The 288,358-nt window shown below is 42.4% G+C and overlaps 3 protein-coding genes across 8 annotated transcripts; 1 reads left to right on the top strand and 2 right to left on the bottom strand.

Moving 5' to 3' along the window:
* Positions 1 to 102,671: 102,671 nt before the first annotated feature.
* Positions 102,672 to 129,915, top strand: CHORDC1 (cysteine and histidine rich domain containing 1). Its single transcript, XM_073336861.2, is given in 12 exon segments — positions 102,672 to 102,785; positions 102,787 to 102,820; positions 109,611 to 109,660; positions 113,017 to 113,073; positions 114,403 to 114,563; positions 116,464 to 116,564; positions 117,885 to 117,943; positions 119,484 to 119,554; positions 120,844 to 120,949; positions 123,664 to 123,783; positions 124,483 to 124,545; positions 125,331 to 129,915. Coding segments are annotated over 12 exon segments (1,005 nt in total). The 5' UTR covers positions 102,672 to 102,755; the 3' UTR covers positions 125,484 to 129,915.
* Positions 129,916 to 135,500: 5,585 nt separating this feature from the next.
* Positions 135,501 to 190,864, bottom strand: LOC140908873 (N-acetylated-alpha-linked acidic dipeptidase 2). 3 transcript variants are annotated; one of them, XM_073336829.1, is made up of 20 exons: positions 190,572 to 190,864; positions 188,464 to 188,575; positions 184,853 to 185,039; positions 182,013 to 182,114; positions 180,997 to 181,122; positions 179,766 to 179,952; positions 179,005 to 179,098; positions 178,390 to 178,488; positions 172,354 to 172,439; positions 171,418 to 171,537; positions 170,845 to 170,927; positions 167,839 to 167,902; positions 164,889 to 164,956; positions 158,683 to 158,774; positions 156,194 to 156,284; positions 155,483 to 155,638; positions 153,520 to 153,784; positions 147,185 to 147,266; positions 145,896 to 145,988; positions 135,501 to 144,400 (listed from the first exon to the last, which is right to left on the bottom strand). In XM_073336829.1, the coding sequence occupies exons 1-20, from the start codon at positions 190,651 to 190,653 to the stop codon at positions 144,211 to 144,213; spliced, it is 2,379 nt and encodes a 792-aa protein (XP_073192930.1). In that variant the 5' UTR covers positions 190,654 to 190,864; the 3' UTR covers positions 135,501 to 144,210. The 3 variants fall into 3 exon arrangements, with proteins under 3 accessions (XP_073192930.1, XP_073192940.1, XP_073192949.1); XM_073336839.2 differs by lacking the exon at positions 155,483 to 155,638 and having other exon boundaries at positions 190,572 to 190,859; XM_073336848.1 differs by lacking the exons at positions 155,483 to 155,638; positions 178,390 to 178,488.
* Positions 190,865 to 193,630: 2,766 nt separating this feature from the next.
* On the bottom strand, positions 193,631 to 249,164 carry LOC140908865 (glutamate carboxypeptidase 2). 4 transcript variants are annotated; one of them, XM_073336805.2, is made up of 19 exons: positions 248,965 to 249,164; positions 245,922 to 246,030; positions 241,756 to 241,942; positions 240,111 to 240,212; positions 226,923 to 227,048; positions 224,685 to 224,871; positions 223,449 to 223,542; positions 220,230 to 220,328; positions 217,807 to 217,892; positions 216,315 to 216,434; positions 214,321 to 214,403; positions 211,979 to 212,042; positions 211,329 to 211,396; positions 205,142 to 205,233; positions 203,662 to 203,752; positions 202,823 to 203,087; positions 201,248 to 201,329; positions 199,370 to 199,462; positions 193,631 to 198,280 (listed from the first exon to the last, which is right to left on the bottom strand). In XM_073336805.2, exons 2-19 carry the CDS (start codon positions 245,960 to 245,962, stop codon positions 198,091 to 198,093), a joined length of 2,070 nt encoding a protein of 689 aa, XP_073192906.2. In that variant the 5' UTR covers positions 245,963 to 246,030; positions 248,965 to 249,164; the 3' UTR covers positions 193,631 to 198,090. The 4 variants fall into 4 exon arrangements, with proteins under 4 accessions (XP_073192906.2, XP_078708373.1, XP_073192889.2 ...); XM_078852247.1 differs by lacking the exon at positions 248,965 to 249,164 and adding an exon at positions 248,593 to 248,689; XM_073336788.2 differs by lacking the exon at positions 248,965 to 249,164 and adding an exon at positions 248,060 to 248,360.
* Between the last annotated feature and the right edge of the window lie 39,194 nt (positions 249,165 to 288,358).

Genomic DNA, 288,358 nt, shown 5'->3' with positions numbered 1-288,358 from the left:
AGCTTTCTCAAACCTTACCAGCTTGATGCCTTCTGAGGTTCGGTTTTCTGGTGGTTCTGAGAGGATGGCCTGAGCTTCATGGCTGATAGTTGTCTGAGAGAAGAGAGGGGGAAGAGCGAGCCCCAATCAATTAGTTAAAGGTACTGATCACCTGTGCAATCCATTGTGTTTGGGAGGCCAGTGAGGTACATAATTTAAGTTTACATATATGTGAGCGAGGTCAGAAATCAGCCCTCATGCTTTAAGGCATGAGCTGGTTGCTTCTTAGGGCTGAGAAGGGAATTTTCTTCTTATGATAAAGCATAGCACTGGTGGCCTGGTGCAGCATATTTCCACACCCCACCCTATTAACAGGTAATGTGCCTTCCTCAGAAGCATCAGGTATTGGTAACTAATCAAAGTTAGCTATCAGTCTAAGGCTGGGATTTTCAAAGATACCTACAGGAGTTAGGTGCTCTGTTCTTAATGGAATTTTGGTGCCTAACTCTCCAAGGTTCTTTGAAAAATCTCAACCTCAAAGGGTAGCAATTCTGCTGGGAAGAATGAATCCCATCCCAATGGCAGTTAATGGAACTACTCCATGTTTAAAGTTAAGCCATATGCTTACATGCTTTGCTGAATCAGGGCCTGCATGAATGGCCACTATCCACCCACTGAGAGTGGCTGGTAGCAACATTTGGTACATGTTAGTGAGGTCAGTGTAATGTACTACTTTTTTCTGCAGGTCACCTTTAATTTTCAGAGGCTTTACACTGAGCAGAATAGAGGGTTTTCAGAAGCAGAATTATCATCTAGTCAAGGTAGTTTGGAAGACTCATTCTACAAAAAGAACAGGAGGACTTGTGGCACCTTAGAGCCTAACCAATTTATTTGAGCATAAGCTTTCGTGAGCTACAGCTCACTTCATCGGATGCATGCAGTGGAAAATGCATGCATCCGATGAAGTGAGCTGTAGCTCACGAAAGCTTACGCTCAAATAAATTTGTTCGTCTCTAAGGTGCCACAAGTACTCCTGTTCTATTTGCAGATACAGACTAACACGGCTGCTACTCTGAAACCTCTCATTCTACAGTTATTCTTCAATCTCTAGGGTTTTGGGGGGTTATTTTCAGTAAGGAGCACAGACTCGACTAAATCTCACAAATTCGAAGAGTTTTCCCAAAGGCTCCCCAAGCCTTTGTCACGCCTGGAAATTATAATGCTCACAAAGCTGTGCTTCTAACACCATTGATTTTATGAGTGCGTCCCTTAAATGCATTGTTTTAAGACCTGTTCCTCTAGAGACCTCTGCATGTGAATCACTTGAGTAGTTCTACTGAACTGTCTGCATAGCAGGAACTGCTCACATCAGCAAAATGACTCACATGTGCAAGTCTTTGCAGGATCAGGCCTTTCAAATGCAAGCTCCAATTATCCACCCCTTATTTACACATGGGTTGCATACAGTACCTCTACTTTAGCTTTAAAATAAGAACAGTCAAAAAGGAGGTTTTCAGTCTCTGTCCTGGATCCAGTGAACTGTAGCTGGGGAAAGGATAACAGTTCAGCTCTAGATTCTGCATAGTCCCTGCAATTAAAACAACAGCAACATAAACACCCATACAAAATTATCTGCATGAAACATAAATGAACATTCTAGTAATCTCAAAACTTTGCTTTAAAGCTTATATTCAGCAATATCCAAAGAAAGGGGTAACCTTATTCACTGCACCCTCCTCATTACACAAATAATTGACATTTAGCATAGGATATAGCCCTTCCTTGTCAATTAATATTAGCTTTAATCTGTACAGACATGGCTGAGAAAATGCTAAATCCCAAAATAGAGACTTCCAGATTTACTGGAAGAAAAAAAGCAAGAAGGCAAGATTTAACTAAACAAACAGAAGGTTCTGAATGTGTCTGTGAATAGCATGAAGTTTTTAATATAGAACTGGTAGCGTTTGCCTGAAAACTACACTGTGATAGCATATGATGATTCTGCTGGGAAGAGTAATGTGAGTTTTGATCATGCAGGGGTGCAGCTGGCTTGACACCCCACTGGGGTAATGAGGGAGATGGAAGTAGCGTTGGGTAGAGAGAGCTAGGATTTGGGATAAGGGATCTGAGGAATGAAACTTGGGCCAAATTTTTGAAAATTGAGTGCCTAAAGTTAGGCCCCCAAGTCCATATTTAATCCGAAGGGTCTAAAATTTTCCACCAAAAGGTTTTTTCAGCTGGAAGTTTGGTTTTCAATTAAACAAACATCTTTGTGGAAAGTGTCTGCTTTCCTCAAAAAATCTCACACATTGTGCAGGTCTATATCTGTTCCTATTGTGTCTTTTGCTCCTTACACAACAAAAACAATGGGAACAGGACCAGCTCTAGGCACCAGCAAAGCAAGCACGTGCTTCGGGTGGCACAATTCCAGGGGCTGCATTCCAGCCATCCTTTCTTTTTTTTTTTCCCTTGGGCAGTTGGGGTGGCAAATTTTTTGCTTGGGGCGGCAAAAAATCTAGAAGCAGCCCTGAATGGGAAGAAACCACTTATTCATAGATTCATAGATATTTAGGTCAGAAGGGACCATTATGATCATCTAGTCTGACCTCCTGCACAATGCAGGCCACAGAATTTCACCCACCACTCCTAAAAAAGACCTCACACCTATATCTGTGCTATTGAAGTCCTCAAATTGTAGTTTGAAGACCTCAAGGAGCAGAGAATCCTCCAGCAAGTGACCCGTGCCCCATGCTACAGAGGAAGGCGAAAAACCTCCAGGGCCTTCCAATCTGCCCTGGAGGAAAATTCCTTCCCGACCCCAAATATGGCGATCAGCTAAACCCTGAGCATATGGGCAAGATTCATCAGCCAGATACTACAGAAAATTCTTTCCCGGGTAACTTGGATCTTACCCCATCTAAAAACCCATCACAGTCCATTGGGCCTATTTACCATGAATATTTAATTACCAAAACCATGTTATCCCATCATACCATCTCCTCCATAAACTTATCGAGTTTAATCTTAAAGCAAGATAGATCTTTTGCCCCCACTACTTCCCTCGGAAGGCTATTCCAAAACTTCACTCCTCTGATGGTTAGAAACCTTTGTCTAATTTCTAATCTAAATTTCCTAGTGGCCAGTTTATATCCATTTGTTCTTGTGTCCACATTGGTACTGAGTTTAAATAATTCCTCTCCCTCTCTGGTATTTATCCCTCTGATATATTTATAGAGAGTAATCATATCTCCCCTCAACCTTCTTTTAGTTAGGCTAAACAAGCCAAGCTCCCTGAGTCTCCTTTCATAAGACAAGTTTTCCATTCCTCGGATCATCCTAGTAGCCCTTCTCTGTACCTGTTCCAGTTTGAATTCATCCTTCTTAAACATGGGAGACCAGAACTGCACACAGTATTCCAGGTGAGGTCTCACCAGTGCCTTATATAACGGTACTAAAACCTCCTTATCCCTACTGGAAATACCTCTCCTGATGCATCCCAAGACGACATTAGCTTTTTTCACAGCCATATCACATTGGCAGCTCATAGTTATCCTATGATCAACCAATACTCCAAGGTCCTTTTCCTCCTCCGTTACGTCTAGTTGATGCGTCCCTAGCTTATAACTAAAATTCTTGTTATTAATCCCTAAATGCATGACCTTACACTTCTCACTATTAAATTTCATCCTATTCCTCCAGTTTACAAGGTCATCCAGATCCTCCTGTAGGGTATCCCTGTCCTTCTCTAAATTAGCAATACCTCCCAGCTTTGTATCATCTGCAAACTTTATTAGCACACTCCCACTTTTTGTGCCCAGGTCAGTAATAAAAAGATTAAATAAGATTGGTCCCAAAACTGATCCTTGAGGAACTCCACTGGTAACCTCCCTCCAACTTGACAGTTCACCTTTCAGTAGGACCCGTTGTAGTCTCCCCTTTAACCAATTCCCTATCCACCTTTCAATTTTCCTATTGATGCCCATCTTATCCAATTTAACTAATAATTCCCCATGTGGCACAGTATCAAACGCCTTACTAAAATCTAAGTAAATTAGATCCACTGCGTTTCCTTTATCTAAAAAATCTGTTACTCTCTCAAAGAAGGAGATCAGGTTGGTTTGGCACGATCTACCTTTTGTAAAACCATGTTGTATTTTGTCCCATTTACCATTGACTTCAATGTCCTTAACTACCTTCTCCTTCAAAATTTTTTCCAAGACCTTGCATACTACAGATGTCAAACTAACAGGCCTATAATTACTTGGATCACTTTTTTTCCCTTTCTTAAAAATAGGAACTATGTTAGCAATTCTCCAATCATACGGTACAACCCCTGAGTTTACAGATTCATTAAAAATTCTTGCTAATGGGCTTGCAATTTCTTGTGCCAATTCTTTTAATATTCTTGGATGAAGATTATCTGGGCCCCCCGATTTAGTCCCATTAAGCTGTTTGAGTTTCGCTTCTACCTCAGATATGGTGATGTCTACCTCCATATCCTCATTCCCATTTATCATGCTACCATTATCCCTAAGATCCTCTTTAGTCTTATTAAAGACTGAGGCAAAGTATTTGTTTAGATATTGGGCCATGCCTAGATTATCCTTGACCTCCACTCCATCCTCAGTTTTTAGCGGTCCCACTTCTTCTTTCTTTGTTTTCTTCCTATTTATATGACTATAGAACCTTTTACTATTGGTTTTAATTCCCTTTGCAAGGTCCAACTCTACTTGACTTTTAGCCTGTCTCACTTTATCCCTACATATTCTGACCTCAATAAGGTAGCTTTCCTTACTGATCCCTCCCTTCTTCCACTCCCTATATGCTTTCTGCTTTTTCTTAATTACCTCTCCAAGATGCTTGCTCATCCAGCTTGGTCTACAACTCCTGCCTATGAATTTTTTCCCCTTTCTTGGGATGCAGGCTTCCGATAGCTTCTGCAGCTTTAATTTAAAATAATCCCAGGCCTCCTCTACCTTTAAACCCATAAATTCTTCAGTCCAATCCACTTCCCTAACTAATTTCCTTAATTTTTGAAAGTCAGCCCTTTTGAAATCAAAAACCCTAGTTGCAGATTTATTTTTGTTAATCCTTCCATTCAATTTGAACTGAATTAGCTCATGATCACTTGAGCCAAGATTATCCCCTACAACCATTTCCTCTATGAGATCCTCATTACTCACCAAGGCCAAATCTAAAATGGCATCCCCTCTAGTCGGTTCAGCAACTACTTGTTGAAGGAATCCATCAGCTATCGCATCTAGGAAAATCTGAGCCCTATTATTATTACTAGCACTCGTCCTCCAGTCTATATCTGGGAAGTTAAAGTCTCCCATGATCACACAGTTTCCATTAGTATTTACTTCATTAAAAACATTAAAAAGGGCTCTATCCATATCCAAATTAGATCCCGGCGGTCTATAGCACACCCCAAGCACTATCCCAGGGGAGGCTCTAATAGTTTTCTTCCCCAATTTAATTATTGCCCAGACAGACTCAGTCATATCCATTTCATCGCTTCTTATTTCTTTACATTCTATCTCATCATTGATATACAGTGCTACTCCACCACCTTTACCTTTATTTCGGTCTTTCCTAAACAGCACATACCCTTCAATACCTGTAGCCCAGTCATGACTACTATTCCACCAGGTCTCTGTTATACCTATAATGTCTGGTTTCACTTCCTGCACCAGTAACTCTAGTTCCTCCATTTTGTTACCTAGGCTCCTTGCATTAGTGTACAAACATCTTAATTTTTGCTGTTTGGCCTCACTCACATTCTGTACCCTATTAGGCACGGTTATTTTACTACCAGTATAACCTATTAGACTTGTATCTACACTGCCCTTCCTCCTACCTACAGCTGTATCCACTCTTACTTCATTTTCTTTCCACTCTATGCTAAATTCTGGCGTGGAGATTGCCTGGACATCTCCCAACCATCTCCCCCAAATTCCTAGTTTAAAGCTCTCTTAATCAGTTGTGCCAGCCTCCATCCTAGAAGTCTATTTCCTTCCCTACTCAGATGAAGTCCATCCCGAGAGAACTGTCCTCTATCCATGAATGCCTCCCAATGGCCATACATCCCAAAGCCCTCCTTATAGCACCACTGCCTAAGCCATCTATTGATAGTCATAATCTTGTCACACCTTTGTTGCCCTTCTCTAGGAACAGGCAGAATCCCACTAAAGATCACCTGAGCCTCAATTTCCTTAAGCGTCCTCCCCAGCCTAGCATAGTCTCCCTTAATACTTTCCAGCGAGAATCTAGCCGTATCATTTGTTCCCACATGAAGGATAATTAGGGGATTCTTTCCCGCTCCCTTTAGAATCCTTTTTAACCTCAGGTCTACATCCCGTATCTTAGCACCTGGAAGACAGCACACCCTCCTATTTTCTGGATCAGCTCTGGTTACAGGCCTATCTATTCTTCTCAGTAAAGAGTCCCCAATCACATAGACCTGCCTTTTCCTAGTGACGGTGCTATTCTCCAGTCTATCCCCTGTTCCCTCTGGCTGCAAGTTTTTTCCATTCCCATTCTCCCTTGTAATCCTTTTTAACCCATCCTGTATCCTCCTGGGGCTCATATTTGGTGTAATCTCCATTAACTCTTCCCCTTTTCCTATAGGACTAACCGCTCTTCTCTTCTTCCTTGCCCTGTCACCTTCAGTGACTACCTGCTGAGCCCCTTCTTCATTTTCCAACTCTGCAAACCTATTCTGAAGCTCTATTTCTCCTTCACTAGCCTGTCTTTTCCTCTGCCTAGTTCTTTTAGTCACATGCTTCCACTGATCACTTTCCTCACCCAGTCTCCCCTCAGAATTCCCTAGTCCTGCTTCCATCTGCAAGTCTGAGCGTTTCCCTTCAGATACCTCATGCCTTTGCTCCATAATCTGCTCAAACCCCTTCCTAAACTCTACCAGACTTTCCACCTGCATCTCCAAACCTCTGATCTTTTCCTCCATCAGCTCTATCAGACGGCATTTCATGCAGACAAAACTCTTACCAGGTGCCCCCTCCAGGATCATGTACATACCACAGCTTCCACATCCAGTCATCTTCATTGTGTCATCTGCTACATGGGTCACTCCCACTGCCACCTCTGAATCTGTCATAGCCTTCCCACCTAAATCCTGTTAATCTGGGAAACACAAACCACACCAAAACACCACCACCCACAGCAAAACCAAACCCCACACAAGCACCACAAGACAAACTCCGCTTTCAAACTCCCACTCAAACTCCCCTGTTTACAGCTCTGTTTGCTAGCTCCTGTGCCGCTGTAGCTGTCTGTGCCCACTTGGGCACAACTGGGTCTCAGATAACTGTATTTACTAAGTATACCCAAATGTGCCAGGCCTAGCTATGTACAAACTGCTGCTCTGACTGATTTCTGGTGGCTTCTAAGATAAAAACATGATGAGCCCTACTACAGGGTTCGCAAACTATTTTAAGGTTTCAGAGTAGCAGCCGTGTTAGTCTGTATTCACAAAAAGAAAAGGAGGACTTGTGGCACCTTAGAGACTAATACATTTATTTGAGCATAAGCTTTCGTGAGCTACAGCTCACTTCATCGGATGCATTCAGTGGAAAATACAGTGGGGAGATTTATATACACAGAGAACATGAAACAATGGGTGTTACCATACACACTGTAACCAGAGTGATCACTTAAGGTGAGCTATTACCAGCAGAAGTGCGGGGGGGAGGGGAAAAAACCTTTTGTAATGATAATCAAGGTGGGCCATTTCCAGCAGTTGACAAGAACGTCTGAGGAACAGTTGTGGGGGGCGGGGGAATAAACATGGGGAAATAGTTTTACTTTGTGTAATGACCCATCCACTCCCAGTCTCTATTCAAGCCTAAGTTAATTGTATCCAGTTTGCAAATTCATTCCAATTCAGCAGTCTCTCGTTGGAGTTTGTTTTTGAAGGTTTTTTTGTTGAAGTATTGCCACTTTTAGGTCTGTAATCGAGTGACCAGAGAGATTGAAGTGTTCTCCAACTGGTTTTTGAATGTTATAATTCTTGATGTCTGATTTGTGTCCATTTATTCTTTTACGTAGAGACTGTCCAGTTTGACCAATGTACATGGCAGAGGGGCATTGCTGGCACATGATGGCATATATCACATTGGTAGATGTGCAGGTGACTGACCCTCTGATAGTGTGGCTGATGTGATTAGGCCCTATGATGGTGTCCCCTGAAAACAGACTCCAACAAGAGACTGCTGAATTGGAATTAATTTGCAAACTGGATACAATTAATTTAGGCTTGAATAGAGACTGGGAGTGGATGGATCATTACACAAAGTAAAATTATTTCCCCATGTTTATTCCCCCGCCCCCCACAACTGTTCCTCAGACGTTCTTGTCAACTGCTGGAAATGGCCCACCTTGCTTATCACTATAAAAGGTTTTTTCCTCCTCTGCCCGCCCCCCCTTCCCCCGCTCTCCTGCTGGTAATAGCTCACCTTAAGTGATCACTCTGGTTACAGTGTGTATGGTAACACCCATTGTTTCATGTTCTCTATACATATAAATCTCCCCACTGTATTTTCCACTGAATGCATCCAATGAAGTGAGCTGTAGCTCACGAAAGCTTATGCTCAAATAAATTTGTTAGTCTCTAAGCTGCCACAAGTACTCCTTTTCTTTTTGCGGATACAGACTAACACGGCTGCTACTCTGAAAACTGTCATTAGTGTGAACGAAGGTCTCTGTGGCTATTTAAAAAACTACTCTGAAACCTTAAAAACCTTTAAAAACTCTGTTGGTGATAGAATGGTACTTTAAAAGGTGATACCAGTAGAAAACTTTTTCCCCATCTGGTTAGATCCTTCTTCAGGAAAATTAGATTTTGAGTCCACTGATCCTGGACTCTCTCTAGGCTTTTGGCGCTTAGAGTCCTTGGAGAGCTTTCATATTTAGCTTTTCCAGTTAGCTTTTTCTTCGGATTAATACTGGCTCTGACTAGCACAAGATCTCAGTAGAGTTTAGCAAGTAATCTTTCAAGACTCAGTCAAAAAGAATTGAACAGGGTAATCCTAAAAAACTTTCTTCTGAACTTTTGTAGGTGATAAGGAGAGAGAGAGAGAAATAGTTCTATAAATGTGTATGTGTGGGTAGATACATGATAGTTAGAAAGAGAGAGCAAACATGATGATATTGTGTAAAATTTATTGTGTATAAACTTATGAATAGTATTATTATTTGTTTTGTCATAATACCTGGAAGTCCCAGTCAGGAACTGGTGCCTCCCCACACTTAATGAAAAGATGGCCACTGCCCAAAAGAGTAATACAGTGTGACAATTTGTGAGGTATGCAGTCATCCCAAACTCATGTCTATAAAACCTATATGTAATGATGTAATAAATACAATTAAAGCTATAGGCAGCTGGGTGAAAGAGTATAAACATGTTATTGTTAAAGCTGACTGAAATTTGGAATATCCATTCTGTGGGAAATTCCAACATTGCAACATTTGTTTTCATTACAAATTGGAATGAAAAACTGAAATTTCACATTTTTCGCAGAACAGAAATTCCAAAAAATTTCTATTCAGCAATGTTAAAATGTTTTATTTCAACATTTGTGATCGAAATGAAACATTTTCACATTCCTGAAATCAAAATGTTTCATTTTGGCTTATTGAGCTGAACTGATATGCTTTGTTCTGAGTCAGTTCAATATTAAACTACATTTTCCCATAACTGCCCACTGCTTTATGGGAGCTGTAGTTCAGGAACCTGATGCCCCCATTCTCTCCTAAGGGACTGGCTCCCTGGCTGGTCTACATCTCCCAAAAGGCAATGTGTTGATAGGGAAATGCAATTTAATGGTTTTTTAACCGATTCAAAACTAAACATTTCAGGTCAGTTCAACAAAATACCATATTCTGATTCAGGTCAAACTAGCCAGAAATGCAGTATTTCATGCTGATTTTTGTAAAGGAAAATCAAAATGTTTGGAACATTTCTTTTTTTGTGCAAACTCCGTTTTCCATCAGAAAATCATTCCAATGGAAAATTCCCAACCATCTCTAGTCATTGCAAATTCTGAACCACATATGAATGTAACCTTGTTTCACCTATTTTTATGCTCACTTTTCACAAGCATCCCTGAGAGCAATGATTAATTCATATTGTTGTGATGGACGGTGTTAATGGCTGCATCACAAACCTCATTAAAGCTGATCAGTATGCTAACCACCCTTTTTTCTGGCTAAATGGAAGGAGTAATTAAGTCCCTTTATGGAGTGAGGTAGCTAGAGACAACAGAAACTACTGTCCAAGCAACTGGCTGCATGGCAAGTCTCTGAACAAGTCTAAACTGTTTGGTCTGAGAGATTTCCCTGGGACTTAAGACAAACACACGAGCTAGAGGATTATTTGGCAAAGGGTGGGTGTGGGAGAGGGAAGGACGGAAAGGCTGAGAACTGGAAGAATAATACTCTTGCCATCCACAGGAGGGTTGACCTGAGAGGCAACAAAGAGACAGAACTCCTCGGACATATGACTCTCTGGAAAGGCAGGCTTGGAAATTATAAGCAAGGAAACTGCTGTTGTTTGTTCCCACTATTTCAGAAAAACAGGACTTTGCATCCTTTTTTTTTTTTTTTTTGTAAATAAACAGGATTGCACCAAAGAAATATCTGACTAATATAATCAATTTCTCCTCCTAACAAATACAACCCACAAGACCCCAGTTATTGGCTGGTCGCTTCTTGGGACAAAGGGGCAATAATACAAATGTTTTCAGAAAGGGAATTTTTGCCTCAGAACACATTTATTTAATCAAAAAGCTAAACCTGCTTCGTGACAAAACAAAAATTATTCTGGCAAAAGCTAAACTAGTTCCTTAAAATTACAGCAACTGATCCAGGCCCTTATTCAGCACATGCTTAAGTCCCGATGACTATTGTCTACAATGGGCCTTATGCACGTGTTTAAAGTTAAGTGCATACTTAAGTGCTTTGCTGAGAACCCACTTAAGAAAACTGAAACATTACCATGTGACTCAGATGACCAGTCGTGCTGCACAAATGGGGGATACTCACACAAATACTGTGAATAATTCACAAACAATGATAGTTTGATATTTGTTTACACAAACAATTTATGGAACAATTATAAATAATGGCTGCATTTGTAAAAAGCAAGGTAATACCCAAACACAAAAAGAAATCAAATTCTCTGCATAAATTTGTTTTTTGCAAATTGTCAGCCTGGCTCTAAATTATGGATAGAAATATGAAATATAAAATGTTCTCTGACAGATGTGAATAGGGAACTTTTTATTATGTAATGTTAATCACATTGTTATTTTGCTTTCCCTCTACTTACACTGCTTTCTGCTCATCTTTTCAGGAGTGACTAAGTGTAAATCAAATATTTAAAAAAACCTGTTCAGTTTGATCTCTGTTAATGTTAACTGCAGGGTTTCATTTCCATCTGCCACAGAGGAAGCCTTACCTGTACGTTTTAATGAGATTGCGAATGACCTGGATGACCAAAACTGCCCTGCGGAATTTACGGAGACACTATAACACAAAAGGAAACGTGTTTTTGTGAACAACTAATAAGCTCGGATGTTTGTTTCTGTGAACGTTCCAGGCAGCCTGTAAGTAATGGCTGCTATAACTCAGCAAGGTATGCAAGGTCATGTGATCAGACCACGTGTCTCCGGACTCCATCTTGGGATGTCAGTGGTTTTCTACAAACTAGTCTGGGAACCAAGTTCTGAAACAAAGGGTTCCCGCCATATGCTAAATCTATGTAAGGCAGGGAGTGACATCATTGGTGATGCTACACTCTACACACAAGAAGACTTCTGGAAACACCTGAGGAAAAAGACTGAACTGGGGGAACTAAAGGGATTTCTAGCCTGTGTATGAAGACCTGAGAAACCCAAGCTGTAAAACTAAGGCAGCTTGTGCCTTAAGGGTCTGCCTGTACCATCAGTTAGGGTGAGAATCTGCTATTCAAATTCCATCTTTCTAGTATCTTAGTTTGTGTTTTGTTAATTTGTTAGGTAATCTCCTTTGATCTGTTTGCTATCACTTATAATCACTTTAAATCTATCTTTTGTAGTTAATAAACTTGTTTTTGCTTTATCAAACCAGTGAGTTGGAGTGAAGCGTTTGGGAATCTTAGCTCAGAGGGGCTGTTGCATATTCCTCTCCACACTGAGGGGGAGGTGAACTGGATAATAAATTCATACTGTTTGGGGTTTCAACCAGGGCAGGCCAATACCGCTCTGGGGTCCTAGGCTGGGAAGCTGGGAGTTATTTTGGCTGTAGCCTCTCTATTGTTGGTTCACATGCAGTGGCTAGTGAGAGAGCCTGCATGTAACTGCAGCTGGATGTGTCCCTACCTGTGTGTACACTGGTGGAAGTGTAAGACCGGGAGCATGTGTTCAGCTTGTCACAGCAGCATAGTGTGAGAGGGAGCCCAGGCTGGTGGGTCAGAGGGCTCAATGGAACCCCAGTTCCAGGTGGCACCCCAAGGGAAAACAGTCACATCCGCACCCCCTTCTGCACTGCAACCCCGTGACCCAGCCCAGTGAAAGTGAGCGAGGGTGGGGGAGAGCAAGCAACTGAGGGAGGGGAGATGGAGTGAGCAGGGGCGGGGCCTCAGAGAAGTGGCAGGGCAGGGACTTGGCCTTGAGGCAGGGGCGGGGCAGGGGTGTTCAGTTTTCTGCAAATAGAAAGTTGGCAACCCTAACAAAGGTATGTAGAAGAAGTAGATTGCAGAATCAAGGCTTAAGTGTAAATGTGTGGTGCTATAAATTATTTTCTTATTAATAATAATGCTGATTAATGATAATTGATTATTATAGTCATTCCAGTGGGAGCTCTGCTAAGGTTGGAAGTCTCTATTACATAATTTTCCATCTGTTTTCCATTCCTTTGTAGAGGGATACTTGCCCTTGTCAGTAATTTTTTTGCCTGCCAAGTAGTGGCCTAACAGCCAGAGCTGAAATAACTAACAGTGGTGCCATGATGGATTCACAGCATACGCGTGATGCATAGGGCCGGTATAATAACGGACAAACACAATAAAATTCTATAGCAGGTGGTATTCAGTTTTTCTAATGTGATTGTATCTGCCTTTCAAAACCATGCCCTCTCTGAACTGAAATGGGACTTGGTGTGAATTCATAATTATTATGGTAACAAGACTAGGCTTATCCAAGGTGTCAAAGATAATCGTTGGGGTAATGAGATTTTATATGAGACATTTTTTACTGTTAAAAAACAAGCTGGTCTCAGCTATTGGAGGTGACCAAGAGAGACATTTGAAATGTGCACATCACAATGTGACCTGGTGACACGGAATGTGAGCTAATTGGGCTTTTTATGTAATGGAGACACAAACAGCTTAATCAATCTCTTAATTGTGGGAAAAAGTGATTGCATTTTTCTGGGGTGATTTAATACATTTCGTAACCTGTTGTAGGAGGGTTGTTTGTACAGACCAAAAAAAAAACATATTTAACTATAAATAAGGGGCTCTTCTGGCACAAATAAATATGTCTCTCACAGATAGTGGCAGGCCAGTCACATTCTTATAATAGTATAGAGACACAATCAGCTTTCATTACTCTACACCTGCTGCCTTAGAGGCAGTCCAAACATCGCTTTTGTAATATTTGTTTAGGCATATGTGAATTGATAGTCCTACCAATTTGTACGCTTGCTTTTTACCTATAATGAGACAACCTGTGCTGGACAAATAGGGAGAAAAAAAGATGTGTATGCTTTTTTTTAATTTTCGAATTCTGAACTGTCTTTTTGTCAGTCATGTTTTTGTACTTTTTTGTTTACTAGGATTTCTGGTCAGGAATTTTCTATCAAAATGATTTTTCACTTGAAAATGCAGTTTCCCCAGGAAAATTTCTATTGGCTGATTTTTTTTTTCTTACAGGAAGATTGAAACAATGTATTTTGTAGCAAGTCAGTTAGACCCAAACTGAACAAAAATATTTTGTTCTGAGTCAATTTGACATTAAACTACATTTGCCTAAAGTGCTGTGGATGGAGCCTTATGGGACTTGTAGTTTGAGTACATCACTCCCTTATTCTCTCTTCCAGTCTGAGCTCCTTGGCAAGACTGTATCTCCCATCATGCACTTCAGTCTCTCCTCTGACTGAGTCATGTGGTGCATCATAGGAGATGTACTTTAGCTAGAGAGCCCAGTCCACAGGGAAGAAGGGGGACAAGAGGCACCCAGACTACAACTCCGCTGAGGCACTATGAGGCGGAAGCAATTTAATGTCAAATTGACTCAAAACAAAACATTTCTGATTCAGTTCAACACACTGAAATGAAATGTTTTGATTTGGGACTATTGAGACATTTCATTTTGATTGAAAAACTGTCAGAATGAAATGTTTCGACATTTCTAAATCAAAATTTTTCTGAACTCTTCCTTCTGTGAAAAATTTTGATATTTTGACTTGTTGTGTGATTTGGTATGAAAACAAGTGTTGAAATACAGGAATTTCCTGTGAGATGGAAACTATGATTTTCCACTCAACTCTAATGGGGACATTTTATTCGTTATTCTCAAGCATATCTCCGAAATGTTTGTGAATTCCAAATGTTTCACAAATCATAGCACAAATGATTGTATATCTGAAAATTCAAACCACAGGTTTTTTCTTTCTTATTCTTTCCTTTTTAAAAAATTGTCACCCAATCATAGAGCGGAAATGATACCACATGACCAATCACACACCATGAATAATAACAAATTCTAAATAATCAAAGTGAACTATTTGCAAACAACATTTTATCTGAACATTATTCATCATAACTATTTGGTCAATACTTATATAAAATGAGTGCATCACAGAATTCAACATTAATTCACAAATGATTTGCTAACTAGATAAAGTTATTTTCATTATGAATATTATTCAGAGCAAGCAGTTTGACAATCTTTCCTCAGCAATGTTCCTTTAAATCTGATTCACACTTGATTTCATTTTATTTTTTATCATAGATGGTGTTTTCACCCAAATTCAACCCTAAATTACTGCTATGCAATCTCATGAGATTTTTAAAACCAATTATTTAAAAGCAAAATAAAATCCAGTCATAGAGAATTTAGTGAGACTAAGTAGTTTCACTTTCAGACTTTTTCATTCCCATGCATTCTCATTACTGTTTATTATTATTATTAACATTACAGTACTGCTTATAGGACCAAAAATGCGATTGGGGGAGCTATTGTATTAGATGCTGTACAAGCACTTGAAATACAGCCCCTCGCCTGAACAGTTTATAATCAAACAAACATGACAGACCAAGGTTGGGAGAGGTGAAGTGCTCAACCAAGGTGTGATGCAATGGGAATATTCTGTAATATTTATATGAATATTGTGTCTACCTCAGTTTCTCCTATATGCTGAAGGGATCTCACAGCACGAAGCAAGGTGCCGCAGGCTCCAAAATTTGGTCCAAGGAGGTGGTGAAGCCAAGTGGCTTACCTTTACAGTGTGACCCTAAGGGGTCTGGCACACTGAAGGGGTCCTCCCAGGAACCGTTCAAGATCACCGGACCTGTGGATCTGTGACACAAGGTCACAGAGAAGATCAGTGCCAAAACAAGCAACACAACTCAGGCTTCCTAAGTCCCTGTCCAGCACTGTCTTCATTAGACCATGCTTATCCTCTTGGACACAGCTTTTTCATGATAGCTTAAATAACTACTCCTCAAATCCCAGCCCTCCACATCCCCTCCCCAAAACCCCCAACCCCAAGCATAAATTACAGCAAAATAGCATAGCCTCTAATGCCTATAGTCAACTGCAATCTCTGTCTAGGCTTGTAGGATATGGTTTACCCAGCCACTTATTAAGGGATTCACATTCCCACATGCGGCTATTGACTTCTATGCAGTAAGAGAACTCTCCAAAGCAGAATGGCTTGTTACCTATACCAGCTAGATTGTAGGACTACCATATTTACAGGAATACCAGGGTCTCAAAAAATTCTGGTAAGGAAGCCTGACTGTCAGGATGAGCTGAGATCTCCATGAAGTCCACAAGGGATCTCACTGTTGTGACCTAATTAACCCAGATAGTGCTTACATACTCAAATCAAAGGCACTTAGAGAGGACCCATAGACTGTACACCAACCAGGTTTGCAACCAGCAGTTTTTCTCCATAAAGTGAAAAACAAGTCTCCCATTGGATAAGCCAGCAGAGCCCTGGTAAGTTCTTTTAATCTTCCCTAATAAATGTCACAAGTCATACATATGAATGTTTTTGAACAGTAACCTCAACCTGGGCCCAGTGAGATTATTACTCATAGCAAGAGTGGGTTGGCCCAGGTGTCCCAGAATGCTGTGAGCATCTTGCCTTGCCTGTATGTTTGTCTTTATAGCCAAACAATAGTACTGGCCACTTATCAGCTAGGCCTCTTCTGTGCCCTCCACTTGCGCCACTACCTTGTCCCGCCCTTGGTGACAGCTGTTCTGGTGCCATGAAGGGAGGGAGGAAGGAAGGAAGGAAACCATACCACAGAGAATCTAGGATGGACTTGGAAAGTAAGTTGTGGCAGAAAATGATAGCTCTATTGAGTAAGGGGAAGGATGGTCCAGTGATTAGAATATTAACCTGGAATTTAAGAATCCTGAGTTCACTCCCCGGTTCAGCCACAGACTTCCTGGCCAAATCACTTAGGCCAGGCTTCTCAATGGATATTGTGAGGCATCTAAATCCTTTTGAGGCTCTGTGCCTCATTTCCCCATTTGTTAAGTCAGGATAATAGCATTTCCCTACATCACAGGGGTGTTGTGAGGCTAAATATATTAAAGATTGTGAGATGCTCAGACACCATGGCGTTGGGTACCATATAAATACCTAAGATAGATAAGGTGGGAGATACAGTAGCATGCTTGAAGGCCAAGGGAACAGAGCTCTGAGAGAGGTTTTCACAAGGAGCTGATGCACTGCTGTGCCCAGTTCATTCCTTGATGCGCATCTGTCTTCGACTGTAACTGGGGGAGGGGACAGAAAGTGTGGGAAGAAATCGGAGGAGCTAATGAATAGGCAAATTTTCTTTTTTGCCTAGGTGCCAAGAAAGTAAAGTGAAAGGACATCAAAGAAACAAGTAAGGAGCTTGTCTGAGGGAAGAGAGAGTGTTTCAAGTGGTGAAAGCAATTTAGTTTGACATCCGCATTCTACATTTTATGGGGACTTACTGGAGAGAAATGCACAGAGCTTTTACTGGCTTTTATTTAAGTACGTACTGTGTAGGCAGTTTAGAATACATAGGCCAATTATGGGAGAACACTTGGTGTATATGTGAAGAACAATTTAGATTAAGACTAGCTGAGTATTGAGTTAGGAAATTGGATAAGGTGTTAATCTATTATTAGAAATGATGACTTCATACAGTCTGTTGCCATTTCAGCATATGGCTGGGAGGGGACTTTTCTAATCCTTTCCAATGCAGCTAGATTAAGGATGTTTGTATTGTCAATTTAACAAACACCAGGGTGGATGACATACAGACTCAGATGTGGCCATTCCTATGCCGTAGCAGTAAAACACACACCATTGGTTGATGTGAGAGGGCACGTTCCTGTCCCACCCCAGGGTCCTTCACAAACAGTTTTTGACACCTCTTGCTTATCAGTATCTCTGTGAGTCTTATTAATGTCACAATCCCCATGCAGTACTTCTAAATACATTGTCCTTCAACCCTCAGTCTTTTCTCCAAAAGAGAAAAGAAGCAATCTCACCAGTCAGAAACCTCCCTTCCTATAGACTCTACCAGCCCCTCCTCTTTCCTTTGCACTTCCTTCTTGTACTTTTAACTAGCCTCCCCAGCTGGTGGGATAATTAGCTCATTAGCTCATCACTGTCCCCGTCCCCCCCACCATCCCCATCTGCTTAGGCAATTAAGTACTTTCCTCCTCCATCAGGCCTTTTTTTCCTGGTGGAGCTAATTAATGTTTAAGTAATGAGTGTACTGGGTCAGCTACTGGCTCTCAGTATTTCTCTCACACTTGGTTCTTCAGATAGGTGGCAAACCTGAGAAAAGCCTGGCTATTGACTTGCAGCATGCACTCAACTGAAAGAGTTCCTGAGGTTCTTCCTCCCTTCTAGTAGGCTCTGCTGTCTCTCCAGTGGCAGCCTGCAGTTCTTTATCAAGGTCTGCTCCAGGCATTGTGGGACTTCTGCTGTATCCATGCAGACCCTATCAGGGCAGGGCAGGCCTGGTCCCTTGCACTAGCCCCACCCTGAGCAAGCTGTGTGGCACCCTTTTAAGCTCCATCTCCATTGCTAGCATGCCCAGCAGATGTGGCTGGGCAGAGCCTCTTGGGCTCAGAGCTGCTCCTTAACGCTCTGTTCCCTAGTGTGGGGTTTGTATACACCCTCACAGGGGGTTACAGCTGGATCTAAAACATAAACCTCTACTTGCTTGAACTAAAGGACCAGGTCTATTAGCTTGGAGGCACTAGCAGACTTATAAACCTCTCTGTGGTCCGGCCAGCTGTGTGGGTTATACACATTATGAGCTACCTAAGAATTCTGAATTCTCAGTGGCCAAAAACAACGGAAAACTCCTCCATTTTAAGTGCACATATGCTGGCCAGCTTGGAGACAGTGGAGCCCACTCCTGCCACTGGAAGGGGAGGTGGAGGGAAGTTCAAATCAGCGATAGGGTGGTGGTCCCCTGGGAAGCAGATGGGGAAGCTGCGGAGCCTATTGTAAATCATGAGAGGTGATTATCCAGATCAACTCACACTTTCCGTCCTCCTGGCTAGGTATAGGAACCCTGGTGCTGCTGAGGAGGGAAGATCTGATAAGGGCTGCTTAGGGATCTAACAGCTATCCCTGGGGTCAGCAGCAGGGACTGGGTGTGACGGGATCCCCAGAGTGCAACCTGAACTATGTGACCGTTGACCCCTCTGGCCTGGGCTCCCTCTCACACTGTGATGCCGTGACAAGCTGCAAACCTCTGGCAGGTACTGCATTTACACAGACATCCACTGGAAGGGACACACCCAACTGATCTCCCAGCCACTCATGAACTAACAATAGAGAGGCTCCAGCCAATTCCCCCCACCACCTCAGCCTTGCACTTCTGGACTATACCGTCTTGCTCTGTGGTAGCGGTAGGCATAAAAGGGATAGCTCTGGTCAGAAGTCTGATCAGTATAAGTTTATTACCCAGTCTGCTCCTCCCTCAATGTGGAGAGACATGCACCAGCCTTGTCAACTGAACTGAGGTTCCCAAGCACTTCACGGTTTTAAGTAAAGTATAAAACAGATTTATTAACTACAAACAGATGGATTTTAAGTGATGATAAGTGGTAGGCATAAAAGGGACAGTCCCCATTGTGAGGTGCTTGGGCACTGTTATTGAATTGTAAATCCCTAGATTACAACTCCCCTGCTGATTAAGGGTTACTGAACACCCTCTTGGGCAGGGATCCTTCGTATGTCACTAGCAAACGTACAGCATATTTCAGAGATAGTTACAAAGAAAATAAAAGATAAATGCACAATCTAAATCTTAAACCTTATTGCACTAGGCAGTATTTAGACCAGCAATTTTATCACCCCACTGGATGTTACAGTTCATAATACTCAGGTTTCCCTCTTAAACCTGGACCAGTCTTCTCAGATGAAGTTTTCATCTTCTCAGCATTCTCGTCGCTTCCAGCATAGGTGGGGGAGGAGAAAGGCAAAAACGTGATGCCACAGTCTCCTATTTTATATCTTCAAGTCCATGTGCCTAGAAGACACTTGCCCAAATACATCCGAGTGGGCTTTGCTGAGTTACTGAGCTGGGCAATCCCCTTGGTGTGGTCTTGTGCTACTGAGTCATGGAGTTGAGCAGTCCCCATTGTGAGGTGCTTGGGCACTGTTATTGAATTGTAAATCCCTAGATTACAACTCCCCTGCTGATTAAGGGTTACTGAACACCCTCTTGGGCAGGGATCCTTTGTATGTCACTAGCAAACGTACAGCATATTTCAGTAACAACTATACAGCAAAATCTCATCACTTCATATACACTAATGACATACATATTTGGACAGAACAATGAGTTTCATCAAATCATGACCTTTCATATGATATAGTACATGGCATGTATCATAAATATAAAGGGAAGGGTAAACACCTTTAAAATCCCTCCTGGCCAGAGGAAAAAACCCTTTCACATGTAAAGGGCTAAGAAGCTAGGATAATCTCACTGGCACCTGACCAAAATGACCAATGAAGAGACAAGATACTTTCAAAAGCTGGAGGGGGGAGAAACAAAGGCTCTCTCTGTCTGTGCGATGCTTTTGCCGGGACTAGGAAGGAATGGAGTCTTAGAACTTAGTAAGTAATCTAACTAGATTTGTGTTAGATTCTGTTTGTTTAAATGGCTGAGAAAATAAACTGTGCTGAATGGAATGGATATTCCTGCTTTTGTGTCTTTTTGTAACTTAAGGTTTTGCCTAGAGGGATTCTCTATGTTTTGAATCTGATTACCCTGTAAGGTATTTACCATCCTGATTTTACAGAGGTGATTCTTTTACTTTTTCTTCAATTAAAATTCTTCTTTTAAGAACCTGGTTGATTTTTCATTGTTCTTAAAATCCAAGGGTTTGGGTCTGTGTTCACCTATGCAAATTGGTGAGGATTTTTATCAAGCCTTCCCCAGGAAAGGGGGTGTAGGGTTTGGGGAGGATTTTGTGGGGAAAGACATTTCTAAGCAGGCTCTTTCCCGGTTATATATCTGTTAGATGTTTGGTGGTGGCAGCAATAAAGTCCAAGGGAAAAAGGAAAATAGTTTGTACCTTGGGGAAGTTTTAACCTAAACTGGTAAAAATAAGCTTAGGAGGTTTTCATACAGGTCCCCACATCTGTACCCTAGAGTTCAGAGTGGGGAAGGAACCTTGACAGCATGCTTTGTGTGAAATATCACAACCATGTATAAATGATGAATACGGGAGATCCAGAGTGCTGCTTTGAGGCACAGAGTGTCACACTGGGATTTATTTAGATTAGCTGAGAGTTCTGGCTGAGCCGTCCACTTTCTCCAGAGCTTTTGTCTCACTAGAATGCTGTCTCTCCTCAGCCTTCAACTCTACTTCCTTTCACTTTAGAAAAATGTCCCTGGCTTCTGATATGTTCAGAAGTTTTCTGGTGACCTTTCCCAGTCTCCACTGGATACTTTCCTTGAATAGGGTGGCTTTTGTTGCTATGACAATTGAAGCTAATTTCCAGAGTTCCAACTAGAAAACTTAAGGTGCAAGTTTGTGGCCTTGAATCACTATCACACATAGGACTGTAGGCACATGAGCCTCCCCAGCTTAGCAGGGATATATCAGCACAGCTCATAAGCAAACCTGAGCTGTAAGTTACATTTGTGTGCTCCAAAAGGAGGGAGAAAACATATCACTAATGGAGGACTGTAACTACACCAGTATCCTATCTGAACAGCCATCCATTGGCAAATGTACACAGAGTCATCACAAACTGAGAAATAAGAGGTACCATTTAAGGCATGTATTTTATTTTTATTAAGGTTACCTGATATTTCCCATTATAAGATGTTCTTTTCAGTTGTTTATAACTTTGCCCAACTTTAACCCTTTGAAATGAAATTTCCCATGCTGTGTGTTTGCCTTAGACTAAATTATTTTTGGAAAATTTCAGCCAAAATGGTTTAGTCATGTCCGAGAATGAGGCTAAGGAAAAATACATTATTTTTCCCATGTTAAAAAATGCTGGTGACCTTTTCTCTGGAATTCTTTAACACTCCACATCCCCTGGAGCAGAGACTAGAAATGTGGCAGGGAAGTGGCCCTTGTGTCAGGGATCTGACTTTTGCCATTCCAATATAAATCTAATCAAATTTGTTCAAGTTAGAAGCTTTTGAAAAATTGGTGTCTGTACATGTTTACAGACTTGCTAAAGCTTCTCAGCTACATTCCCCAAAGATTCCATCTGCACTGGGCATCTCTACTGGACTGAGCAGGACTTTCCCTGAAATTGCACCTTTGGGCTGCTGTGGGCTGGAGTGGGGTTAGGCACTGGAATTGAGAACAGGGAAGCTGTTGCTCTTGTTCTCACAATGACCCTCTTGCTGGGCCCAGATAGGGTGGAAGAAGAATCTGCCTGATTTGACTGCTAAGGGGACAAGAACTGGACTGGGAAGGGGAAGAGAATTGGATGGGGGAAAATAGATTGGAACAGAAGCCCGGGCGGAGGAGGTGAGGCTGGTGGGGAAGGACAGTGAGAGGGAAACTGGGACTTGGAGATGGGATGGTGGGGAGACTGGGAGCCAAGGAGCAGAAACCGGAACTTGGAGCCAGAGGGAGACTGGGACTCGTTGGACAAGGAGACTGGATCTGAGAATCAGGGGGGAAACTGAGTCCGGCTGGGCAAGCAGACTGGAACTGGGAGCCAAGGAGCAGAAACTGGCAATAGGAACTAGGGAGAAAAATGGGAGAGGGACTGGAAGCTAGTGGGGTGGGGAGACTGAGATAAGCTGAGGACCCAGGGAACCTGGGACTAGCTGTGCAAGGAGACTGAAACTAGGGAGGAAGGAGATGGGGGGAGAACGAGACAGATTTGATGAGGAACAGGGATGTGTAGGGAGCAGAACGGACTAGCAGGGAAAAAAGATCAGGGACAAGGGAGCTGGCAGGAGGGGAAGAGACACTGAGATTGGACAAGGAGCCCCAGGAGAAAAACTAGTACTGGCAGCAAGTGTGGATGGACAATGTGAGCCGGGGTGGGAGGGCATCACTGGAGGTCGTGGGAGGAAAGAGTCAGATCCAACAAGGAGGGGAGAACAGGGATTGGCTGGGCAAGGCGAATGGGGGCAAGGCGAATGGGGACAAGGAGCAGCAGGAGTGGAGGGGAACTGGAAATGATTGGGCAAGGTGACTGGGATGAGAAGCCTGAGGAGAGGAAAATGGGACTGGCTACATGAGGAGAATTATACTGGGACAAGAAGCTGGGTTGGGGAATACACAGGGACAGGTTGAAGTGGTTGGGGTAGAAGGGGTCCAAGCTGGAGGGAATGGGCAGAAGTGTCTGTGCCCACAATAAAATATAGCAATTAAAGATTGTATCATAATGATATACAGAAAGGGGCCAAATAAAGGTTGCTCAGGCAACCTTATGTGTATGTGCCTTACAATATAATGGATGGACCCTGTGGTTAAGATGCAGGCTCTGGGTTCTGCTCCCAGCTCTTCCACAGCCTTCCTGCATGACCCTGCGCCAGTCCTTTAGGGCCTGATTTTCAGAGGTGCTCTTCACCCCATAGCGCCCATGGACTTGAGCTGCAAGTCCTCAGCATTTTTGAAAAATCAGGCCCGAGATCTTTTTTTGTCTCCGCTCCCCATCTATAAAGTAGAGATACGACTACTTCTCTTCCTCCCAGGGGTGTTGTGGATATATCCTTTAACACAGGGAGGTGTTCAGAGACTATGGCCATGTGCATCCCAGAAAAGCCTAAAAATAGAGAGAATAAAAATTAACTTAAAACTTAGCAAAAAAGAAACCCAACCTTTTTATGGGCACTGGTAACAATAAAAACCAATCATGCCTGCATCCTCCATTAGAATATGCACCCATGACCTAGCAACCTTGATTGTTTGGCCCACAGAACCATAAGGCTCTGAGTAGAAGTGCAGATCAATGCAATCATTTCCTGACTTGTCTCTGGGTATGACAACTGACAAATCAGCTTAAACTCACAAGTGCTTATTTTGGAACAACACTCAACGGAGAAACCCTAATGCATTTTGCAATCCCCAATCATGTGGACTGGCCATTCTGCTCACCTGTATCTCCCTTTTTAGATTCTTGTTGACCACTTAATGGCTCAGCTCAGGGTCTGAGTAGCTGTTTGTATCCAGAGATCTGAAAAGGGATGGAAAATCCTGCAAATAAAACTTCTGGGATGGGTCAAGCTGGTGGAGTTTGCAGGTTCACAAAACCCTTGAGCTATTTTTTTAGGTTTGAAGAGTTTGCAAAAACTAGTTTTCATTTGTGAACCTCTCTCAACTTTTTCAAGGGTGATTCCTAAAAAAAGTATATTGTCCTAGCTGAAAGGAAGTCTCCGATACATGTGTTGCTTAAGGATGGAACTCCTTCACCTCTTGTCCTCCACCACCAAAATTAGACTGCCGCAAATGGATACCCTATATTTGGTGTCATTCGTTAAAACTGTTCTCTGCTCCCACTCTGTTCCTTTATTCACTTTCTCTCTAAGAGCAAGAACTCTACAACTTTCAACCTGAGCTTTCAGACTTATAATCTGAGTAAGTTTGATATTGATCCAAATGAGTTTTACTGATCCACAATAATAGAGATTTCTCAAGTCAATTATACCGGTAACAATGGTTCACTGGCATCAAACTCTTTTGTAGCACTGGGCTTCTGGAGAAGCAGAAGGTGCAGTAGGACGTAACCCAGGCAGCAGGGTTGGTGATACCCTCACCCATGCTGCACACCTGCCCTGCCAGCCCCAAGGCTCTGGGTTGGAACCTAATGGAGTGGGATGGCCTGGGTTCCCTCACCGCCAACCCACAGCGTTGAGTCACTAGGTGCTTCTGCCAATTGTGGACTTGCACCACTAGGTGCCACTGCCGACCCACAGACTCTGAGCCACTAGGCACTACTGCCAAACCACGGACATGAGCCACAAGGGGGTATAAGGATCAAGTGCTCCAGGGACTTGCATCACATCCCCACATAAAACCCTGCCAGAGGTATCCATTGCACATGTGTTTGTGTGTGCACACACAAATATATTAGATAGATAGATGACGTAATATAATTGCCAAGACAAAAAACTTACATTAAATGGAATTAAAATTGAGAGTACACATCAGTAGTTTATGGGTAAAATATTTTAAGAGGATGTTGTAATTATCCCCAAACTGAGTACTATCATAAACCCAGGAAATTCATAGTTAAAATTACAAATAAAAGAAATCAGAAGGATCTGTTAAGCTATGAAAACACCAAAACAATCCTGAATGCCCTACAGTAATGTAATAGAATAGCTATTGAGGCATTTTAGAGACTGTGGTCCCAGATTCAGTTTAGCAGGAAAACAATATGAATATGCTCCATTCCTGTCCTATTCCCACGCTGTTCACAGACACCAAAACCCAATCCCTATTGGGGATTAGTAGATTCTAAGCCCAGACGTCTGATCTCCTGCATAACACAGGCTGCAGAACTTCCCCAAATAATTCCTAGAGCTTGTTTTTTAGAAAAACATCCAATCTTGATTTGACAATTGTCAGTGATGGAGAATCCACTATGATCCTGGGTAAATTATTCCAGTGGTTAATTATCCTCACTTCAACATATGCACCTTATTTCCTTTCTGAATTTGTCTAATTTCAACTCCCAGCCATTGGATTGTGTTATACCTTTCTCTGCTAGATAGAAGAGCTCATTGTGATGCTGGCAGACCAGGTGCCAACTCATGCCAAGGCCCCTAGGCCTCACCAAACACTGATAAATGCATAGCTGGAAACCAGTCTGGCTCACCTGTGTGTTCGCATTGTTAAAACAGATGTTTAAGTTTATAAGAAGGTGTTTAGTGTTTGGACTTTATGAAGTACTTGAGAATTGCTGCATGCATTAATCTCACTTACACCATCTGTATCCCATGTTAAGTGTTTCCTTTGCAACTATAAAAGAGCAAATGGAACCCCCTCCCACCACCACCACCACCACCAGTCAGGAGAGAAGCAGTACCAAGTGTGAAATACTACTTTACTGCAAGAGGCGTCATCTGCTCAGCAAAAGAAGGCCTACAGACACTAGATGAAATATTGTGGAATGTCAGTGAACAAAAATCTTTGTTGATAGTTCCCCCAACACTTGCAAAGAGGGAATGTGCACAGACCCTCGTCCCATCACATTTTGAACTCTGGGTGAAGGAAATAAAAATCCCTGACCAGAAGGCACTGTAGGACTATGCTGCTTTGAATTTGGAGAGGGCAATATTTCTAATCTTAAGCAAGGGCTCCCCAAACTGCTTAACTTGGGTTAGCCATAAAAGGACATATAGAGCTTGCACACAGCAGTTCCTATTACCTTTTGAAACCTAAGACTGTAACTCATTTATGAGAGTATATTTACCTGCTTTAACCTTGTAAATAACTCTCTAATTTATTTTTCCTAGTTAATAAATCTTTAGTTATTTATTACAGAATTGGCTACAAGTGTTGTCTTTGGTGATAGATCTAAAGTACAATTGACCCGGGGAAAGTGACTGGTCTTTTAGGACTGGAAGTAATCTGAGTATTATTGTAATTTTTGGCGTAAGGGATCATCTATCACAAAGGCAGGCTTGGCTGGGTGGCAAGATAGACCGGAGTGCCTAAGGGGACTGTCAGTGACTCCTTGGCAAGGTCACTGTAGTGCTTGAGGAGTTCACTCTAGATACTTGGTTGGTGGAATCTAATTATAGAACACGCAACCAGTTTGGGGTTTGTGCTCTGGCTTGTACCAGTCTGCCCTGAGGTTGGACCCACATTCATGAGCCACTCTAGACAGCTTGACACCCATCACCAAATATTTTTTCGCCATGCAGGTACTTACAGATTGTAATCAAGTTACCACTTAACCTGAATGTAGGCCTCAATCCCCTTTTGGGACCTATCATGTTGTTGTCACCTGTCGGTGGCAGATGCAGTGTGCATTGGATAGTGGCTCGTTCAAATGCGATACTGGGGCAGTTCCATTCCTCCGTTAATAAAATGCTGGCGGAGGCAGGCCTCTCTTTTTGGAATATATAAGTTTAACTCCTGTGGGTTTCTTCTTGTGAGCCCTGCTGGGTTTTCCCTGCAAAGCTAGAGGAGGAGCATGCAAATGTCTCCTACCTTTCCAATAGTGATTCCAGGACATCTTAAGCATTTTATCTGGAACTGTGGGCTGTAGCTGCAATTGCCAGACCCTTGATATGGGTCAAGATTAGGATGTTTTTTATCAAACTCTCACAATGTGGGCAGTAAAAAAGTAACAGTGGAGTAGCATTACCTGGACTGCATGTCCTGAGTGCTAAATCTTCTGCTCCAGCTTTTTTTGTAAAGGGATAGCTCATACAGAAATGTTTATGTTGTTAAATGTTCCTAGGCACCCGTAAAGAAACAGGACAGGCAATGTGACTGAGTTTAGCATTGCACCAAGAACTTTAAGCCTTTCATATTGTAAACTTAATGTTGCATGAAAGGGCCTTTGCGTATGGTTTTTAAAACTCTTTCTGTGCAGTGCAATTAAGAGATAGTCATTTGCCCCAGTTTGACAGCCCTGCTCAGAAAGGGCCTGCGATTGAAATAGTAGGGATGTCAAAGGTCCACAGTAGGTCAGGGCAGAAGGAGGGATAGGAAGAGAAAGCTTGCATAGTGCTTTGCCTTACTATAGCTCTCTTCACCTTCTTTGCATGACAGTGTTGCATCTAGAGGCTCCAAGCAAGGTCAGGGCTCCATTATGCTAGGCACCATACAAACACATCATGAGAGACAGTCCCTGCCTTGAACAGTTGACAGTCTAACTCGGCAAGACAGAGATTGGGAAGGGAAACTGAGGCCAAGGCCACACAGCAGTTCAATAATAGAACCAGGTCTCCTAACTCCCAGTCCAGTGTCCTATCCACTAGCCCACCACAGTGCTTCTCTCTTTCATGCAATACTTACATTATTAGGGCTAGATCAAAAGCTCACTGAAGCTAATGAAAAGACTCCCACGGGATTCAGTGGTATTTGGATCTGGCCCGTTGTCCCTCTCCTCCCATGTCTGAGCACTGAATTCCTGCACCAATATTTATCAAAGAGAATGCAAAACACCCTATTAATTTTATGCCCATTAGTCTGATGTAAGATGCCTGATTAATTCTGGCATATTTGGATAATTCTATGCCATTAATAAAGCGGTAGCCTTTCCATTCTGAGCACAGTGCTACAGAATTACTGGGAAGCTGACTTGGGAAGGCACGGATGCAGTGCCAGTTTTAATATTTACATCCTTAACTGCATTGTGAACTACATCTTTAAAAGCAGGAACATGTTTTCACTCTGGTTTTTCATTTCCCACCAGTTTATTTCAAGAATAAATAAATAAAAATACAATGTTGATAGGCTGTGGTGCCATTAATTTCAGAGATGGCATAAATCCTCTGAGTCAGCAACTAAGGTGAAGCCATGAAAACAAGCTCAGTGATTTCTTCTCAGTTCTTTTAGGCAGGGAATAGTTCATGCCCACAGTTTAGCGGCAAAGAAGCTCAGCAAATTTATTAATGCGCCAGAAACTGGCAATCAATCCCTTCAGGTCAAAGATGAGAGGTACTGGCAGGCATCAGGGCTTAAACAGAAACCCTTCAGTAGGTCACTTGGTATTGGCTTTGGATTATAGGGATTCATCTCCTAAGCTAAAGGTTCTAGTTTCTCTCTCCTGCTCTTCCCAAGACCCAGACTGCCACTTCTTTTTAAAGGGAAAGGCTTTATAAAATGAGAACTGGATTCTCTCCCCCTCCCCGTCACCCTTGGATATAACTGACCTGTCTCATTGCAAAAGGAACAGTTAATCTATGACACAAAAAGAACCTAAAAAAGTATCTGTAGTGAAATAAAGTACCCTTAAAAGCTCACATCTTGGGAAGGTAAAGAACAACGCAAAGCACTTGACACTGTATCTGTACCTGGCAGCTGCCATTCATTTGATTCCCAGGCAGTCCAACGTGTTCACACTCAGAAGCCTGTAGAACAGGGAACTGCGGAAAAAATGTCTCTTGCTTTGTGCTTTCTGTTCTGCCAGAATTATTGCCATTGCATTCCTTGTCGGTATCAGCTCTGTCATCTCCAGATTCTGTTTTATTCATCAGACAACTAAGAGCAGCCCAAAGAAAAAAAAATAAAGCTGATTTCAACTTAAAACAGGTACCCGTGGCTTATATTTTATGTGCTATTTTAGTGTGTGGGGGGGGTGATCACGTAAGAAATCTTTGCTTTCATGCTGGGACCTTCTAGCAGATGCAATTTATTTTCTACACTACCTGCATTCTCTAGTTAACAATGGCTGTAGATTCAAGCCTATTTACAGGCTTGGTATATTTCATTTGCTGGTGAAAGGAAGGACAAAATAAATTACAGGATGCTAAGAATTCAGTGGAAACCAGTGTATTGTATTTAAGATCATGAATTCTTTCTGAACAGCCTGGGCAAGGTGGATGGCACAGGACTAAACAATAGACACCACCTTAATAGGCCTGGAAACATGAGGAAACACGGCACAAGGGTGCCAGGCCATACAGGGGGTTGCTGCAGACCACTGTGTGCTGTGCAGTTGAGTTCCGTGCTCCGAAGGTGCACTGAAGGGAAGGGGATTGTGGATGAACCAGGGAGTGACAGGTGTGTAGACAGTGGGTCTGCTAATAGCATGGATCCACTGAATGACAGACCTTCATATGGCAGTGTGCAGCAGGCCTTCACACGCCTATAGCCCAAGGCTGGTACTAAGAGCTTAGGACAGCATGAATAGGTTCTCCGTGATATGCTTTCTGATTGGCAGGGAGAGATTCTACCTCTATACCCAAACAGATCCCTCCACACACAGTGCTTTTACTCAAGCTTTGGGCTCCACTATGCAACTGTTACTCAAATGGGTCATCCTACTGGTGTCTCACGTAAGTGCTCCCCAACATGAGTAAAGGTTGCATAGCTCTTTTTGTTTGGAACCAATATTTGGCCCCATGTGAATTACACTTGGACCTGAGGATTTGGGGCTGAAATAAATATGCATTTCCAACTGAAATCCATTTGATGGTTTTGTCTCATTCCCCCAGCCAGAACAGCAGCTTCAATTTGAGTGTGTCATTGTGTTTTGTAATTTAGCAAATTCAGTGGAAATGTATGAAGTTCCTTTTGGGAACACAAGAACGGCCATACTAGGTCAGACCAATGGTCCATCTAGCCCAGTATCCTGTCTTCCGACAGTGGCCAATGCCAGGTGCTTCAGAGGGAATGAACAGAACAGGGAGATTTATTGAGTGATACGTCCTGTTGTTCAGTCTTAGCTTCTGGCAACCGGAGAATTAGGGCCACAATTTTGCATGGGGTTGCATTCCTGACCATCTTGCTTAATAGCCACTGATGGACTTATCCTCTATGAACGTATCTAATTCTTTTTTGATCCCAGTTATACTTCTGGCCTTCACAACATCCCCTGGCAACAAGTTTTGCAGGTTGACTCTGCACTGGGTGAAGAAGTACTTTCCTTTGTTTCAGAGTAGCAGCCGTGTTAGTCTGTATCCGCAAAAAGAAAAGGAGGACTTGTGGAACCTTAGAGACTAACAAATTTATCGTTAGTCTCTAAGGTGCCACAAGTCCTCCTTTTCTTTTGTTTGTTTATTATATTCATTGGGTGACCCCTAGTTGTGTGTTATGTGAAGGGGTAAAGAACACTTCCTTATTCAATTTCTCCACAACATTCATGATTCCATAGTCCTCTATCATATCCTCCCTTTCTCAGCTGTATAGTCCCAGTTTTTAAAATGTGTCCTCATATAGAAGCTGTTCCTTACCCCTAATCATTTTCATTACCCTTCTCTATACCTTTTCCATTCTAATATATGTTTTTAGAGATGGGGCAACCAGAACTGCATGTAGTATTCAAGGTATCAATGTACCATAGATTTATATAGTGGCATTTGATATTTTCTGTTTTATTATTTATCCCTTTCCTAATGGTTCCTAACATTCTTTTAGCTTTTTTGACTGCCCTGTACATCGAGCAGAGAGGGTTTTCAGAGAACCATCAACAATGACTTCAATATCTCTTTCCAGAGCTGTAACAGCTAATTTACACCCCATCATTTTGTATATACATTTGGGCTTATGATCTCTAATGTGCTTTACTTTGCATTTATCAACATTGAATTTCATCTGCCATTTTCTTGCTCAGTAACACAGTCTTGTGAGATCCCTTTGTAATTCTTCTCAGTCTGCTTTGGATTCAACTATTTTGAATAATTTAGTATCATCTGGAAACTTGGTCACTTCACTGTTTATCACTTTTTCCAGATTAATGAATATATTGAACAGCACAGGTCCCAGTACAGATCCTTGAGGGACCCAGCTATATTCCACTTTCCATTTATTCCTACCCTTTGCTTCCTATCTATAAACCAGTTACTGATCCATGAGAGGACCTTCCCTCTTATCCCATGATTGCTTGATTTGCTTAAGAGTCTTTGATGTGAGATCATAGGCTTTCTGAAAGTCCAAGTACACTATATCAGCTGGAACACCCTTGTCCACATGCTCGTTGACACCCTCGAAGAATTCTAATAGATTGGTGAACCATGACTACCCTTTACAAAAGCTGTGTTGACTCTTCCTTAACAAATCATGTTCATCTTCATCTTTGTGTCGGATAATTCTGTTCTTTACTATAGTTTCAACCAGTTTGCCTGGTACTGAAGTTAAGTTTACCGGCCTGTAATTGCCAGGATTGGCTCTGGAGCCTTTTTTTAAAATCGATGTTACGTTTACTATCCTCCAGTCATCTGATACAGAGACTGATTTAAATGATGGGTTACATATCACAGTTAGTAGTTCTGCAATTCCATATTTAAGTTCCTTCAGAACTCTTGTGTGAATACCATCTGGTCCTGGGGACTTATTATTACTATTTAATTAATCAATTTGTTCCAAAAACACCTCTACTTCCCCCTGAGTCTGGGACAGTTCCTTAGATTTATTATGTAAAAAGAATGTCTCAGTGTGGGAATCTCCCTCACATCCTCTGCAGTGAAGACCAATGCAAAGAATTCACTTAGCTTCTTTGTCGTGGCCTTGTCTTCCTTGAGTGCTGCTTTAGCACCTTGATTGTCCAGTGGGCCCACTGATTTTTTTGGCAGAATTCCTGCTTCTGATGTACTTTAAAAAATTGCTGTTAATTTTTGTGTCTTCTGCTAGTTGCTCTTCAAATTCTCTTTTGGCCTTCCTGATTCTACTTTTCACTTGACTTGCCAGAGCTAATGTTCCTTTCCACTAGGATTTGACTTCCAATTTTTAAAGGATGCCTCTTTGCTTCTAACCACCTTTTTTGCTTTGTCATTTAGTCCTGGTGGCATTTTATTGGTTCTCTTACTGGTTCTTTTACTGTACAGTTTTCTATGTCCATTGGCAACGTGTGTGGGTGTATGTAACATCCTGGTGTGGTAAAGAAAGTAAAACGATTTCAGCAACCTGAGATGTTGAGCAAAGCTTAAGCCATTCAATGAAAAAAACACTTTTAACTCCCTAAGCTGTCTTGCAGGGCCTGAACTGTAATCAAGCAGGACACAAACAATCTGATTCTGCTGTCTCCTGTACTAGAGTTACGCTGATGTGATTTCACTGGAGTTGTTCCTGTCTTACACTGGTGCACACTATAGCAGAAGCAGATCCCAAACCTTGCAAATCAGGACTGTTTTACATGAATCAAGTAATCTGCTAATGTGATGATTTTTATTTATTTATTTTTTTACCCTTCTGATACCTGCTCAGGATTCACAATGTACTAGTCAGTCAAGAAACTAATTCGCAGATTAAACAAACAGTATCACTGAGCACATTGCTAATCTCAGTTTACTAGCTAGCATGGTAACCAAATCCCCTATCATCCCTTACAAAAATGATTCAGGGAGATTAAATCTGACAGGACAGCATGGGGTAATTTGTGCTGTGGTTGCATGCACTAGACTAGTTTTTAGATAAATTCTTATTCCCAGGGCTTTTGAACACTTAGCTTTCAAACTTTGACACATAAAAGGAAAAAAATCATTTGAGAAAAAATGCTTTTTGCTTTTCTTCTTTCTCTCTTTTTTTTTTTTTTGGTTTTGTTTTGTTAATTCCCATCTGAAGCAGGAAAAGGAAATGTAGATGGACTGCCATCTATTGGCATGTACATAAAATTCTCCCTTATAAAAACACTGGGAATTTGTAGCTTATGACTAAACATTATTTATACAGATTCAAATGCAGTTAACCCAACATCTGGATTTGTCCTTATGCAGTATTATTATTTATATAACCCTGTCAGTTTATGTAAAGATGAAAAGGAATTCAGTGGCTGCGGACAGTGATCGCTTTGGAATCTAAGGGCCAGGGATTCCACTGGTTTCAATTGTCATAGCTCTATTGAAGTCAATGGAGCTTATGTAGTAGCATACAAGCTGAGGATCTGTCCCTTCCACAGAACAGATATATCACAGGCAGCAAACAGTGCAATCTTCCCTAAAAACCTACTTCTTTCTTCAACCTTTCCTCTAGTGAACACCTAACTGACTATGTCTCCAAGCCTTCCTGTAAAGGAACTGTTGACCTGCATTATCTCAAAGTATCCAAGTTGCCTGAGTTAGACTGTAAATTGTTTAGGGCATGGACCTTCCAAAAAATATTTTTAAAAGCTGGCCCTTAGATTCCAGAGCTCTCACTGCGCCCAGCCACTGAATTCCTTTTCATAACAAACCCAGAAGAAAATACAACATACCTGCTTTCAGGAGAGAAACCTTCCATGACTTACTTCTTCTGGCACTAAAATTGGCAGGTGTTACTACATAAGTAAAACAGAATAGCAGTGAGCAGCAATAAAGCAGCTCAAAGCTGTTTACCAAGTTGATAGCTTGATGTTAATACCTGTTAGATCAGCATGGTAACAACCTCTAGAGGGTGCGTAATCAACAATATTATCAGAGTTTGAGCGCAGGGAGTAACAGATTCCACTGCTGACTGACAAAGGGAGAGAATGGTTTATTTACTATTTATTTGTAGCGTTGTGGTGTTGCTATGTCTGTGTTTACTAGGAAATCATATATAGCTTTCATACTCACCTGCTGTGTTACACTTCTTTCTTTGTCAATTCCAAACAGACAGGCGGCAAAGCAAATATTGTATAGCATGGATGATTTTCAAATAGTTTTTAACCTCTTCATTACTGTGGAATAGAAACCTGACCCAATCCACATCACAGCTAACAACAATAATAATTACTAATAATACACTTAAAGCCAAATTTGAAAATCTGAAAATAATTCAATCATAGAAAGATATGCCTATTTTGTTCATCTTCAATTCCCCCCTGTCCAAAAACAAACATTACTAAAAGCAGAATTACCTGTGCATCCATCTTCTGGGTGGCCATGGCTCCATTCATTCTGCTTTGTGCATAGATTATCCCTGCAAGAAACAGGAAGAATCTATGTAGGGTGGGGTGAGGTGCTTTGGGGCATTTAGGAATTACCACCCGGGGATCAGACATGTGGCCCATCTGATCCAGTTTCCTGTGTCTGACCGTGGCTTCAAATGTATCAGTTTGCTTCAAAGGATGTGGAAAAAGCTAATGTACTCAATGCTTTAAAATAAAATGTGAGAGCTAATGTGTAACTGGCACCCTGAGGTCCACTGCCTTCACTTCCAGTCCTTGCAAACCCTCTTCCTCCAGGTGTGACATTAAGAACAGCCCAAGGGCAGAGAGCAAGAGGCACCCTGATATATAGCAGTGAGTTTAAGCTGGCCTGACCAACCCAGTGTGCCCCAACTCACTATATCATCTGTATCGAAAAGGTGTCACCCCTCTGCAGAGAGTCTGCACAGGGTTTATGCAGCACTTAGGTCCCACTGAAGGCCTATTTTGAGCTCTTAAATGGGACTTAAGTAATTCATAGGACTTACATTGCCCCTGCACAAGGGTAAATTTCACCCCCTGTGCATATTTCCTGCACTACTGACATGGAATATGCATTGCAACAGCATCTAGATAAGGATTTTCTTTGCACACTTTTAACCCTGAGCATGTAAAAATGTGATCAAGACACAGATGCAAAGGCTCATTGTTGATTGCACAGAATCTTATTATATACTGTCTGAATATTCAGAGGCAGCTAATTAAGGGAGTGGGGTGAAGCATAGCCCCTTTGGAAGATGTCTCAAAAAGAGATACCCCTGCCCTTAGAAACAGTTATGCGATGCTGCTAGGAATACTGAAATAAATTAGAGCTCCCAATGCACTAATCCATGCTGGAGTAGTATTTCAATACATGTCAAATATGGATTTATTTAAACATTATGCTATTCAAAATGTGCATCATTTCCCCTTAATGCTACAAGGTGCTCTTCAGAGAGGTTATCATTTTGGATAGAATTAATAACACTGGTTTCATTAAAAACAACGAGGAGTCTTTGTGGCACCTTAGAGACTAACAAATTTATTTGGGCTTAAGCTTTTATGGGCTAGAACTCACTTCATCAGATGCATGGAGTGGAAAATACAGGAGAAGGTATAAATATATGAAGAGATGGGAGTTGCCTTACCAAGTGTGAGGTCAGTCTAACGAGACAATTCAATTGACAGCAGGATACCAAGGGAGGAAAAATAACTTTTGAAGTGGTAATGAGAGAGGCCCATTTCAGACAGTTGACAAGAAGGTGTGAGTAACAGTAGGGGGAAATTAGCATGGGGGAAATTAGGTTTAGGTTTTGTAATGACCCAACCACTCCCAGCCTTTATTCAGGCCTAATCTGATGGTGTGCAGTTTGCAAATTAATTCCAGTTCTGCAGTTTCACAAGAGGTCCACTTCCTAGACACTACAGTGCTAATAAGCAATGGTCACATAAACACCATCCTATACCGGAAACCTACTGACCGCTATACTTACCTACATGCCTTCAGCTTTCATCCAGACCACATCACACGATCCATTGTCTACAGCCAAGCTCTAAGATAGAACCGCATTGTCTCCGATCCCTCAGACAGAGACAAACAACTACAGGATCTCTATCAAGCATTCTTAAAACTACAATACCCACCTGGTGAAGTGAAGAAACAGACTGATAGAGCCAGAAGGGTAACCCAGAAGTCACCTATTACAAGACAGGCCCAACAAAGAAAGTAACAGAATGCCACTAGCCATCACCTACAACCCCCAACTAAAACCTCTCCAGCACATCATCAAGGATATACAACCTATCCTGAAGGACGATCTCTCACTCTTACAGACCTTGGGGGACAGGCCAGTCCTCGCTTACAGACAGCTCCCCAACCTGAAGCAAATACTCACCAGTAACTACACACCACACAACAAAAACACCAACCCAGGAACCAAACCCTGCAACAAACCCCGGTGCCAACTCTGTCCACATATCTATTCAAGGGACACCATCATAGGACCTAACCACATCAGCCACACCATCAGGGGCTCGTTCACCTGCACATCTACCAATGTGATATATTCCATCATGTGCCAGCAATGCCTCTCTGCCATGTTCATTGGCCAAACCGGACAGTCTCTACGCAAAAGAATAAATGGACACAAATCTGACATCAGGAATCACAACATTCAAAAACCAGTAGGAGAACACTTCAATCTCCCTGGTCACTCAATAACAGACCTAAAAGTGGCAATTCTTCAACAAAAAACCTTCAAAAACAGACTCCAATGTGAAACTGCAGAACTGGAATTAATTTGCAAACTGGACACCATCAGATTAGGCCTGAATAAAGACTGGGAGTGGTTGGGTCATTACAAAACCTAAACCTAATTTCCCCAATACTAATTTCCCCCCACTGTTACTCACACCTTCTTGTCAGCTGTCTGAAATGGGCCACTCTCATTACCACTTCAAAAGTTATTTTTCCTTCCTTGGTATCCTGCTGTCAATTGAATTGTCTCGTTAAACTGACCTCACACTTGGTAAGGCAACTCCCATCTTTTCATGTATTTATACCTTCTCCTGTATTTTCCACTCCATGCATCTGATGAAGTGGGTTCTAGCCCATGAAAGCTTATGCCGAAATAAATTTGTTAGTCTCTAAGGTGCCACAAAGACTCCTCGTTGTTTTTGCTGGTACAGACTAACATGGCTACCACTCTGAAACTGGTTTCATTGTCCATCTATTTTTCAAAAGTTGTTTCACCCCTAAAGGCCTGATCTTGCAACCAGTATTTCAATGAGCAATACCACTGGCTCCACTGGGGCTGCTTTGTGAGTAAGGGAGGCAGGAACTGGCCCTAAATCTGCATTGTCATTGCCTCCACTGAGTGCAATGAGAGGGAACTGTTGTACATCCATGACTGGTCTAGCTAGCGTAGGAGAAGTGAAGATATACCATCACTGAAGAGAAGGTTAGAAACAGTAGCATTCTCCCAATATGGTGCAATCACTCTTTGTTTTAATTGAAACCGGGGTATTAAGACATTGTCTATTACTGACTGCAGACTGATTTGTCTTGACAAAGGTGATGAGTAAGGGCTGAGGTTAGCACACAAGTAGGATATGCTCAGGTCAACATTAACTGCAACCCATTGCAGGGTAGCCTACATGATGGGAGACAAAAATAACCATTTTGATTCAAAACTAGCCCCCTGCCCTACAGGTGCAATGGTCCCCACCAGAAGAACAAAGGCCCAAATCCTCAGTAGTATTTAGGCACTTAACTCTCATTGATTTGAATTAGAATTAGGCAACAAAATATCTTTGGGGGTTTGGGTCCAAGTTCCTGTGAGCAGGTAGGCAAGAATCCAGGAGGGCTGCTCCGAGCGGGTACATCCAGGGCCTGGCGTGGACATCATGTGCACAGGCACGCCCTGTATGGCAGCATACTGTGAGCATATGGGATGGGACATGAGAGGGGTGGAGCCACCAAGTGATAAGCTGCTGTGCTGATCTTTATCCTTCCCTACAGGAAGAGCCACGTAAATGCCTATGGAAGCTACTTCAGCCTTGAGGTTTCAGCAGCTTCTGCCAAATGGCTCCACAGTTCGGTGGCATGCACATCTGTCTGGCAGCCAGCGTGGTGACCCAAACTTTGCCCTGAACTGCCTGCAGTTCATTCACAGACAAAGCTCCTGCTTACCTCAATGGGAATTTTGTCTACTGAGGGACTGCAGGGCTGAGACCTAATTCAGTGGGTTTACCCTACCAGGGGTTTTAACTTTTCTTATGTATTTCTTTCCATTTTTAAATTACCCCAATACACCTACTTCTTACATTGTCTGCTTCCAGATCTCACACCTGCTCCACGTGCTGTGGCAGGAGATGAGTGGGTGTGTCTGGCAGGGAGATGTGGAGAACAGAGTAAAGTCTCAAGGACTAACTGTAAATGTGTGAAGAACTCTGACTTCCACATTGCTGTATGACTGATTATTATTTAGCATCTGCTATTGTAAGCCAGTAAATATTAACCAGTCTTACTGATCATCTGTATTTTTCAAAAGAACGCTGACTTTCCTGTAGGCAAGTTCTTTGAACATCACAAATGGATGACTTTCTATGGTCTTTTGTAGCGGACAATTAACTTTTTTTTTTAAAGAAAGAACGAAAGAATCAGACTTGCTTTGTAATTCATGCACTGTGATTTTATTTAAAAAATTGCATAGTCCTCTAGGTCATGTAGTGTAGAACTGAACAAAACAGAAGTGTGACAATGTTCATTTAGTTTTGTAATTTTATTTGTACCAGTTTGTTATTTTTACACAGCCTGCTCCAGTGTAAATAATGTTGAACAAGAACTACAATTATTTTGTGTTTTTTCAAGACGGAAGCTCATTTACTCATAAATGACTAGTTAATTTCTCATTTATTTTACTGCCATGTTTGAGTGTTCAATCTGAGATGCCTGAGATACTGACTTCCTTTGTAAAGCACTTTGAGATCTGCTGCTGAAAAGCAGTACATAATAGCTAGGTATTACTTATTTTTATTAAATGGGCTTGATTTTCAGAAAGTGTGGAGCATCCATGTTCTGAAAATCAAGCCCATTTAAGGCAACTCAGCTTGAGTATCCAAAATCACTAGATGTGTTTGCAATTCTTGATCCTAACACTTGGACAACAGTTCCATAGTTCTTGCAACTTATTGTCACATATGATGCATCAGCATGACAGGCACAAGTAGATGGGCAGATACAAGGCAAAAGCCAACTTTTTAAACCAGTGCCAGAAGTATTAGTTCATAATTACAGTGGACATCATTGAAAAGTGAAACTTTGCCAACAAATACTACATAGTTACCACATTCTAAATATAACTGTGGAATCTTAGATAACTAGCAATTTCTGGTGAATGCTGATCACCACATGCTCCGCCAGCTAAAAGGGTCATTGCCCAGAAGAGGTAGGACCACTATTGAAAATGTTCTCACATGGTGGAGAGATCTGATCAGCTTTTAGCAGAAGCTCCAGAATTTCATTGCCGGAATCAACTGAAAGATTGAGCTTCAGATTCAAAGTATCCGCAGGTCTAAATGTTTGCAGCTCCATTAAAGTCATGGAGATGCACCAGATTATCCAAAAAGGGAATTTGGCTCTCAGTTCCTACAGCTATGGATGAGACACCTTAGTTAAAAATCGCTTACATTCCAGACACATCTCTGGCATTGATGTCAGTAGGTGATGCTGCTATGATGTATGTTTTGCATACACCAGGCCATGATGAAATTTCCAGTAATAATACCCCACAAATTGGACATCAGAATAAACTCTGGGCTACATCAGAACCTCTGATCTCTGGAGCTGAACGATTCGCTGATCAGCAGCACTGCCCCAAGAAGTTCCATCGGTGTGTGGAAGAGGCTGTCTTGTTTCAAGAGAGTGCTTTTCAGAAACCATGGAAACACTGAGAGGAAACGGCCTGTGAAGAAAGCACTAAATCAGCAAAAATTCGGAGGAGGAGAAGGGAGTTACCCAGGGAAACCTTTTGGCCCAGCTGTTGATGGACACACTGTAACCTTATCCCAAGACTGAAGAACTTGTGAGGCAGTCTGACAAGCACGATGGCCAGCCATTGTCCTCTCCTATGAGGAAAAGTGACCTCGGCTCATTGGAGTCACCATCAGAAAAGATGAAAGGAGAAGACGTTGCTCAGTTAAATAAACTATAGAAAATGGCAGTCAAGAATGGGGCGTAATGAGGTAGGAACTTCCCTGGAATTGAGTAAATCTAAAAACAGGGGACTTATAGCTCATTTCTTTTCTGAAAATTTCTCAACAACTTGACAAAGCTTTTCTAGAGGCCTTTGAGAACCTAAACATTTGTAGCCCTGTGGCATAGAACTAACTGAGCCAGTGTCACATTATGAGTATAAAAAAGTTGTGTTTCTGTTTATGTTGTCCTTAATCACTCTTAGGGAGAAGTTTTTGCAGATCTGTGATGGCTGTGTTATAGATACATCAGGCCGGTGACATCTTGACTGGGTGAAATGGACTTCAGAGGGCAGAAATTGCAAGCCCTGTATGATGACCTGTATTTGGAAAGCTTATTAAACATGGATATTTCCATAGGTTATGCAATGCAATGTCTGTGCTTAAGCCATGAAAATTTAGCAATAGAGGTGGTGAACTTGGTAATGCTGTGTAAAGCACTCGAGGCCCCAACAGTGTTTTAAACAAAATTACTAAACTGAAGGATACTCACTTAGTGCATTATATTGACTGACTGATCCGCATAAAAAGTTACAGAACTCTTAAGGGAAAAGACTAGTTGTAAGAAATCTAAAAGGATTAAGTGAATGGTGAAGGAACAAATGTGACATAAAATACAATAAAACTTGGTACCTTTCAATAAAAATATCTATTTAAAAGGTCTTTGTGACTATCTGTGTTTCTGTTACAAGGTCTGTGTGGTCCTTAAATAAGATGGAAGTTTTGATGGAGCATTTTGCTTTGTTTTCAAGGACTATATGTCTTTTAAATAAAAATAATTTGTGAGATCTCAGCTATTGTGTATGTAAGAAAAGAGACCTATTTGCAGCAAAAAGCTGAAATGCATATAGTAGATTCCAGGGGAAAATAAAATCCCCATGTGTTAAAAATAAAGCAAAAAGCTCCTATAGTTTGTATAAAACATGAATGTGTGAGCCGTGCTTGAGAACAATAGTGCTATCTCAACCCCTTTGAACTATATTGGTTTAACCACAACCTATTGAAAAAGTGGGGTTGTGTGGAACTATTGCCTTCAGAAATAATCAAACGCCCAGGTTTCCTTAATAGGGTTAAAGATATTATGCCCTGTTGGGAATTGGAAAAATTATCAGTCATTAGGTTTGCTGGGCATTCACACACAGAAGTGGGGTAGGCAAGCCCTGATGAATATTAAATTAAATTAAACCTTAGGCGTTGTAGAACGCTGTTGATCAGTTTAAGTAAAACCTCAGGAGTCTGTAGATGCTGTGGGTTAGTCTTTATATCATATTCTTATTTTATAACTATGATGAAGGTTTGTGAACCCTTGCACCATTTCAGTTTTGGGTTAGACCAATGTTTATTTTTGAAAAGATGTTATTTTAAAACTTTTAATGACTTTGAGTTGCGATAAGGCATAATCAAATATTTAAAAGCTGGGGGTATTTGTGGGGTGTTTATTATGGTTGTGCAACATCCATTTTTATTTAAAAACAAACTAGAACTTTAAGCACAAAAGAAACATTATTAAAATGAAAAAAATTAAGACATATATTTGACGTCTGCAAGGTCCTCAGTCAGGAGAGGTTACAGCAACATTAAGGATAGTTTCTTAGGGTGATTTACTGTATAGTATTGTAAGAAGGCTCTGTAGTGCTCTATTTTTAATTGAAGCGGAAAAAATGTATTTTAACTAAAAATTAGCCAAAAGCAGCCCTGTTGTGTAGACAATTTAATTCTCACCCACAGATCACAAAAGAGAATGTTTGGGGCGGGGTTCATATTTCCATACATGTCTATAAAGAACTGTTGTGATCAAATCAATGTGCTAACTACAGACATCAAAGTTTGTTTTGTTTTGTTTTTTTGAAAAAAAGAGGTAGTTTGGTATCAAAAACCTGAGCATTTTTGGAGACTGTCTTTTTAGAACAGAAACCATCTTGAACAGAATGGCTGCTACTGGACTCCAAGCCAAGACATGTTGCTTGTTTTATAACTCTAAAAATATATATTATATATTCTTACTCTTTGTACACGTTGTCCTTCCTAATAATTATACATGTGTTTATTGCAGTGTGATCTGTTTAGTATGGAAACAGCAACTTCAAGCTGTATTTCACCAGGACAGGTAAAACCCCATTTTAACTATAGTTGTGTTTAACACTGGGTTGGTTTTTTTTTCAAAACCTCCTATTAAACAGGTTGTATGGGGGTTTTGTGCATTTGTGGACTAATACTAACTAAAATGTTGCTTGTTCTTTAGGCAAAAGGCCCAAATACATGTAAGGGGAAACAGAATAACCATGTGCCTTCCTGTTACGGAAGGAAAATTTTGGAAACTTGTTTTTAAATGTGTTTTTTAAATGGAGTGGGTTCAGTTTTTTTAAAGTTAGTTTTGATACTTAAATTGTTGTTTGTGATTTAGGGGCATATGCCATGTCTATTTTTTTTCTATGGGAAAATGTATGTGAATTTAGGAAAGGAGGGTACAATGTAAGGCTTTCAAAAGTATTTTGTTGCAAACTGTTTGGTTTTAGTGCTTAAAATTCTGGGGTTTTTACTCTGTGCAAAATGTGCTCTGTGTGTGTGTGTTTAAATGGTTTTTTAAAATTGGTTTTAAAGTTTAAATTGGTTGTGATTTAGAGGCACATGCAGGAGCTGAGTGTGTGTGGGGGGGTTAAAGTATTTTGTTTTGGGGTGCATGGGGGAAATGTGGTTGTATTAAAAATGCATGTCTATATTTTGGAGAAACACTAAAGGCAGAAAAAAAAAAAAAACCTATGGGAGTAGTGTTGTGTGAGGGTGTTTGTTTTACAACCTGAAATGGCTTTTATAAGGCAATGACTTTTATATGACTTTTAAATAGAAGAAAAACACCTTAATTAGTATTTTATTTTTAAATTTTACAAGACTGCTTCATGTGTGTTGTAATAAGTCCTCCCCCACTCCGCTACCCCCTACAAAACAGTCAGAACAAGAGAGACCTTTCAAACGTGGTGTAAACAAGCTCAAAAGAAAAAGAAAGACAGCTGAAAAGGAAAAATCTCGAGTGTCAACAAATGACAGACGGTTGAACTGTAGTAAATATATTTTGCCCATTTGATTGTTTAAATGGTTTTTAAGCAAGTACATACATATGAATGGGTTTTGGTGAGAAAAAGAGATTATAGAGTTAAGGTTTTGTGTGTGTGTGTGTGTGAATTTGGTAAAATGTTTATTTGATGCTGAATTGGAACATCTCTGTTTTCCTAATCAGGCCTGTGCAACTCTCCTGATGATGCCATAGTCAGAGCTACAGAGACACTGCCAACAGAACCAACAAAGAATCTGCTCTGAAACCTTTGACAACAATCCTAACATAAAATAGCAGAAGAGCACAGACAAAGCATCAGGAAAGTCCAACGCTCAGATACGTCAAGGCAAAAGACAAAAGAAAAGACTCTGGTGAAAAGCAACAATGCAAATGCACCTCCAGTTCCTCAGAGGTCGACATTACACCAAGCCCTGAGAAATCTGCCAGTGAAAACACAAAGATTTACAAACCTGAAGCATGTGCTTTAGAGGTTGTGAATAAAAAACCCAGGACTGAAAGCTCATGCGATCCAGGGGTATCTCTTGTGAAGTATCTGAAAATTGTTATGAACTATTCTCTTACCTCAGGAAGCTAAGCACAGTGCTTCAGTATTCTAAAATGAATTGGGAAACACGTGACACTTTGTTCAGAAAACTAATGGCCAGTGTATCCTCAGGGGTTCTAAAAGAAAAGATGACTACAAACTACATCAAAAAATGCAAAAGCTCTTGTGCATGACTTTGAAAGATACTTCAGTTTTCCAGAGTGTGGTTCTGGTTTTCAGCAGGCATGACTAGAGGTGGAAAGGGGCCTGGGTAAAAGAACCATTCTTAAAGGTACACATCAGCTGAGGGGTAAACAAACTGGGGGTCAGTGTTTGTATCTACAGGGTTTGGGGAACAACCAGACAGTTGCCAAAAAGTTAAGGGCCAGGGTCATTGTAAAATATTTTTAAAAATCTAAAGAGGTGATAAAGAGGAAAAACAAAAACAAAGAGATGCCCCCTAGTGGAGGCTCTCAAATTGTCATGTCTGAGAATGAGGGGGATGCATAGAATCATAGAATCATAGAATATCAGGGTTGGAAGGGACCCCAGAAGGTCATCTAGTCCAACCCCCTGCTCAAAGCAGGACCAATTCCCAGTTAAATCTGGCCGTGGGCTGCGAGGGGGCAGTGGTAACTCTCACAGAGTCTGATTTAGAAGATTCCCCAGAAGGCTCTGTGTAGAAGTTCCCATCTACTCCTGATGATCCTTACAGTGGCCCCTTGGAGGCTGACTCTCAGATAGTGTCTGATATAGGGCTGTCAAGCGATGAAAAAAAAAATTAATTGAGATTAATCGCACTGTTAAACAATAGTAGAATACAATTTATTTAAATATTTTGAATGTTTTCTATATTTTGAAATATATTGATTTCAATTACAAGACAGAATACAAAATGTACAGTGCTCACTTTGTATTTATTTTTATTACAAATATGTGTACTGTAAAAAACTAAAGAAATCGTATTTTTCAATTCATCTAATACAAGTACTGTAGTGCAATCTCTTTATCATGAAAGTTGAACTTACAAATGGACAATTATATTTAAAAAAAAACCTGCATTCAAGAATAAAACAATGTAAAACTTTAGAGCCTACAAGTCCACTCAGTCCTACTTCTGCTTCAGCCAATCGCTTAGACAAACAAGTTTGTTTACATTTGCAGGAGATAATGCTGCCTGCTTCTTGTTCACAATGTCACCTGAAAGTGAGAACAGGCATTCACATGGCACTGTTGACCCAGTGTCACAAGATATTTACATGCCAGATGCGATAAAGATTCATATGTCCCTTCATGCTTCATCCACCATTCCAGAGGACATGTGTCCATGCTGATGACTGGTTCTGCTCAATAACAATCCAAAGCAGTGTGGACTGATGCATGTTCATTTCCATAATCTGAGTCAGATGCCACCAGCAGCAGGTTGTTTTTCTTTTTTGGTGGTTCGGCTTCTGTAGTTTCTGCATCAGAGTGTTGCTCTTTTAAGACTTTTAAAGCATGCTCCACACCTCGTCCCTCTCAGATTTTGGAAAGCACTTCAGATTCTTAAGCCTTGGGTCGAGTGCTATAGCTAGCTTTAGAAATCTCACATTGGTACCTTCTTTGCGTTTTGTCAAATCTGCAGTGAAAGTATTCTTAAAATGAACGTGTGCATCATCTGAGACTGCTATAACATGAAATATATGGCAGAATGCGGGTAAAACAGAGCTGGAGACATACAGTTCTCCCCCAAGGAGTTCAGTCACAAATTTAATTAACACATTTTTTTAACAAGCGTCATCAGCATGGAAGCATGTCCTCTGGAATGGTGGCTGAAGCATGAAGGGGCATACAAATGCTTAGCTATCTGGCACATAAATACCTTGCAATGCCAGCTACAAAAATCCCATGTGAACGCCTGTTCTCACTTTCTGGTGACATTGTAAATAAGAAGTGGGCAGCATTACCTCTCGTAAATGTAAACAAACTTTTTTGTCTGAGCAATTGGCTGAATAAGAAGTAGAACTGAGTGGACTGGTAGGCTCTAAAGTTTTACATTGTTTTGTCTTTGAGTGCAGTTATGTAACAAAAATCTATATTTGTAAGTTACAATTGGCAACGGGCTTTGTTGCAAGGATAAGTTCCTGGGTTAGTGGTCACTAGCCATCACCTTCAGCCCCCAACTAAAACCCCTCCAACGCATTATTAAGGATCTACAACCTATCCTAAAGGATGACCCAACACTCTCACAAATCTTGGGAGACAGGCCAGTCCTTGCCTACAGACAGCCCCGCAATCTGAAGCAAATACTCACCAACAACCACATACCACACAACAGAACCACTAACCCAGGAACTTATCCTTGCAACAAAGCCCGTTGCCAATTGTGCCCACATATCTATTCAGGGGACACCATCACAGGGCCTAATAACATCAGCCACACTATCAGAGGCTCGTATACCTGCACATCCACCAATGTGATATATGCCATCATGTGCCAGCAATGCCCCTCTGCCATGTACATTGGTCAAACTGGACAGTCTCTACGTAAAAGAATAAATGGACACAAATCAGATGTCAAGAATTATAACATTCATAAACCAGTCGGAGAACACTTCAATCTCTCTGGTCACGCAATCACAGACATGAAGGTCGCTATCTTAAAACAAAAAAACTTCAAATCCAGACTCCAGCGAGAAACTGCTGAATTGGAATTCATTTGCAAATTGGATACTATTAATTTAGGCTTAAATAGAGACTGGGAGTGGCTAAGTCATTATGCAAGGTAGCCTATTTCCTCTCGTTTTTTCCTACCCCCCCCCCCCCAGATGTTCTGGTTTAACTTGGATTTAAACTTGGAGAGTGGTCAGTTTTGAAGGGGTTTTACCAGCAGGAGAGTGAGTTTGTGTGTGTATGGGGGTGGGGGGGGATGTGAGAAAACCTGGATTTGTGCTGGAAATGGCCCACCTTAATTATGCACATTGTAGGGAGAATGGTCACTTTGGATGAGCTATTACCAGCAGGATAGTGAGTTTGTGTGTGTGGTTTTTGGGAGGGGGATGAGGGGGTGAGAGAACCTGGATTTGTGCAGGAAATGGCCCAACTTTATTATCATGCACATTGTGTAAAGAGTTGTCACTTTGGATGGGCTATCACCAGCAGGAGAGTGAATCTGTGTGGGGGGGGTGGAGGGTGAGAAAACCTGGATTTGTGCTGGAAATGGCCCACCTGGTGATCACATTAGATAAGCTATTACCAGCTGGACAGTGGGGTGGGAGGAGGTATTTTTTCATATTCTCTGTGTATATATAAAGTCTGCTACAGTTTCCACGGCATGCATCCGATGAAGTGAGCTGTAGCTCACGAAAGCTCATGCTCAAATAAATTGGTTAGTCTCTAAGGTGCCACAAGTATTCCTTTTCTTTTTGCGAATACAGACTAACACGGCTGTTACTCTGAAACCTTTCTACCTTTGTAAAGACCTTTACTGGCAAAAAGTTCCAGGACTACACATTCATAATGCACAATTCCAAAGGTTATGAGGTATATTTCATTGTTAGACAATTAGAGAAGGAAAAGACATGGATAAAACTGGTAATTCAGGGTAGTAAACTAATGTATGTGAAAGTTAAGGCCTTGGACATTCGTTTTGCATAGTCTTTAAACTTCTTGCCTATGAAGCTTAGCAAGCTCCCACAGGCAATGGGGTTTGAAGGTTGTAAAGGGTATTTCCAACTTTTTTTTAACACTTTAAAAAGCCAAATTATGTGGGGCCTATGCATGGGTAGAGCATTATGGCATTGACAGCCTGAAGCCTGGGAAAAAAGCAGAATGTTGAGACTGGTATTGGGGCAACCAATATAAGCCATTTGAATTGCAGAAAAAGCTTGCCTACTGTTGTCAGCAGGATGTCAAAATTCAAGAAGGCCTGTATTCTGTAAAGAGAAAAAATCATAGAATCATAGAATATTAGGGTTGGAAGAGACCTCAGGAGGTCATCTAGTCCAACCCCCTGCTCAAAGCAGGACCAACACCAACCAAATTATCCCAGACAAGGCTTTGTCAAGCCGGGCCATAAAAACCTCTAAGGATGGAGATTCCATCATGTTTAAAAGCCCCCAGGATAAATTACAAATTGCTATGCTTGCTTGGCAAATGTATTCCAGAAAGGCACAATTCTTTCCAGAGGCTTTTGAGGACATTACCAAAAGAACTTATGGGTACCTGGTGGTGGGTTTAAATGCTTCCACACCAGAGGTATATAGAATAAGAACCAGGCCTTTCCCTCCAGACTGGCCAGTGGTTTTTTCTTTGAAAAGAACAACAGCTGGGTATAAAAAGAGATGAATTATCAGCAGACCCTTTTTTAAAGTGGAAGCGACTGACCAAAACAATCTCCAGCTGTGTGAAAAGAAACCTGGCCCTTTCAGAATTACATAGCAAATCACCCCAGCAGCAAAGAAAAACTATACTGTGTTCAGTGTCTGATGATTTAGTAGTGGCCATCTCAGAAATAGCACTCAGTACCTTAAAATGAAATGTATCTTTGACACAGAATCAAGTGCGTGTGCTGAAAAAGAGATGCAAATGTATAAAAACTCTGTGTAATGAAAGGGTCTCAGTTAAAAGAAAGAAGCAGCTGGTAAAACAGTCCAGGGGGTTTATCAGGTCTCTGTTAAGTTTTGCTATCCCTCTGATAAAGGGGCTTTACTCTATACCACTGTGCTTCAAAGATACCTGATGTACATGAGGCACAGCAATGCAGATAAAGGGAAAATAAGTCTGTTTCTACCAGAACAGGAATGAAGTGTGACTGCCAAACTCCCAGGAACACCAAAGAATTCTGATTTTGTTGCTCAGGAGGTTTTGGATAACGTGAATAGCCATTATAAGAAAAATGCAGTGGTATTGCTAAATAAGTTGGTCCAGAATAAAAACTTTTCTTCATGGAAGAACGAAGTGGCTTTATGTACAAAGGCTCGGTTGTCAGTGATTCTAGGGCTGTCACCCACACACATTCCATTCTTGACAGATGCACACCTAAAGGTTGGGACGTGTTAATGAATGCCATGGCAGAGCTGAATGTACCATCTTCTGTCATGGGCAACACAGCCAACAGAGATCTTTTGGGATGCCTGAAGGCCTCAACCACAGACACCAGGGCTGATCAGGAAACATCAGTACTACGCCCTTTTTTTTTTTTTGACTCCTGAAAAGTGTGTTGTCCAGGAGCGTCTTTGTAAAACAGGCTGATGAAAAACTGTGTGGCAAGGGTTTGTTGCTGTAATTGAGCACCATCTCTATAAAGGCCCTGTAAGGATAACAGTTGTTGCTTTGGCCAATGTAACAGCCAACTGACTGAAAATAGAGACCATGGGGTAATTCATCAGGCTCACCTTGGCTCCCCTTGAGTGCGGGTCTGTCTTCTTTTAAAATTTTGCAACAAAGTAACATATTGTTTAAATCATAGAATCATAGAATCAAAGAATATCAGGGTTGGAAGGGACCTCAGGAGGTCATCTAGTCCAACCCCCTGCTCAAAAGCAGGACCAAACCCCAATTAAATCATCCCAGCCAGGGTTTTGTCAAGCCTGACCTTAAAAACTTCTAAGGAAGGAGATTCCACCACCTCCCTAGGCAACGCATTCCAGTGTTTCACCACCCTCCTAGTCAAAAAGTTTTTCCTAATATCCAACCTAAACCTCCCCCACTGCAACTTGAGACCATTACTCCTTGTCCTGTCATCTTCCACCACTGAGAATAGTCTAGAACCATCCTCTCTGGAACCACCTCTCAGGTAGTTGAAAGCAGCTATCAAATCCCCCCTCATTCTTCTCTTCTGCAGACTAAACAATCCCAGTTCCCTCAGCCTCTCCTCATAAGTCATGTGTTCCAGACCCCTAATCATTTTTGTTGCCCTTCGCTGGACTCTTTCCAATTTATCCACATCCTTCTTGTAGTGTGGGGCCCAAAACTGGACACAGTACTCCAGATGAGGGCTCACCAATGTTGAATAGAGGGGGACGATCACGTCCCTCGATCTGCTCGCTATGCCCCTACTTATACATCCCAAAATGCCATTGGCCTTCTTGGCAACAAGGGCACACTGCTGAGTCATATCCAGCTCCTCGTCCACTGTCACCCCTAGGTCCTTTTCCGCAGAACTGCTGCCTAGCCATTCGGTCCCTAGTCTGTAGCTGTGCATTGGGTTCTTCCGTCCTAACTGCAGGACCCTGCACTTATCCTTATTGAACCTCATCAGATTTCTTTTGGACCAATCCTCCAATTTGTCTAGGTCCCTCTGTATCCTATCCCTGTCCTCCAGCGTATCTACCACTCCTCCCAGTTTAGTATCATCCGCAAATTTGCTGAGAGTGCAATCCACACCATCCTCCAGATCATCTATGAAGATATTGAACAAAACCGGCCCCAGGACCGACCCCTGGGGCACTCCACTTGACACCGGCTGCCAACTAGACATGGAGCCATTGATCACTACCCGTTGAGCCCGACAATCTAGCCAACTTTCTACCCACCTTATAGTGCATTCATCCAGCCCATACTTCTTTAACTTGCTGACAAGAATACTGTGGGAGACCGTGTCAAAAGCTTTGCTAAAGTCAAGAAACAATACATCCACTGCTTTCCCTTCATCCACAGAACCAGTAATCTCATCATAGAAGGCGATTAGATTAGTCAGGCATGACCTTCCCTTGGTGAATCCATGCTGACTGTTCCTGATCACTTTCCTCTCATGTAAGTGCTTCAGGATTGATTCTTTGAGGACCTGCTCCATGATTTTTCCTGTGGTTAGGTGTATTGTAAAATTCGAGCTAGTGTTTTGGGGGAAAACCCCAGAGTTGGCATTGCTGGGCAAAGTGACATAAAAGCCGCCGACATTCATTTTTTCTCTCTTTGCAGGAGTAATTGTTTTCTTTCACGTCCTAAGTGGAGTACTTTGGTCCTTACTGAATTACATCTTATTTACTTCAGACCATTTCTCCAGTTTGTCCAGATCATTTTGATTTTTAATCCTATCTTCCAAAGCACATGCAATCCCTTCCAGCTTGGTATCATCTGCAGACTTTATCCGTGTACTCTCTATGCCAACTGTTTTAGGTCTATTGATTTCAATCGAGAACTGTTTTTTCATCAGCTAACGATCTAGCCCGTCTTTTACAGCATATCTAATTTTGGTTATTATGATAGTCCCCATTAGGATTTTTGACTGTCCAATTACTTTTATCACTGCCCATGAAAAAAAACCTGCTAACTATATCAAATTAATTATCCAGAGGACAAATAATAAGTCCATTGATACCCTGAAAAATATTAGATTTGAGAAATACTCTTAGTCTTCAGCTATGACATGTGAGCAACTGCATGTCTCAGGCTATCTAACAACTCTGGCCCTCTTTGATTTTTCTAAGGTCTTATCACCAACATATTTAATTGCCAGACTCACTGCCTGAACAGAGGAACTCAGATGGATGCTTTAGAAAGAGCTCGAGATAACTGGGTGGGACTTCCCATGTTAAAGTAAAATATAACTAAAGAGATGGCAATACAGATAGTTTAAAAATTCTTCAGAGCTCTTGGCAAGCTAAAAAAAAATCTCTTTCATCTACATTAAAATACCCTGTGAAAAGAGACTGACAGGAGGTCATGCTTGTAACATAATCTACAGTCTGTCTAAAGCTCTCTGGAAAAAAATATTTTAAAGATAGTTTGATTGGATATTTCAAGAAATGTCAGCAAGTTAATCTAAGCAAATGGTCTTGTATTCTCTGTTCAGAACTATGGAATTGTTATTCATGCAACATTATGTGACTCCATTCTTCTTTTGCTCCTGCTTTTGTTTACATATCATTATAATTCCTCCTTAGAAACTGAAAAAGCTTATTCCAACTGTGAAGGCTGTGCTCCATTGGGATACATGTTAGTTTTTCTTGATCTGTCAGTGAGTTTATGGTTCAGTCCCTCTTCTTATGCATTCGCCTCACTTCAACATATTGAATGTTTGTGAAAACACATTGTACATATTTTTACATGTATGGGAAGCCTTCAACTCCCCATTCTTTGTGTTTGTTAGACATTCTGAAAACTGTCTCTGCCACATAAAAATAAATAAATAAAGAGATCAACAGCTACCCTGTGGCTCCCTGTGTACTTAAGATACCTGACTGGAATTTAACCACATCTGGTTGGATTGAGAAATTAACCAGAGTCAGGGCCGGCCTACAACATTTTGGTACCTGAGGCGGGGAGCTCAAATGATGCCCCCATGTCTCCTCGCTTGGGCCAAAACTTTGAAAGGTCTCAATTCTGCCTTCTTCCTGTTCTACTCATTTCATGGTACTGCTCTGCTACCTACCCCAATAAAAGAGAACTAACAACTTAAAATGTCTTGTTCAAAAATTTTAAGAGTAACACTTAACTTTAAAACTCCTGAACAGCAAATGTAACTTTTGTTGTCTGCATAGTAAACACTGGCATTTTTATCTGTTTGAATAATCAAAGTGGTGCTTTCCGTGTCTTCTTGGTTGCAAAGATTTGAACTGCTTCCTGCTGAAGGTCCACAGTCTGAGCCAGCTCATGCTTTATTGAGGTGGTTGCAAGGCCGACCAGCCTCTCCTGTGTCATTGTGGAGCGTAGATGTGTTTTTATTAACTTCAGCTTGGAGAAGCTGCGTTCTCCACTGGCAAATGTTACAGGAAGTGTTAGAAGTATACGCAGAGCAACAAAAGCATTTGGAAAGAGGGTGGTCATCTTATTAGTGCACATATATTCCAGAACAGCTGTTGGAGTTGATCCTGCTGAAATGTATCTTGAAAGGGCTTTCAGTTAATCACCTAAATATTGCGCATGTCATCATGTGTCAACACTGTCTCTAGTGCCCTGCATTGCTGGTACAGGTCTTCTTCAGGTATAGTGAGAAGTTTTGGAACATCATACAACATCCCAAATATACTCCTGTGTTCCTTGAGCTGCATGAAACATTCTTCAACTGACTCTATTGCACAATCTGGTTAAAGAATTCAACTTTGAATTGTTGTTTGGGGTCTCTTATGGGATTATCCCATGCCTCGTAATCAAAAAGTCTTCTTCTTTGGTGACTCTTGTATTCTTGAATGGGTGGGAAAATAGCTTCAGTGTGAAGTTCCTCTGCCAACTTCTGTGCACTCTTCAGAACGTTTTGAAATCCCTCATCTGATCGGTAAGACTGTAGGTATGACTTTGCTTTGTCCAGTTGTTCCATTGCTCCAGATATATCAAGGTTAACACCTTGGAGTCTCTTGCTTACAACATTTATTTCAAACAGTATGTCATGCCACAATACTAAGCCACACAGAAATTTGAAGTTATGTATGTTTCTGGTGATTCCATTTCCCTCTGCCACTGTTCTCCCATGAACAGTTCCTGTCATAGCATTATCCTCCATAATGGCAACTATGGCATCATCTATCTTCCCAATTTGGTGTTTGATAGGCTTTATCGCCTCCACTCGACTTTCCCATCATGTGGCACTCAGTGGTTTCAGTGTCAGAGAGGATGCTCCCAGATGTTGTTTCAAAATTTGCCATTGATGAGTTGATGCAGAGAAAAATACATAGATGCTTTGAATTACATTAAAAAATTCAGCATCCTCACTAGAAGCTGATGCTGAATCACTGACCACCAAGTTCAATGAATGAGAACTGCATGGGACAAAAATAGCTCAAGGGTTTAACTCTCAGATCTGTGACTGTACTCCTCTGTTCTTTCCTCTCATGTTGGCTACCATTATCGTAGCCCTGACCTCTCATGTCAGCTATCGCAATTCCCGTATCTTCCAGCTTTTTAAGAAGCACATTTGTCATACCAGCTCCTGTAGTATCATCAATGTCAATCAATTCTAGAAAATGCTCTTTGACAGTCACCATTGCAGGGACATTTTCACTAGGGTTCTGTTGTTATTACAAAACGCACTGTTAAAGTCATTTGTTCCGTATGGCTGATGTCAGGTGTGCAGTCCAGAATAACAGAGTAATATGTTGCTGACTTCAGATCTGCCGCAATCTTCTCTTTGACTTTTGTTGCCAGTAACTGCATGATCTCATTTTGAATTGTTTTTCCAAGGTAGGGGTGTGTGTACATTTTTTGGCTGGTGACTCTTCTTAGATGCTCCTGGAGTACAGCATCAAACTCAGCTACCAGCTCCACAATTTTAAGGAAGTTTCCGTTGTTGGCACATACAGCTGATCTGAAGTGCCATGCAGTGATAGGTTTCGGATAGCAAGCATTTTCACTATGGCAATGAGCCTTTTCAGAGCATTTTGCGAGTAAAGAGACTCTGATGCAATCTTCTCTTGATGCTGATCATCTATGGTGGCCTTTAACCTGAGTCTCATCTCAAGCTCTTTCCACCTATGGAATGCTCTCTGGTGATTTGCTGCCTTCTCATGGCATGCCAGATTTCTAGCCAGATTTTTCCAGTCCTTTGTTCCTGTAGAACCCAATGTGGCTGGAACATTAGACTGGAAGAGTTTGCAACAAAAACAGTATGCAGCATTCTGGGTTTTTGAGTACATAAGCCATGGCCTCTCCACTTTGTCATCATTGGGGATTTCATGCTAGTAATGTGTCGGATGGACACTTCTATTTTCATTGTTTTGGGGAACATGATGTTTTTCACTTGCTGTGGCCCATGCAGTACAAGGAAGTCCCTCAGGCTACTGCTCAAGTGGGTCCACAGTCCTGGATCATCCAGACTTAAGGAACTAAACTCAGCAGCAGCTGTTTCTTGCGCCTCCACCACACTCTTCTCTGATCTACACTTTTCTTCAGGAATGTGCCTGGTTACATCCATTTGAGATGGAGATATGGATGCTGCAGTAGCTGCCAGGTCACCTGCACTCTGACTAACTGGAAGATCAGGCATCTCCTCACCACTCACATGCTCACTGGGGCCGGACGGCTAACCATGAACATTTGTGTCTACGTATCTCAGGAGAGCTCCTTCCTGCTTAGATAGAAAAGCTTCCTTTGCTTGCTTTCTTTTTCTGAATGCTGCCCCAGAGGGGCATTTTCTTCTTTCACTCATGACTGCTGTTCTGTGCCAGCTATAATGGCTCTCAACACTCAATTGAAGGGGACAAATAAGCAAGCTGGTAGCAGGGCCTGAGTGAGGGAAGATATCAGCGTCTTAAGGGCCTAACTGGCTCCTACTACTTCAGTTGACTGCCTGTTCTCCTCATTTGGGTTCAGGGAAGCAGCAGGAAACAGGAAACTCCCTGAGAAGCTGGTGTTAATCAGTCCAGGCTCCTGGGGGTGCTAGAGAGGTACCTAAGGGGCTCCTCCTCCTCTCTCTCCCTGCAGCTCCTGCTGCTTTCTGTTATTCCCTCTCACCTTTTCTCCTGCCTGCCTGTTATGTCTCTTGTGCCCTCCTTCCTCCAGCACAGCAGTCCGCCATCTCTATGCATCTAGAGCAGAGAAAATACATATGCATCAGCAGCAGACACAATTTTCTACACTCTAGGTCCTAGTGGCAGTCCTCCCCCCCACCCCCACCCCAAAAACCCCCAGTCTGGCACCTGAGGCAACCGCCTCAGTTCACCTCATGATAAGGCCAACCCTGACCAGAGTGCATTGAAGATCGATGTGCAACTCAAAATATAGCTCCTCCACTCAGCTTCCTACTGAGAATGGAAAAATAGTGTGGACACCCTTGCCCTGTGAAGCTAACATGCTGCATAGGACTGCTAACATTCTGCTCTTTGAGATCTGGAAGTACTCTGTCTACTAACTGAACAGAACATTGTTTACTTAATATAATTTCAAGCTTACCCTGGATATATCAACATCCTTTTTTTGTTTCACTTCATAATGGAGTAAAGTTAAATTAAACTTCCCTAGTATAGCAACATTTTGAATTACCTCACATGGGTCTGTTCCTGTAATATCCAGTGCTATGATGGTCTCAGATTTCACATGCCATATAGTCCTGCTAAAGAGTATCTGCATCAGTAAGTGCCTTGTGACACAAGTAACTGTCCCAAATTCAAGCCCTATAGATTTTAAGATTGCCATAGAACCCTATAAATTCTAAGTTTAAATGTTATAGAACCCTATCTGTGTCATCTGTATTAAGTTCTAAAGGACTTTTCCATAAGGGACACCATACTGCTATCCTTCGGATGAGCCAAAACACTGACTCCAATTGACTTTCAATGAGATTAGGCACCTAACCTGCTTAAGCAAATCTGTAAATCCCACTATATGCCTATATGCATGTTTAGGCACCTAAATCCCTTTGTAAATCTGGCCCTTAGGCCCTGAACTTGTGATCAGTGATCATAATACTTTTCATAACAGTAATGTTATTGCATTACACTTCTGTAGGGAAAAACTCATGTATTATTGTTTTTTGTTCTAAAAGGATCTACACATTTAAGAATGTGATAGAGACTATGGAGAAGATCCTCAGCTGGTGTAGACTGGCATAGCTCCACTAAAGTCAATAGAGTTTTGTCCCTTTGCACTAGCTGAGGATCTCCCTCACACACATGATCATGGCTCCATAGTTAAAGTTGTGACAGGCAGGGGCAGATTAGGGCTTTGTGGGGCCTTCCACTTGCAGTCCCCAACCCCTTCCACTTGCAGTCTCCTGCTCCCCCTGCGCTCCAGCCAGGAAGCGGGGCCATGATGCGGGGGCTTGTCCCGCTCCACCCCCCGGTGCTCCTGCCGGGGGCGCTCTAACCCCGCTCTAACCCCGCTCGCTGGCTGGAGCACTAAGCGGGCGGAGCAGGGCAAGCCCCCGTGCACTGACCCCTCTCCCTGGCAGGAGCACCAGGGAGAGGCAGAGTGGGGCATGGGAGTGCCCATTTTTTCAGGGGCCCCCAATTAGCCGGAGCTCCTGGGCATGGGTCCCATTGGCCCAGTAGCTAATCTGCCACTGGCAACAGTAGTATGTTATAAGGCTTACCTGTAGCCTCCCTATGCCATTGGCTTGGTCTGTGAATTGCCCGACTGGCTTATTTGAATTATGCCTCTTTATTCCATGCAGAACATAGGGTCTTCACTACTGCCTTCCATCTCTGGTGATCTCTTGCTGTAATATTAGCTTCTTCCCATATCATTTTGATGACTTTCCGGTCTGCTTCCATTGTACATTTCCAGGTTGTCCCTGGTCCACCTACTCCCCTCTTGCCCTGAATATTCCAGTCCAGTGCATTTTATGTTGCTTGGTTCTTTCCTCCATATGGGTCCTAGACATCTCCATTTTTGTTCCATAATATCCTGTCCTATCAGTTTCTGTGTCATCTACCTCCAGAGCTCTTCATGTGTGATTTTTTTTCTAGCCACCTGATATTAAAGATTTGTCTAAAGCAGCTATTTATAAAAATGTGGAGTTTAGATAGTAGGGTCTTTAGAAGTCTCAGAGATTAGATTGCCAAAGCTAGTCCTCAGTCCTGCAATAAGATCTGCATAGGCAGCCCTTGATGCCTGGGGAGAGTCCTGTTGACATGAGTGGGCCCCAAATATAAGGGTGGACCTGTGCAGATCCTGTTGCAGGACTGTGGCCTTTCTCTGTAGGCAAAGGAGAGCAAATCTGCACCATCTGAAGAAAATTGGTCAAACCAATTTCAGATACAAGTCATTTTAAAAACCCACCAAACTATTTTGATTTGAAGCATAGGCAGCTGTATAACATTTCTGTAGTTCTTGCCTGCTTAAAAATGACTTCACTATAATTTTAGATATAAAATATCATCGGGGTTGGTGGTGGAGACATCTACAACACCACATTTTGTCTAATGTAGTCAAACAGCCCAATATGACCCTAGCAGGGCTAAATACAGTGGCATTCTGATGGTCTCTTGAGTGTCATAGGTGACTTTATATTGCCCTACTAAAAATATAGTTGGAATTGGTATGTAGCATTGGTCCCCACAGTCACAGAAAGATATAGGCAACTAAAATGAAAGGATTAATACGAATAGAGAAGCTAGGAGCTTAATGTATACAGTCAGAAAAAATGAGCTTGAGGCAAGATGATAAAACAGTTTAAATAACTTGGAGGAAATAATACCATGGAAGGAAGGAAATTATCCACATTATGTAACAGTGCTAAAGTAGGAAGTATTTATTATGGCTTAAAGATAAAAGCATGCAAACCATTCAGTCAAGGCATTATGAATATTCTTATGAGAACAACTGGACATTGGACTCGCCTCGGGTATAGCTGGGGTTCCATCAGTGGTGACATTCAGGACTAGATCAATCATTAAGAGGAAAAGAAATGCCCTGTACAAAAATACCCACAGATGATCCAAGAGGTCTTTTTTGACCTCAACATCTATGATGAGTAGCCATCTCTGAATACAGACACTTCATTAGTGATAATGACTCTTTATAAGCTACAACCCATCATGATAATATCGAAGCTGCTATTGTGACTAAAAGTCATTCTAAGCATTGTCTTTGCTGTGCCCTTCTATATGCCTGCTGCAAGAGGATGCAACCGTGTTGTATCAGCTGTGTTACAGCAAAGCTTCCTTTTCTGTAGATTTATAAACAATTTTCTGCATTACATAAACAATATAGCCACATAAAGGATAAACTCTGCTTCCTCAGTCAAGCCTCCCCTACAGCAGTGTTCTGTGAATCACAGTCTGTCGATTGGTGGGCTAACACAAATAGGCACAATTCCTGGCACAAATGACAAAAGGCATAACAAAATACCTAACAAAAGATGCTATGGGAGTCCTTTTTTTAGTATAAGCAACTCTTTCCAAAAGCTCAGTTCCATGATTCTTTGTTTCTAATGTCAATAATTTTCAACAAAAAAGATAAGGGGTTGCCAAGTTTCTGTGGTATATAGGTAAGATTGGGACTAAAATGGGTGATGTCCCTTAAACTGAAGTACACATGAAAGGTATGTTCTTGGAAGAGGCAATGACATTATAAGTGGTAGGCAGTCATTTTCTCAAGCTCTTATAGTCAATAGTTGTATGTAGTGTTGTTGTAGCTGTGTTGGTCCCAGGATATTAGACAGACAAGGTGGCTGAGGTAATATCTTTTATTGGACCAGCTTCTGTTGCTGAAAGAGACAAGCTTTTGAGCTTCCACAGAGCTCTTCTTCAGGCCTGGGAAATGTACACAGAGTGTCATAGCTGAATATAAGGTAAAACAGAGTGTTTAGCATAAGCAGTTCACTTGGAATCGTCCCTTGAAATATGAGTTAAGTAGCCAGTTAACACCCCTCCAGGCATAGGGAGGAAAGGAAGGGGGAACGCAGCTGAGGAGTGGTGTGTTGTTAGTGGGTTTATAGACTATTGTAATAAGCCATAAATTCAGTGTGTCTATTCAGACTATGATTTTTAGTGTCTAGCAAAGTTATGAATTTAAGCTCCAGGCTCATCCTTTGAAAGTGTTGTGCAAGTATTCTTTGAGGATGAGGACCGAAAGGTCAGATATAAAGTTATCGCTTTGTGAAAAGTGTTCACCCATGAGTCATATGGTGTTTTTGTCTTTTATCATTTTCCTGTGTGAGTTCATTTGAGAGCACAGTGATTTTCTAGTTTCACCCACAATAGTTGCTACTGGGCATTTAGTGCACTGGATGAGGTACACCACGTGCTGTGACTGGCATGGATACCGAAAGGTGTGTTGTGGGGGCTGTTGATCATTGTAGCAGTGGAGAGATGTCTGCAGGTTTAGCATCTGTTGTTTCTTGCAGTTGTCTGATGCCGCTTTGAGTTGGTGGGTCCTGGTCTGTGGGAAGCTTGCTTCTGATGATGAGCTTGGAGAGGCTGGGGGTTGTTTGAAGGCCAGAAGTAGGGGTTTAGAAAAGATTTATTTCAGGATAGGGTCCCCATGGAGTATGGGTTGGAGTTGTTTGATAATATTTCCAGTGTGGGGCAGCAGGTGATAAGTAGGGGTGAAACAGGTTCTCTCAGGGTATTTGGGTAGCCCAATCCATTATATGATCTACTTCTCTAGTGGAATGTCCTTGTTTGTGAAGGTGATTTTGAGTGCGTTAACATGTATATCCCAGACTTTCTCCACGGAGCACATTCTGTGGTATTTGAGTGCCTGGCTGTCTATAACAGATTTCTTGCTGTGTTTGGGGTGGTTACTGGATCTATGAAGGGAGATGTGGTGATCCATTGGCAGGTTCTTGCATATAGTTGTCTGTAGGGTTCCATTATGCCCTCAATATGCTAACCCCTTCATGGTCCACCTAAGAAGAATTTCTGGACAATCCACTATGAAACCAATGATGTACCAATGGTATTTTCATCTGCTGGACAGATGACTTAAACTCCCTCATAGATTTCCACCACAACTTCAACAACCACCACCTGTCCATTACACTCTCTCTGGAACACACCCACACCAGCATCAACTTCCTGGGCACCACGACCAGCTTCAATAATGTGATTACTCTTTATCTGACCTATCATCCTCATCCTCACAGGAAACCTGCACAACGCTTTCAAAAGATGAGCTTGGGAGCTTAAATTCATAACTTCTCTAGACACTAAAAATCATGGACTGAAGAGAGACACTGGATTTATGACTTATTACAACAAGCTATAAACTACCAACAACTCCCCCCCTCAGGTGCTTTTCTCCACCCACCTTCCTTTCCTCTCTTAGGGCTTGTCTACACTTTTGGCTAAATCGGCACTGCTGCAATTGATGCAGAGGTGTTGATTTAGCACGTCTGTTGAAGACAAGCTAAGTCGATGGCAGAGTGCTCTCCTGTCGACGTCTGTACTCCGCCTCCCTGAGAGGCAGAAGGTAAGTCAGCAGGAGAGTATCTCCAGTTGACATAGCACACTGTAGACACCGCTGTAAGTCAACCTAAGTTATGTCGACGTCGGTTATGTAACTGAACTAGTGTAACATAGGTCAACTTAGAGTGTTAGCGTAGACCAGCCCTAAAACTGGAGGGTGTTAACTGGCCTCGTCACCTTGAATGGTCCCTTGAATAACTACTTACACTAAGCAATCTGCTCCACCTTGTATTTTGCTGTGACACTCTAGCTTGGTCTACACTACAAACTTATGTCAGATAACTATGTTGCTCAGGGGTGTGAAAATCCAAACCCCTGAGCAACACAGTTATACCAATCTAACCCCGAAAGTGCTATGTTGATGGGAGGGCTTCTCCCTTCAACACAGCTACCGCCCTTCAGGGAGGTGGAGTACCTATGCCAACTGGAGACGCTCTCCCTTCAGCGTACATAACGGCTTCGATAAGTGCTACACTGGCACAGTCTCTGCAGTGTTTTAAGTATAGACAAGCCCTCTGTGTTTCTTGTCTCTTTCACCAACAGAAGTTGGTCCAATAAAAGATGTTACCTTACCCGCCTTGTCTCTCGAATAGTCAATAGTGTCAGGGGAGGTCTACACTTAAAATGCTGCTTCTGCGCAGCTGCAACCGTGCAGATGCACTGCTGTAGTGCTTAAGTGAAGGCACTCCTGCGCCGACTAGATTGCTTTTCCTGTTGGTGTAGTTAAGCCACCTCCACGAGCGGGAGAAACTCTCCTGCCAACATAGCACTGTCTACACCATGGGTAAGGTTGGTACAACTTCACTGCTCAGGGGTGTGGACTTTTCACGCCCCCTGAGAGACACAGTTATACCGATATAAGTCTGTTGTGTAGACAAGGCATCCGTGTTGGTTGTGGGGTCTTAAAGGGCAGTAAAAGTGAGGTTAACGAGCAATCCTCACTTCCAAGGAGGGTGTCATTAACATAACCACGAGAACAGGAAAGTCTCTCTGCTCTTACTGATCAGAATGTTTTTCAAATGCAGAATTATAAACTCAAATTATGAGACTGTTGTAAGGAAGCTACCCACCGCATCACCAGAAAATAGCCTGAAGTGGCTAGATAAGCATTTTAATCAATGCCACAATTTTACATTTGAATGCTGCAGAACTGACAGTTACATACAGGATCAAACAGCAGCTCCCAGAAAAGACAATAGCAGAAATCTGCCATCGGGTGTGGAGACTAGCACTGGGGCACTGTCCCACACAGAAAAATTTTAAAAATATAAAATTAAGCTACATTTCTCCCAATCCTATGTGCTAATCTCATTTTTTAATCTAATGTATCAGCTTTCCTAGATAAAAGATCTGTTCCAGGGCAGCTGCTCTTCTATGCATGTCGCTTCAGAGATCTTCAAAGCAGCGGGACCTCACTGAACGGTCTATCAGCCACCAGAGCCACTGTTCCAAATTAGCACCTGATCCTATGAGGTGCTGAGCTACTCCTGAAGGGTACTGGGCACCCTGACTGCAGTGGTAGAAGGCCATTATTCAGGACTAGACGCTTACTGAACACATATAGAATTAGGGTAAATTATAGTGTCACACTTCAAAATTAACATGGAGTTGCCAGGGGCCATCTTATCACTTTTCCTCCAGCTGGTAGACTGGGAGAGTTGGCCATCTTCCAGGCTGCTCTCAGTGCTTTTCTGCAGATCAATAAACAAGACACAGGCGAATAGTGCAAAACATTAAGGCAATATTCCAGTTCAAGCAACTACAAACCTTAACCTTTTCAGTGCACCCAGTTTCCCCAAGACTGCTGGTTAAACCAACAGACTACCTCCTCCTTGTTGTGGATGAAGATCAAACCTCAATGCTAATTATTGCTAGCTGTCTGGCTTTTTCGCACCATGAATCGTGAAGTTTTGCTGTTTCACCTGCAGGACCTGGCAGAAGTCAATGGACTCTCCTTGAGATGTTTGTGAGTTTTCCTTTTCAGGAGACCCTAGAGAATGATGATGAGCAGCTATTCTTCTTACCTGAGGACCTTTACCTGTGAAATCCTACAGGGCTAAATCCTGTCACTCCTCTTGTTCAACAGCTATATGAGGTTTCTACGGTAGATAGGATGCTATGAGTTACAATATGCAACAGATATCCTCACTTATCATAGATAGTGCAGGTTCACCCTCAACTAAAGTCCTCTCTCTCCACTTCTGAAGAGGTGCACAGCATTGCTCTCTGTTCCTGGCCTCCCAGATAGCAGTGGTATCAAAAAGGGGTTCTTTGGGGGGTTTTCCAGGTGCCCTAGAGACACTTATATGAGGACCCAGCCACACTGATCCAAGCTTTTTTCACCATCAGTCTGAAAATATTACTTGCAAAGTTTCCATGGCTGCCATTGATTGGTTCCCCACTCACCACGGGTACTCCTCTGTGGCACGTGAAGGCTGTGGAGATGAAAAACTGCCATCTTACAGTGGAAGATGCCACACAATAGAGCTATTGCCCGTCCCCTATTCTCCTCCTTAGCTGACACAAGTATAGCTTGCATATTTAGTCATAAAAAGCTGAGGGATACTACTACATAACTTCTTTCCCCCTCTGCCTCCTCCTCCATCCACCTTTCCCTCTGTGTCATGCATTGAAGGGGAACATGTATCCTATGTAAAATATAGATTAAAAAATAGCTGTTGGGTCATCTAGTTCATCCCTTGGGCATTGTATGATTGTGTCCTATGGCATATTTGCTAGTGCTGTATCCCTTCCAGCTTTGACTGTGATGGGGCTTCCCTTACTTTCCTCATAAGATATAGCTTCTTGTACCTTCAACAATAATTTACTCATCAGTACTCCCATAACGTAAGCATTAGCCTCCCAAGTGCTTATTCTTACTCTCCTGTTGGTCTTGCCTTAACCAAGGTTATAAGCTGCTTGCAGCAAGAGATTTAGGCCAAGATTCTCAAAAGTTACTAGGCTCATTTCAGATATCCCAATTTTTTGGGTGCCCAATTTGAGACGTCTTAAAGGGGCCTGGCTCATTTTTTTAAGAGAATGGGCAGCCAGCACTTCCTGAAAACCAGACCCCTTTTAAGGCATCTCAAGGTGGGGGCCATGGAGCTAATTCAACAAATCACTTAAGCATGCGCTCAGCTTTAAGCATCTGAATAGTTCCACTTAGGTTAATGGAACTATACTTAAAGTTAAGCATGTGCTTAAGGGATTTGCTGAATCAAGACCCAAAATCACAGGGCATTTTTTTGAAAACTTGGCCTCTATCTGTGCAGTAAAGAACCATAAACATGGTTCTGCATTTGTTATAAGTAATAACAATTCAATCTAATGGTTTTCACTGTTAGCCATTTCCCCCCAATAGTCAACCTTGATTAAATCTGTACATCTCATTATTTTGTTTTACCAGATTAAGCAAACCCTCTCCCTTTTTGGAGTTTACACCTTTCAAATATTGCTAGACAGCACATAGGAAATCTATTATTATTATTATTTTACTGTATACAATTTGTTTCATTAGCATCCAATTGAGTTTGGGACCTCAGTGGGCTGGATGCTCTACAAACACAGAATGAAACAGTCCAGACAGATAGATAGGTTCTACCTTTTGTTGTCTTTTAACCAATCTATAGGTATTTAATTCTTTACTTTAACTGAATCACTTCTTGGGCTTTAAATCAACTGCTCCAATCCCTTCATTATTTTTTCCCTCTTCTCTCCATACTGCCATAAAGCATGTGATACTTGCTCTGTGGAGAAGGGGGGAAAAAACCCACAACAAAATAATACTCCGTTGCTGTAACCTTGGGTGAATGTCAGAACATCAGCAGGAGGAAAATATGAAAGCAGCAGACATTGAGCTGTAAAAAGCTGTCAGTTTCAAAATTATAACACAGTTTCAAAATTATAACACTTTCTTTTAGGCTGTTCCTTTCTGTTTTGCCTCCCTCTGCAGCTCTGGCAGCCTTGGTCTGCTTGCCTTATGAGTTGGATAGAGAGACTGGCCCCCTGGTATTGCCATTTCAATTTAGGGAGAAATAGACAATATGGAGCAATATTTTTCCTTTCTCTGCTCATTTTATCATTTTGCTCCTTCCTCATGACACATTAAAACTCTTCTCCCATCCCAAAACTATCCACTAAATAAAGAAACATTACATAGTTACCATAGAAACTACTATCACTGAGATACAGAACAATTTCTTGAAGAAGACACAGTAGTACAGGGCACCATCAGAAGTTTGATGCAATGCTTTCAGGAGGAAATGAGGGCCAGCTGTGCTCAGGAGTCTGAATCTCCCACAATTTTCATTCTGCACCATGGAATCTTACTGCTGACAGAAGAACAGATCTTTGCAGTCACTTATTGTGTCTCTCACCATTATCAGGAGGTGCAGTACATAATAATAAATTAGAATAATTAATACTTAGCCCTTGACATCTTCAGAGTATTGTACAAACATTTGTTAATCACGATAGCTTTGTGCAGCTGGGCTTTGCAACAGCCCAAATCCACACAAGTTTCTGGCTATATGTGTTTACTGTGTGCACACACACATGGATGCATGTGAAAAAGAGCTCCAGAAAACGAAATAATGCAATATCTGATCTCGTGGCATCTCCATTCTCCAAAGGCTGATATGCCATGAGCAAAACAAATCTTTTATTACTTCAGTCCCATCAATGACTCCCCTTTGGCATTAAAAAAAAAAAAGTGAAAAAAATAATCACAGACACAAGCAAATAACAGAACCCACACACATTCCCAGTACGCACCTTAGGGGCAATTGCAGGCACTTTGCTACTAAATGAGGCTGCCAAAGGGGGGAGAAAAAAAATCAATGGTCTTTGTCCTGGCTAGTATGAAGTGCTGTTCTCTAAAGAAGTAATTCCATCACACTTAATATGTCTGCTACGACTGCTGTTTAACGAGAACTCTGCTGCCACCTTCTGGTTGACAGAGGCATTTATAATTTATTTCAGTGGTTCTCAACCTTTCGAGATAACTGTATCCCTTTCAGGAGTCTGATTTGTCTTGTATACTCCAAGTTTCACCTCACTTAAAAACTACTTGCTTACAAAATCAGACATGAAAATACAGAAGTTTCATAGCACACTGTTACTGGAAAATTGCTTACTTTCTCATTTTGTCTGTGTGAAATTTTAGTTTCTACTGACTTTGCTAGTGCTTTTTATGTTGCCTGTTGTAAAAATAGGCAAATATCAAGATGAGTTAATGTACCCCCTGGAAGACATCTGTGTACCCCAGGGGAACATGTACCCCTGGTTGAGAACCACTGATTTATTTTACCCACTGTCCTCATTAATCTTGTATCCTATGCTTTAAAGTTTATTTGCTTCTATTTTTTTTTAAAATGTGCACTATCTATATAGTTCATTTTTCAATAAATTATGCAATACTCACTTTCCTGGGTGTAGATGTAATTTTTTCCTGCATTGCACACAGGAGTTCTAGATCTTCCTATCATTAGTCATGAGAATAATCCCACTGAAGGTAATTACCCACTTAAGCCCCAATTCTACAAAGACTGTACATGTTTAACTTTCCACTGTGTGTATTATTCCCACTGACTTCATGGTAGCAAGAACAAACATGATAGTTGTTGGGGTGTTGTGGGGGGGGGAGGGAGTGTTGGGACTGCTCACAGTGCATAAAGTTAAACAAGTCCACTGCTGACTCAGGGACTAGACAGTGTTGCAAACTCTCTTGTTTATATGGAATATTTAGGAGGTTTCTTAAAGCCCCAGTTCCTGGAGTCATGCGATTACATGAAAGTCTCAGATTTGTTTTGTTTTTTGTAATAAATTTCTAGCCTTAATGGTTGAGGAGAAAAGCCTGAAGATCTGAGGGTTCCTAAAAGGCTCGGAAATCAGAAAGCAAAACAGAAGTTAACCCCATATTTATTATTTTTTAAAACACATGATTTGAAAGTCAATCTTATGATTTTGGGGGGCCTGACTCATGATTTTTAAATACTTGGTGATGAGGAATATTCACGTGACTGAAGGGTTGCAGAATTAGGCCCCGGAGAGGTATTTTCCATTTCCAATGTCTATGATCTGATCCTGATTTCTATTACCGCATGGATTCCTACCACTCAGTGGCTTCATCTGAAAATGGCTTTGGGTCACAATGTGGATATTTTGTGTCTGTTTAAATATTTTTTAGTCATGTGTTATTTTCTCTTGTGTAGGGGGGGTTATACTTCTTTAAATTCCATCTTGGCGTACATGTCTGTATTTATTCCCAGATACCATTACACTTCACCAGTGTTTTGGCTGGGGAACAGACAGAAGAGACTGTTATAGCTTATGCATGTCTGCAAGTATATTACAAGGTATTCGTTTGCATATTTTTTTTAATTACAGTTACAGCTTTGCAGCTAAAGGTTTCAGTCTCTTGTTCCGTTTCTGTCCAGTTCTGTGAAAGCAAGAGAGACTTATAAAGGGTTTGCATGGCAGCACCTTCTTAGCTTCCTTCTTACTAAACAAGAAGTTCAACTATTTGTACTTCTTAATGAAAAGTGTCAGATCCTATGGTCAAAAACTATAGTCATCTGATCTTAGGGGGCAGATCCCCAGCCAGTGTAAAGTGTCAATGGAGATATGATGATTTACACCAAATGGGGATCTGCCCATAGGCAACTAATCTGGACATCTAGCCCTGCCCATCCTTGTAGTATGTTGTATGCCTATTACAGAGTATGTCTATACTGCAATCATGGGATGAGAGTTCAGCTCATGTAGACAGACTCGAGTTAGCTATAATCTAGTGCAAACATCAGTACTCAGGTCCTGGTAGCAGTGAAGCTGTGGCAGCATGCACTTCAGCACAGGTTTTACAAGCCTGCCTGGAATCCTGGATAATATTTGCATGACTAGGTGACAGTGATGTCACAGTTTCACTTTCTGGGACCCAGACTAGCTACGTTAAAGCTAGTTTGGGTATGTCTACACAAGCTGCAGTCACAGCCAATGACTGAAGTGTAGACCACACTAAAGATTTTATCCTCAAAATACCCCTATGAAGTAAGGAAGTATTATTATACTTCACGGTGGTGCACAAAGGTGGATTAGCCATGGGGCCAACGGGGCCCGTGCCGAGGGGCCCCGGCCAATTGGGGGGGCCCTGGAAAAATGGGTGCCCATGTGCCCCGACCCACTCCATCTGCCCGGCGCTTCTGCCGGGGAGTGGGGTCAGGAGCATGGGGGCTTGCCCCACTCTGACAGCCTGTCAATGCTGCCGGGGAGTGGGGCAAGCCCCTGTGTCCTGACCCTGCTCCATGGCAGGAGCGTGGGAGGGTGAGGGGGACTATAGGTGGAAGGGGTGTGAAGGGGCCCCCATTTGCTCTGGCCCAGGGCCCCACAAACTCCTAATCCACCTCTGCACAGATGCACAAAGAGATTAGGGGTGACTTTTTCAAAAGTGCCTAAGTGACCTAGGAGGTTAAATCCCATTTTCAAAAGTGATTTAGGGACATGGGTCTTCATTTTTAAAGGTATCGAGGTGACTAACTCTCATTGACATGCCTAAGCCACTGTTGAAAATAGGACATAAGCTCCTAGGCTGTTTTGAAAGTTTTACTCTAAGTGACTTTCTGAAGATCACACAAGACTCGTGGGGCAACACCAAAAACTAACCCACCACTTTCCTGAGTCACAGAGCAGTTCCTTAACCCCAGCCGCAACCTTCCTGCTCAAAACTAACCTTTGTTTTAGCATCAGACATTCAGATGGGTCATCTGAAGCAAGGGCTCTTTACCCTCCCCCTCAGAAAAGTTGGCATTTTAGAAAATGGCAACAAATCAATAACAAAAAGCCCATGGTCTCTTGAAATGCCAGTTGTTCTGCAAAGATCTGCTTCTCCCTGAGCTGTGACAGCTTCAAACGTTCTGCCTGTCAAGTCTGAGCACATTCAGTTGAGCTGGACAATTTCTCACAATCTCTACAGGCTTTAGACTCTCTTATCTTTTCAAGAATTTGTATTTACATTTAAAACCTCTGGTAAATATAAGCTGACACATATGCAGAAGGAGAGACTGTTTTCTTAACATTGTAGAAAATGCTAAATAAAATATTTATCGAGCTTAGGTACTTATATGGCCCCCAATTACCTTATTATCTGAGCAGCTCCTCTCAATCTTTAGTGTGTTTATCCTCACAACATGCCAGTGATGAAGAAAACACTCTTATTCCCAGATGGGGAACTAAAGCACAGAGAGACAAAGGCCCAGATCCACAAAAGGACTTAGGCACCCAAGTTCACCAATTAGGTGCCACTGAGATCCTGCTCAGTTGTCAGTGCTGCCAATTCCTAGGTGTCTAAGTTTACACCATTAAAGTCCCTGGGCACCTATGTTTTCTGCCTGTGACACGTGCACAGCCAGCCAAAGTGTGAGCTTGCTTAGCAGCTCTGCACCTATCTCATGCACATGGCAGAAACCACAAGGCCTGGGATTGGTAGCAGAAGCCCGTGTGCCAGGCCACAATGCACTCAGATTTGCTCTGGCCATCCCTTCATCATGCCAGCAGGGGGGGCTCTGCCTTTACACCACCCAGCTGTAGTGTCTGACTTTCCACTGGTGGAGGTGTGCCCTGCACTTGCCCACTGCTGGGTGGAGGGCCTGGCCAGAACCTGACAGAACCTCAGCTCCCAAACGATCAGCCAGTTGGGAGGCAGTAATTGGAGCTGGGTGGTATGGAGCAGAGTCGAAGCTTGCGTTGCCGGGGCAGTGGAGCCAGGGGAACAATGTGAGATGGTGGCAGCTTTGCTAAAAGACTGTGCCCCTCAATGACCCAGCTCGGTTACCCGCATTTTGGTGACATTGTATTAGTATTCAAAAAACCTCACATTACAGCTTTGCCAGGTTGAGATCTCTGGTCTTGGCATGATCCTCAAACTAGGCATTTCCCAGTCTATTTGGCACGTGGGGCTCGATCCAGTAGATATTCTCAGACCATACCTAACACCTACTACCTGCCAGCCCCCACAGCAGCGGGGCCAGATGCTGGACACAAATAGGTGCAGGGGCTGCACAACCCATGCATAAAAGACACATAGGGGCCACAGGCATAGGACAAGCATGAGAGAGGTATTGCGTGTGAGCAAGAGACAGAGAAAGCAGGTAGAGCTAGACATAGGTCAGGGATGGAGAACCAATTAGAGGAGCAGGGGGTTAGTTAGTGTGGCACTTAGAGGGGCAGAGAGTGGAGGTCAGGGACAGCTGGGGTAGTCAGATAGGGTAGGGAAGGAGGGCCTGGAGAGGTCTAAGGCAGTGGTCTACATAGTGGGGTGAGCACACCCCAGGGGGTGTGCCAGAGGATCCCAGTGGGTGCGCGGCAGGAGGAGCGCTGCCAGACGGCACTCCACCGTTTTTTTTCTTCGGCGGCAGCTCTGCCCGCCTGTGGCAGGTCTTCCCGTCTTCTTTCTTCGGCAGCAAGCCTGCGGCAGGTCTTCCCATCTTCTTTCTTTGGCGGCACTGTGGGGGTGCGCGATCCAAAAACTTTGGAGACCACTGGTCTAAGGAGCAAAGAGGGACACCTGGGGTGGGGGAAGGGAAGGGAGAGACTTGAAAGTAGCAGGAAACACTAACCATGATCAACAACAGTATCTTCATGCTCCAGCACCGATAGCAGGAGGAGGACCACAGAAACTATGGCAAATTTATGGACTTTATTAATGGCATCCCTCAGGACAAGAGACAACAGTTTAAATCTCCGATCTCCGAAGGACAGATGATCACACATACGTCTCTACAGGCCTCCCTGGACGCAGCTGACACTGCAGCCAGATCCACTGCTACAGCCATTGTCATGCGATGAGCCTTGTAGTTTAACTCCTCAACATTTCCACGGGAGATACAGAATACAGTTGAAGATCTTTCCCTTTTGACGGAGAAAAATTGTTCGCAGCCAAAACCAATGAGGTGCTGCAAACAGTGAAAGATTTGTGGGCCACGAATCCCTTGGCATCCATACACACCTGCCACAAGGAGACAATACAGGTATCAACCATTTCAGCGGCCTAGATACCTGACATACACACAACACCACCAGAGGCCTTACGAACAACAGCAACAACAGAGACCACAATGATGACGCCCTCCATCATCAGCAGTGTCTCAACCTACTTCCTCTAGTAAGCAAATCTGAAGGCTTGGTTAACGGTCTGGAAGACCTCTCCCATGTACAATGCATACACCATCCACCCAGCTATCTGGAGATCATTTGCTTCTACTCTACCTGACCTGGGTGACTATCACCACAGCCAAATGGGCCCTGGAAGTCATCCGATTGGGCTATACCTTTCCTTTCCTCTCTATACCCCACACCTACTACCCCTCCCCGTCTCTCTTCAGGGACCCCTCTCACGAACACTTGTTATGCCAAGAGGTAGATCATCTCCTCCAACTGGGGGCAGTGGAGGCTGTTCATGTACAAGACAGGGGGAAGGGGTTTTATTCCCACTATTTTTTAACACAAAAGAAAAATGGAGGGTGACAACCCATCCTCTATCTCAGGCGACTGAACAAGTTCACGAAAAAACAAAGGTTCAAGATGGTCACCTTACCAACAATAGTGCCAGTGTTGGAGCAGGGGGACTGGTTTTCAGCCCTTGACCTGCAGGATGCTTATTTTTGTGTCATGGTACATCTTGCACATAGGCGTTTCCTCAGATTTACTTTGGATACAGACCACTGTCAGTACAAAGCACTACCTTTTTGCCTGTCAACAGCACCTCATGTTTTCTCCAAGATCCTCACCATGGTAACGGTGTACCTGAGAAAACTGGGAGTAATAATATTTCCTGACTTGGATGACTGTCTCTGGAAGTCACACACCCATCCAGATGCCATCTGGTCTACCCAGACTATGATGGATTGTTTCCAGAGTCTTGGTCTACAATTAAACATTTAAAAAAATCAACAATACAACCAATTCAACAGATAGAATTCATCGGCGCTTACCTCGATTCCATTGCAGTAAAGGTGTCACTTCTGCGAGACAGGTTTGACACCATGAATGTATTTATATACACACTATACAACAGTCCACAAGCCACAGCCCACAAATGCCTACAACTATTAGGCCACATAGCAGCATGCACATTTGTGGTCAAACACACACGCTTACACTGCATTGCCTGCAAGGATGGCTAGTAACTGTATACAGTAACTGTATACAGACCAAACAAACTCAGAATAAACATAAGATTAACAATGCCCCCCAAGGTCAAGGACTTACTAACCTGATGGATTCACCTACACAACTTGTGCTCCGGGATCCCGTTCACACAAGACCCTCCATCACAGGTGATCACAACAGATGCCTCCCTCAATGGATGGGGAGCACACATGCAACATCGCATAATTCAGGGACTATGGTCCACAACCGAGACAAGCCTATATATAAACCTGCTGGAACTTCGTACCATCCGCAATGCCTGCCGTTCATAAGAAACCAGAACATAAGAATAATGATTGACAACTTCACTTGCATGTTCTACATAAACAGGCAAGGGGAGCCCGATCACGCTCGCTATGCGCCAAGGCTATCAGACTCTGGAATTGGTCTATCCAACACAATATCCATATCTCAGCTTCATACATACTTGGATGCCAGAACACCACAACAGACAAACTCAGCAGATATTTTCCCCACAACCACGAATGGGAATTGAACGATGTGATACTGCAAGGCATAGTCCGAAAGTGGGGTCAACCACGGATAGATCTATTCACGACTGCCCACAACACCAACTGTCCAAAATTCTGCTCCAGAGCAGGTCTGGGAAAGCAATCCGTGGGAGATGCATTCCTGATCAGTTAGAACACAGACCTTTTCTATGTGTTCCCACCAATACCACTGCTATCCAGAGTGTTACAGAAAATAAGGACTGACAAAGCCAGAGTCATCCTAACAGCCCCAACATGGCCAAGACAACCACGGTATCTGTACATAACATGGATGTTGGCATGTGCATCAATCACACTCCCTCTCCAGAAAGACCTACTGACACAACGGGATGGTCAAATGCAACATTTGAACATAAAGATGCTACATCTCAAGGCATGGCTTCTCTATGGCTCTCTAATGATGAACTAACTTGTTCTGACTAGGTCCAGAGGGTGCTACTCCACAGTAGAAAATATTCTACAGGTAGCACTTACTTATATAAGTGGAAGAGATTTACAGCAGGGTGCACTGCCAGACAAACTAATGCAACATGCTAAACTTTTCGACAAATTGATTAATCTCCTAAAGTCTGTTTGTGGAAGAGTTCTGACCCCTACAGCACTAACTGATGTTCTGACTATTCTCATTCTGACTACTCTCACTTAGATCTATCACCTTACTTGGGCTTCAGTTTTGAAAACTCAGTCAATGAGTCCAGGCTGTCACCAGAAGACATAGATGTGCTCAGGAAAAAAAGCATTGCCTTTATTGTCCAGCTCAGCAAAGAACTTCAGCACCAGCTTCCACTGAACATGAAAACACTGCAAATGACGTCAATAGTGAGCTCTGAAGAAGCACTTAAGACAAATAAAGGCATGCAGAAAATGAGCTAGCCCAGCTCTTTGGATTCAATTTTGAGACCATTGACAGAATTGTGACCCAGTGGAGAAATATACACTTTACCGGGTGGGAAAACACATCTCAGACCATTGCTTTCTGGGCCAAAGTCAATACATTTTGTGATGCAGGAAACATAAATCCCTTTGCTGACCTTGCTCACTGGCAAGAGCAGTACTTTCACTGCCTCCGTCTAACGCTGAAGCTGAATGTCTGTTTAGTCGCATGAACATTGTCATGTGCAAACTGCGTAACCATCTGGGCATAAACACAGTGAACGCTGTCCTAAACGTAAGAACTGGACTGAAACTGTTCGGAGAATCATGCTGCACTTACAACCTTCCTGACTCTGTTACAAGACTAATAGGAACAACTGCAGCCTACTCTTTTAAAGCAAAACAGCCATCTAGCCGCAGTCAGGAACCTGAGCCATGTCCCAGTAATCAAGAGCCATCTACATCCAAAGAAGGGGAATGGGACTGGGATGAGGATACTTTGGAGATTTAGGTATGCCCAGTGCTTAATTTGCGATGAAAGAGGTGCCGGGGGCGGGGGGGTTCAGTCTGGCAAGCCCACACACAAATTAAGCACTACCCAGAGGTGCCAGGGCTATGACCTGTCATATGTGTCTGATTGGTATGAAGGACCCTCTGCTTTGAGGCTAGTGAATATTCCCCCTTTAATTTGAGTTTCGTTTATAAGTGACGCTACGTTATTGCAACTGTGGGGTTATTTTGTTTTGCTTTGCTTTTAATTACAATGATTTGATCCAGAGGGGAGGTGGAGGAGGATTTACAAACGTCAGCTGTAGGAACTTTGCTGTTTGCCTCATTGAGAGTCCAATTATCACCTGTTTAAGGGGGCCTGGCTGTGATGGCAGAACGTCTCCTGGCCCTGATTAAATGCTCTTCCGCTCTCTGAGGCTGTTCAGCAGAACCAATTCTCCTCCAATGATTCAGAAAGCTCAGTTCTCTTTCACTTGCAGCCATTACAGCATGGTGTGGAACTTGGTTTTGTAGATTTCTAAACTAAAGAGAAGAATTATCAAGGGGAGCTTGGAAAAGGGGGAGAGAGACTTAGGTCTGGTCTACACTACACAGTTTTGTCAACAAAAGTCAGGTTTTGTCAACAAGGACGAAAAGGAAAAGGAGCAGATTTTGGGTCATTTTTTTGGCAATTTCTTTGAAGACAATGCCTGCTGTAAATGGCAATTTGGCTTTTGCTAAACTGTAGGCAAGGCAAAGATCATTCTGTGTATCTTTTACATCCCAGTTAGGAAAGTCGGTCATTGACTTTACCTGGCTTCCTCTTTTTGCTTTGGCCTCCTCGGTGAGTTTGTCCTTCTCTACACTCGACATGTTTGAAGTCTTGGACATTTTTTTGCACCACTTCTCCGCACGGTTGCGAGCTATATTTGACTTGAGCTGTATCATTTGTGACAGGGTTGGGCCAGATGGCTACAGGAGAGTAACAGAAGCAGATATATTAGCCCCAGGCTAAGTAGGTCCCTTTTCCCTGGGTAAGGTAACAGGGAAGGTTCCAGAGCAATCAGGAACCTTCTGGAGGCAATTAAGACAGGCTGATTAGAACACCTGAAGCCAATCAAGAAGCTGCTCGAATCAATTAAGGCAGGCTAATCAGGGCACCTGGGTTTTAAAAAGAAGCTCACTTCAGTTTGTGGTGTGCGTGTGAGGAGCTGGGAGCAAGAGGCACTAGAAGCTGAGAGTGAGAACGCAGACTGTTGGAGGACTGAGGTGTACAAGCATTATCAGACACCAGGAGGAAGGTCCTATGGTGAGGATAAAGAAGGTGTTGGGAGGAGGCCATGGGGAAGTAGCCCAGGGAGTTGTAGCTGTCGCACAGCTGTTCCAGGAGGCACTCTAGACAGCTGCATTCCACAGGGCCCTGGGCTGGAACCCGGGGTAGAGGGCGGGCCCGGGTTCCCCCCAAATCCTCCCAGCTCCTGGTCAGACACAGAAGGAGTCGACCTGGACTGTGGGTTCAGAAAAACGGCCAAGTTGAGGGCTACCATGAAGCTCCAAGGCGAGCAAATCCGCCAATAAGTGCAAGTCCCACCAAGGTAGAGCAGGAACTTTGTCACACATTATTTGACCACATCTTGTGCACGCCATAAAATAATTTGTGGGTCTTTTGAACATAAAATATTCTCTCTCAAGGTGGAGTGAATGATCTTTTCTTCGAATTCACCACCATGTTGTGCACATTTTTCCCCCCACTGGAATGAGGGGGGAAATGCACACAACATTGAACGTAGCTAATGCTTTATCTGACTGGATAACAAAGCCTCTTAAGTGTCATCAAGATTCTACAGTAACCATAGTGACTGTAGAATCTTGGCTTCACTGTCACTTTATCGAGAGCAGTAGATGCCAGATCTGGTCCATTTACATTGTAATTGTAAGATGTACATAGATAAATCATGTACTTTTTTTCAACAGAGCTTGTAATATGAATGTTTCTTAAAAAATTATCATGGACCTCATAATTTTTACCACAGACACATTACCAACCCATGCTCCTTATTCCTCCTTGTTCACCTCCTTATCTGATGGAGGCGCTCAACCGGTGTGTAGGAGATGGCCCTCAATGGCACATCTGCAGAAGCAAAAGAAACAATACACAGAATCAGTATTGTGTGTGCACTCACAGTCTTGAATCATAAAAGTCACACACCTCTTTCTCACTTTCCCTTGGCAAGCACACATCATGGTGAGAGCAGTAAACACGGTGAATTTGACCCGGGGTGGGAAGGTGCAAGATGGGACAAAGGGTTTGTGTGGTTTCAGAAGGGGATCACTACATGTGCCTAGGGACACTATTATGAATATTGGCACTGTTTTCCACAGGAGATGATCGAAGCTGAAATCACACTACCAAGGGAAACCAAAGAGGCAAGGGTGCATTTTCTGAACACCCAGATAAATGGATCCTGACTCACCATCGGGTGTAATTTGTTTGAATCTTGGGAGTGGTGAGCATAATAGATTTGCTTGGCATATGTATTCTCTGTGTGTTACTAATAAATAGATGTTCAGAGCACAGCTGTGTAAGGCTCTTTCACTGGGAAAAGGTCCCGCAGATCCATAGAGCTCTGAGCCCTGTGGGTAAGGACGGGTAATTAAATTGACCAGGTTTCTCCCTGAGCCCCATGGGTAAGGCTAGGTGCGTTATGCCTTGAGCCCTCAGAAGGGAAAGGATGGGGGTGCCTAAATTAACCAGGTCACGCCTTGAGCCCTTGGTAGGGTATAGGCAGAGTGCCCCAGATTGTGCAGGCAACAAAACCAGTGACAATCAGTTGAACCATTAGGACACATACACAGCTCCAGATAAAACTAAAATAGAAAATCCTGCCCCACAATATGTTACTAGTGATGAGACAACCTCAAAAGCTTTGGTTGTTTAAGCAGCCAAACAGATGATTATCTAAACCTTATCCATCCTTCTTAAATTTTCAAAACAGGGGTGAAAATCTCATAATAGGCTTTTGGCTTCCTATCAGGCTTGGAAATGGCATATTTGATTCTATAAAGTTTTAAATGAGATAATTATCGGCTACCTACTGGTTTGCAGCATGTCTTACTAGTTCTTTATGTGTGCAGAATACATGTAGTTTCAAAAAGCCATAAATAATAACTCATTTTTTGGTTTGCTTGTACTGTGTTCCAAAAAAATCCCAAAACCCCACCTCCACTCCACTGGAAGAAAGGCATAGCTCTGAAAAGTAACCTTCAGAGAAGGGATTAGCTGTGGGATAAGATTCATGACTAACAGAGCTTTTAAATTGCTTTTTCATTTACTTTAATGTGATATCCTATAGTAGATTCAGCTATGAAACAAAGACATATTTGACAGATCTGTGTCTGGGGGATCTAAGGGCACATTTGCATGTCAGGCATTGAAAAATAAGGTATGGAATGGTGTTTTAGAAAATTCCAAAGGTTCTGAGGATTCACCCTCAGCTGCAAGCTCTGTTTGCAACTGGTTAAATCAAATATAGTCACTAAGTTTAGAGACATGCTATTAGATTACTAATCAAATAAATATCATGCTGGCTAAATAAAGCAAAGCATTTTCAATGGGGTTGTCAATTAATCACAGTTAACTCACATAATTAACTCAACAAAATTAATTGTGATTAAAAAATTAATTGTGATTAATCAGTTTTAATTGCACTGTTAAATAATAGAATACCAATTGAAATTTAGTAAATATTTTTGGATGTTTTTCTACATCCAATGTTTACAGAACGGCGGTAGTGTCAGGACCCTTTTGGATGCTTAGATTAGTAATTAGTCTGAAGAATAAAGCTTTAATTAAACAGAAATTAATAGTAATTTAAAGGTAGAAAATCCAGTAATGGCGGCTATAGGCTATGTAGTGAAAGACTTCATAGGAATACATGGAAGCCTGTAAGAATGTATCAGGATGATGCAATCAGGAGACGATATTGCATCATTTCCTGTGGGGACTGACTCAGCAAAATCCCATAGAAATACACTGTAGCCCGTAGAAATATATGGGATCTTTAAATAGGACGTAGCTAGGGGTCATCTACAGGTCACCTGAAATAGCTAGGGTTCATCCAAAGATCAGCTGAAAAACTCCATAGGGATCTATTGAGCCCATAGAAGTCTATGGGAGGAGGAGCTCTTGGTACATGTGACTAATTAGTATATAATTAACACATGCTAATCTCTGGAAGCTGATTGGCTGAATTTGAGTGTCACATGTCGGTAAACATGACAAATTAGCCTATGCTAATCCCTGAAAGCTGATTGGCCGAATTACAACAATAAATTATAGCTAATGAGCTGCAAATTGTATACAAAGGCAACAGCCAGCGGGCTAAAACTCTGTAGTGGATCAGGGACCATGAAGAGAGAAGACACTGCAGGACCCAGGGAAGAGAAGAAAACGCCTACGGAACAATGGCAACAGCATCAACGGAAACCTGCTGGGTAAGAAAGCTCACCAAAAGCAGCTATTACCGTCCAGCAACAGAACAGCTAGGTAGCCCACAAGTGCAAGCATCAGATAGCACTCGCTACCATCAGACAGCGCTCACAAACCCCTGAGAAGAAGCCATCTAAGCAGCAGCAGCTATGGTCACCACTGCTATGCTCTTGTGAGTAGCCCAGCTGGCAGAACTTTTACCCCAGCAGCTACAAGCAGTAGCTATCGTAGCAGCAGTCCACCCAGGGTTCCAAGGTTGCCTTGAAAACGGCCGCTCCAGCTACCTAGCCAGCAGGAGGCAACCGCAGCAGCAGCTACCCCAGCAGTCAAGCAGGCTTCCGTATCTCTCACCAGAGGGCAGCGTTCGCTTCCAGCTTTTATCTCAGCAGCAGCCATTGACAGCAGACAGGATTTGACAGCGGACGGCACTCGCTAAGCCTTCAGTTGTGACAAATAAGAAGGATCTTTTTGAGACGACTCAGAGGGAATTTTCAAGGAGCTGCATAAGTCCAATCTTCTTCTAGTTTAACAACCCAGAGCATGTGGGTTTCAATTGTAAATAAAGCTGAGTACCTGAGGTTTGAGTGAGATCTTTCCTATACCCATCTAGTAGCTGCCTGGCCAGTGCTTACTGGATGTTTAGTGTTACAGATTTGGTATTTAATGTTTAATTGATAAACATTGTTATATGCTTTTGTGTCATATTGTTATCTGTCAAATTTGCAGTGAAAATGTTCTTTAAATGAACAACATGTGCTGGGTCGTCATCCGAGACTGCTATAACATGAAATACATGGCAGAATGTGGATAAAATAGAGGAGGAGACATACTATTCTCCCCGAAGGAGTTCAGTCAAAATTTAATTAACACATTATTTTTTTAACTAGCGTCATCAGAATGGAAGCATCTCCTCTGGAATGGTGGCCAAAGCATGAAGGGGCATATGAATGTTTAGCATATGTGGAATGTAAATACCTTGCAATGCTGGCTACAAAAGTGCCATGCGAATGTCTGTTCTCACTTTCAGGTGACATTGTAAATAAGAAACCAGCAGCATTATCTCCCGTAAATGTAAACAAAAGTGTTTCTCTCAGTGATTGGCTGAATAAGAAGTAGGACTGAATGGCTTTGTAGGCTCTAAAGTTTTACATTGTTTTGTTTTTGAGTGCAGTTATATAACAAAAAAATCTACTTTTGCAAGTTGTACTTTCATGGTAAAGAGACTGCACTACAGTACTTGTATGAGTGAATTGAAAAATACTAAAGGAGTACTTGTGGCACCTTAGAGACTAAAAAATTTATCTGAGCAGAAGCTTTCGTGAGCTACAGCTCACTCCATCTATTTCTTTTGTTTAGCATTTTTACAGTGCAAATATTTGTAATAAAAATAATAATATAAAGTGAGCACTGTACTCTTGGTATTTTGTGTTGTAATTGAAATCAACATATTTGAAAATGTAGAAAAACATCCAAAAATATTTAATAAATTTCAATTGGGATTCCATTGTTTAACAGTGTGATTAAAACTGCAATTACTCATGATTAATTTTTTTGAGTTAATCGCATGAGTTAACTGTGATTGACAGCCCTAGTTTCGATACTTTTAGCTTTCACCCAAGAACTGCGCTACTAAAAGGGATTCGTGTTTAGGTACTTGCGTGAGGGAGGATTATTTACGCTAAATAAAAGATACTTTGTTTTGGAAAAAATACTGCCTGTGCATCAACCAATTTTATTGGAAGGCTGTATCCATGTCCTCCCAGGGGTACCTGATCTAAACTATTCTGTGAACTTTCTAGAAGGGAAGCCCTAGCAAACCCAAGTAGTACCTCTAAGACAGTCCCCCTTTTACCTTGCACGAACAGATTAATAAATCAATAGGCTTAAAGGAAATCTCTGGGAAAACCCAGAAGGAGGCAACAGACAAGCTATGCTGGAGGTACCCTAAATCTGTTCTTGGGGTGACAACCCAGCCAGGTGTTAAAAGACTATCACTTGCTTAAGTGGCCATTTTCTAGCAGGGGGAAGGTGTGAATAAGAAATTTACATTTCATCACAGGGATGGTTCAAACCTCATGATCACAAAAGACTGCTTGTTGCCCACACCCCAGGTGGTGGTAATTCTCAAAGAGGGGAGAGGAGTAAGAATGAGAGACATTGGCCTCCAAATCACCTCTCTCTCCCTCCATCTCTACTCATGGCAGCTACAATGCTTGAAACACAAAGGAAACACCATTGAACTTGGTCCTGGCCTGGAAGCTATCCAGCCAGACTGCTGTAAGCTATGGTGAGACAAACCTTTTTGCTTTTAAATTCACTTAGCTTGTTAATTAGGTATTAGCTTGTGTTATTATCTTTTTATTTTCTTCTTAACCAATTTTCACTTTTATGCCTCATTACCTGCAATCACTTAACATCTATCTTTCTGTAGTTAATAAATGTATTTATTGTTTTATCTTAACCAGTGTATTTGGATTAAAGGGTGTGGGGAAATTCCATTTGGGATAACAAGGCTGGTGCATTATCATTTTCCTTTGATGAAATGACGGACATTCTATGAGCTCATATTGTAGGGTACTGAGCAGTTCAAGATGCACATTTCTGGGGAACAAGCCTGGGACTAGGCATTTGCAGGTGTTACCCTGCATGTAATTCCTGAGTGACTGGTCAGAGCATTCATGTAATATAGCTGGGAGTGATTTTGCATGCTGAAGGCTGTGTGAACGGGCCTGGAATGGATGTTCTGACAGCAAAGCAATGTAAAAGGCACTTCTGGCTAGAGAATAAAGGGAACACAGCTGTTCATTGGTCCAGATTGTACAGTGGGTAATATCACAGCATTCCAGGATCACATTAGCTCTTTTGGTGACAGCATCACACTGGGACCTCATGTTCAGCTGATTACGCACCATGACCCCCAAATCTTTTTTTCACTGCTTCCCAAGAAAGCGTCCCCCATCCTATAAGTATGGGCTACATTATTTGTTCCCAGATGTATGCATTTACAGTTTGTTACACTAAACCACATATTTTTGCTTACATCCAGTTTATCAAATGATCTAGATTGCTCTGAATCAGTGACCTGTCCTTTTCATTATTTACCACTCTCCCAAATTTTGTGTCATCTGCAAACTTTATCAGTACCAATTTTAAGTTTTCTTCGAAACCATTAATAAAAATGTTAACTAGCATAGGACGAAGAACTGATCCCAGCATATCCCCTCTGGAAACAGATCTGCTTGAAGACAACTCCCCCACTTACAGTTACATTTTAAGATCTATCAGTTAGCCAGTTGTTAATCTATTTAATGTGTTCCATATTAATTTTATATCATTAATCAAAATGTTCTGCGGCACCAAGTCAAAGGCCTTACAGCAGTCTAAGGATATTATGTTAACATTCATAACTTTATCAACCAAACTAGAAATCTCATTAAAAAAAAAGATATCAAATTAGATTGACAGGATCTGTTTTCCATAAACCCATGTTGATTTGCATTAATTACATTACCTCCTTTAGAACATTATTAATCAAATTCCATATCAGCAGTTCTGTTACAAGAGATTTTTACTTGCTTTGATCCTGTATAAAGATTGCAGCACCCAGGACAGAGAGGCATATAGAGACACTGACAGTCAGAAGCGGGAGTGAGAAACATCATGAACAATTCACCTTTCCCAATTAGTATAACAAAGGTAGTGACAGCATCAGAATGTTTTAGTTTGAAGAGAACAGTAATTAGCTTTAGATTCGATACTTTAGATCAGTGTTTCCCAAAGTGTGGTATGTGTACCCCTGGTGGTACGTGAAAGGGTTTCAAGGGGTACGTGGCAGATTTTTTTATTTTACTTTATCATCTTTTCTTTTCAGCAGAAAACAATTCACTAAAATTTAATATATAAGAATGGTGTACACTTGTACAGTAGAAATGCACACAGGTTTACATTGTAACTAATATGATAATGTGTTCAGTAACATCTAATAGCACAGCAGAACTGACGCAAACCACTCATGCACGTTACTGCGACTTGGGCAATACACTTGTCTTTGTGGCAAGCGCAGAAGTCATACTGACAGATAAAAGATAAAAGTGAATAACTACTCATAGTAATCTAAAGATCGTAGCAAGTACATACTTCGTGTATATTAATATACAAAATTTCTCTTTTTGTTTTTGTTAAACCCATTTACAATGGATCGCTGGCTAAAAATGGGAAGTTTGAAACGTATAAAAGAAAATTATGAAGGAAATACGAATGTTAGTGATAATTATGCCGAAAAATGCAGTGATATGGCTACATCAGACAATTGTTATGACAAAATTAGTGAACTGTGTGAACCATCTGTAAGTTTATTGAACGTATCAGCTGCAAAGAAAATGAAGAAAGCCTGCACATATGTTGAAGAATATCTTAAACTGGGATTTTCGTGGACTGGTGATGAGGTGGAGCCTGTTCCACTATGTGTGATTTGTTATGAGACTCTCATAAATTAAAGTATGAAACCATCCAACCTAAAATGCCATTTCAATACCAAACATAAAGAATAAAAGGGAAAACCTGTAGAATTCTTTGACAGTAGGCGCAAAGATCTCCAAAAGTCCCAGAAAACAATTCGTAACGTGATGAAAATATGAAAGCTTTGGAAGCTTCATATAGTGTGGTGTACTTAATTGCAAAGTCCGGAGCTGCTGAAGTGATTGGCGAGACATTAGTAAAACCTGCAGCCAAAGTAAGAGTGCAAGTGATGACTGGAGACAAGTTTAGCAAAGCTATAGATTGTGTCCCCCTCTCAAATAACACTGTTCATCACAGAATCACAGATATGGCCGAAAATGTAAAGCAGGAATTATTGTCAAGAGTACAAAGAGTCGCTACTATGCACTGCAAGCGGATGAATCCACTGACATTGTGAATTTTGTTGTTTATCAGATATGAGCTGAATCTTTTGTTGTTTGTCAGATACAAGCTGAATAATGAAGCCCACGATGATATTTTGTTCTGCCAACCTATGCCAACACATACAACTGGAGAAGCTATTTTTAAAGTTATTGATGACTTTATCAAAAACAATTACTTGGACTGGAGTCGTTGTGTTGGAATAAGCACAGATGGTGCCAGAGCCATGACTGGTTTGAAGAAAGGAATTGTTGCACGTATTCAAGCTGTTGCGCCAGAAGTAAAATCGACACATTGTTCCATTCACAGGGAAGCACTCACCACCCAGAATCATAGAATCATAGAATCATAGAATATCAGGGTTGGAAGGGACCCCAGAAGGTCATCTAGTCCAACCCCCTGTTCAAAGCAGCACCAATTCCCAGTTAAATCATCCCAGCCAGGGCTTTGTCAAGCCTGACCTTAAAAACCTCTAAGGAAGGAGATTCTACCACCTCCCTAGGTAACGCATTCCAGTGTTTCACCACCCTCTTAGTGAAAAAGTTTTTCCTAATATCCAATCTAAACCTCCCCCACTGCAACTTGAGACCATTACTCCTCGTTCTGTCATCTGCTACCATTGAGAACAGTCTAGAGCCATCCTCTTTGGAACCCCCTTTCAGGTAGTTGAAAGCAGCTATCAAATCCCCCCTCATTCTTCTCTTCTGCAGGCTAAACAATCCCAGCTCCCTCAGCCTCTCCTCATAACTCATGTGTTCCAGTCCCCTAATCATTTTTGTTGCCCTTCGCTGGACTCTCTCCAATTTATCCACATCCTTCTTGAAGTGTGGGGCCCAAAACTGGACACAGTACTCCAGATGAGGCCTCACCAATGTCGAATAGAGGGGAACGATCACGTCCCTCGATCTGCTCGCTATGCCCCTACTTATACATCCCAAAATGCCATTGGCCTTCTTGGCAACAAGGGCACACTGCTGACTCATATCCAGCTTCTCGTCCACTGTCACCCCTAGGTCCTTTTCTGCAGAACTGCTGCCTAGCCATTCGGTCCCTAGTCTGTAGCTGTGCATTGGGTTCTTCCGTCCTAAGTGCAGGACCCTGCACTTATCCTTATTGAACCTCATCAGATTCCTTTTGGCCCAATCTTCCAATTGGTCTAGGTCCTTCTGTATCCTATCCCTCCCCTCCAGCGTATCTACCACTCCTCCCAGTTTAGAATCATCCGCAAATTTGCTGAGAGTGCAATCCACACCATCCTCCAGATCATTTATGAAGATATTGAATAAAACCGGCCCGAGGACCGACCCTTGGGGCACTCCACTTGATACCGGCTGCCAACTAGACATGGAGCCATTGATCACTACCCGTTGAGCCCGACAATTTAGCCAGCTTTCTACCCACCTTATAGTGCATTCATCCAGCCCATACTTCCTTAACTTGCTGACAAGAATACTATGGGAGACCGTGTCAAAAGCTTTGCTAAAGTCAAGAAACAATACATCCACTGCTTTCCCTTCATCCACAGAACCAGTAATCTCATCATAAAAGGCGATTAGATTAGTCAGAACATGCAGGCAGATCTAATGCAAGTACTGGATGAAGCTGTGAAAATAATCAATTTTGTGAAATGCCGCCCTCTGAACACCCAGCTGTTTTCTCAGCTTTGTGATGAGATGGGCAGTGACTACATACAACTCCCATTTCACACTGAAGTGCGTTGGCTTTCTGGTGGAAAAGTTCTGAATTGCCTGTTTGAGCTGCGAGAAGAACTGTAACGTTTTTTAGATGAAACCTTTAACCTGCGAGACCGTATACATGACTGGAAATGGCTATGCAAACTAGCATATATTGCAGATATCTTTGCTCATTTAAACAACCTTAATCTATCCTTGCAAGTGAAACTCATATCCATATTCCATGTTCAAGACAAAGTGAGCACCATGGTCGCAAAATTGAAACTGTGGCATAAATGTCTTAGTCGTCATGAACTGGATTCCTTTCCATCTCTTCATGACTTAGTAATAAACTCGACTAATGAACTTGATAGTGATGTGTTGCAAACCATGAAGCAGCATTTGAAAACCTTGCAGAAAGATCTTCGTAAGTATTTTCCTGAACCGGACAGCACCTTTGAATGGATAAGGAACCCTCTTATCATCAATGTTCAAACATTGCCAAATAACCTCTGTGCTTCAGAAGAAGAAGAGCTCTTGGAGCTGGCTTCAGATAGCTTCCTGAAAACAAAATTTGAGCAAAATACACTGACGTCATTTTGGTTGGGGGTTACCTCTGAATATCTAGCTCTATTGGACAAAGCTGTCAAGTATCTTCTGCCTTTTCCCACCTCGTATTTGTGCGAGATCGGATTCTCTGCACTGGTTGGCATCAAAACAAAAAAAACAAAATTGTCTTATTGATGTGGAGCCCCATCTTCGTCTTAAGATCACAAACATCGAGCCAGATATCCCCGCGATAGTGTCTGGTCAAAAGCAATTCCATCCCACGCACTGAATAGTTTGGTTTGTACTGAAAATTTTCCAATACGGAAATAGTTAGTATTAAAACTAGTGCTTTCTTCACTAACCTAACCAAACCAGCGTATTTTAATTTCAGAATCATACGAATTCAACATATATTTACTTACTTACTATTTCTGTATTGGAAAATTTTCAGTACAACTGCTCAGCAAGCTCCCACAGGCAATGGGGTTTGAAGGTTGTAAAGGGTATCTCCAACTTTTTTTAACACTTTAAAAAGCCAAATTATGTGACAGATAAAGGGCTTGAAGCTGATTGGTGGGTTTGTGGTGAGAGATTTTTGCCTCAGTTGCCTGAAATGCCTTGTAATACTTTAAATTGAAGGTTTGCAGAAAAACCTCAGGAAGGGGTTTAAATCTGTGGAAATAATAACTTGCTTAATTGTACATAAAGAGAGTGGTGATTGGTTTAGAACCCCTTGGGATGCTTAAAGCAGTGATTAATTTTAAAAATAAAGCCTTAATTAAAGAGAAATTAATAGTTTAAATGAGAAAATTCAGTAATGGTGGCCATAGGGTGATGTAATTCCACTTCCTCTGGAAAATGACTTAGCAAAATGTCACAGGAATACATTATAGCTCATAGGAATACATGGGGATCTCAGACAGAAAGTAGCTGGGGTCATCTACAGTTCAGCTACGAAAAACCCCATAGGAATACATAAGAGCCCATAGGCATGTACAGAGATGATGCAATCAGGAGGTAGGATTGCACCACTTCTAGGTGATGCAATGAAGGCATGGTGTTGCATCATTTCCAGTGGGGAATGACTCAGTAAAGTCCCAAAGAGATACACTGTAGCCCCACAGAAGTCTATGAAGGGGGAGGAGCTACCTGTCAGGGGTGGAGCCAGCTGAAAGCTGACTGGCTGAGCTTGGGAGAGCAAATCATATATAAAGGCAACCACTAGCAGGATAAACCCTGTAGTGAGACTGGGGACCTGGAAGAGAGAAGATATAAGGCACCTGCAAGGAAGAAGATGCTTGCGTGGAAGAAGCCACCTGAGAAGCATCAGCAGAACCCTACAAAGCAGAAAGCTGCTTGAAAAGCAGCCATTACAGCAGCAGCAGCAGCCCACCCAGAGTTCCAATGTTGCCCTGGGCAATGGCCATTTCTGCTGTTCAGCCAGCAGGAGGTCACCACAGCAGCTACCCAGCAGGCTTCTGTCTCTCCCACCTGAGGAGCTGCTTTTACCTCAGGAGCAGGCAGCCGCACCACACCGCAGCCAGCAGCAGCCACGATCATTGAGGACAATGCTTCCAACCATATTTGACAAAGCAGAAGGACCTTTAGACGGTCTCAGAGGGAATTAAAAGGAAGCTTTTTGTAAGTTTAGTCTTCCTTTTTCCCTTTTATTTCTAGAATATATGGGTTTTGTCTGTAAATAAAGATGGATGGCTGTGGCGTGAGTGAGGTCTTCCCAGTAACTGCCCAGCCAGCGCTTATTGGATGTTTAGCTTTAAGTATTTTGTATTTTCCTGATATATTGTTATATGTTATGTTATAGAATATTAAGTGAATAATTATACTGTTATATCCTAATAGGGTTAACTAAAATTGTTATTTTATTGATGTATCTTTCATTTGTTGTGTGACTTCATTTTCTTTTTACTGTAACCCTTATTATTTCTATCAGAGAAGCAATTAAGGGCTGTTTGTAGATCCTCCTTTGAGTGTGCAACTACAGCACAATCATCTGCGTACTGGAGTTGGGTTATTGTTGTCGATATTACTTTAGTTCTAGCACAGAGATGAGGAAGGTTGAATGGGTGGCTGTCAATCCGATATTGGATGCCAATGCCCTGTGGTAGACGGTCTTGGCTTAGTGTTTTCACAGCTGCTAAGAAAATGGAGAAAAGGGTGGGTGCCAGTACACACCTTTGTTTTATGCCTGTTCAGATGACAAAGGGCTCAGAGGTAGAGCCATTGCACAGGATGGAGGCAATCATCTGGTCATGGAGGAGTCTTACAACCCAACAAGGAAGACCTACATTGACAAAGAAGAACTGGAAAATGTAGAACACTTTGCCTATCTTGGCAGCCATCTTTCATAGAGAGCAGACATAGACAGTGAGATTCAGCACAGAATTTGCTGTGCCAGCCTTGCCTTTGGCAGCCTGTCTCGCTGGGTATTCAACAATCACAACACTAGAACACATACTAGACAAGAGGTGGGCAAACTGCAGCCCACCGGATGTTTTTATCCAGACCTCAAGCTCCGGCTGTGGAAGCGGGGCCAAGGGCTTGCTGCGCTCCGCCCGGCGCTCTGGCCTGGGGAGCGGGGCCAGGGGCTTCCCGCGCTCCAGCCAGGGGAGCGGGACCGGGGGCTTGCTGTGCTCCACCCGGTGCTCTGGCTGGGGTAGTGGGACTGGGGGCTTGCTGTGCTTCAGCCGGGGAAGTGGGGCCAGTGGCTTCCCGCGCTCCGCCCAGCACTCTGGCCTGGGGAGCGGGGCCGGGGACTTGCCGCACTCCAGCCGGGGGACCGGGACTGGGGGCTTGCCGCGCTCTGCCCAGCACTCTGGCCGGGGGAGTGGGGCCGGATGCTTGCCGCGCTCCAGCCAGGGGAGCAGGGCCAGGGGTTTGCTGCGCTCTGCCCAGCGCTCCCAGTCCCCGCCTCAGTGATGAGCAGTTCATTTTGAGCACCATCTTCCAGGAAGATTCTTCTGGCACGCAAAACGCTACATTGCACAGGTATGACTTCACCACCCCTATGCAGCAGTGTGCCAAATCCCCTCCCGGTTTCCTATGGCCCCACCGTAGAGAGTTTTGCATGGGGGGAAACCACCCAGGGGTCGCAGCTGCTCCCATCCTAGGTGCCTCTGCACGTGGCTCAGCTGGCTTGGTGTCACACTGCCAGCAGGGCCCCTAGGAGTCCCTGGTACCTCCCTGTGGAGCCCCTCCCACCATGCACCACACCTCATGAGTCCTCTTGCCACTTGCAGTAACATCCCTTACTATATACAAACTTTTAATGAACACAAAAGTGCAAACAGAACTCAAAGTACAACAGTAAGAACATTTTTGTGGGGAGGCATAAAGTTACAGGTGAGTTTACATCTGCCTCTTCTTCTCCACATGAGTCCTGGGATAGAGTGCCATTGCTCAAAATTGTCAGGAGCACTGATGCCCAACAAATCCAGGCTAGAGCGAGGGCCCAGTTTTTTCACAGTGCATGCCATCTTGTAAACAGCAGTTTGAAATAAGGGCAACAGTTAGGATTTTCTTTTCCCTTCCAAAAATGAGTGCTGCAAAAAAAAAAAAAAAGTGGACAGAGAGTGATGGGTTTTCAACAAAGAATGGAATGCAAAATATTTTTTCACAAACATGAACTCGAAGGCTCTATGTCTGATTTGTCAGGAGAGCATTGCGGTGTTCAAGGAGTACAATTTGAATAGCCATTTTTCAACGAAACACCCTAATTATGGCAGCAATTTAACAACTGAGGAAAGGGCAAGAAAAGCTGAGAAAATCACCATGAACTTAAAAACTCAGCAAAATATTTATGTGCAACAAGCTGCAGTTCAGGCAGCCACTATAAAGGCAAGTTACGTTCTGGTGTTTAAAATCGCTAAACAAAATAAGCCTTTTGCTGAAGGGGAGTTTTTGAAAGAATGCATGGTTGATGTTTCTGGCATGCTGTGCCTGGAATACCAAAACAAATTTGAGAACATATAGTTTGCCATGAAGAACTGTTACTCGCTGTGTAGAAGTGATTGATGAACATTTGGCTTCTAAGTTGAACAAGAAAGTGTAGAAGTGAAGGCTTTATATTGTTTTCATTAGCTCTCGATGACAGCACTAACATTAAGGACACAGCACAGTCACTGTTCCCTCTAAGCTGTGAGCATGTGCGCGCACACACAGATCCTAAACCCCACGCACACGGCAAAACACCGCGTGCAAAAAAAATGAAATACTACATCGGAGCCAGGCCGAAATATCATTTACGGGCGACTTTTGACATTGTTCGCCCGCCATCTATCAACACAGCCAGATTCTACTAGCTGGCAAGTGGGGGAAAGAGAAAGGAGGGCAATGAATTGTACCCCTCCTCGCCAGCATTTCAAACGTGGAACGTTGATCACATCGGGATGGTCCAGACCCACACGTCTCTATTTTCCCGTGTTTTTTTGCAGCAGATGCATGGACGTGATCGGAGCTATGCACAAACTTCCAGTATCCTGATCTGAATGATCTCCCATTTGCCCTTTTGTCGAGTCATGCTGTTAAGCGCATTGAAATAATAGCCATATAATAAAAGTATTAATTTTAAATAAACCAATCTGGTAAAAAATCAATCCCAAAAAGTCACTGTCTAGAGGTTTAACGCGTAAAAGAACAGCAACTTCATTTAAATCTGGATGGCTGGATGAGACTATAGAGACGGTTACACCAAAGTCACATAGTGTAATACTTGTTAAACTTTGTGAAATATTCACATATGATGAGGACAACGGAGTAGTTTGTGTATATTGTCAAGATGCCAGACCTTCGGGAGAATTTTCAAAGGAAGAATGTGGAACAATGTATGGAAATTGGATTTCTTAAAGCGTCATCTGTCAAATCCCTATGTTCAAAATACAAAGATTTTCTTGCTGAAGAGATTGTTATAGTCAGTACAATGACTTCAAGTTTGCAGTAGCCGAAAGAATCAAAAGCCAATTGGTTTTAAGTTTCCCGGATATGGTGACATTTTCTCACCAGAACGAACAGTTTCAGGATCTTGCAAAGTTGATGGATATCGGAGGAACATTCCTAGCATCAAGTGCAGACTGTGAGCATGGCTTTAGCTTAATGAACACTCTAAAAAAAACTACGGAATCGTTTACAAGTAGATCATTTGGACATGCTGATATGTATTAAGAGTTACCAGCCGGATGGAGGACTGATAGATCTGGACAGAGTTTATATTGAATGGGCAAATGAAAAAGATCGCGGGGAAAAACATTAAGGTTAGTTTAGCAGCCTTTGACATTTCGACCAATAAGGAAATTAAAATGCATTTGTAATTACATATCTTATTCTTGGCTGATAATCATTTATTGATTTTTTTAGGAAAATTTTAAATTTAAAACACAAACTCTTGTTTTTCTTTTTTTACTTATGATGTCTCTGTCTGAAAACCCATATAAATTGACATAATGGCATACTTATTAAATTGTCTTTATTATATGTTTATCCAAATCTTTTCGGACATGTGTATAGAATGAAAGGTGAAAGTGGACACCAAAGGGCAGAAACCTATGGACTGATAATGATCATGATTAATATGTGCTTGATATATGCTCGTGATTGTCTATAAAAAAATCATAAAGCATAATACTTAAAACTAACTTCTGCTTCATGAAGAAAGAAAAAGGAAATTTAACCTAAGTATTTAAAAATGATATTTAAAAATTATTATTCTCACAAATTGCAAATTAAAACTTTTTAAATGTATAAGCATTTTACTCGCTTGGGCGCATTTGCCTCATGGCGCACAAATTTGAACTGCTTCAAAAATTTACACAAAAGAAATTTTTTTTACACACACGGCCTGTCAAAAATTAGAGGGAACATTGCTTATGATATTCAAATGTGGGCCCCTCCTGATACGAGAGATTTTTCTGCTACTCTATTCTGTGTCAGGAATACAGAATTAAGAATATTAAGATCATAACACAATAATTAGGGGTCACCAAATGAAATTAATAGGCAGCAGGTTTAAAACGAACAAAAGGAAGTATTTCTTCACACAATGCACAGTCAACTTGTGGAACTGCTTGCCAGAGGATGTTGTGAAGTCCAAGACACTAACAGAGTTCAAAAAAGAACTAGGTAAGTTCATGGAGGATAGGTCCATCAATGGCTATTAGCCAGGATGGGCAGGGATGGGGTCCCTAGCCTTTGTTTGCCAAAAGCTGGGAATGGGTGACTGGGGATGAATCACTTAATGATTACCTGTTGTATTAATTCCCTCTGAAGCACCTGGCATTGGTCACTGTCAGAAGATAGCATACTGGGCTAGATGGACCACTGGTCTGACCCAGTATGGCTGTTCTTATGTTTTTATATGCTGCCACCACTAGCTGAAGCAAGGGAAAGATCAAAGTTAAACTTATTCAAATTAGTAAAAATGGAGTGGTGACAGTGAATCATAATGTTAAGATGCATATAAGCGTGTAATTGTTTATAGTTTATAGTTATAAAGTTTAATAATTAATAAAGATAGTTTTGAGCAGTTACAGCCAGGAATAACAAGGTGGCAATCACAGGCAATCACAGCCAAAGAAACTAAAATGATGGTTTTGGAGTAATTCAGCCAATAGCAAATAGGCAGGCTGAGGTTAGGTAAAGGTCACTCCAAAATCTGAAGGGTGAGGTCAGTCACGCATAGCAGTTTTTCAGTCAGGTCCAGCTTCGATTGACAGAGAAGTTCAGCAGTTGTGATTGGGTCTGTTCTTATGAACCAATCAGGGAAGGGAGCAGAAAGTTATACATCCAGGAAGAAGTTGGCACTTGAGACTAGCAAATGTCATTAACCCAGATTTTTAAGCCCTTCCATTTAGACAGTCCTTGATCCCATGATTCATGTGGCCCTGGTGAAATATTGATAGGGCATTGCAGGCCTCTGACGTCCAAAAAGATATTCACCCTCTTAAGAGGAAACCTGACAAGGTGGCCATAATAGCCCCTCCGAGTAACACTCTCAGGGAAGGCCACAGAGGAAGAGAAAGAGGAGACAGACCTTATAAGGGTCAGGGCAGGATCCTTGACCCACAATGTGGGGAGATTTGGAAATGGTTCTTAAAATATGAGTCAAAGGAAAAGCTAGACAAACTGCCTACCCCGAACTCCTAGGGAAGGTGGCAGAACATGAACTGGCCAAGCATAAAGGAAAAATAATGTGCCACTGGTTGTCATCCTGTAGGGAGGCTGGATGCCCCGAGTCTCCCCAATTGTGGCATGATTGAACTCCGATGGGTGGAGGACAGTTTATGTGGAGTTTGCAGGAGGGGCACTCGAACAACAGTTATCGGTAGATTCAGGTGCCGCCTAATTCCTTAATCAGTACCCAAAACTAGAACCTGTTTGGACCTCTGGCTGGAATTAAAACCTTATAGCGGTTTAATGAGGCAGAAAGCATTGTTCTCTTCTGAAGGAAAATCCCATATAGTGTGGGGACAAAGAAAACTAATGGACAATTTGCTTGATGGATTTGGGGTGGGGGGAGGAATCCTAGGAACAGATGTTTTGAGGAAATTGAGAGTATTAGTTGATTTTGCTAAGAGTATTCTGTGGGAAATGCCTCCTGACACACCCTGGGAGCCTATGGAAATTTCAGCAAACTATTGAATAGCAGCCCTTAAGGCAGTGGTGGGCAACCTGTAGCCTGTGGGCCGCATGTGGCCCATCAGGGTTCTATGTGTGACCCGCGAGACAAGTGACATCCAATCAATGTGCTGCTATGGTTCAATCGGCACACCCCGCAAATTCTAGGCATGCAAGTGCAATTTGCAAAACTACCCTATCCTGAGAGACCGTATTGGTTACAACACCGGTGTGAGATTGCACTTTAATATGTTACTTTTCCCGGTAATTTAATTTGTCCCTAATTATATAATGGATCATTTTGTGTTGAAAAGGCATGATAAAAAAGGAGAATTAAGTGCAAAATCAAAAAGTACAGAGGAAGAAGTAGCAGCCAAAAAGAAGAAAATTGGTGACGAGGGCAGAATGGTAAAAGAGAATTGGGAGCTGGATTATTTTGTTATTGAACAGAAAGAGAGGCCATTTTACTTAATTTGCAACAAAGTGATATCAGTTCTAAAAAAATACTATGTTAGGAGACATTATGAAACATGCCATTCCTCTCACATAGCAAAATTTCTGGTAGGTTCTGCCCGACATGCTCGACAGCTTTCAAATCTGAAGGAAGCCAGGGAAATGCAAAAGCAGGTACTTAGACGAGCATTAAATGAGAGTGATGCAGTGACCTTGGCTAGCTTTCGTATTGCTTGGTTATTTGAAAAAAATGGAAAGCCATTCTCAGATGGCGAATTAGTGAAACAATGCATCATCGAATCCTCAGATGTTTTATTTGATGGGTTTAAAAACCAAGCAGAAATTATTAAACATGTTAAATGTCTGCAACTCAGCAGGTGCTGTGAGTCGCAAAGTGCAAGATATAGCTGCCGTTCTGTCAGGGCAGCTTTTCAGAACTGTACGTTCAAATATGGCTATCAGTGTAGCGCTGGATGAACGCAAAGATTTTAACGACATTGCTCAGCTCTACATATGTGTTTGTTGTGTTTACAGTGATTTGAACGTGACAGAAGAATTTTTAGATCTCTTGGGAATACACGGCCAAGCACAGGGCTCAGTATTTTTTGAGGCATTTACTGATTTTTTCAAAGAGCACAAGTTACCTTTGGAAAAAATTGTATCAGTTACAACAGGTGGGTGCCCCTCTATGAATCACAGAATCATAGACTTTAAGGTCAGAAGGGACTATTATGATCATCTAGTCTGACCTCCTGCACAACGCAGGCCACAGAATCTCACCCACCCACTCCTGTAACAAACCTCTAACCTATGTCTGAGCTATTGAAGACCTCAAATTGTGGTTTAAAGACTTCGAGGTGCAGAGAATCCTCCAGCAAGTGACCCGTGTCCCACGCTGCAGAGGAAGGTGAAAAACCCCCAGGGCCTCTGCCAATCTGCCTTGGAGGAAAATTCCTTCCCAAACCCAAATATGGAGATCAGCTAAACCCTGAGAATGTGGGCAAGACTCACCAGCCAGACACCCAGGAAAGAATTCTCTGTAGTAACTCAGATCCCACCCCATCTAACATCCCATCACAGGCCATTGGGTATATCTACCGCTAATAGTTGAAGATCAATTGATTGCCAAAATTAGGCTACCCCATTAGGGATGACAGGAACACACCATGGATTTGTGGCTTTGTTTAAAGCTTGTGTACCTGACGTATTTGGTGTGCATTGCATAATAAACCAAGAAGTGCTCTGTGCTAAACTTGACAAGGGAGACAGACTGAAAGCTGTAATGGACAAAGTGGTACAGATTGTTAACTTCATACGTTCTTGCCCCCTGCATCATTGTCAGTTTGTGGAACTTGTGGACCAAATTGAAACAGAATATGGAAACCTCAACATGCACATTGAAGTACGCTGGTTAAGACGGGGTAAATTACTGGACCACTTTCTGGCACTTCTACCAGAAATCAAGCAGTTTCTTATTCAGGAATCTCAAGTGTACCCAGAGTTAGATGAAAACTGGATTTTGGATGTGGCATTTCTTGTTGACATCACTGATCACCTGAACATGTTGAACGAGTCGTTGCAGGGGAAAAATCACCTCTTGCCCACACTAATTGCTAATGTCAGAAAATTCATGCTACACATGCTGTTAATGTCAACTCAGGTTTCAGAGTAACAGCCGTGTTAGTCTGTATTCGCAAAAAGAAAAGGAGTACTTGTGGCACCTTAGAGACTAACCAATTTATTTGAGCATGAGCTTTCGTGAGCCACAGCTCACTTCATCAGATGCATGCCATGGAAACTGCAGCAGACTTTATATATACACAGAGAATATGAAAAAATACCTCCTCCCACCCCATTGTCCAGCTGGTAATAGCTTATCTAAAGTGATCATCAGGTGGGCCATTTCCAGCACAAATCCAGCCTCATGTGACTACACTCACTTCCCACATTTAAAAAAAAAACGCTAGACAAACACTCTGATCAAGGAAATGAATATGATCCATCAGTTCACCTAAAAGCGCTGTCTACGCTGGCAGAGCATTTCGAGAACGGCTTTTCTTCTCTGAGAGATCTGAAGCCCTTCCTCTTGTTGCTCTCAGATCCATTTGAATTTGATCTGAGCAAATGTGGAGTAGTATGTCAAAGGCTAGGGGTTAATAAAAGGAAGTTTGAGCAGGAATTAATTCATGTTCATGTCCTGGATGAAGACGAAATTAACCAGCTAAAGAGGAAAGGTATATGAGAACTTTGGTTGAATACCCCTGGTTTAGTTCTCCGGCATTGCATTGCAAAGCTGATGTGAATCTTTGGATCAACACACAAGCAAGCAGACTTTTTCTGCTATAGGACACATCAAATGCAAGAAGCACAGCAGACTAATGGATGGAAACCTCAGTGCTGAATTCCGAAGCATCTGCGCATCCCTTACTCCTAATCTAAGAAAGCTTGTGGAGGACTGATCCAACCAGAAGTCGCACTGAGTATGATGTAGGCAAGTGTAAATATTTCCTTTTTTTTTTTTTTTTTTTACTATTTGAAGTTGGTGACAGTTCTATTAATAAATGAATAACTAAGCATTTCTATAACTTGTTATGAAATATTCGGCATGTATTAAATGTATTTAATCTTATTCATGGGGTCATGGTTAGTGCACATGCCCGATTTTAATCTTGCAGCCCACTGAGATGAAGGAGGCCATTCATGCGGCCCTTCAGTAGCCTAGGTTGCCCATCACTGCCTTAAAGCATCTGAAGAACTGGAATGTCCCACTTGGACCCCAGAAGTTTTAGCAATTGCAGAAATACACCGGGAGGTGTGGGCCAAAAATTAAATAGAATGTCCTAAAATTGATGCAGCAACCCTAGTCACAGGCCCTGATCCCCCCCATCAGAAACAGTACAGGTATCCCAAGGAAGCAGAAACTAGTCTAAAAGAAACAATTGACAGATTTTTAAGTCAAGGAGTTTTAGTGACACAGACAAGCCCCAATAACACTGCTCTATGGCTGGTCCTTAAGCGTGACAACAAGACCTGGAGACTCGTGGTAGATTTTCAACCCCTTAACTTGGTTACCCTGCCAACAGCCCCTCTGGTGCTGGAGTATCAGGTGGTGATGGCTTCCACTGTAGGAATGGCCCAGTGTTTTTGGTATTAGATTTGACCAACACTTTCTCTGCTACCCCTTTACACCGGGACAGCAACTATAAATTTGTTTTCACCTTTCAGGATAAAGGTAAGTAGTAATGGCCCACAGTAATGCCCCAATTATTTGCCATGCTCATATAATCAAGATGTGGGAGGGGATGCCTGTGATTTCTTATGTGGATGATATCCTGGTCTGCACTCAGACCAGAATAAGAGAATTTGGAGGTACTGGACAAAGCGTTGCAAAAGGTTTAGGATCTGGGTTTAAGGTAAGCCCAAAGAAGGTCCAGTTGTGCTCCCAGCAGGTAAATTTCCTCGGCGTAACTCTAGGACAAGAAGGGCACTCCCCCGACCAACAGAGGGTTGAGACGATACTTAAACTCCCAGCCCACACAGACATAGCTGCTGTTATATGCTTGCTTTATAACCCGTCTCTCCAGGAGGAAGTGGGGGAAAACAGTTTATGTCTGTTTTGTGGCTTGATAACCCTGTTGGCAATGTGGTCCTGTGAGTGGTCCTACTCATGTCTGCTGCTGTCTGGGGTCTTGCAAGTCTATTCTTCTGGCATAGGTGTGCCAGAGGCTGTTGTAATCAAGACCTGGGAGAAATGCATGGAAGACTGTAAAGTGAACGATATCCTCGACATTGCTCCATATGCCAGCTTTATTTTTGGAGAAAGGCTCACTCTTTTAGGCCTGTTGCCGGCACCCGGTGCCAGAGGCGAACAACAGCAGGGGGTTCATTACCCGGTGTGCGTCATTCAATAATCACAACGGGGTGGAGAAGCAGAAAAGTTTATTTGCAGCTGCAAACAAGGTACAGGGAGAATAGAATCTCAAAGCCTGCACACCAGAGCAGGTCATTACACACACTTTTATATTCCTTAATGCTACTGCACTACACATTAGCCAATCCAAACTTTACACAAATACTCTGCCTTCCTTATTTGGGTTACAACAATATTTATTTCCTGCAACCTCTAACAAGCATTCCTAGCAACTTAAACAACCAGCACATTCTGTCTGGCCTTGTAGCTGTCTCTCCTGTTATCTTTAACTTGGCGTCAGCAAACCTTACACTATAAGGCATTAACTGCGGCTGCAACATTGTTTTAACAGCAAAAGAGCTTACTCAAACCAGCCAGGCCTGAATTCTATTAAGGGGGGTTGAGAAGAAGCCCTTAGGCCTTCAGCAGGGAGACCTTCTCGACCCTTATGGCCTTCCATCCCCTCAACTTAACTAGTGGCCATGCCCTGGGGTCTCCAACAGGCCCTTTGAATGGATATTACCCCACTTGAGTTTAAAAGACCTGGATAGAATAAACATCAAAGTGGGACCTCAAAGTCCATAGAATTTGGACTGTGAATGATAATGTACTGTGGCGGCTACAGAATCCTAGAATGATGGGCAGAAACATCACCATCCTCATGCATTCACGGATACCCCCTAGACTTGGGAGAGATTTGGTGGTGGGGTAATTGAGGTTTATCCATGAAGCCCAAATAGGAGATTAGGTTGTCGCTGGGTGGGAACAGACTGGCTGTTATACAATTGCAGCCAGACAAAGCCAAAATGTGCTCAGTTGTGGACTGACCTGCCTGAGAAAGCAGCCCCTGGAAACAAAACAGTCCAATTTAAATTAGAATATGCCACCACCGTAATTGACAAGCAGACAAATTTGGAAAAGATAGAACTGCAAATAGTCACACCAGGAGCGGAATGGCAGATCCTCTTGCCCTGTTCCATCAAGACCTAGTGGCCTCCTTCAGAGGACTTTCCACAGTGCAGGGAGTGGCCTGGTGTGCTCATAAGGATGTTACTAACATGCAGCCTAACTTGATGGGGAAATGGCTTCTACAGGGGCCCCATAGGGTAAAAAGTTGCAACTTTTGGGTCATGGAGTCCCCAGTCACCAACTTAATTGGGATCTATGTTGTCCGAACCAACATCAAAAAACAATTGGTAATCAACCCCACCCACTCCCTCAAAAAAGGTCAATCTAGACCTGAGCTTAACAAATATCTCAGTAAGAAAAACACTGGTTTGAGCAATTTGTCCCACCCTAATTTTAAGGTTGGAAAAACTGAGTGGAATTTACATTATATCCCAAAACTGAAAATCTCGGGTGGGGGATGTAGGAAGGTAAAGGGGAACCAATGAGAAGCACTTGGAATGGGAGGAGCAGTCCTTAACAGTATTGATGAGGAAGTGCTGGCAAATATAATGAATGCATTGGGAACTCATATAAAAGATTTAGCTACTATACCTACCAAGGTATCACTCGACCAATTAAGCTCTCTGTGCTACCAGGTGGCACGTATTCTAGAAGAGTGGGAGCAATCCCAAGAAAAAGATCACTGTCACCCTTTAAATTAATGTTTCTTTGGCATGTATGCAAATGCACGTGTGGATAATTGATGTGGCAAAATATATGATCCATGATGGGACGAGTGGGGTATTATTATTATTATAAGCATTATTTGGTAAAATTCTACCCAAACTGAAAGGGAGTTACAGTCCTGATGGAAAAAAGGTAAATTTCACTGATAGCAAGGAGTCAGAAGAAATCACAGTCTTTGTTATGCTCATGTCGGGGGAGAAATAACATGGTTTCCCCCATTACAGCTTTTGGCCTCAATATTAATCAGACTGTGATGGAGCCCATAAATCATAGAGTGTGGGTAGCAAAAGATAATCAAAAATGGAAAACAGTGGAATTAGAATTGTTTAGAGGGAACTGGATATGAATGTAACTGAAATTCCCTCCAGCCATAGGATGTGTGTTTTTTTGAAACAATGAAAGGGAAATGCCATGATCTATTAACCCATTTGCAAATAATGACTCTATGCTTGTGTATATAGTCGATCACTGCATGTGTCTTAAAAGCTGGTGTCCTACGCTTCTTGTGAACTACATGAAAAAGTAGCCAGTGATCCTCTTGAGAATGTTTTTGTTCTGTTGTAGCAATTCAAAGATGTGACTTTGAATTTCAAATGCATGAACTTAAACATAACCAGTTAAGAACTCAAACTAAATGGATTAGATATAATGAAAGATACCATGAGGCCAAATTTTGCCCAAAATTTAAACATTGTTCCAATCGTTTTAAAAAAAATAGTATAAAGATTCCTCGCATTATTTTCAACCCAAACATTGCAGCTTCATACTAGTGCTTGCCAGCCTGAAAGTGAAAAAGGGTAATCAGTTTCTAGACAATTTGTAGCCAATCTTCCACTGGCTGACTCCAAGCTGAGTGAAAAGCAAAATTTAAACAAACTGTAAATGGTGAAAGAAGAATTCAATTTTTTTCTAAATTCCTTCAGTTTTAATATGCTACAGTATTATTAAGAACACAGGAAAGAAATTATTTTTAAAAATAAGCTATTATTTTTAATCTGCCAATGTTCCTTTAAGAATAATTTGTAGTGCTTGTCCATATGGGTGTGGTTTTAAAAGGCTGCTTCCTGAGCTTTGAATTGTCTCCAGTCTTGAGCAGGACAGGATATAACATATTATTAGCAGGATGCACCAGACCTCAATGAAGTGACACTCTGTTGCCAAGTCTCTGGGGCAGCTCACACACAGAACAAAATTACTTTCCAAAACAGCTTGAAGCTAACTCAGAGCTCCCACTCCCAAATGCCAAGCAGTTTTCAGTCTTCTCAGTTTCATATATAGAGATCCCATCAATGAACAGAGCACTCCTTCTCTATTAGCAGCTGTTGAGATCACCCTATTCCAGCAGTCTAGAGGGTAAGGCAGACTAGATCCTTAAAAAGCATATTGTTTGCATGAGGACTTAGGGTATGTCTACACTACGAAATTAGATCGATTTTATAGAAGTCTGTTTTTAGAAACTGATTTTATACAGTCGATTGCATATGTCCACACTAAGCACGTTAAGTTGGCGGAGTGCATCCTCACTACCATGGCTAGCATCGAGTTACAGAGCAGTGCACTGTGGGTAGCAATCCCACAGTTCCCACAGTCTCCGCTGCCCATTGGAATTCTGGGTTAAGCTCCCAATGTCTGAGGGGCAAAAACATTGTCGCGGGTGGTTTTGAGTACATGTCATCAGGCCCCCTTCCCTCCCTCCATGAAAGCAATGGCAGACAATCATTTTGTGCCTTTTGTCCTGGGTTACCTGTGCAGTCACCATACAACAGCAAGCATGGAGCCCGCTCAGCTCACCGTCTTCTCACCATACGTCTTCTGGATGCTGCTGGCAGACACGGTACTACATTGCTACACAGCAGCAGCTCCTTGCCTTCGCAGCAGATGGTGCAGTAGGACTGATAACCACTATACGTCTCCTGGGTGCTCCTGGCAGACCTTGGTGAGGTCGATCGGGGCACCTGGACATATTTGTCTATTCTCCTCTTAGAGCAAAGAATGGGAGCCAGAGACTCCCGGTCATTCTCGTCTTTAGGTTTTGTCTCATGAGATTCAGTCCTGCCTGGAATATCATGTGAGCTGGAGGCTTCTCCCTCAGGCTGCTTTCCCAGCCAGCAGCACCGCGCAGTCGCACCTACCCCAGCCTACCCCCTTGCTCCCATGGCTCATGAAGTCTGTACAGTAGTAAGGAGCAGTTCAACTATAGGCTGAGCAAGTGCAGAATGGTGGTAGAATGTGCCTTTGGATGTTTAAAAGCTCACTGGCACTGTTTGCTGACTAGGTCAGATCTCAGCGCAATGTAAAAGAATAAATGGACACAAATCAGATGTCAAGAATTATAACATTCAAAACCAGTCGGAGAACACTTCAATCTCTCTGGTCACGCGATTACAGACATGAAAGTTGCAATATTACAAACAGAAAAACTTTCAAATCCAGACTCCAGCGAGAGACTGCTGAATTGGAATTCATTTGCAAATTGGATACAATTAACTTAGGCTTGAATAGAGACTCGGAGTGGCTAAGTCTGGCTTTAAGATTAAACTCGATAAGTTTATGGAGGAGATGATATGATGGGATAATATGGTTTTGATAATTAAATATTCATGGTAAATAGCCCAATGGCCTGTGATGGGTTATTAGATGGGATAAGATCTGAGTTACCCAGGAAAAAATTTTTCTGTAGTATCTGGCTGATGAATCTTGCCCATATGCTCAGGGTTTTAGCTGATTGCCATATTTGGGGTTGGGAAGGAATTTTCCTCCAGGGCAGATTGGAAGAGGCCCTGGAGGTTTTTCGCCTTCCTCTGTAGCATGGGGCACGGGTCACTTGCTGGAGGATTCTCTGCTCCTTGAAGTCTTTAAACTACGATTTGAGGACCTTCAATAGCACAGATATAGGTGTGAGGTTTCTTTTTGTAGGAGTGGGTGGGTGAAATTTTGTGGCCTGCGTTGTGCAGGAGGTCAGACTAGATGATCATAATGGTCCCTTCTGACCTAAATATCTATGAATCTATGAATCTAAGTGACACAGACTTTGTACTCTGCTTTAAAACCTGTACCCCTTGGAATGGATTTAACTGTTCTACAAATGCTGCTTTGTAGATTTGCAGAATTTTTTAAATTTTGGCAGGCAGCAACTGGTTGCAACAGGGCACGGATCTTTAAAAGCCTAGAGGAAAAGCCTAATGGTCAGGCTCTACTTTATTACAGAATCTGCCCTCTGTGGTACAGCCATCTATGAGTTAGGTCTGTCTCTATTATGAGCTGGCTCCTCCTACAGTACTTAAGCCTTGTTTTGAGCTGATGGGACATTTGAAATCTTTCATAGGCTCTGCCCTCAGCTTTCCTTCTCCCCCTCTGCTACTCCCCTCCCCTTGACTTCTTCCGCTGCCTGTCCCGCCAGCCGGGTGAGCCGGCCAGGGAGTGGGGGGGCAAGGCTACTTTCCCAAGCCAGGGAGAGGCAGCTGCCCGGGGCTGTTAGCAGGACAGGGGGCTGTATTCAGCGCCCCCTCAATGTCTTAATTACCCCCCTCCCCTCCTGCCCGCCCCCGACACCGCGTGTTGCAGTCTCCTAGAAATCTTCCTTCCGACCCCCTTCGAAGCGCTCCTCCCCGCCCTTGCCAGTGTTCTCATTGCGCATGCGCTCTTTGTCCCGTTCTGTCTAGCTCGTTCTCCTCCTTTCTCTTCCAAGTTCTAGCCCCTCCCTTTAGAATGCCCCGTCGAAGCCTTTCGAAGCTCCGCCTCCTTCCTTCGGGAAACCGTACCCACATCCATTCCCTCCGCTGCTACACGTCGCGCCTGCGCACTTGTCCTCGCCGGAAACTCCTCCCCTCTTCCTAGCCCCTCCCTCTGGCCACTCTTCTCTGCCCCACCCCTTAACTTCTATATACTTCACCTGCTGCGCCTGCGCTCCCCCTCCCGGAGCCCGCCCTTCGCCCCGTCCCCGAGCTACTACGCGTGCGCGAAACCCCAGGGGCTTCTCGTTTTGTCCCGAAATTTCGCGAAGGTTTCCGAAGGTTCCGCTCGGCTCTTTCCGAGAGACTCGAGAGCGAGGCGGAGGCTTCGTCTGCTGCGCTGCCGCTTCCTGTCTCCCGGCTCGTTGCTGTTGCCGGCTCCGGTGCTGCGGGTACCGGCTCTGCAGCTCCCCCGCGCCATGTCCCAGCTCTGCTACAACCGGGGCTGCGGGCCAGCGCTTCGACCCCAGCACCAACGCGGAGGGTACGAGCCGGGGCCGGGGGCGGCTGCGCACCTGGGGGGCGCCTGGCTTGAGGTCTTCAAGGGGGGTGGCCGGGTCCTGCTGGGTTCCGGGAGGCGGGCTGCGCTGAAGGGGGAGGCTGGCTGGGGGAAGGGGCTGCGCTGTTTGGGGGGGGAACCGGCGGGGGGGGGAGGGAAGCGGGGGCTGCGCTGTTTGGGGGGGGGAACCGGCGGGGGGGGAGGGAAGCGGGGGCTGCGCTGTTTGGGGGGGAACCGGCGGGGGGGGGAGGGAAGCGGGGGCTGCGCTGTTTGGGGGGGGAACCGGCGGGGGGGGGAGGGAAGCGGGGGCTGCGCTGTTTGGGGGGGGAACCGGCGGGGGGGGGAGGGAAGCGGGGGCTGCGCTGTTTGGGGGGGGGAACCGGCGGGGGGGAGGGGAAGCGGGGGGCTGCGCTGTTTGGGGGGGGGAACCGGCGGGGGGGGGAGGGAAGCGGGGGCTGCGCTGTTTGGGGGGGGAACCGGGCGGGGGGGGGAGGGAAGCGGGGGCTGCGCTGTTTGGGGGGGGGAACCGGCGGGGGGGGGGAGGGAAGCGGGGTCTGCGCTGTTTGGGGGGGGAACCGGCGGGGGGGGGAGGGAAGCGGGGGGCTGCGCTGTTTGGGGGGGGGAACCGGCGGGGGGGGGAGGGAAGCGGGGGCTGCGCCTGTTTGGGGGGGGGGAACCGGCGGGGGGGGGGAGGGAAGCGGGGGGCTGCGCTGTTTGGGGGGGGGGAACCTGCGGGGGGGGAGGGAAGCGGGGGCTGCGCTGTTTCGGGGGGGAACCTGCGGGGAGGGAGGAAGCGGGGGCTGCGCTGTTTTGGGGGGGGAACCGGCGGGGGGGGGGAGGGGAAGCGGGGGCTGCGCTGTTTGGGGGGGGGAACCGCGCGGGGGGGGGGGAGGGAAGCGGGGGCTGCGCTGTTTGGGGGGGGAACCGGCGGGGGGGGGGGGGAGGGAAGCGGGGGCTGCGCTGTTTGGGGGGGGAACCGGCGGGGGGGGGGAGGGAAGCGGGGGCTGCGCTGTTTGGGGGGGGGGACCGGCGGGGGGGGGGGAGGGAAGCGGGGGCTGCGCTGTTTGGGGGGGGGACCGGCGGGGGGGGAGGGAAGCGGGGGCTTGCGCTGTTTGGGGGGGGGGAACCGGCCGGGGGGGGGAGGAAGCGGGGGCTGCGCTGTTTGGGGGGCGGGGAACTGCGGGGGGGGAGGGAAGCGGGGGCTGCTGCGTGGTGTTGGGGGGGGGGACCTGCGGGGGGGGAGGGAAGCGGGGGTTGCGCTGTTGGGGGGGGGGGGGGGGGGGGCGGGGGGGCCGGGGGGGGGGACCTGCGGGGGGGGGAGGGAAGCGGGGGGCTGCGCTGTTTGGGGGGGGGGACCTGCGGGGGGGAAGGGAAGCGGGGGGCTGCGCTGTTTGGGGGGGGAACCTGCGGGGGGGGGAGGGAAGCGGGGGGCTGCGCTGTTTGGGGGGGGGGAGGGAAGCGGGGGCTGCGCTGTTTGGGGGGGGAACCTGCGGGGGGGGGAGGGTAGCGGGGGGCTGCGCTGTTTGGGGGGGGGAGGGTAGCAGGGGCTGCGCTGTTTGGGGGGGGGAACCTGGGGGGGAGGGGGAAAGTGGGGGCTGTGCTGGTTTGGGGGGGGAGGGTGGTCAGGGAGAGCCTGTTAAGGGGGGTGCTGTTTATTAGGGGAGCCTGGTAAGCAGGGGGACCTGCATTGATTGTGGGGAGCCTGGTAAGCAAGGGGGAGGGATGTGCTGATATTGGGAAGGGGGAGCTGGGGCGGGGGAGGGAAGACCAATAACACAAGTCTGTAGGGACAAAGTTAAAAAGGCCAAGGCACAGAACAAGGTTAAACTAGTTAGTGACATAAAGGATAACAAGAAAACATTTGACAGATACATTAGGAGGAAGACCAAAGACAGGGTAGGTCCATTACTTGATAACCAGGGGGGAAAGCAATAACAGAACATGTGGAAATGACAGAAGTTCTAAATGATCTCTTTGTTTCAGTTTCACCAAAAGGGTCTAATAGCGATTGGACGTCTAACATAGTGAATTCCAGTGGAAATGAGGTAGAATCAGAGGCTAAAATAGGGAAAGAACAAGTTAAAAATTACTTAGGGCTTGTCTACACTTACATTTTATAGTGCTCTAACTTGCTGTCTCGGGGTGGGGGGTGGGCTTACTCTGAGATAGCGCGTTACACTTATAAAGTTTGTGGATGATACCAAGCGGGAGGGTACTTTGGAGGATAGGATTATAATTCAAAATGATGGACAAACTGGCGAAATGGTCTGAAGAAAATAGGACGAAATTCAGTGAGGACAAATGCAAAGTACTCCACTTAGGAAGGAACAGGCAGTTACACATGTACAAAATGGGAAATGACTACCTAGGAAAGAGTACTGTGGAAAGGGATCTGGGGGTCATAGTGGATCACAAGCTAAGTATCAGTGAAGAGCTTAACACTTGGGGTTATGTTTTTGTTTTTTGCAACAAATGCCATTCTAGGATGTATTAGCAGGAGTGGTGTAAGCAAGACACAAGAAGTAATTCTTTCGCTCTACTCCGTGCTGATTCGGCCTCAACTGGAGTATTGTCCAGTTCTGGGCTATACATTTCAGGAACAATGTGGACGAATTGGAGAAAGTCCAGGGGAGAGCAGCAAAAATGATTAAAGGTCTAGAAAAGATTGAAAAATGAGGAAAGATTGAAAAAATTTGGTTTGTTTAGTCTGGAGAAGAGAAGACTGTGAAGGCAGAGAAGGCAGGTTTAGGTTGGACATTAGGAACAACTTCTTAGCTGTCAGGGTGGTTAAGCATTGGAATAAATTGCCCAGGGAGGTTGTATAATCTCTGTCATGGGAGATTTTTAAGAGCAGGTTAGACAAGCACCTGTCAGAGATGGTAGATAATACTTAGTCCTGTCATGAGTGCAGGGGACTGGACGAGATGACTTCTCAAGGTCCCTTCCAGTCCTATAATTCTAAGGCAGGGGCTCACCCACCTTGTTTCTCTAATATAACTAGGACCAACTGGGCTACAACAACAGTGTATAATTGCAGTGTAGACATACCCAGCAGTTGACCGCTCTGGGGGCCCTGGGCACCCAGCTGAAGAAGTCACTGAGGTCTCTTGAAGTCACAGAATCCATGACAAAATCATATCCTTAGTTATGAATTAAGGGGCTGCCAGCAGTACTGGAGGTCTGATACTGATACTTGCGGATGATACTAAACTGGGAGGAGTTGTAGATATGCTGGAGGGGAGGGATAGGATACAGAAGGACCTAGACAAATTGGAGGATTGGGCCAAAAGAAATCTGATGAGGTTCAATAAGGATAAGTGCAGGGTCCTGCACTTAGGACGGAAGAACCCAATGCACAGCTACAGACTAGGGACCGAATGGCTAGGCAGCAGTTCTGCGGAAAAGGACCTACGGGTGACAGTGGACGAGAAGCTGGATATGAGTCAGCAGCGTGCCCTTGTTGCCAAGAAGGCCAATGGCATTTTGGGCTGTATAAGTAGGGGCATAGCAAGCAGATCGAGGGACATGATCGTTCCCCTCTATTCGACATTGGTGAGGCCTCATCTGGAGTACTGTGTCCAGTTTTGGGCCCCACACTTCAAGAAGGATGTGGATAAATTGGAGGGAGTCCAGTGAAGGGCAACAAAAATGATTAGGGGTCTGAAACACATGAGTTATGAGGAGAGGCTGAGGGAGCTGGGATTGTTTAGCCTGCAGAAGAGAAGAATGAGGGGGGATTTGATAGCTGCTTTCAACTACCTGAAAGGGGGTTCCAAAGAGGATGGCTCTAGACTGTTCTCAATGGTAGCAGATGACAGAACGAGGAGTAATGGTCTCAAGTTGCAGTGGGGGAGGTTTAGATTGGATATTAGGAAAAACTTTTTCACTAAGAGGGTGGTGAAACACTGGAATGCGTTACCTAGGGAGGTGGTAGAATCTCCTTCCTTAGAGGTTTTTAAGGTCAGGCTTGACAAAGCCCTGGCTGGGATGATTTAACTGGGAATTGGTCCTGCTTCGAGCAGGGGGTTGGACTAGATGACCTTCTGGGGTCCCTTCCAACCCTGATATTCTATGATTCTATGATAGGTCAGTGGTGCTCAACCTTTCCAGACTACTGTAGCCCTTTTAGGAGTCTGATTTGTCTTGCATATCCCAAGTGTCACCTCACTTAAATACTTGCTTACAAAATCGGATATGAAAATACAAAAGTGTCACAGCACACTATTAGTGAAAAATTACTTACTTTCTCATTTTTACCGTATAATTATAAAATAAATCAATTGGAATATAAATATTGTACTTACATTTCAATGTGATACTTGAGCCTGTTTTTCACTTGTGAACTTTGTCTGAAGCCTGAGGCCCAGGTCACGTGGCGGAAGCATGTAAGTTAGCTTCATGGGGTCCCCTGTGGTGTGGCACCCTGGGCAGATGCCCTACTTGCCATCCCCCCAATGCCAGCCCTGCACTTGCAATCCCCCATAACCCATCCCGTGACTCCCTCTGGGGGCTGCAAATCCCAGGTTCAGAAATGCTGATCTAGATGAGTTGAGTACCCCCAGAAGATCTCTGCGTACGTATACCCCGGTTGAAAACCACTGCTGGAGGAGATGGGTGTGCCCCACCAAATGGAGAAAGCCTGGAAAATCCATGGCAGCTGACAAGCCACTATCCATTTGATGGCTGTGATGATTTAACTGAAACAAGTTGGTGGCTGTTGGTATGGATACTGAACCACCCAGTGAACACTAACATGGTCAAAGCACTATAGTAGAGCAGTGTAAGGTTAGAGTGGTCTGCTACTGCCTAATAAACTGTGATCCAAACTATTGAGCGTTTACCTTTACAGGTGTAAGTCTGAGGGCTTGAACCTGCAGTAAATTATTTCCCTTTTTTTGTAAGGGTACATGAGTATATTACAGATTCTTAAAAATATTGCCAGATATTGTATCGTGTGTGTGTACATGAAACAAGTAATTGAATCTGTTGCATTAGGCATGCAGCAGAATGCTTTGCAAATTGGAGCTCTTGGATTGCATTTTTTCCTTATCTTAGGAATACAATATTGGGTGAAATATACTTGATGTAAATTGAGCACACTATCATTTCAGTTTCAGTAGCTTCCCAATGATTCTGCCAGCTTAAAGAGCCTTCTATTATCAAATATCTCTTCCCTACCTGAGTACTTACAGATTGTGATCATGCCACCTCTTAACTTTCTCTTTGTTAAGCTAAACAGATGGAGTTCATTGAGTCTTTGGCTATATGGCATGCTTTGCAATCTTCTTTAATCAAGTTTGTGAACACCAGATAATTAAGGCAGTGTAGAACCTTAGGTGCCTTTGGCTTAGGAGGCTTGAATCCATCTCTCAAACAACTGTAAATAGTTGTGTTGGGTGTTACTCAACTCCATTTTGTATCAGTGCCCTTCAAATGGACCAGGCTGACATTTGTCTGTGTTTCTACTGGGATACCAGTTAAGGTTAGCTCTATATGATGCTGATCATGGTCCCCAAAAGATCCCATGGTAAATGTAGTAAGGGTAATTTTATTTGTGTGCTTCTGTTGTACACTGTGGTGTATATGGCCAAAAAAAAAAAGTTTCTACCTTAAAAAACTTAGTTTAATAAATAGGCTGTATGTGGCTCCATATATACTCTGAGTGCTTGTTCTTCAAAGAGTGATGGGAAAAGGGTGGAAGGTTGAGCTCATGTGCAATGTGAGATTCAAATGTGTGGAGCTCTGGCTGTAATTCTGTTTAGATTAATAGTTGCAGGGGTTTGGGGTTCATTTAATTACATTTTCATTTAGTACTGCTGTCAAGGTTCCTCCCCCACTCTGAACTCTAGGGTACAGATGTGGGGACCTGCATGAAAAACCTCCTAAGCTTATCTTTACCAGCTTAGGTCAAAACTTCCCCAAGGTACAAAATATTCCACCCGTTGTCCTTGGATTGGCTGCTACCACCACCAAACTAATACTGGTTACTGGGGAAGAGCTGTTTGGACGCGTCCTTCCCCCCAAAATACTTCCCAAAACCTTGCACCCCACTTCCTGGACAAGGTTTGGTAAAAAGCCTCACCAATTTGCCTAGGTGACTACAGACCCAGACCCTTGGATCTTAAGAACAATGAACAATCCTCCCAACACTTGCACCCTCCCCCCCCTTTCCTGGGAAATGTTGGATAAAAAAGCCTCACCAATTTGCATAGGTGACCACAGACCCAAACCCTTGGATCTGAGAACAATGAAAAAGCATTCAGTTTTTTACAAGAAGACTTTTAATAAAAATAGAAGTAAATAGAAATAAAGAAATCCCCCCTGTAAAATCAGGATGGTAGATATCTTACAGGGTAATTTAGATTCAAAAACATAGAGAACCCCTCTAGGCAAAACCTTAAGTTACAAAAAAGATACACAGACAGAAATAGTTATTCTATTCAGCACAATTCTTTTCTCAGCCATTTAAAGAAATCATAATCTAACACATGCCTAGCTAGATTACTTACTAAAAGTTCTAAGTCTCCATTCCTGGTCTTTCCCCAGCAGAAAACCAGCATATAGACAGACAGAGACCCTTTGTTTCTCTCCCTCCTCCCAGCTTTTGAAAGTATCTTGTCTCCTCATTGGTCATTTTGGTCAGGTGCCAGCGAGGTTACCTTTAGCTTCTTAACCCTTTACAGGTGAGAGGAGCTTTCCCCTGGCCAGGAGGGATTTCAAAGGGGTTTACCCTTCCCTTTATATTTATGACAACTGCATTTTTCTTTTCTTTCAGATTCATGCACATATCATCCAGGTGTACCAGTCTTTCATGATGCTCTAAAGGTGGGTATGCCAGGATATAGATAGTGAAAGATTCTTTAAATCCTTAGGTAGTGTCTCTTTGTATCAGTAATGCTGTACGCCAACTCAGTCAATGATGTAGCAAATGTATAGCAATGTATGTAGCAAATGTATAGCAAAAGCAATAAATAAAAGCTTTTATAGCAAAATTGTAAAAAATATTTATAAATTATATTATAATATAATAATAATACATTATAATAATAATTATAATAATATAATAATAATTATATTATATTTATAAATTATTAAAAATTATAGCAAAATAAAAGCTTTTATAGCAAAAGCAATAAATAACAGGTACATTGTTTGGCCACTCACTGCAGCAGGTGATTATTATTTTTCTATTTTTCTTCTCAAACTGAGCATGTTGTTTAAGCATTACATATCCTATATCGTTTTGTGAAAAATGTATTGCCTTACCACAGCCAGGTAAAAAGCACGGCATGTAGAACTGTTTTCGATTATAGACATTTTAGAATTTCAGTACACATAATTTAAAGTTTGTTATTCTTTGTATTCTTTTTGCATTTTTAAAGAAAGTTATGTTGCTCAAAAACTGACTAATAGGCTTTGGAAAGGTTAGACCTTTTTCTCAGTAGTCTCTTGTTTATACCAGCAGTTCTTAACTGTGATCTGTGGATCATTGGTGGTCCAGCAAGCATTTGTTGATGGCCTGCAAGAACCAGGCTGGTCACATGGTGTTGATTCTCCTCAATTTTGGAAGTTAAATTTCATTAAGACAGCCAAAATATATTAAATATTTTTATTTGCCCAGGTAAGCAATTAGTGTTGTTGCCATTGAGATACTATGTGGAAAAATCTGAGAATTCTTGGCTTATATAAAGGACAAGGTCTTCATTAAGGAATTCTGCCTGTCTGACTCTAAACGAAGTTAATGTGAAGTTTGAAAGTGGCAAAATGATAGTTAAAATATTGACAGCTTTCAGAGTAGCAGCCGTGTTAGTCTGTATTCGCAAAAAGAAAAGGAGTACTTGTGGCACCTTAGAGACTAACCAATTTATTTAAGCATAAGCTTTCGTGAGCTACAGCTCACTTCACTTCAAGGAATGCCCCTCTGCCATGTACATTGGTCAAACTGGACAGTCTCTACGTAAAAGAATAAATGGACACAAATCAGATGTCAAGAATTATAACAAACCAGTCGGAGAACATTTCAGTCTCTCTGGTCACGTGATTACAGACATGAAAGTTGCGATATTACAACAGAAAAACTTCAAAACCAGACTCCAGGGAGAGACTGCTGAATTGGAATTCATTTGCAAATTGGATACAATTAACTTAGGCTTGAATAGAGACTGGGAGTGGCTAAGTCATTATGCACGGTAACCTATTTCCCCTTGTTTTTTCCAAACCCCCCCCCCCCCAGTTCCTCAGACGTTCTTGTTAAACCCTGGATTTGTGCTGGAAGTGGCCCACCTTTATTATCATACACACTGTAAGGAGAGTGATCACTTTAGATAAGCTAATACCAGCAGGAGAGTGGGGTGGGGGGAGAGAAAACCTTTTGAAGTGATAAACACCCATTTTTTCATGATCTGTGTGTATAAAAACATCCTCACTGCATTTTCCACTTTTATGCATCCGATGAAGTGAGCTGTAGTTCATGAAAGGTTATGCTCAAATAAATTGGTTAGTCTCTAAGGTGCCACAAGTACTCCTTTTAGTTAAAATATTGATTGCAAGAAATAAGGAATGGAAAAAAATCATAATAAGAACATCTCAAACCTGTAAGGTTCATGAATTTGTGAATGATTATACAGTGTGAGAGAGGATTTGAAAAGAGACTGTCTGGCATCAGCTTGCTATAAGGAAGAGGTGAGAAGCAGTAGTTCTCCAGTGAGGAGAAGCCAGAAGGTGGAGGAGTGGAATTTCCTCAAAACCTTCCTCTTTTCCAATTTTGTGCTGAGGCATCATAAGAAATGGCTGTGATTGAGAGGATAGACATGCCCAAGATAACACTTCCTTGGTAATGATAGGAGTGAGCAGCACAGCTTACTAGCTGGCTGTGAATAGCTGTTGAAAAATAGATTGGCAGAAGCTGAATACCAGAATTTTAGACAGAAATAATATCCAGAGTATTTACTAAGAGACAACCTATCCTAAATTCTCAATTAGTGAGGGTCAACCTACACTCATTGATATATTTGCTTTCCACAAGCTACTCTTAATAAACTTTTTACGAGTGATGTACCCGAATGTTTGGATGCTAATATTTTAACTGTATTGTTAAATTTATTAACCTCAATTTGGGATATTGCAGATTATGTACTATATGTATTTTATTATTTTTAAACCAAACTTTATACTTTTGTATAATTTAAGCATTATAGATGTATAGACAATTTTTTTATTAAAGCTAATGTTAAAATTATTTAATACACCGGTTAAAGAAAAAAGTAAGTCAGCACTTGTTACAAAAAAACATATTCTACCTCCCTTTTTTCTCCTCCCTTCATTTATAGTGAGTCCCATTAGGTATAACTTTCCTTCTAATATGTGTCCCAAATAAGCTAACCAATAAATACTGTCTTACTGTTCACAATATATTGGCTGTGTAAGGGATGAATGTTTAGAGGAAACACTGCAAAATAATGCTCCCTATTTCAAAGAAAGAAAGCGTTTCCCATCATCATCTTTTAATCTGCTGCAGAAATACATTGTTAGTCAAAATATCTTTTTTAATACCAAATTAAAGGTTCTTTGAGTTTCCAGATAAGTTGTTTTGTGTGGTGCAGTAAGATCTGTTTCTCTAGCATCAGGACTGTTTCATTTGATATAATAAATGTTGGTTTTGAGTTGACCTAATTTGAGCCGATGACTGCCTAAGGCAAAGATGACACTGGACAATGGGGAATGAATGAGACTAACATAAAATAGATTTATGACTCTCCAAAGATAAGGAAGAAATTTCTGACCATGCTATATTGCTCTTGAAAATAGAGACTGTGTCCATAACATTAGCAGGTGAACTCAACCTCAGAGAGATTTATTTTAGTTAAATTATTTTATCAACTGTGTGTGTTTGCCTGTTTTTTCATATTGAATCAGAACCTTGCACAGAATAGGAGTATTGTTTCAGTAAGTTTTGATGGTGCTTTATGATGACATCAGCAAATGTTGACTAGTAATAGCAGCTGTAGAAGTCTTTACATTTTCAAAAATACAGAGATGATCAGTAGCCTCCAAGGGAGAGGAGAGTGTTAAGACTATAAAGTAGCATGTGCTGGAAAGAATTATCACTAACCTTTTGCTTCTAATAAGATTACTGAGTGGGGTGTTTGCATCTGTCTCATTATTTTATTCCAAATTTATAGGGCTGGTCATGTTGTAAGAGAAGAACAACAGACTTCTCTGACTTCTTAAGCATTGCGGTATGTATTGGTGATTTTTTTAAAAAATTGATTATTGCAGTTTATATAGCTTATCTGTTACAGTATCAAAAAATCATAGAATTAGATGTTACATTAAGCAAATTTTAAATGGATACATCTTGTTAAACCAAAATCATTTTGAATCAGAGTGCCTTGCGTCACTATTTCTCCTTGTAGACTACTTAGATGTTAAGTTTCAATTTCTAAACTTCAGCAATTTGTTAATTGGTTCTGTCAAAATGTGCTTATAATATTGTAAAACTATGAGGCCACGAAAAGAAAGGAGGGTGTTTTTACACTCATTTGTCTAAATCAGAGGTTTTTAAACTGTGGTCCACAGACCACCAGTGGTCCGCGAGCTCCATTCAGGTGGTCCATGGATAGTTCCCTCCAAGGTGTGCACCTGGGTGGCTACACACAAGAGAATGAAGGGCCACCCACCTGAATTAGTGGAGCTGCGCAAGCGTGGCTCCACTGATTAGGTGCCTGGACCCTGGAGAAGGCGCACAGGTGCAGTGGTGGCCATAGGGCGCAGGTTGGAGGGGGCAGTGGGATGAGAAGATGGGGTGGGGTGAATATGGGACATGCAGGGCTGCGGCGGCCAGAGAAAGAGGTTACTTTCCCCAGCTCCAGGGCTGTGGCGGCCAGGGAGAGACAGCCCTCCTTCCCAGCCCTAGCTCAAGGGGCTGCCGCAGCAGGGGAGAGAGGGAGAAACCCCTCTCCTTCCCAGCCCTAGCTCCAGGGCTGCTATGACCGGGGAGAGAGGGCACATCCATCACATTAGAAAGGTAAGACTACTGATATTAAAATATGAGTTGTGTGCTTTTATTTGTAGAACAAAAAAAAGTTAAGTTTGTTTTTTTACTATAGCGCTTTTATCCAAAACGCTTTACAATAGTTAGCTAATGGTACAAACAACATTTGGAAAGATCATTAAGCGGTTCGCCTAGACCCTCAGCAATTTTCAAGTGGTCTGTGGGGAAAAAAAAAAGTTTGAGAACCACTGGTCTAAATCATAAACAACTAAAGAGATTTTGCTCAAACTTTAAAAAAAAAAAAAAAAAAAAGCCTCTTAACAAGCATAGAACACTTCATTTAAGTGTTCCAGAAAGTTTGTTTGTCTATATATCTGAAAACCAAGAGACACGGATGTCATTTTTCAACTTCAGTTATAGCATTTGTTGCAAATCAGTCACTAGAACTGAGCAAAGGATGCGGGTGAAGAATCAAAATGCATTAATTCATTAAACTTGGATAATAGTTTGGTTTTGGATTTTGCACATGAAGTGTTTTGTTTTTCCACATATGTTTCTATGTCATCTACAACAGGGCTGTACAAAGGGTCTCCATAATAGTGAGAAACCCCCTGAGCCTGTGAAACCTGAAATCAAAACTACCTCTGAGCGAAAGGAGCTAGCTGAACTGAAACCTAAATTTCAGGAGCATATAATTCGGGCACCAAAGCCAGTGGAAACCATTAATAGGCCAAGGTACGGTATATTATTGAACTGGCATTTGTGCCAAATTTGTTTTCAGTGGTTAACTTAGAACTTGTTTTGGTTATTGCTATTGATTTTATTTGGAAGGTACTATGATGATGAGAAGTAGCATTAGATCTTAAAATAGATATTCTGACCCTTCATTATATATTACATAATTTTCAAGTGGACATTAATTTATTAAGTCAGACATTTTTTTCAAACCTAGCAATGACCATATTTAAATTACAGCTTTTGTTTTTATATGGCATCTCTTATGTGAATTAATTCAAAGTATTTAGTTACATGCTGTGGAAGCATAGGCAAATCGAATGACCATTGTGTACTTGAGAATAGCTTGTACGCTGTTTTAGATGTCTTGATAGGATAATTGGCAACAATATTGAAGTTATTTCTAATTTTGATCTGGACGTGCCTGAAATGTGGACATAAAGGGACCTTGGGTAGCATCTCCTCTGAAGAACAGAAACATAGTACAGAACCCCTCAGTGTTGTCATTGTATAGGAATCAAAGTTCTAGTGTGGAACTTTGTGGTCAAGAGTACTGATAACAGAGCTATATTGATGTATTGTGGTATTCTTACTGGAATATACAATTTTTATTTATTTCTTAACTTTAATCAGCCCTGAAAACACACAATGATAAATTAAACACATACGTTATTAAAATTTGTCAATTTAGCATTGTGCCACAAGAGGTAAAGCCACTCTGCCAAATCAGATAATGTGACTTTTATTTAAATCACTCTTAACTTTCACCACAGGTTCCTTAATGCCTGTGATTAAAATATGGGCTGTGTCTACTCTTGGGTTTCAACTGTTCTGTTTTAAGATGCTTCCTTGTAGATAAGGTGACAGATAATACAAATAATAATAAATGTTATCATAGTGCCTAGGAGCCATAGAGAAGGAACAAAACCCCATTGTGCTAGGCACTGTACAACACAGAACAAAAAGACAGACCGTGCGCCAAAGATCTTATAATCTAAGTGTAAGACAAGACAATATAGGAATACAGCCAGATAGGGAAGTACAAGGAAACCGTGAGCTAATGTGTTAGCATAAGCAGTGGTCTCAGCACACTAGTGGTTTAACTGTTACGTTTTTGTAGGCATTATGGCAAAGGAGAGTTTTAAGGAGTCTAATGAAGTAGCCCTGCAGATGTTTACAGGGAATTGCTCAAGCATGAGGGACAGCATGGGAGAAAGCATGAAGGTTTTGTCTGAAAATTTTCAGTCTGCTAATGGAGGATGGCCTCATGCACCTATTGGAGGGAGGAGTCAGCATCTCATTATTGAATGAGAGAGTGGGCAGAGGTCATGCAGGGCCTTGAAAATGAAGACATGCAGCTTTTGTTAGATGCGATAGAGAAGGGGGAGCCAGTGGAGAGATTCAAAGAGGGAGTGACATGGCCAAAGCGATGGCCTGGGTAAATTATCTTTGTAGCAGTGTTCTGAAAACGTCTTTTAGGGTACAGCTGCTGTGTGATCTTCTGAGTGTAGCCCTGGCTCTTAAAAAACGGCAAGATCGGGAATCTGAGTCACATGTAGCAGATGAAGTCCCTCAACCTAGAGTACAGATATTGCCTTGCCAACTCTTCTACTTGATTTTCCCAACCCACTAACATCTTGACTGAATTAAGACTCAGCCAGGTTGCCATCATCAATTGTACAATTTCATAATAAGACTTCATTCTCTTCCCTGGAATTATTTTGTGGGAAAGGTATTTTGTAGTGGCTGAATGAGGTGGCTTTTTTTTTTCCCCCTGTTATGTCAGAATGATGGTGACGCGTATTCTAATCTTGTCACAGCAGAGGTTTGAAAGGTATCTTTTGTCTTATTACATAATTTATTTTGACCAAGATAACGTGAATGCATTTAAATATTTTAGCCCAGATGAGCCAATGACAAGCTTACAGCTGAAAGTATCCGCTTCCCTGAAACAAGCACTAGATAAACTGAAACTATCAGAGAATGAAGAAGAAAAAAAAGGTAGGAATCTGTAACAAAACAGAACGAGATGCCAAAGATGCAGTTGTTGCGATATCCTTAGATAAATGGTAGAATGTCTCACACGCCAGTGTTTCAGAATTAATGACTTTACAAATGTATTCAAGAACCACATATTCCAGCAAATTAGTTCCACAGAAGGCAGCAATTAAATTGAAACTGACACCAGGAGAGAAACATGTTTCTTTAAGCAGTTTATTCAAACAGTCAATGGTGTGTATTGTATACTACTTACTTCAGGAAGTTAGGTATGTTGTCCCTGGCTTATTTTTCCAAACCGTTTCAATGGAAAAACTGTTTTCACTTGGAACAATAGACATTCCAAGTAATTGAAAATAGATAGACCCAGATAATCAAGATTGGATTTCTTTTTAAATGATAGTTTCTAGGAGTTGTTTTGGGGCAGTTCTATGGCCTGTTATACAGGAGTTCAGATTAGATGGTCACAATGCTCCCTTCTGGCCTTAGAATCTAGGAATTAAAATTGTATGGTCTCTTTGTGGATGTTCCCATATTGTTTACTCCAGAACTAAAGCCCTCTTTCCAAGGGGAATGGCCCTGCCCTTCTAAAAAAAAAATATTCATAGACGTTCTAGTTGTCGAGATAATGTCTCCTAGAACTGCTGTCTCGGCTGTTTTAAAAATCTATTGTGATTAAATCATTGCCTAATGACTCCAAAATGGATGTATGTGATATATAATGTAAAGAAGAAAGTCCTTTAATTTATCAACAGAAACTATTAATTTAAATACTGGAGAGTTTTAAACTCTGGGATAGCCGTATCAAGTAATTATTTCTAATATGGTAGCACACTAGACAACATAGTCACAGTTTTCAGAAAGAGGAGTTCATATTAAGGCACCTGTGTGTGTGTTTTTCCTAAAGTGCTGAGCAGTCATCAACTCCCAATAACCTCCAGAACTGCTTGTGTTCTTCCTCCCTGAACATTCCAGCATGCAAGGCAAGTGCACCCTCTGCTGTGCTCCCTTATGTGGTGCTCAATGCTTCCCTCAGCACACCAGCTCAGTGTGCAGATACAAAAGTGTATTGGGGTCATGGTCCTATCTGATCTCTGCTCACATTAGGGAATATATAGGAAGTAATTTCTGTATGCATTTCTGACAGGCCTTTGTGTAGGGTGCAGAAAATGAGGGATGCTCCTTGTACTCTTTCACCTCCCACCTATGGACATATGGAAGGGTCTGTCAGAATCTAGACTTTATCTTTAAGTAAACTAAATATTTGATATTTATAAAGTGGCATTTTTATATTAAAGATATCTATATACCTTCATTTTACAGAAGAGGACAGTGATGAGATCAAAATTGGGACGTCGTGTAAAAATGGAGGCTGTTTGAAGGTAAATAGCTGTTTTATTACTTCTGTTTACAGTGTAACTATAGAATCCTAAGAACATGAACAAGTCAATATTTTAAAACACATTATAAAGTAATTCAAAGTCCACACAGGGTCCACAAGTCTGAATAAATAGATATACTTTTCAATTTATTCAAAAGGTCAAAATGTAGATTCTTTTGGACCAGTGAGTTAGTAATCTCAAGAGTTGAGGCCCATCACTAAGGTTTCTGGGCCCCAAATTAAAAAAAGTAGGGGTTTGTCAGTGTCAGCATCTCTGATACTTTACTCCAGCAGTTAAAAATTAGGCAGAGTGAGGTGGTACCAAACTGAGGGGCTTTATTGATAAATACTTGGAATTGCTCCTGGCAACTAGTGAAGTTCTGCTGCAGTCTATGCCGTACCTACTAGTCTGTTAGACTTTAAGGTGCCACTGGACTCGTTGTTTCTACTAATCAAACACTCTTTGAAGAACGCTGAGTAAGGAAGCAACCACAGTTTACATTTTCAACCATGAAACCATTCTTCCAGTCCTACCCAAATTGTCTCAGGACACATCTACACTGCAATTAAAAACCTGCGGCTGGCCTATACCAACTGACTTGGGTTCGGGCTTAGGGGCTGTTTAATTGCAGTGTAGACATTTGGGCTGGAATCCGGCCTCTAGGACTCCGTGAGGTGGGAGGGTCCCACACTTTAGGGTGCAGTCTGAGAAAATGTCTACACCGCAATTAAACAGCCCCTTAGCCTGAACCCTGTGAGCCCAATTTAGCTGGTGTGGGCCAAACACAGGTGTCTTTAATTGCAGGGTAGACATACCTCACTTTTTCCCCTGACAACCTTCCACTGAACAGGAGGGATGCAAACTAAACATTTGTAGCAACCACAAGGTCTGAAGGATCCTTTGCTCTTTATCATTGAGAGTCACCTGGTGAGGGTGGTGGTTGCACAAGAGTTTGTGATCCTCTCCACTGGATTGCAGTAGTCCTGTCAATTGGATTACGAGGGACTGGTATTTCAGTTAATAGATCCTTGTGTTGCTAAGCACCTCGTAGTACATTGGGCTGCTTCCTTTTATGGTGCTTCGTTTTGGTGACTTTTTCATTGGTGAATCACCTCATTTTAAGCTTACAGTTTTTTAATAATGCGCCAAATATATCACTTCATTACCTGTGTGTGTACACGAGCACACTTGGTTCATTTGTGAAAACAGAGTTGAATAGTTCTGGATTTCTCTGTAAGAAGAGGTTAAACTAGCCTTTGAGTACTAATAGCGATAGTATCCTGATATCCCACAGAGTCAATATAAAGGATACTTTTAAGGTGGATGTGGGGAGGCACTTTTGATGAAGATGGAATGAATGTGTCTGAGTTTATTTTGCAGCACAGAGGAAGAAAGAGCATATTTTTGGTTTGTTTAAAATGCATTAATACATATTGGTCAGTGTTCGCAAACTGTTTTGCTAATTGTTTTGTTTTAATAGTTTATTTTTTACTTCCTAAGAAGAGAGATCATTTTTTAAAAAAGTTTTGTATTTCACCAGACATTTGAAGGACCACAGAGCACAGAAGAAATATGTATATACCATTCTGGAGTACCTATATTCCACGAAGGGTTAGTATTATGTAATTAATAGGATTTCCTTCCATAAATTCTCTATAATCATTTTTTATAAATACTTATGCAGTTGGTTATTTTACAGAAAGACCTAGACAAATTGGAGGATTGGGCCACAAGAAATCTGATGAGGTTCAATAAGGATAAGTGCAGGGTCCTGCACTTAGGACGGAAGAACCGAATGCATAACTACAGACTAGGGACCGAATGGCTAGGCAGCAGTTCTGTGGAAAAGGACCTAGGGGTGACAGTGGACGAGAAGCTGGATATGAGTCAGCAGTGTGCCCTTGTTGCCAAGAAGGCCAATGGCATTTTAGGATGTATAAGTAGGGGCATAGCGAGCAGATCGAGGGACGTGATCGTTCCCCTCTATTCGACATTGGTGAGGCCTCATCTGGAGTACTGTGTCCAGTTTTGGGCCCCACACTACAAGAAGGATGTGGATAAATTGGAGAGAGTCCAGCGAAGGGCAACAAAAATGATTAGGGGACTGGAACACATGAGTTATGAGGAGAGGCTGAGGGAGCTGGGATTGTTTAGTCTGCAGAAGAGAAGAATGAGGGGGGATTTGATAGCTGCTTTCAACTACCTGAGAGGTGGTTCCAGAGAGGATGGTTCTAGACTATTCTCAGTGGTGGAAGAGGACAGGACAAGGAGTAATGGTCTCAAGTTGCAGTGGGGAAGGTTTAGATTGGATATTAGGAAAAACTTTTTCACTAAGAGGGTGATGAAACACTGGAATGCGTTACCTAGGGAGGTGGTAGAATCTCCTTCCTTAGAGGTTTTTAAGGTCAGGCTTGACAAAGCCCTGGCTGGGATGATTTAACTGGGAATTGGTCCTGCTTTGAGCAGGGGGTTGGACTAGATGACCTTCTGGGGTCCCTTCCAACCCTGATATTCTATGATTCTATGAAAAGGTAAGACGTTTACACTGTTAAAACTGTGGATTGTGATAAATGTTTCTAAATATTTGACTTGTGTATGTATTATGGCTAAGGTTATTTTAGTGAAAGTCATGGACACGTCACAGGCAATAAACAAAAATTCATGGAATCCCGTGACCTGTCCCTGACTTTTTTACTTAAAAAAAATGACAAAATGGGGAGCTCTGAGGTCCACCTGCTGTCTGCAAGCTCCAGGGATCTCCCGTGGTGACTGGGAGCTGAAGGAGAAAATGTCCGAGGTCTCTGGAAATCATATATTCTGTAACTTCCATGACCTCTCTGACACAATTTTCGCCTCAATTATGGCTTGTTAAATTATTTTCTTTTGAAATTCCTTCAAAGGATGAAGTATTGGAGCTGTTGTAAGAGAAAAACTTCTGATTTTAATACATTTTTGTCTCAAGAAGGCTGTACAACGGGAACACATGTGTGGACTAAAAAGGATGCTGTAAGTAGTACTAACTTTGCCATTGGTAGTTGGTTACTTAAACTTCCCAGTCATTAAGAAAGTATAGTGGTGGACTGAATTGCAGCTTTATTTAAACAAAGAATAATAATCCCCCTACCTCCACCATTATACAATTTCTCTAATATGTGTTGATGAGTGTTGGGAGCAGTTTGAGATTAATAATGGATCTTAAAACTAATCTGAGTGAAACACTGTACTTGTCTGTATACAACCACACCTTTTATTGAACCATAAATTGTGAAATAAAATAAAATAAACCCACTGTTTGTACACATTTCTAAACAATTCTGTAAGGCTTTTTTAGGTGATAGACTTTCCAACCCAGCACTTATAAATGTTATGCATACGCTAACGAAGAGCCCCAAAAAAATTTTAGAGAAACATCTTCCTAAAACTAGGAACAGAGTACATTTAAATAGACTAAAATAATCTTGCTTTCCAAAATCTCATTCACACAGAAATAGTGAGTGTTCTAGGGCTGGGACTGGTGGGAATATTACTTTTCTATCTTTTCCAAACGCCATTCTTACAGTGGGTTTTTCTTTGCTCTAAAGCATAGTGCATTGCTTGGTTTGATTATTTTTATGTTAGGACACAGAATGTGCTTTTTGCTTATAGCTGTTCCGTAGCAGAGCTCCGAATAAACCAGACAGGTTAGTTTGGACTTGTAAAACAAAGGAAAATACTTATGATAATAGTTAAAGAGGTTGTGTGAGGATGTTGCAAGACTAGAGTGTTACATTGAAACAATGTAGCTGAGCACTTCCAAATCTAGAAATAATACTATCCAGTCATGTTCTGCTCTTAGATGTGTATATACAACTCCATTGTCAATATAGTCTCCGCTTCTGACCTACAAAATAAGATCAATACAGCAAATGTAGCATTGTTAAAAGGAAGAAAAGAGGTATAGCTAGGTGCTCTCTCTTCCCTTAGTCATTTCCCTCCCACCCCCCCAAGCCCATTTAATCTCTTGGGAACACAGAATCTTTGTCAGTTCTGTCACTTCCTGATAGTAACTGTATTGCTCAGTTTTTCTAGAAAAATGAGGGTAGAAGGACTTGAGTGTGTATGCAGGGGGTGGAAAAGGAAAAAGTTTTAAAACCTCAATTTTAGTTGTAGCAACTTACTAAAATAGCTGGCTCGTAGCCCAGTGGGGCTAGTAGCAAAATCATGTGTTGCAGGGCAGTCTGTATTCCCAGCCGGCTGGTCTCTGCTGTGGGGAGGTGGCTGAAATGCCGTCCCTAATGCTTTCATACAGCCTAGCAACTGCCTCACTGGGCCAACCACAGTATATTAGCTGTACTAGATGCTCTAGTTCAAGGTAGCCATGTTGCAGTCCACTGGTCTGCAGTGCTGTGCTCAAACTTCTTTCCTCTTTCTTCCAGCAAAGTGTAAGTCTAGCATCCTCTTTCTCTTCTTTAACTTCACCCTCCCACAAAACAGGAAAGATGGGCCCCTGGGAAAACCTTGGTTTGTTTCCCACCTGCTACCTCTTTCCACATTCCATCTCTCCCTGGGTAACTGGTTTTTTTCTTTAGCAAAGGAGTTGGGAGTCTGGTTTCCTTTCCTTCTGTCTAGAACTGAAAGTACCAGGTTCAGGGAGCCAAGAGATTTTTTGTTTTTGTTCTGCGATGCCATTGAATGGATTTAATCTTTCCTCCTTCCTGGACACTCCTTTTTTTTAATGTGTGGCTTTCCTCCTTCCTTCCCTTGTCCCGTTCTCTGTACTGTTCCCACCAGAGGCCACTGCGGAGTGTTCTGTGACCTGTTTGTTGCAGCAGTAATATGAAGCCCTCTCTCCAGTGCCCTTTTACTACCTGTTTCAAGTTTAGACAACAAGCTGTCCAGTCAATTACTGTGAGATTTTTCTCATTTCCACTAATACTTCCTTCAAGCATTAGAAAGGGTATGAATCTGAGCATCTCATCTTGCACGATGGGTACTTCGTAGATAGTATAAAAAATTCCTCTTCAGCTAGCCGCTGTACATTCCCGATCTAGGAGATATGCCAATAGTGTAGCTTGAACTGGTGGAGCGTTCTAGTAGTCGTCTCCATTGGAGTGCTCTTGCACCTCTTTCCCCTGACTGTGTGACTCTGAACTTCTAGAGAGCGGGGCTATAAAAGGGATGGGGGTCATACTCTATTAGACAAGTTTTAGTTCATGTCACTTCTGTTTTGCTGGATGGGATGCCTCCCTAATGCTATAGGATGGAGATATTTGACAATGCAAAACTATATACTAGATAGTTTTTTCTTCACCTGTCATACTTTCCTCCCCTGTTTCTATAATCCTTGCTTTTTTTATATACATCTTATCTCTAATATTAAAGTTTCGAGTCTGCTTGTCAAATGACAGAGTTAAGAAGTGGCTCCTTGCTAAAGAAAGATTTCTCCACTGAAATTTTTTTACTTTTGCCTAGAAGGTAGAGCTATAATCCTTTCTGAATGGAATCTTGATTTGTAGGATGGGAGAGGGCCCTCAAACACTTACCGTTATGTAGTTTTTCCTTAACATTAGTAGGGTTCCTGCGCACACATCTAAATGCAGAATTTAGTCCTGTTCTAGTTATATTTATTCTCGTTAAAATGTTGTCCTATATGACAATTTTCAGAGCAGTTTTTTTTAAAATCTATCCTGAATGTAGAGTTCCAATACTGTAGTTTTCCAAAATACACCTTTGTTTTGTAGGGGAAAAAAGTAGTTCCATGTAGGCATGATTGGCATCAAACTGGAGGTGAAGTGACTATTTCAATATATGCGAAAAATTCACTTCCTGAACTTAGCCATGTAGAAGCAAATAGCACAATGGTGAGTATCTGTTTTATTTTAAATAGTTTTTTTTTTTTTAAAACTTGATGTTTAAGTATAGCATAATATAAGTTGCTTGGATGTACTCTTGTGCATAAATATTAAAACACAATCTCTTTGCTCTTTTAAGAAAACAAAAGTAAAATGCTGTAACAATCTTCTCCTGTGAGACATAAATCTTCTTGACCTTTTCAGTCTTAGTAGACTTGCAGGTTCCTAAGCTTAGTAGACTTGCAGGTTCCTAAGTATTTTGTGCCTTTTTGTTCCTTTAGTCAAACTTCTTAAATTTAAATCTTTACAAAACTTAAAGTTATGTAAACTTCTTTTAACTACCAAAATATTTTCTACATTTTTATTCTATCTTTTTAAAAGCAAGCAGACTCTTTTAGGATGTGTAGCTTCACAGAAACTGCGCTATTGCACAGATTTTACAATTGAAATATTCTAATTTGTGATTCCGTAAACACACTTTGGAAAATTGTATTGCCCAATACCGGCATTTTCATTGATACCTTCTTCTACAGGTACAACATGTTGCCACACTTGGCCCTGATCCTGCATCAGGATCCATTTGCACAGGCCTCTGTGTAGAGTCCTAGTGACTTCAGTGATGTAGAATTAGGGTGTTAATGTCATACTTTTATTTTAAACTTAATCAATTGACATTAATAAATCTCTTCTGTATTTTTTCTCATTTAGCTAAATATCCATATTATATTTGAAGGAGATAAAGAATTTGATCGCAATGTGATATTGTGGGGAGTAAGTATAATAAATTCGAATGTTTTGTTAAGCCTTACTCAGTTTCACCCTCAGCCATAGCTTTTTCAGAATAGAATATTCTTCCCCCCCCACCCCCCTTAAAACCACCACACTTCTGTAGGTCTGGATTATCAAGAGAAGTTCATTTTATGCAGGATTTACCAGTCTAAGCATAATTACGATATGAGTATTGCCAAAAATTTCTAGGGCCGGACCTTTCCAATTATAGCTGTATGTAATTTCATATGCCAAACTTGTGCATGCATACAGTTGTATTCTCCATACATATGCATGCCAATTTCTCTCTTCATAGATTAGAGGAAGGATACTTAATAGGTGGGCCACAAGTCAAATCTGGACTTCCAGATGCTTTTGAATGGCTTAATTACAAAAATAATAACAATAATTATTATATTTTTCTCTGGAGTTTGGACCTTGGCTATAGCTTGATCAAGAAATTTGGACCTAGACAAAAAATAATTGATTAGAGTGTAGGAAAGGGCTGAGGCTGCACAACTTTCCCCAGAACCCAGAGGAAACTGCACTTTAAAAGCTGATCTCTCCCTCTGGGGCAGCTATGTTTTACAGATTTACTCCTTTTTTTAATTTTGCAGATACTTGGGGATGGAACTGTCCTAGGTAAATTCCATTCTATACTGTTGCCAGACCCAAACATTTGGAGATTGCAAAATTCCCATAATGCGTGCTGAGCATATAGTAATTGTTTACATATTTCCAACAATCTTATTCCTAAATTTAAGTGAAACATACTTGTTCTGTTCCAGGTAATTGATGTGAAGAGGAGTTATGTAAACATGACAGCTACGAAGATTGAGCTCACTATGAGGAAAGCAGAGCCCATGTTATGGGCAAACCTTGAACTACCAATACCTAAAACACAGCTAAAACAAAATGAAGATATTACAGATCAAGAATGAAATCCTAAAGATATGCAGACTGTTTTCTATCGTGAAAGTGGTGACTTGCTATTGTAATGCATTTCCTTTTAAGATGTTATTTTATATAAGATCACTTTTTTACAATACATCTTGCATTGCAGATGGGGATAAGCACTCCATTATGTAAAAACCTGATGCTTGCCCTGATCTGGAATGCAAGATTTATTGTAAATTTATTGAAGCTCAGACCACACGGTGCATTAACGTTTCAAGCATCCTATTCAGACTGGAGCTACCAGAGTAATTGATGTGAGACTACATACGGTTTGCTATATATCTTATTGTAAAAAGGACACAAGATATAAGTCTGTGGAATGGTCAACATGATTCCAGTGGTCTAGAATAAATAAATTTGGTCTTCGACATCAGTAATAAATCCAGAAAGAATGTAGGTGCTACTCAGATTCTTTCCTTTTCCCATGTGAAAGTGTCAGGAATGGCTGCATATTCCACTTGTGCACTGATGAGGTCATTAGTTTTTGAAGGGCTCAGGTAGTTACTAGCTTTTTCAGCATCTTGTTTGGATCTGCTCTGAGCAGTTTTAGATTACACTTGGTAAAAGCACAGGTGCACTAGCACCATTACCAGTAAAAATGCAACAGCAGAAGACTTGCCAAAAAATTCTATTGTAACTGGAGCCAAGGAGTGGAGGAGTTTGTGAAAATTTCCCCCCACTATCCCCTCCGTTTTGATTTCTGAATTTTAAATAATCCTAGAACAAAAGGAAATGGAGCAAGGTAGTGGTTTGATAGCTTAGCCTTCCAGCTCTGGAAACCTACACATTAAAGACCATCTCAAAACCACTAAGCCAGTTAATGTAAGGGATTTTGCAAGGTCTCTAATATTTGTTAGCTACCACCCCAAAATGCTCAGAGTTGTTAGTCTGTCTCTAAGACTGTAAATATTGAAGCAGGAGATGCTAGTGTATTTGATATGTTGGCTAAGCTATGTGGGGAAGATTAATGTTTGCATGCAGTATGCTTAAGTCTAGCTGTTGAGGGCTAGTTGTCTTTCTCTGAGTATTAAATTCACTAAAGGAAAAGTTTAAAAAAAAAACAAACCACAACTGGATTATCCTTTTTAAAAAAAAACCACCCTTTTTAAAGATGCTTATTTAAATGTTTTTATTTTTAATTCTTTTGGTTAGTACTTCCAGAAGAAAACTTCACTGCATATTTTTGTTTTCAGTTCAAGGGTAGAGGCTTTGCTGCCAAAAACCTGGGATATTGTGAAAATATGTGACTGAGCTCTAGGCCATAGCTGATGTAGTAATGCTTCTCTCCCTGCCTGAAATTGCATCTATAAAAGTAAGTTTGGGGCTGCAATTAAAAAAAACAAAAAACAACTCTATACAATGCAGATCACTATTCATATCACAGTATGTGTAGGTCAATTTCTATCTAATTAAAACTTATCATAGAAAACTTTAAAGCCCCAATCCACTTTAGACTCAGGCTGTACACTGGAGTTGGAAGGTGTAATGTGCTAAGGGTCTCAGACAGGATCATACTTGGTGTGGCTAGCCTCTCCTGCTGCCACAGCTACACTTCACGTGGGTATGTCCACTCAAGCTAGAAACTACACCTTCCAGCACCAGGATAGACATACCCTCTCTCATGCAGGGACGTAAGCAATTCATTGGTTCAATGAATTCAATACCACAAATTCTTATGATACCTTGATGCATAGTCATTTTTTCCATCCTGACAGAGCTAGAAGGGGGGCTGAAATAATTTTTACAGTTGGCAAGATGGGAGTGTGTAGTGGTTTTATGTATATAATAATGAAAACCTCTTCAAAAGCTTAAAAATAAAGATAGTTTAACTAATCTTTAAGGTTTTTTCAGCTGGGCTTAATTTTTTTACCTGTGTAGACTTGAGTTCAGGGTTCCATCTACAGCAATACTTAAAGACATAATTAATGTTGAAAAACGGGTAGGAAATATAGAATAATGCATATATATTTACAGAGAAACTGCCTTCGTGTTTGAGGCTGGGACTTTTAAAGGGGCTGAAAAAGTGAGTTGCTCAACTCTCATTGACTTAATGGGAATGTGATGACTGAATCCTTAGGCCCCTTTGAAAACCCCAGCTCTAGGTGCTGCACACAACTGTACAGTTAACTTCTTTTATCTATGCCTTGTTTTAACGTAATACCATGTAAAATGCCTTAAAGTAGTAGTGTCCAGGCTTTCAAAAGTATATACATGAAAATAAATCTGTACTCTTTGCATGTGGAAACTTGTAGGAGCTCATCAGGCATTGTGTGTACACACAAGTGCATGCTTTTCTAAGTCAATATATTGTGGCATTACTTACTTCACTGGGGGGAGTATTCCAGAAACCTCAAGAGTAGAGGCAAATATACAAGCTATGCTAGCCATTCATCTGCAACTCTACCGTCTTCATTGCTTTATGTGTTAGGAATAGCAGTTGTTGCAAGACCTAAGCGGAACTCTGAACTTGGATACAACAGGGACAAGCACTGTATAACTACCGAAATATAATTCTGGTTTTGGGGGGCAAGTCAATGTGCATATATCTGTAATAGTCTTACACACATTCTTTTAAATTTCTATATCTTTAACTGAATACCTGGGATTTTTTTTAAATCTTTGCAGTTCACTGCATTATTAGTTGAAGCATCATGTAAAATTCATTTTAGGGAGTTTGTGTTAGCGAATATAAGACAGAACTGAGCCAAATTCCCACTGATTGGAGTGCAGAATTTGGGTCTAAACAATTATCCTCTTCACCCCAACCATGTTTATACTATGTTCTGGTAATACGCGGAATAAGTTGATGATAGCATTTTCCTCAAGCCGTTAGCTAGTAAATATTCCACCTCTGCTTCCCTTTTGCACTCAGCTGGATAATTAGACTCTGAAACACAACTAAGAGGAAAGTCAGGAGTTATTTCTTGTGTTCCATGTCTTTATCGAGCTCTAAAGTATCTACAATTTTCTATTAATGACAAAAATCAAAACTTGCCCATCAATATAATAGAAATTAGGGTTTTTTTAAATATTTCTGTTTAAGGAAGTTCAAACATAGTTTCTTTTCTTAAAATTATCTGAAGCTATAGCTTTTTTTCTACTCTTCTGCATGTTCACCCAGCAGCATACTATTGAGCTATATCCTCTTTGATTGAGAATTAGAAGGTTTTGAACAAACCTTGCCAGTGCCCAGAAACTATAACACTGCAGGTAGGTTGTGTCTTAGAAAAATAAAAAGATTTTGATCTGGTGGTTGCCTTTTTTTAGTGGAACTCTTAGTATGACTCTGAACTCTGTCAGCAAATAGGAGGAAGGGAAGATGAATTGAGATTATAATTACTACACTAAACGATTAGCTAACACTTCAGAAAGCTGTATTTAGAGGGGGGAAAAAAACCACAAAGTTTGTAAGAGAGGTTGAAGAGGATTTATTTTCTAACAAATAGATTTTTTTAATTATTAAATTATAATTGTAAATATCTGCCTAATGTAAACCAAAATCAGCTTGGTCTGAATGATTCCTGGCAGTCAAGATTGCCATATCTCATAGCTTCATTGTGCTACCTTTAACAGGTTGGTTTGCCTGCTGCAATCTGGAAATTAGTTTTATATTTTTATAATACACAGAACTCTTACAAAACTATACCGTATTTATTGTATATTTATGTCATAGACTTGGCTATACGGTTGCTTGTAAAGCTGTTCACCTCAAAATTCTTAAAGTATGAAAATACCACTATAGTATAGACTTACCGTTTCTCAAGTGAGATTTACATTTTTCCCTACTTTTTTGCCTGCCTAATGTTACATATGATTTCTGTAGTCTGTCAGATTTCAGAACTATTCTTTTCAAGATCTGATTACTGTTTTGAGCACCGGACCATTCAGTTACCATAACTTTTTGATTCTACAGAATATTAGTGTAATTTTATAAAAAGTACCCATCCATGGATGAGGGGGGTTTTGGTTTTTTTTAACATTTATATTATCAAATCATTATTTCAGCAGTTTAGTAGTTTTTACTAGAAACTTTTTGCCTTGAAAAGACATTCACTTATTTTGTGTAATGATGTAATTCTTTGCTTGTATTCTTAAACATGGCATGAGGATTGATAAATACTGTAGCTGTTAAATTCATTGTTTATTTTCCATATTCCTACCACAAATTGCACTTATCCACATTCAGAAAAATGACCTTGTACATTAATGAAGTATTCTAGGTGTCTGGAACACTGTTTTAGGATGTTAAATATTTTGGAATTACGAAAAACATGTGCATTACTGTTTTGTCCATGTTTTCTTCTGCATGGGTGTCTGATTTGTCCTATTCATGTAACTTGGTTATGTGAACTTTTTCTTAGTATGCTCATGTCTTCATGCTCTAGTTTTGAATAAATTCTTACTACATGCCGGTTATACTTGTCTGTTTCTGGTTACTTCTGTATTGAGGGAGAACTTTCTTTGGCTCTGCTGTTCAGTGACAATACAGCATTTCTTAGGTACTCAAGTTCTGTTTCTACAGTGTATTTCAGTATGAAGACTAGAACTCCTGTGTTGGAGTTTTTTTCTCCCTGATTTTTTTTTAAAAACCACCAAAAGTAAACAGTATTTTTCAAATTAAGACTGCTGCTACCAGCTTTTCAGTATGGGGAGTTTAGACGGGACTTGAGGCAGGTGGTGTCTCAAGGAATTTCAGCTCAGCACCAACTTTTTGGAGTTGCAAACAATGAGGAATCAATATATGGGCTCTTCCCGAGGATACTGGAAGTACCCTTGCTATGATGCCGGGTCTGACTGGAACACTATCAATACAAGGTTCTGCCATTTGGCTATTTGACAGCATCACAGGTGCTTTTCCAAAATGCTCACTGTAGTGGCAGCACATCTCTGCAAACGGAATCACAATTTTTCCCTATGTGGACGGTTGCCTGTTAAAAACACCCAGCCAGGCAGATGTCATGGATACTACACACAATCACCCTCTTCTCACGATTGCAACTACAGCTCAAAGTACAAAAATCAACACTGACATCCATGCAGAAACTGGACTTCATCAGAGTGCATCTCGATGTTCTAGAGGCCAAAGCATCACTACCACCAACCAGATTCCTCACCATAGTCAGTCTGACCTCCACTGTACTGAACAGCCCACAGATTTCGGCACGGACCTGCCTTCAACTATTAGGCCACTAGGCAGCAACCACATTTGTGGTGCAACACGTGCATCTTCACATGCGCGGCCTTCAGGGCTGGGTTAAGAACAGTCTACATACCACACAAACACAGCCTAAACAGACACCTTGTAATGCTGCTTAAAGTTCAAAGACTTGCTGTGCTGGTTGACGCAACCCAACAATGTGTTCGTGGGAGTCCCTTTCACACTGACTCCACTTTCAATGATTTGCACAACCGATGCCGCCTCGATAGGCTGGAGGGCTATTATCACACAATTCAGGGCCGGAGGTCTCCCACCGACATGGTTACACACATCTCCTGGAACTGCATGCAGTTAACAACGCGTGCTTGCACTTTCTGCCATTGATCAGGAACAAGACTATACTGGTAATGACAGACAACATTGCCTGCATGCTTTATATAAACCGACAGGGAGGGACAAGGTCGCACTTCCTATGCACCGAAGCCATGAAACTATGGAACTGGTGTATCCGGCACAATGTCAGCATCTCAGCTTTGTACCTTCCAGGATGTCAAAATACCACAGGTGAGCAGGGAATTCTTCCAGGACCACAAGTGGGAGCTAAACAACACAGTCCTACACAACATATTCGAGCACTGGGGTCACCCATGCATAGACTTCTTCACAACCTCCCAGAACTGCAAATGCCCGTAGTTCTGCTCAAGACCAGAATTGGGTTCCCATTCCTTGGGTGATGCCTTTCTCCTCAAATGGGATGTGCCTCTGCTATACGCATTCCCACCTATCCCCCTGTTAGTAAGGGTGATACATAAAATAAGAGCCAACAAGGCCAAAGTCATCCTGACAGCCCCACATGGCTCAGACAGACTTGGTGCTCGTACCTGTTGAGGATGGTGGTAGGTGCAGAGTGTACTTTTCCACTCTTGCCGAATCTTCTCTCACAAGATGCCAGAGAGGTTTACTATCCAAACCTAGAGAGACTTCACCTGAGAGCATGGTTTCTAAATGCCTCCAGCAGGACAAACTGAGCTTCTTTGAACAGATGAAAAGACATATTAGTAAACAGTAGGAGGACAAGCACATGAAATACTTACCTGCATAAATGGAAGAAATTCACAGTCTGGTGCCGAAACAAACGAGCCTGACCTGTTGTTGCCCCCTTATCAATAGAATACATGCTGGAACTAAAGAACTCCAGCCAATCCCTTAGCTCACTTAGAGTACACCTCACTACTGTTACTGCTTTTCACCACAAGGTGGATGGTGTATTGATATTTGCCCATCCTGCCACCAAACGCTTTCTTAGGAGCATCAGAAATGTCTACCCTGAAATATGAGTACCTACCCCACCTTGGGACTTAACTTGGCACTACGCTGCCTTACCAGGGCCACATTTGAACCATTAGCAATATGCTCTCTAACACATCTGTCAATGAAGGTGGCATTCTTAGTCACTATCATGTCCACCTGACGAGTGGGAGAGTTAGGAGCCCTCATGGTGCATCCACCTAAAACATCTTTTGCAAAGATAAGGTTACCCTAAGACCTCACCCTAAATTTTTACCTAAAGTATCCTCCTCTTTGCACCTGAACCAACCACTCCATCTTCCCTTTTTCTTCCACAAACCTCATGGGAGCAAACATGATGGAACTATCAGCAGTTTATTCATTGGATTGTTCTCTCTCTCTTAGCATTTCAGTAGTTTAGTTAATCCATTTTCTCTTAGTTGTAGAGCTTTATTTTCTCTCCCCTGCCACCTTAAAAAACCCTTTTTATTTTTGCCTTGTCCGTTTTTTTCCCAGAGACATGCCTCTTGTGAAAGGAGGTCATCTCTGTAGTGGATAAGCATTCTCACTGTATCTGCTCCCTCAGGGAAAACCACATTCCTGAAAAGATGGTTTCTGCCAAAAACTCAAGCCCAGATAGCAGAAGGACAGAGAACTGAGACAAAAACTCATGCTTATGGAGACAGCTCTTCAGCCTTGCCTGTAGCCACACCAGGAGTCACCCAGATGGCACGAATCTTCCCCACAGCCCTCAACATCTAGGGACCATGGACTGAAGAAAATAGCTGCAGACCCCTCACATAAGGCTTCAAAAAGAGAGCAGTTAGTCCCCAGGTTGAGCCCAGAGCTAGTCAAAAAAGATCACTGGCACATTAAGTATCGTCAATACTGAAACAGTCCAAACATGGTACCCATAGCTTACAAGGGTCTGGAGCGGCAGGTACTAAAGACCTGTTGGGCATAAGCACCAAAACAATGGGACAGGCTGATAAAGAGAAGGACAAAGGTCAAACCACTGATAAGATGCTGCCGGTACAAGCAGTACCATAGGCACTCAACAGTGAGCACCCAACCTTGGAGTCCTTGGTATGGCCAAGATCCCCGATCCCCTCTGTGTCAACCCACCGACCATCACCATCATGGCACCGGTTCAGTTGGTACTGCAGGAATTCAAACATTCAAGAGAACTTATGGTATGTGTCATACCAGTCTCCCTTGGTCTCCCCTTACCAAGTCTCCTTCAGAAACAGGAATCTTTACAGGCACTGTGCCACACACCTCCATTCTCCAGTGGTGAATCAGAAAGTGAGCTGGAGCAGGTCACCTCTCACCACTTTTTCCACGCTCCTTATGGTGGCCACTGTCAACTTGGGACCCTTCAGTCATACCCTCCGTCTGTTCCTCAACTACCATGGTATGCCCAACCATGGGCGCTGCCATTGGCACCTATCCCACCACCTTGTATGCCATCCTTGGATGGCATACAGATTTCCCGCTTCCCGAGCATCCAGCAAGACCCACCATGAGCCCTTGAGGCATTCTCCCTCAGCCATAGCATCTACAGCCTCCAAACCCCAGAGGAGATCATGAAGGAATAGAAGGGCAGATTTGAAGAGGAAGTCATAACAAAGACCATCTTTTCCTCCTGTCCAGACGAGGCAGTGTGATCCCTTCCCACCATAAGCTCTTGGACACCTTGCCTTCCTCTTCCTGCAGAATAGCCCTCCCCATCAAGGAGGTTCTTCTGGACCCAGCCAAGCTTATGTGGCAAACCTTGGCATCAGTCATGCCTACCTGCAAATGGGCTGATGAAAAATATTACATCCCAGACAGGGATATGGGATTTTTTCCCCATCCCCCCTCCTAATTCTATTGTTGTGGATGCCATAAACTCCCATGCCAATACCAAATGAGATCCATTCCCTATGAGAGGTATTGGAAAATCTTCGACCTACTCAGGAGAAAGGCCTCTTCCTCTGCCACACTGCAATTCAGAATTGCAAACTATAATGCTCTAACAGCAAAGTATAACTACATCAAGTACCCCAAGCTTAACACTTTTATTGATCAGCTCCCAAGAGTCCTGTGAACGGTTTCAGGCCATTGTTAATGAGGGACAACTATTGGCCAAGACAGTACTCCAATCAGCACTTGATGTAGCCAACATAGCAGCCCAGTTCATCTCCACAGTGGTGGTTGTGCGGTGAGCATCCTGGTTGCACCTACCTGGTTTCCATAAGGAAGTGCAGACGACTGTAGAAGACCTTCCCTTCAGAGGCACCAAATTGTTTGCCAGGAAGACTGAGGCATCCCTCCATATGCTTAAACGCTCCAGGGCTGCTCTCCACTCATTAGGGATTTATACTCCTGGACAAAAAAGAAAATTTAGTCCACAACCTCAGCATAAATCCCACACTCTGCATTTTCCAACTCAACACTACTCTGAGCCTCAGAGGAAAAAATCTAGATTACCTAAACATTAAACAATGAGGCCTCCAGTCTTTGCTGTCACAACCATCCACCTCAAAACATCAGTTTTTCCATATTGGTTGAAGCACTGACAGACCACTCCCCTCAATACCAACTGCAGCTGACGAACCCATCACACCTATTTAGGTACCCCCTTGCTTCGTTCCTCAAAAACTAGGAACAAATAATATCCAACCAATGGGTCCAGGAAATCGTCCGCAATGGATACTGTGATGGGTTCAGTCACAGAGACCCCCCCTTGGGACTGTCGCCTGATGTGCTGAAATTACCTCTGAGCCTTGCTAGCTTGGGACTTCCAGAACCCTGTCTTGTTGAGCCAGACATGCTAGCCTGCAGCAACACAGACCCAGGGTCTGGTCCACGTCCCCAAGCTGCAGACTTAAATTGCTGAGCTGTTTTCAGTTACCTGTTTCCACAACCCAGACACCCAGTTCCCAATGGGATCCAAACCCCAAATTAATCCATTTTACTCTGTATAAAGCTTATACAGGGTAAACGCATAAATTTATCCACCCTCTATAACACTGATAGAGAGATATGCACAGCTGTTTGCTCCCCACGTATTAATCACTTACTCTGGGTTTATTAAACAAAAGTGATTTTATTAAGTATAAAAAGTAGGATTTAAGTGGTTTCAAGAAATAACAGAACAAAGTAAGTCACAAAGCAAAATAAAACAAAACACGCAAGTCTAAGTCTAATAAATTAAGAAACTGATTACAGGTAATATATCACCCTTAGAGATGTTCCAGTACACTTCTTTCACAGACTAGATTCCCTCCTAGTCTAGGCCCAATCCTTTCCCCTGGTACAGCCTTTGTTAGAGCCAGCAGACATCTCAGGTGGTAAGTAGGGGTTTTCTCATGATTGGCAGCCTCTTTTGTCCTGCTCTCCCCACCCCCTTTTATAGCTGTGGCACAAGGAGGGAATCTTTTGTCTGTGCTTGTCCCCACCCCCCGCCTCATCAATGGAAAAGTACAAGGATTAAGATGGATTCCAGTATCATGTAACATGGTCATGTCACCTTAAGACCCCTAGTCTCCATTCTTTCTGGGTTGGCCCACACGTACACAGGAAGGCGTGCAGGTAAATAAACCATTTACAACCAATTGTCCTAGTCAATGGGAGCCATCAAGATTCCAAACCACCATGAATGGTCCAGACTTTGCATAATTACAAAAGGACTTCAGAGTTATACTTCATATTTCTAGTTTCAGATAAAAGAATGATACAGGCATACAAATAAGAGGAATATATTCAGTAGGTTATAACCTTTGTTTTGATACCTTACAAGAGACCTTTTGCATAAAGCATATTCCAGTTACATCATATTCACACTCAAGCATATTTCCATAAAACATATGGAGTGCAACATCACACCTCCCTCTTATGAAGGGGAAAAGACCTGTTTACTCTCACAGACAACACAGCGGCAATGTTCTATCTCAGCAAACAAGGTGGCACCTGCTCATTTCTGCTCTGCCAAGAATCAGTTCACCTAGGGGATTTTTGCATTGCCAACTCTATCGCTCTCAAAGCTTCTTACCCTCCTGGAGTGCAGAACAAGCTGGCAGATCACCTAAGAAAGTTATTTACGAGTCAACCATGAGGGGTCCCTTCATCTGAATGTAGCCAGTCCATTTTCTAGTCCTGGGGACTCCCCAGGTAGCTCTGTTTGCAGTGAGATAGGGAACAAAACTGCTGGCATTTTGTGTTGTATGTGGTTCCAGTCTGTTCCCTAATGGATGCTTTCCTGATACAGGAAGTTGCTCTCCCAGGGTACGCTTCCCCAATTTGACTCCTTCACTACTAAAAATCAGACTGGATCACGCCTGTGTCATTCTAACTGTCCTAGTATGGCTGAGACAGCACTGTCCCTTTTGGTGAAAGAGCTGATAACTGCTTCCATTGGACGGACATCTAATTTCTCAAGACCATGGTTGCCTGCTCTGTATAAACCTGCAAGCAATCCATCTAATGACATGGATGCTCCATAGTTAGATCCTGTGGAGGAATCGTGTTCAAAAGAGGTTCAAGATCTGCTGCTGAATAGTAGAAAGCTATCTACTAGATCTTCTTACCTTTCTAAGTGGAAGTGTTTCTCTATTTGATCTGTCTGGAGTTTGAAAAATGCAATGGCAAATCTAGCATATTTTGGACTATCTTTTGTACCTAAAACAGCAAGATTTGGCAGTTAGTTCCATCAAGGTCACCTAGCAGTTATCTTGGCCTTCCACCCTCAGGTGGATAACTGCTCTGTCTTTTCTAATAGAATGTCAATAAGATTTTTGAAAGGTTTGGAAAAATTGTATCCTTAGGTATAAGATCCTAAATTTGGTATTGTCAAAGCATACGAGTCCTGCTTTTGAGACTTTTGCTCTTTACTGTACATTTCAATGAAGGTAGCATTTTTGATGGTCATCACTTGTGCTAGTAGGTTAGATGAGCTGCAGGCCATGATGTCTGGCCCTTTTAATGCTGCTTTCTTTAAAGACAAAGTTTACCTGCATTCTCACCTGAAATTTTGTCTCAAAAGTGGTGGTTAGATTCAATATCAACCAAGCAGTTTACCTACCTTCATTCTTTCCCAAACCACGCTTGAATAAAAATGAGGAAAGGCTACACTCTGGATGTCAAGAGAATGTTGGCGTTCTACCACAACAGGTCCAACCAGTTCCTTCCTAGCTCTTTGTAGCAATCACAGAAAGGATGAAGGGGCTCCCAGTTTCTGCTCAGTGGATATCATCTTGGATAGCCTCATGTATTCACCTGTGCTACAATTTGGCTAATGTTATCCTGCCACGCAGAGAGACCGCATATCAGCAAGATTGCAAGTGGCTTCTTCAGCCTTCCTGGCTAAGGCTCCTATCCTAGACACTTGTAAGGTGGCAGCTTGGTCTTCGGTGCACCCGTGCTTCCATTATGCCATCACTTGGCAAGCTAGAGATTATGCCAGATTTGGGCAAGTTGTCCATCAGTTTTTGTTTAGATAGGCTCTGATCCCACCACCTGTTTGCATGGTTTGTGAGTCACCAAGAGTGGAATGCACGTGTGTAATCACTCAAAAGAACAACAGTTGTTAACCTGTTCAGTAACTGTTGTTTGAGATGTTGCACATGTCCATTCCACGACCTGGCCTATCCCCTCTGCATCAGAGTTTTTCCAGCAAGAAGGAATTGGGGGGGGGAGATCAGGTGGGCTCCACCCTTCATGTCTGCACACAGTGGCACTTGGCAGCAGAGGATGCTTGATCTTCATCGACAGGTATCCTGAGGGAAAAATTTCCAACAGCTGTGTTTAGGGCATGCACATACCCAGAGGAGAAAGGGACATGTGCAACACATCTCAAAGAACAACAGTTACTGAACAGGTTAGTAACGGTTTTTGACTGGAAAAGTAAAGACATCCCATTAACTTATGGGTATATGAAACATTTTAAAATTAACATTTTCTACTTGGCTCCTCAGTATGTGTGACCATTCTGCATGATGATTCCCTCCACTGCATGAATGCAGAGACACCAGTGGAACCAGGAAGATGGCAGGAGACATACTTCCAGTTTGCTGGGGGGGTGTCGGGAGCTGGCCAGAAAGAGGAAGATTGCTAAATAGCCGTATGTTGCAGGTAGAAGAAGGTACCATGTCCTCCTCACAAACTACTTAACATTTATATTTGAAAAATTATTCCATGGTTAAATATCAAAATTACAGCCATTGTTGTTCAAAGCTGAATCTCAGCATAGCCGTACCTTTTACTTAATTAAAATATTTTTAGCCTAAAGTTATGTATTTTAGGACAGCTTTGGCTTTGATAAACACATTATAAATCATCAAATCTATGGTGACTTTACTGCAAATATCATTTTGGTATAAAATGTTCCATAACCTAACAGCCAAAAATATGATCTATATGGTTTTTTTCTAGAGAAACTGTAGTCATGTATTTGTTCAGAAACAAAATAAGCCTTTCTGCTTTCAAGAGTTTCCTGTGTAGAGACTTTTTTATAGCATCTAATGCTTTTTAAATAAATGGAATTGTTTTTAATCAAATGATATTGTGCTTAATGGAGAAAACATTTTAACCAAAACTCTACATGTCCTTCATTAAATTTCCTTTATGCCCACTTTTGTGACAGTAATTAACATTAAGGGCACCCACTAATGAAAACTACCTATAGTAAAAGCATTGGTTCAGAATTATTCTTTAATGATGATGGCACAAATTAAGAGGATGTCAGCACTTCCATGATGAGCTGCTGGCTTCAAAGGGTTTATAAATTGCAAAGAAACACTCATTCCAGCGTGATATCTGCAGTATTAACCATTTAGGGAGGAGTGATATTAAAATGCTGCGCAAATAAAATAGCTATAACCATTGGCATAATTTACCCAGAGTTGTGGTGGATTCTGCGTCACTGACCATTTTAAAATCAAGATTGAATGGCTTTCTAACAGCTATGCTGTAGGAATTATTTTGGGGAAGTTCTGTGGCCTGTGTTAAGAGGTTGGACTAGATGATCACAAGGGTCCCTTCTGGCCTTGGAATCTATGGATCTATTTCCAAACTTTAAGTGGCAAGAATTTTCAAACATAATTACAGAAAGATACAATGGAGTCTGAGATAATGTGCCAATGTTCAAGGTTAATACAGTAGAATGTAACTGCTCCAGAAGGGAATAGTCTTAAGTTAAAAACAAAAAGAAACAAAAAAAACCCCTTCAATTGTGTATTGTCATGTTTATAAAACTAAAACTCTTCCCTATCTTGCTTTGTGTATCTGTATAGCACTGCTACACTTAGATGCATTGCACATGCATCTTTTAATGTATGACATAGGAGCACTGAAGTGGGGATGGAAAGGAGTCTGACATCCCACTCAAAGCAAGGAAATCCTGTCCAAACGTAAGCCTGCTCCATTGTGCTTAGGTATAAGGTATTACAAATATCTCCAGACAGTGTAAAAAAAAAACGAAACAAACAAAAACAAAACAAAACCGGCCTACCTTAAATTTAGACACCGTGAATGAGTGACCACATAATTGATGTCCTTTCCTTTGTTATCATTTCCTCCTCTTTTAGTCTTGTTATATTTTAGATTGTCTTTTTTTATAATATTAAGACTCACTCTCTTCCTCTCCTCACAGTGAAAAGCATAGTAGTAAACCAAGTTAATTAGAGTGGGTTTTAATATCAAGAATGAATGGGACAAATTCATAAGTGTTGTAATCCACTGAAGTCAATGGAATTACACCAGAATCAATTTGCTCTATTATTGTTTCTCCCAAAGCCACTCAAAATCATTGACTGACGTCCATACATCACTGCATTAAAAATATGCCAGTTTTGACTGTCTCCAGCTCTCAGATGACACATAGGCTTCAACGTCAGACTTTTTTCTTTGGGGCACTAGTAGATGGTAGCAATTCTTTCCTACCCTGACAATCTGCTGCCTACGGATTAAGGAAAGGGGAGTACTATCAGTATCCACAGTTCAAGGGCTGTGGCTCAGGTTTCACTCTAAAAATATGGCCTAGTTTAGAAATGATGAAAATGGTTGCATAAATAACACAGCAGTATGCCACTGTAACTGGGTGTGACTTTACATGCCTATAGGGCAGAAAGAGCCGGTGCAAGCAAGAAAAGCATTTCTCAGTAGGATATCAGATAAAAAAAAAAAAAAAAAGGGAGCTGACAGCCTCCTGTGAGCTGCTTTTCCAACTACTCTCTCTCTTTCTGAGTTGTGTTTATTTAGAAGTATATAACTCCTCTCTGAAACACCTCACAATAGATTTAGAAATAATCAGCCAAACCTTGCAAGAGAAATAATGGACTATCTAATAATGAATTAGCTTCCTTCATTAAAGTGTCCAGAAAACCTATAGTTTTCAACCCTCACCAAGGAAATAGATGAGCCTTAGAGCGTGGCCTGATGGTCAATGAATTCAGTCTCTCACCGCTCACAGGAAACATTTTAATGTAGAGAATACATCCTGGGAAAAATCCCCTGCCAACAACCCCCCCCTTTTTTTTAAACCAGAGGATTAATAGGTCAGCAACCTACCTACGTGGATCAGCCCTGGCAGTAGCATGTACAGACACAGGCTGTGTGGTACGTAGGTACAGAACCATTTAGGGCATGTAAGTTTCGCCTGCTTAAAGGGACTTACTGATGTAACTCACATTGCCTTGTACCTGGCTTCGAGCCTGATCTCTTACTAGATTTACTGCTGTGTTGTTCCTTTACTTTGATGGAGCTACTTTTTATTCTCACCTGTGAGAGCTGGGAATGGTTTCAGGGCTAAGATGCAGCGGACTAAATTAATCACTGGTGAAATTCCTCGAGGCTTCTGTGAAGTTGATCCAAGAATAAATTATTGCCCAATGGCTGTATGTCTTACTACTTACTAGCTGTTGCTCTGTGGGAGACAGAAGTCACTTTGATAAGGCTGAAAAGATGCAAAAGTACCAGCGCCAAAGAGTTCAATAATGAAATGCTCCTACAAAAGCATCTCACAAAACTGGGTGACTGGGCAACAAAATGGCAGATTAAATTCAATGTTGATAAATGAAAAGTAATGCACATTGGAAAACAATCCCAACTATACCTATAAAATGATGGAGTCTAAATTACCACTCAAGAAAGAGATCTTGGAGTTTTTGTGGACAGTTCTCTGAAAACATCCATTCAGTGTGCAATGGCAGTCAAAAAAGTGAACAGAATCTTGGGAATCATTAAGAAAGGGTTAGATAAGAGAAAATATCATATTGCCTCTATATAAATCCATGGTACACCCACAGCTTGAATACTGTGTGCAGATGTGGTCGCCCCATCTCAAACAAGATATATTGGAATTGGAAAAGGTTCAGAAAAGGTTAACAAAAATGATTAGTGGTATGGAACGGCTGCTATATGAGGAGAGATTAATAAGACTGGGACTTTTCAGGTTGGAAAAGAGATGACTGAGGAGGGATATGATTGAGGTCTATAAAATCATGACTGGTGTGGAGAAGTAAATAAGGAAGTGTTATTTACTCCTCCTCATAACACAAGAACTAGGGGTCACCAAATGAAATTAATAAGCAGCAGGTTTAAAACAAACAAAAGGAAGTGTTTTTTCACACAATGCACAGTCAACCTGTGGAACTCCTTGACAGAGGATGTTGTGAAGGCCAAGACTATAACAAGGTTAAAAAAAAAACTAAAGTTCATGGATAGGTCCATCAATGGCTATTAGCCAGGATGGGCAGGGATGGTGTTCCTACCCTCTGTTTGCCAGCAGCTGGGAATGGGCAATAGGAGATGGATCACTTGATGATTACCTGTTCTGTTTATTCCCTCTGGGGCACCTGGCATTGGCCACTGTTGGAAGACAAGATACTGGGCTAGATGGACCTTAGATCTGACCCAGTATGGCTGTTCTTATGTTCGTAACTGCATTAAACCCTTGTTTGAACACATTCATTCAAGATAGCTCAGTCTCTAACGTGCTTCAAGCTATGGTCTCTCTTGTAAGGCTGAGAATACAGATGGTAATTAAAAGTTAGTTTTGATAGAATTTTTTCTTATGTTGACACCTGTCCTCTAGGATCTGGACAAAAGCCACTAAAATAGCCACTCAATGGTTGATCGCTGTCAACCTGGGTTGGATTTGAACCTGCCTTTTAGCATCTCCACCCACCCCGTTCATAGTAAGGCTTTTTTCCTCCTGGTTTCCAGTGAAAATGAATTAAAACCTGACTGGCCATTTTAAATGACAGAGCTAAACTATTTGGCAGTGTTTCCCTGAAGTTATTTTTCTGAGTTACATCTAGCAAACCAAACATCAAGTTTCATCCAAATTTAATTTTGTCAAACTGCTTTATTGTCCCATGCTAGGCTTTAAATGCTGAGGACTGGATGCTGTTCAGCTACATGACCCACAGATTGCTTCAGACAGGTTGAATAAATGAATCAAAACATGGGCACTGTGTAAATGGAGTTGTGGAGGGCAGTGTAAGTGATATTTAATATTATCCATTTATATGGACAGCCTGAAAGACCTCATAACCCTTATATGCAGCCAGAGCCACAGAAATGCAGCCACTTCTGGAACTGAAGGTAGCAGTAAGCTGCCGTATTGCACACCCAGGGGAAGAGAGGGAATGTTGGCCAAGCCACTGAGGAAAATCCCCACTCTTACAACATTTTCTTCTTTTTATATCTGGCGTATGGTTTCTGAAAAGCGTTTCAGTTTCCTTTTTGTGTGGTCATTTTACTTTCTTCCTTCATCCCTGTAATTTAAAATAACTGTAAGTTTCACATTAAAATTTTTACTGGTAACATTAGAAGACAAAAATTGTGTGTCACTTAGTCCTGTAGAAGTTGAAGGAGAAATGCTGAGCATTCCATCCCTTCTGCTCAGAACAGTAATTAATAGCATTCTGGGAAAACATTTTCCATCTCTGTCATCAGACATCAGGTAGTGGGTGAGAGCATGGTATAAAATAGCTTTCCCAATTAAAGAGGGCATGAAGAATAACAGCTGATGAGAGGAAAGTGATAGCTTGTTACACAGGGAGCAGATAGCTCATCACAGGAGGGATGGTGATTCTCTACTGGCCCTTTTTCCTCTTAAAAATACCTGGGTAGTGATATTGCGTAAGTCTGGGATTTTCAAAAGGAAAATTTCAAAAAGGGATTTGGATGCCTAACTCCCCCCATCCCCTTTGTAAATCTCAGCCTGAGGGTTTTCAAAACTTCTGCATAGAAATAGATTATTTTTAGTACTTCATTTGATTAATAAAAATGGCATAAAAAGCATCTGGACCTACATTGTCAACTGTTCACTGATTATAGGTGTGCAGCATGGGACACCTAGAGCTGGAGTTTTCAGAGGAGGAGGAGAACACCTAATAACATTGAAGTAAGTTGGGATTGTGGGTGCTCACCATCTTTTATAATCACACCCACAATCAAAGACTATGGGTAGGGAGATAAAGCCTGATAATTCAGGGTATAAATCAATCTCTATGAGGGGATGACTGTGAGTTTCTTGTACCTTTCTCAGAAGCATGTGGTGCTGACCACTGTCAGAGACATGATACTGGACTAGATGAACCATGGGTCTGATCCAGTACTGCAATTCCTATGCCCTAAATCATTGTCCACACTGGGGAAAATTAGGTCATAGGCATGGCCATAGTGGATCAGACCCAATGCACAAGCTGCCTCAGTGATGGAAGCTCTCGTGTGGACAGAGTTCAGGCATTCTTACCATGTTGTTTAATCCTGCTCAGAACACCATTAAGACATGGTGTTAAACCCCTGAGTCCTATCTGCATTATGGCTTCCACGTGTTACCACTAACAAAGCTGCACCAGTAGCAGGGTCTAGTTTCTCTAGTGCAGATGTAGCTTAGGAGATTGATTTTCAGAAGTGCCAGGAACCCAAAAACTGAGGTCCCCAAAATTAGTGGATCCTTTGGAAAATGTAAGCGTTCTAACTGACATTTTTGAAAAAAAAAAGGCCAAGTAATTTTTTTTTTACTAGAGTTTTGTTTTGTTTTTTTTAAACACAGCAGTTATGCCAGTCTCAGAGAACTAACACTGGTTCCTTAACCATCAGTCCCATAATGCCAACAGCTCTCACTGACTCCCATGGGACTTCTGTATGGAAAACGCTGGTTATATTGCAACCCTAGTAAATACTATGCACAAAGTGGAAATGGCATCACTCGAGTACATTCACTGCCGTTTTTAAGAGTTAGCCATGTGTTCAAGCCTGCTGGTGCCTTGTTCCTATGCTACATCCTTCAGCGTCCCTGCTGCAGCCTGCACAGTGAAGGCTGCAATGGAGATCTGCCTCTTTACTTCTTCCCAGGCTTTGCGCTGATCTGCTTTGTTTTCAATATCAAACATGGCATCGTAGATCCCTGGGAATGACTCTCCAGCGTACTTGTTGTGGCTGCTCGGAGCAAAAATAATGTGTCTGTGGGGAAAGAGAAAAAAGCCTTAGACAGGAGGGAGGGATACAAGGGAGAAAAGGGGAGCTACTGAGACACAGCTGGGGGGGAATCCCTGAGAGAAAGAGCAAAAATTGTGCTGGAACTAGAGCTGTTTAAAAAAAAAGTTAATTTTCAGTAAATTTAATATCATTTGAAGTTTCAGTGAATTTTTATTTCATTTTTTGGCCAAAATGAAAAACTTTTGGCTCCTCCCTTTCATGGGAAAATGAAAAATGTTTGCCCAAAGTTGAATTTTTCTGCATAGATGAAAGAGCAGTACACTTTGAATGATGCAAAAACCTGAGCTGTCCAAAAACTGTCACTATGTGGAAAAAAAAATTTGAGCAGCTCGAGCTGAAACCCTTGCAAGCACGGGAAAGGATTTAGTAGTGGGAGGGTGAACAGTTGCTTCCTGGAAGGCTGTTGCATCTGAGGAGGCCTGAACACTATTTAGCTTATAAAGAGCTAAAGATTGTCTTTGGATTTCTGTGTGCCCTGGGATTGGAGGACTTTTGACTTGGCCAGAGGGCCACATCACTGGCACCCCTTCTCTCAGATAACTGGGCACTTCAATGAAACGGAGGCATTGGGGCAAAATGAGGTAGAGCCATATGCTTGACACCAAAGAGGGAAACTGCTCTATCACCAAAGCCTTATAACTATAAATCTTACAACATACTCTCCTTGTAAGACAGAATAGCATTACTACGCTCAAGTGAAAATCCTCCTCGGAGATAAGCAAACCTTACTAGCTGACAAGAAGGATGGTCCAGTGGTTAGTACAGGAGTTGGGAAGACCTAGGTTCAATCCCTGCTTCACCATGAGTCCTGTGTGACCTTGGACAAGTCACTTAGTCTCTTTGTGTCTCAGTTTCCCAGCTGTAAAAACTGGGCAATAACTGCCCTTCCCTACTTCACAGGATAAATGTGTTAAATGTGAGGATAAATGTGTTAAAGATTGTGAAATGCTTTGAAATCTAAGAGCAAAATTCAGAGACATTTAATACTACTAAAAATACAGTCCTATGCCCAACAGGAGAAGCTCAATAAAGGATGTAGATCACAACCTCGGCGTCTTTCCTTCTCCCAAATCTGCTCCACCATCAGGAGGGATGGAATCAGCAGGGGGAAGTCCTCACACTGCTGTAACCAGCACAGTTATTTTCATCTTATCTTTTTAGCACTGTCCTAGTTACTGTTCCGTGTAACCAAGCACTCTCACTGCCACAGCGAAGGTGCAGGAGGTGTTCACAAGAGGATCTCTGTTTTAGGAAGCTGTTCACAATATGAAAAAGTTCAAGAGCCATTAGGGTGAGCAGATGTCCCAATTTTATAGGGACAGTCACGATATTTGGTGCTTTTGCTTATATAGACATCCTGTCCCAATTTTTCACATTTGCTGTCTGGTCACCCTAAGAGCCATAGGGCTATGCCTTGCAATCAGTGCTTTTTAGTAGTCTGCATAACCTGTTGCCTTACCTGTAAAATTTCCTGCCTGGTAAACCAAGAGGATCGATAAAAGCTCTTTCCACAAACATCAGCTGATCATTCATGATTCGCACAGCAATTGGACTGTGGGGGACGAAGATAGAAGCATTTCACACAACAACAATGCATGAAAATGTATGAACTACATGGTTTTCTAATAGAGCTGGTTGGGAATTTTTCAACATTGTCTTTTAGTCAGAAAAGCTGATTAGGTGAAACCAAAACTGCTCCTGGGAACATACTGGCTTTGATGAAACTTTCACGAAGAATGGTTTCTCAGGAGAAGTTTTGGTCAAAACCAGAGCGATACCTCCAAACCCCAGAATAGGCAACAGCCTTGTGGTTAGGGCATTCGCCTGGGATGTAGGAGACCTGGAGTCAAGTTCCTGCTCCAAATTAGGCAGAGCAGTGACTTGAACCCAGTTCTTCCACAGCCCAGGTGAATGCCCTAACTACCACGCTATTGCCTTTTCACTGAAAAACTTCAGAAGTCTCCGTTTCATTCTGATACACAACAATAAAAATTTCCAAACTCTCAAAAATATTTCTGGGATAGGAAAGCCATTGCCAGCCCCGTTCTAGTTTACAAAGCATTAAACAAATATTAGCTAGTTACTCCTTCCTGTGCACCTGATTAGGCTGACAAGTATCATGACATAAATGGGGAAAGTGACACACAGGCGTTACATGTGTTGCCCAGCGCTACAGAAGACGATGGACTCTAAACTGTGATTAGAATTCAAGAGTTCCTGCTCGTCATCATGTGCTCCATTAGATCACATCGTCTTTCAAATTAGGACTGCTGATTCCAGAAGATGCTGCTTCAGACCGATTATCCTTCACACAAACTTGAAGGATAAAATCTGCATGTTAGACTGGGGGAACTTCTCATTATATAAACAACAAAAGGGGAGGCATCCTTTTCAGAACAACGGAAACCTGTGTTTTATTAAACAGTACTAGAAAGAGCCCACCAAAGAAAGAAGACACTAGCTTTTCATTGATAGCTGCTGCTTTACATGAAAAATATGTTCATTACATTATATAAGATATTCACTAAAATTATCACTAAGCTCATACAGTTCACTAGTGAGTGCGCCCAAGAAACAGAATGTGTTGAGGTTCAAATTCTGTAGTCCTCACTCAGGCAAAAGTCCTATTGATTTCAAAGTGAGTTTTCGCTGACCAAGGCCTGATTCAGGATTGCAAGACTTGGCCCACAGCAAACAAAGTTGAGGAGCCTGGAGGTGAAATTGTCAAGACTGGGCTTTTTAACTTACTTATTCACATCCACCTCTTTAAGTCTTCTGTGAAAATCGGCAGCAGCTTCAGTGAAATTCGTCACAGCAGAAAAAAGGGGACCTAGAAATAGAAAGTCCTTGTTTACTTCAGCATCACACATAGAGTCTTGAACAATAAACAGTTCACTTATTGAGGAAAACCACGTATTTATTTTATTTAGTGACTTGACAAGGAATCCTTGGCTTCCCCATTTCTTCTGGGTCTGACTTTTAAAGGGCTGCAGTGCCCCCTCGTAATATGCAAAACCTATTTTAACCATGGCCGCAGTGCAGAGGAAGAATGTCTAATAAAACTTCTACAAAGCGGCATTAAAATAATATTTCATTGAAATAGGCTGAGAATGATTCTTGGGGAACCTCTGGCAAAGAGAAAGTTCTGAGATTGGGGTGGATGGGGAGGAGGAAAACCCTGGATCTGCAATTTTAAGTTTACTGTAGACTTTACATGAAGAAGCTTGAGATGTAGCAACATTTCCAGCACTTCTGCCTGCCTGTGCAAGGACTGCACCGTTTTCACCTGAGGAGATTTCCACCCCGCCCTCTGCTTGTTTTATGTGAGCTCTTTCCCCAGCCATACCAAGACAGACTTGGAGTAGCAAGATCCCATCGGGGAGGAATCCTCCTGGCCAAGGCAAGGATGATGGTAGAGCCATTCTACCGCTGCTACTCAATACCTGGATTGTCTCCCATTATGTGGGAGCGCAGGCCCAGTGGATCATTGAAGTTGCAGAACACAGACACCCCCAAGCTCGTCCCCACTCTTTCCCTGGCAACACACTCAAGCCTTCTTAGCAGCTACTGGCAAAAGTCCCCATGGAACTGAGCTCTGTGGCATACAGGGCAGCCACGGCCCTGGGGGCAGGCCCTCCCTACACAGCCGCAGACCTGTACTGGTTTCATTGCAGCCAGGGTGGACAGGACTTCCATAATGGTGTCTATTTCATTCCTACAGCTAATTTTCCTACCTCCCTTTCCGCTGCCAAAAAAAAAAAAGAAAATTGGTTCCGGTTCATTGAGCAACAGGGGCTAACTTGCAAAAAAAGGGAAACTTTAGAACCTTGCCAAAAATACAAGTTTTATAGGCAAAAGGGAAGCTTCAGAGTATTTCAAATTTAACCATGAGTTTCAGAAAATCCTGGCTAATCTAAAGTAGCTCCCTCCCTATAAAGCCATCGCCCCTCTGATTGTTTATATCAAGAGAGTTGAATTACCCCCCCAAGGTCAAGTTTCTGTGTTTGGCTGCCTCTGTTTACTGAATCGGAGTTATGTGCAGTGGTTAGCTGGAGCCGGTTGTTAAATTTAGAAGCCCTTTTAGAACCCGTTGTTCCATGAGGGACAACCAGTTCTAAAAGGGCTTCTAAATTTAACCGGCCAAAAGTGGCGCCTTAGGCGCTGACTCCATGGGTGCTCCAGCCCTGGAGCACCCAAGAGGAAAATTTGGTGGGTGCAGAGCACCCACTGGCAGCTCCCCGCCCCACCCCCGGCCCCAGCTCACCTCTGTTCCGCCTCCACCTCCTCCCCTGAACGCGCCGCCCCGCTCTGCTTCTCCGCCCCCCCTCCCCCCAGGCTTCCCGCGAATCAGCTGTTCGCGCAGGAAGCCGGGGCAGGCTGAGAAGCAAGCGGCGGCTTCCCGCTCAGGCCCAGAGAGCGGAGGTGAGCTGGGTCGGGGGGGAGGGAGGGCGCGAGGAGGGCCGCCCACACCGCAGCAGGTAACCCTGGTGGGGGGAGGTGCGCAGGGGAACTGCTCCCCGCCCCAGCTCACCTCCGTCACCCTCGGCCTGAGCGGGAAGCCACCGCCTGCTTCTCAGCCCTCCCCGGCTTCCTGCTGAACAGCTGATTCGCGGGAAGCCAGGGGAGGGGGCAGAGAAGCAGAGCGGGGCAGCATGTTCAGGGGCGGAGGGGGAGCGGAGGTGAGGTGAGCTGGGGCCGGGCGCAGGGCGGGGAGCTCTGCTCCAGCCCCGGAGCACCCAGGGAGTCGGCACCTAAGGCACCACTTTTGATGTGATGAGTGGGGGAGCGGCTGCTCCCCCTGCTCCCCCCCAGCTACACTCCCCCGCCCCTAGGAGCCAGAGGGACCTGCCAGATGCTTCCTGGGAGCTGCCCCAGGTAAGTGCCTCCGGGACTCCCCACCTCGCCCCCTGGCAGGTGCCCCTGGCTCTTAGGGTGGTGTGGGCACCCACTACGGTGGCCCACGAGACCCTCCTGCCCAGTTCTGGGGGCAGTCAGGGGACAGAGGTGGATGGGGCAGGGGTCCTGGGGGGGGCGTCAAGGAATGCGGGGGGGTTGGATGAGGCAGGAGTTGTGGGGGGTAGGGGTGGGTAACGACCCCCTCGTGGGGTGAGGAGGGAACCCGTTGTTAAGATTTTGGCAGCTCATCACTGGTTGTGTGTATGTGCAAGGACAGTGTTTAGCCATTGTTGATATTATAGCCACAGTTTAGCAACAGCTCATGTTTCACAAGCAGAAGGAGAGGGCTGACCAGGGAAAAGGTCTCCTGAAAACATACATGTGTACTTATCACAAACAATACCAGTGTTGTTCACTCTACTTCTTTTTTTAAAATCACAATATTTACAATATTTCTGTTTCTTTAAGCTCCACTTTCTGGAATTATGTGATTATGAGAGAAATTTGTATTAAAAAACAAAAAGTTTCTAGCCCTCATTGTTGCAGAGGAAAACTTGAAAACCTGAACCCAAAAGGCAAATAAGCTCAATTTATTTATTTATTTTCAATAATGATTTTAAGCCAATCCCATGAGTTCACTGGGCCTGAGTTATGATCTTTGAATGTTTGGCATTGGCAACATCACAATGCTATGACAAAGGCTAGCAAAGTCATGTAAATGCATCATCCCAGAATACTATTGTGAGGCTGAGCCAATGCGGGTTAAGCAACACAGCATCCGATGAAGTGAGCTGTAGCTCACGAAAGCTCATGCTCAAATAAATTGGTTAGTCTCTAAGGTGCCACAAGTACTCCTTTTCTTTTTACAGTAGGCTGAGTGACTTAAAAGCAACCCTTAAGGACATATTAGAAGAGTACTGAAATGGTAAACAGGGTCATTCCTTGTAGATAGACCCTTGATGTGTAGGCTTGTACTGTTAGAGAATCAAGAATAGATACTACAGTAGAACCTCAGAGTTACCTCAAGAATGGAGGTTGTCTGTAACTCTGAACAAAATTTTATGGTTGCTCTTTCAAAAGTTTACAGCTTTGACTTAATACACCTTGAAACTTTACTATGCAGAAGAAAAATTCTGCTTTTAACAATCTTAATTTAAATTAAACAAACACCGAAGCAGTTTCTTTACCTTGTAAATCTTTTTTAAAATTTTCCCTTTATTTTTAGTAGTTTACATTTAATGCAGTACTGTACTGTATTTACTTTTTTTTTTTTTTTTGGTCTCTGCTGATGCCTGATTGCATACTTCTGGTTCCAAATGAGGTGTGTGGTTGATCAGTCAGTTCATAACTCTGGTGTTCGTTACTCTGGTGTTCATAACTTTTGCGGTTTTACTGTCATATTTGTCTGTGTTTATCTATACCTTGTTAGAAGTTTAACAACGTGATCTAATTAGCTTGTAGATGCTAAAATTTTGTTCCTGTCTCTAATGATTTCATTAATGTAGTCTATTGATTCAGAGATCAAAAGGGAATATTATCAGTTAGATGGAATTTGTAGTGTAATAATATTATTGTCCTCATTTCTCTTTGAAACTTGTAAATTCCACATAGTAAACTTCCTGTGAACTCTTTGAATGGTTAATTGACTCATGCTAATGAATGTAACTAGTTATGGGTATATGCCTAGGAAACAGAGATTAGCTTCAAAGTAACAGTATGCACTACTTATTGTTCAGCCAAGGAAGGCATGTTGTGACCACAACTGGTTTCAAGCTATAAAGCAGGGATCCGCAACCTTTGGCACCCAGCCCGTCAGGAAATCTGCTGGCGGGCCGGGACGGTTTGTTTACCTGCAACGTCTGCAGGTTTGGCCGATCACAGCTCCCACTGGCTGCAGTTTGCCGTTCCAGGCCACTGGGGATTGCGGGAAGCGGCGTGGGCCGACGAATGTGCTGGCTGCCACTTCCCGCATCCCCCATTCGCCTGGAATGTCGAACTGTGGCCAGTGGGAGCTGTGATCAGCTGACCTGTGAAGGCTGCAGGTAAACAAACCATCCCAGCCCGCCAGCGGATTTTCCTTATGGGCTTCATGCCAAAGGTTACCGATCCCTACTATAAAGAAAGTGTGGGGCCTGATCCTTGCTATCTCAGATCTGCTTAAACTTTGACAGGGAAAGTCTAAGCCTGCAAGACTGAGGTCTCCAGGTCTATGCTGAATTAACTCTGCAAATTCTCGTGGAAGAATTTGAATAAACACTGCACATGGACTGCCTTTTAAATTGACTCCAGAAGGATTTTTACAAATCAGGAGCCTCACCATCTCTGCCATGAAACTGACTTGAGAACTTTATTCATATCTGTATGTATAATGATCTTTAACTGTAGCAACTCTCTTTCTTTTCTTTTTATTAATAAATCTTAGATGTATAGTTAATAAGAACTGGCTGTAAGCATGTATTTAGGTAAGATCTGAAATATTCATTGACCTGCTGGGCAATGTGTCCAGTCTTTTGGGATTGGTAGAACTTTATATATGGTGAATAAGGTCTTAGTAACCCTTGCTATATTAGACTTAGCTGTCTGGATGGGAGCCAAAGGCTGGATTGCTTAAAGGGAACTGTATTTTGGCTTCTTGATAATGAGTAAGATATTACAGAAGCTGTTTGGTTACTGGTTTGGTGAAAATAAACCACCAGCTTTGGGGATCATCTCCCCTGTTCTTTGCAGTTTGCTCTGATTGAGCAATCTCAGCATGGCCCCTTCAGCAACCACGGTCAAAATTGTGGATGAATTTTATTGCATAATATTGTGAAAACTATCTATAAATTAGGACTGTTGGATACTTTATTATGATAGAGTAAAACAAAAGGAACAATAAATAACCTTCAGTAGATTGCTAAAGCTGATCACAAAAATTTTTTGCTGCAGGTTCATAGAAGAATCAAAGAATCACAAGAATGATTAAAGGACTGGAAAACCTGTCTCACAGTAACAGATTCAAAGAACTCCATCTGTTTAGCTTATCAAAAAGAAGGGTATGGGATGACTTGATCTATAAGCGTCAACACTGGGAACAGAAATTTGGTAGTAGAAGGCTCTTCAGTCTAGCAAACAAAAATAAAAAAGATGCAATGACTCGAAGCTAAAGCTGGACAGGTTTACACTCTAAAGAAGGCACACATTTTAAACAATGAGAGTAATTAACCACTGGAACAGGGCTGTGGTGGATTTTCCATCACTGGAAACTTGTAAATTGAGACTGGATGTTTTTCTAATAGATATGCTCCAGTTCAAACAGGAATTCATTGAGGAAAGTGCCTTTTACAACATATTTTAGAAACTTTATTTTTTATAATAAATGTTTTAGAGTAACTTTTGAAATAAAAATTTAAATAAGCAAACTGGCTCCATTTTTTATTTTTCAGCTACCTGAAGATATTTGCATATGCACTCATTCACTAGCTAAGACCCAGTTCCTGCCCCTCATCTTTGGACACCTAGGGTCTCAAAGGCATAAGACCAGTAGTGACAGACTACAAGGCCACTGGTGCTTTGTGGCCTGTGAGGAGGATTCCTTCTTCTGTAATCCTCCAGAGAACTCCTGCCCAAGCTTGTGCTTTAATATTTTTATCTAAGGTATTACCAGAGTAGCTGAGCATCATGTATTTATCCTCATGAGGTAGGAAGTACTATTTCCCCATTTTACTGATGGACAGAGAGGCCAATGCCCAGATTTTTAAAGGTATTTAGGCACCTTAGCACAGATCCTCAGAGGTATTTAGATGTCTAAATTCCATTGATTTCAGCAGAAGTTACGCACCAAAATACCTTTAAAAAATCTGACCCTAAGTGACTTGTCCAAGGTCAAACACAGCAGAGTAGGGATTTGAACCCATGTTTCAAGCTCTAGGCTAGCATCCCAACCTTTAGAGAGTCTGCCCTAAGTAAAGAATGAGGCAATATACAGTGTTATAAGAGACATTTTGACAGTAATTTTTTAAACCTTTATTATATTGAGAAACTTCTTAGGGAGATCTTAAAATCAGTTGTTTTATTCCGCTACAAGGCACACTGAAACTCAAAGTCCAGTTTCATAGATATAACAACCATATTTCTTCCCTTTGTGTACTTCTAATTGATGCACTCAGGACAAATAAACATTTAATGTCTGCATGGTCATTACTCACCAAATGATACTCCATAAGTCTCTACCTGTTCTTCATGTTTCTTGGCCAAATTATAGATTCTATTTGTGTATTTTCTTAAGTCTTCTCCATAATCTTGGCAGTTGAAAGGAATGACCTGGGAGTCTGCCAGTTCATACACCAGTCCTCCTCGTAACTGGGCAATGGTAAGCTGTTTTGTGAATGTGGGGTCATAAAATTGTTCTACTAACTCAAAGGTCTCGTAGACGGTGTGGTAAACTGGGTAATTGCTGAACTTGTCTGCTCTCTGAAAGAGAATAAACAACATCTCAGATGTTCTAACTAAGCCAGTTTGAGGGATGAAATTGGTCAGAAATGGCCAACAATAGATCACTACAACTTCCGTATCATGATAGCTCTTTTCCAGACACAGATGAATTACAGTCCTTACTGCTGTTTGTGTGAGGCTCCTATGAGGCAAAAAGCAATCCAAATTCGTGGGGTACTATGGCAGAACAAAAGTGTGTAGCAATCCTTACTTTCTGTCTATGGTAGCCTCTTTCTGGCCCCATCCTGAGCTCTAATACCCACTGACTCACTGCAATAAAAAAACAAAAACAATCTGGTAGAGTAGCACAAGTGCAAAACTGTAGTCCCATTGGATCTTGTGCAATTCAGTCACCACCTACATCTCTTCTCTCATTTCCTCCTCCTCATCTTGCACCAGACTATAATCTTTCCATTCTCTATTCTTGTCTTCTGTCCTTGTACACTCCTCTGTGTGCTTTCTTTCATCCAGCCTTCTACCGTTAGAATTACCTTCCATTTCTCATGGGCCAAGTTGCCTTCCTCCTTGAAATGCATGCTTCCTCCCCCAAAAAAACAGCCTCCAGTGTTGACCTCTTTCTAACTTTGATCTCTTTATGGACAGTGTCTCTTCCCAACTGCTCTTGAACTAACAGAATATTTCAAAACCATAGATTAGCTCCTCAGGGCAGAGAGCTAAGGCCTGATTGTCCACTCCATCCTGTGTAACCACTTACACTTGTGCTAAGTGGGTATTAAAAAAAACCCTACAGCTCTGATTTGGAAGTACTTCATGCCCATCTTACACATTTTAAAATGGCTATGGATACTGACTGGTAAAGAATCAGGCCCCGAGTCTTCTGTGTTCTGTAAAGCATCATGCAATCACATGGAGCCTGACAAATAATGATCCTAGAATCTTTAAAAGACCTTAATTAGGATTTTTAGATATATATCTTCTGCATCTCAGCTTGATTTTTCTCCTCCAAAAAGGTCCAGTTTTACTAAATGTCTTCAGCCTGGCCTATACTTAAATATTTTTACTGACTTAACTATGTCCATAAGGAGTGTGATATTTTGCTGACATAGTTATGCTACTACATACCAGTATCTGTTTGGATCATTTTGCTTTATTGAATCAGGATAAGCTATACAGATATAAACCCTTTTATGTCAGTGTAATTGTGCTTATACCTGGAGGGGAGAGCAAGAGAGAGTTGCAGCTTTCAGTATGCCCGTATGGGTAAAATGACAAAACTTTTAGACATAGCCTCAGTCTTAAGTTCCAGTTGTCCCTGACTTTGGAGGGGAGGGATAGCTCAGTGGTTTGGGCATTGGCCTGCTAAACCTAGGATTGTGAGTTCAATCCTTGAGGGGGCCATTTAGGGATCGGGGCAAATATTCGGGATTGGTCCTGCTTTGAGCAGGGGGTTAAACTAGATGACCTCCTGAGGTCCCTTCCCAACCCTGATATTCTATGATTGTAGGACCTTGACCGTTAGTGCTAATGAAACACTTGTAAACTGGTTTAAACATAAAACTGTAGTCTAAAAGAAAAATTGAACAATCCTTTACTGCAGTGGGTTACAAGTGTGGTTTTTCACTTATGAGATGATGTGTCAATAGAACGAAAGAAAATACTACATGTAAGGGGACAATGTGATATGACAGCTGCGACCAGTAGCTGACTTGATCTAACCTTCTTTATCGAGGGCCCTCTTTGTGTAAATAGAGGGCTTAGAATGTACACATCACCATCATGGGTGAATTGTCCTTCCAGAGTCTGTTTCTTCACAAATTCAAAAATTGCCTTTCTGTGCACACAGGACCTACACCAGGGGTGGCCAGCCTGAGCCTGAGAAGGAGCCAGAATTTACCAATGTACTTTGCCAAAGAGCCACAGTAATACGTCAGCAGCCCCCCCCCATCAGCTCCCGCCCCTCCCCCCTGCTCCCAGTGCCTGCCGCCCACCGACAGCCCCACCGATCAGCACCTCCCCCTCCCTCCCCACACCTCCTGATCAGCTGTTTTGTGGCATGCAGGAGGCTCTGGGGGAGACTGCAGAGGAGCGAGGGCATGGCACACTCAGGGGAGGGGGCGGGAAGGGGTGGAGTCGGGGCAGGGCCTGTGGCAAAGCCAGGGGTTGAGTAGTGAGCACCCCCTGGCACAGTGGAAAGTTGGCGCCTGCAGCTCCAGCCCCGGAGCCGGTGCCTATACAAGGAGCCGCATATTAACTTCTGAAGAGCCGCATGTGGCTCCGGAGCCACAGGTTGGCCACCCTGGACCTACACTATGAAACAGGGTTTTTTAAACAAAAAATATTGTTGAATATCCCAATTGTACAGTAACTGTTCTCAAAATAAAGCCAAACCTTGGTATCAGTTGTTTTCAGGAAATCTGGATGCCTTACCCTGTTCTTTGTATAACGGGCTCTGCCTGATGTGATTCCCAGCCGCTGAAAATAAGCTTCAAAATCACTGCCTGATCCCAGTTTGTTTATTCTACATGCAGGAAAGAAAAGGTATCAAAATGAGGCTACCGTTAGACCTAGTATGAATGATTATGCAAGGTGTTGCTAGCAGAGTTTCCAAAGCATTGTGGACAAGGCTTCTGACAAGCAAGGTCATAACGGTGTGTGTAAGGAGCCTGATGTGAGAGTGCTGTAGAATGGCACCTGGGGCATCTTGGTGATCTCAAACATTAATAATCTAGTGTTGACTGAAATCAATTGGGAGACTATATAAAGATGTGTTTATAGGTGGCAGATGACTGTATAATCAAAACCTTGCAAATAGTTTCCATTGCAGAAGAGGCTGTTGCTGGCATTAATTTCAAGTGGATAATGCCATCTGCTGGGCAGATGCGGCAACACAGAGGAAAGGAAAATGAGAACAACACACACAAGTATAAAGAAAAGGAGTACTTGTGGCACCTTAGAGACTAACCAATTTATTTGAGCATAAGCTTTCGTGAGCTACAGCTCACTTCCATTCCCAGTCTCTATTCAAGCCTAAGTTAATTGTATCCAATTTGCAAATTAATTCCAATTCAGCAGTCTCTCATTGGAGTCTGTTTTTGAAGTTTTTTTGTTGAAGGATAGTCACTTTGAGATCAGAAATCGAGTGACCAGAGAGATTGAAGTGTTCTCCGACTGGTTTTTGAATGTTATAATTCTTGACATCTGATTTGTGTCCATTTATTCTTTTACGTAGAGACTGTCCAGTTTGACCAATGTACATTGCAGAGGGGCATTGCTGGCACATGATGGGCTACATCGCATTGGTGGATGTGCAGGTGAATGAGCCTTTGATAGTGTGGCTGATGTTATTAGGCCCTGTGATGGTGTCCCCTGAGTAGATATGTGGGCACAGTTGGCAACGGGCTTTGTTGCAAGGATAGGTTCCTGAATTAGTGGTTCTGTTGTGTGGTATGTGGTTGCTGGCGAGTATTCGCCTCAGGTTGGGGGGCTGTCTGTAGGCAAGGACTGGCCTGTCTCCCAAGATCTGTGAAAGTGATGGGTCATCCTTCAGGATAGGTTGTAGATCCTTGATAATGCGTTGGAGGGGTTTTAGTTGGGGGCTGAAGGTGATGGCTAGTGGCGTTCTGTTTTTTTCTTTGTTAGGCCTGTCCTGTAATGGCCCACCTTGATTATCATACACATTGTAAGCAGAGGTTTCAGAGTAACAGCCATGTTAGTCTGTATTCGCAGAAAGAAAAGGAGTACTTGTGGCACCTTAGAGACTAACCAATTTATTTGAGCATAAGCTTTCATGAGCTATAGCTCACTTCATTGGATGTAAGGAGAGTGATCACTTTAGATAAGCTATTATCAGCAGGAGAGTGGGGTTGGGGGAGAGAAAACCTTTTGTAGTGATAAACACCCATTTTTTCATGGTTTGTGTGTATAAAAACATCTTCTGTATTTTCCACAGTATCCATCCGATGAAGTGAGCTGTAGCTCACGAAAGCTTATGCTCAAATAAATTGGTTAGTCTCTAAGGTGCCACAAGTCCTCCTTTTCTTTTTTTAAATTTCAGACTAACACGGCTGTTACTCTGAAACACACAAGTATATGGAGGAGGGGAGAAGCATGGCATTCTGGATTGGATTTGTTTATTTGTACATGTACATGCTTTTAGGAAATTAAATCTAATAAAGGCCAGCTCCTCAAATGGTTGTAGCTCCATTGAAGCCAATAAAACCATATGTATCAGCCGAGGATCTGCTCAGGAAGTCTGATCCTAGTGCTTACTTAGGTGAGAAACCTCACTGAATTCATGTGAGCAGGGGCTACAGAATTGGGGCAACAGACTTGGGAAACTTGAATCAAGTAACATTAGGGGCTAAATTCCATTTACCTTACTGACATAATTAGTCCCATCTTGTGAGTAAGGATTTAGCCTTGGCAGGCAGGAGCATGTAAACAACTGTATAGTTTCCACGGGGATGTTTTAATTTAGATAGCAACATTTACTGTAGATCACCTTGCATATTTAAAGGCATTTAAGTACACATTTGTATATATATAGTAGGTCATGGCCTTTTATAGTCAACTGCATCAAAAAAGAAAGAACAACCCTCCTTCTTAACTACTGTGGTAGTTTCTTTTAACAAAACATTTGTTTATCCTAACAAGAATACAGCACTAGATTGTTTTCCGAAGTGTTATTAACAGGACATTTAAACTTTTGTTTACCAATTGGCATAGGTACCGCCAATGTGGGTTTGTAAAAACATTTCCTAAAGTCATCGATACTGCTAGCTACTCACCTGCTACTAGGCACTTTTGTATGATCACTATCAATGGCAACGATGCTTTTAAAAACAACACAGAGTGATGCATTTGAAACACTGACTTGAGGGAAGGGGAAAAAAACACACACAGTTTCATAAACTTGCCTGGGATGACTTTTACTTTCTGTTGAGGGGTCCTTTTCAAGCCAACTCTCATAGAGAGACTTGCCTTCGTAACCCTCATCAGGGCTTGCAATCTGGGGAGGCAAAGCACATGCTCGTAATGGAAGTGTTTCCGCTTCCAGTTGAACTTTATCAGAAGAAGATGCATACTGTTAATCTGCATTATTCTTGATCTCAAATGTTAACAAATATGTGGCTTTACGCATGTCATTTACAATCTATGGGTCCCGATCCTGAGCTGCGTACATCCCGCACTTGGAACAACTTGAAGGAGCAGGGCTTCCTGGCACCAGCCATATGCTGGGGCTGGCCAGAGCACAGTCTAGTCACTGGTGTAAATTAGAGCAGTGCTGAGGGTTGCTCTGACTTATGCCCATTGGACTATGGCCTTTAGGGATGCTCTGAGTGGCAGCCTGGGATGCCCCAACCACACTCCTTTCCCCTTGGGAATGCCCTCTCTGCTAGGAGCGGGGAGACAACAGCCCTAGCCCACTCAAGGTTCTCCCTAGCCAGGGACGATATTCTCCCCACACAGGTTGAGCCTGCATTACAGGTGCTTTGTGGTACTGGAGGAGTGAAAAGCAGATGCACTGGAAGGCAGGATCTGGACCATAATAATAATAATTTATATAAGGGAAGTGCCTTGAAGTCTTGACTGAGATCAGGGCTCCATTGTGCATAGTAAGAGATAGTCCCTACCTCAGAGTATCTGGAATCTAAATAGACAAGACTGGCAAAGTCTGCGTTATTATCCCCATTATACAGAGGGGGAACTGAGAGATTTTATTCAATGACTTGCCCAAGGTCAAACAGGGTATGCATGGCAGAGCTGCGACTTGAACCCAGGTCCCCAACCATCAGACTGTCCTTCAAGAGGGAGGACTGAAGATAATCTTGTCCATTTCAATACCTTTCCAAAACCAAAGAGATTTGACAAGCAAAGCTTGCAAAAGCAGCCTGAACTCATTTCCCTGGAAAGCTGGAGATTTCACAAACACAAGAACTACAAAGCTGGGAGTGAACTGTTTCAGAATATTGGAGGGGGTCACTTTCTGCACTGAATAGCTATAGCTATAAAGATATACACTCCAAACTGAAAATCTTTAGGGTTCTGACCTCTGAGATTATGTCTGAAGCTAGCAGAAAAACAAGCTTGTGAAATAACTGCCTGGCTGCTATCACTACCCAAGCACTTTGGTCAGGTTTGGGGGCTAAACTCAAAATGAGAACTCAGCAGGAGCAAGCTGAACTCTACAGTGAAGTGCTCCGTGCTCCAGTACAGACTTTATCCTGACATTATCGGCCAAACCATTACCAGGTAACGTAAAAACCATTTTTTCGTCTTTTCCATAGCACAGGAATAGCTTAATATAACCTAATGTTTGCAGTGGCTTAAATCCAATCCTAGGCACTCTCATACCTTCAGGGTTGATCTTACATAGTGCAGATGCCGAGTTTGGCAGATATAAACACAGGATAAAAAGTGACGAACAGGACAAGGGAACCCAATCCTGTATTAATGCAAGTGTTGCCAGTGGCTATTAAATTATTCCTGCCTTGCAGTAGGGCCAAAGAGAGAGGAGTAGCTAAGGATCTCAGTTCCATGCTGAGGATCATGCTTAAGCCCATCCCTCCTCAGAAATCTCTACCTCATGCACCACACTCCTCCTTATAACTTGCTCTCTTGGGTGTAAGGGAGATGGGATAAAGGGGCCTTAAGACTGATTTCAGCCCAGCGTAAAGGATTATGCCGAGTGCATCACCTTGCTTTTACCCATAGCCTCCACTCACAGCTGCACTAAAGTGCAACAACCTACCATACCCTGCTGTGCTTGGGGCTGGGGGGGAAGGATGGAGGGAAATTCAACCCTACACAGAGGGCCAGCACCAGACATAGGTTCCACTTCAACCCTTGTTTTGAAGGATTAGTGGAGACTGCAGAGGTGCAAAGGTTTTGTGCTGTCCCCCTGCATAGGATAGTATTTCAATCCAGGCAAGGACTTGTTGAATCAGGGCCTTGTGGTACATTTTCTTGCTTCGCAATTATTTCCTCAAAGCAATGACATTTTAATTAGCATTTCAACACTAATGAACCTAGTCCTATGCATCCCAATGGTCTATACTTTTGTGGAAAGCTTTCATTGAGTCAATTTTCCAATCACTACTGAAGTTGCTCCTTTATAGCTCAAAGGGAGCTACATGCACTATTATCGAAAGGACAGAAGATCTCTTAGTCTCTCATTGAAATAAATGAGGTCACTATTTGAGATAAATTAAGATAACAAAAATAAAAGATTGGTATTTAAAAAAGGTATAAATTGAGCAGCTTTTTGCAATCTTTAATTTCTAAGGATAACTAGGAGGTAGGTTGTCTGTGCTTGTTCTCTGAATTTCATAGAATCATAAAAATGTAGGGCTGGAAGGGACCTCAAGAAATCAGCAAATCCAGCCCCCTGAGCTGATGCAGGGCCAAGTAAACCTAGCCCATCCCCAACGGGTCTTTGTCCAACCTGTTCATAAAAACCTCCAATGAACAGCATTCCATATTCTCCCTTGGAAGCCTATTCCAAAGTTTAATTAACCTGATAGATCGAAAGTCATTCCTACTATGTAACCTAAATCTCCCTTGCTGAAGATTAAGCCCATTACTTCTTGTCCTACTTTCACTGGACATGGAGGACAACTGAAGAACATATCTCAAGACTGTTATCAGATCTCCCCACTCATTCTTCTTTTCTCAAGACTAGGCATACTCAGTATTTTTAATCTTTTCTGACAGGTCAGCCTTTCTAAATCTCATCACTTTTGTGCTCTCCTCTGGACTGTCTCCAATTTGTCCACATCTTCCCTAAAGTGTGACACAAGGACTGCAGAGCCTGCCCAAAAGTGGGCCCCTCCCTGCTCCTCCTCTTCCTCCCAAGCCCCACCCTCAACCAAGCCAGAAGCTAGAGCAGGCTGGGAGCTGTGGACCCAGGGCAGGAGGGTCTGTGGATCCCCACAACTGCCTGCGCGCCATGCACGACTGTTACCTGGACCCGGCTCTGTCTGGGGGACCACAGCCTGGCCATGGTAAGAGCCACAATGGCAGCTGTGGGAAGCCACGCCATGGATCCTCCACTTGCCCGGGGTGAGGAGGTCAAGAGCAGCCCCCGGCCCCTGTCCATATTCATCCCCCTCCCCCTGCCCAGGGCAGAAAGGTCTACGGCGCAGCTCCCCACCTCTACCCATGAGGCTCTTACCATGTCCAGGCTGCTGTGGGGATCCATGGATCCTCCTGCCCTGGGGTTGGAGGGTGAAAGGGAGGGCAGGGACATGGGCTGGTGGCTGCTCTCAACCCTCCCACCCCAGTCTGGTGGAGGGTCCATGGCGTAGCGCCCCACCACTGTCCGGGCTCCATGGCTGGGCTCCAGCTGCCGGCCTGACTGGGAGGGGCAAGGCACATGCTGAAAAGTGGGAAGGCCGTGGCCCCTGGTCGCCCCTATTCCATTGCCCTGGGTGTGACGCCTGGAATTGGACACAGTACTCCATCTGAGGCCTCACCGGTGCTGAGCAGAGTGGGACAATTACATCCTGTGTCGTACATATGTCATGCCTGTTAAAACTCCCCAGAGTAATATTAACCTTTTTCACAACTGCATCACACTGTTGGCTTATATTCAATTTGTGATTCATTATAACCCCCCCAGATATTTTTCAGCAGTACTACTGCCTAGCCAGTTATTCCACCCCATTCTTGCTGCCTCCATGCCCTACTGCCTTAAGAGCTCTTCAGGACGGAGATGCTGAGCCCTTAACTGTGACCGTAATGCTAGCAAAGGAATGCAGAGCTCAAAATTGCCAGTGAACTGAAAAATCCATTATTCACACAGCTTTACTCGTGGCCACTGGTGGACATTAATGAGCCTCCACCACTTTAAATGAAGATCTTAAAATACATCTGGAAGAAGAGGAGAAGTCCTAAATGAGCATGTAGGCGAAGTGCCTCTGTGCATCTGGTTATAGGACTGTCTATGGCTCTTTGACCTTTGTAAAGATGTAATGGGCTCAAGCCTCGTCGTTTGTTGATTTTCACCAGTCCTGCAGTTAGAAGAATGAAGAAGTGAAAATGTGGCTCTCCACAAGCTACACAAGTTTTTGGCCAGTCCCTCCCTAAGGAATTTAGGAAGGTGAATAACTGCATTAGAAAAAAAAACAGTCACTTCCAGGACATAAAAAGACAACTGCTTTCCTTAGGGTCCGATGAACAGCTTTATTTGCACTGGAGGAATAAATACATCAAGCATCATAATCTTCCGTATCCTCGAGAAGGGTGAGGACATTCTCCAGTTTACTTCGACAAAGCAATCAGAAACAGAGAGAAATAGGAGATGAGCCATTAGATTACCTCGGGGATGGAGACAGCAGAACAGAACAAAAACTGGGGAAACTGCTCTTTGAATGAAGACAAAAAGCAGAGAGAGGAAAAGAATCAGAATAAAGTTGTGTCTTTTATCTACAAACTAATACAAAAAAGAAACCCAGATCATTCCAAGACTGACTTCAAACATGTCAGAGAATAGACAGGGCTTTTCAATGACAATAAATGCATCCCCATGATAAATGAAGTAGTGGAAAACATGAATGAATATAACATAGTACTGGGAATTCCTTGATACCGAGAGAGCATTCAATTACTGAGTGCTCCTGAGGCCCTTCCTTGTTCTATGCTACACTTATGTATTATTCAAACTCTTAACAGAGGGGCTTTTTCCAAAAAAGGCATGCTCAGGCCTCTCAACCATCTGATGGTATTTAGTTGGAAGTTACCTGGCTAAACACAGATGCCTAACTTAAGGTGTGACGTAAAATGGTGGAGGCATCACTAACAATGTTTTTCACTCAAAGCATTTTTGGTCTGTTTCTCTTCACAGATGGCTCCCTGGGTGAATGAGGAAAGGGAGGAATCCTAATCTGTTTCTTTCAGCAGTAGGAGTGTTTGCAAGTGAAACAGCCTTTCCTTCATTGTGTGAAGTGTTACTGCTGTGCTGATAATCTCACAAACATTTCCCTTTCCTCCTCAAAAGAGAGAGAGGAAAAAAAACCAGGAAGAGGTGAAAAGGGAGGGGAACGCACAAGTAGGAAACACAAAGTTGAAACAGTTGAAGATGAAGAAGCACATAGTCTAGAAACCTTGTGCACTATTTTGTGCATAAAGGAGTATGATTTACGCTTGAGAACAACCCAGACTAGGAAGAGTCTTTCATAGCAGGGGACACTAGAAATCTCAGTGGGGGTCAACTTTTTGTGTCTGTGCCAATAGATGACATCCACTGCAGGGACCAATGAGTGGGTGATCTCAGTCCAGTTCCCAGTGAACAGATGTCGAGCAGAAATGTCAACGACTGGAGATGGAAAGTGAATTAACCTATCTGTCTCTGGAGGTGGTTCAAGATGAGGCACTTTGGTGATAAACTCCACTATTCACAAGCCCAGAATTCATACAAAAGACACTTGTATGGCAAGATGAAGCTTGCTCTATATATTTGAAAACTGTCAGTTCTCATTCTTAAATGAGTAGAATGAATTCTCCTGAAGAGCCACATTTTATATGCATTCAAGGAGAAGCAGCATCCTTTAATGTGCCTGCCATCTACAGTAACAGAAGATCTAATGAGCATTACTAAGAAAGAAAGAGAAAACGATAGCGATCTGGGACATCATTTGTACAAATTGGGTATATCTGACCCATTGGAAGAACAATTTAATCCTTTGATAAATACTGAGGTATTTTGGAGGGGGAATGAGAAGAGATTTAGGGGGATAAGATGAAGAGTAAGGAGGGCACCAAGCCAATTTCTTTTAAATCTTTTCCATTTTCAGGATTTCTTTTTAAATACCATTTTTAATTCCTTCCAGCTTCCTGTCCACTTGTCCAATAACTTAGCTTTTAGTGGGTTGACTATCTTATTCTTGGTGTTTTAAAAATATACACTGTAATATAGTTTTGTTTGCTTCAGTAATACTCTTGATCCTTCATAGACCACTGAAGAGCAACTGTGGGCCTGGATCATCTCCTAATGAATGGAAGATTTGCCATTGACGTCAAGGGGAGTAGGATCAGTGCCTCTGCAGGCTACAAACTAATCTGCAGTAAGTTTGTGACTTCAGTTATCAGAAAGTCATATGTAGCAAACACTTCGCTTTTGTACCTCTTCTGTCAGATTATACACCAATTTGTAGAGAAGGGGGCTGCAGTCAACTCTTAAAGTGTAGTTGCCTGAAAACCAAACACAGACAGGGAAATCTTTTTATACATGGCTTTGACTCCCTGCTAATGGACCAAACCCTGCTGTTCTCACCTGGGCAAAGCTCTCATTGACTCCAAGAGGAGTTTTAGCTAAGTAAGGACTGCAGGTCTTGGCGCAAAGCAATTACAAATACAGATTGTTTAGTTAGATTTACAATACATAAAGCACTTCTCCTAAACGCATCTTTGTCACAGATTCCAAATACAATCATAAAAATTAGACCTGGCATTGAGCCTCAAGCTCAACCCACCTCCCCCCAAAAAAAATTACGCCCTCACCACATATACCAACCCCATTCGGTTCTTTCCCTAAAGCCTATGTAAACAGATGCACCCTGCAATGTGCCCTGAAAATCAGCAGATCTGTGCTATTTTGGATTGGGAGGAGGGAAAGCAAGTTCCAGTGTGGAAGTCCCCTCACAGAAGAAATCCTGCCAGCAGCTGCTTTTCTCCTATAATGAGGGATTTAGCTTCTGTCTTATAATGAATGCCTTTGCTGACCGCAACTATAGCAGTGAGATATTAGGAGAGAGACCAGCTCTCAAGTAAGCGATCCCCAGACCTTTTAGAGCTTTATATGTAAAAATTAAGACCCTAAACTTCATCCAGAAAACAGCAGTGCTCTGCAATCTGCATTGGCTGCTTGTCGTGTGCTTGCCACAAAATGCACTGCCTAACAAGCAGGTGTCTGCTCCCATATTCTGCACCACTGTTAGTTTGCAAGTTGATTTAAGTGAAGATAGAACATACTACAGCAAGCCAGTATTCAGGTGACAAAGGCATAGATTATGGCAGCAAGGTCCACAGCCAAAAGAAACTGTCACTATCTTCTAACCAGACAAAAGCGCAAAACGGCCTTCCTAGAAAATGTTAGATGATCATCTAACATCAGCTGAGAGAATCCAATCATACCCACAGACAGTAAACTCTAGCAACAAATGGTGGGTACATAGGGATATATAACAACTCTGCTGTATCTGATAGTTTATGTTTTGTTAGAACTGTTAGCAGATTTTGGTAATATTTTAGAGCAGTTTATTGTTTCTGGCTGAACAGACAAATGAGATTCACATTAAAACTAGTCAGACAACTACAATAATGTAATAATGGAAAAGAACCCGGGGTTACATTAGCTAGCATAGCCAAGGAGTTTGTGTATCTAGCCATTGGAAATTAGATGCAAGGCAACATTCGCAAAGGACACCAACCATTTTCTGTGTGAAAGGACAATGAATAAGATAAATGTGCTGTACTGAACTTGGCATAGTGCAGAACGTACCGTGATGTACTAACTGATTCCTCCGAGGAATATAGATGCTATCATACCATGGGGGATTCAAATGCCTGGTGTCAGGGGAAAGAGGGCTAATGCACTTAAAACAGTGCACTGAAGCGTGGCACCAGTTTTGTTTATTATAGGTTTCACAATGCTTTACTTTCATATTTCGCTTAGATATGTAAACAAAGGCACCACTGCATAATCAAGATTTGGAAGCAAATTGGCACTGCAACAGCATGCTGGCTCCAAATCATCTCCAATAGATGTGTTACAATACACACTGTGAATATGAAGTAGCTGATAAAGCTATTATTTCAGCAGCAAGATCTTCTGTAGGCGTGAAATATAGGCTAAAAGTCTGCTCTACTTTTACACAGCATGTAGGCTGTGTAATTGAAGGAACAGCTCTGATTTCCGCCCCCATCCCCGATTCTTACTGAGCATTTAGAAAGCAGATTTTGTTTTTGTTTCCAGTCATTGTGTGATGAAAAGAATTCTCTGCTGACCCAAACAAAACTGAGCTATTAAACATTCATGGTGAAACCTACTTCACTCATGCAAAGAAACCAGAGTAACTGGGGTTTACATGGACAAAGTTTAGATAGAATGTGGCACCCTCTAACAAAATGAGGCCACGGTGCAGCACAGCACCCACTCTCCCCTGGCTGCTACCCCGGGGATGGAATGGTCGCTGCATCCCCAACAATAATCACTGGTGTCACTGAACACTGGGATGTGATGGGGGTACTGACGTCATCACCTTGACTTAGATCACGTGGCGGGAAATAAAGTCCAGTTTCTTACCAGCATTCCTGTGCCAGAATCTTAATACGTCATCTGCAGCACTTGAGTGGTGAGGTAGGGCCAGCTGAACCATGCAGCTGTGGATCACTCCCCCTCTGGGCCACTCTCAACCTCCTCTTGTTGCTGGCATGGAGAGCCCACCCCAGTGCACACAGCCTATGCAAGGGCTCTCCTGGCTCATCTCTGCACAGACAGAACACGTGGCATAGCTCATGGCAGGGGTCTGTGGCCACAGGGTGAACTCCATCCCCAGTGAACTCAAAGCTTAAAGCGATAACATGAGTTGTCTTGTGATACTACAGTACTGTACCATGAGACATTATACCATAACTCCATTGAGTAAAAGGAGTCAGTCTGGTACAGTGAACATTGTCTTCCATAAACTACATAGCAAACTGGATATCAAACCAAACGTAGTGATGAAATAGATTAAAACCAAGTTAAACTGCTGAACTCATTAAAATATCAATATTAAGCCCTGACCTTTTCAGGAGACATATTTAAGGTATATTTCTATAATCACCTGCCTTTGGCGTAAAGATCTCTCCCCGAGTACATAGCTCATGATGGTGCTATTTGCTGTGGGAAAATAGTATGAGAACCGAGTTGGATTCTCTCTCCACTCTCCTCTAAACTTGCCTCTGCCCTGTGCATTCTCAATATCCTGTTATGTACCTTGCATCACAAATCCTTGATGCAGTAATAAATATGCAGCAAAATGTTAACCTACATCTAGGAAGCCAATAGACAAAAAAATTATTAGACACACCTTCTATAGAAGAATCTGTGTTGATGTAAGCAACGGCTCGTTCCTGAAGAACTTTAGCATTCTCCTGTAGTTGTGAAAAGGGAAACATGTTTACTTTACTGATAATATGTGATCATGCAACATTAATACTATAAAAAACAAAGGGGTTCTGGATCAGTCCAGGTGAGAGGTACTATATAAATGCCTAACTATAGTAATGAATAAGATTGGCCAGTGGTCAGGGAGCGTGAAATTCAGCTGTGCTAGCTGTGGTGTTTTTAAAGTTGATCTTCAAACCATTCATGAAATATTAGAGGTGCCAGCTGCACCTCCATCAGAAAGAAGATGCGGGGCTGAGGCTATTGGTGGTATTACTATAATTGCATGGTGTCACCACAGGACAGAATTAAGCCGGTATGGGTGCCTTAATTGTGCATTTCCATCGCTTGACTTGTCCGGATTTCTTTCAAGATTAAGATTAATTCTGAATTTTGTGGGTTTGCAACACTTGGTTTCGGGATAATTACAATATCCCTCTCCTGTGTCTTACCCTGAATTACTGATATGGGCTCTCAGCCTTAACTCCATTTTAACTAGAGCTGCTGAAATTTTGAATTTCCGTTCCACAGGAAACTCTTACATTAAAAAAAAAAAAAAACACACACACACACACACAATCTGAATTGGAATGAAAAGACAAAAGGTTGAAGTTTCACAAAAAAAAATTTGTTTCAAGTAAATCAAAATGTTTCATTCTCATTTTGACTATTTAAATGTCGCTATTTTTATTTTACAAATTGGTAATTGGTTTTGAAATTGGTATTCTGATTGTAAGTGGTGATTTGGTACTCAGTATTCTACTTGGTTTTATAATTGGTACTTGGCTTTGTCAATTGATATTCTATCTTTTTTTCTTTTGGTAATCATTCTATTTGGTAATTTTCTACTGTAAAGTAGTATAGTATACAAATGATATAAGAATCAAATGTAAAAATAAATATATTATAAAATAAATGATCTGATGGAGGATTTCCCCAATGGTGTGTGTGTGTGTGTGTCTGAGAGAGAGACAAAGTGTCTGTATAAAAAGAGAAAGAAAGGGAAGGCCTGAGCATGTATATATATTCACTAGCCACTTGATTTGAATGAATCACTTCATTTATGAACAGATGTTTCCATAACTAGGGGGTACTGATACATTTTTGGATATTGTGTTCACAACCCTCACCTAATGAGCAAAGGGTTAGTTTTCCTCAAGACTCAGTGGATGAAAGATTGTCCAGGTAAATGACTGCAGAGGATCTTTAATGTGAGCATTGACTAGCATATCTAGAGTCAGAGTCTAATCCAGGATTCAGAGGGAGAGAATGGATGGCACCAAAATGAAGCTAAAAGGCAATGAACTAGAGACACTGGGGCTAAAGTCTGAGAGGTTGTTAGGGTCCAGAGATTCAGTATAACTCTGCCATTGGGTGAACAATGGATAACTGGGTATTAAATTATCAAACCCAAAGTACCTTAGCACAATGATTCACAAAAAGAAATTCTATTATATGCCTGCAGAAACAGACGTGCTTGATGAGAATTGGTGTTTTTTAAATGTTTTACATTCACTGGAGCTCAGTCCTGTTAGCTATGAGTTTTTATGCTTCTTACTGCTGGAGTTTAGTTGGGATGAATATTTACTCCCCAGAGTTTAGTTTTCCTCGAGTCAATTGGTGTTACACTTAAATTTTGGTTTTCTTGTTAGTGACAAAACTTCCTCTGCATTAAGCAGAGTGGGCAGGTGAGTCTATTTCAGTTGAATATTGGAAAATGTACTTGTGAAAGAAGTTCAAGGGCAGTGGGAGCCTCAAATTTGCCATCAAACAGGGAAACAGGATTCCTTTGGACATTAGGAATAAACATTGTCCATTGTCATTTGTCACAGTATTCTATGGTTTTTGGTTTTGTTCCAATGGCAGCGCAGGGGGATGGGCTAGATAACCTCTGGAGGTCCCTGCTAGCTGTACATTTCTATGATTCTATGAATGTAGGCACATGAATTTAAATGTTATACAGCAGCATAAAATAGAATATAGTTTTTTAAATGAAAAGTTATTTTGAAACAAAAAAAATATCAAAATGTCTCTAAATAAATTGTTTCAAAATGAAATTTCATCAAAATCAAAATTTTCCCTGCCCACCATTTTTGATTTCAACAAACCAACATTTTCCAATGGAGAAAATTTTCCACTCTAATTTTAACCTCGGGTTTGTCAGTGAGTTAAGATAAATTTTGATTAAGTCCTATATTTCTTAGTAGGACTGACCAATCCACTTGCAGCATAAGAACTGAGGGCCAGATTGCCTCGCTCATGGTGAACCCCTATGAAGAGTGAAGTGGGAGGAAAACTCCATAGATTCCCCTCTCTCTGCTGGAGAGATGTGGGGAAACTCAGAGTCAGGCAGTCTGGGCTCCCACAACTGAATTAGCTCTGGGACTAGCACCCAAATCTCTGGGACCCACAGGAGGCAAAAGCCATCCACAAAAAGATATCTGGCCCCTTTCCTTTGCAAAGGAGAGTTGAATTCTACAGGCAGAGGGCTCTGTGGATGTCTGTGGATCACCAGGGCATGATCTAACTTTCAATTTGTAGAGGCCATTTGGTTTGCTGAAGAAACAGATTTTCAAGCAGGACAGCAATTTACCATACTCTTCCTTGGTGTATTTGATTCAAAGCCGACAGTCCTGTGGTTTTTAAATCTTAAGAGGAGCTAGTGCACGCAGACCATTGTTATTAGTTAGTTAGCATTTATATTAGGGTAGTGTCCAGGAGCCCCAGTTAGGACCCTGCTGTGCTACAAACAACTGCGCCCTGATCCTACAATGGGCTCTGTATAGACAGACCCCCCTGAATCTGCATGGAGCTCCATTAATTTAAATGGGGTCTGTCCACATAGACTCCATTGCAGGATTAGGCCATATAGGCAGACATAGGCCTGGACATGTTCATCCGTCATGCTTTTGTACTATTCTTTATTTACCTCAGCCCACTCTGTGGAACCTAATAGTCCAAATTCTTCTGCATCCCAGCTAGCAAAAATAATAGTTCTTTTAGGTCTCCAACCTGTAATACATAGTAGAATTTGACTTAAAAGAGAAAAATTGTAATAGAGACTGCCACAGTTGACTGAGTCACTTAAATAAAAATTAGTACATCATGGAAAATGATGTATAATATGTACCAGTGAAATTTTTTCACCCCAAATTCCGCAGATTAGCACATCCACTGCAATATTTTTATTGTAAAGAAAAAACTCTCAGAGCACATAACATTACACAGGCAAGGACAGCAGAAATTCAAGCAACTCACATCATATGTGATGTTAAGCTCATTGCAGATATATATGTTTAGGAGCTCCCCCAGTTCCTCACTCACATGCACGTGCACACACATATAAGAAGTTGCAATGCCTATTATGTGAAATTCAACCCTATGCATAGGGCAAAAATAAAGTCTATGCATCTGCTTACTGGTAAATTCCACGCAATTTATCAAAATAGTGTTTTTCATAGCACTTGTGTTTCGTCTTCTCCATTTATAATGAATAAGTTACCTTCCATTGCCATTTTGCCGAAACTCCGAGCAACTTCTTGAAGAACAGCTGTGCCAGTGGTTGGATCAATCCCACCAAATACCCAGGAGTCTCTATGTCCTCCCAGAATAATATATCTGTCTGGAAACAAAGATACAGAATCAGTCTTTAATTCGGAATACACTTGGGGTACCTATAATTCAGTCTTTCCCTTTAACCTCATTTCCCACCTTCCGAAACCACAATGAAAACTAATTTCAGTGTTTTAAAAAGCCCAGCCTATTAGCCCTGCTGACCTTGTTGCAGTTTACAATCTGACACAAAAATGCTTTTTTATTTTTTTTTTCCGGTTTACAACCTTTGTACCTACATAGACTTGTTTTAAGAATCTTTTCATCCCTTATCTTGGAACCACTGTTAGAATAAAATTACCCGGATCTGTTTGCTCAATGACGATTTGAGCAATTTTAGACTCTGTGCTTTTGAGATGGAACCCAGATGTAGAATTCAAATCAGAACACAGAATTAAATACCAACTACCCCAAAGTTTGTATCCAGGGTTTCAATTTAGGCCACTATAAAGACACAAGCAGCTGAGAAATGTGGATCTAGACCTTGGTTCATATCCTGAATCTCCAAAGTTCAGGATGTTGTGGGATCCAGCACTTTGTTCAGCTCATCACTTTGTGTTGCACTAGAATATGCTGGTGTAAGACTGTATGAATGATGTGCTAGAGACCCTATAGAAAATGAGATATCTTGTGCAAGGCTGTCCCAGTGAGCTGTTTATTGTAGCATTCTTATGTACCACTTATAGATTTCTTTGCAGGAACACTGTGAAGGGAGGGACAAGATGACCTAGTAAGTCTTTTCCAGTTTCAAATTCTATCTGATTATCTCTGAAAAGCTAAACCTCATGCCACCTAAGAACATCTTCACCAAATGCAAAAAGCTCACCTGGTTCCTCTGCTCCACTGATAGTGCCGATAACATTGTAAATTCGTGTTACTTTGTTGTGAGTGTGGACATGCATTCTGACCTTTCTGAAACAAAAGCAAAATGAAGTCGTGATCCATGACTTGAGGAGGCATTTGCTAGGGTTGGAACTGTGATAGATGAACCAATTTTAAACATGTTTTACAAACACAGTTAGAACAAGCTCTTGTACATTTACAATAGCCATTTAAACACCATAGTGGAATGAGGCTGGATTAGCATCCACAAAAGGGTTGGGTTGTAGCCTATCTCCATGTAGAGGGGATGAATTGTATTTCAATCACCCATTTAGTTCCCCAAAATAAATGGAGTTTTTGCAGCGAGGAATGAATTAGGCCAAGGTAAGAAAAAATATGTTTAGATATTTATGATTCTCTTAATGGCGAAATTAATGAGAGGACTAGTTACCATTGTCAAACTCTCAAGAAAACACCAATTGAAACTTAAAATATAAAAGTTGAGAACACAGTCTATGTGTACAATTTTATCGTTAAAGCTTTAAGATTATAATCCAGCAACACTGGTCAACCAATTCGCAGCTACTTGCTATGTGACCTTGGCAAACATCTCAACTTCTGTATAATAGGAATAATGAAACCTTATCTCTGTAATAAACTGTTTTGCAATCTATGAATGAAATTACTTATACATGGCCAATGTACTAAACATGATTATCAGTTTACAGGATCTATACCAGGGCTGTACAAGTTCCTTATTTTTATTTGAAACTGAAGGATGACAAGAAAAATTCCACCAAACACACCAATTCCTAAACTTTCAAAGTTCTTTATGAAATTTGTCACAATGGTTTCAAAGAGAGTCATGCCAATAATATCTCCTTGCAATACTTTTAAGATGGGGTAGATTAACAGCAGGCCCACAGATCATGCTAAAAACAAAAAGTAGTATCTGAAAGCATATTAAATTTTAGCCCAAACGATTGGACAATATTTAATTATGGGAATCTGTTTTTAAAAATTTCATAAGAACATGCTACTTTTCTTTATAGAAATATGATGAGTAAGTTTAATTATATGGTAACTGGAGAAACTGTCATTAAAATTGCATGAAACAACTGAACGGTGAAAACATTTGAATAAATTGAGTATTTCTCCAAGAACATTACAACAGCCGATCAAAGTGACCAAGCTTTGCCAGACCATTAAAAAATCATTCATTTATTAGAAACTCTGTAAAAGACAGGGAATATTCAGTCCTCTCTCTCTTTGTGAAACAAAACACACACTTGTCTGCCCTGGGCAAAAATCCAACGGGGTCTCATTTGAAGTTATTTTCTCAATGGCAAAGCTCTCTAGCTGTCAAAACCAACACCTTCTTCAGCACACCTAATCGATTTTTGCCCAGAAGAGAAGCTAAGCCCAAGGCCTTGAGCCTGCAAAGAGTTGGTGCACAAGTGCTTGCAGGGTCAGTGCCCTGAGCTTGTAGTACAGTGAAACCATGGGAGCCTAGAACCCTAGAACCCTAGAACCCTAGAACCCTAGAATCTCAGGGCGGGAAGGGACCCCAGGAGGTCACCTAGTCCCACCCCCTGCTCCAAGCAGGACCCATCCCCAACTAAATCATCCCAGCCAGGGCTTTGTCAAGCCTGACCTTAAAAACCTCTAAGGAAGGAGATTCTACCACCTCCCTAGGTAACGCATTCCAGTGTTTCACCACCCTCCTAGTGAAAAAGTTTTTCCTAATATCCAACCTAAACCTCCCCCACTGCAACTTGAGACCATTACTCCTCGTTCTGTCATCTTCCACCACTGAGAATAGTCTAGAGCCATCCTCTCTGGAACCACCTCTCAGGTAGTTGAAAGCAGCTATCAAATCCCCCCTCATTCTTCTCTTCTGCAGACTAAACAATCCCAGCTCCCTCAGCCTCTCCTCATAAGTCGTGTGTTCCAGACCCCTAATCATTTTTGTTGCCCTTCGCTGGACTCTCTCCAATTTATCCACATCCTTCTTGAAGTGTGGGGCCCAAAACTGGACACAGTACTCCAGATGAGGCCTCACCAGTGTCGAATAGAGGGGAACGATCACGTCCCTCGATCTGCTCGCTATGCCCCTACTTATACATCCCAAAATGCCATTGGCCTTCTTGGCAACAAGGGCACACCGCTGGCTCATATCCAGCTTCTTGTCCACTGTCACCCCTAGGTCCTTTTCCGCAGAACTGCTGCCTAGCCATTCGGTTCCTAGTGTGTAGCTGTGCATTGGGTTCTTCCGTCCTAAGTGCAGGACCCTGCACTTATCCTTATTGAACCTCATCAGATTTCTTTTGGCCCAATCCTCCAATTTGTCTAGGTCCCTCTGTCCTATCCCTGCCCTCCAGCGTACCTACCACTCCTCCCAGTTTAGTATCATCTGCAAATTTGCTGAGAGTGCAATCCACACCATCCTCCAGATCATTTATGAAGATATTGAACAAAACCGGCCCCAGGATCGACCCCTGGGGCACTCTACTTGACACCGGCTGCCAACTAGACATGGAGACAGTCTCCAAGAACTGACTTAAAAGGACACTATCAAGTAGGTTAGGGTGTCAAAAACCCCATGAATAAGTATGTCCTCAAGAAATGTGATTAGCAACTTAATACAAGTTTTGTTCATTTTCATATTGTTTTACCTCTCATTATACAGTTTATTGCTCTCCAGTGTGCTCAAAACATTTTGGATCAGATCCTCAAAGGCATTTAGGTGCCTAACTCCCACTGATTTCAATGGGAGATAAAAGCCTAAATATCTTATGGATCTAGGCTTTTGTCTGGAAGCGGTACTACCCCTTAAGGAATAGTCTGGCGCTTATAGCTGAAGCAAGTCTGGGTACTTTCAAGGATCCCTCTGCCGTAACCTGGCCTATTTAAACAGGAGGAGGAAACTAGAAGGCATGCAGCTTCAGAGAGCAGAAATGATATACTTAATGAAATATTACTGTTAACTGATTTGAAACAGTTGGGTGTAAGCATAGTAATAGCATGGACTCAGTGCATGTAGGGATATTGGCCACTGAGCTGGCAGACAAAGTGGCAAAAAATGCTGTCAAACACCAGTAAGCTGATTTAGCGATCCCTTTAAGAAAACTGGAATTTAAAAATCTAATTAAAAATAAGTTTAAGAGAGGAATGGAAGGAAATATGGGAAAAGAAACGGATGGAAAAATATTCCGTGAAATATTCCCAAGAGTTGAAAATGCTGATATACTCCACAGCCCTGAGAGAAAGAACGAAGTGGCTCTATTTAGAATTTTAACTGGCCATTGTGGCTTAGATAGTAATTTGTTACTAACAAACATAAAGATAGATAATGTGGGACATGCAAGATCCAGGAAACAATTGATTATCTCCTTTGGGAGTGTGAAGAATGTATCATCAAAAGGGAGTATTTATATGAAAAACTTTAAGGCCTCTAAGTATCAAAATTCTCACTGCGGTGCCTATTAAGAGCATCAGGAAAATGAGGCAATACAGCAATACAGCAATATTGCAACTCTTTAAAGAATATTGGAAAAGGTGAAAGACTGCTTCACAAGTGAGTCTGCTTTGTCATAAAACATCAGATGAAGAAGAAGGAGGAGTAGGCATGCAGATTGCAATGGGTCTTGGTCTTTCTCTTAGGGTCTCGGGGACTAGCGTGACCAGGCCCAGAGACTTTATTTGCTGACTCTCAGTTCAGGAGCTCTGAACCAGGGCGCCACAGTAAGGGCCTTATGAACTTTGTTAAGATTGCTCCTTCCCTGAGACCTTCTTAAAGGGGGCATCTGTTTTATTAGTTTGTTTTGGCTTCCCCTTGCTTGGATCCTTTACAGTCCCCTTTATCGCAAGTGTCAAATTTGTTCTGTTGACATTTTTGTTTGTATGCTTTCTAAATCTTCAGTAAGTTTTAACATACACCCGAAAAAAAAATCCAATTAATACTTCAATTTTTAAAATTTAAACATGTCCTTGCAGTGTTGGAAAAAACACATCATTATACCCTCCTGTTCATGATCTTTCAAACCACCTCCTGTCCCACTGGCAACGGAATACTGTACCTTTGTCAGTCAATGACAGCCACATGGCACATTACCATAGTAATGCATTTTTTAGCTTCATTTAATGCAGTTTAGTGGCTGGAAGCTAGGAAAAGGAAGCATCACCATGTGACCAGATAGGTCTCTGCAGACTATCAGCTCCATGGCCCATGGTTTGTGGCCCTCTCTGCTAGTGCCAGAGAGCCAGAAAATGAAACTGACCAGTTTTGTTTCACTACACAAGCTGAGTGAAGTATTAAGAGCAAATGTAACCCATGCACCTTCTTGGTGTGGTGTTCTGTCCCATCCAAGACCACTTAGAGAGAGTTAAAAAAATCTGCTCTACAGCCTTAGCTAAAAGCTACTTGACTTTTAGCTCATGCAGTAAAGGCTCATGCACTAAGCTCCAGAGATCACCGGTTCAATCCCACGCACCGATGACTGAGGTCTGTTGGCATTACACAAATACAGTATTGCAAACCCCAAGCATTCAAAAATCATAGGTCACAGCCCCAAAAATATGAGTAGATTTTTTTAAATTAGTATATTTTGGGTTCTTTTTATTTGTCTTCTTAGGTCCACATTTCCAAGCTTTGCTTTGAAACTAGGAAGGCTAGAAACTTTGGAGAATAGCTGATCTGTGGGCCCCAGTCACGCCCATACTCCATAGCTCTAACTCCAAGAGATTCTCATAGAAGGCTTCCATGGGACTCGGGAAAAGGTGAAGGCAAGTGAGCCACTGCAGAAGTTGTGCTCCCTTCAGAAACAGAAGGGTAGAAAAGGGCCCAGAAACAGAAAGGGTTTAAAACATTTGCTTTTCACTTGACAGTGGAAAAACAGTTAATAAAAAAGCTAGTTACAGTCGATCAGAGTTAAATTTTGAAAGTGTCAAGAAAGTGTAATAAAAGACCTGAGAAAGGAGATATGCATGGCCTCATTCAATGACTGTTGATGTCAATGGCAGTGTTCTCATAGTCACCGAGCAGGCCCATTGTTTTAACATTTTATCTTTAAATCCTAAAGATTCTCATCCAAACATACTGCTCATTTCAGAGGGAAGTTAGTTTCCCCTCTGTCATAAATATAAAGGGAAGGGTAAACCCCTTTAAAATCCCTCCTGGCCAGAGGAAAACTCCTCTCACCTGTAAAGGGTTAAGAAGCTAAAGGTAACCTCACTGGCACCTGACCAAAATGACCAATGAGGAGACAAGATACTTTCAAAAGCTGGGAGGAGGGAGAGAAACAAAGGGTCTCTGTCTATATGCTGTTTCTGCCAGGGATAGACCAGGAATGGAGTCTTAGAACTTTTAGTAAGTAATCTAGCTAGGTATGTGTTAGATTATGATTTCTTTAAATGGCTGAGAAAAGAATTGTGCTGAATAGAATAACTATTTCTGTCTGTGTATCTTTTTTGTAACTTAAGGTTTTGCCTAGAGGGATTCTCTATGTTTCGAATCTAATTACCCTATAAGGTATCTACCATCCTGATTTTACAGAGGGGATTTCTTTACTTCTATTTACTCCTATTTCTATTAAAAGTCTTCTTGTAAGAAAACTGAATGCTTTTTCATTGTTCTCAGATCCAGGGGTTTGGGTCTGTGGTCACCTATGCAAAATGGTGAGGCTTTTTACCAAACCTTGTCCAGGAAGTGGGGTGCAAGGTTTTGGGAAGTATTTGGGGGGAAAGATGTTTCCAAACAGCTCTTCCCCAGTAACCAGTATTTGTTTGGTGGTGGTAGTGGCCAATCCAAGGACAAAGGGTGGAATATTTTGTACCTTGGGGAAGTTTTGACCTAAGCTGGTAAAGATAAGCTTAGGAGGTTTTCATGCAGGTCCCCACATCTGTACCCTAGCGTTCAGAGTGGGGGAGGAACCTTGACACCCTCTAAGGTCCGAGATGTAATATTCTTCAGAATCCTACTCTGAAAGGTTTGGTTTGGTTTTTCAGTGATCAATAAATAGGCAAAAGGGCTCAAACAGACCTTATAGAATAGCTGCCTGCAAATCCAGGCCCAATGTTGTAAGACACATTGAGGTTTCCCCTCCAGCTATTGTCTGGTGCTGCAGGTCCTCCCAGGATGCTGTCAAGACAAACACAGTTGGCCAATTTGCTAAAAGTAGAAGTCTCCCCAGTGGAACAGCACACCTGAAAATGAGGTGTGAGGAAGGATTACAAAGCTCTAAAAGATTGTGTTGCACAAACTGTATGTGCAACCATTTACTGTTTGTTAAGAGGGCCTGTAAATTAGCATAAACCCTATTAAAAGTGCTTAGAAATTTCATAAGCTAAAATGAGTGTAGAGTTAAAGCAGAGAGACTAATAAAACAAACTCCCGGTCTTGTATCCCTTCCGTGGCAAATCTACAGAATACACTTGTGCTCCAATTTGTCTTTCAGTAAAAGACTCACAGCCAACAGTGGTTTGTAATTCTGTAGCGTATGTTGCTACTATTATATCTCTCTGTGTGTGTGTGTGTGCGTGCTACACAAAAGCAATAAAAAGGGCATCAATTTTACTATCTTTTAATGTAAAAAAGGCTTTTTGCAGTGTGCACACGAATACTGAAGCTAAATACAAAGGATTGAAGTTTACCTACCGTAATAATATTTCTGCATCATGATATCCAATGGGATGAACTGGGATTTTGGGAATTCCCACTCCCTCATCAACTTCAGACCTGAAGATGTATTCTGAGAAACCAAGAATATTCTGGAATATCAAACTTTGCTGTCCTCAGCACCTTGCCTTTTAATTGGAGTTGTTTGTGTAATAATTAAGAGTCCCACAGTCACATCTAGGATCAACGTATACTGATCCCTCCAGTCATCCAGCATCTTGTCACACATCAGGGATTAGTCCCACTGACTCCAGTGGCTACTGCTAGTTTTAATGCAGAAATTTCACTCCATATAAACAGAAGTTTGCAGTGTTTTTCTACCTGGCATTTATGATCAGCAAAGAAATATACATCCAAGCAAGGTTATTACTCCTCTTTGATGGTAGGCATTAATCCAGTTTCAACTAGTCCTCTTGAGAAACATAGTTCCTTGCAAATCTCAGTAAATCCTAATTCATTTCTACCGCATGGCCTATCCACATCTTGATTTACAAGTGCTGTAAAGCTTGGATCATACGCAGAGAGATACTGGCTGGAAACTATTTTTGCTTGGGGAAGGCCAGTTGGAATGATAGGCAGGTAGAACCTATTCCACACTAGGAAAATAAACTCTTGCTGGAAATTCTCTTAAACAGCAAGTCTTTTTGCATGGATACGAAAAACAGTTTAATTGCTAGTGACGAGACCCGTTTCGATACCAGAAGGTGTAAGATGTTTAGAGCTACAAATCTGTCCCTCACCTTTTGCTGGATAACCTGGTGTGAGAGGATCCCCTGCTCCATTCAGATTTAACACATTCCCACGCTGGACTCCCCCTCCAGGAAGGTTCCAGCCACTTGGATAAGGATCTACTCCAGGGGCGCAGTAGTCAGCAGGGTCTGAATACAGTATAATCCCTTTGGCTCCAGCTAATATGGCATTTTTAACCTGCAAAATGACTTGTTTTAAGAAATGTCAAAATGTTTGTATTTGGCTAAGACATTCCCGGGCTCTGCAACACGCCACCAATTGGGAGACTCTTCAGAACGCTCACGTGGCAGAGCTGAAATCAATGACCCAAGGGAAGCATACGTCGAAGTGCAGCATGATCTCAAACAATAGGCATAAGACTGAATAAGAAGAACCAGGTGTTGTTCCCAGCATAACCAGTTTGCTGTATGACCTTAGACAAGTCATTTAACCTCTCTAACTCAGTTTCTCCAGCTGTCAAAATGGGATAATGACGCTTACCTCTTGAAAATGCTTTGAGATCTATGGCTGAAAGAGGCAGTAGTGTTTACTGGTTGTATGGGCTATTAAATTCTGGGCCGGTTTGTTTACCTGCCTTGCCCTCAGGTTCGGCCGATCGCGGCTCCCAGTGGCCGCGATTCACTGCTCCAGGCCAATGGGAGCTGCTGGAAGCGGTGGCCAGTCCTTCCCTTGGCCTGCGCTGCTTCCAGAAGCTCCCATTGGCCTGGAGCAGCGAACTGCAGCCACTGGGAGCCGCGATCGGCCGAACCTGCAGATGCGGCAGGTAAACACACCGGCCCGGCCCGCGGGGGGCTTTCCCTGCACAAACGGCGGAACAAGTTTGGGAACCACTACCCTAAACTAATCTCTTGCAAGCCCTTTCTGAGAAGTTTGCATTCATCTCAGTCAACGTTTCAGTACTCCAATACAGTCATCTCACTTTACTGTTTTGCCAGTCCCTGTTAATACACATGATAAGCATATACTGCAGGCCTGGTTTTTGGATCAGAGCTGGCTCCAGTCACTCACATGTTCTGGTTTACAGTAAAATAAGGAAAAATCTCTATTTGGAAGGAACTTCTGGCTTCTGAAGCAGGAAGTTAATGCTTAATCTGGCTCCCACTAACATCAATAACAACACTCCTTTTGACAGCAATGCAAGGAGCCTCAGACCTTTAATTTACTAATCTAATTCTGATTTGAGATAGAGAAACAAAACAAAAAAAACCCCACAACACTCACTTTGTTTCCTCTGAAGATTTTCCCATATCTGACAATGACAATCTTTCCAGTACAATTAATTCCCATCTCTCGCTCTAGCTTGAAAAAATCTTCTGTGCGGCCATAGTTCACGTACACCAGATCTGCCTATCCAGGGAAGAAAGAAGGTCAGAAACTAGAAATTATACTGTCATAACCATTTGAAAGGATCTCTTTTTAGAATCATGCAACTTTATTTATTGAACATCTGTTATATAGTACTCAATATTTGCAGTTCTACAGTTTTGATCCGGCTCCCAGTGACATTAATGGCAAAACTCTCCCAAATTATTTTTTAGAAAGGCTTGTTTCATTGATGAATTCTCTACATAATCCCATATTTAGAAGCATCCTCATTATCTGATGTTAAAAACTACAACACTAGATTGTTCTTCTGGCAAAGCATGTGCAAGCTGTTGATGGCATGAGTAAAGAAAAGAGCGCTATTCCTAACATGCTGTTGCACGATAGGTAGACTTCCTATTTTACTTATTTCTGCCCACTCACGTGATGTGACATGTGTGGTGACTGTTGTCTGGGATTATCCATCATAGAAGAATCAATCAGATTAACTTTAGAGAGTGTGATCTTTCAGAACTTGAGTGTGCTTCAGATTTATAACAAACAAGAGGGTTTACTCTTAATGAATAAAGCAGATAAAATCCAGACTACTTCCCCTGACCCCATCTCTTAGGTTTCCCCATTAGAAGGAACCATATAAGCTGTAACCTCACCCAGAAGTATCTTTCTAACTAGAAATAGCAATTTCTGATCTGAACAATTTTAGAGCATTTTTATTAAATGGGTAACTTCTAGACTTTACTCTGTCCAGTACATACTGTTGCTGTCCCTTAGGCTATAGCATAATGAAATTCAGTATTGTCACCTAACTGAGATCACTGTAAAAATATTTTAAGAAGTCAGAACAATACACCAATGGTAACTCTTTCCCAAAATATGATTTCAACCATCAGGACTCATAAGAATTGTTTTCTTACCTCTGGCACTCCTTGTGCTGAAAAAGCATTATATGGTGGCAGCACACCGGTAATGTTTTCGTATCCCTGAGGGGGCAGCTCAAAGAAAGATGTATTGAAAATCTACCAAAAGAGCCAAGAAGAAAAAACAGTTACTTTAGAAAAAGCTCTGGGTCAGATTCTTCCTCTGGGCAAGCTCAGTGAAGTCTTGGCGCAATTTTGTGCATTAAATTTAGTTATTAAGAACAGTGTGCCATTTTATATAAAAAATATTATCAGAAAAAGAAATCATGTATAACTTAAAATGAGAGAGGGATACATTGTTAGAACTTCATAACTGAACAAGAGTAGGAAGATAGACAGATAGGAAGATAGATGGATATTTTTGTGGGTGTAAGGTTTTATGAATCACTTCAGTTATTCTTCTGTTTTGATTCAGGCAGAGTGCTGAAAAGGGGTGATAATTAGAGACACCTAGTTTGTCCCTATTATTATAGAGACTTTTTGTAATTTAGTGGTTACACCCACTTAGACTATTGCTCCTTTCCTACTACTTCAGTAGCTGATCTACTCTCTGATTAGGTACAGTACCTTTTGTTACTACCCAAAATCGTCCCATATCTTTAGTGCCCATTCCACTCTTACTCACCCAGTAAGATACTACTCAATGTGAGTAAGGGTGGCAGGATAGGCTTTTACTTTGGATCCGATCATTATTATGTAAAAGAAAATCAACAAACACTTACAAATAATAACTAATATTACAAGGGGTTCTGCAAAGACGTTATTTATTTATTTGTTTGTTTATCTATGTATTTATTTAAACAAAAAAAAGTCCAGGAATTTTTCAGGATGGATTTTTTTGGGACTGGTTGTCCACTTGGCAGAACAGTGGGGTGCGCGTGTGCACACACTAAGGTCACAGCGTCAAGCACTGAAAAGTTAGGAAATACTAGATAACATGATCATGTAATTAAAGTCTGTATCATAATACATATGCATCATGGGAGTGAATTAAGGATTCTGGCATTTCCTAACTTTTCAGTGCTTGACTCTGCAACCACAATAATGTTCTTTGTGTGTGTGTGTGTGTGTGTGTGTGTAATTTCATAGCTTGGAGGGGATAGTGCTCCAGTGGGCACACACTGTCCTGCCAATTCACCCCAAACTTCACCCCTTCGGCCCCTCACCCTTCAGCCTATACCTGTCCTAGTCCTGCCTCTTGCCCACCCAAGTTCCTCATTCCAGTCCCATTCTCCTCACCTAGCCAGTCCCAGTTTCTGCTCCATAAGTTTCTCATTTCAATCCCCATTTCCATGCCAGCCACTTCTAGTCTCCTCCGTTTAGACTTTCCATCCCAGTCTCCCTACACTCACGGTCTTCCCTTCCCTTCCTTAATTATCCCAGTCTCCTTGCCAGTGCTTCTCCCACACCCTGGTTCCTTGTTAATGCTGACTTCCCCTCCACCTCACTTGTGGCCAGTCCCAATCTTCCTCATCACCAGCTCCTCATCTCAGTCACCCCCCACCTTAGCTCTCAGTTCCAGTTTTCTCCACCCCACAGGCTCCTTTTCCCAATCTCCTCTCCCTGTCTCTGCCCTCGTCTGGCTCCTGTCCACTCTGCATTCCATTCAAGTGGCTTTCCTTTTTCCCTGTTGGGATGTTAGCAGAGGGAGCCCAGTGAGCACAGAGGAGACAGCTGCCCTACTCTCAGTCCTGGTGCCCAGCTTGCAGCAGCCCAGAGTCCTGGAAACTCCTGCTCAGCCCTAGGCTGGAGTATGCTCAATACGTACAGAATCTTCTGGGAATTTAGCTGTGAAGCTCTACCAAGTAGCTACTGATCATGTGCAAACCCCAATTCTTCAGAGGTTTATAACTTGACCAAATTTGGATAGATTTTTCAGAGGGAGAACAAAAGGTACATCCCTGTCACAAAGGCAACCTCCCTGCCAAATTCCAAGTCTCTGCTCCAAAGCACGAGGACTACAGAGCTTCTTAGATAAAAGGTCATCAGAATTTAACGTGGGCAAAACAATATATTTTCCCCTAACCTCATTCTCAGAAACAGCTGTACTTGTTTGGCTGAAATTAAAAAAATAAAAAAATAAAATTCAGCGTGAGGCAGACATGCGGCATGGCAAATTTCAGATGGTTACAGTTTGGTAATGGTGTAAGTTACTGAAAAGAGGATCCTAGAATGGGAAGTGTTGGGCAACCTAAATAATGGCAGTGCTATCTGCCCCTCCTATAACAAATAAATTGGATAAACTAAGTTTTCACTTCATTTGCATGGTTACTCGATATTCCATATTCTTTCCAAAATCTTAATTCTAGATGACTCATGTAGCCCCTGCATTGTATTATTGCATTCTGCAGAGAAGGTAGGCATGTAATGCATTCATGCATCATTACGTCTACTTCAGTGCACTAGGCACTTTGAGGAAGGAAGCCAGAAGGAAAAAACCCCCAAACATACGGAGTTGTCAAAACTGTACCTGAAAAGCAGTGAAATATTGGTATTCGATCTTGGGGTGGGGATGGCTTCGCCATACACAAAACCTGCCTTGTGCTTGGTTTGCTGCACAGCAAAACAAGGAGGGCGCAATAAGGCAGTGGATTCCTTTTTTGTGTTTGCAAGATGTAAGCAATCCCCACTGATCTGTCCTGGCAGAAACCATTTCTAAACATTAGTCCAAGAGATTGGGTGACATAATCCAGCAGCACTGGATTTCCCTTTCTAATAAAGAGGCTTTTCATCAGATTATAAAACACAATGAAGATGCACAGGTGTGAGTGGGGGCAGAACCTGACCCCATTTCTTGAAAGAGCTATTCTACATACAGTTGACTAAAATAAGATCACCTCATTCCCTTGATCATCAATAATTGAGACATAGTTGGGCTGAGTTTCATTCGGGTAGGAAAGGAGGACATCATAATGAACCAGCTCTGCTGAATCCAATCCAAATTCCTTCCACTGGGCTTGAATTTGTTTAGCAAGGTGAAGGTTCTGTTCTGTTCCTGCCAGGTGAGGAAACTTTGTAAACGAACTAAAATAAAACAGAGTCATGGGTAAGCAGAGAGTTCAGAAAAGCATTTGACAGAGGAGTCCAAGTAGGCTAATCTTCATAACACATGCAAGAAGTAAGTTGTTATGGTTAAATCCCTTAGATGAAACGGTGAGCGGTACAACATAGTTACCAGAGCCTGGGGCAGGATAATGTGCAAAGAGATCTTTCCTGCTGTGCTAAGACAAATCAGCTCAGCTTTTCACTCTGAGTAACAGGGGTTAGAGCACTCTCCTGAGAAGAGGGAGACCGCCTGCTCAAATCCTTTCTCCCCGTTTGACAGAGAGGGGGGAATTGAACCTGGGTCTCCCATATCCCAGGTGAGTGTTCTAATCACTGGGAGAAAAGATATAAAGTGGGTCACACCTCCACCTGCCAGATTTTCAATGGGGTTCCATTTGGGAGGCAGCCACTAATCACACCAACCAGATTGGGCTCTGCATGAAAATTAGGTGGACGAATGCATGTGTTCCCCCATTTGTGACTTGCTCTAAGGCTTAGGTGGGAGACAGTTGGCTGAACGCCTAGAGGGAGGCAGCAGCATGCATACCTAGAGGCAGAAACTTAGGTGCAAAGTGAATTTAGATGCCTACAGGTTTAGGTAGCAGTTTTGTGGATCATTGTGGAGACAAAACTGGGATTTAGGCACCTGAATCCAACATATAGGTGCCTAAATCTGGGGTTTAGGTGCCTAAATACCTTTATGGATCTGGGGTTATAATTCCCAAACAAAAAACACATTACATTAAGTTACATATAAATAATTTAGGGTTATCCTCCCAGTTAGGAGAATGTGAAGTAAATAGGGTAGAGACTAAATAATAATAATTTTGCTTTTGGCCTTGCTTTTAATTTGAAGAGGCTAAATAAGCAAGTAAGAGAATATAAGTGAAAGCCCAAGACTGTACCCCTCCTCCCCACGCACCGAGCTGGTAGCCTTGAAGATAAGGGGCTAATCAAGCAAGAGGTTGCAATGGTTACCAAGTAGCTGGAGGGGAGGGTGTAAGGAGGAAATGCAGAGTCTGCAAGAGAGTAACCATGACCAAAAGAAACACCGCTCCTTACCTCTCCTATCAAGTACAAAAGAGGTGGTCCTATCGACCCCAGACTCAGGACCCCCAGAACGGAACATGACCATATATTGGAAGGGGTGATACCAGGGGAGTGTCACTACAAGTATAATTAAGTTTGCCAAGAAGAGTGGGGGAGAAGAGGGAGCTCCACCGGCGTGCGAAGCAAAGGATTAGGAGAAGAAGGGGGTTCTATCAGCGTAGAGCACTGTAGTTGGGGAAGGGAAAAAGGAAAACTCTACCGGCATATAAAGATAGTCCAGCTGGTGTGAAGGGTTTCAGAATATGCTTGTTTATTTAGCCCCAATAAACCCACTGAATTACCTGCAAACTGGACTCTGAACTGTTATTTTCCGGCAAACTGTGTTTGGGAACTGAGAGGGAGGAGGGAGCTGGACCCCTGCCAACACTTCCCCCCCACCCATAAAGCCAGAAACTTCAAAGTTAAATTTAAATGTAAAAGAAATCCACATGTTAAGGTATAGAAATGCACATAAACAGCCTTAACTTTGCCCCCTAATGGCTCCATTCAATAACCATACAATTTTGGTTGTTGCATATTAACGCTTTTGGTCCCATATTAAAGTGATTTTTAAAGATACATTAGGGTTCACTTCATATGTTTTTTCTTGTGGTCTCACTCTCCTCCTTAGAGCAGTGATCAAATGGGTGCACAGTTAAGGTTATGTGATGTGGGAGGTATTACTTGTACCTCTGCATTTCCTGATTTTCTGATGTTGAAGTTTTGCTTCTCCTACCCTGTGAGAATAGATTGAATAGCTTGAGGGAACGAGAGTGTGATGTGGAAGCCTTAATTTTGTATTTCTTTTACAACACCTTTAACATAGTCTTTGGATAGTGAATTAATGTAAAAATTTCTGCAGTTCCTGCTTTAAAGTGTACAGAAGGTGTTCTGGCATTATGAAAACAAGCAGACTAGATATGGATAATTCCCTGTGGCCCAGAGACTTCAGCATAATTACTGAGAAATTTCACACTGTTTTCAGTGTGTACATTTCCTAGACTTTTGTATGCTCTCTCTCTCTCTCTCTCTCTCTCTCAACTCTCTAATTTACTGTGAGCAACAAAAAACAAGACAGGGTCTATGTAGTTTTTGCTCTCTAATTCATGTTAGAAGTGAAAGCACTTAGGTTTAAAATAAATAAAATAAAATAGAAATCAAATTAGTCATGAGTTGTACGGTGTCCTAGAGGCATCCTCACACTGTCAAATGCTGAATATCAACATATGTTACTAACCAACGTTGATTTATATTGGCTTTTGGGGATATTTTTGATTACATTATCCAAAAGTAAACGTGTGCAAGAGTCATTGTTTTCATTTCCAGTGACATACATGACAGAAGTAAAGGCTACTGATGTGTCTTTTGCTCTTCATACATAGGGTTACCGTACGTCCGTATTTTCCCAGACATGTCCAGCTTTTTGGTTCTTAAATCGCCATACGTGAGGAATTTTTAAATATCTAAAAATGTAACATTAATATATTTCTACAAGATAAATTGCTTTCTACTTTACCCCAGCTAATTGAGTCACTAGGTGCTGAGATACAGAGATTAATGAATCACTAGCTATATTATTTATCATGTAATAGCTGTCCATCTGCAACACATAAAACATTTTCCTTTTCTAAGGTATCTGTTCGAGACTAAAGCAAAGTTCTTTATTGAGCTTAGGACTTAAATAATGTAAGATGCAGGGGGGAAATGTTAAACTAGCTGGAGTTCAGATAATGGAAAGGCTTTTGTATAAAAAAAACAGAGAACTTACAGAACTGCATAGATAACCTTAATAAAAGCAACATAACTAACAGCATGAATTTTTCAATGAGAAAATCATATTGTTCAAACCATAGATTTTTCAATTGTCTGCATGTAGATAAGTTTTGTCTGCACAGTCTTGCAACACTATGTATTCCTTTAACATCTACATTTTTATAGCAAGTATACAAAAAAAACTTGTGTAAATAGAAATATTATATATATATATATATATATATATATATATATATATATATATATATATATATATATATATATATCACATCCTCTACTTTTCAAGCTTTATCAGTCTATTTGGAGAAAAGGACACTTTGGAGTACAATAATTTCTAAAAATTATTATTGGAAAAAACCATTAAAATGAGAGCATATGTTTTATTTCTTTTCTCAACATTGTGCACAAACCAAGTAATCCCAAAACATAAAAGATATCATAACAGCACAGCCAACAAATGCTCTGCCATGGGGCTAATGTTACAACTTATGGCTTTTGTGGCTGATATAATTATTTGAAAACCAAAAAGGATAAAGCTTACCCAAGAAACTGCTTGATGTTTTCTGCTTTCATTTCAGCCACAAGTTTCTGTCTCACATTTTGATAGGCATCTGCTGAGCTAGTTGTTTTTTTAGTAGGTTTCATTAACCAGCCTGAAAAATATCATTAAAGTCTGATACTTACCAAGCCCTACAATGCTCAAGTATTTGTGAACATGCTTAACTTTAAACACAAGTAATCCCATTAAAGTCAATGGAACTATTCACATGCTGACATTTTAGCAGATCCCTAAGTGTTTGCTGGACCGTGGCCTAAAATATAAAAGGAATTACAAAGTAAAATGTTTATTGTTACTGGATCATGATGAAGTGACAGGTCACTCCTGTATTTATATGAGCACACATGATAAATATAGAATATCGTTTAACCAGATTCTTCTGTCAGCAGTTTTAGACCTGTAACTTGAATGGAGTACTACCAGTTCACAATGAGAGGAGAATCGGACCCATCATATTCACAGTGAACCTTTGCTGAACAGTGAGAGGGACTGACCCCTTCCTGAATGAATTTGCTCAGGTATTTAACTTAAAGCATGTGCATGAGCATTTTCAGGACCAAAGCCCAGGATTCCATGACCTCCCGCCAGCTCCATAATAGTTATTTGGTGTTCAGGGGAGGAGGGGGAAAGTTAAAAGTATTTTCAAATACTGCATTGTCAAATCCTGTCATTCATTGCAAATGTTTGTGGTGTTGCTCCTCTGTAGCAGAAAACCCACATAAACATGGAAAATGACTTCAATGAAACTGACAATCCACAACAGTGATGTCAAGTGCACAATGGAAAACTGAAAGAGACTCTTTGTCGCTAGGATCTTTCAGTAATAGTCATCTTAAGTGTGTTCTGTAAAAAAGTTTCTTTTGAAAAAGGGCAGAAGTATTGGGTTGGTTTGTTTGTTTGAGATTGACCAGATCCTTTTAATGTTTAGCCTGATCAGTTTTAAGCATTTCATGCCCTATATTGCAAGTGACTGTACAGTCAGACCTCTGTGCCCATGCAAAGACCCACTGGAGTAAATGGGGATCCCATAGGAGTGCAGCAACCCACCTGTGAGTTGTCAGTTGACAGTCCCTTATTTCAAAACCCAAAGGTTCAGAGTTACTCAGACCTTAAACTCTATGATGGCAGCAAATGGAAGCCGCATCCCCACCTTTTACAATAAAACAAGGAGGAAAAGCACAACCCTCTGTAATTTCCAAACTGTATTTCTTGAATCAGATAATCAGACTCCTTGTTAAGAAGCTACCAGTTCACTCCGCCAATTTAGCAGTAAACATGGACACACACACACACATAAACCCTCACCCCAGTCATGCAGGTGGCTGGGAATGGAAGGAAAGGACAGCCTTTTTTTGAAACCCTCTAAAGAAGGTGAATATTTTGGAAGTCGCTGACAAGCAGTAAAATCCCTCTGGGTGCTATTCTTAACCTTCACACATACACAGGGTAGGTTTCAGACAGTGTGTATGGTAACACCCATTGTTTCATGTTCTCTGTGTATATAAAATCTCCCCACTGTATTTTTCACTGCATGCATCTGATAAAGTGAGCTGTAGCTCACGAAGGTTTATGCTCAAATAATTGGTTAGTCTCTACGGTGCCAGAAGTACTCCTTTTCTCTTTACACAGGGTAGGGAAGTTTAAAGTGCAGATCTGGTAAATGTTTGGGAGATGGAAATAATAAAGGGGACTGTATGGTGGAGGATGGTGTGTGGAAGTGGTGGTATGTCTATAGAATAGTACCCGGGGAGTTGGGTGTGGAGGGCTGAGTGCCTAGGAGGTTATGTGCCTGTGGGGGAAAAGCGGTTGCATATATTTGAAGAGGGAGAGGAGAAGGAGACTATGTACTGGGGTGGGGAAGGAGCAGTGGGAGGGATGGGGGGGGGGGTGTGGTGTATGGGGAGGAGATGAGGGGGGGAGTGTGTGGGGGAGGAGGAGATGGGGGAATGTGTGTGTGTTATGGGGAGGAGATGAGGGGCGTGTGTGTGACGCTGCGAGTGTGTGTGTGAACAGTCTGTAAATCCCCGGTTCAATCCCTGGCTGAGCTCTGGGGCCCCAGCTGGTCTCCGCGCGGGGCGCTCCATACTCACCTCCCAGGAAGCCCAGCAGGAAGAGGGCCAGCAGCAGGGCGCAGCCCAGCCCCGTGCGCAGGGCGCCCTGCCTCCCGCCCATGGCTCCAGCCCCCAGGCACAGCGCGGGGCCAGGGCCCCTCTCCGCCCGCGCCGGGTCTCCCTGCTCCCCGCGCGTGGCGCCCTGGCCGAGCGGAGCGCGAGCCCATGTGTGATGTGTCACGCTGGGAGCCGCGGCCCGCTGGGCCCGTCCCCTTTGGCAGGGAGCGGAGCTGCCAAGCGAGGCCGAGCGGCAGGGCAGCTGCTCCACCAAGGGAGGCGCTAGGAGGAAAATCTTGTGCTTGCGTTGCGGGCTGTTTCTGTTATAAGGCTTAGCAGCAGCGTCTTTTATCCGAGACCCTCAATCTGCTCCCCACCAGCGGGGACGTCATCACCCCCATTTTACAGGTGGGGAAACTGAGGCACAGCGAGATTTAAATGATGCCCAAGGTTAGGCTGTTGTCAGTGGCAGCAGCAGGGATGCAACCTGGATCCCCTAAATCTGTGCCCCTGGTCCCTTGTAAGACTTTGAGGCAAATTTTATCCCTGTAAGGACATTTTAAGATAAAACAAGTGTTTTTCTTTTACACCCACAGACCAGAAAATAGTAGCAAGAAAATATCTATATCTAAAATGGACCCAGAGCAACACAAAGGAGAGCAGTTGTTCTGAAGGACAATTTGTGACAATTCTCTCCCCTGCTTTTATTTAAAAGTTACTCTTTCTATATTCATTTCCCATTTGTTATGGTAGAATGGGCTACAGTAGGAGATTAGGCTGATGCGTTGGAAGGGAAGAAAAGGCTGGAGAAGCACAAAGGGCTGTTGCTGATTCTTTATTGTTATTTATTGTCAAGTTGATAACAGGCTCCCTGATGAATAGTTGGACCAGCTCTAAATACAACTGACTTCCACTGTCTCTGGGATTATTTACAAAACTCATCCAATTAAGCTGACCCTGAAACCCAAAGTTGCAAAATTGTTGCCCATAATCAGCAGCTTTGTATAGCTTATGTGATTGGTTCCAAAGGCTCTTACAGGCAAATCTTGCAGTTCTTACTTAGCCAAATCTCCCATGGAACTTCTTCCCATGGATTTGTACTGCTAAGTACAGCATGCTGTGAGACAGGCCCACGTGTAAGGGGACTATTGCCCCCTTACTAACATTCAGTGGGGGTGTTTTAGTTGGCTAGCTCCCAGTACTAAAAAGGGGGAAGGGTCGATGGGCAATCAGGACCCTGAGACTGACAGCCCCCAGGAACAATGGGGAGAGGCCAATGCCCCAGGTCAGCCTGAATGACAGGGTGGGCAGGCTAATCAGGGAGTCAGGAGGCCAGGGAGATCCCATCCGCCCTGTGAGCTGGAATTGCCTGGGTCAGACAGAGTGGGGCCGAGCTAAGGAGAGAGCAGGGGCCCAAGCTGAGCTGGGGAGCAGAGCTGTGCCAGATCCAGAGGGACCAGAAAAGCATCCCAGAGAGAGCAGACCCTGTCCTGGGAGCAGAGCTGCAGCCCCAAAGCCAGAGGCACAGCCTAGAGAGAGCAGACTTGCCCTGGGAGGAGAGCTGCAGCAACCAGAGCCAGAGGGACCAGAGAAGCAGCCCAGGGAGCTGGACGCAGAGCAGCAGAGACAGAGTGGTGGAGCTGGGGCTGGAGCAGTCTGGAGCTGGGTGCGGTGAGCAGCTGGGGAGAGCAAGGGGGACCCTGGGCAGCAGGCCCAGCACAGGGAGACGCCTCAGCCAAGAGGTTTTGCAGGCCAGGCTTGGATCGTAACCCCGACAAGGCAGGGGCGACACTGGGAAGAAGGGTCCTACCACTTAGAGCCTGAGAGCGTGTGGCCACACCAGAGCAAGTGTCCAACCCACAGCATCCCTGCAGCACAGCCAGGGCCTGAGAAGAAGGCCTGGGACGCACAAGGAACAGACTGTGAACTGCCCTGACATTCCAGAGACACTGTTTGTGATGTTCCCTGCCACAGAGCGGGCTGATGTGTTTCCTTTAACCTTTCCCATTATTCCTTATTCTTTTTAAAATTAATTGTTGATTAAATAACTTGCATTTGCTTTAACTTGTATATAATGGTCAGTGGGTCAGAGAAGTGCCCAGTGCAGAGAGAGTACCCCGGAGTGGGGACACCCTAGCCCCTGTCCTAGGTGACCACAGCAGGGTTGGGGGTTGAGCCCCCCAGGAATCCTGGGCCCAGGCTTGTTGGGGTTACGAGGACTCTCCAGACAGGAGAGTGGAAGGGGAGTCCTCAAGGGAAGGGAGGCCACTGGGTAAAGGAAGTGGGAGTGAGGACTCAGATCCTTTCACTAGCCCACTTCACTGGGGTAGTGCAGAAGCCAGGAAAGTTCCCCCACTTACACAAGGATTCAGACATCTTATCTAAGATAAGTGGAAAGTTGCTAGTCAATTGCACATTTTCTTTTTAAAGCCTATTAGGACCCTGATCCTGAAGGTGGACTCTTACTTCCGTGCAGAGCCTCACTGAAGTCAAGGGGCACAAAGACCTATCCACACTGGATCCAATTATAAGATCAGATTATAGGTTAAGGTTGAAGGTGTGAAAGCTTCCTGGGGACCCCTGGACATGACCTCAGCTCTCGTTTCACCACCACACAGAAAGGATGAGCCCAGCAAGGAATGCTAAAAGAAATGACTGTGCTCTGCATAAAACTCCTTCCTCAAATACAGGCAGCTGAGCTGAAGCCATTCAAAAACAGGTGGAAGATCTGGTTAATGTTTAGATCACTTCCTAGGAACTTGGCAGTGGCTTTTCAGAACAGACACTGATAACACAATTATATCACTTGGGGATTCTGCTCTCACTCACATCTATGGCTTTAGCACCTTAGTCAGATTGTGCCTGTTTTCTTGGACAAGTGAGAAGCATGTCCAGTTTTGTGATTACTATTATTGTTTTTAACTACTTGATGACAGCTTGCAAAGCTCTCACTAGAATTCAGAACAGAGAAACCTTCCACTCCAGTAGCTCATTTGAGATGCCAGATGGAATTCCACCTACAGAAACGACAGCTGGGAACACATGGTGTATTATTAGCGTTTATTTAGCACCGCAGGTGCATGTGTGGCATTTAACAGACAGCAAACTGACAGATTTCTGCTTTTAGGCATTAACAGATGAAGTTAGACATAATACTGCATGTGATGATGAACAGGGGAGTGGGAGAGGAGGATGAGAATGAGACGAGCACCAGTTAGAAAGTATGATGTGATTTTATTGCTATGTATGGGTCCATTCAGTGTCACAACCAGTACTAGGGGTCAACAGTGGGGACTAAACCTAGGACCTTCAAGTGTAAAAGTAGTTCTGTCACTTCAGCTACAGCCTTAATTCCTCTAGCTGAGAGCTATAGTAGACTCTTATCTGTGGACCAGCCACTAGAAGGCCACATGCACTTTAGCCATTTATTAGTGTAATATGTTAAAATATTGTCCTGTGTCTAGAATAAAAGGGTGGGGTGGAGGTCTGTATAAGGAGAGTCACACACCAAGCACGTATCTTTCTTCTTCCCAGTGGATCACTCTAGAACATCTTCATGTACACACACACACACAAATTGTCTATGAATGCCACTGAGGAACCTTGTGTTGAAACATTAAGTCGTTATCCCACATAGCTGCCTCGTGGGAAAACAACAGAGTCAACATATACAGGCCTCAGGAAAACCCATTCTCCCAGGGACAAAGAGAAATTTTAGCTTGGTGAGAGGGGCTGGAGATGCTTCTATTTCTCTGGAAGGGAGGAGGGAGAACAGCCAACAAAAAACCATCATTTCTTTAACCAGACAGGAGCAGAGCAGTTGGAGCTGCAACATTTTTTCCCCAAGGCGGGGGGACTAGGTCGAGCTTTCCCTGCTCCTAAACTGGGGAGAAGGTGCTCCTCCCTTGTTCTGTCTCTCCCTATCACACGGCTCCTCTCTCTCAGTCCGTCTCTTTCTCATTCTTTCCCCTCGTTTCTCTCCCTCTCGTATTTTCTCCCCTACAAATATGCTGCTCCCTTCTCAGAAACAGAGTTTCTCTTCTGCTGTATGTTGGAGGCCTGTGTCATTTTATTGATCTCATGCATGGTTGTGTTCCCTGTCTGCTTTAAGACGGTGTATATGCAAGATGGATAGTCTTCTGGGGAGACAGGAGTTCTTGGTAACACTTGACAGCATCCCATCTCTTGATCATATTTTGTAAATTAATATTCAGTAAACACTGTTGTTTTTCTAAGTCGCCACCACATTCTTTAATACCATTGCTCAAAACAAAGGAAGCACTGAACAATGTTAGTTAAAGTTTCCTCATAACTGGTTAAATTTATACTTGGGTTCCTTCTGCCTTTTGGCAGGTGCTTTTAAAAACACTAACTACAATTAAAATAATCTGTTGGTAACTGTGGGTGTACAAATCAATGCCTGGATTAACAAGCTTGGTGAGTTTGTCTTTGGGGATTTTGAGAAGAGCAAATGTGCAATACTCAGCCATCATAACATGTAAATTCCTTTGTGGATCCTGGCCATAGGCAACTTTTCTATTCAGAGTTTTAGAGCCCTTTTAATGATTAAGAAATTGGTTTAATTCGTGATTTAACTCAGCTGCCCATCTTTGTTAATCTGAGATGATGAATTTCTGCACTTTGACAACCAAAACTGTCACTCTGGTAAATAGAGCCTGACAATGTCTGAGAGTGAAATTCCTCAGTGCAGAAGCCCAACAAAAGGCCTTTAGGTTGTTTAAGTGAAAGGTAATTAGTACATAAGACTTGCACTGGACCCCTGTACCACAGTGAATTTCACCCTTGGGCCTACGTTCTGCAAATGGATCCACGTGGGTGCATTCCTGTGTCCACACAGATCCATTTTCAGGAAGCACCCCTTAGTAAACTGCCAGGAAAATCCATTTAGGCAGGGCTCCCCACCTGGGTAATAAATCTCCTCGTTTGGCTTTCAGTTTTTATAATCAAGGGACCATAAACGTTACCGCTAATGTAAAGAAACTCACAAATATTAACAGGCAAGTTTTGGTAAGTGTATGCTAATTATTTGCATCCCAGGCATAGCCTAACTAGATGGCGCCATTAACTGGTATAAGTCAAACATTAAGCCTTGCCACACTTTTTCTTGGTTTATAAAGGTCAAATGTTATCCTCATTCTTTCCCTTTAGACAGCAGTGCTGGAAAAGGAGGCACACTACAGAAAGTTACTCAGTGCACTCAGCACTCATTCCTCTACTTTCCCGGTTGTTCCTAAGCATACATCACCACCACAGCAGCATGTGTAAAGGAGCTGCCAAACAAAGGGTGATTAAGACAACTAAGCACAAGCTGGCTGTGAAGGGAAGAGGAGCCATGGCTCTGCCCTTGTGTCCAATAATGCCACTGCTCACACTAGTCTGGAGCTATCACTTATGGAAAGCAAGGACTGTGCTGTTGTTGTCTGGACTTTGTACAGTGATGCAAGCAAGAGGCGGTTTAGAGAAGGGGGACAGCTCTTTGTATACTCCCCCCCATATTTCCCTGGGAAACTTTGCAGGACTGGCCATAATCTGACCCTTTACTTTAAAAAAAAATTATTCAAGAACATCAGACTGATTAAGGAGTAAGTGTCATTTTCTGGTGCTAGCACGGCTGAGAGCATTATAGAGAGCTGGGGGGAAACAGAGAAAAAGAATGCTCAATAAATCAAAGCTTTAGATAAAAATCAGATGTAGAAAAATCTGAAAACCAACTGGATGATGTAATGTGCCAGACCACTTCCATTATTTTTTTTTAGCTGCAGTATCTGAGGGACTGATTTATGAGGAAAGAGGAAGAGCTAAATATGCACAGCTGGGCCAAATGATGACTATAGGGCAGTAATGGGCAACCTGCGGCCCGTCAGGGTAATCCGCTGGCGGGCCGCGAGACAGTTTGTTTACGTTGACCGTCCGCAGGCATGGCCACCCATAGCTCCCAGTGGCTGCCGTTCGCTGTCCCTGGCCAATGGGAGCTGTGGGAGGCAGCGGCCAGCACGTTTGTCACAACAAACTGTCTCGCGACCTGCCAGTGGATTACCCTGACAGGCTGCAGGTTGCCCACCACTGCTATAGGGGATAATAACCATGTAACTGAAGGATGCAAACATGAAGGAAGGAGAGGAATAGTTTATGGTGCAACAAAACGTTTGGGGAGGGTGGTGGATGTCATCATGACAGTGAGAACCACGAGAACGTGGAGGAATCTTCCAAGAAAACTGCTGGAAGCCTCATTTCTTGGGTCATTTAAAATTGGCAGGACAAAGCACAAGGAACTACACCATCGGGAAAAATCCGAGAGGCAGGGATTGGAGAGCTGACCTAACTTTGAAAGTCTTTTCTCTCTCTGATTTGAGTTGGCTTGTGTGCTCAGTGGAGCCAGCCACTGCTGATCATATGAGTAAACCACATGCCAGACTCATACATGTTTAAATTTGTACTTTGTCCCACTTTTTTCTTTCTCTACAAATTTTACAGATGGCAGGTGTACTGTACTTATAGCAAAACTTGAAAGGAGAGTCTAAGGAAAACAGTAATAGTTTGGCTCTTTCAAAGTCATCAGTGTCTCCTTTGCTTCTAATTGCTTGTGCATTAGAAATACCTTGAAAACAGACAAACAAATAGATTTAGTTAGGAATACCTTTGGCACAGATAAATAGATCTTCATCCTCAGGCGGAAAGCCTATTTGTGCGAGGCCATTTCATGGGTGACATTTATTGTTCCCATCCACCTTTTTATTAATAGTGACCGAGAGGTTTCTTGTTGTTTTTAAATGGCGTCAAGATGCTAAGAGAAAAGTAACATAGATGAGTCACCTGAGCTCTCAGCCCAGAACTCTCCATGATCACTACCTTTCCCCCATGCCATCTGTGACACCATTTTAAGGAGATATTCCCATCTCATTGTGTGACTCCTTGTGCAATAGGGGAGTTGTAAGGGCATCACCTAGAGTATATTTATGCAACCCTGTAGAAAATACTAGAAAGTTAACTAATATGTTAGAAAGTGTTGGAAATAAGGATGACTGTTCTGTTTTACTGATAAAAGTAGTACAAGATAATCATCAGAACAATCAGGCTAATATATTAGATTAATTACATTGCACAACTGTGAAACTACAAAAATTGTGATTTCTGCAATTTAGCATGTTAAGTGGAAAGGAAACCAGGGTTTTTTTCTGTGCGCGTGGGGGGGGGTGTTATTTTTAAATATGAGGTGGCTATTTGAAATGAACGTCTTTTAATTTAGTATCTCACTTGAACAATGATCTCAACTCCACTCTCTCCTAATAGAGTTTCAGAGGGATCATACCTTAATGTTGTTAAATGTAATGGAAGTGAGGGAGGGAGACTGACAGGACTGGACTGTTTGCAAAGAACAAGGTTTTTAAATAATCCTCCTCCTGTCTGTAAATGCTCTGTTTTTGAGGGCTCCACAGCTGTCAACTACAGTCTTTCCCTTCTGAGTATGTTGCTTATATGTTTACGCGAGGTCCTTCAGCGTCCCTGCTGCAGCCTGCACAGTGAAGGCTGCAATGGAGATCTGCCTCTTTACTTCTTCCCAGGCTTTGCGCTGATCTGCTTTGTTTCCAATATCAAACATGGCATCGTAGATCCCTGGAAATGACTCTCCAGCATACTTGTTGTGGCTGCTTGGAGCAAAAATAATGTGTCTGTGGGGAAAGAGAAAAAAATACTGCACATTATGACAATAGAACAAATGTTTATTTTCTGAATAAATCCTCATCCAATGAATATATCAGCTGTCAAAGCGAATCCTTAGTATCAGGAATGCACATAAATAGGGTTCTTTTAGCAATGACACTATACTATATAAAGCAAAAAACCAAACAACTAAAATTCCCATTTCTCCCCAGATATCTTCTAAGCACACCTATGAACATGCTAAATTAGTCCATGTGAATGCCAGTGTCCTGGAGGAGTGGCGACATGGATTATAAACGTTTTTTTCTTTCCCAATGTTTTTGATTAAAGGAAAAAAACAACCAACCATGGTTTCTGGCCCTGAAGAGTACTTTGAGTTAGGAAGGCTGACGCTTAAAGCGTCAGTAAACTGGCCTTGACAGATATTTATTCAGGAGTTGTTAAAAGTACAACGATTGTCAATATTAATGTCTGTTTTCTCTTGCTAGGCTGCTTTTTTCAGGAAAGGTGAATGTTCTGCACTATGCTGGAGTGAGAGAAGGATACAGAAGGTTCAACTAGTCTGCCCACAAAACAAGATTCAATGGTTTGGTTAAAATGTTAGAGACCAGCAAATCTATTTTCCTACTACTGCAGTGATGGTCTTTCACTATATTTTGTACCACTATGATCAGTCTAAGGTTAACTGTTCCATGTGTTAGGGCACCCCCCCCACTTTTTTTTTTTAGGAGAATGTTAGGGCTTGATTCTACATTGCTTTGAGGTTTTGGATTGGACTTTAATGGGAACAGGATCAAATGCTCACGACCTGATCCAAAGCCCACTGAAATCAGTGAAAATACTCCTGTTAACTTTAATGGCCTTTGGATCAGGTCCTTATACAATATCACTGAATTTTATCCTAATATTCAGACTAATTTTTCCCTTTCTTTTTCTTACCCTATTATTCTTAGTTATGCCCCCTTTTCCCGTGCTAAATAATACTTTTCCATTCTTGTTCACACTCTGCAGATACCTGTAAATCATAAATGGTTGACATTTCTTAGAGTTATTAGGCAAAAAACAAGTAAAGTTTGTTTTAGATAACGTTTTCCTACCTGTAGAATGGCCTGCCAGGTAAACCAAGAGGATCAATAAAAGCCCTTTCTAAAAACATGAGCTGATCATTCGACGATCTTACAGCGATTGGGCTGAAAAGAAAGCAACAGAGGACTATCTTAGCCTCAGAGTACTTTGAACATGTGCATCCTGTATTAAAACTTTCACAGCTTCAGATTTACAATACATATCTAAACACAGCTTGTAGAATTTAATGAGTCTAACACCTGTGAAGCCAATCACAGAAGTCAACGGACCTATATCAATCTACACTGAGGATCTGGCACATAATGCGAAGGTTCTGTAAGGCTGTTCTTAGGTGCTAAGGAATGTGCTGTAAGAAGGAATGGATAATTAAATACTTTCTCCCAAGCTGCCCCTTATATCTGAAACTCTCTCCCAGTGTCATGTTCAAGACAACCACTCCCTCGCCATACAATTCTTGTTTAATACTCATTTCTTCCATGAAGCCTGTCAAAGTCAAGCAACTTCAGTAAAAATGCAGGTATTTTTATATGTAAAAAACCTCTGCATTTTTTAAAAAAGGAACTTTGCAATGTTAGAATAATTTTTGGGCTGGTCCTTGAATTGTGTTGCCTGAATTGTTCTGTGTGCTTGTTTAAATGTAAGTTTGTAGGAGCAGAGATTATGTGTACCTGTGTGTTTTGTACAGCGCCAAGCACTCCACTGATGCGTGACAAATAATAAATAATGTATTTACCAATGGGACTGGAAACCCGTGTACAGTGTGACATACTGCTGAGCTTTGCAGCAGAATCACTAGGGCAAAATCTCAGCTCCATTAGTGTAAATCTGGAGTAACTCCACCGTTATCAGTTCCAAATTCACACCAGTATAAACAAAAGCAGAATTTGGTCATGGCTTAAGTTCAACTAAAATTCTGTTAATGTAATTGCTCTTGAACTGAGGTATCCCATTTGATATTGTGTTGGAACATTCAACAACACATAGAAAACTATTTGCCATATGGAATGATTCATAATTATAATAATTAGCGTTCTGATCTTAAAAAAAGACACCAAGCATTTTTTTTAAAAATGCTGAAACAAAGTTTAGGTAGAGTTCATTGGTTTGTACTGATGTATTTCAGTGATTCAGAAAAAAAACAAAAACCAACCAACCAGCTAAATAAAAACAATCCAGCCATTTACAAAGGGTGAATCTTAAAGTGTAAGCCTTATAACTGATAACTAACAGAAATTCATGTTCCTAGGGTTAGGGAGAGGTGCTACAAAAATCAAAATAAGAAAGAAAAGAGAGAACTAAGAAAGCCGCAACATTTTTATGTGCAAATGGGATGTAAAAGAAACAGCTGACCAATTACACCCAGCTTTAATATTGGGCCCAGATCCTCAGCGGGCATACATCAGCATGCTGCGTTGAAATCAGCAGCCTTTTAGAGTTAGTATCTTGCATCTTTAGCCCTGTGAGCAGTCCTGGTACTAAAGAGATGATAATCACACAAATTCGTATAAATAAGTCAAATGCTGTAATTTATTTAAATTCAGAACAGCCACCATTAAAAGGCCAACAACTATCTATTCTGGATCTGCTTCTCATTTGCAGTAAGGCCCCGTTTCACCACTCTGGCTGTGGGTCAGAAAATGAGACCATGAGTGGCAGAAAGGGACATTAGTGTAAACGAGAATCTGGCACTATAAGTGTAACAGAAGACTTTAACGGTGACCTGATTATTATAACCCTTAAAGGGACATAATTGGTACAACCCTCACGCCCATTAGTGGGCACTTGTTAATGAGATAGTTTATATAAGTGCTCATAGCATGAGTGAAGGCTGCCCCATTAGGCCTGACAAATTTAACTATTTGGATGGCTAAGGAACCTGTAGAACTTACTTATTGATGTCTACTTGCTGCAGTCTCCTGTGAAAGTCAATGGCAGCTTCTGTAAAATTCTTTGCAGCAGAAAAGAGAGAGTCTGCAGAGATGGGGAAGGAAGAGCTTAACCTTGAGTTCTGTTTAGCTTTTGGCAATGAACCAACATGATCATGTTAATTCTCATAGCACAAATGGCAAACTGAAGTGTGTGTATGTGTGTACAGTTCAGACACTCAAACAGCAAAAATGTCCTCACTATCACATGATTGCACATGCCCGCTGACAGAGCTCACATGAAGATGTGGGAGAGGTTTTGTTTTTGTGTTGGGTTATCTGAAGAATTATTTACCAAAATAAATAAGGCCTAGTCCACACACGGATTTTGTACCAGTATAATTATACCAGAACCAGTCCAAGTGTGAGCACAGTTATAAAGGTGCCTTATGCCAATATAGAGTATTTCCCTTCTTGTACAGGTGAGTCATTTTGGCACTACAAATGTATTCCTTGCATTTTATCAGCAAGAGTTTAATTGGTGCAAAGCACTGCAGTCGCTCTTATTACTTGCACTAATTTGGCTTTATGGGATGCATTGCAGCTTGGGTAGCGTATATTTGTATCTCCAAACATTGCAACCAGGAGGGGCATTGGGGTATGGAAACTGCCTGCCCAGGTGGTGACTCCTTTTCCATCCCACAGAAATGCCCATCTATGAGTCTGCAGGGTGAAATCCTGGCTCCACTGAAGATAGGCAATGGGCAATGCAGGACAGGATTTAAGATTCCTTGGGCATGGTGCTTAATTTAAGCAGGAGACGGTTGCTGGCAGTGGGTTTTTTTTCCTGTGAGGGACCCTCAGTATTTCCAACCCCAAGAGTTCAAAAATCTTGAGTCAGCCCCCACAATCATGAGATTTTAAAACCAATCATGAGGGTTGGGTTTTTTTGAGCAATCAATCTTGTAATCACTTTGTTTTCTGGTGTTCGAGCTTTTAGGAGTAGCTTTTTCAAGATTTCTCAGCAACCATCAGGGCTAGAGACTTACTTTTTATTTCAAATGAAAGTTGAGATTTCCCCCATTGTCATGTGATGACAGCAAATGGAGCTTTGAGAAAAACACCAAATATAATGAGACCCATGATAAAAACCACAAGAATTGGCCACTCAACTTTGTAATTCATTCCCCCTGATTTGTTGAGATTAGCGTACAATTGTTGACCTTCAGGGCCACAGTGCAAAGCCCACTTATTTCTCTGGACGTCTGGCTATGGATAGTGACCTGTAGAGAATGGGGGTTTGTTTATTCATTTGCTCTGATTGTATGGTTGCATTTCGTAATGGGGGCTGGGCCTTTTGTATTATTAGAGGTTTATTTTAACTGATATTCAAAAGGGTCTAGTGCACGTGGTTGCTTTTTAAAAAAATCAAAATAAAATCATTATTTTAATTAGATTGTAATCTTCTTAGGGGCAGGGACTAGTTTTGTTCTGTTTGTACAGGACCTAGCATAATGGTTCATGACTGGGGATCCTACATGCTATCACAATACAGATAATAATAATAAGAGGAAGGGTCTGGTGGAGGGCGGTACATACCAAGCGACACACTGTATGTCATCAGTTCCATTTGATGATTCTTTGACAAATTATAGATGACTTGAGCATAGTTTCTTAAAGCCTCTGCGTAATCTCTGCAGTCAAAGGGAAGGACCATGGAGTTGGCCAGTTCAAATACCAGCCCACCTCGTACCTGTGCCACTGTCAGGTGATTCTTAAAAGTCGGATCATAAAATCTCTCCACAATCTCATAGGTCTCATAGACACTGTGGTAAACTGGGTAGCCACTGTATTTTTCCACTCTCTGAAAAAAAAAAAAAGAATGAAAAAATGTGTTACTTATAATGCTGGTTGGGACAGCTTGACTATGCTGCAAAACATTCCCTTTTGTGTGGCTGGGTCACAGCAATCCTCTTTGTTCATATTTTCAATACTCCTCTTCATAGGGGAAGACCTTGCTTAATAGACTGTGACTTGTTATCTTATTGTAATTGCGCATGTCTCTCAATGTGGACACAGAAAGAATCAAAGCCATCATGATTGTAAAAAAAATCACTTCAGCATTCAAAGCTTTCTTAGAGCAACTGGCCATAAACAATTCTGTGTCATTACCCTATCATTTACTTTGAACTAAATGCCTTTATGTTTCCGTTGGTTCATGCCAAGTTCACAGTTATTATTATCACTATGTATGAATTATTGCAGTAACATCCAGGCACCCCAGTCCTGGAGCAGGATCCCATTGTGCTAGGCTCTGTACAAACAGAGAACAAAAAAGGCAGTCCCAGACCCAAAGAGCTTATAATTGTTGAATCCCAGCTGATGGTATTCAGTGGGTTATGAGGGACAGTGATGAGATGGTGTGATGACAGACTTACCCAGTTTTTGCTGTAACGTGCTCTGCCTGAAGCAATGCCAAGCCGCTGAAAAAAGACTTCAAAGTCATTGCCAGAACCCAGCTTATTTATTCTTTTGACAAGAAAAGGGAACAAATCTTGAGTAAAGTATCTAAGTACAATTTTTAGTACGTTTCAAAGCACCATATTAATAAACTCCCCACTCCTGTCTCTTGCCTATTTCACCCCATTCCAGGGCATTCCCCACCACACTCTTCCTCCAAACATCTCCTTAACATAATCTCTGTCATTCCTGAGTCGCCTATCACCCACCATGTGCATCTCCTAGCAACTCTGCTGTTCACAGTGGGCCAGACTCATCACATGGAACTCAGTGGAGTTACTGCAAGGAAGAATTTGGCTCCAAATCCACTTCCTTATTCTCACTCACTTAGGAGCCTCTCTGACATGGAGTCTCTACTGAACCCTGGTCAATCCCTGCCTCTCATCTGACAGGTCTAGGGGAATCGACCCATCACCCAGCACCTCTTAGTCATGACTTAACAGGATCAGCATTATATGTTATGAGGGGCAATCCCTGAAGATCTGAAGGGCGATATTGCTACAAAAAGCAGCCCTGACCCATTCTCACCCAGACAAAGTGTCTTCTTTAGGCTACAGAATCTAAGGCTTTCCATGTGGTTGGCAGTAAAGGGTAGGGGATGATGCTGTATTGGCCCAATCCACCTCCCCCTAACTTCTGGGCTTTTTCCATTTGAGAAAAGATTTCTATTCCTACTCAGCTAGCTGCAGAGACCTTTACCGAGAAGATTATGGGGGGCTCTAGGGCTTGAGCTCGCCTTTCAGAGAGGCACAAAGAAAGGATGAAGTGAGAAAGATGAAAAATTGTTGATGTGACCAGACTGAAGAAAACCATACAAAACAAAACACCAGCTCCAAAAAATTCTGGCTAGTTTTACTTCCTCCAGGCACTGAATAAAATGCAGAGTCCAAGGACTGCTAAACCTATAACAATAAGGATCACTGTTTCTTTTCACACACTAGTTATGCTTTCTCGGAAAAAAGACTAAAATGACAATAAAATGCTGCTTCCTACTTCTAAACATAGAACACTTACACTTAGCTCTGACTTCAACCCCAGATGGGCTATGTTGTAATTGACACCATACCCACAAATATTTTGGAAGCAGATAATCCCATTTTAGCTGTGGTTTCCTAGGGAGTTAGACGCATCCTGGAACCTATGAGGAATCGTGTGACTAAAGCCCTGCTATACTGACAATTTACTCTGTCATATGTAATTCCTCCAATTCTGAGTATGGGGACAGATCCACAGCTGGTGTAAATTATCGCAAGTCCATGGATCTTTGACAATTACACCAGTTCTGAGGATCTGCCCCACTATTTCTTTTAAGAGTTCAGCTTTCCATGTGGCTAAAAATACAAAGAAAACTTATTTTGCAACCTACACTAACTTCTGCACATACCCTTTGTCACTTACCTGGGGACATCTTTATATTCTGTTGACGGGTTTTTTTCATACCAGCTCTCATAAAGCGATTTGCCTTTAAACCCCTCATCTGGGCTTGGTATCTAGAAAAATACATTAAAAAAAAAAGACAGAGAGATACAAGTTTAAGTCTTATTGAGCAACAAATTCACAACCAGATATGACATAAAGTCGACTACTTAGAACAATGACTAAGCCACTGACTCAGGTACCATGAGCAAATCACTCAGCCTTTCTGTGCTACTTTCTACTAATTTGAAAAAAAGGTGTAAAAATAGTTACCTATCTCACAACAGTGCAGTGAGTCTTAATTATTGTTTGTGCTGTAGTTTGTGGTGCTCAGATGACAGGTGCTATAGACACACAAATATTAATAATAATTAAGCTGATGTCACGCCTCTATTTTTAGTTTGTCCTCTGATTTACTCGGCAGTTTCAACAGCTATAGGTATTTTTTTCCCTCAAGGATTGCTACATTTTTATTTCTTTGTTTAAGGAATTACTCAACAATAATAATCAGCACCGAAAAGGTATTTGCATTTACCTCTTTAGGTCAAGTTCAAGATTCTTCATGAAGTAATGTTGTGAAAGCATTTTGTCACGTATTGGCCCAGGATAGGGGTGGTGTAAGTCTAGTATTGCTCAGACATTAGCAACCAATAGGTTGTGGTATCACTAGGCCTAATCCTGTGTACTTTGCTACTGGTACACAGTTTGAGTATGGGTTATGGAATCAGGTTCATTGTTAGGTATTGGGCCAACAGATTCAAAAGTGTTCTGGGTGCTCAATCTGAGATGCCTTTGGTCTGATTGGTAGAAGTGCTGAACACGTACAGTTTCCACTGGCTTTAGTGGAAGCTGTGGGTGATCCACATCAATGAAATTTAGACCAGAACTATCTCAAGTTGGGCACCCGAAAACTGTGGCACCCACTGTAAGTAGGCTCTTTTGAAAATCTGGGCCACTGTCTTTCAGTTGTCAGCAATGACTATGTTGATTTGTGTGATGACATAGACAAACCCCACACTGGCCTGGAAAGGGTTAATGAACTGCTGTGGGCTCAGTCAGCCCTGCCCCGCTACACCTTGGAGGGAGAGGCTCAAAGGGGAGAACCCAACCTATGTGGGAACTGGATGGGAGGGAGAGCGGACTTCCTGCTCCCACTCTGTGAGAGAGGCCTGGCTGGGGCCAGGGACTGACCAGAGACTGTGCCTGGGACCAGGGACCGACCAGAGACTGTGCCTGGGACCAGAGACTGACCAGAGACTGTGCCTGGGACCAGGGACCGACCAGAGACTGTGCCAGTATGAGGGCAGGTAGCTCTGATGTGGGACTATTATTCTGATTTACTACCAGTGACTTGCTGAGTAAGATTGCTGCAGGGGGTGTCCTTCATGAGGGGATTGACAGCCAAATAAAACCCTTTATCTTTGCACCCAACTGGAGACATAGCCGTAGGTTGTTGCGAGACCAGGAGCAACCTGGTCACAAGCTGATTTTCCCCTTGCGCTACCTGCCAAGATGTGGCATATTAAATGAGAGATTCTTGGTCTAAAAGGGCAGATGGACATTCTACATGTAGAAGTCCAACCAAGTATTCCTAAATGGACATCTTGAGTTACAGATGAATAGAAAATACCAGATTAAAAAATCAATGTGGACCAGACTGGAATATCCTTACTTGTGATGCGTAGCACCTTACAGCACAAGTCATTGGGACTATTTAGGGAATAAAGTCACCGTTCTTATTTTTGTACAAATCTAAATAAGTATATGAAAGAACATAAACATAAGAACGACCACACTGGATCAGACCAAGGATCCCTCTAGCCTAGTATCCTGCCTCCTGACAGCAGCTAGTGCCAGATGCTTCAGAGGGAATGAACAGAACAGGGCAATTTTTGAGTGATCCATCCCGTTGTCCAGTCCCAGCTTCTGCAAGTAAGAGGTTTAGGGACACCTGGAGCATTGGGTTGCATCCCTGACCATCTTGGCTACTAGCCATTGATGGACCCATCCTCCATAAACTTACCTAATTCCTTTTTGAACCCAGTTATACTTTTGGCCTTCACAATATCCCCAGGCAATGAATTCTACAAGATGACTCTGTGATGTATGAAGAAATACTTCCTTTTGTTTGTTTTAACCCTGCTGCCTATTAATTTCATTGGGTGACCCCTGCTTCTTGTGTTATGTGAAGGGATAAATAACACTTCCTTATTCATAGAATCATAGAATATCAGGGTTGGAAGGGACCTCAGGAGGTCATCTAGTCCAACCCCCTGCTCAAAGCAGGACCAATCCCCAACTAAACCATCCCAGCCAGGGCTTTGTCAAGCCTGACCTTAAAAACTTCTAAGGAAGGAGATTCCACCACCTCCCTAGGTAACACATTCCAGTGTTTCACCACCCTCCTAGTGAAGAAGTTTTTCCTAATATCCAACCTAAACCTCCCGCACTGCAACTTGAGACCGTTATTCCTTGTTCTGTCATCAGCTACCACTGAGAACAGTTTAGATCCATCCTCTTTGGAACCCCCTTTCAGGTAGTTGAAAGCAGCTATCAAATCCCCCCTCATTCTTCTCTTCTGCAGACTAAACAATCCCAGTTCCCTCAGCCTCTCCTCATAACTCATGTGTTCCAGTCCCCTAATCATTTTTGTTGCCCTCCGCTGGGCAACAATTTTTCCTCTTTCCAATTTTTCCACATCCTTCTTGTAGTGTGGGGCCCAAAACTGGACACAGTACTCCAGATGAGGCCTCACCAATGTCGAATAGAGGGGAACGATCATGTCCCTCGATCTGCTGGCAGTATTCACTTTCTTCACACTATTCATGATTTTATAGACCTCGATCATATACCCCCTTAGTTGCCTCTTTTCCAAGCTGAATAGTGCCACTCGTTTTAATCTCTCCTTGTACAGAAGTTATTCCATACCCTTGATAATTTCTGTTGTCCTTTCTATATCTTTTCCAATTCTACTATATCTTTTTTGAGGTGTGGCAACAGAACTGTACACAGTATTCAAGGTGTGGGCGTACCATGGACTAATATAGTGGCATTATGATATTTTCTGTTTTATTATCTATCCCTTTCCTAATGGTTCCTAACACTCTGTTAGCCTTTTTGACTTCTGCTGCACAAAGAGAGATGTTTTCAGAAAAGTATCCACAATGACTCCTAGATCTCTTTCTTGAGGGGTAATAGTTAATTTAGACCCCATCACTGAATACGTATAGTTGGGATTATTTTTTCCCATGTGCATTACTTTGCACTTATCAACATTGGATTTTATCTGCCATTTTGTTGCTCCTTCACCCAATTTAGTGAGATCTCTTTATAACTCTTTGCAGTCAGCTTTGGACTTAACTATCTTGAGTACTCTGTATCATTTGCAACTTTGCCCACTCGCTGTTCACCCCCTTTTCCAGATCATTTATGAATATGTTGTACAGCACTGGTCCCTATACAGATCCTTTTTTGCGCGGGGGGTGGAGGGGCATTATTTGTGTCTCTCCATTGTGAAAATTGACAATTTGCTCCTACCCTTTGTTTCCTATCTTTTAACCAGTTACTGATCCATGAGAAGACCTTCCCTTTTATCCCATGACTGCTGAATTTTCTTAAGAGCTTTTGGTGAGGAACCTTATCAAAGGCTTTCTGAAAGTTCAAATAAACTATATCCACTGGATCACCCTTGTCAACATGCTTGTTGACACACTCACAAAATTCTAATAGATTGGTGAGGCATGATTTCTCTAAAAAGCCATGCTGAATTTTCCCCAACATATTCTGTTTATCTATGTGTCTAATAATTCTGTTCTTTATTATAGTTTCATCCAATTTTCCTGGTACTGAAGTTAGGCTTACCAACCTGTAACTACCAGGATTGCCTATGGAGCCTTTTTTAAAAAATTGGCATTACATTAGCTAACTGTCTTCAGGTACAGAGGCTGAGTTAAATGATAGGTTACTAGTTAGTAGTTCCGCAATTTTATCTTTGAATTTCTTCAGAACTCTTGGGAGAATACCACTTGGTCCTGATGAATTATTACTGTTTAACTTATCAATTTGTTCTAAAACTTCCTCTACTGAGACCTCAATCTGGGACAGAATAAGAGGATCACAGTCTGGCCCTATGAATATATGCTAGGTGAAATTAAAATTGGACATGTTAGAATCATAGAAGTGTAGGACTGGAAGGGACCTCAATAGGTCATCTAGTCCAGCCCCTTGCACTCAAGACAGGACCACATAATAACTACAGCATTCCTGACAGGTGTTTGTTTAAACTGTCTTCAAAACCTCCAATGATGGAGATTCCACAGCCTCCCTAGGCAATTTGTTCCAGTACTTAACTACCTTGACAGTTAGACTTTTTTTTTTTTTTTGACTGTCCACCTTAAACCTCCTCAGTGGCAATTTAAGCCCATTGCTTCTTGTCCTATCCTCAGAGGTTAATGAGAACAATTTTTCACCCTCCTCCTAGTAACAATCTTTTATGTATTTGAAAACTGTTGTTATGTCCCCTCTCAGTCTTCTCTTCTCCAGACAAAACAAACCCAATTTTTTCAACCTCATAAATCTTGTTTTCGACATTTGGCTTTAATGTTGGCCATATCTGTCACACTGTGTTTAATGCAGCAGGCTGGAATGCCTTGAAAAGTCTTAGTGCTTAGGAAAAGTACCAGAATAGACAGATTTCACAGCACGCATGGCTGCAAAATAATTGCTGCAACTTATCTGGCATGGCTATTTGCGGGGAAGAGAGGAACGTTTAATATATATATTGATCAAAGGTGTATATAAAACCTTTATTTACTCATTAGAAACTGAAATGTCATTATACTGTAGCATGCCACTGAAATTTTGAAGTTTAGCAGAATTACTTCGCAGAAGGGAAAACCTGTTCACATTAGCTGTTACTGCTGTAAATCATTCTTATAACTAGATAAGTCATGGTCTACAGATTGAAACTCTTCTAATAACGTTTCACACAAAATATTGTTAACTTGGAATAAAGGTTGCACAAGTGCATTTTTGTTTAATACAGTCATTAAAAATCAAGGAAATCCCCAGTTCAACCAACCCTAACATCCACACCAAGCTCTGTTCAAAGGTTTTACCTGCCAAACATTGTAACAGTCAAACACAGGCATCTCCACAACAAACTCCCTTTCACTTTCAACAAATGACCACCCAATTAGTACACATCCAATTCCTCACCAGTCACACTCAAGCTGCATTCAGCCAGTAAACTGTGGGACTTGAATTATATTGTGATAGTGTCTTCCAGGTGGCCTAGTGGCTAGATTGCTGGCCTTTTGGTCTGTAAGGCTGTGGGGTAGGGGGACCCAGACCCGCCCTCTCTACCAGGCCCCAGTCCAGGACCCTGTGCAGATCAACCCCTAAACAGGGGAGATGGGGTCTCCCTCCCAGCGGGAAGTCAAGACCCATTTCCCCGGGCTACTTCATACAAGTCTCTTCAATTTGGGGCGTGGCCCCGCTAGTCCAGTTGCCCCAAGTGCTGGAGCTTATTTGCAGCCTCTCCTTGGCAAGGGAGCCCTTACTTGGCACAAGTGGCTGCGCTGGCTGGCAGGTCACTAATCTATCCCTTTGGGCAGGCAGGCAGACAGAGCACTCCTGCTCCTAGCCAGTCAGCCTCCAGTTGAGCCAGGCTCCCTTCTTTTCTCCCCCTCCAGAAAAGCCTTGGCTGTAGGTCTAGTGGGGTGGGGCTAGCTGAACCCAAAGGTTTTATTTAACCCCTGCTGTGCCGAACACCAGTTTCTCTGCTCCCTCACACACATTTTAAGGGAAAAACTCAACATAACCTTAACTATGGCGTCACTACTGACCCCTCCATAGTACCAGTATATAAGAAATGTGAATGGGTGACATTATTAAACTGAACTCTTGATGGCCAAATACTACTCTCATGACATCTGGTCAACCACACTGGTGGCACTGAGGTAAATGAGAGTGGAATATGACCATTGAGGCCTAACTATCTGATGATGCCCATAACAGATTTTACTACTATCAACAGAAGCCCTGACAACTGTGCAGAATTTTGGCCTAAGTCTGTTTGTAATGAGAACAGTTTCACATCCAGTACAATAACCAGCTCCTATGGGTAGTTACTGTTGCTACATCAGTTGATATTTTAGTGTATCTTTACCTCTTTCGTCAAGCTGTACACCAGGCTGTACATCAGCGGAGTACAATCAATTCTCAGAGTGTAGTTTCCTGAAAGACAGGGTCAGCGTTTACAATAGAAAACCAAGTCTACTCTGTGTTTTTGTGGAGGGAGGAGACATGTCTGTAATAAGAGGAGACACCAGGAGGAAAAGCAGGATCTCCAAAGTAGATCGGGCTGCCAGTTGTAGGCTGCTCAGTGCATTCACACTGGCTTAGGATTTGGGCTAAATTGTGCTTCAGCTAGCACAATAGCTCAGGGGTCCTGCCTTACACCCCGTGCTCACTACCCATATCACGGGTAGCCACACGGGAGGGGAAGCTGACTCTACAGAGCTACTGGGAGGGATGTATAGCAGGTAGGTCCTTGGTTCTACCCCCATCTCTCCTTCCTCCCCCCAACACCATGTGTCAGATACTGTAGTTCTATGCCCAGCATAATATACTTCCTCCCCGAAGCAAGAGGGTAATTGTAACTCTGGGTCACCATCTCCCTCCCAAGCTGCTCACGGGCCAACGCAACAATGCACTTTTCTCAGGGCCCATGGCAAAGCCAGCACTGAGCCTCAAGTGAAGTTGTCTCAATTTTATCTACCTCCCACCTGCCACTGCCATAGAAACACAAGTATACACCTTCAACTGAGGAATCGGCATTGATATACGCCACCCCACGGGCTTGTAATAGTTTGGCATTTTCCTGTGGTGGGGGGAAAAAAAAACAAGTTGATTAACTTTTCCCCTCAAAATAACACTGTAAATTTTGCGATGTAGAATCTTGCAGCATTCCAAACTACCACAATCCAGTCCATATGGTACTTTTGGACTCACACGTCAGTCTTGACTCCCAGAGCACATGAATCAGTTTCTTTCAGAGCAAGGAGAACTGCACACAAGAGTTTCTGGATAAGTATTTAAAGGTGAGATTTGGGGCCCATTCCAACTAAACACAAGGTTTTGTTTAGTTAAATGGAGCAGATGCTCTGAACTACTATAGACGGCACCTCATGCCTTCTTTACGGTTAGGAACATATGAATGGCCGTACTGGATCAAACCACCTAGTTCAATATCTCATCATCTACACTGGCCATTAACAACTGCTTCAGGGAAAGTGCAAGAAATACTGCCATACACAGTTACGGGATAATCTGTCACCAAGGGAAATATCCTCCTAATCCCATTAGTCAGAGGTTTGCTTATGCCATAAATCTTGCAGTTATTTATATGCCTTCCAAAATTCTTTGCTGCTTTAATATTTACTATTACAGCTCTGCATCTGAATCTGCTAAACTTCTGGAGTCAACAGCTTCATGTCGGAATGAGTTCCACAGGCTAACTGTGTGCTATATGAAAATAAGTCATTCTATCAGTTTTGAATTTCCCACCTTTCAGTTACATTGAATGTCCCTTTGTTCTGGTGTTATGAGAAAGGGAGAACAGAAGTTCCCAATCTACCTTTTCTAGATCATTCATTATTTTGTGAACTTTTCTGACTTATAATTACCATGCCATCCAAGAGAAAACAAGGAGATTTTGCAGTAAGGAAAATTGTGGATGATAAAACAGCAAGCCAGTCATACTTCACATGCTGAAAAGAAGCTTCAGTGCAAGATTTATGGGCCTTCTTTGGAATGATTTGAGTTAGAATAGCCTTTAGCTTGACCTTGTGGGTGCTTTTAAAGTCAATGAACTAGTGTCTTCCTCTAAGTGGTTGTACAGAGACATGGTACCCTTGATTCTGAATATTATTAATGCAGATGGATTTATGACACGGGTATTCACAATCTCAGTACGAATCAGAAAGTACCTAGGGCAGCAACCAGAACAACAGATCTGATTCTGATCTCGTTTACTTCAGTGTAAATCTCAAGCAGCTCCATGGAAATCAATGGAATGACACCCATTTAAAATTGGTTTGAGAGGAGAATCAAGCCCAATATCTCCAACTTGCTGGGTCACTACTTGCAAGTATAGGTTGGTATAGTCTCAGACACACTTTGTTTTGGGATGTAGCATTGTTACTTTGGTCATACTGTGGGTAGCACAAGTGGCCTCTTCAGATGAAATTCACATTGAGGTTGCTCATTGCTAAAGCCGAGAATAATTTACTGTATTCCTGGGGAAGGGTTATTACTAGGGCCCTACCAAATTCACGGTCATGAGAAAAGTGTCACGGACCGTGAAATCTGATTCCCCCACCCCCACCCCATGAAATCTGGTCTTTTGTGTGCTTTTACCCTATACTATACAGATTTCACGGGGGAGACCAGCATTTCTCAAGTCAGGGGTCCTGACCCAAAAGGCAGTTGCGGGGGGGCTGCAAGTTTATTTTAGGGCGGTCATGGTATTGCCATCCTTACTTCCATGCTGCCTTCAGAGCTGGGTGGCAGAAGAGCAGTAGCTGTTGGCCAGGCGTCCAGCTCTGACAGCAGCACCCCGCCAGCAGCAACAGAGAAGCAAGGGTGGCAATATGATACCAGGCCATCCTTACTTCTGCGCTGCTGCTGCTGGCCGCAGCTCTGCCTTCAGAGCTGGGCTCCCGGCCAGCAGCCGCCGCTCTCCAGCTGCCCAGCTCCGCAGGCAGCGCTGCCGCCAGCAGCCGCGCAGAAGTAACAGTAGCAATACCACAACCTCCCCCTATAACCACCTTGTGACAACCCCCCAACTCCTTTTTGGGTCAGGACCCCTACAATTACAACACCTTGAAATTTCAGATTTAAATAGCTGAAATCATGACATTTACGATTTTTAAAATCCTATGACCATGACATTGACCAAAACGGACCCAGAATTTGGTAGGGCCCTAGTTATTACTTGAATGTTGCGGGACTGTTTTTTGGTATTTAGCAATACAACCTTGAACACTCTCTCATGTGTTTGTGTGTATATGAACATGCCTCACTGCAGCAGGTTCCAAAAGTGGGGGAAAGATCTACCATTGTGCAGAACTCTCTTGGATCACTTATTCTTGATTTACCTCAGCCCACTCTGTAGATCCCAGCAAGCCAAATTCCTCCGCATCCCAGCTTGCAAAGATCATTGTTCTTCTGGGCCTCCATCCTACAATAATAAAAGATTTAAAGCAACAGGAGAATTACTCCAGAGAAATACACTGTGAGTGTATATCAAACTGAGAATAAATCATACCATGAGTAACAACAGTTTGGATCTCAGCTGCAAGAATGATGTGTGGTGTAAAAGGCACACTTGGGGAATCTACCCCAAAATCTTTTGTAATTTTACTCATAGTTTGCAGTATTATGCCTGATACAGACCTTTGTCTTTGCTCAGTACCTGAGGTGATTGGCATTTTCCTAAATTCAACATTTTGGTAAATAACCGGGGAAGAACTTTTGCAAAAGTGTTTTGATTTTTTACAACCAGCTCCGTTCAGTACAGACACTAAATTACTGTCCTCTTTCATTTAAATATACATCTTAGTACTTGTTCCACGTCTAGGGTCATAAAGGCTTTCCCTGACCCCCCTTCTTCCCAAACACCAACTCTCAAATATCGAGAAATCCCCTGTGTGGTTTTGATAGATCCACCTCTAAACAATAATCTTTCGCTCTAAAAAGCTTTGCATGTGACTTGAAGCCATGGTAATCTGGAGCAGGATATATTGCAATGTGTTTTTATCTGTGTCTACTTTATCCAAGCTCTCCTTCATGCCACTGCTATTACTCCCGTTCCTGGTTGGCTTCACTAAACATTGTTTCCTATTACGTTCGGTAACTAGGCAGTGAAGGAAACAAAATTAACCTCTAACAGGTTTTAAATGCTGTGGTTGGGCAAAGAAAGCTACTGGAGCACAGTGTTCCGGTTATGTCAGGACCTCTGTCTCCAGGATTTCCAACTCAATAAAAGAAGACTCCACTTGTTCTGGCAGTTGACTTTTAATGGTGTTGACATTCCTCACCACCCTTAAGTATATTAGGAACCTTGTATTTTTAAACTTGTTCTCCTATTAATTTTTCACTGTGTATCCTGTACGTATTCCGGGTCCCATTCACACTGGTTTAACACTTAACTGATCTGGAAGCTATAAATGTTGTCTTCTCAGATTCTTGCTTACTCTCTTATGGCACAGTTCCATAGATTTTTAAGGCCAGGTGGTGCTACTACATGATCTAGTCTGACTTCTTCTGTGTCACAGACTGTAGAATTTTAACCAGTTACCCCGTACATCATATTTACTTCCCAATCTTCCACACGCTGCCTGATTTTCTTCCCCAGATGAAACCTTCCATACCCATCACCATCTTGGAAACCAAGGGTGTCATAACATCAATAATTTGATTAACTCATTATAGTTAAGATAACAGTGATTAGCAGCTGCAAAGCACTGTAAAGATGAAAACTGCTATACAAGAGTTCAGTAATTTCTATAATTACATACTGTAAATCCTTGCCAAAGCAAATTTACCACACTATGAATGAAAGAGGCACGTAGGCCAAGATCCACGAACGGACTTAGGAATTGCAACGTAGAGCACGTCTGTCGGCTCAGACTCCTCCACGCAACTTAGGCTGCTGAATGCCTAACGCCCCTGGTTCGTGAATTGTTCTGGGGCTTAGGCGGGAGATACAGATTCGGGCACCTAAAATGAGGCTGCAGTGTGCATGCTCACAAGCAAAAATGTAGGCCCTGAGCAAATTTAGGCACCTACGTGGTTAGGCGGAAGCCAAGCCGCATTTTGTGGATTGCAATGATGCCTAAAAATGGGACTTAGATGCCTATATATCTTCATGGATCACACCTTTGGATACCATCATTATAGGGACTTTGAAATATCTACAATAGATAACTGAAGAGTTGACAGCAAATTCCAAATATGAAGGACTGTGGCCTTGATTTAGCAGAGCACTTAAGCCTGTATTTAACTTAAATCAACTGGGAGCAGAAATTTGACCCTTAGTTTAAGAAAAATCTTTAAATGGTTCTGTTTGCTTTATTCTTTAGTCACATACCTTCCTTCTTCAATTTCCCATAACTTCTCACAATCTCATGAACCACAGCTGCCCCGCTCTGAGGATCAATTCCACCAAAGACCCAGGAGTCACGGTGGCCTCCCAGGATGACGTATCTGTCTGGAGAAATTAATCAGAGGGGTTTATTTGGAGGATCTCTTTCCTGCAGTAATAGTGTCAATGGAGAGTAGCGATGTAGTCTATGTAGGTTTGCAGGCAACAAATACATCACTTTAATAGTTTACTTCACATGTGGCAGAATGGCAGGAGCCACTGTAAATCTCTTTAGAAAAAAATTACAGGCAAGTTTGTCGCTGAACTGCAGCTGGTTTGTGGCTTATTTATATTTGCATCTGTAGAAGTTCTAAACTTAGTAGCACTTTAACTCCAAAAGATGTTTATAACAGACACCATAACAATAATTAGTTCCAACTGTAGTCTACATTTTTAAAGTTGTTGCGATTATTAACCCCTTTTTTCTGACATGCATCATTTTCCAAAATATTCATCATTTGGGCTTTTGATTTTCTATGCTGTCTTTGCCTGAAGTTTAATCAAGTCACATGAACAAGCAAACAAAAACTGTACAAACCACCAACTCTAAAATAAAACTGCACACATTTAAAAACTGTATCAAAACCAATAACCTTCTGGGTTTCTATTTATCCTCATTATTCTGTTTCAAATCCCTCCTTAAAACTTTCCTTTGCTATGACAGACACTCCATCATACACCTTATTATGGTGCATTTGATGGTCAAAACTGGCCCAGTATTTACATTTTTACATCCTGAGTGCTCTTAACTCAACAAGTTTTAAAGACACTGAAGTAGTATTTTCTTGCCCTAGGTGATAGGTACATTACAATGAGGGTTAACCAAGTCACAATGGAAGATGCAGTTGACATGATATGGCACTGAAGAAAGAATAAATCCTACTGTCTTGCTTGATGTTGTTACAATTGTGCTTCAGTCCAGAAATGGCTGTATTGTGGTTGCGGATGAAGAGATCTTACTATCCTATAAATATCTGAAAACCAGCTTAGGGGCTTTCAGATCACGTTGGATAAAAGATGCCATAATATAGTACACATAAGCCATTAAGGGGTGAAGCAATTTCATTGGCAAGAACATGAATGTCTTTTCAAACTCGTAAAGATCTAAACTTCCATTTATTATTAAATTCCCACAACTCTCTTATTAAAAAAAATCCATTAGAGAATGTACTTGCAATATTGCTTGCCTGGACGCAAATGTTTATGTCTAGGTTACGTTCCCCTTGGAAAACCAGTTTTTACAGTGAAAGTGCTGACATAACCTAAACTGTGTGAGTGCTCCTGCAGGAAATCCCCAATGTGTACAAACAGACGTGCTCACCAAGTAGAATATAGAGAAAACCCTCTTCCACGTCCTCTCTTTTTAATTACTATGCTTAATTAGGTGTATCTGCAGTTCCCTGCACCCACAGATAATTTATAAGACAAATGGCTTTACCTGGTTCTGTTGCTCCTCTGATGGTACCGATCACGTTGTAAATTCTTGTCACTTTATTGCTACTGTGAATGTGCATTTTGACCTTCCTAATGCATTGGAAAGCAAATGTAAAGAGAGAACTCATCAGATCACTTAATAAAACATTATATGCTTTAAAAATGCATAAGGTATATATTGTTTATAGTAAGAGATTAAGGGCAGAATTTTGCTCTCACTTAAACAAATGTAAATCTGGGAAAAGTCCACTGAAGTTGCACCAGCTTTATATTATTGAAATTGAGGACACAATTTGGCATTGGAAAGTTACCTAATCACATTGTTGGTGCATGACTTATATTGGTAACGTGCTATTTATATTGATTGCTGCTATGATTTATACTGGCAACAGACTAAAAGCTCTGACCTTAAAATGATGTTCTGTTAGCAGCTGATTTTTAAAGTTGGGAGGGAGAAAGGAAAACTAACATATTTTATAAATATTTTGTTAAAAATCTAGAGGTTGGTTCCTCTGTCATTTAGCCAGTGTAACTCCGGGGTAACACCACTGCAGAGAATGGAATCACAGGGGCGGGAGTCAGTGGGGCATCAGGCCCACCCAGAACATCAGGACACATTCTAAGTTGTAACATAGAATCATAGAATATCAGGGTTGGAAGGGACCTCAGGAGGTCATCTAGTCCAACGCCCAGCTCAAAGCAGGACCAATCCCCAATTAAATCATCCCAGCCAGGGCTTTGTCAAGCCTGACCTTGAAAACTTCTAAGGAAGGAGATTCTACCACCTCCCTAGGTAACGCATTCCAGTGTTTCACCACCCTCCTAGTCAAAAAGTTTTTCCTAATATCCAACCTAAACCTCCCGCACTGCAACTTGAGACCATTATTCCTTGTCCTGTCCTCTTCTACCACTGAGAATAGTCTAGAACCATCCTCTCTGGAACCACCTCTCAGGTAGTTGAAAGCAGCTATCAAATGCCCCCTCATTCTTCTCTTCTGCAGACTAAACAATCCCAGTTCCCTCAGCCTCTCCTCATAAGTCATGTGTTCCAGACCCCTACCATTTTTGTTGCCCTTCGCTGGACTCTCTCCAATTTATCCACATCCTTCTTGTAGTGTGGGGCCCAAAACTGGACACAGTACTCCAGATGAGGCCTCACCAATGTCGAATAGAGGGGAACGATCACGTCCCTCGATCTGCTGGCAATGCCCCTACTTATACATCCCAAAATGCCATTGGCCTTCTTGGCAACGAGGGCACACTGCTGACTCATATCCAGCTTCTCGTCCACTGTCACCCCTAGGTCCTTTTCCGCAGAACTGAGAAAACATTTTAGAACATTCCCACTTCATCACACCCCTCCACCCAGGGCATGCCATTCCCAGCTCCCCTGGGTCCCCGGCCCCAGAGCTTTCTGGGTAAAGGTGGTGTGACGAAGTGGGACTGTTCTCAATGTTTCCTCTGAATAGTGTGGGGGCGCCTCAGCTTCCCCCAGGCAGCTCCCAAGCATCCAGGGAGTGGGGCAAGGGTGCATGACCACTGCAGAGCCCTAGAGGGCAGGCGCGTGCAGGAGTCTGGACACAGAGAACGGCCGACACCCTGCCTCCCGGCAACCGATGGCCCGGGCCCCTCCCCCCCCGCAAGGCGAGAGCCAAAGGGCTGGAGAACAAAGGAATCAGGTGACCACCCGGCCCGGGAAAGGAACAAAGCCCACGAACATGTCTTTTGTTCACTTATGTACCAGCCAACCTAAGGGGCAGCATCTGACTCTCAGTGCAGTCCTGTATTTTTTTAATCTCATTTTCCTGATGATTTGACTATAGGAGGAAGAGGAGCTCAAGTGGTTCATCTGAGGTCATTACAATAGTTCAGTCTGACTAGTTCAACATGTGGCTTCTAGCCATTGGCTGTAATTCAGTAGATCATGTGGCCTCAGTCATAGCCACCTGAAGCAAAAATGAGGCTTTCTAATGTAAGGAATAACACATTACATTAGAATTTTCAGAACAATGTACATTTGAGATTAATATCTTCCTTATTTTATATGATGCAACAAATAGTCCCAAAGCTAAAGACAGCTTAGCTCAAAATAGACGTGAGTGGAACTTTTATTGTGAGGCCTTCGACTCAGTCCTGATTGATCAGAGAGTTTGCTAAGATCTGGAAACCTTGCAAATGAATTCGAGCCCTGGATTGCTTGAACCTTGAACAATGTATGAATTTGCATCAAAACTAGGAGAAACTGAGCTGATGTTTTGCTCTGAGTTCACTTTAGCCCAGAAACAATGCCATATGCCCTGACACCAAGGAAAAACTGGCAATGACCCCCAAATGTCAAAACTTGCAGAGCTCTAGTTCAAAGATTTCACCAACTGTTGTTATATTTCCCTATCTATTAAAACTTGCTTTATGTCATGCAAAACTGACCTTGTAGAGTAACTGCTCACAAAACCAGGCCCAATGTTGTAAGACACATTCAGGCTTCCTTTCCAGCTGCTGTCTGGTGGAGCAGGTCCTCCCATGTTACTGTTATAAAAAAAATCTGTTTTTTAGTATTTGTTATTTGTGTAAGTGTAGTGCCAGTCATGGACAAAGCCTCTACTGTGCTAAGCACCGTACAAACACTGAACAAAAACCCACACACACTTACCTCAAAAAGCTTACCATCTAAGCTTTAAAACAAAAAATGTATTGAATAGGCTTCTAAAATGGAGGGGAATTCGATTGGATGATTCAAGTGATCTTTTCTTGCACCACTGGCTATGGGCTAGATCCTGGTCTCAGTTACACCCTGGTAAGTCCAAAGTAACTCCAAGTATTTGCACCAGCGGAATGACATCAGAATTGGATATACTAACTGATGCTTTGGCTATTCAATTGAAATTACATTTCAGTGATACACATGGACTTGTGATGAATGTAGTTTCTTTAGCTTCAAAACGTCCTAGGGTCTTGAAAAAACCAGACTAAGACCAGTCCTTATTCTAAATAGTGAACAATCTAAATCCCCAAACTAAGTCGCTAAAAATCAGGGCCTGCTTAGCTGCCTGTGTGAGTAGATGCCTTTGCAGCATCCAAGCCTCTTTTTTAAAATATTTAAATATTTTGCTAAGTGCTTATAAGAATTGGGGTAAGCTTCAGGGACTATGAATGTCAGAAGGTGGCCCTGATTCTGGCCCCAAATCAGCACAACACTTAAGCGTGCCCTTTATTTTAAGCATCTGTATAAATTCATCTACATTCAGCAAAGCTATTAAGCATATGCTTTATGCCCACGATGAGATTATCTATAGAAAATGCATTTGTTTTATAAATAGGAAGAACTAGGCATTCTGATCTTTCAAGGTTTACATGAAAATAAGAACCAAATGTCTATTGAGGATATATATTTCATTTATGTTTTTAAAACCAACTCTCTAGATATTTACAACTCAATTAAAGGCAAATTACTAGTTGTGCTACACTGCCAACTATTGACTGGCTCATCGATCATAAAAAGCAAGTTTCAAACTCACATCGCTTTTTTATGAACTAAGCATAAAGCTTTGTGGGAAAGTGATTTGGGAATATAGTATTCCTTAGCAGGTTGGCCTGAAATATGTGCTTATACTAGGATCAGTTCAGTGAAAGCTAGGCACAGACTGATTTTTAAACTTCATCCAAAGAGGGCCTAATTGTGCCATCTTATGCAGGTAGACAGCTCCTATTTGCTCAGGGAAAGACATGCACATACAGCTGGGGGAATAATTCAGTGCAGAAAGAATGCCTAAAATAAATGCAAAGACCAGTTATATGCAAGTTCTATGTAAACCCGAAATGGGCAATATCATGCACATTGTCTGAAATTGCCAGAAGTTTTGGATTTGTGTAGCTTTTAACATTGTATCTCAGATGGCTTAAACAGATGTAAAATCAAATATGTTGGCGTTTCCCTGTCAGAAGCTAGGAATTGTATTATGTGTTACTAGAGAAAAGAAACTATTGTATCAACAGATTAATGCCCAACTGATGTACAAAGTAGAAAAGCAAAAAGATAAATGTGTGGGATTTTCAAAAGCAGTTATGTGACTTTGGAGCCTATGTCCCATTGAAAGTCCACGGACACTAAAGTCACTTAGACACTTCTGAAATTATTTTCGAAAGAGAAGGAAGTAAAAAAAGAAGTTTATGTCGCTGATTCAAAAAAAAATTTTTTAAATGTCTTTTCATGCTTCCATTATGACAAACCAAATATCCAAGAGTTACAACTGGATGCGGGGGAAAGGGGGAGGGGGAAGGGAGCACACAACTTTACAGTAGCTCCAGGGCTCCAGAATTTTCATGTCAGCCTTGCCCATATGACCCTAATGTTCTAATTGTTCAAATACTCTTGCCAAGGTATTTGTGAATGTGATCTTTGACCTTTTTGTTCTCAACACTGAACACTAGCTTATTTCTGGCTCAAAGAAAGATTTCTGCAAGAGGGGAGGAGGGAGGCGAGAGAGAGAGAGAAAAAAACTTTTGTAGAGCAGGGAAATAGAAGAAAAAAACTAAAGAACTTGTACCAGCACACAGTGTCCCCTTCGCCACTGCTCACTAGAATGATCTCTGATGCACAACCAAGTTAGAAACTATTGTTTTAAGTTTACTGAGGCTCAGATTTCACAGATTAATTATCATAAAGCTTTTAAGACAGACAGGTCCACAGACTTTTTATACATACATTGTTCACCTTTATTGCCCTGACCCTAAATGTGCTTACCCACATGAGTCACGTTATGTGAGTAGATCCATTGAGTTCAACAGGGTTATTTATGTACATAAAGTTACTGTGTGTGTTTGCAGGATTGGGGCTTGTTAGTACAATACACAGTACCATCAGACACTGAGCACTATCATCAATATTAAATAATGTAATATTAAATAGTAATAATAATTCCGCACATCCTACCAAAATCTAAAAGCAAAAGCTGATCGTTAAACTCACCCCTCCACCTGGTCTCAGGGCGAATGAATGAACATTCTGGAGAATTATTTGACTAAACAAAGAACCTGATGGTCACTAGCTTTGACTGTGTAACTGCACACAGAGTACGACTAACCTGACAGGTTTAGTCTGGGAGCTGGCAACAAATGAGCCTTGCCTTACAAGAAGGTGATAATTTTGCTGAATGAATGAGAAATGCTAGATGAACACTGGGTCCAAGTTTTAGCTTGTTGGCATCATTTCACATTCAGCTGATTTAATACACTGTGAGAGATTGCCAGCATCTAACAATGTGGGGATGGCACACAGGTCCTTACCCATCCTCCAGACATGAGAGAAAAATGTTTCACAGGGTGAATGGTTGACTCATTTAGGGGTACCACCTCCCAAAAATAGGCGACTTGACAGCCCTGCTAATTATTACACTTGGATTACTTATTCAAATTAAGGTACATTTTATAGCTTCAGTAAAACATTTATTTATTTTGATTTATTTAAAATGCTCTGGGCACTTACCCAACATATGTTTTTTCCCTTGAGGTCCCCATAACAGCAAACAAGCTACTTTAGTAAATGTGCCAGAGGAACAGTATGAATTATTTTCTCTCCTTCTTTCAAATACCTCCATGGATTTCACAAGACATTCTTATGAAGCTTCCCCTTGTCTTCCATTTACTTACCGTAATAACTTTTCAGCATCATTGTAACCAATGGGATGGACTGGAAGTTTTGGAAGACCTACAGCCCTGGCTTCCTCATATCGATAGGTGTACTCTGGAGGTAGAAGGTTGGTGTTTATTTTATCTGACTTTTGAGAGCGATTCATACAACACATAACACAGTTCTACATAGACGTCAGGAATAATTACTCTGCTGTGCTAAAAATGAGGCCGAGATTTCTACAAGAACGCTGCTGTCTACACGACATAAATACAGTTTCAGAGAGGCCTCAACACACTCCTTGGGCGTCCACAACCCTGCAACCCCTGGTTGGTGTGTGCAAAATTCCAGTCTGGTGTGTGTGCAAAATTCCACATTTGGAAACCATCTCTGAATACGGTTCCTTTGCAGAATGTCTGAGAGAAGGATTTCCTTAACATGGGAGTAGGAAGGACCCTGGCTCAGACGGGACTTTTTTGCAGAGAATATCATTGGATCTAGCGCAGGGATGGTGGCTGATCTCCTACTTTCTCACCACTATCTTTTCCTGCTGCACCGAGAGGCACAACAGTAAGGATAGGAGGAGAGATGGCCACAAACAGCTTTATAGGAAATGCGGAACAATCGAAGGGCCAAGTGGCTGAAAGGGAAACAGACCCAGCCTTGTAGAGCCGCGGAGCTAACGATATCCCCCCTTCATTGGGGATTATGCAAGTGGTCTTGGGTCACCCCTAGTGTGCAGAAATGAAGGGGAAGAGACAGAAGGTTTAATACATATATCTGTATAAACACACATACATATATATAACATAACAAAACATATGCATGTTGCCCTTTGACAGCTGTCCCCAGTGAGCTAGGAGTTGTACCAGCAAGAGGGGGTCCCCTCCCAGACCAGTATTTGGGCTGTTGAATGTTAAGAGTCGCAACCTCAGTGTTATTCCCTCATGCAGACTGTTCTCTCGAAGTGAGAATACTTTGAGCTTCAGTAGCACAATGCTGCCCACTCTGAATCCGCTGACAGCATCCTGCTCCCTCTTGTGGGTCCCATGCAGCAGCACTCTTAGCAGGAGGAGCCCAAAGCTGCCTCCTCCATGCAATGGCAAGAACAGGTGGGTTTACATACATCTGCTCCAAAGGAATGAGGAACATGCTGTCACCCTCTCCCACTCTTTCTGAGACCAGACCCCTTTGGGACCACCTGGCTCTCATCAGAGCTTGGGCCATGGCAATGGCTTCTTCTCAACACCACTCACCTTTTGCTGGATAACCTGGCGTGAGAGGATCCCCTGCCCCATTCAGATTTAACACATTCCCGCGCTGGGCTCCACCTCCAGGAAGGTTCCAGCCATTTGGAAAGGGATCTACTCCAGGGGCGCAGTAGTCAGCAGGGTCTGAATACAGAATAACTCCCTTGGCACCAACCATCTCAGCATTCTTCACCTAAAAAGCATATCCCGTTTCCTTGTTCAGTCCTTGACAGCTTGACACCTGTGCATGAATTCTCCAGGCCATGGTCCCAAGAGGAGGGCACCTGACATTTCACAGAATAGACTTTGATTCTTTGCATTGAGGGAACTGGTTAAAGCAGCATCCCCTTTTAGATTTCTCAACGAAGGGCTGAAAATGAGGACAAGTCCTAGAACCCAAATCTCATTTATTACCGTTCTGGCATTGTAAAGGGCTATAAATTACATTAACACCCACTTTAAGGCCACTTGACACTACCCGAGTGGCTTAAAGGGATTTTAGTGTAAATAAGAAATTGGCCCATAATTATTCTCATGTCATGCAATTTCCTGGCAGCCAATAGGTTTGGTATCCTGCTGAGAAACCTGATATAGCATGTGCATAAGGGACTTGGTGCTACTTAGAATCCTAGGCAGGAGATATGTGCAATAACATGGAAACAGCACTCACAGGGTACTACTGTATCAAGTAATTCTAGTTTGTTTCCTGTCACTCTGACAAAAACAAGCAGCTGATTACTGAAATATTCAGTGCACAATATAAAAGTCTGACAAGTGTTAATACAACCTGAAATCTTAGTTGTTAAGTGAGAGATTTACATGCAATATCTCCGGGGGGGAGGGGGGGGGGAGGGAGGGGAGGGGTTCAGAATCGTAAACCATACGAGACAGAAAAATGTATTACTCCAGGACTTGAATCTGCCATTTGTTTGAACATGTACATAAAGCCAAAGAGTAACTGTTTATCTTTAGGCTTACCGGGGCATCAGATCAGCTCTGTGCTGTTTTAACAAAGGGAAGGGTTTTCATATCTGTGTTTCTGGCAAACAAAATCAGTGTTTAACTCTGGCCCACAGATAGTGCTTTAAGATGCTACAGATCTCATTTTTGCTTCCTAATCTATTTTGCTGCAGGTAACACAGATCAATATAGTAACGGAGTGACAAATAATCTTCAACTGAGATTGTAAGATCCAGATATTTTAGTCAAAACTTATCATAGCCATCCCCAGGACATACAATATTTCCCTTCATCCTATCCTGTGGGACTGTAGAAGCAAACTTAATATAATCAACCAATGGAATTCACTGGACAAGATATATATTGTCTAATTTGTCAGTAGGAATGCAGCATTTCCAATAAGTACAACAAGAATGAATTTGTGTTGCTCCTTTTAGTGACAATAAGTCCACGTCACTCTCGAGCCTTAGGAGTGCTGCATGCCACAGAAGAATGCTACAAAACATGGGAATCCTCTCTCTCATTTTCATGAGCCTTTCCCATCCAGCTGGATTCTTGACCACTTGGTGTTCTAGAAACAATTCAGCACTATAGAGTATTACATATATTATCTTTCACTTATGAAAATGACACGAGCCAGTTGTCCCTTCAATGGGCACAAAATATTCCTCAAGAGAATATCACCAATCTAGGCATCCCTTTTAAAAGATTCAGCATTAGGATTGCTGGGTTAACTGAAAACTGTGTAAAATGACATGTAAGGTCTAATCCTATTCAAATTGAAGTCAATTGGATTTTTAAGAGAAATATGATCACAGACATATCCAGGCTAGGGGCCTGATTGAGGAAAGCATCCCTAGTCAAGAAAGCTTTTAAACATGTGCTTAATATTAAGCATATGCTTATGAACTTTCCTGAATCAGGGCCTAAAGTATTTGAGGAAATCCATAGGTGTTTTTTTTTTAAACTAAAAAACCCTGTGTTGGGCTAATCCCTGCCCAGTTTGGGGAAATCTTTAAATAGAAACATGTTAGATACATTTTAAAGAACAGCTGAATCTGTCAAAAGGAGTAATTTTAAACAAATGTATTTATTTATTTATACTGTCGTAGATATGCTTGTATATATCTCCTACTCAAGAAGCATCTTTGAGCATAGTCTGATAAACAACTCTATTACGCTAAGATCACCAAGAGATTCTAAATATGGCCATCAGTCACCAAGACATGTCATATCTTAAGCACAAACTGAGAATATATATCAATTATAGAGTAGATACGTTACCTTATTTCCTCTAAAGATTTTCCCATATCTGGCAATGACAATCTTTCCAGTACAATTAATTCCCATCTCTCTCTCCAGTTTGAAAAAGTCTTCAGTACGGCCATAGTTGACGTACACCAACTCACCCTAGTAGATGAGAGGCACCGAGAACAGGGATATCAGTGAACATAAGAAAGGAGATGTGCTCTAATAAGGGGCAATCTGGGAGCAAGGAACTCAAGTTATAACCGTGGGTCTGATGTGGTTTCCCTCTGTGGCCACAGGCAAGTGAAGATGCCTTTAACCTGTGAGGTTCTGAGCACCTTCAACTCACATTCAAGCTCTTTATCTTCCTGATCCTGTGCCCAATGAAGTCAATAGCAAAGCTTCCATTAACTGCAGTGGTACAGGACGAAGCCTGAAACCCCATCAGTTTCCCCATCTGTAAAATGAGGACAGTAATACCTAGCTACTTCACAAAGATGTTGGGAGTCTTAATTAATTAATACTTGAAGATTAAAAGTACCCCATAAGCGTTTCTAGGTATTATTTTTACTAAGGTAATGCTTTTGGCTTTGCTTTAGTAATTAAAGCACACTCTCACAAAGACATTAGAAGACATTAGTTCTGTGGGTGGGTTGATAAAATGCTTGAAATCTTTGTCCCAAAGCTATTGCACCAACTCCTTCTTTTCAATGAACTCAAGAATAACAGAGTCATAGCAGATTCATGTTAACAGTGGATCCTAGTATTCTTGTGCTTACAGAAAATGAGGAGTTGGTGCAATTTTCCAGTAGCTTTGAGGCCATTTGTAAGTGGGTTTATGGCAAAATGGATACAGTATATGTATTCTGGGTGTGCTATAAATCTTTATGTTGTCATTTGGGCTTGGTTTACACTGAAAAGTTATATAGGCATAACTGCATTGGTCAGGGTGTGAAAAAAACCTACCCCTGTAACTGATGTAGTTATGCCGACAAAACCCACAGTATAGCAGTCTTTACGGTGCCACCGGACTCCTCGTTTTTGTGGATACAGACTAACACGGCTACCCCTCTGATATTTATTATTTGAACTCAACTCAAACAAAACTATTCCCCAGTCCTCCTCCAGGCTGTCTGCCTGGGAGTCCCCTGCTCCAGGAGCTAATCTGTTTCTTGGAGATCTCTTCTTCATTTGAGCCTTCAATCCCTTCTACAAGGCCCAATCACCTATTCTTAAAGGGGCTCACAGCGCTAGTTGGCTGGCCCCAGGCCTTCTGGCCCTTTGAGTGGCAGATCATCCTGTTACAAATACATTTGGGCTTGTGTTACATCAGTTAGCACATTCCACAAGTACGTTTTACACAATTTTACCGCTCCGTGACTTCAGCACTGCTCCATACAAAGAGTGGACTCTACTTAAGCCAGACACAATGGGCCAGATCTTCAGCTGGTGTAAACCAGTGATGCTCTGTTGAAGTCAGTGGAGCTGATTTACACCTGCTCGAGATTGTGGCCTGGTTTGTTCAGACCAAACCGTATGTCCAAACTAAGATGATTTTCTGTAACAGCTTTCTGAAACCCTGCCATGGGCTTGAGTTTCCACGTGCTTTCACCAGTGCAAATCATCAGGAATTCCAATGAAGTCAACAGAGTAACACTGGAGTCAAACCACTGTAAGTGAGAGAAGAATCTGGCCCATTCTCTCATCATTATTTCTATAGAATGTCGAGTACAGAATCCCCAATTTTATACGTCTCCATATTTGTCAGCCAACACAAAAATGCTGTTTGTGTGCATCATAACTGGAGTGCTGTAATTATACCAATTAACAGCAGCCTGCTGGGTTTCCACAATCAGGGAAATTGTTTTACAGTGAAAGGATAAGCCAAGTCACCATATGAGTTAAAATTTATTGTTAAAACCTTTTCATACTATTCTATAGCTTTTCATTTTTATGAATTCTTTGATTAAGCAAAGGTATTCACTGCAACATCCCACTTTTTAAGAAATACAATCAGGAAAATTAAGTACAATAAAAAGAGTCACTTATTTGAATGCTCAGGCATCTCTGACACATTACTTAAAAATACATTTTAGGATGGGATTTCTTTATGAAAAATCCCAGCTTTACCTTTCAGTAACCCCACTGGGAGTCACAAAGTGAGCTGTAGCTCACGAAAGCTTATGCTCAAATAAATTTGTTAGTCTCTAAGGTGCCACAAGTACTCCTTTTCTTTTTACAGCTACTGTAGATCCCCACAGAACACTGATAATTTACACCGGAGCCTGCTAGTAATAAAATGAAATTGCCAGTGTTTATAGCGATGTCACTTCAAAAATGCACAAAATTATGCAAATGGTAAGAATTCAGTGTGGACTCTGTTGTAAAATCCTGCAAGACTCTTTCAATTTAATTGCAGGGCTCATTTGGCAAAAGCCCTCTACGGTACCTGCTTCCCTATTCAGTGTCTGATTCTGCCTGCCTTTCCTGACTGGGACTACTTGTGTAGTAAAATCTTACTCCAGGTGAGTAAAGGCAGCAGAACTGGACCACCAGTGATGCTGATGGAGGTATTCCAGATTTACACCAGTGTACATAAGTGCAGAATTTGGCCCAACATGTCCTCACATCATTGCTTTGCCTGTTTTTCATTAAAGATTTCTATTTGACATCCAAAAAATTTAGAACACCCTTTTTATTTAGTAAGAACACAGATGGATACCATAATAACAAAAATGAAGCAGGTCTTCCATAGGTCCTGATATCTGTTCTTAAAATCAAGGAGAGCAGGGCAGGATTAAGGCATAGGTATAATTGGCAGCTCCTGGAGTTATATGATGATGTCAGAATCTCAGTTTTCATTTTTAAATGAAATAAGGTCCCAGTATCAGCAGATTAAATTACATGCCTCCACTGAAAACAGAGAGATTTACCCCCAGCTGCACATCTGGTCTTATGTTTCTATCCCTCTTGATTACAAAGATTTTTTGAAAATGTGAGCCCAGAACAGCCAACGCAGTGGTGTCCACCTGAGTCTGCAGAGAGCCTGAAACAATAGCTCAAAGAATTGTAAATTATTTTATTCATTTTAATGAGTTCTAAACTCTGAAACCTGCTGCTCTTGGAGCACTCCCTCCTGTACTATCCTCACAGAGGACTCTAGGTGTGTTTAGGCCCTCACTGCTGTCATTCCATCATAGTACTTGGGCAGGGACAGCGGGCGGGGGTTGTTTGCAAGTGCCCCACATGCAGAATCCCCTGCGTGGGTGGGTGGGAGCTGTGTTCAATGGGTTTTAGATTAGGTCTTTCAATTCTAATTTTCTCTGTGTGCTTTCAGCCAGGCTACGGTGGAGCCTTTATTATGTTTCCTGCTGGTCAGCATCTGCACTGTTAGAGGTTTTAATATTTTTCTCTTATCCTTCCTACTGGGATTCAGTTAAATACACCAAGTAAAAAGTAAACAGGCTAATTTTCAGTACTGTTTACATCTGGGATTATGCAAATTTCAGGGACAAACTCTGCTTTCTGATGTAAATCTGGAGCTACTTCATTTAAATCAATGGACATACACTGGCGTAAATAAATATGTATTTTGGACCTATAGCCTTGAATTCATGTAAATGGCTGATTTCTCTCTTCCCCGCTTCTTTTTTTTTAAAGTTTCGGCTGTGAAGTGCCTTAGGATTTCTTGGCGGGGGGAAGGTTTGTAATGGTCTCTGTTGAATTTATGATGCCACATGCTGTAACGAACATTCCCCCACATTCCTAATGATACTTAACTGTGGATTTGAAGCAAGCACTTTTTACAGAAACAAAGAAAATCACTTTGGAACATTATACAGTCAAACAGTTTCCTGGTGATAACCAGGAGTCGAGTCAAGTCTAACTGTGGTATGCTGCTTCCTGGTCATATGGGTGGAGGACTCAAATTGTTATGGGTGCAGCATATTTTTCAAATGGTTTGTGCTTTTTGAAAACATCCCACTGCTCTCGTCCAACAGGAGTCTTGTTAAATACAGTTCTCATGTTAGACGTTTGGGAGCACGCAGGGTGAAAAGAAAAAAATCCATATGCGATTATACCCTAGTAAGACCGGTGCCTACTTGGACTCCTGGCTCCTTCAAAAGATAGTTATCTTTTCTATAAAATGAACTTCCATATGTAACAAAACTAGGGCTTTCAGTAATACCACTGGGAATTGCACAGCGAGTGTAGATCCCTTCAGAATACTGTGATAATTTACACTGGTATTTGCTTGTAATACTTTGAAATCATCAGAGTTTATAGAGATGGCCCTTCAAAAACATGCAAAATTATGCAAATAGTGAGAGTTAATTGTGGACTCAGTTCTAAAGTTTTGCAAGACTCTTTAAATTTAATGACAGAGCTCATGAGTTTGGCAGGTACCCTCTACCCTACCTGTTTGCAAATTCAGTGTTTGATTCTGCCAGCCTTTCCTGACTGGATTTCTTTTGTCTGAATAACTACAACTACATTAGGGCTTTTGCCAGCATAGCTATTTCTGTAAGAGGTGCAATCCCTTTCCACCTCTGCCCCCACTCCTAACTGACATAGCTATGCTGGAAAAACTTTTAAGCATAGACCAGGCCTAGCAGTGAATACTCAGGTAAGCCCAATTCTGCTATCCTACTGAGGTAGGACACTACCTTTCTTTTGCCACCTGACTCCTTTGCTGTTGGTAATTAGAGCTGAGTGAATAATTGATCTGGTTTGATTTGAACCAAAATGAATTTTTTTGAAAATTTTCATTGAATTGAAACATTTTGAAAAGAAAAAAAAATCAAAATGAAATGTTTTAAAATATTGAAAATATTTCATTTCTATTTTTTAGAATTTTTTTCCGAGAAGCTATTTGTTGAATTAAACCCAAAATCACTAAGAATTTCAGACTCCAAAATGGATTTTTCAGCAAAATTTCTATTTCTCCAAAATCTTCACCCGATCTTATTGGCCACCCTGTTAACACCACTCAGAACCTCACGCAGACAAAGACAGTCACGTAAAATGTAACTAGTTATGGTGTTAAATGATACTTAAAAATGTAACACGCTTTAAAACGCTACTCATTTTCCAAGAACAGATAACAGCAATTCTCACCCCTTCCTTATGCCCATTGTATATACTTCATTATTTTCTTTTCTTTTTGTTTTCTTGTCTTTTATAGTACTTCCTCTCTTCAGATCTCATAAGATGTAGGATACTGTTACTGAAGACAAGTCTACACTACAAAATTAAAAAGAAAAGAAGTACTTGTGGCACCTTAGAGACTAACCAATTTATTTGACCATAAGCTTTCGTGAGCTACAGCTCACTTCTGCTCAAATAAATTGGTTAGTCTCTAAGGTGCCACAAGTACTCCTTTTCTTTTTGCGAATACAGACTAACACGGCTGCTACTCTGAAACTACAAAATTAAGTCGACCTAAATGATGTTGATATGCAGACACTGCAGTAAAATTGATTCAACTATATGTCCACACTACACTCCTTGTGTCAGCAGTGCACCTCCTCACCAGGGTGTTTGCACCAATTTAACTGCCAGCGTGGAGCACTGTGAGATGGTTTCTGAAAGTCGATGTAAGCAATACAGTGCCTACACTGACACTGTGTTGACCTAACTGCATCGACTTAACCGCTACACCTCTCGCAGAGGTGGAGTTATTAAGTCGGTGTAGAGGACGAGTTACATCAGTGGGAGCTACATTTTAGTGTAGACACTTATAGACTTAGATTGATGTAAGATGCCTTACGTCGACGTAACGCTGTAGTGTAGACCAGGCCTCAGAAGAGGCCCTTTCTAAGAGGTGGTTCTTGCATCTAGCCCTCAACATGGTCAGAAAAACTAAGAAGACGTTAGGCTGCATAAAGAATAGAATGATGAATAATATGGAGAATACTATAATGTCTTTATATAAATCAATGGTGTGGCCTCATCTGGAATACTGTATCCAGTACTGATCATCTACATGGAAAAAGGGTATTGCAGAACTGGAGGGGGTTCAGGGATGAGTGATAAGAATGATCAAAGGTCTGGAAAAACTTTCCTGTGAAGACAGGGAACAGATTGCAATTATTTACCTTACAAAGGAGACAAATACGAGGGAATCATGATAAAAGTAAATAAAATAATGAATGGCCTGGAGAAGGGAGATTGGGAACTTCTGTCCCCGTCTTGGAACACAAGAACAAGGGGACATTCAATTAAATGAAAAGGTGGGAAACGCAAGAAATTATTTTACACAAAATGTGTGTAAACTGTAGAATGCATTGCCACAGGAAGTCATTGAGAAAAAGCATTTAACAAGATTTAAAAGGGGAATTGGATATTTATATGGATACCAAGAATACCCAGCGTTATGATTAATAACAAAAATTTTGGAAAGACTATTAAACCCCATGTTTTGGAGTTTAAGCCAATCTCTAACTATTCAAAAGCAGGATGAGCTTTACATGGGGGCAGATTACTCCACATCTGCCTACTAAAGGGTTCTTGCACCTTCCTCTGAAGGATCTAGCACTGGATACTGTCAGAGACAGAAAGAAAAGGAGTACTTGTGGCACCTTAGAGACTAACCAATTTATTAGAGCATAAGCTTTTGTGAGCTACAGCTCACTTCCTCAGATGCATATCGTGGAAACTGCAGCAGGCTTTATATATACACAGAGAATATGAAACAATACCTCCTCCCACCCCACTGTCCTGCTGGTAATAGCTTATCTAAAGTGATCATCAGGTGGGCCATTTCCAGCACAAATCCAGGTTTTCTCACCCTCCACCCCCCCACACAAATTCACTCTCCTGCTGGTGATAGCCCATCCAAAGTGACAACTCTTTACACAATGTGCATGACAATCAAGTTGGGCTATTTCCTGCACAAATCCAGGTTTTCTCACATCCCCCCCACCCCCATACACACACAAACTCACTCTCCTGCTGGTAATAGCTCATCCAAACTGACCACTCTTCAAGTTTAAATCCAAGTTAAACCAGAACATCTGGGGGGGGGGGGTAGGAAAAAACAAGAGGAAACAGGCTACCTTGCATAATGACTTAGCCACTCCCAGTCTCTATTTAAGCCTAAATTAATAGTATCCAATTTGCAAATGAATTCCAATTCAGCAGTTTCTCGCTGGAGTCTGGATTTGAAGTTTTTTTGTTTTAAGATAGCAACCTTCATGTCTGTGATTGCGTGACCAGAGAGATTGAAGTGTTCTCCAACTGGTTTATGAATGTTATAATTCTTGACATCTGATTTGTGTCCATTTATTCTTTTACGTAGAGACTGTCCAGTTTGACCAATGTCAGAGACAGGACACTGGAATAGATAGACTTAAATCTGATCCCATATGGCAATCCTATGATCTCCTCTGTTCCATAGCTGCAGTCTTGATACTGAACTGCGCTTTGTCTGCACACAAGAGCCTTCTGGTGAGCCCATCTAGTTGTAATGTTCCTGAAAAGCACAATTATTTTAGAGGTCATGAATGGTGGTCTTTGAAGCAGCTTGCACTCATCCTTTAAAGTGCCTTGTGGACCAGGATCTTAGTCACTCCCGCAACAGGGAGGCTGGCAGTGGAGCTCTCAGCACAGTGCTATGATTAGGGCCCTACCAAATTCACGGCCATGAAAAACGTGTCACGGACTGTTAAATCTGGTGTCCCCCTGTGAAATCTGGTCTTTTGTGTGCTTTTATCCTATACAGATTTCACGGGGGAGACCGGAATTTCTCAAATCGGGGGTCCTGACCCAAAAGGGAGTTGCGGGGGGGGGGGGCTGCAAATTTATTTTAGGGCGGTCATGGTATTGCCATCCTTACTTCCATGCTGCCTTCAGAGCTGGGCGGCGGGAGAGCAGCAGCTGTTGGCCAGACGCCCAGCTCTGAAGGCAGCACTGCCGCCAGCAGCAGCACAGAAGTCAGGGTAGTAGAACCTCAACCCCCCTTACAATAACCTTGCAACCCACCCAAAAAACTCCTTTTTGGGTCGAGACCCCTAGACTGTGACATTTCAGATTTAAATAGCTGAAATCATGAAATTTATGATTTTTAAAACCCTATGGCCGTGAAATTGACCAAAACGGACCATGAATTTGGTAGGGCTCTAGCTATGATGTGTTCTTGCCTGCGTTTGTTGGTTAGGGGGAGTGCTGCTCCAAGCTGCATGAGCTTCTGCTTCCTGGCGGAGGTCCCATTTATACCCACAAAGAGCAAGTTGCCATCTTCTTCTTCTGCTGCGTGCATGGGGCCAAATTCACAAGTAGCATAAATTTCCTCATCAACAATATTTTTATGTACTGTAGGTATGCATCAGCCCTGATGGGGGTGGTCGTACTGTACCCAAAGAAGGCAGAATTCTATCTGAAACAAGGCAGTCACCCCAAGTTTTCCTTCAGTTCAATAATATGATCTGAACACGCTCCCAAGAGCATGTCAGGGAAGTACAGCAAGCAGGATTTGGCCCATACATATAATGAGCTGATAATGGAGTGGTCATCCCTGGCTAAAACATAACTCACAAGTGAAAAGGGGCTCTGTATCTTGTGCAGTTGTACCAATCATATCTTACATTGCCCCTCCTAAAGGAGCCCACATAAAATCATAGAATATCAGGGTTGGAAGGGACCTCAGGAGGTCATCTAGTCCAACGCCCTGCTCAAAGCAGGACCAATCCCCAATTAAATCATCCCAGCCAGGGCTTTGTCAAGCCTGACCTTAAAAACTTCTAAGGAAGGAGATTCTACCACCTCCCTAGGTAACGCATTCCAGTGTTTCACCACCCTCCTAGTCAAAAAGTTTTTCCTAATATCCAACCTAAACCTCCCCCACTGCAACTTGAGACCATTACTCCTTGTCCTGTCCTCTTCCACCACTGAGAATAGTCTAGAACCATCCTCTCTGGAACCACCTCTCAGGTAGTTGAAAGCAGCTATCAAATCCCCCCTCATTCTTCTCTTCTGCAGACTAAACAATCCCAGTTCCCTCAGCCTCTCCTCATAAGTCATGTGTTCCAGACCCCTAATCATTTTTGTTGCCCTTCGCTGGATTCTCTCCAATTTATCTACATCCTTCTTGTAGTGTGGGGCCCAAAACTGGACACAGTACTCCAGATGAGGCCTCACCAATGTCGAATAGAGAGGGACGATCACATTCCTCGATCTGCTCGCTATGCCCCTACTTATACATCCCAAAATGCCACTGGCCTTCTTGGCAACAAGGGCACACTGCTGGCTCATATCCAGCTTCTCGTCCACTGTCACCCCTAGGTCCTTTTCCGCAGAACTGCTGCCTAGCCATTCGGTCCCTAGTCTGTAGCTGTGCATTGGGTTCTTCCGTCCTAAGTGCAGGACCCTGCACTTATCCTTATTGAACCTCATCAGATTTCTTTTGGCCCAATCCTCCAATTTGTCTAGGTCCTTCTGTATCCTACCCCTGCCCTCCAGCGTATCTACCACTCCTCCCAGTTTAGTATCATCCACAAATTTGCTGAGAGTGCAATCCACACCATCCTCCAGATCATTTATGAAGATATTGAACAAAACCGGCCCCAGGACCGACCCCTGGGGCACTCTGCTTGACACCGGCTGCCAACTAGACATGGAGCCATTGATCACTACCCGTTGAGCCCGACAATCTAGCCAACTTTCTACCCACCTTATAGTGCATTCATCCAGCCCATACTTCTTTAACTTGCTGACAAGAATACTGTGGGAGACCGTGTCAAAAGCTTTGCTAAAGTCAAGAAACAATACATCCACTGCTTTCCCTTCATCCACAGAACCAGTAATCTCATCATAGAAGGCGATTAGATTAGTCAGGCATGACCTTCCCTTGGTGAATCCATGCTGACTGTTCCTGATCACTTTCCTCTCATGTAAGTGCTTCAGGATTGATTCTTTGAGGGCCTACTCCATAATGTTCCATGATTGATACAGAAACTATTAGTGATAGTATTCAGACTAATGGGAAGGCCACTGTGCCTAGGCAAGGATGGTCTTGTGGTTGGGACACTGGACTAGGACTCACCAAACCTGTTAATTCTTGACAGTCACAGACTTCCTGGTTGCCCTCAGGCAAGTCACTCCCCTCTGTGTATCAGTTCCCCACCTGTGAATGAGGATAATTCTTTCTTTCTGCCACCCTCTGTTTGCCTTGTTTGCTTAGATTGTAACGTCGTTGGGATTGGGACTGTCTCTTACTATGTGCCTGGCACAACAGAGCCCTGATAGTGTTTGGGGCCCCTACGTCATACGATTATACTAATAATAAACAACAGGGTGGGGCAGTTGGCACTGATGTAGACCGTACTGTATCTGTTGTATGGAGAAACTAAAGACTTCAAGCTTCCAGGTCTGCTGACTTGGGACTTCTCACAAGCACTAAACTAACTGTATGGAGGGGAGGGTAAAAGCGTATAGTTAGTATAAAAAGAAAACCCATCATCTGGAAGTTTCTGATATGTAATGGAGCAGCCCATTGGAATAGTTTATTGTTGATAGCACTAGCTAGAAGTATGAAGATTTTGCCAACACTGTGATCACGAGTAAGGAACAATTAGCATCCGATTCTTTGAAGAGACAGTCTGGTGTCTCTCAGGCATCATTCTTTTCTCTCAGATAACATTCATGTATTTAATTTTAATTAGTTTTTCGAAAAGGAGGCTTCAGCCTTTCAGATCTATTTGTATTGTTCCCCTACTTTCTATCACTTATTGTGGCTCACCAGAGACCAAATAGAATGACACAGTCATAGTGTTTTTCTCAGGATACTATTTTATGACAGGAGGTCATAATCCATGCATGTGCCCATACACCATGCTCCAAATGTCCTGCTGCAGTTCTACAAAATCTCATTAACTGAAAATTCCCTGGTGAATAGACATTATCTGGTCTGATTTTCCAGCTACCTCTGAATATTAAACCAAACTGTGAGCAGGATACCTTTAATTTTCTGGACTTGAGCAGCCTATTACTAAACTGCAAAAAAATAGTAATTAACAGCCTGAATTAAATAGTCAAGAAAGGTATTGTGCACGAATAAATCTTTTCTAATCTTACGAATTGCTGACTAAACCCGCTAATGAGCGGTAAGGACATAACACAGGAAAGCTCCTGCTCTACAGACCAGTTTTACAAGGAACCCTCTGTCCTTTGGAACCCTCTGTAAAACAGGAGGTACCCAAATTAATACGCCACGGAATGTTCTAAAGTGCAAACGTCCGTTAACACAGAAGCACTGGGATTTAACAAGAGCCAGATTGTGCCCGATGCGTGCCCATGTGTGCAGGAGGGGGAAAAGACACAAAAAGCTTTCCCTAGCTCCTCTTCTGCAGGGCAGGACAACTGACTGGACGCAGAGGGCAGCATGACACACTACCCTAAGAGCTGGTGCTGTATGCACATTTCCCTCATACACAATGACTTCCAGATCCATTTGGTATGGTCAGTGCCTTCAAGGAACCACTCACCCTAAGACAAGGATAGCTTACCTAGAATTTTTTGTAACCAAAACTTCCCACACCACAGTGGGGTCTGATCCTGCATTCCTTATACTCCAGCCACCGTCAGTGGGAGTTCTGGGTGCATAAGAAATGAAGGATCTTGCCCATGATGAGTGCCAAATGATTTTTCATCATTCCTGGAAATGTGGAGCTTTCTAAGAATGACACGGCAGTGACAGTGGCACAAGATATTGCCGGGTTAGCACTGTGGCAGCATTCACAGAAACGTCGGTACTTTCAGAAGCAGCACAGCAATAAGGCACCCGGCATTACTCCATAGATTGTAAAAAGAACAGGAGGACTTGTGGCACTTTAGAGACTAACAAATGTATTTGAGCATAAGCTTTCGTGAGCTACAGCTCACTTCATCGGATGCATTCAGTGGAAAATACAGTGGGGAGATTTTATATACACAGAGAACATGAAACAATGGGTGTTACCATACACACTGTAACAAGAGTGATCAGGTAAGGTGAGCTCACATGGCTGCTACTCTGAAACTGGTCCATAGATTGTGTGGCTGATTAAAGTATAACCACACAGATACCCATGAGTACCGAGCATTTCATCACCAGCTAATGTTTCATACAAGTGTATTTTGAAGGACTTGGGGTCCAGTTAAATACTCGTTGCTCATAATAGAGCATGTCTACTGGTAAAATGCATCATGTTAGAAAAGTTATTAAACTCATATTGTTTAGTTAACATGATGGTAAAAAAAATTTGCCCTGAGAGGCCGTGGGGTAGATTTTTAGAGGCATAAAGGACACTTAAGCACTTATCTCTTATTGAATTTCAATGGGAGTTAAGCACCTATGTGCCACTTGACCTTCTGAATATCTACCTCCATGTCTACCTTAGGAAAAATATGTATCTTAACATGTGCTAGCTAGCACATGGTATTTTAATACATATTAGTCACCTGTGCTTGCTGGTTAAGCTAACTTGTTTTGAAATATGGCTGTCCTTGTCTACACTAAGGACAAAGTAGCGTTTAACACTGTGCTAATTAAAACACGTCAGTTAACACAATTTCTAACATGACATGTTTTCCCAAAATAGACAAGCCCATAAGTTACAAAGTTTCTCCATGGACGAAATCCTGTCCCCACTGAAGTCAATGGCAAATTCCCATTGACTTCAATGGGGCCAGGATCCCTTATATTTATATGGCAAGTTTATATGACCATCTTCTGAGATACTGAAGCTCAGAATTTCTATTGATGTCAATAGAAGCTGTGGGTACACAACACCTTTGAAAAAAGTGTTATTTATTTAGATACTTAAATATGGATTTAGGATCCTGACTAGTTACCCAAGATTGAAAACATTAAACTAAGTTTACAGTGATCACTGGGATGGAATATAGCAGCCAACAACACTAAACATCTTTTTTTTAGGAAGAGAGTCAAAGGAACATCTCCATCTGAAGCTAGAGGGCAAAATTTAAGCAGGAAAATATAATTTCCTAATTCAAAATTTTCCCAATACACAAGGGCTAACACTTTTTAGGGATGATGTGGTCTCATGGTATAAGTGTAGGGTAGGGTTGCCAACCCTCCAGCATTGTCCAGGAGTCTTCAGGAATTAAAGATTAAACTTTTAAGATTATGTCATGTGATGAAACCTCCAGGAATATGTCCAACCAAAACTGGCAACCCAAGTGTATGGCTGGGAGCCTGGAATTTCAGAGTTCTAAACTCTTTACCTCTGGTACCCCTTGGGCTGAGAAGGCACTGTATGGTGGCACAACATCTGTAACAGTCTCATATCCTGGAGGGGGAGGCTCAAATAATGATGTATTGAAGATCTAGTGTGAAAGAAGAAAAAGAAGACATAATATTAGAAAGAGGCACAGTCCAAACGAGCATATTTCTCAGATGGTTATGGTTTAGATTAATCTAGTTCTGCTATCTAACCCAGGGTTCCTCCTGCCCAGCTACTGGGCATGCGCTTCAGGTTGCAGGCTTAAGCCCCGATCTTGCAAAGAGAACTAAATCGGTAGACCCTGCACGAGCATGGAGCCTCAATAAAATATGCACAGGCCCAGTGGCCCACCCATGGGGCTCTCTTTGCACAACATGCAACCCAGGGTTAGACAACACAGTGGTAAAAAGGGCTAAGGTTTGTATACACCACAGCTTCCACCAGCAAAGGAGCTGCACTGGTGGTGAACTACACATCCAGTTTTTGCTTGTGTAGATACAGCCTTAGGTCCACGCTCTAGCCCTAGACACACACTGCCACCCTTAGAACTACAAAGTTTGAACACAGCACAATTACCTCCACTGTAAGTATGTGAATAATGAAGCAGAACACAATTTAAAAAAAAAAAAAAGAACAGGAGGACTTGTGGCACCTTAGAGACTAACCAATTTATTTGAGCGTAAGCTTCCGTGAGCTACAGCTCACTTCATCGGATGCACAGAATGGAACATATAGCAAGAAGATATATATATACATACAGAGAAGGTGGAAGTTGCCATACAAACGGTAAGAGGCTAATTAATTAAGATGAGCTATTATACGCAGGATAATAATTCCACCTTCTCTGCATGTATATATATATATATCTTCTTGCTATATGTTCCATTCTGTGCATCCGATGAAGTGAGCTGTAGCTCACGGAAGCTTACGCTCAAATAAATTGGTTAGTCTCTAAGGTGCCACAAGTACTCCTGTTCTTTTTGCAGATACAGACTAACACGGCTGCTACTCTGAAACCTGTCACAATTTCTTTTCTCCTTGTATTTGGCATGGCAGTTTAAAATAAAACAGTAATAAGCAGCATTTATGTAATACTTCTTCCATCCATAGATCTCAATACATTCTACAAATATGGGCAAGCGTTATCATCCCCAATATACAGTAGGGGAAATTAAGGTACAAAAAGATTAAGGTCTCAGTCTTGGTCCAAAGCCTGGTGAAGTCAGTGACAGTCTCTTACCACTGACTTCAATGATCTTTGGTTTGGGCCCAACATGATTTTCATACAGTAAAACACTGGCAGAGTGGAGGATAGAATTTCCCCTCCCCAAACCCACAGTTTCTTATCCCAAAGTATATGAAAGTGAGTTTTTCCTCTTAGGGTTTGTCTACATGGGGAGCTAATCCTGATTAATTATCTATGTGGACACTCTTATTCTGAATTATCTTAATCTTATCTTAATCCACTTAATCCTTCAATGGACTAAGATAATTCAAAAGAAATCACTCCCAATCCAGAAAAAGAGCATCCACAGAGTGAGTTAATAAGGATTAACTATTCCACTTTAAATTCACATCCTACTCTGATCTAAACTAACTTCCCTGTGTAGACAAATATGAGTTGCAAAACCTGATGTCTTCTTTACCTCATTTCCATGCTCATCAATAATTGAGATGTAGTTGGGATTCGTTTTATTAGGGTAGGACAACAGGACATCATAGTGAGCCAGCTCAACCGAATCCAATCCAAATTCCTTCCACTGGCCTTGGATTTGCTGTGCAAAGCGCAGGTTCTCATCTGTGCCTGCGAGATGAGGATGCTGTGTAAAATTACTGGGGAAAAGAAATGGGCATTTATTAGCAGTCAATACTAGGAACTGGACTTTGTAATTAGAAGCAACCTTGATTTAACTGGAAACAAGTACATTTTAAAACATATAAAAAGCCATCAGAACTACCCAGAATAAACCAGCTACTCTGTCATCCCTGTACCTATGGTTTTAAGTTAGTTTTATAAACATAGACATCAAAGAATTCAATTTCCTCTCAACTACTACTACTGCCCCCTGCTGTGTTGCCTAGTGAATAGATCACTGCATTGAAATTCAGGAGACCTGGGTTCTATTCCCAGCTCTACCATTGGCCTGCTGGATGAGGCCTTCACCACTCTGTGACTCAGTTTCACCATCTCTCTAAAACAGCGATAATGATATTGACCTCCTTTGTAAAGCACTTGGAGATCTACTGATAAGAACTAGATATTATTATTATTCCCCTGTACTACAGCCAAACACTGAAGAAACACTGATTTACTAATTTATTGAAAATCTGATCTCTATATTTGATTTGCTACTGTTCAGGGGGCCATATGATATGCAATATTCATGATGTTCTTCCCAAGTCTTAATGAATTTTGGCACAAAAGTTTATTTGTCCAAAAAAAATTTACCCTGTAAGTTGATTATTGCTATTTGCCTCTTTTAAAAGATTCAGTCATCCAATCAGAGATTAAAAAAACAGTACCTTGTGACCTAGCTGACCCATTGCATATCATGAATAATGAACAGCGAATAGACAGAATGAACAGTCTGAAAAAAGGTTGTGAACAACCATAGTTCTGAAATATTATTTATGGAGACGATTGAGGAAGGATGGCTTTGTGGTTAGGGCACTGGAAAGAGACATTAGCTCTGCTACAGACTTCCTATATGAGCTTGGGCAAGTCACTTAACCTCAGTTTTCTATCTGTATAATGGGAAAAACACTTCCATAGCTCACAGTGGGGCTGTGGGTACAAACTCATCTACTGTTTGTGAGGCACTCCGATACTATGGTGAGGGGGGTGATACAAGTATCCAGATATTTATTTGGCCAGTATTTATAACAAATCCATTTGAAGAAATCACTATCAGCTTGATAGTGATTCACAAACAGTTCCATTTTCAAATGACTGAGGCCAAAATATTGAAGGTCTTTAGGCACCTAAAGATGCACATACATGCCTTTCAAAAGCACCTAGATGTCTACCTCCCACTGATTTCACTGGAATTAGGTGTCTAGGCACTTTTGAAAATCCTGTCTGGACTTTTAGGGGCTTAAATACCTTTAAAAATCTGGTCCTTAGGAGCCTAACTCCAATTAACTTTCAGTGAAAGTTAGGAACCTAAGTCATTTTTGAAAATGGGACTTTAAGTTCTAAGAGACTTAGGCACTTCAGACATTTTTACCCTAAGTAACCAGTTCAAACAGTTCTGCTCTCCTCACTGCCTTTGAAGATAGTGTCATGCTGCCTGCCTTAAGCTTTTTTTTGGATGCAGACAAAGGACATGAGACCTCAGATCAGTCCACTAAACTGAAAGGACTGTAGCTTTTCCTCCTGTCTTGCAAATGTTACCGATGTAACATCTGAATTAAATGTAGTGTTTATTTAACCTTTACAAAAATATGGTAGTCTGGGAGGCTGCCTACCAATGTGCATATGTATCTAGTGCTTCCTTTGTTTTACATCACTTAATTAAATACTTACTTTTTTCATTACACTGATATTGCTTTTTGAAAATACTAGATTATGTATGTGTAAGTACATTCCATCTGCCACATTTAGGGCACCCTTGTGTACAGTGGCATATGAGCCCTAACCTGGGGAGAATTCCTGATACTCTAGCACTCTGGTGAAGATCAGGCAATGCAACTTTTACAGAGAGCAGTTACTAGCCAAGCCCTAGAGTCACTATATGACTCAGTCATGCAATATTATGTGAACTACAGAGGTATGATTGAGAACAACTTTGACCCTTGCTTCTTAGATCAATGAGAACAGAGCTGGCAAAGTGAGCACTCTGGAAGACCTGTGTTCCTCTACTTTTACAAAGAATGTCTGTGGATAACCCAATATTCCCTGAGTTAATATTAAGCCCATGTCCTAACATGGTGTGGGGGAGACTGTTCTGGTGGAGGTGACATGCAGAACTGAGGCTCGGACCATTTGTGGTCATTAAAGAGAGAGTGGCATTTTTCATTAGAGTTGGGAACGTTTAACTCCCAGGATCCTCCTGGCTATGATCCATTTCAAACACAGTAATTGAATTCTCCATCCTTATATTCCCTTTGCTGTTTTTATTGGATGTTGGGTTCATTTCCTGCACCAATCTGCTGTTCAGTATTACTGTTGTGTTCCTGCCGTAGCCGACCTCAGAGCTGCCTTTGTTTCAAAAGCTGAGGCAGCAATGTTAGGCATAGAGACAGGGAGTTCTGATGGCATAAAGCAATCCCACCGCAAGAATGTTTAGCAACCATCTTACTTTGGTAATAACCAAATCCTGGGTTAAAATTTTATTTCCGATACAATCCTGGGCCTTTAGCCTGAGCTTATTTAGTCCAGGGTAATTTAATAATTGCAATGGTTTGTGGCAAATGCATTTAACATTAAATCAGTGGATTTGCCATGATCTCATCCAGTGAGATTGTTTTTCTAAGAACATTTCCACCCAGGCACAACCATGTGTTTTTTAAAAGGTTGGGAGTTATATGTAAGGCAGAATCCCTAAATCACTGATACTTTTTTACACTGAAAGTTAATTACTAGCAATAAACAGAGGTCTCTGGTCTGTTCCTGACTGGAATTAATAGTAGCTTCTAACAAATGCTGGACTCCATTAAGAGACTACTAATAAATTTACCCAACCACATCATATACATTACTAAATGTGTCTCAACTTTTCCCTAATTAAAGTTTCTAGAATAAATTATGGAAATTAAGGACTACTATGTTTTTTTTTAAATCTATGCTCCCCCCACCCCCTTGTATCATTGTCTGAATTTTCAGGAGATGCTAACAGCCTTCCAGCTGGGCTTTAAAACAAGGACAAGATTATTTAAAACATTATGGACCAGATCCTCAAATCTGAAATCAGTGGGAGCTAAGAGCCTAAATACCACAGACGATCTGAGCCTACCCTCCTAGTTAACATGCTTTGGGATGGGTGAGTGGAATAAGCCTTTTGGATTAAATGTATCCTTAAGAAGGAACTTGAAGGCGTGAGAACCACAGATATATTTTGCAGTAATTGGTCAGATTTTAAATTGACCAGCTGGTATCTACCCCATCTCCAGATTCCCATATAAATTATTCGCATCACAAAGGAGTAGATCTTAAAGGCATGTCAGAAAGGAGATTCCAGACATAGGGTCCACATGGAAGGCGTCGCCAGAGTAAGAGTGGCAGACGAAAATAAAAAGGACATGTGATTGGACATAGCAAATGTGAGTAGGAGACAAGAGCAGACAGGTAGGAGGGGCTAACCTGCAAATAGTCTGGAAGGCAAGGACCTGCTGCCTGGTTCTCCTCCCATTTACACTGGTGTAACTCCGCTAATTTCAGTGGAGTCACTCCTGATTTAGGTCCCCGATCCACTTGTATATCTCCCTTTGAAGTCAGAGCATTGCCTGAAAATTGATGCACGGTGAACACTCCCCTGCAAATGGAACCTGGCTGCAGTGGGGAAGGCTGGGCTGTGATGGGGTGACAGCCTTGACCTCTGAGTCCTCTTAAATTGATTACCACACCAGAGAAGCACAGAGTGAGGGTCTGACCACTCTGAAATCATTGGTCCTTGCTCTCTATAAAGGGACCACTGTTTTCCACAGAAATTAAGAAGCAACAGGAGGACCTGTGATGGGCTCCACTGTCAAATATGACTCACATGGGTATTTTAGACACAGGCTATAACCCAAAGTCTGTTCACAAACCTAGTCATTGTACTAGTTGATCACAGATGAATGTTGTGGATAGGTAAGTACAGACTTCACTTACTATAGAAACTGCTTGATGTTTTCAGCTTTCATTTCAGCCATAAATGCCTTCTTCACCTTTTCATGAGAATTAGTGGCTGTTACCTCATCAGTAGGTTTTGTAAACCAGCCTGCAAAACACAATGATAAGAGCACTAAGAAAACATTATTTCTATGGCCCATGACAATATCCTTCAGTATCACATCAAGGTTTTATCATGCCTTTTATTGTTGATTTTATTACACGAGTGTTTAGAGGACCCAACCAAGATCAAAGTCTGATGTGCGAGACATTGAGCCAACACAAAGTAAGAGCTTATAGCCTGGATAGATAAGACAGCCGGAATGCAACCCTACTTGACTGTGGATTTTGAAGAGTTCCATCTACTGTCCAATAAGCACCAGGCCACCAAATGACTAATCACCTTAGTGCATGTTGGTTCAATTCATCTCAGCAGAAAGACAACATCTTTAGAAAGACACACAGAAGCAAAGGACGTGGGTTGCAAATTCATGGAGTGACATGTAAATCTCTGTGACTTTGGTCTCTGCATACTCCAAACGTCTGTCCTATGAAACATCTGTTATTATAATGTCTCCTTAAACAAAAGTTAACTGTTGTAATGATTGTTTTGCTTCTGATATTTCTGAAAATAATTCAGCTAAGGCTTTCTAGGGACACAAACCATGAATAAACGACAAAGACACTCCCCCAAGATTAAAGGTAGGGCTTTTGGGGCCTTTTCTTATACCTTTTTCCATTACTGCTCCCTTTTAACCTGTGGAACTGGGGGGAAATGGAAGTTTCCGATGGAAAATGCTCAGTTCAGTGGTAGGGAAGATGAGGAGTTAAAAGAAAAACCTCCCTCCAAGGGAAAAAGCGAGTGCTCTCTCCCAGCCAGTCTGTGGCTATTCATCTGGGGCTCTTTGTTTCAGTGTGTCTCTCTCATTCTTTCAGTGTGTGTCTCTCTTCTGTCTTTTGTTCTGGCCCTGTCTCTGCTATTCCTCTCCCCAGTAAATGTGTAAAACAATCACACCTAAAACTCTCCGGTTAAACACCAATTTCCCCCCCCCCCCCAAGTGCTTGCTTGTGAGCTCAGTTGCTGCGAATCAGGGGCTGATCCGGCTGCCCCGGTCCAGGGTGTTATACAGGGCACTTTACCCCCGCAGTGAGCGATAGCAAAGTGGAGCAGGCTTGCTCTCCTAGAGCAGTGGTTTTCAAACTGCGGGTCGCAACCCAGTACTGGGTCGTGGAATGTAAGGCATTGGGTCGCAGAGGCTCTGGTCAGCACCACTGACTGAGCCGTTAGAAGTCCCGATGATGGTGCTGCCCAGCTAAGGCAGGCTAGTCCCTACCTGTTCTGACACCGCGCTGTGCCACAGAAGTGGCCAGCAGCAGGTCCGGCTCCTGGGCAGGAGGGCCATGAGGCTCTGCGCACTATCCCTGCCCTGAGCACTGGCTCCACACTCCCAATGGCCAGGAATCGGTCAATGGCAGCTGGGGGGACGGTGCCTGTTGGGGGAGAACCGTGCAGGGCCACTTGTGTACCTCCACCTAGGAGCCGGACCTGCTGCTGGCTGCTTCCGGGACGCAGCGCAGTCCGCGGTGCCAGGACAGGTGGGAAGCCTGCCTCTGCACCCAGGCTGCACTGCTGACCAGGAGCCACCAGAGGTAAGCCCATGTCCCAACCCCACTGCTCCAGCCATGAGCCCCCCCTCAAGCCCGAAGCCCCTTCCTGCACCCCAAACTCCTCATCCCCGGCCCCACCCGAGAGCCTGCACCCCCAGCCCAGAGCCCTGACCCCCTCCCGTACCCCAACCCCCTGCCCCAGCCCTGAGCCCCCTCTCACACCCTGAACCCTCATTCCCAGCCCCACCCCGCAGCCCTCACCCCCCGCACCCCAAACCCCTCATGCCCAGCGGGGCATCATCAACCATTTTCTTCAACTGGGTCGCCAGAAAAAAAAGTTTGAAAACCACTGGCCTAGAGAAGCGCAAACAAACCTCACCCGATCTAAAGGGGCTCACTCCCTGAGTGGGCCCCCACCCCTTTATCCCAGCCAGAGCCCTCCTCCCCTCCCCACCGCCTGGCCCCGAGCTCGCCCCGGGCCGGGAAAGCAGAGCCGCCCAGGCTGGCGAGCCCGCTGCTTAGCACAGTACCGATGAGGAAGCCGAGCAGGAGCAGCGCGGCCGCCACCCCCAGGCTCAGGGCCCAGACGCGACCCCGGCTGCCCCGCGGCGAGGTCCGCTCGGCGCCGCTCCGGAGCGCGGCCCACATGCTGGCCCGGTCTGGCCGCTCTGCGCCGCCCGGCGATCCGGCCCTGGGCGGGGCGAAGTCCGGTTCGCTCCCGCAGGCAGGGAAGGGGGATTCCGGGCTACGGCGCCTCCCTGGAGGCAGCCCCGCAAGTCTCCGGCCTCTTAGGGGGAGCAGGAATTTGCAACGTGTTTCAGTTAGAGACGGGCTCAGATCAGCCCCACCCCGGTTCAAAGGCCCTTGGCACGATCCGTATCCTGAGCCAGACTTTGCAGCTTCTGCCTCTTGCGAATTGAAAAGAAGCCGGGAGACCGACATGCGGGAGAGGGAGAAGATGATCTGAACAGGGTTTGGGGGTGTCACTGTGCGAAGCTAGCGTGGCTGAGCGGCTCTTTCTACAGATCCCTCGTTTTACATACCCCACTTCCCCTCCTTTTACCTGTTTGCTCACATCCCACTTGTTTATGTCTGTGCGTCCACTCCGTCAGGCTTCATTTCTGCCTCTAGATAAATTTCTGGAGGATAGGTGGTCCATCAATGGTTATTAGCCAGGATGGGCAGGGATGGTGTCTGGGTACAGAAATTATATGGTGGGCCATGAATGCTCACGAAATTGGGGACTGGGGGGTTGAGGGCTCAGGCTGGGGGTGCAGGCTCTGGGGTGGGGTTGGGGATGAGGGATTTGGAGTGGAGGAGGGTGCCCTGGGCTGGGACCGAGGGGTTCAGAGGGCAGGAGGGGGATCAGGGCTGTGGCAGGGGCTTGGGGCATGGGGAGGGGGAATTAGGGGTGCAGGCTCTGGTTGGTGCTTACCTCAAGCAGCTCCCAGAAGCAGCGGCATGTCCTCCCTTGGCTCCTTTGTGGAGGCGTGGCCAGACACTCCTGCAGCTCTCTGAAGCAGCAGCATGCCCCACTCCGGCTCCTGCGTGGATGTGTAGGGGCTGCCAGAGGGCTTCGCATACTGCCCCCACCCCAAGAGCCACCCCCCGCAGCTCCCCTTGGCCAGCAACCGCAGCCAATGGGAGCTGCAGGGAGCGGCGCTTGGGGCGAGGGCAGTGTGCCTAGCCCTCTGGCTGACCCTATGCATAGGAGCTGGAGCAGGGACATACTGCTGCTTCCGGGAGCCGTGTGGAAAGCCACCGACACCGCTCCCTGGCTGGAGCTCGAGGGCTGGATTAAAACTTCTGATGTGTTGGACGCAGCCCGCGGGCTGTAGTTTGCGCACCCTGACCTAGCCTCTGTTTGCCAGAAGCTGGGAATGGGCGACAGAGGATGGATCACTTTTTGATTGCCTGTCCTGTTCATTGCCTCTGGAGCTCCCAGCACTGGGCACTGTTGGAAGACAGGATACTGGGCTAGACAGACTGTTGGTCTGACCCAGTATGGCCGTTCTTTTGTTCTTATGTTCTCTTTATTTTCTCATTATCGTAAATTTACTTGCAGTATATTAATGGGCTGTTACGTGCAGAGCCGTCCCTTGGGTATGGCGAATCGGGGCGACCGTCCCAGGCACTGCGCTTTGGGGGGCCCTGCGCTTCGATAAAATTGTGAGGAGGCGGGTGGGGAGGCTAGCGGCAGGTGGGTGGGGGGGCAAAGAGGAGCCTCCCTACCAGAATCTCCCCCTCCCCCCAGCGCCTCCTGCCTGCTGGCGGGCCCCGCTGATTAGTGCCTCCCCCCCCCCAGCGCCTATCGCCTGCTGCGGATCAGCTGTTTCGCGGTGTCAGGAGGCTCTGCGGGGAAGGGGAGAGGAGCGAGGGCCCAGCATGCTTGGGGAGGGGTGAAACGAGGCGGGGCAGGGGCAGAACGAGGTGGGGCAGGAAGAGGCGCGAAGGGGGTGGGGCCACGGGGGAAGGAGTGGAGTGGGGGTGAGGTCTGGGTGGACCTTGGGGGAGAAGCACCCCCAGCAGATTAGAAACTAAGGGCCTACGTCCCGGGTCCCACACCCCCTAGGGTTATATGTCTCTGTGTACGGTATGGAATTCCATAAAGGGTATAGTCCCTGGTAAACAAAGGGGAATAAGCTGGGACTCAAGCTGTGTGGAAATCTGGGTAGTTGCAGCTGTGTTCCTCACTCAACACCTCATGTTTGGGGACTGTGATTTCAGATATCATAACATTCTCACCCTCATAGCTCCATTCTCTTTTAGAATTATCCTCCACTGTCTGATTTACTGAGCTCCAACCCTCTAGAAGAAGAAAGCTGTTTTACACTGGAACAGCTGCAGACCAGTGGACCGAGGACAGACCTGAGAGACAGCACTGCTGTGTTCTCGTCACAGCTCTTAAGATCCATTAATTGTTTTGAAATCTTACGCATTTCGTTCCACCAGTTTGAGACATGTGGACACAGCCAATCCCTGGCAAAGGGGATCTTGCAGCCAATGGTTTGGGAAATTTCCGGGAGGAACAGTTGTAGGGCTGTCACCTGTCCCAGCACTCTGAGAAAACTAGCACAAAGCAGTAAAGCTTCACTTGCTGTGATATTGCAAGGTTCTCAGGAGCACTGTATAAATCTCCCCACTGTAGTCAGGTTTGGGTCCTGTTCCCAGTGAACTCAGTGGGATCAGGCTCTCACTACACAAAAGCCACAAGGATGCAAGTGCATTAAATATTCCCCTTATGCAGACCAGGGTGTTTCAATGGTCTAGACAAACACTCCCAGATCATGTAAAGTGGTGTAATCTGATGGAGGAGAAGCTGGATTCTGGATGTTGCCTGGGGTTGTCAGGTCTGTGTGTTTTCTCAAATGATCTGCAGGCCTGTTTGTGGGCCCTGTGCTAATATTGCATTGAAGCTGTTTTATATCAAATTTTGTAATGCGTCTCGAGCCATAGACAGGTGCAGTGACCAAGTCTGAATAAACAAAATAAATAGAACGCAAGGGCATTATGAGCTTAATTCAATAATATTTGTCTTGCACTTTGAGGCTCGTAAGCAGAAGGTGTTATGTAAGTACAAAAGTGTGATATATTACACTCAGGATAATAGAGTTCACATGTGAAACCATACAGATAATTTGGATAGGTGGAACTGGCACAAGAATGAGGGAATTTAATATTTCTTCTCCACCTGCGATCTAAGAGGAGTCTCTACCAGCTATTCTAATTTGTTAGTGAAACATGGAGGTGGAGGCAGAATGACTTTTTTTCCCTTTATTTTTTCCAGCTTGAGTAGTTTGAAGGGCAAAAAACCCTGCTGTCTGTTAAGATGCAGGACACAGATAATCTCTTAGCTGGGATCATTCAGTCTGGTGTCATTGGCATGATGCAGTTTTCCCTAGTACAAATAAAACCACTTCTGGTTAATTCTATTATTTGTTTATTTGTATTACAGTAGTATCTAGGAGCCTAGTCATAGACTAGGACCCCCATTGCACTAGGTGCTCCTCAGACAGATAATATAACATATATAGGGAATTAATTAACTAATTAAAAGTCTGCAATTTTGCTTTACAGTGGCTGCAGAGTTTCTAGTTTAATCTCTGGTAGAGGTTGTGGCTATGAGCATGTTATTGCATTGATTTACTCTGAATAAAGTTCACGAATCTTTGCTCTATGGGGGCTCTCTGATGGAGTGTACCACCCACTGGAGTTCCAGAGCTAAACTGGTGATGGTGACGAATGCAAGACGCTCTAGAATTCCTCCACAGAAAGGCCAAGGTTAATAGAAAAGCCTAGGGTTCGCCCGCCTGCAGCCCATTTAAGGAAGAGTAAACATATGTCTACCCTGCATTTAAATAGCCCCTAAACTGAGCCCTGCAAGCCCGAGTCAGCTGGCACAGGCCAGTCCAGGGTGTCTAATTGCAGTGTAGACATACCCTCTATCAGCTGCCGGGTGTGGAGACAAGAGGTTGTTTTGGGAGCCTGGAAAGGTTAATTCTGCCCTCACAAACAAGTCAGCTGAAGAGGCTGTGAGTTTGTTTTTGTTGTCTATGTCTGAATTGTAGTTTCTCAAGTAGTTCCATTTACTTCTGTGGGCAATTTATGAAGTAATGTACTACCATTAACCTGCAGTCAGGATCAGCAGCTAGCCCTGTATCCCTGTGTATAAAAAGGCAAGTATTTTCCCATCTCCCAGGAGTGTTGTGAAGATTAAATTTACTTTGTAAATGTAAAGCACTGTAAGTGCCAAGTATTATCCTAAAGAGCCCATTAATTAAACCTGACAATTCTTCTGGGAGATAGGTTATTGTTACATGCTTTGTGGATGAGTTAATGGAGGTGTATAGAGATTGTGTCAATAGGACAGCAGGAAATGAAACGTAGGGGACGCATACTCCTACCCTTCCTCAACCAACTTTGAGCCACCCACCTCCCATTTTGTACCTGTCCAACAGAAGGCACTGAAGCAACTGGTGACTTTTTTTTTTTACTTGCAGGTTTTTTCACTCCATATCCCTTTCCTGATGTATTTACAACCTAGGTTGTAAGCTCCTGGGGGGGGGACGACCTCAATCTGTCCATAGGATGTAGACTCATCATTGCAACACCTAGTGCTTAGGTGCCCTGCTGCCTAGTGGAATCCACAGCCCCAAGGAAGATGCCCAGGCTCCCACAGGAGAATTAGGTGCCTAAGACTGGGATTCTCTGAAGACAGCAAGCTGAGCTAGCCAACAGGAAATGCCAAAAGGAATGCCTAAGCCCCACTCTTCAAAGGTAGTCGGTGCCTAACTCTGGGGTGAAGGGAGGCACGTCTCTCCACTTGGGGTTCACAGCTATGAACCCTCTCCTGGAATTAGGAGACTAAGTCAGGTCAGTCCTTTCTCCCCAGCTCCACCCCCTCAAAAAAAGAGAGAGGCCCCACACCATTATAGTCAGGACACTCAACTGGGATGTAGGATATCTGTTTTCAAATCCAAGCTCTGCCTGATTTGGAGGAAGGACTTGAAGCTAGGTCTTCCCATCCCAGGGGCTGTACAGACATTCTCTCTCTGCCCTAATGAATAGTGAATTATTTATACGGAGTGGAGCAGCTTCAACAGGAAAGAGTGAGAGAGACCCAGGCCAGAATACTCAAGGTGCTTGCCTGGACTGTGGGAGACCCAGGTCTGAATCCTTGCTGAGTCTGATTTGGAGCAGGGGCTTGATCCTGGGTCTCTCAGAGGAGTGCCCTGGCTATTGGATATAAACACAGCCACACATCTTTTGTGTGGCTTGTGTGTGAAATAGGTGGGGAAATGCCTAGCTTGTGAATCTAGGCATGAGCTAGGGTGCCAAAGAGCTTGACAGTTTTGTGCATGCCTCCTGACAGAAACATTAGCACCTACAGGACTTTACCAGTGGAAACAAGTGCCTATGGAATTTAGGTACCTATGTGGATAAGCGGCAGCTGAGTATGGGTTTGGGGGATCTCACTGGCTCCTAAATGTTGGACTTCAGTGCCTAACGACCACTTTAGTGCCTAAGACTCTTTGTGGATTAGTACTTAGTGATTTAGGAGCATAGTTCCCACTGGCTGCTGTCAGGGCTGATTCCCCACTCTGGCACTTCGAGTGCAGAAGGTGGGAGCCTGCATGAATTCTAAAAATTAAAATTGGCCACTCCAGGCTTGTATTAAACTCCCAAAGTACAGCTTTTCTCTGACCTTGGATGGGTAGATGCTGCCATCACCCAAGTGCAAAAAAAACCACCCCTGGGACCCAGGAAGGCGCACTTGGAAATTCCTTCCTGTAGGGTACTCTCAAGCCCTTTCACTCCCCTCCGGGGAAGAGCTGAGAAAGAAAAACAAAGGAAATCAGCTGTTGCCACCAGCTAATTAAACAACACGTGCACAAACCTCCTAGGACACCAAAAATCCAATCCTGTTCTTAAAAAAGGTAAATTTTATTAAAAACAAAAAGGAAGAAAATGCATCTGAATCTTAGGCTTTTGCTAGATTTAAAAATCCCACTTACAAAAATTAAACATCAAGAATAACCTTCTTGAGGTCCAGCTTAAAGGTCACAAGCAAAACAAAAGCATTTGGGTTAGCACAGAGGAGTCCACTAGCCATGAGAAATAAACAGAATTAAACCTAATCACATTTTTCTAAACATTCCTGATCCACTTACACATCTGGGGGTTTCAAATAAGTAGTTCTAGGCATAATCTGATGATTTTTCATTCCTGGTTTAAAGCTTCTCATAGCATAATTGCTGCCCTGTTCCCCTCTTCCCCGGAGAACACCAACAACAGACAAAGGAAAAGGAGTACTTGTGGCACCTTAGAGACTAACCAATTTATTTGAGCATAAGCTTTCGTGAGCTACAGCTCACTTTATCGGATGCATTCAGTGGAAAATACAGTGGGGAGATTTATATACACAGAGAACATGAAACAATGGATGTTACCATACACACTGTAAGGAGAGTGATCAGGTAAGGTGAGCTATTACCAGCAGTAGAGCTGGTGGGGAAGGGGGGAACCTTTTGTGGTGATAATCAAGGTGGGCCATTTCCAGCAGTTGACAAGAACGTCTGAGGAACCCCTTTCTCCCCCCAACCCCCCACCCCCGCTGTTCCTCAGACGTTCTTGTCAACTGCTGGAAATGGCCCACCTTGATTATCACTACAAAAGGTCCCCCCCCCACACCAGCTCTCCTGCGGGTAATAGCTCACCTTACCTGATCACTCTCATTACAGTATTTATGGTAACACCCATTGTTTCATGTTCTCTGTGTATATAAAATCTCCCCACTGTATTTTCCACTGAATGCATCCGATGAAGTGAGCTGTAGCTCACGAAAGCTTATGCTCAAATAAATTGGTTAGTCTCTAAGGTGCCACAAGTGCTCCTTTTCTTTTTGCGGATACAGACTAACACAGCTGCTACTCTGAAACAGACAAAGGGGGAGTCTTGTTTCAATTTTTAAAAGTTTTAGCCGTCCCATTGGCTCTTTTGGTCAGGTGCCGACTCCCTGTCTTTTACCTAGCCAGGGAGACTTTTTAACGCTTTACAGGTAAAGCAAGGAGAGAACAACTACCAAGAGGGACTTTATAGCTAATTGGCTGGCTGGGCATCCATAAAAGGGAGCTACCCTCCCCTCATTTCATTTATCACAGCTACCAATGAGACTTATGTGCCCAAGTCGCTTAAGCACATCTGAAAATGTTGCCCCATTTCTGTATTCTCTCTGTAAAGTGCCATGCACACCTCTGGCACTACAAACAAATGTTAAATTGTATTAGTACATTTCTTCCAACAGAGCCTCTCTCAACCTGCCGAAGCAGGAATGCTGCTGATTTGGCCTGTGGTGCTTTAAGGGGAGCTTTGTGTAATAATAAAAATCAACCTGGTCAATAACTTCCTGATTTTAATTTCACTCCTAGGTTTTTCAGAAGTCATATTTATTTGCCTTCCTCTACCCTTCATGGTGTGTGCTTGGGAGAGTGTGAGTACTTTCATTGCAATGATAAAGTCTCAGCCACAGAGATTTTACGTATATAAAATAAAGAAGATATGATCACTTCTGCTGATCAGTTTTATGGTAGCTACTACTCACTCATCTTCCTTCCAGTTGCTTTTCTCCTTTGGACTATTTTTCCTTTAACAGGTTCTTTCACGGCGTTCTCTATCACTTTTTAAACACCACATGTACTAGACCCAGTACTTCTCTCAGTGAAGTCAATGGGAAGCTTGCAGGTGATTCCAATGACAGCCACAATGAACTGGCCCCATAGATGTGTTCTTGCAAATAGCTTCAAAGGCCCTTTCAACAGCTTCGGACCCCCAGCTCCTCTCCTTTTTAACTCTTATTTGCATTTGGTATCACTACCCCCTATTTAGCAAGTGATGTTCAAGTTAGGGTGATCCCCTGAATTAGGGTTTGCTAAGCAGAGTTGTGCTGCCCTTTACTCATACAATAAGGATAACAATATTTCATTACTCTTGCATTCAATACATTTAAAACTTTTATTAAAACTAATGTTTTTAAAAGTCATATGATACATATAGTACATAATCAGCAATAACCCATATTCAGTTGAATAAATTTAAGAATATAGTTTAGAAATTAGCATCCAAGTATTTGGGTACATCACCCATGAAAAGTTGTACAGAGATTTGGTTGTGGAAAGCAAAATATATCAATGAGTGAAGGTTGTCCCTCAGTAATTGAGAATTTAGGGTAGGTTGTCCATTTAGAAAATACAATTCATGAGGAAAGTATTTCAGTTACTTTCCTGACTGCGCTTCTCATATTAAAATGAGTTTTAACCCAAAACAGCCAAAATTGATCACTTTGGCAATGCAGGACTATCTGCTGATCTCCAAGCAGAGTAAGTGTGTCTATGAAAATACTGTACAGTCAGCTCCTGAGGTCTTTCTCCCCAGTTCATCACTAGATGTTGGGGAGAGCTCATTCAGACCCTGCTTACATATATATTAGCTAGGATGCTACCTGTCTGATTAGTACCTTCATATGTATTTGAACAAGTTCATCTGATAGCAAACATTTACCCACTTAAATCTTCCACTCAGAGTAGCCACATCTTGAGCAGCTTTGCTGCATTAACTCAGAAGCACAGATCCATTTCTGTTGTATGGGATAACAAGGCATCGTGACCTTAAAATTGAAAACAAGTTAAAAATGTATGAAACTTTAAATTTTCATTTTATTTTGCTGTGTGATTGCAATGCAATGTGAAATGGAATTTTTTTAATCACACCTTCTTTAATATTTCAAAGCAAAGATGACACATCTCAGTGGAATTATATATGGTCAGCATGGTAAACATGTTCAGAATGAATATTTGTTCCTTCAGTCTCACTCGTCCCTGAATTCAGGAACAGACTATAGATTGAGATTCTTAGTGTGGTTGTAGTCTGAAAAGTGACTATACGTAATTAGATTCAGCTCTTACTGTAGCACTCTTCAACCATCTATCTTGAAACAATATATCAAGGAGGGCAACTCTCTTATTCTTTATTGAGTCTGAGGCACGGAGTTAGAGTGAATTGTCAAAGGTCTCAGAGAAAGCCATTGGAAGAGATAGGACTAGAACCCAGGTTTCTGATTTCCAGGCCTGTGTCTGGTCCACAAGATCACAGTGACTCCTTCCTTGGTCTAGCAGTCTGCTCCCCATATTTGCTAAATTGACTGAGAAACTAGTATTATGACTGTTGTTATAGAGACAGGACAGCTCTGGAAAAGTGAGCTGAGTTCTGCTTGTCCTCATGCACTGACAACAATATTGCCAACAAAGTTCCAACTGCTGGATCTCCGTTTCTGGAAGAGAGAGGCAACAGGGACAAAGCTCAACTTTCAGATCTTAGGATGAGTTTGCAGTAGTAGGAGTTACAGGAAGAAAACATTCTTTTCCCTGAAAACTGAACACATTCGATAAGTAGCTGAGGAAGAACAAGCATATAGAGCCCCCTGATGTTACTGCATAGTTAGGTCTCAGACCACCACAAGCTTCAAATGATATAGGTACATAATGGCACCTAACTAGCAGCCCAATCCCACACACGTTGAAACAGGTGACAAATTTACATGGACTTAAGACCAAATAGTATTGGGTCCATATGTTTGTTAAGGATGGGTCCAGAATGGGAGATCCAAATCATCCTCCCAAATTTGGAGAAGTTCCAGTCTGGATCCAAACTTCATGATTCAGAAACCTGTCTAGAATGGACTGAACCTTCAGCAGGAATCTGAATGCTTCAGGGAAATGAATTTCCCGATCTGTACACTGGGGCCTGATCCACTGCTACACTACTCCAATTTTATTCTGGTGTAACTCCACTCAAATCAAGGGAGTTGCAGAGGTATGAAACTGGAGCAATGCAATGGTGAATCAGGCTCTGGGACTTTGTGCCTTTACGTAATAAGTGTGCTAGGTACAACCAGACAAACTTGCAGCCTCCTGGGTTAAAAAAAAAATGCAACTGAGAGACTGATCAAAGAAAATATAAAGGTAGAGCAGAATAAAAGAGGATCAAGTGCAGTTAAGAAGGAAAACAAAGGGAAGGAAAGGGTTAAATTTAAATCCTTTTAAAATAACTGTCACAAAACTTATGTGGTAGAAGAAAAACAACTTGCTCCTCCTGCCTTTGGGGAAGGCTAGGAGTTGGAGCCAGGGGTACCTCCTGGACAGTATCTGAAAGGCGAGCTCTGTAAATATCTGACAATAGTGCTGCTACACAGGTAGAATCAGTGTATTAGACAAGAGGGAACCGAAATCCTCGGCTGCACAATCACCTGTTTCAATGGGTGTGGGATCGGGCCGCTAGTTAGGTACACAGGCTGCTCTGTCCAGGAGTGGAAGGAAATACTCTCTACTGATCCTTGAAAGGCACATTGCTAAACCTACAGCAGAGGTGAATCGAGCAATAAAACAGATTAATTGAAATGAGGCTCTGGGAGTTTGCAGGGTGACTGGAAATCAGTTCTTCTTCTGGGTCCACTTCTTTCCTTAATCATTGCCAGATCAATCACTTCAGATGTAGATAGTTCCCTCCCTCTTCCTGCTAGAGAGGAGGCTCTTCACAGAAGAGAAGGGGGGGTGGGGAGGTATGTTTTCAGCTCTCCTGTGGTTCAGTAAGACAGCTGAAGGTGCTGCTATACACCTCTTTGCTTCCAAGTGAAGATCAATGCAAACTAGTGACTATGCAGAGAGTCAAACTTTCCTGCTTTCCTTCTGTGATTTTTTTTTTCTTTGAGAGGTTTAATGATGAAACAAAAGCCAGCCACTGTTTACAGATGATGACTCCGGTGACCGCCCTTTCTGTGAGTGTCCTCAGAGGGGATGGGGGTGACATCCTCAATGCGTCCAATCTTCATTCCAGAATGAGCTAGAGCTTTGAGGGCTGACTGGGCACCAGGTCCAGGAGTCTTGGTCCTATTTCCACTCGTAGCTCACAGCTTGATGTGAAGGGCAGTAATGCCCAGCTTCTTGCACCTCTGGGCAACATCCTGGGCTGCCAATGTAGCAGCATAGGGTGAAGACTCATCTTTGTCGGCCTTCTCCTTCATATCACCAGTCACTCGACAGATGATTTCCTTGATATGCAAGGCAGGCACAATGGCTCAGAGCTACTATCCTATTTCACTTTCAAGTAGGAAATCGCTGCCAAAGGAGTCCTTACCAGGTGCTGCTGTTGCTATGCAAGAGACATAAGGCTTGATCCAGCTCCCATTGAAGTCAAATGGCCGAACTGATGCTATGTTCAATGATTGAGCCCAGGTGACAAGCATACACGGACAGCAGAAGGGGACTCAGTGGGAATGGACACATTTAGGGATCATTAGAATGAAACAATTAGGAAGCTCTTTAGAGAAACAAAATGACTAATGGCAACCTGAGAAACGGACATGGCGTCTAGATAAGTCTCTCAAAAAAGACCATGCAGGCTCCTCTGAAACAGCCATGTCCTAGCTGGAGGGGTGCAGAAGAGTCTGACTAATATAGCGACTGAAACAAACTTCAGTAGCTGGTTTGCGTGCTTGGAAGAGTACCCCAGTATTGGCCTTTCTACATATCCCACCCAAAAAACAATAAAGCATTTCTCAGCATCTCTAAAGGCAAAAGTAAATCCAGTCTGTGGTTTGAAGGAATTTCTTCTTGTGACAGTTCCAAGATAAACCATTTTAAGGTATTAGAGTTTTCTTTGTTGCTATTGTTTAAAGGTGGCCATCCACATTTTATCAAGGATTATACCTGTTTTAGAATTTATAGAGAATTTCATATTGTCTATACCACCTACATCCTCTTGCCTATTAATTTGTATTACAATAATGCCCTAGAGGCCCCAACTGAGTTTAAGACCCTGTTGTCCTTGGTGCTGTAAAACCATATAGTAAGCGTCCCTGCCCCAAGGTTCTTACTGTTCAGCCATGAAGAGAAGTCATTTAACATACTAGAATCTACTCCACATAGTGCATGTGATGAGATACCACCCAGATGCCTTTTGAAGGGTCCATTAGAACAATTTGCCTAGAGGTGTGTTCAATGCTCCATTGCTGACAGTCCAAGTCAGGACTGGACATGTGTTTCACAAAGATGCTCTAGCTCAAACAGAAGTTATGAGCTTGATACAGAAAATACTGGATTAGGTTCTTTCACTTCTACTCTGCAGGGGTAGGGGGTTAGATTAGATGAGCATAATTGTCCCTTCTGGGATTAAAATCTATAAGGATTAACAATGCCTAGTAAAGTAGTAACTGATTTTTATGCATGAAGTTATGAAAACTTCTTAAAGGGCTCCACCTAGCCTGGGTAAAGAAGTGTGTTGGAAAAGACCAATAATCTTTGATAGGCCCACATACCAATTAGGGAGAAAATGAAAAACTTGTATATTGAGACTTGAAATAATGACTGTAAATTAAACAGTTTATAACTACCCCTCTAAAAAACTCTTAGACTTTAATAGCAAATGATAGCTTTTGTAGTATTTTCCAACACAACACTACTTAGTGCCCCAAGCTCCAGGCCTCTCTACCCAAAGTCAAACAGTACTCCTGGCCCATAGTAAAGTGGCTGGTGGTATGTGAATTATAGGATGAGTGTTGTGGCAAAAAAAGGGTCACTGGTGGAGTGGGTTGAAAACAACTGTAGAAGTGATAATGTTTTCTGGGAGCAACTGAAGGCAAAAAATGAGAAAACATGAAATTCACTATTTACGATAAAAAGATTTGTAAATAAGATATTTCTCTTATTTGTCTGTAGTACTTAGATTTAACCACCAGATGGCATCAGAAGACTATCAACTAAACTGATCCCATTTATCTCCTATTTAACTAATTTGACCTGAGTGGAGAAACAGAGCTTCTTGTCCTTCAAGGATCTATACAAAGAAAAATGCTACCGTAAAATGAGTAGAGTGGGCCAGATTCTACCCTCATTTACACTGTATCTACACTAGAGCTACTCCACAGCCTGAGCAGGATCAGGCCCACGGGACCCTTGTCAGCGTAAAGCAATGTTAATGTAACAACCTTAAATCCAAAAGAGTAAAGACACTCAGTGTCAAGGTTGTGGTTGCATTCTTTGCACACCCTTTTTTGGACCTTTTAGGGGACAGATCCTCAGCCGGTGCAAACTGACATAGCTCTGCATTCACTGAAGCTGGACTGACTTAATACAACCAAGAATCAGGGGCTAGCTTTACAGGAGTCTGTAATCACTGTGAGCTGTATTATATGCACCAACACAATCGGGTGTGTTGACAGTGGAAACCTCAATTTTTAATTTCTCTAATTTTGTGAGTTAATTGTTTTATTTCTGGAAAGCCAAGAGACCCCAACAGAGATTGGGTCTCGTTGTGCTAGACATCCTACAAACTCACCGGTCCCTGCCATGAAGAGCTTACAGTTTAAACAGACAAGGTAGACTAACGGTGTGTGAAGGAAAACAGAAGCACGGAGCAGGGAAGCAACTTGCCCAAGGTCACATGGTAGGTCAGTGGCAGAATCAGGAATAGTGCACTAGACTTGAGACTCTAGTTCTATCTTCTAGGCTGCACTGCCTTAGTTGAACTTGGACCTTTAACATTTTATTAAACAAAGAACATTTAGTCCCATTATTTTTCAGATCTTAGGAAATAACTTCCGTGCAGCCAGATATTAATATAGAAATTACTTGGCCGGGCAACCGCAACCACAAGAATAACAAAGCCAGGGAGCGGAGTTTCCCCATGAGTCTGCAGATTTGTGATTTCTGCTTGGGTTTTGTTCTGCCTGTCTGCTCTGTTCTTCTGAGCAGGCAGGATGTTTGGAGCATACAGAAAAAAAACGAGATTTTAATCCCCTACCTGCTCCAAAGGATGGCAGTGTGGGAAAGCAATGCATCACAGACACAGATGAAAATTCAAATGAGGCCAAATTACACAAGTGTAAAATGAGAGCAACTCCATTTGTGTTAATAGAATGACTGGATTTACACTGGGGGAAATGTAAATCCAATTGGACTCTGATCAGCCTCAGCAGTGGCAATCTGAGAACAGTTTTATTTCTTAAATATAAAAAAGCTTTCAATGAAAGTCTGAGGCACTTCTCTCACTGGGCCTCATCCTAATTGACTTCATTGGGCTTTCAGTCTGGCCCATAGCCTGGCCTGTATTGTAGAGGGTTTTCTTCATCAGTGAATCATAGAATATCAGGGTTGGAAGGGACCTCAGGAGGTCATCTAGTCCAACCCCCTGCTCAAAGCAGGACCAATCACCAACTAAATCATCCCAGCCAAGGCTTGTCAAGCCTGACCTTAAAAATATCTAAGGAAGGATTCAGAGTAACAGCCTTGTTAGTCTGTATTCGCAAAAAGAAAAGGAGTACTTGTGGCACCTTAGAGACTAACCAATTTATTTGAGCATAAGTTTTCGTGAGCTACAGCTCACTTCATCGGATGGAGATTCCACCATCTTCCTAGGTAACGCATTCCAGTGTTTCACCACCCTCCTTGTGAAAAAGTTTTTCCTAATATCCAACCTAAACCTCCCCCACTGCAACTTGAGACCATTACTCCTCATTCTGCTACCACAGAGAACAGTCTAGATCCATCCTCTTTGGAACCCCCTTTCAGGTAGTTGAAAGCAGCTATCAAATCCCCCCTCATTCTTCTCTTCCGCAGACTAAACAATCCCAGCTCCCTCAGCCTCTCCTCATAAGTCATGTGTTGCAGTCCCCTAATCATTTTTGTTGCCCTCTGCTGGATGTTCTCCAATTTTTCCACATCCTTCTTGTAGTGTGGGGCCCAAAACTGGACACAGTACTCCAGATGAGGCCTCACCAATGTCGAACAGAAGGGAACGATCACATCCCTCGATCTGCTGGCAAAGCCCCTACTTATACATCCCAAAATGCCATTGGCCTTCTCGGCAACAAGGGCACACTGTTGACTCATATCCAGCTTCTCGTCCACTGTAACCCTTAGGTCCTTTTCTGCAGAACTGCTGCCTAGCCATTCGGTCCCTAGTCTTTAGCAGTGCATGGGATTCTTCCATCCTAAGTGCGGGACTCTGCACTTGTCCTTGTTGAACCTCATCAGATTTCAATACATTGACAGACATCAGTAATGGGGATAAATGTGGTATAAAGGCCTAGAACAAATTATTTTCCTTTTAATTTTTTTTTAAATTGGGCAGAATTTGGGATCCCTCTCTGAAATGTCGCATGCCCAATTTAATCCAAGAGAAAATGAATTTTCTCAAATGAATACAGGTATGTTTTTGTATATGTTGCAGTGGCAATCCCTGAGTGAGGACTATGAGAAACTAAGGTTTAAGAGAATACTAAACAAGCTGCATGTATTAGCAACTATCAAATACATTTGGATTAAATGATATCAGGAGCCTCTACGTCTTCATGGCAGCTCTGGTGGATATGGTGGGCACAACAAAATCAATGGATAAAATATTACCTTGTTTTAAGAACACCTTCCCTCTGAGAATAAGTGGATTAACAAAATGCAGTAAGACACCACACAGGACATTTGGGGCCACCCCTTGCCTGGTATGGATCAGTGCCGTCACATTGACATCGAGAGCTAATTTACACCAACTCAGGCTTTGTTTAAAATGCTTCTATTAGGATGGAGATGTGAAATTTTCTGCTGATTGGTTTGAGAGCAATGGATGTCTCACTGTTTTATATCTCACTTTAAGTGGTAGCAATGGGATTTAACCAATCTAGCCCAGCAGAGAATTTGTCCCTGTTTCTATGGCCTGCATGGTATGGTTTCATTACAGATGGATAATAAACGATTGGATGTGAAAACCTATGCATGTCTAATGCTTGGGAATGTGTGTTGCCTAATGTACATGGGAGGGTTATATCATGTAAGATATAAGAGCTGGTTGTAAAAAGCTGAAATTTGTCTCTGTCTTTTCAACCAGCTCTAATAATGACAGGCCACTCATGAGAGAATGTGTCCTGTAGTGGGCAGAGAGAATAAGGTGTTCCTGCTAGTTCTAGCTAAGGCCCCTGTCCTACAACTCATTCCCCCGGTGTCTACATGGAGCTCTGACTCTGCACCCCAATGGATCATGTTCTGAGCTACAAGGTCAATCAGCATTCTCACCCCAGGTCATTACTATTTAGTAACTGTACCGGTTCTCTACAGCCCGTGGATTTATAGCATAGAATATAGAGTGCAGAATGGAGCTGTGCTTGGCCAGATTCATGCTGGACCCTGGTGACGAGGGAAAAGCAGCAGCCTGGAAAGGGTTAAATCCCTGCCTACCACATGGCTGGGGTGGGTACACAAGGAAGAGGAAGCTAGCCCTTTTACAGCGTCTTGAGACAGATATCTAAAATCATGCCAAATCTTGGCCCTCACTCCTTGTTCTTTCTCCAGCTCTGACACTGACTTGCTGTGTGAACTGGGTTGTCACTTGACTTATTTTGTTAACACTTCTGGAATATGGGTATAATATCTAATTATTTCAGAGGGTGAATGAGCATTTGTAAAACAATTTGAGCATGAATCTTCAGCTCACAATATAATGGAAATAATTAAATGGGCCTGATTCTCCATTACACTAGAGTAACATCGTTGATTTTAACCACGATAAAAGCATGGGGTTCTAGGAAAAGGATCTCCTCTTGGCCCTGGCTGAGTGAGGCAGGGAAGCTTCTATGGATTGCAACCAGCACTGTCAATTGAGTTGTTTATTGTTTATAACACGGGGCACAAGCAAGACAACAATAAAATTCCCTGAGGAAAGAGCCTTGACAAGGATGTGGGTGTGGAGTTTGCTTCTCTCTTCTGGCTGGAGGACCATCCTACACGCCTGAAATGCTTTACATGGGAAGTCATATATCAGCCTGCTGTTCATTTTGCTATTGGTTTCAAAAACCCTTCTGGAAGACTACTTCCTGCACTGTTGTTACTCCACATACATGGGTCTAGAAGGATTAATAGCCTGTGAGCAGCAGTAGTCCCCATTTCCACGCTGCAACAAACAGCTGATGATTATTTTTATTTCAAGTGTAGCCAGTCAAGAGGGGTGGAAAGAAAGTAACGCTGCCTGAGTCCCAGTGTAATGTGCATTTGTAATCCACTGTTCAGTATTGTGGTCCTTCCCCTGTTCTGCATGTAACCCAAAGAGGATATGTCTGCTGCAGCTCTTGCATCTGTGATTTAGGCCCTGATTTTGCAATGAGATACATGCAGGTGAATCTTTGCATCTGCACAATGCTCCACTGACTTCAGTGGGGCTCTATATGGGCAAAGGGTAATCCCTGCACTGCAGGGTCTAGGCCTAGAGGTCTGACGTTCAATCTCGGATGACCAAGTTAATGGCCATTGCCCATATACACACTGTCAAGGGCAACATGGAATTAGAGGCTGAACCTTGGCTATGAAAACCATTACAGTGCCAGGGATTATCAATTAGTAACTGTCTAAGATTTTCTGCATTTCCAGAAAACGGAAAAATGTAAATTTATAAAATGTGGAGGGGTAAAATCCACCCCCATACTTTGAAATAACATTAGTATTCATAACATAAAACTGTGATTCTAGTGAAGACAGTATCACACTGGAGAAGTGGTGGAAAAGAATATATATGTGTGAAATATATATGTTAATCTGCTGCCACATATAGATGTATGCATGAATATATCTTTTCTTTGATCTCTAGCTCTGTAATGGCAGTTCCATTACAGACTTCTTTCACTGGCATTAGTCAGATATGCAGGACAGGAGCTGAGCATGTTATGCTGCTATTACTACAGAGGAACTGAAATTATACAGCACACCAGGAACACTAAATCATTTCCCTAAGTGATCACTCCTCCTTGCTTATTCATGGCTGCTTGCAAAGCCAAAGCTGAAAAGAAGATTACCCTATGATGCTACAGTATATGCTCCTTCTATACATAGGCAATGTCCTCTCCATTGCTTAAGTGTGTTTTGCCATTGTACATCATTAAACTTTTGGGAAAAAAAATCACTCCTGTGATATTTTTTGTAGCTGCCTGGCTGCTGAGATATTATATAGTCCTAAAGGGACACAGGATATGTTGGTGAGGGATGATCTACAGCTGTTAGCAGTAGTGCTCAGGCAGAAAATTGCTTCAATTAGGGGCAGAGCTCCTGAAGGACCATTTGAACTTTGTCCGTCTGATATTTTGGGGCCTGATCCTGCCAGCCTGGCTCATATGAACAGCCCTGTGTGCTTCTGTGGGATACTCATGTGACTAAAGGTTGCAGGATTGGATCCTTGTGCGTGGTGTGGTGGGAGACTGCTGGGTTGTGGGAACATCGGACCCTGCAATAGAGGAGCTCAAGTGGTTATATTTACCAGATGTTAGATGGAAATTCTTTGTATTATATTCTTGCATATTGGTGGTTTGTTTTTTGTAATAATATGAGGTTATGCTGTTTCTGTTGGAGAAGATTTCTGTTTATCTTCCAGATGAGTAACATGTTAGTGCTATCATTGGGATCACACGTTAAAATGGCTCAGCAGTAATAGAATTTCTACATTATTTGCTGCTACGTATTACATACATAATTCTCAGCTGTTATGTCAGCATCTGGGAGGGAGCATTGTTACTGGATAGCGCTGCATCAGAGTCATTGGTCCACAATAGCCGAAGTAACTAGTGATTTGGGTGCACTATCTGAGACACTGCAAAAGGGCTTGATTTGCAGACAGTGCTGAGTATTTTCCCTCTGAAAATCTGGCCCTTTTACAGCGTCTTGAGACAGATATCTAAAATCATGCCAAATCTTGGCCCTCACTCCTTGGTCTTTCTCCAGCTCTGACACGGACTTGCTGGAGGTTGTCACTTGTCTTATTTTGTTAACACTTCTGGAATATGGGTATAGTATCTAATTATCTCAGAGGGTGAATGAGCATTTGTAAAACAATTTGAGCATGAATCTTCAGCTCACAATATAATGGAAACAGTTGAATGGGCCTGATTCTCCATTACACTGGAGTAACATCGTTGATTTTAACCATGATAAAAGCCTCGTATCTTCAAAGAAAGCGACGATGAGAAAGATCACATGCACTCTAGATGGTTTTAGAAGAATCTATTGCTTCCCATGAAGTTCTCTTACTAAATCCCATACAATTAACTATTTAGTTTTCTCCAGTTGTAAACTGGACCTGTCAAGCAGCCCTTATATACATTTACAATCAATAACATCAGCTAAACCAATAATAAATACAACACAGCAACCCCATGTCAACAAAAATAAATAAGAAACCAGCCCCGTTCTGTAGAGACTGGCTGAATAAGCAATCACTGCCATGTACCTTGAAGCTTGGGCTTTGTCAGACCCAAGGAGAAGTCTGAGCGAAGGACCCTTTGCTGAGGGGCTTGATTCTAGCAGCAGGCCAAGCCGCACTGAGTCATGTCATGAGGTCTTTGCAGACACGCCAACTCTCGCAAATTTATCACGAGAGATGCGATTTCTACGTAAAGTTAAGCCTGACTCATGTTCTGACTGTAGACTTCTCAGATCTCGGGGTTTTGGTTTTTTCCTACTGGTGTGATTTGCATGAAGGTTCTCATTGGGGTGCCTCCAGAGGCAACACCTCTAGTTTGCACCAGGGACTCTCATGCTTCCTTTGGCACTTTGTGCCCGCTCCCAGCAGCACCGTGTGCTCCATCATGTGACGAGCGCCGGCCCTTTGCTCCCAGCGCTGAGGGGAGCTGCCATCTCATTTTAGGTCACTATTTTTCAGCTGGAACTATTTGCCAAATCCAACCTCCATTGGCAAATAGTTTCAGTGCCCCCACCCCCACAAAATGCATGTTTTGGTGAATTTACTGTTTGTCTAATAATTATGATGAATAATTAATAGTAACATTAATTCATCCAGCTCTAATTGGAATAGCTTCCAATGCTTTGTATTTTCAGTTTCTTTTGTTTTTCGCAGTATAGACGTACCCTCTGTGACCTGGATAGGCAAGGGTTAACTAAGCAACATCGCTGTAGTGGGAGCCAGGCGTGCTTTCATTAATAGATCCCTAGAGTAGCTGCCTGGCCAGAGCAGGGTTAATATAAAAGCATCCATACTGCGGGAGCATCTAGTTTAGTTGGCCAGTCGAAGTGTCCAAAACCGTATGTTTGCCTCGGGTCCAGAGATGGGTTACAATGCAGCCCTGTCCACAGCATGGGGTGGGGTTCACATGCTGGGATCATCTAGGTTTATCTCACCAAAACAATTCCTGTCATTGCAGAGGCTTCAGACATTGAGGTCACCTTGGTCTTTCCTGTTCTCTGCCCCGGGTATGCAATAGTTTAGTCTCTTGAGGAAAGAAATGCTTTGGCCGTAAGTCTTTGGACTTAATACAGAGGTACCTGGGTGACATTTAACAGTGTGCAATGTACAGGAGGCACATTCCATGTAAAATCAACAGCTTGCATGGAGTCTCTGGAACAGCTTCCCATTTGGGGTCCAAACTCTGCTTGGCAGAGGTTATTTACATGTTTAAAAATTAATTTTCTCTCTTTTTGGAGAGGGAAGGGTGTCAGCCGATACGGGTCTAGGGAAGCAGGAGATGGTGGCAGTGTTGTGAGTCATTCTTATGGTGGAAAGGCTTTTTAGAAGGTTTTGCTGTGTTCCCTAAAGACAGTCAGACTCGGGATTTGCCTGATCTCTGGATTTCTTCTCTCTCCAGTTTTTTTCCCCCCTCATTTGCACCTGGAGAGTCACAATGGAACAGCTGATTTTTATAGCCTTCATGCAACCATTCAAGGTAACTTCTACTCAAAATTAAAGGGCTGAGCGACTGTCTGAGATTCATGATGCTGATTGAAACACTCTCTCACTCATGGTGTAGGGTTTCTTTCTCTGTAATAAAAACCTTGTCAACTCTTGCTTTATATATGGATTTTCCTCACTCCTGCTCTATACTAGATAGCTGGGTTTTTAAAAAGCCTTCAGCTTATTGCTTACTGTACTCTTTACATCCCTATTTAACCACAGTGGTCTCTTTTACCCTTTTCTCTGGTTAAAATTAAGCGAAGTACATTTGGGTGTCTGTCTCTCTATTACTAGTAAGTCAGTGAATGGACATGGTTTCGATCGTTAGAAATCTGGTTTAGTTCCCAGGTTTAAATGAGGTTGGGTCTTTTTATAGTAATGGCTATCTACACAGGACATAGTCAACTCTACTGCCAATATTTACATATTGAACTATGTGATCTAATGGTTAGGGCAGGAGACTGGGAATCAGGAACTCCTAGAGCCTGACTATCCTTCCTATGTGTTCCAAAACAGGAAAATATGAAATCCATCTTGTCATCCCACCAAATCCAGTAATAACTAGGGACGGTGGCTTTGATGAAGGTTTGTGTTCCACATTTAACAATGTTTACCAACATGCTGCAAAAGCACCATCCTTTGCCACTCCTGGACAACCAGCACTTATTGCATATTCTCTAACCATCACAGAGATATCTATTGTGCATAGTACAGGCGAAGTGGCAGCTGATAGCATCAGCAGAAGCAGGTAAACACACAGTACAGGGGTGAAAGCAAAGTAGGCAATGGAAATGCAAATCAGAACCAGGAGAAAAACCTATAACAAACTGAAACACATCAGAGGTATAGAAGAAATGCCCATCTGACCTGGATGTCAATGTATACAGACAATGCTGTGTATCATGTCTTATAGTGCTGCACCCAGAGTACAATATTTGCCTATCTGCAGTGTCTTTCTAATTGATACACATGTTGTTAGTAATGAAGCACATGGCTGCCTTAGTAAGAAATTGGCAACATGGTAAAATGAACAGGTATGGTATCTGTAATGGATGTATGACCCGTGTAGAGGTGAACCTGAGCTATGCAAACAGTTGCCCCACATTAAGTCCCTGATACACCTAAACACACAGCCACCCACATCTAAAAGTATACAGATTCCATTATGAAATATGTTACATTAAAACAATGTGACATCCATTGGGCAAGCCTTATATTACATCATGTGGGATTGTACATGTAAGGTGGCAAAGGTGCAAGTGAAAAATGCTTCCAGAAGGTCTAACATGCTCCTGTTATTACACTGTTCCTGGAAAGGATAATATTGATTCAGAGATTTGTCCCTGGCAACACTTTTGGTTTGGAAGGCCAACCCCACTCTTTCTTCAGTGTACCCAAAAACTGAGCATGCCATCGCTATCACATTATGCCCTTCCGACTAAGTTCCCACCCCTGCTCTCTGAGATTATGTGTAGTTTCTGGTGTGATTTATCAAATTTTTTTGGTAAGTGGATTAGATGTAATTTGTTGTATTCTTTTTGTTGAATGTGCTGCCGTGCCCCACATCTATCAATATTGGAGCCTTCAGTATAATTCCTGGCTCTATCAGTGACTCACCGTATGGCCTTGGGAATGTCAGTTAACTTCTCTGTGCCTCCTTTCCTAATGAGCCTCGGTTCAAACTCAACCAGCTAAGACTTGCTAAAGTACAACTTGTCTACTCCCGAGTTTTAGAATGTATTAGTTAGCTAACATGTGCTAACCCCTTCTAACCAAAGCCTTTCCCTTAGTCAAGACAAATCCTCAGAACAATTGACAATGGTCACAAAAGCATGTTCTCTTTCTTTACTCTCTTCAGCTCTAGCAAAAACACTCTTCACTGGATACATTGCATTGCACCTAATAATAAAATCCTTGGACGAACTGTTCTGAAGTTGTTTTTTAGGGCTCTAATTCAGGAAGGTGCTTAAGCAGGTGCCTAAATTTAAGCACAAATGGCCCAATGGAGCTACTCATGCTTGAAACTGGGCATGTGCTTAGGTCCCAGTTTATCAGATACTTTAAGCGAGTTTTTTTGCAAATATTGTTTATTCCCTTTCTGTCATTTTTGCTGGTAAAAGAATGATACCCGCATCCTTCCAAAAGAATGCAGTAGTACACAAATAAGTCACATTATAATTACATCGCCTTTTTTAAAGTCCTGAAATCAGGCTCAGCTTATACAATTTGCAAACAGAGAAATAGCTAATTTTGTGGGATAATTTATTTTCAATGAATAATTTGACCCATTCTAGTAGTTAGCATTATTTCGAGTGGAATTAACACACCACAATATTCTTAGGGTGCACTATTTATACACCAGTCAATACTTGCCTGAACAAGGACTGCAGGATTGGGCCCCATGTGAAGTAGTAGTAGGCAGGAAAATTCACCAGAATAGGCTTTTTCATTAATGTTTAGATTCTTCTGGTTCCAGCTGAGCTGGAAAGATCCCAACTCAGCCTCTTGCCTGATATTTTTGTCATATGCATTTCTTGTCCTTCTGGTGCTTTCAAATGTGAGTTGTGGATGAAGATTTGTGTCTCTTTAAATCTGAAGTGATTCACCCACTTGAGCCAAAACCCTCTTGTTTGTGCATCAGCCTCATCCACACTGAAAGTATGGCTTTGGGAATAGTGATCTTAAGCTGGCTACTCTTTCTAAAGTAGTAGGACTTTGTACTGTCACCAGGGTGAAACACAGACAGGTGACAGAGGAATTTTCAAAAATGACTAAGCAATACCTATGCTGTTTCAGGGCTGTTGAAAATCCCACTAGACACTTAGCTGCATATTTAGGTACCTACATACCTTTGAAAATCTGGTCCTAAGAGACTTGCCCAAGGTCCATCAGGAAGTCTGTGGCAGAGTAAGGAGTTGCGCCCATGTTTACCAAGTCCTTGGCTAGTGACTGAACCACTGGACCACCCTTTCTCTCGTTTACCTATGTAGATTCATCCAAACTTTCATGAGGGCGAACAGTGACTCCAAAGTGGGGCTTGAAGATTAGACAAAATTGTAAGGCTCTGTCTAAATGACACAATCCAGCCCTTATTGAATGATGACAGTGATTTGTATTGTACAAAATAGGATGTGGTCCTTGCCAAAGGAAATTGCAACCTAAGCCCTGAAATAATATAGACCCAACAAAAACAATGCACCAGGTAACCAGAACTGGATTTATCAGAAAGGTAGTTTAAATAAAATGGATAGTCTATAATACTAAATAAACAAGACTTCTAACAGTCTTAATGTGGATCAAATTTAGTATCTAAACCTTTGACAAGAGTCCTTAGTAAGTGTATAAAATCAAACGTCAAGAAAACTTTTTTTTTGGTTCAGTTGTTTGACCACATATGAAAATGAAAAGCTTGTTCATTAGGATATTTTTGTGCAGGCAAATTTTCCAGTGCCCAGTGCAATTACTTGTTCTTGCCAGCCTGTCACTTGTACAGTACAAAGATATATGTTCTTGGGGTCCTTGACCTGATGATGGCAATACCATTGCAGGTTGTATTTCTTCATGGCTATCTGCAAAATAGACGCTGTCATCTTTCCGTGTTAGTCAGGCATTGAGGTATTTCTGGTCATTATATGTTTTAAACCCATATTGGACAGGTTGTTAACTTCACCACTCATTGATCAAGCAATAATACAACATATTGTATCATCCCGCTGGCTACCTTACCCTGGAAAATCAACCATTAGCTGTCTAAATTGGTACTTTTTCAAAGGAAAGACTTACAGTAGGCCTTAAATGGCTTGCTTTCCCCTCTTGGTTGGACATTGTTATTAGGTTGTTAGGTATCAGTTCTGAATTCACTGCTCAGTTTAAAAAATCATCCATGTTGGCTAGCTTCGCTGGCTTCCGAACTGGAGGGACATGTGGTGCTTTTGTGGGTTATGTTCCTCCACTGTACCTGGTTATGATCCTCCTGACCGGGAGCAGAGGGCTGCAGATGAACCTGTTTCCTGGGTTGCCTCTCCATATTTTCTGTGAAGGCATCATTCCTCTGCACCGCTGCAAAGAGGCAGTTGGGTGTAAATTGATAGAGTCAGAAACTAATCATAATTTGCCGTTGTCATCCAAGGGTCTCGAGCCACTTCTAAACACTAATTAGGGCAGACACAAAACACTATGGTGAAGCAGGTACGCATGGTCAGATGTTTGGCTGCCTGTGTGCATTCTCTTTGCTTGCTGCACTGGCTCTGGCCAGATAGCCCGTATGGCAGGCTCCAGTCGAACTACCCAATAACCACAGACCTGTTCAGTCGCGAAGGAACTCGGTCGGGTTTATTGCCAATGAAGCACGGGGCTAATGCCCCAGCTCAGTGGTTACAGGTACACTAACACACATATGCCCTTGACAATGGACCAGCTCAGTCACCGGTGGGACTTTCCACGGCCCCTAGGTCAGACGAAGGGTTAAAGCGAGATATCTCAGCATTTATAGACGGAGACAAACAGTCTGGGATAAACAACTTACGTATCACCTCATGCGTTTCATGACTTTTGTTACCTTCCCTTGTACTTTTCTCCTGATGTTTCAGACAAACTATACCTATTCCTCACTTTTGTCAGAGCATTTTATCGTGTGCTAGGGCGGGGTGTGCTTGTGCTGGCCTGCCCGAATGTGGTCACACATATTCAGGGTGTTTTAGCAATGCTAGCAATGGTGGTGCCGGGTCCGTGTACTGGACCCTAACTTACAGGCAAGCAGCTGCTTTTGGGAGGGCCTGACTCTTGCTCAGAGCATAACGTGTGCTGACTTTGGTTCAGGCCTCAGGCCTTGCACCAGGCCCATGCTTCAGGCTCTCTCTTTCTACTACATGAAATATAAATACTAGAGCAGATTTACATTTCCTATAACAAATTCTAATTCAGGTGAAATTTGGCAGTTTGGGATTTAGATGAGAAATTACAAATTCATTATTTGTATTCCCCATAGAGCCTAGGAGCACTAACCATGCACCATGACCTCTTTGTGCCAGGCGCTGTACGAAAAGAACAAATGATGGGCCCTGCCCCAAGGAGCTTAGATATCAAAGTGTAAGATGAAACAAAACTTGATGAGATAAACAGCTGGGAGAGTACAAGGAAACCATGAGACAATATTGGTCAGCATGATGAGGTCATCTCAGCATATCTGTGGACTAACCACTGTCAGGCTTTTTGTAGGCATGATGGCAAAGGAGAGTTTTTAGGAGGATAATGAGGTCGCTTTGCAGATGTTTATGAGGGGTTTCTCCCAAGCGTGAGGGCAGCATGAGAGAAAGCACAATGGTGCTCATTTGAAAATGTAACAAATAAACAATGGAGGCTGGTGTCATTGGCCAGTCAGAGAAGTCAACATCTCTGTAGTGAATGAGAGATGATAGCTAGAGTGGGAATTGCAAGATAATTGCTTCTGTAGCTGGAAAGCATGTATTATTCTGTCAAAGACATACAGTTGGGATATATTTTAAAGTCTGATATACCCAGAATTTAGGCAGGGAAGATTAGCATGGAGGTAAAATGGGTGAAAGGAAAATCTAAGGCCTAAATAAAAACTGTACTGCTTAACTATGCTGGTATAGTTTAAGTGGTACACTCCCCTTCAGTGGGGATGCAGGTATAAAGGTGCTTTCTACTGGTACAACTTATTTTTGTATGGGAAGGGGAAGAAGCTATACATTTATATATACCGTATAAATACATTGATTATCTGCATAATTGCTTCCATCCAAGGGGTTGTGTTGGTATGACCATTTGGTAGAAAAAAATCACCCCCTCCCCCCGCAACCAACATATCTATACCAGTACACAAACTGGGTGTGGACCAGTCTTACTCTTGTGAATGACATTCTGCTCAGTTGGTCATCACCAATAATTATCCATGAATGTACACGGAAAGTGAGGCACAGAGAAGTTAAATGGCTTTGGGTCACACAGCTAGTTAGTGGCAGAATTAGGAATGAAACCCAGTCCCATGTTCTACAGATAAGGCTCCCTCTCCAAATGTCCTGGAATGCCCAATCTGATAGTAACAAAAAACTATTTCTGAGGGTGCCCATTAGAGTGAGAAGGCCTCCAGGGGCTGAAAAGACTACGCATTGATTATGGTAGATATTAGTGCAGTATATTTTTCCTGACTTAGTAACATTCTGCACATGTGATTCTCCATGCACTCCTAGCAGAGGTGGCCACAGGGAACGGTTGTGGCTCCTGAACTTAGGAACTGTTTAGGACCAATCCAAAGTATGGACCTTACACTAGTGGACGATCAGGTATAGCAAAGCTCTGCTCCACCATAACCCTGCCACATCCCTCTCCATTCCCTTATGCCATTGGAGAGGTAGCTGGTGTGGAATGTGGCAGAACTGCACAGGAGGAATCCTCCCCTGACCTTCTCCAGCCACCGTGTCCTATGTTTGCAGCACAAAGTAGCTTTCGTGGATGGAAGAATCCATCCCATTGTCAGGATAGATAACATCTGCTGGTGAGAGTGTTATGTATGATTACTAGAAATATGAGGATAAGGCTTGTGTTCCAAGTTCTGGGACTAAAACTACAAACAAATAGTTTTTTTCGAGTTAAGATAAGTATCAGAATGAGTAGGATGTACAGCACTGAGTGTCTTAAGAGTTTCCTGCTTCATGCTTCCAGCATCTGAGTACATCTCTGTTCCAGTCTACTCAAAACTGCCCTGCTTTGTACATGGAGTAATGGTTTTTCAGGCACTAGCTGCTGCTAGATATACCACTGTATAACAAAAGCACTTGTCATGACTCTGTGACAAGGCCATGTTGAGTTTTTTCATATATAAGTGTACGTATATGAACCTGCAAGCCAAATGGGATGTCCAGAAGAAAATTATGTCATGAACTGGTAAGACAGCAGCTGCATTCACCAGCTGAAACATGATTTGGTGATTGAAAATCTACAAATTAATGATCAAACTATGGATCTTCAGCTCTTACGGATGTGAAAGCTGGAAATCCACCAAAAGGTACAGACAGATATCAAAATGCCTTTGAAAGCAAATGCCTTAAAAATACTAGTTATTAAATGGAATGAATTCATAACAAACGCTGAGGTTCAGCAGATAATTCCACAACCTCTTATCTCTAAAATTATTCAGAAAAGAAGATGGGAATAGCTGGGACATGCTAAGAATGAAGTCGGAGCATCTGCCATTGCAGCTGGAGGAACAGGCCATAGGGGCCAACGGAAACAATCCTCCTGTCAAACGGTGCTTAGAGAGAGAAAGCTTATAGGACTTCAGAACACGAAAGACAAGCGAAGAATGGCTTAGGATAGATGGGGATGGTGGAACCTTGTTCATGCCCTAAGTGGCATCAGACAGTGCAGGAAGGATTCAGATTCATGTGTACGTAAAGTTGAAATGCATGCACAATCATTGACTGCACTCCATCAGTCCAGCTAGCTGTCGTGCTGAGGTTCACCCAAGCAGAGATGGCCCATAAGGCTGTCAATCACTGTCAGACAACTGCATCAGTCTATGACTGGATTTTAAATATGAGGCTCTGGCCCACTGTGATCTTGAATTCTAAATTATTGGGGCCAGATTCTGCCCTGACTTCACCACATGGCATCCCACTGACTTCAGTAGAGTTACGTGGGATGTAAGTTAAAACAGAGTTTGGTCCTTAGATGTGGAAGATATAAACTAAGGTCTGGACAGGTGCAATTGGCTGTCATTCAGATTGAAAAGACCGTTAGTCAGCTGGGATGCTGTGCCGTAAGCTTGACTGTGATAGGCAGGATGATTGATAACTTATTTGTGAATTAATTAAAACCAAAATGATTGTGATTTACCATCCACAGTAGCGTTACTGCAGAACCTCTTGCTGTTAGCAATGATTCAGAATTCCCTCTAGCATAAACAATATATGTGTCTTGTGGGCAGTGTTATACCAGATTTATCCTCTGTGCCTGGGGGAAAATAAGTTTCATAACCCACAAGAGGGCTTAATTTCTTATGAGTCATGGCTCCCTCCCTTCCTGAGGTAAAACTGATACTGCACATTTACATACAGGAGATTGTACCATTTATTTTACAGGGGGAAATCTTTTAAAAGTTGCTTTACTTTTTGGGGGTGGGGATTTATTGCTTGTATGGAAAAAACAGCTAACATGAGTCCAACTGTGCAGGGTTCGGGGGAGATAAAGTTGTCTAATACATTTGAGAAACGTGTATGTAAGGTGATGGGAAAAGATTGCATTATGCAATATTGCATTTGAGAATTAATTCATTAACCATGTTTATTATGGGAGTGCTTAAGGGCCAGCCAAGAATGAGGCTCCATTGTGCTAGGCACTGTACCAACACAGAGTAGTAAACGGTCCCAGCTCCCAAAGAATTTACAATCTACATTGACAAGACAGGCAAAGGGTGGGAAAATGGGTCTAATACACAAGCAGAGGAAGCACAGTGATGGTGGAAAACGTTATGTTAGTTGCAGGGTATTTTTGGTGGTAAGGTGGGTTTGGTTAGGAGGGGATTATCTTCTTCTTTTGTATGGCAAGAGAGGTGATTAGCAATATTCAGACAAATTTCACATTGCTAATTATATCGCGAGATCGACAAATCGATGTCCGGCAGCCTTTAGAGGACATTCGTTGTGTTAATCAATCACATGAAACAGGAGCACCATGTGAAATCAGCTAAATGAAAAGAAAAGGGAAAGGAGGGGAAAGGGGTGGAGGCAGGGGCAGGTGTAGAGTGAGACTGTGAGGGAGGGGAAAGGAGCATCAGCCACCCAGCAGAGGGCAGATCAAGACCAGTCACAACTGCAGCAAGTGCTCTGAATATCTAGATGTCCCTGCTTTGTCTGCTTCTGCTCCTCTACCGACTGGCGTCTCTCGCTGGCTTCTTTCTGCAGTTTTCTTCCAAGGCCACATGGCAATGGGAAGGAGGGGAGATACCACCTGGGTTCTAGTGCTTTTAGAGTGGAGGGGTTCTGCAGGGCCGGATTTAGGGGCAGGAGACCCAGGAGACTGCCTGGGGTGCCAGGCGTTGGGGGCGCTGGGCTTGGGGTGCTGTTTTTGTTGTTAGCGACAAAAGGGAAAATAGAATGTTTGAAGTAACATGTTCCAGGTATTCCGTATGTGGATTCATTTTTCACTAACCTCCTAGAATGTTCTGGACCTTTGTAGAATCTCGCGAAACTGTCCACACTTTCTGAGAACTACATTTTCTTCAAACTTCCAAGAATGTTGTCAGCTATGCCCTCACAAGGGACGGGGCATTGCCAATCAGTCAGTGAGATAGAAGAACGAAGTGAAGTGAGAGCCAAGCTGCGATATTGTGAACCTTGTTTTATTGTGTAATTGTGAAAGTGTACTTGTGTTTTAAGACTTGAAGAGTGTTAGTAGCAACTAATAAAGGACATATTTAATGAGACACCAGAGACACCTTTAATAGGAAAACAGCCTGAGACATAAGCTCTTGTATTAGAGGCCTGATATGAGGCAGGACCTGCTCACAGAATCTGGCAAGAACAGGGCTGATATTGCAGAAATACACATTCCTAAGAAGTGCTAGTCACAAAGTACTCACGCAAACACATCCCAATATTAAGTGGTACCAGAACATCCCAATATCAAGGATGGTACAAAAACATGCCCCAAGGATACACACTGACCCCTCTTAAAAGATAAGGTCAGGATGACAATATGTAACTTGTTTGCATCAGGGTATAAAGATGTATCTTAGAGGGAGTATCTTTAGCCAGCCTAAGGAGCAGTGGAAAGTCCCGCCACTGACCGAGCTTTGTCCATTGTTATGGGCATACGTATTTTAGTATCCTCTTAGAGTCTGCCAGGTGCTATTACCATGCTTCATCGACAGTAAACCTGGCTGGGTGCCGTCTCGTAAAACCGAGTCTGTGGATTTTTTGGGCAGTTTAATTGAGGTCTGGTATTTCCTCTATCTGAGCAGAGCTGGGATAGCACACTGAATGAACACACACACAGCCAACATCTGACCACAATACCTATCAAACCCCTATCTATGCAACAACATAAAAGAAATACTGTTACTTCTTTTGCCATGCTTAACACATAATGTTTGATGACTTTCTAAGACTGCAGAACATAAACTTTTGCTCTCCCTAATACGGTCTGTTTCCCCTTATAGAAAATAAAAGATGCCCCATGAAGAAGCCTTCAGGAGCTCAGTATAGGATGCAAAAAGCTCAACTGCAATCTAGTTTGCAACAAGGGGCAAATTTGATGGAAAAATATCTGAAACAGAACAACATATACAGGCTTTAGGCAGTAGCGATTGTCCCAGTGCAGAAGAAATTGAGGAGCGAAATATAAACTATGTAAGTCCTACTATGAAGAAACTAGCCACTTTATCTGAAGATAAGGAATGGAAATATAAGGAAAATGGTGGAAAATTGTCCAGTTTTCCTGGTGTATTTTCTGTAAAGGAGAGTTATGACAAAGAAAAATCTGGTTTACATGAAAAGGAGAGAAACGATAAAGAAGAATCAGATGACAGAAACAGCAGTGAGAAAAATTGCACACCACAAATCAATGATCAGATCCTGCTTTATGGCCGGTGAGCCTAAACATGCAATTTTGAATGGGTTGGGCTAAATGGAAGATATGATGTTTCCAGTAAATGAGCAGAAGTGACACTTCCCAAAGTCACACTGCAAAAGAGTGCTCGAGAATGGTGAGAAACTGAATCGGCGTTGGCTAGTTTACTCAAAATCAACTGACAAAGTGTTCTGGTTTTGTTGCAAAATATTTGAAAAGAATGCCAAGTCGTTGCTTGCACTTTTGAGGTACAGTTACTGGCATAACTTAGCTGATGCTCTGAATCAACATGAATCAGCATAAAAAGTCACCTGGCCATTTTACGGCCTACTCCAAATTGATGGAAATTGAGTCCCAGCTCAAAGAGAATATTACTCTCTTCCTTGCAAAGAATAATTTGGCTTTCCAGGGGTTGTCTGATAAGTTGTTTACTGAACATAACGGTAATTTCCTCGGTTTGGTAGAGCTCCTGGGGAAATACGACAATGTCATGCGTGCTCCCCTTTGTCGAGTAATTCATAAAGAAGCTATGAGCCATTACTGCAGCAACACAATTCAAAACGAATTGATTGAGCCTATGGCAAGGAAGGTACTCAATAGCATATTGATGCGGCTCGGCAAAGCAAAGTACTATGCCGTAATAACGGACTGCATTTTTAACATTAGTCTCAGTGAAAAGATATCATTTACAGTAAGATTTGTTCATGACAAAGATGGTTATATCCAAGTAAAGGAACACTTTATCTGTTTCTGGTCTGTGGACAACTCTTCTGGAAAAGGCCTAACAGAACCGTTTATGAATGTTTTGAATGACAATAAAATAAAGCTTCAGGAATGCTGCGGCCAAGGCTACAACAATGGCATGAACATGAAGGGAAGGAACAGTAGCGTCCAGGCAAGGATTCTTGTGCTGAATCCAAAAGCTTTCTTCGTGCCTTATGGCTGCCATTCCCTCAACCTGGTTGAGTCAGATGCAGCGTCATCTTCTTTAGATTCAGCATCTCTGATCTCAATTGTGGTTTGGAATGATATCCTGTTTCAACTAAATGTTGTAAGCAAGGCATTACAAACTCAGAGGATGGACCTTGTGGCTGCTACTACTTTGATGAAAAGCTTCCTCGATTTCGTTGTGGCCTACAAAGTTAATGGACTCAAAGTTGCCACCACTGCAGCCAAAGAAATGGTGGAAAACTTAGGAGTTGAGCCTGTCTTCACGGAAACTTGTATTCATTGGAAGAAGTGGCAGTTTGGTTACAAGGGCAGAGATGAGGTGAGGGAAGCTCGGAAGACAAATTTAAGAGGGAGATTTTTGCTCACTCATTGAGACTGCTCAAGTATCCATTGAAGAAAGGTTCAGACAAATGATGCACCATAAAAAGACCAGGGGGAGGGAGGGGAGATTTTGTATGACCTTAATAAGATGCTGGCAGAAAGGAAAATACTCTTGAACAATTGTATGGACCTTAACCAGACACTGACACATGGGGAATGTTTGGACGTCAAAGATAAACACCTCCACGTTGAACTGGACAACATCCCTCACATTTTGCCACATGGGAAGCGCTCTCCGCTCATTTATGATGAGTTCTCTAATTCATTCATGATGCAGAGGTGAAGGACACTTTTCCTAATGTGTGGATAGCTTTGAGGATTCAGCTCATGCTGCTGGTCACAGCCTTGAGTGGCGAGCGCAGGTTTCCAAAGTTCAGGCTCATTAAAACATACCTTTGATAGACAATGGCTGAGGAGAGACTGACGTCGCTTGCTATTTTATCACTTGAAAATGTCATTGGCCAGTTTTTGGATCTTTCTGATGCAGTGCTTCAGTTTGCGAGGGCAAAGGCGAAAAAAGCAACCTTTTGAACTAAAGGACTAGGGTTAACATTCTAAGGCTGTCACCTACTGTAATCCTGGTCTACCCAATGTTGGTGCACAGTTCAATTTCTTCATGTTAGTACATTTCAGTTATTCTTAAAATTAAAAAGTTTCTCTACGCTTACAGGAAACAATTTTTATTTGCTTATATATGTCATGAATAAACACAGATTTACAGACCCTAGCGTGCAACTTTATTGTCTTATATGACAGGGATAAATCATGCATGCAAATCGTACATCAAAGTCATGAAATGAGTGAGATTCTGTGGCCTGCATTGTGCAGGAGGTCAGACTAGATGATCATAATGGTCCCTTCTGACCTTGATATCTATGATATCTATGAAATGCAGTACAAATGCAACAAAAAATAAGGTATTCAAAGCTTTAAGAAATGGTCTGGGGCCAGCATTGGGGTTCTAGATCTAAGGGGGTGGTATGGAGAGGGGTGGCTCTGGCTAGGACCCATTCCCCCACCACTCTTCCAGTGTAGCAGTCCCTGCTTTGGCTACTTCTGGTTGTGAAGCAGTATGTGATCATATGTTTGAAGATTCTTGAAATGTATCTCTACAAGGGAGCAGAGTTAAAATTGTGTGTGTGTAAATTGTAGCATGGCTGGATTTGAATGTCTGACCGTTTACACACTTAATTGTATATTTCTATATATATGCACACACTGTTCTTTATTACGTGTGCATATGAAACTTTATTCTTATGCCCATAGGCAACTAGACTTCACTTTACATAGTCATATATTTGGCTTCTCTAGCAAATAATTACCTCCTAAAAATATGATGGAACATTTATACCTTTAATACCAGAGCGACAGTATTGCCCGAGGCCTGCTTTAATATAGATGTTTCTTGACTGCTGTTTGTAAAGCTTTGATTGCCATTAGATCACTGTGTTTTCTGCTTTATTTCTTTTAGCTCAGTTAGAGGACTTGCTGAGGTTATTTATGTGGAATTGGTTCACAATAATTACCCCTCAGCTCAAAGAATCTTTCTACTTCCTTCTTTCAAGACACTAGGAAGGATTATCTTTTTATTGTGTTAATTGGTCTTGGTTAATCTTTGTCTGCTCCTACTCCAGTTACCTACTGTAGTTTCCCTTAATTCCAGTGAAAACCTATCAGCATTCACAGTCAGTCCTGTAACATTCTGTTAGAAAGTGTGTTGATGACATTTGGCTGATGAATTCCCAGCACCAGCTGTTCTTTCCAGCTGCTGCTGGATGAATGAGAACCATATACAAATACATTGCACAGTGATCATCATGAACCAGCAACATCTGGTTCATTTGCAGGTCACCCTATGCTGCCTCCATGTATCATATTAAACTTAAACTTTCTGCCCTGAATGACAAGGTAATTGAGGCATGCATTTTGTATCAGACTCAGGAAAAAATAGTTGAAATCAGTGCTCCCATTATTAGATGAAGGGAGGTGACTGAAAATAAATGAGCTTATTTTGCTATTGTTTCAGCTGCAAATTTGAGATAATTGGGGTCTGGCCAATTGGAGCGTACCTCTCTCTGGTTTTGTGCAAAGGAAAGTGTTTTGCTTTGGCAAGTGATGTACCTTTGAATGTCTTGATTTGATGACTACTGGCATTGCAGTCACAACTGACAGTCTCCTACTGTAAATTTGTGGAAACTTTTAGACTTGCCAAAACTCGTGCTGTCTCTGAATACTAGAGGCCAGGCTTAACCATTGCAAACTTGGAATAATGCCATTGATATCCCTGGATCTACACTGGTATATCGGAGAAAAGAATTTGGCCCTGTATACGTGATATACTCTTGATGAAAAGGTTAAGGACTGGTTATTCTGTTTGACAGGAATACAATGAAATCCAGTTCTTACTTGTTTCTTCTGGAGGATTTGGTCTGCATAACTTTATCCGTCAGTTAATGGTGTTCTAATCTGGGTGGTAATACCAACAGACAAGTTGCTTGTTACAGATGGGATAGGACACTATAGTGAGCTTACTCTGGGGCAGATTATAACGCCCTTACTCATGTTGAATAGTATCTTGCCCCCTGAGTCATGGCATTCAAATCGATGGGGCAACTTGTACAGTAAGGTACTACACACTGTGCGTTAGGAGCTCACAGTCTAGCCCCCTGCAAACTGCAGAGGCCCAAGTCTGCTCTTGGTTACATGGATACAGTTCCTATTGACTGTAGTGGGAGTTGCATCCATGTATTTCAGAGTGGAATTGAGGAGTTCCTGGCTCTGAATATTGCATGGAAACATAGGGCATATTCTCCTTTTATATTGGCATAAATCCAGCATAAATATGAGCATAATTTGGCCAACAAGTTCATCAACCATTTGCCCAATGATGTCCTTGCTGATGTACTGCGTATAATGGAAGAAATGCTCTATCTAGCCACATCAGAGCAACTCTGGATGGTGACTATTATTCCGTTCAAGCATACCTAACCAGTCAAGTATGGGTAAGATTCTATGGCAATCTATCGGCTCTGCAGTGAGTAGTCGGACTGCAGAACAATATTTAACATTGCTAACTCTTGTGCTGAGCCATAGTTTACAGCTACGGCTCTGTGATAGCCTCCTCCTTTTTAAAAGGCTTTCTCAGGTCAGGGATCATGATACTCCTTCATGATGGTTAATTTAAAATTAGTTGTTGCTCTTGTTATTTTAAAGCCCTCACAGACACATGCTATGTACCATGATGCACTTACTGATTTGTGGTACAAGGGGTCTTTCAATTTGACCAAGTTATTTGCATCAGTCCCACTTCGCTTTTCATTTAAAGATTTTGTGCTACTGTCTTTTTTATTTATTCTAAGTGTTTTTGTGTTGGCTGTTTCCTTAAGTAAGTACAAATATTTCTAGATGATCATTTTCCTGCATTGTGTCTGTCTCAGTTTCACAACAAATGATGCTCAGAAGTTTACTTTCCACCCCTCCTGACTCCTACATAATTATTTGTATCCTTTCTTTGCATTCACTTATGCTTGTCATTATACTAATTGCATAGCCTTATTCCATACATTCATTCTTTCTGGGGACATCTTTGTTTTACTGCCATTTGTAACTAAAATCTGGGTATAATACTTCAGGGCTCTCCGTTGATATTCATACCCTCTCTTTCCTGAGACAGTCCATACAATTCTGCTGGCATTTGGATTTCTTGGCTGTAAATAACTGTTGGCGATTTAGATCAGGGAGGCATCTTTCAAGTTTAAATCAAGCAAGCAAACAGACGCAAGCTACCCTTCAAGCTCTGGCTGTGCCAGAGAGGGAGCCTGGGGTTAATGCAAAGTAAAAGGGTAATAGGTGACTCATGATGGTATAGACAATCTCTGCATTTGGCGAAGGCATAAGAGTTTGCTGTACAGGTGTGTTACAGTTCTGGGCTGTCAGCCTCTGGTGAAACAAACAGGCAGCTCCTTACACAATGTGAGGTGAGGGTTGGTTGCTACCATGGCACATGCGGCAGCTGTAGATATCTCCCACTTCCCTTATAGTGCCTCTTCTGATGCTACGTCTTTGAACAAGTCTGTGATGCAGACCTACAGGAATGTTCAGACTTACTTTTGACTTAAGATCCATCTTTCCTGCCTCTCTGTTCTGGGTTTGAATGGATGGCGTAGCGATGAAAGGCTCTGGGTCCTATTAACAGTCTCTGAAGTGAAAAGAAAATGTCGTATCTAGTACCCGAAGGCGACTTTTCAAGAGTAACCTCTAGTTTTGGGGTGCTTCTGTTTATGGGATGCTCCAGGCACTTTAGACTGATTTCAAGAGGTGCTGAGCTCTCACAGCTTCTGTTGACTTCAAGGAGAGTTACCGACCCTCGTCAACTCTGAAAAGCAGGCACTCAAAATTACACACTGCTCTGGGTAATTTTGGCCTTGGATTCTAAGATCCTGATCTTGCAAACACTCATGTGGCATTCACATTTACTACAGTGTTACTGCTCATAAGTAATTTTAAACACACGCATAAGTGTTTGAGGGATCAAAGCATAATGGCCCAAGCTTGCTCCCACTGAACACAGTAAAAGAAGCTCATGCTCAAATAAATTGGTTAGTCTCTAAGGTGCCACAAGTACTCCTTTTCTTTTTGCGAATACAGACTAACACGGCTGTTACTCTGAAACCCATCATTTTCAATAACAGCAGACCCTCATGTATAGTAAACACTTGCTTCAAAAAGTATGTCCTCCTTTTTATTCAGCAATAATATTTTGTTTCAATGTACTTGATGCATGAAGACCTAGACCAGGAAAATATGTACGTGTGAATTACCAGAGGGTTTCTGCAGTTTAGCACTAGGGAAACATTCTCTTACGTTTGCTTGTTTCCAAATTATTTCTGGATAATTAAGCAATTAATGAAGCAAAAGTTCTAGACAGTTTTTACCTAATTACCTTTGTAATGTCTCTATTTGCAAATTGCATTGAGAATGTTTCATCTTCCTGCCAGCAAAACCAAAATCTTCCTGCTTTTATACCCCACGCATGCACGGGCACTGAATTGTTTTCTTCCTTTATGTTTATCATTATCCTGGCAAATCCCAGAGGCACGTGGCCTCCTTGCAGTTCGAGTGCCACCGGGATCGATCCCTCGCTAGGTCATTAAGGTGGTCTGGCTGGATATTCAATTTCTCTCAATCACTGGCAAGCCTGTTCTGCTCCTGAAGCTTTTGGCATCCACATGATTGCTGGCCATGCAGAGGCCTTCCTTGGTTCACGTGCTTCAGAATTCGTTGGTCTTACATTCTAATGGTATGGCTATATCAAGAAAGCCACCAAAACCAAACCAGTGCTAATGGCAATGATTGCTTGGTGTTAAGGTACCAATTTCCTCATCTTGGTAGGGAAGACAGCTTTAGCTGTTCCAGATAATTGTTAAAATGTGCTAGGTACCAATTTTACATTTGCCACCAACACACAGGAATGGCCCTTTCACAAGGTTTCATTGGTCATTTTTGCCTCAGTGGCAGAGGAGTTTTTGACCATTTCAGCTACCAGGACAATTGACCAGACTGTTATAGGCAGTCAGCTTCAATATAAATACTCTCATGATATGAACATACTGACCCTGGAGGGGTCCATTATGTTTCTGCAGGCAGAGAAATAAAATATAAAATACCACTTGTAAATCAAGGAGGCATGCAACAAACTGAAAGCAAAAGCTCAAAACAATGAATTGCAGACTTACAGAATCTTTCAAATTCATAATTAATATAATTATCCATAAGGCACTGGGTTACACATTCTTATCCCATGTAATCATCCTATAAGAATCTTAATATTTAGAATGTAAACTCTGTAAAGTGGTTAAATGTATGATAGTCCATGTCTCTTTTGACCATGGGATGCACTTTTATTGATGACTGAACTATTTTAATCAGGTTTTTTTCATAATTAAAAATGTTAATTTCTTTTATACAGCACTTTTCATCCATAGATCCTGGACCACTTTGTAAAAGTGTCATTTTATAGGTGATAAAATGGACGCCCGGAGGGGATGAGTGACTTGCACAAGCTCATGCCAGAGGCTGGTGTTGGAGCTGCAATTGGAAACAAGATCTCCTAGCTCCATGCCACCTCCCTTTATAAGATCTGGCCCATACACCTTCGCCCTTGCCTGAATCACACTCTGCTTTCACACAAGGGGCTTTCCATATGGCAGATGTTTTCAAACTGTGGACTGTTCGTCCTTAGGGGTGTGCCGAGGAATGCTTGGGGGTGGGGGGCAAGCAGCGACTCTGGGTGGGGGTTCGGGGAGGGAGCACCACCTTCACCTCCAACCCACCTCAGCAGGCCATACAGCCTTGCATGTGTCTATTTTTGTCAGTGTTCAGGGCGGAGGGGGGCAACCAAAAATTGTAACTCAAAGTGGGGGCTCAGCTCAAAAAGTTTGAAAGCTGCTGCCATACAGAGTAATATCATATGCTTAACAGGAACTTCAATTGGAGACCCATAACTTTACCCAGTGAGTCTTAAGTCATGCATATATTCTTACTAGAACATGGTTTTCTTCATGTCACTCCTGCTCTGCTCCTGCTGTAGGGTGAGTGATTGTCTTGTGGTTTAAAAGCATAGGAGTGAGAGGCAGAATACCAGGGCTCTAGCCCTGGCTCTTATGAAATTCATTTTATCTTTGTGCCCCCGTTTCAGCAACTTGCAGGATCCAGGTTTATGTGAAACCTGGCTTAATGCTATGAGGTCAAAAAATGGAAGCAGCTGAAGAATGTAAGAATTGCACAGTGGTTAGAAGAAAAGGAGTACTTGTGGCACCTTAGAGACTAACCAATTTATTTGAGCATAAGCTTTCGTGAGCTACAGCTCACTTCATCGGATGTGATGAGCTGTAGCTCACGAAAGCTTATGCTCAAATAAATTGGTTAGTCTCTAAGGTGCCACAAGTACTCCTTTTCTTTTTGTGACTACAGACTAACACGGCTGTTACTCTGAAACAGTGGTTAGAGTGCTGGTCTGTGTCCTGAGCAGCCAGGATTTAATTCCTGCTCCACCAGGCTTTCTGTGTGATCTTGGGCAACTCACTTAGTCTCTGTGCCTCTGTCAGCCGGGGATGATAATTACTTCCCTATCTCACAGGAGTGTTGTAAGGATACGTATATCAAACATTGTGGAATACTTTGTTTCTGTGGGAATGGAGGGCCATAGTTGTACCTAGATTGTATTTCCTGCTACAATGTTGCAAGCTCTCATGATTTTATCCTGAGTTACATGGATATTTGGTGTTTTTCCTGAAGTCCCAACTCCTGGTGTCAAATGATTATGTGAACATTAGAATCATAGAATATCAGGGCTGGAAGGGATCTCAGGAGGTCATCTAGTCCAACCTCCTGCTCAAAGCGGGACCAATCCCCAATTTTTGCCCCAGATCCCTAAATGTGAGGATTGAACTCAAAACCCTAGGTTTAGCAGGCCAATGCTCAAACCACTGAGCTATCCCTCCCACGTCTTTGTTTCCATTTTTAAAGATGTTTCTAGCCCTTATGGTTGCAGAGGAAAGCTTGAAAACATGACGAGTGTGTGCCTTAGAAGCTCATAAAAACCCAGAAGGCAAACAAAAGGGGCTCCAGATTCATCATTT

The sequence above is a fragment of the Lepidochelys kempii genome, chromosome 1, assembly GCF_965140285.1.
Source record: "Lepidochelys kempii isolate rLepKem1 chromosome 1, rLepKem1.hap1, whole genome shotgun sequence".
In the NCBI taxonomy this organism is placed as follows: domain Eukaryota; kingdom Metazoa; phylum Chordata; order Testudines; family Cheloniidae; genus Lepidochelys; species Lepidochelys kempii.
The sequence above is the reverse complement of the archived record's forward strand: the minus strand, read 5'-3'. Positions and strand labels throughout refer to the sequence as shown.

Coding starts and splice junctions, on each gene's coding strand:
- LOC140908873 (XM_073336829.1), bottom strand. CDS start 190,653: ATGGGCGGGAGGCAGGGCGCCCTGCGCACGGGGCTGGGCTGCGCCCTG. Junction 178,489..179,004: donor GATGCAGAAATATTATTACG/GTAGGTAAACTT, acceptor TTGTCTTGACAG/CATCCTGGGAGGACCTGCAG. Junction 167,903..170,844: donor GTTCCACAGAGTGGGCTGAG/GTAAATAAAGAA, acceptor TCACAACTACAG/GAGAATGCTAAAGTTCTTCA.
- LOC140908865 (XM_073336788.2), bottom strand. CDS start 248,177: ATGTGGGCCGCGCTCCGGAGCGGCGCCGAGCGGACCTCGCCGCGGGGC. Junction 224,872..226,922: donor AAATCTTTAGAGGAAATAAG/GTAACGTATCTA, acceptor TATGCTTTTTAG/GTGAAGAATGCTGAGATGGT. Junction 205,234..211,328: donor TGTACAGCTTGACGAAAGAG/GTAAAGATACAC, acceptor GTATTTTTCTAG/ATACCAAGCCCAGATGAGGG.